This window comes from Lissotriton vulgaris, chromosome 6 (assembly GCF_964263255.1).
Source record: "Lissotriton vulgaris chromosome 6, aLisVul1.2, whole genome shotgun sequence".
NCBI classification, from domain to species: domain Eukaryota; kingdom Metazoa; phylum Chordata; class Amphibia; order Caudata; family Salamandridae; genus Lissotriton; species Lissotriton vulgaris.
Genome location: NC_141694.1, coordinates 1787865011 through 1788153368, shown reverse-complemented (window position 1 = coordinate 1788153368; position 288358 = coordinate 1787865011). Strand labels below are relative to the sequence as shown.

The window sequence follows — 288358 nt, the reverse complement described above, 5'->3', positions numbered from 1 at the left end:
CCAACTCCAATTTACATTTATTTACAGTAGGTGCTGGACACTGACCTATTTAATTTACTATTCCAACTCCAATTTACATTTAATTAGGGTAGGTGCTGGACACTGAGCCTATTTATTTTAATATTCCAACTCCAATTTACATTTAATTAGGGTTGGTGCTGGACACTGAACCTATTTAAATTACTATTTCAACTCCAATTTACATTTAATTAGGGTAGATGCTGAACACTGAACCTATTTAATTTACTATTCCAACTCAAATGTACATTTAATTAGGGTAGGTATTGGACACTGAACCTATTTAATTCACTATTTCAACTCCAATTTACATTTAATTAGGGTAGATGCTGGACACTGAGCCTATTTAATTTACTATTCCATCTCCAATTTACATTTAATTAGGGTAGGTGCTGGACACTGAAACTATTTAATTTACTATTCCAACTCCAATTTACATTTAAGTAGGGTAGGTGCTGGACACTGAGCCTATTTAATGTACTATTCCAACTCTAATTTACTTTTAATTTGGGTAGTTGCTGAACACTGAACCTATTCAATTTATTATTCCAACTCAAATCTACATTTATTTAGGGTAGGTGCTGGACACTGAACCTATTTAATGTACTATTCCAACTCCAATTTACTTTTAATTAGGGTAGGTGCTGGACACTGAGCCTATTTAATTTACTATTCCAACTCCAATTTACATTTCATTAGGGTAGGTGCTGGACACTGAATCTATTTATATTACAATTCCAACTCAAATTAACATTTAATTAGGGTAGATGCTGGACACTGAACCTATTTAATTTACTATTCCAACTCCAATTTACATTAAATTAGGGTAGGTGCTGGACACTGAACCTATTTAATTTACTATTCCAACTCCAATGTACATTTAATTATGGTAGTGGCTGGACACTGAACTTATTTAATTTACTATTCCAACTCCAATCTACATTTAATCAGGGTAGGTGCTGGACACTGAGCCTATTTAATTTACTATTCCAACTCCAATTTACATTTAATTAGGGTAGGTGCTGGACACTGAACCTATTTAAATTACTATTCCAACTCCAATTTACATTTAATTAGGGTAGGTGATGGACACTGAACCTATTTAATTTACTATTTCAACTCCAATTTACATTTAATTAGGGTAGGTGCTGGACACTGAGCTGATTTTATTTACTATCCCAACTCCAATTTACTTTTAATTAGGGTAGGTGCTGGACACTGAACCTATTTAATGTATTATTCCAACTCAAATCTACATTTATGTAGGGTAGGTGCTGGACACTGAACCTATTTAATTTACTATTCCAACTCCAATTTACATTTAATTAGGTAGGTGCTGGACACTGAATTTATTTAATTTACTATTCCAACTCCAATCTACATTTAATTAGGGTAGGTGCTGGACACTGACCCTATTTAATTTACTATTCCAACTCCAATTTAATTTTAATTAGGGTAGGTGCTGGACACTGAGCCTATTTAATTTACTATTTTAACTCCAATTTACATTTAATTAGGGTAGGTGCTGGACACTGAGCCTATTTAAATTACTATTCTAACTCCAATTTACATTTAATTAGGGTAGATGCTGGACACTGAACCTATTTAATTTACTATTCCAACTCCAATTTACATTTAATTAGGGTAGGTGCTGGACACTGAACCTATTTAATGTACTATTCCAACTCCAGTTTACATTAAATTAGGGTAGGTGCTGGACACTGAACTTATTTTATTTACTATTCCAACTCCAATCTACATTTAATTAGGGTAGGCGCTGGACACTGACCCTATTTAATTTACTATTCCGACTCCAATTTACATTTAATTAGGGTAGGTGCTGGACACTTAGCCTATTTAATTTACAATTCCAACTCCAATCTACATTTCATTAGGGTAGGTGCTAGACACTGAACCTATTTAAATTACAATTCCAACTCAAATTTACATTTAATTAGGGTAGATGCTGGACACTGAACCTATTTAATTTACTATTCCAACTCCAATTTACATTAAATTAGGGTAGGTGCTGGACACTGAACCTATTTAATTTACTATTCCAACTCCAATGTACATTTAATTATGGTAGGGGCTGGACACTGAACTTATTTAATTTACTATTCCAACTCCAATCTACATTTAATCAGGGTAGGTGCTGGACACTGAGCCTATTTAATTTACTATTCCAACTCCAATTTACATTTAATTAGGGTAGGTGCTGGACACTGAACCTATTTAAATTACTATTCCAACTCCAATTTACATTTAATTAGGGTAGGTGATGGACACTGAACCTATTTAATTTACTATTTCAACTCCAATTTACATTTAATTAGGGTAGGTGCTGGACACTGAGCTTATTTCATTTACTATCCCAACTCCAATTTACTTTTAATTAGGGCAGGTGCTGGACACTGAACCTATTTAATGTATTATTCCAACTCAAATCTACATTTATTTAGGGTAGGTGCTGGACACTGAACCTATTTAATTTACTATTCCAACTCCAATTTACATTTAATTAGGTAGGTGCTGAACACTGAGTTTATTGAATTTACTATTCCAACTCCAATCTACATTTAATTAGGGTAGGTGCTGGACACTGACCCTATTTAATTTACTATTCCAACTCCAATTTAATTTTAATTAGGGTAGGTGCTGGACACTGAGCCTATTTAATTTACTATTTTAACTCCAATTTACATTTAATTAGGGTAGGTGCTGGACACTGAGCCTATTTAAATTACTATTCTAACTCCAATTTACATTTAATTATGGTAGATGCTGGACACTGAACCTATTTAATTTACTATTACAACTCCAATTTACATTTAATTAGGGTAGGTGCTGGACACTGAACCTATTTAATTTACTATTCCAACTCCAGTTTACATTAAATTAGGGTAGGTGCTGGACACTGAACTTATTTTATTTACTATTCCAACTCCAATCTACATTTAATTAGGGTAGGCGCTGGACACTGACCCTATTTAATTTACTATTCCGACTCCAATTTACATTTAATTAGGGTAGGTGCTGGACACTGAGCCTATTTAATTTACTATTCCAACTCCAATTTACATTTCATTAGGGTAGGTGCTGGACACTGAACCTATTTAAATTACAATTCCAACTCAAATTTACATTTAATTAGGGTAGAAGCTGGACACTGAACCTATTTAATTTACTATTCCAACTCCAATTTACATTAAATTAGGGTAGGTGCTGGACACTGAAAATATTTAATTTACTATTCCAACTCCAATGAACATTTAATTATGGTAGGGGCTGGACACTGAACTTATTAAATGTACTATTCCAACTCCAATCTACATTTAATCAGGGTAGGTGCTGGACACTGAGCCTATTTAATTTACTATTCCAACTCCAATTTACATTTAATTAGGGTAGGTGCTGGACACTGAACCTATTTAAATTACTATTCCAACTCCAATATACATTTAATTAGGGTAGGTGATGGACACTGAACCTATTTAATTTACTATTTCAACTCCAATTTACATTTAATTAGGGTAGGTGCTGGACACTGAGCTTATTTCATTTACTATCCCAACTCCAATTTACTTTTAATTAGGGTAGGTGCTGGACACTGAACCTATTTAATGTATTATTCCAACTCAAATCAACATTTATTTAGGGTAGGTGCTGGACACTGAACCTATTTAATTTACTATTCCAACTCCAGTTTACATTAAAGTAGGGTAGGTGCTGGACACTGAACTTATTTTATTTACTATTCCAACTCCAATCTACATTTAATTAGGGTAGGCGCTGGACACTGACCCTATTTAATTTACTATTCCAACTCCAATTTACATTAAATTAGGGTAGGTGCTGGACACTGAACCTATTTAATTTACTATTCCAACTCCAATGTACATTTAATTATGGTAGGGGCTGGACACTGAACTTATTTAATTTACTATTCCAACTCCAATCTACATTTAATCAGGGTAGGTGCTGGACACTGAGCCTATTTAATTTACTATTCCAACTCCAATTTACATTTAATTAGGGTAGGTGCTGGACACTGAACCTATTTAAATTACTATTCCAACTCCAATTTACATTTAATTATGGTAGGTGATGGACACTGAACCTATTTAATTTACTATTTCAACTCCAATCTACTTTTAATTAGGGTAGGTGCTGGACACTGAACCTATTAAATGTATTATTCTAACTCAAATCTACAATTATTTAGGGTAGGTGCTGGACACTGAACCTATTTAATTTACTATTCCAACTCCAATTTACATTTAATTAGGTAGGTGCTGGACACTGAACTTATTTAATTTACTATTCCAACTCCAATCTACATTTAATTAGGGTAGGTGCTGGACACTGATCCTATTTAATTTACTATTCCAACTCCAATTTAATTTTAATTAGGGTACGTGCTGGACACTGAGCCTATTTAATTTACTATTTTAACTCCAATTTACATTTAATTAGGGTAGGTGCTGGACACTGAGCCTATTTAAATTACTATTCTAACTCTAATTTACATTTAATTAGGGTAGATGCTGGACACTGAACCTATTTATTTACTATTCCAACTCCAATTTACATTTAATTAGGGTAGGTGCTGGACACTGAACCTATTTAATTTACTATTCCAACTACAATTTACCTTTAATTAGGGTAGGTGCTGGACACAGAACCTATTTATTTTACTATTCCAACTCCAATTTACATTTAATTAGGGTAGGTGCTGGACACTGAGCCTATTTAATTTACTGTTCCAACTCTAATTAACATTTAATTAGAGTAGGTGCTGGACACTGAACCTATTTAATTTACTATTCCAACTCCAATTTACATTTATTTACAGTAGGTGCTGGACACTGACCTATTTAATTTACTATTCCAACTCCAATTTACATTTAATTAGGGTAGGTGCTGGACACTGAGCCTATTTAATTTAATATTCCAACTCCAATTTACATTTAATTAGGGTTGGTGCTGGACACTGAACCTATTTAAATTACTATTTCAACTCCAATTTACATTTAATTAGGGTAGATGCTGGACACTGAACCTATTTAATTTACTATTCCAACTCAAATGTACATTTAATTAGGGTAGGTATTGGACACTGAACCTATTTAATTTACTATTTCAACTCCAATTTACATTTAATTAGGGTAGATGCTGGACACTGAGCCTATTTAATTTACTATTCCAACTCCAATTCACATTTAATTAGGATAGGTGCTGGACACTGAAACTATTTAATTTACTATTCCAACTCCAATTTACATTTAAGTAGGGTAGGTGCTCGACACTGAGCCTATTTAATGTACTATTCCAACTCCAATTTACTTTTAATTAGGGTAGGTGCTGAACACTGAACCTATTTAATTTATTATTCCAACTCAAATCTACATTTATTTAGGGTAGGTTCTGGACACTGAACCTATTTAATTTACTATTCCAACTCCAATTTACATTTAATTAGGGTAGGTGCTGGACATTGAACCTATTTAATGTATTATTCCAACTCAAATCTACATTTATTTAGAGTAGGTGCTGGACACTGAACCTATTTAATTTACTATTCCAACTCCAGTTTACATTAAAGTAGGGTAGGTGCTGGACACTGAACTTATTTTATTTACTATTCCAACTCCAATCTACATTTAATTAGGGTAGGCGCTGGACACTGACCCTATATAATTTACTATTCCAACTCCAATTTACATTAAATTAGGGTAGGTGCTGGACACTGAACCTATTTAATTTACTATTCCAACTCCAATGTACATTTAATTATGGTAGGGGCTGGACACTGAACTTATTTAATTTACTATTCCAACTCCAATCTACATTTAATCAGGGTAGGTGCTGGACACTGAGCCTATTTAATTTACTATTCCAACTCCAATTTACATTTAATTAGGGTAGGTGCTGGACACTGAACCTATTTAAATTACTATTCCAACTCCAATTTACATTTAATTAGGGTAGGTGATGGACACTGAACCTATTTAAATTACTATTCCAACTTCACTTTACATTTAATTAGGGTAGGTGATGGACACTGAACCTATTTAATTTACTATTTCAACTCCAATTTACATTTAATTAGGGTAGGTGCTGGACACTGAGCTTATTTCATTTACTATCCCAACTCCAATTTACTTTTAATTAGGGTAGGTGCTGGACACTGAACCTATTTAATGTATTATTCAACTCAAATCTACATTCATGTAGGGTAGGTGCTGGACACTGAACCTATTTAATTTACTATTCTAACTCTAATTTACATTTAATTAGGGTAGATGCTGGACACTGAACCTATTTTTTTACTATTCCAACTCCAATTTACATTTAATTAGGGTAGGTGCTGGACACTGAGCCTATTTAAATTACTATTCTAACTCTAATTTACATTTAATTAGGGTAGATGCTGGACACTGAACCTATTTATTTAATATTCCAACTCCAATTTACATTTAATTAGGGTAGGTGCTGGACACTGAACCTATTTAATTTACTATTCCAACTACAATTTACATTTAATTAGGGTAGGTGCTGGACACAGAACCTATTTATTTTACTATTCCAACTCCAATTTACATTTAATTAGGGTAGGTGCTGGACACTGAGCCTATTTAATTTACTGTTCCAACTCTAATTAACATTTAATTAGAGTAGGTGCTGGACACTTAACCTATTTAATTTACTATTCGAACTCCAATTTACATTTATTTACAGTAGGTGCTGGACACTGACCTATTTAATTTACTATTCCAACTCCAATTTACATTTAATTAGGGTAGGTGCTGGACACTGAGCCGATTTAATTTAATATTCCAACTCCAATTTACATTTAATTAGGGTTGGTGCTGGACACTGAACCTATTTAAATTACTATTTCAACTCCAATTTACATTTAATTAGGGTAGATGCTGGACACTGAACCTATTTAATTTACTATTCCAACTCAAATGTACATTTAATTAGGGTAGGTATTGGACACTGAACCTATTTAATTTACTATTTCAACTCCAATTTACATTTAATTAGGGTAGATGCTGGACACTGAGCCTATTTAATTTACTATTCCAACTCCAATTTACATTTAATTAGGGTAGGTGCTGGACACTGAAACTATTTAATTTACTATTCCAACTCCAATCTACATTTAATTAGGGTAGGTGCTGGACACTGACCCTATTTAATTTACTATTCCAACTCCAATTTAATTTTAATTAGGGTAGGTGCTGGACACTGAGCCTATTTAATTTACTATTTTAACTCCAATTTACATTTAATTAGGGTAGGTGCTGGACACTGAGCCTATTTAAATTACTATTCTAACTCCAATTTACATTTAATTATGATAGATGCTGGACACTGAACCTATTTAATTTACTATTACAACTCCAATTTACATTTAATTAGGGTAGGTGCTGGACACTGAACCTATTTAATTTACTATTCCAACTCCAGTTTACATTAAATTAGGGTAGGTGCTGGACACTGAACTTATTTTATTTACTATTCCAACTCCAATCTACATTTAATTAGGGTAGGCGCTGGACACTGACCCTATTTAATTTACTATTCCGACTCCAATTTACATTTAATTAGGGTAGGTGCTGGACACTGAGCCTATTTAATTTACTATTCCAACTCCAATTTACATTTCATTAGGGTAGGTGCTGGACACTGAACCTATTTAAATTACAATTCCAACTCAAATTTACATTTAATTAGGGTAGATGCTGGACACTGAACCTATTTAATTTACTATTCCAACTCCAATTTACATTAAATTAGGGTAGGTGCTGGACACTGAAAATATTTAATTTACTATTCCAACTCCAATGAACATTTAATTATGGTAGGGGCTGGACACTGAACTTATTAAATTTACTATTCCAACTCCAATCTACATTTAATCAGGGTAGGTGCTGGACACTGAGCCTATTTAATTTACTATTCCAACTCCAATTTACATTTAATTAGGGTAGGTGCTGGACACTGAACCTATTTAAATTACTATTCCAACTCCAATATACATTTAATTAGGGTAGGTGATGGACACTGAACCTATTTAATTTACTATTTCAACTCCAATTTACATTTAATTAGGGTAGGTGCTGGACACTGAGCTTATTTCATTTACTATCCCAACTCCAATTTACTTTTAATTAGGGTAGGTGCTGGACACTGAACCTATTTAATGTATTATTCCAACTCAAATCAACATTTATTTAGGGTAGGTGCTGGACACTGAACCTATTTAATTTACTATTCCAACTCCAGTTTACATTAAAGTAGGGTAGGTGCTGGACACTGAACTTATTTTATTTACTATTCCAACTCCAATCTACATTTAATTAGGGTAGGCGCTGGACACTGACCCTATTTAATTTACTATTCCAACTCCAATTTACATTAAATTAGGGTAGGTGCTGGACACTGAACCTATTTAATTTACTATTCCAACTCCAATGTACATTTAATTATGGTAGGGGCTGGACACTGAACTTATTTAATTTACTATTCCAACTCCAATCTACATTTAATCAGGGTAGGTGCTGGACACTGAGCCTATTTAATTTACTATTCCAACTCCAATTTACATTTAATTAGGGTAGGTGCTGGACACTGAACCTATTTAAATTACTATTCCAACTCCAATTTACATTTAATTATGGTAGGTGATGGACACTGAACCTATTTAATTTACTATTTCAACTCCAATTTACTTTTAATTAGGGTAGGTGCTGGACACTGAACCTATTAAATGTATTATTCTAACTCAAATCTACATTTATTTAGGGTAGGTGCTGGACACTGAACCTATTTAATTTACTATTCCAACTCCAATTTACATTTAATTAGGTAGGTGCTGGACACTGAACTTATTTAATTTACTATTCCAACTCCAATCTACATTTAATTAGGGTAGGTGCTGGACACTGATCCTATTTAATTTACTATTCCAACTCCAATTTAATTTTAATTAGGGTACGTGCTGGACACTGAGCCTATTTAATTTACTATTTTAACTCCAATTTACATTTAATTAGGGTAGGTGCTGGACACTGAGCCTATTTAAATTACTATTTTAACTCTAATTTACATTTAATTAGGGTAGATGCTGGACACTGAACCTATTTATTTACTATTCCAACTCCAATTTACATTTAATTAGGGTAGGTGCTGGACACTGAACCTATTTAATTTACTATTCCAACTACAATTTACCTTTAATTAGGGTAGGTGCTGGACACAGAACCTATTTATTTTACTATTCCAACTCCAATTTACATTTAATTAGGGTAGGTGCTGGACACTGAGCCTATTTAATTTACTGTTCCAACTCTAATTAACATTTAATTAGAGTAGGTGCTGGACACTGAACCTATTTAATTTACTATTCCAACTCCAATTTACATTTATTTACAGTAGGTGCTGGACACTGACCTATTTAATTTACTATTCCAACTCCAATTTACATTTAATTAGGGTAGGTGCTGGACACTGAGCCTATTTAATTTAATATTCCAACTCCAATTTACATTTAATTAGGGTTGGTGCTGGACACTGAACCTATTTAAATTACTATTTCAACTCCAATTTACATTTAATTAGGGTAGATGCTGGACACTGAACCTATTTAATTTACTATTCCAACTCAAATGTACATTTAATTAGGGTAGGTATTGGACACTGAACCTATTTAATTTACTATTTCAACTCCAATTTACATTTAATTAGGGTAGATGCTGGACACTGAGCCTATTTAATTTACTATTCCAACTCCAATTCACATTTAATTAGGATAGGTGCTGGACACTGAAACTATTTAATTTACTATTCCAACTCCAATTTACATTTAAGTAGGGTAGGTGCTCGACACTGAGCCTATTTAATGTACTATTCCAACTCCAATTTACTTTTAATTAGGGTAGGTGCTGAACACTGAAACTATTTAATTTATTATTCCAACTCAAATCTACATTTATTTAGGGTAGGTTCTGGACACTGAACCTATTTAATTTACTATTCCAACTCCAATTTACATTTAATTAGGGTAGGTGCTGGACATTGAACCTATTTAATGTATTATTCCAACTCAAATCTACATTTATTTAGAGTAGGTGCTGGACACTGAACCTATTTAATTCACTATTCCAACTCCAGTTTACATTAAAGTAGGGTAGGTGCTGGACACTGAACTTATTTTATTTACTATTCCAACTCCAATCTACATTTAATTAGGGTAGGCGCTGGACACTGACCCTATATAATTTTTTATTCCAACTCCAATTTACATTAAATTAGGGTAGGTGCTGGACACTGAACCTATTTAATTTACTATTCCAACTCCAATGTACATTTAATTATGGTAGGGGCTGGACACTGAACTTATTTAATTTACTATTCCAACTCCAATCTACATTTAATCAGGGTAGGTGCTGGACACTGAGCCTATTTAATTACTATTCCAACTCCAATTTACATTTAATTAGGGTAGGTGCTGGACACTGAACCTATTTAAATTACTATTCCAACTCCAATTTACATTTAATTAGGGTAGGTGATGGACACTGAACCTATTTAAATTACTATTCCAACTTCACTTTACATTTAATTAGGGTAGGTGATGGACACTGAACCTATTTAATTTACTATTTCAACTCCAATTTACATTTAATTAGGGTAGGTGCTGGACACTGAGCTTATTTCATTTACTATCCCAACTCCAATTTACTTTTAATTAGGGTAGGTGCTGGACACTGAACCTATTTAATGTATTATTCAACTCAAATCTACATTCATGTAGGGTAGGTGCTGGACACTGAACCTATTTAATTTACTATTCTAACTCTAATTTACATTTAATTAGGGTAGATGCTGGACACTGAACCTATTTTTTTACTATTCCAACTCCAATTTACATTTAATTAGGGTAGGTGCTGGACACTGAGCCTATTTAAATGACTATTCTAACTCTAATTTACATTTAATTAGGGTAGATGCTGGACACTGAACCTATTTATTTACTATTCCAACTCCAATTTACATTTAATTAGGGTAGGTGCTCGACACTGAGCCTATTTAATGTACTATTCCAACTCCAATTTACTTTTAATTAGGGTAGGTGCTGAACACTGAACCTATTTAATTTATTATTCCAACTCAAATCTACATTTATTTAGGGTAGGTTCTGGACACTGAACCTATTTAATTTACTATTCCAACTCCAATTTACATTTAATTAGGGTAGGTGCTGGACATTGAACCTATTTAATGTATTATTCCAACTCAAATCTACATTTATTTAGAGTAGGTGCTGGACACTGAACCTATTTAATTTACTATTCCAACTCCAGTTTACATTAAAGTAGGGTAGGTGCTGGACACTGAACTTATTTTATTTACTATTCCAACTCCAATCTACATTTAATTAGGGTAGGCGCTGGACACTGACCCTATATAATTTACTATTCCAACTCCAATTTACATTAAATTAGGGTAGGTGCTGGACACTGAACCTATTTAATTTACTATTCCAACTCCAATGTACATTTAATTATGGTAGGGGCTGGACACTGAACTTATTTAATTTACTATTCCAACTCCAATCTACATTTAATCAGGGTAGGTGCTGGACACTGAGCCTATTTAATTTACTATTCCAACTCCAATTTACATTTAATTAGGGTAGGTGCTGGACACTGAACCTATTTAAATTACTATTCCAACTCCAATTTACATTTAATTAGGGTAGGTGATGGACACTGAAACTATTTAATTTACTATTTGAACTCCAATTTACATTTAATTAGGGTAGGTGCTGGACACTGAGCTTATTTCATTTACTATCCCAACTCCAATTTACTTTTAATTAGGGTAGGTGCTGGACACTGAACCTATTTAATGTATTATTCCAACTCAAATCTACATTTATGTAGGGTAGGTGCTGGACACTGAACCTATTTAATTTACTATTCCAACTCCAATTTACATTTAATTAGGTAGGTGCTGGACACTGAACTTATTTAATTTACTATTCCAACTCCAAACTACATTTAATTAGGGTAGGTGCTGGACACTGACCCTATTTAATTTACTATTCCAACTCCAATTTAATTTTAATTAGGGTAGGTGCTGGACACTGAGCCTATTTAATTTACTATTTTAACTCCAATTTACATTTAATTAGGGTAGGTGCTGGACACTGAGCCTATTTAAATTACTATTCTAACTCCAATTTACATTTAATTAGGGTAGATGCTGGACACTGAACCTATTTAATTTACTATTCCAACTCCAATTTACATTTAATTAGGGTAGGTGCTGGACACTGAACCTATTTAAATTACAATTCCAACTCAAATTTACATTTAATTAGGGTAGATGCTGGACACTGAACCTATTTAATTTACTATTCCAACTCCAATTTACATTAAATTAGGGTAGGGGCTGGACACTGAACTTATTTAATTTACTATTCCAACTCCAATCTACATTTAATCAGGGTAGGTGCTGGACACTGAGCCTATTTAATTTACTATTCCAACTCCAATTTACATTTCATTAGGGTAGGTGCTGGACACTGAACCTATTTAAATCACTATTCCAACTCCAATTTACATTTAATTAGGGTAGGTGCTGGACACTGAGCTTATTTCATTTACTATCCCAACTCCAATTTACTTTTAATTAGGGTAGGTGCTGGACACTGAACCTATTTAATGTATTATTCCAACTCAAATCTACATTTATTTAGGGTAGGTGCTGGACACTGAACCTATTTAATTTACTATTCCAACTGCAATTTACATTTAATTAGGTAGGTGCTGGACACTGAACTTATTTAATTTACTATTCCAACTCCAATCTACATTTAATTAGGGTAGGTGCTGGACACTGACCCTATTTAATTTACTATTCCAACTCCAATTTAATTTTAATTAGGGTAGGTGCTGGACACTGAGCCTATTTAATTTACTATTTTAACTCCAATTTACATTTAATTAGGGTAGGTGCTGGACACTGAGCCTATTTAAATTACTATTCTAACTCCAATTTATATTTAATTAGGGTAGATGCTGGACACTGAACCTATTTAATTTACTATTCCAACTCCAATTTACATTTAATTAGGGTAGGTGCTGGACACTGAACCTATTTAATTTACTATTCCAACTCCAGTTTACATTAAATTAGGGTAGGTGCTGGACACTGAACTTATTTTATTTACTATTCCGACTCCAATTTACATTTAATTAGGGTAGGTTCTGGACACTGAGCCTATTTAATTTACTATTCCAACTCCAATTTACATTTCATTAGGGTAGGTGCTGGACACTGAACCTATTTAAATTACAATTCCAACTCAAATTTACATTTAATTAGGGTAGATGCTGGACACTGAACCTATTTAATTTACTATTCCAACTCCAATTTACATTAAATTAGGGTAGGTGCTGGACACTGAAAATATTTAATTCATTATTCCAACTCCAATGTACATTTAATTATGGTAGGGGCTGGACACTGAACTTATTTAATTTACTATCCCAACTCCAATCTACATTTAATCAGGGTAGGTGCTGGACACTGAGCCTATTTAATTTACTATTCCAACTCCAATTTACATTTAATTAGGGTAGGTGCTGGACACTGAACCTATTTCGATTACTATTCCAACTCCAATTTACATTTAATTAGGGTAGGTGATGGACACTGAACCTATTTAATTTACTATTTCAACTCCAATTTACATTTAATTAGGGTAGGTGCTGGACACTGAGCTTATTTCATTTACTATCCCAACTCCAATTTACTTTTAATTAGGGTAGGTGCTGGACACTGAACCTATTAAATGTATTATTCCAACTCAAATCTACATTTATTTAGGGTAGGTGCTGGACACTGAACCTATTTAATTTACTATTCCAACTCCAATTTACATTTAATTAGGTAGGTGCTGGACACTGAACTTATTTAATTTACTATTCCAACTCCAATCTACATTTAATTAGGGTAGGTGCTGGACACTGACCCTATTTAATTTACTATTCCAACTCCAATTTATTTTAATTAGGGTAGGTGCTGGACACTGAGCCTATTTAATTTACTATTTTAACTCCAATTTACATTTAATTAGGGTAGGTGCTGGACACTGAGCCTATTTAAATTACTATTCTAACTCCAATTTACATTTCATTATGGTAGATGCTGGACACTGAACCTATTTAATTTACTATTACAACTCCAATTTACATTTAATTAGGGTAGGTGCTGGACACTGAACCTATTTAATTTACTATTCCAACTCCAGTTTACATTAAATTAGGGTAGGTGCTGGACACTGAACTTATTTTATTTACTATTCCAACTCCAATCTACATTTAATTAGGGTAGGCGCTGGACACTGACCCTATTTAATTTACTATTCCGACTCCAATTTACATTTAATTAGGGTAGGTGCTGGACACTGAGCCTATTTAATTTACTATTCCAACTCCAATTTACATTTCATTAGGGTAGGTGCTGGACACTGAACCTATTTAAATTACAATTCCAACTCAAATTTACATTTAATTAGGGTAGATGCTGGACACTGAACCTATTTAATTTACTATTCCAACTCCAATTTACTTTTAATTAGGGTAGGTGCTGAACACTGAACCTATTTAATTTATTATTCCAACTCAAATCTACATTTATTTAGTGTAGGGTCTGGACACTGAACCTATTTAATTTACTATTCCAACTCCAATTTACATTTAATTAGGGTAGGTGCTGGACATTGAACCTATTTAATGTATTATTCCAACTCAAATCTACATTTATTTAGAGTAGGTGCTGGACACTGAACCTATTTAATTTACTATTCCAACTCCAGTTTACATTAAAGTAGGGTAGGTGCTGGACACTGAACTTATTTTATTTACTATTCCAACTCCAATCTACATTTAATTAGGGTAGGCGCTGGACACTGACCCTATATAATTTACTATTCCAACTCCAATTTACATTAAATTAGGGTAGGTGCTGGACACTGAACCTATTTAATTTACTATTCCAACTCCAATGTACATTTAATTATGGTAGGGGCTGGACACTGAACTTATTTAATTTACTATTCCAGTTCCAATCTACATTTAATCAGGGTAGGTGCTGGACACTGAGCCTATTTAATTTACTATTCCAACTCCAATTTACATTTAATTAGGGTAGGAGCTGGACACTGAACCTATTTAAATTACTATTCCAACTCCAATTTACATTTAATTAGGGTAGGTGATGGACACTGAACCTATTTAAATTACTATTCCAACTTCACTTTACATTTAATTAGGGTAGGTGATGGACACTGAACCTATTTAATTTACTATTTCAACTCCAATTTACATTTAATTAGGGTAGGTGCTGGACACTGAGCTTATTTCATTTACTATCCCAACTCCAATTTACTTTTAATTAGGGTAGGTGCTGGACACTGAACCTATTTAATGTATTATTCAACTCAAATCTACATTCATGTAGGGTAGGTGCTGGACACTGAACCTATTTAATTTACTATTCTAACTCTAATTTACATTTAATTAGGGTAGATGCTGGACACGAACCTATTTTTTTACTATTCCAACTCCAATTTACATTTAATTAGGGTAGGTGCTGGACACTGAGCCTATTTAAATTACTATTCTAACTCTAATTTACATTTAATTAGGGTAGATGCTGGACACTGAACCTATTTATTTACTATTCCAACTCCAATTTACATTTAATTAGGGTAGGTGCTGGACACTGAACCTATTTAATTTACTATTCCAACTACAATTTACATTTAATTAGGGTAGGTGCTGGACACAGAACCTATTTATTTTACTATTCCAACTCCAATTTACATTTAATTAGGGTAGGTGCTGGACACTGAGCCTATTTAATTTACTGTTCCAACTCTAATTAACATTTAATTAGAGTAGGTGCTGGACACTTAACCTATTTAATTTACTATTCGAACTCCAATTTACATTTATTTACAGTAGGTGCTGGACACTGACCTATTTAATTTACTATTCCAACTCCAATTTACATTTAATTAGGGTAGGTGCTGGACACTGAGCCTATTTAATTTAATATTCCAACTGCAATTTACATTTAATTAGGGTTGGTGCTGGACACTGAACCTATTTAAATTACTATTTCAACTCCAATTTACATTTAATTAGGGTAGATGCTGGACACTGAACCTATTTAATTTACTATTCCAACTCAAATGTACATTTAATTAGGGTAGGTATTGGACACTGAACCTATTTAATTTACTATTTCAACTCCAATTTACATTTAATTAGGGTAGATGCTGGACACTGAGCCTATTTAATTTACTATTCCAACTCCAATTTACATTTAATTAGGGTAGGTGCTGGACACTGAAACTATTTAATTTACTATTCCAACTCCAATCTACATTTAATTAGGGTAGGTGCTGGACACTGACCCTATTTAATTTACTATTCCAACTCCAATTTAATTTTAATTAGGGTAGGTGCTGGACACTGAGCCTATTTAATTTACTATTTTAACTCCAATTTACATTTAATTAGGGTAGGTGCTGGACACTGAGCCTATTTAAATTACTATTCTAACTCCAATTTACATTTAATTATGGTAGATGCTGGACACTGAACCTATTTAATTTACTATTACAACTCCAATTTACATTTAATTAGGGTAGGTGCTGGACACTGAACCTATTTAATTTACTATTCCAACTCCAGTTTACATTAAATTAGGGTAGCTGCTGGACACTGAACTTATTTTATTTACTATTCCAACTCCAATCTACATTTAATTAGGGTAGGCGCTGGACACTGACCCTATTTAATTTACTATTCCGACTCCAATTTACATTTAATTAGGGTAGGTGCTGGACACTGAGCCTATTTAATTTACTATTCCAACTCCAATTTACATTTCATTAGGGTAGGTGCTGGACACTGAACCTATTTAAATTACAATTCCAACTCAAATTTACATTTAATTAGGGTAGATGCTGGACACTGAACCTATTTAATTTACTATTCCAACTCCAATTTACATTAAATTAGGGTAGGTGCTGGACACTGAAAATATTTAATTTACTATTCCAACTCCAATGAACATTTAATTATGGTAGGGGCTGGACACTGAACTTATTAAATTTACTATTCCAACTCCAATCTACATTTAATCAGGGTAGGTGCTGGACACTGAGCCTATTTAATTTACTATTCCAACTCCAATTTACATTTAATTAGGGTAGGTGCTGGACACTGAACCTATTTAAATTACTATTCCAACTCCAATATACATTTAATTAGGGTAGGTGATGGACACTGAACCTATTTAATTTACTATTTCAACTCCAATTTACATTTAATTAGGGTAGGTGCTGGACACTGAGCTTATTTCATTTACTATCCCAACTCCAATTTACTTTTAATTAGGGTAGGTGCTGGACACTGAACCTATTTAATGTATTATTCCAACTCAAATCAACATTTATTTAGGGTAGGTGCTGGACACTGAACCTATTTAATTTACTATTCCAACTCCAGTTTACATTAAAGTAGGGTAGGTGCTGGACACTGAACTTATTTTATTTACTATTCCAACTCCAATCTACATTTAATTAGGGTAGGCGCTGGACACTGACCCTATTTAATTTACTATTCCAACTCCAATTTACATTAAATTAGGGTAGGTGCTGGACACTGAACCTATTTAATTTACTATTCCAACTCCAATGTACATTTAATTATGGTAGGGGCTGGACACTGAACTTATTTAATTTACTATTCCAACTCCAATCTACATTTAATCAGGGTAGGTGCTGGACACTGAGCCTATTTAATTTACTATTCCAACTCCAATTTACATTTAATTAGGGTAGGTGCTGGACACTGAACCTATTTAAATTACTATTCCAACTCCAATTTACATTTAATTATGGTAGGTGATGGACACTGAACCTATTTAATTTACTATTTCAACTCCAATTTACTTTTAATTAGGGTAGGTGCTGGACACTGAACCTATTAAATGTATTATTCTAACTCAAATCTACATTTATTTAGGGTAGGTGCTGGACACTGAACCTATTTAATTTACTATTCCAACTCCAATTTACATTTAATTAGGTAGGTGCTGGACACTGAACTTATTTAATTTACTATTCCAACTCCAATCTACATTTAATTAGGGTAGGTGCTGGACACTGATCCTATTTAATTTACTATTCCAACTCCAATTTAATTTTAATTAGGGTACGTGCTGGACACTGAGCCTATTTAATTTACTATTTTAACTCCAATTTACATTTAATTAGGGTAGGTGCTGGACACTGAGCCTATTTAAATTACTATTCTAACTCTAATTTACATTTAATTAGGGTAGATGCTGGACACTGAACCTATTTATTTACTATTCCAACTCCAATTTACATTTAATTAGGGTAGGTGCTGGACACTGAACCTATTTAATTTACTATTCCAACTACAATTTACCTTTAATTAGGGTAGGTGCTGGACACAGAACCTATTTATTTTACTATTCCAACTCCAATTTACATTTAATTAGGGTAGGTGCTGGACACTGAGCCTATTTAATTTACTGTTCCAACTCTAATTAACATTTAATTAGAGTAGGTGCTGGACACTGAACCTATTTAATTTACTATTCCAACTCCAATTTACATTTATTTACAGTAGGTGCTGGACACTGACCTATTTAATTTACTATTCCAACTCCAATTTACATGTAATTAGGGTAGGTGCTGGACACTGAGCCTATTTAATTTAATATTCCAACTCCAATTTACATTTAATTAGGGTTGGTGCTGGACACTGAACCTATTTAAATTACTATTTCAACTCCAATTTACATTTAATTAGGGTAGATGCTGGACACTGAACCTATTTAATTTACTATTCCAACTCAAATGTACATTTAATTAGGGTAGGTATTGGACACTGAACCTATTTAATTTACTATTTCAACTCCAATTTACATTTAATTAGGGTAGATGCTGGACACTGAGCCTATTTAATTTACTATTCCAACTCCAATTCACATTTAATTAGGATAGGTGCTGGACACTGAAACTATTTAATTTACTATTCCAACTCCAATTTACATTTAAGTAGGGTAGGTGCTCGACACTGAGCCTATTTAATGTACTATTCCAACTCCAATTTACTTTTAATTAGGGTAGGTGCTGAACACTGAACCTATTTAATTTATTATTCCAACTCAAATCTACATTTATTTAGGGTAGGTTCTGGACACTGAACCTATTTAATTTACTATTCCAACTCCAATTTACATTTGATTAGGGTAGGTGCTGGACATTGAACCTATTTAATGTATTATTCCAACTCAAATCTACATTTATTTAGAGTAGGTGCTGGACACTGAACCTATTTAATTCACTATTCCAACTCCAGTTTACATTAAAGTAGGGTAGGTGCTGGACACTGAACTTATTTTATTTACTATTCCAACTCCAATCTACATTTAATTAGGGTAGGCGCTGGACACTGACCCTATATAATTTACTATTCCAACTCCAATTTACATTAAATTAGGGTAGGTGCTGGACACTGAACCTATTTAATTTACTATTCCAACTCCAATGTACATTTAATTATGGTAGGGGCTGGACACTGAACTTATTTATTTTACTATTCCAACTCCAATCTACATTTAATCAGGGTAGGTGCTGGACACTGAGCCTATTTAATTTACTATTCCAACTCCAATTTACATTTAATTAGGGTAGGTGCTGGACACTGAACCTATTTAAATTACTATTCCAACTCCAATTTACATTTAATTAGGGTAGGTGATGGACACTGAACCTATTTAAATTACTATTCCAACTTCACTTTACATTTAATTAGGGTAGGTGATGGACACTGAACCTATTTAATTTACTATTTCAACTCCAATTTACATTTAATTAGGGTAGGTGCTGGACACTGAGCTTATTTCATTTACTATCCCAACTCCAATTTACTTTTAATTAGGGTAGGTGCTGGACACTGAACCTATTTAATGTATTATTCAACTCAAATCTACATTCATGTAGGGTAGGTGCTGGACACTGATCCTATTTAATTTACTATTCTAACTCTAATTTACATTTAATTAGGGTAGATGCTGGACACTGAACCTATTTTTTTTACTATTCCAACTCCAATTTACATTTAATTAGGGTAGGTGCTGGACACTGAGCCTATTTAAATTACTATTCTAACTCTAATTTACATTTAATTAGGGTAGATGCTGGACACTGAACCTATTTATTTACTATTCCAACTCCAATTTACATTTAATTAGGGTAGGTGCTCGACACTGAGCCTATTTAATGTACTATTCCAACTCCAATTTACTTTTAATTAGGGTAGGTGCTGAACACTGAACCTATTTAATTTATTATTCCAACTCAAATCTACATTTATTTAGGGTAGGTTCTGGACACTGAACCTATTTAATTTACTATTCCAACTCCAATTTACATTTAATTAGGGTAGGTGCTGGACATTGAACCTATTTAATGTATTATTCCAACTCAAATCTACATTTATTTAGAGTAGGTGCTGGACACTGAACCTATTTAATTTACTATTCCAACTCCAGTTTACATTAAAGTAGGGTAGGTGCTGGACACTGAACTTATTTTATTTACTATTCCAACTCCAATCTACATTTAATTAGGGTAGGCGCTGGACACTGACCCTATATAATTTACTATTCCAACTCCAATTTACATTAAATTAGGGTAGGTGCTGGACACTGAACCTATTTAATTTACTATTCCAACTCCAATGTACATTTAATTATGGTAGGGGCTGGACACTGAACTTATTTAATTTACTATTCCAACTCCAATCTACATTTAATCAGGGTAGGTGCTGGACACTGAGCCTATTTAATTTACTATTCCAACTCCAATTTACATTTAATTAGGGTAGGTGCTGGACACTGAACCTATTTAAATTACTATTCCAACTCCAATTTACATTTAATTAGGGTAGGTGATGGACACTGAAACTATTTAATTTACTATTTGAACTCCAATTTACATTTAATTAGGGTAGGTGCTGGACACTGAGCTTATTTCATTTACTATCCCAACTCCAATTTACTTTTAATTAGGGTAGGTGCTGGACACTGAACCTATTTAATGTATTATTCCAACTCAAATCTACATTTATGTAGGGTAGGTGCTGGACACTGAACCTATTTAATTTACTATTCCAACTCCAATTTACATTTAATTAGGTAGGTGCTGGACACTGAACTTATTTAATTTACTATTCCAACTCCAAACTACATTTAATTAGGGTAGGTGCTGGACACTGACCCTATTTAATTTACTATTCCAACTCCAATTTAATTTTAATTAGGGTAGGTGCTGGACACTGAGCCTATTTAATTTACTATTTTAACTCCAATTTACATTTAATTAGGGTAGGTGCTGGACACTGAGCCTATTTAAATTACTATTCTAACTCCAATTTACATTTAATTAGGGTAGATGCTGGACACTGAACCTATTTAATTTACTATTCCAACTCCAATTTACATTTAATTAGGGTAGGTGCTGGACACTGAACCTATTTAAATTACAATTCCAACTCAAATTTACATTTAATTAGGGTAGATGCTGGACACTGAACCTATTTAATTTACTATTCCAACTCCAATTTACATTAAATTAGGGTAGGGGCTGGACACTGAACTTATTTAATTTACTATTCCAACTCCAATCTACATTTAATCAGGGTAGGTGCTGGACACTGAGCCTATTTAATTTACTATTCCAACTCCAATTTACATTTAATTAGGGTAGGTGCTGGACACTGAACCTATTTAAATCACTATTCCAACTCCAATTTAATTTTAATTAGGGTAGGTGCTGGACACTGAGCCTATTTAATTTACTATTTTAACTCCAATTTACATTTAATTAGGGTAGGTGCTGGACACTGAGCCTATTTAAATTACTATTCTAACTCCAATTTATATTTAATTAGGGTAGATGCTGGACACTGAACCTATTTAATTTACTATTCCAACTCCAATTTACATTTAATTAGGGTAGGTGATGGACACTGAACCTATTTAATTTACTATTTCAACTCCAATTTACATTTAATTAGGGTAGGTGCTGGACACTGAGCTTATTTCATTTACTATCCCAACTCCAATTTACTTTTAATTAGGGTAGGTGCTGGACACTGAACCTATTAAATGTATTATTCCAACTCAAATCTACATTTATTTAGGGTAGGTGCTGGACACTGAACCTATTTAATTTACTATTCCAACTCCAATTTACATTTAATTAGGTAGGTGCTGGACACTGAACTTATTTAATTTACTATTCCAACTCCAATCTACATTTAATTAGGGTAGGTGCTGGACACTGACCCTATTTAATTTACTATTCCAACTCCAATTTATTTTAATTAGGGTAGGTGCTGGACACTGAGCCTATTTAATTTACTATTTTAACTCCAATTTACATTCAATTAGGGTAGGTGCTGGACACTGAGCCTATTTAAATTACTATTCTAACTCCAATTTACATTTAATTAGGGTAGATGCTGGACACTGAACCTATTTAATTTACTATTCCAACTCCAATTTACATTTAATTAGGGTATGTGCTGGACACTGAACCTATTTATTTACTATTCCAACTACAATTTACATGTAATTAGGGTAGGTGCTGGACACAGAACCTATTTATTTTACTATTCCAACTCCAATTTATATTTAATTAGGGTAGGTGCTGGACACTGAGCCTATTTAATTTACTGTTCCAACTCTAATTAACATTTAATTAGAGTAGGTGCTGGACACTGAACCTATTTAATTTACTATTCCAACTCCAATTTACATTTATTTACAGTAGGTGCTGGACACTGACCTATTTAATTTACTATTCCAACTCCAATTTACATTTAATTAGGGTAGGTGCTGGACACTGAGCCTATTTATTTTAATATTCCAACTCCAATTTACATTTAATTAGGGTTGGTGCTGGACACTGAACCTATTTAAATTACTATTTCAACTCCAATTTACATTTAATTAGGGTAGATGCTGAACACTGAACCTATTTAATTTACTATTCCAACTCAAATGTACATTTAATTAGGGTAGGTATTGGACACTGAACCTATTTAATTCACTATTTCAACTCCAATTTACATTTAATTAGGGTAGATGCTGGACACTGAGCCTATTTAATTTACTATTCCATCTCCAATTTACATTTAATTAGGGTAGGTGCTGGACACTGAGCCTATTTAATTTAATATTCCAACTCCAATTTACATTTAATTAGGGTTGGTGCTGGACACTGAACCTATTTAAATTACTATTTCAACTCCAATTTACATTTAATTAGGGTAGATGCTGGACACTGAACCTATTTAATTTACTATTCCAACTCAAATGTACATTTAATTAGGGTAGGTATTGGACACTGAACCTATTTAATTTACTATTTCAACTCCAATTTACATTTAATTAGGGTAGATGCTGGACACTGAGCCTATTTAATTTACTATTCCAACTCCAATTCACATTTAATTAGGATAGGTGCTGGACACTGAAACTATTTAATTTACTATTCCAACTCCAATTTACATTTAAGTAGGGTAGGTGCTCGACACTGAGCCTATTTAATGTACTATTCTAACTCCAATTTACTTTTAATTAGGGTAGGTGCTGAACACTGAACCTATTTAATTTATTATTCCAACTCAAATCTACATTTATTTAGGGTAGGTTCTGGACACTGAACCTATTTAATTTACTATTCCAACTCCAATTTACATTTAATTAGGGTAGGTGCTGGACATTGAACCTATTTAATGTATTATTCCAACTCAAATCTACATTTATTTAGAGTAGGTGCTGGACACTGAACCTATTTAATTCACTATTCCAACTCCAGTTTACATTAAAGTAGGGTAGGTGCTGGACACTGAACTTATTTTATTTACTATTCCAACTCCAATCTACATTTAATTAGGGTAGGCGCTGGACACTGACCCTATATAATTTACTATTCCAACTCCAATTTACATTAAATTAGGGTAGGTGCTGGACACTGAACCTATTTCATTTACTATTCCAACTCCAATGTACATTTAATTATGGTAGGGGCTGGACACTGAACTTATTTAATTTACTATTCCAACTCCAATCTACATTTAATCAGGGTAGGTGCTGGACACTGAGCCTATTTAATTTACTATTCCAACTCCAATTTACATTTAATTAGGGTAGGTGCTGGACACTGAACCTATTTAAATTACTATTCCAACTCCAATTTACATTTAATTAGGGTAGGTGATGGACACTGAACCTATTTAAATTACTATTCCAACTTCATTTTACATTTAATTAGGGTAGGTGATGGACACTGAACCTATTTAATTTACTATTTCAACTCCAATTTACATTTAATTAGGGTAGGTGCTGGACACTGAGCTTATTTCATTTACTATCCCAACTCCAATTTACTTTTAATTAGGGTAGGTGCTGGACACTGAACCTATTTAATGTATTATTCAACTCAAATCTACATTCATGTAGGGTAGGTGCTGGACACTGAACCTATTTAATTTACTATTCTAACTCTAATTTACATTTAATTAGGGTAGATGCTGGACACTGAACCTATTTTTTTACTATTCCAACTCCAATTTACATTTAATTAGGGTAGGTGCTGGACACTGAGCCTATTTAAATTACTATTCTAACTCTAATTTACATTTAATTAGGGTAGATGCTGGACACTGAACCTATTTATTTACTATTCCAACTCCAATTTACATTTAATTAGGGTAGGTGCTCGACACTGAGCCTATTTAATGTACTATTCCAACTCCAATTTACTTTTAATTAGGGTAGGTGCTGAACACTGAACCTATTTAATTTATTATTCCAACTCAAATCTACATTTATTTAGGGTAGGTTCTGGACACTGAACCTATTTAATTTACTATTCCAACTCCAATTTACATTTAATTAGGGTAGGTGCTGGACATTGAACCTATTTAATGTATTATTCCAACTCAAATCTACATTTATTTAGAGTAGGTGCTGGACACTGAACCTATTTAATTTACTATTCCAACTCCAGTTTACATTAAAGTAGGGTAGGTGCTGGACACTGAACTTATTTTATTTACTATTCCAACTCCAATCTACATTTAATTAGGGTAGGCGCTGGACACTGACCCTATATAATTTACTATTCCAACTCCAATTTACATTAAATTAGGGTAGGTGCTGGACACTGAACCTATTTAATTTACTATTCCAACTCCAATGTACATTTAATTATGGTAGGGGCTGGACACTGAACTTATTTAATTTACTATTCCAACTCCAATCTACATTTAATCAGGGTAGGTGCTGGACACTGAGCCTATTTAATTTACTATTCCAACTCCAATTTACATTTAATTAGGGTAGGTGCTGGACACTGAACCTATTTAAATTACTATTCCAACTCCAATTTACATTTAATTAGGGTAGGTGATGGACACTGAAACTATTTAATTTACTATTTGAACTCCAATTTACATTTAATTAGGGTAGGTGCTGGACACTGAGCTTATTTCATTTACTATCCCAACTCCAATTTACTTTTAATTAGGGTAGGTGCTGGACACTGAACCTATTTAATGTATTATTCCAACTCAAATCTACATTTATGTAGGGTAGGTGCTGGACACTGAACCTATTTAATTTACTATTCCAACTCCAATTTACATTTAATTAGGTAGGTGCTGGACACTGAACTTATTTAATTTACTATTCCAACTCCAAACTACATTTAATTAGGGTAGGTGCTGGACACTGACCCTATTTAATTTACTATTCCAACTCCAATTTAATTTTAATTAGGGTAGGTGCTGGACACTGAGCCTATTTAATTTACTATTTTAACTCCAATTTACATTTAATTAGGGTAGGTGCTGGACACTGAGCCTATTTAAATTACTATTCTAACTCCAATTTACATTTAATTAGGGTAGATGCTGGACACTGAACCTATTTAATTTCCTATTCCAACTCCAATTTACATTTAATTAGGGTAGGTGCTGGACACTGAACCTATTTAAATTACAATTCCAACTCAAATTTACATTTAATTAGGGTAGATGCTGGACACTGAACCTATTTAATTTACTATTCCAACTCCAATTTACATTAAATTAGGGTAGGGGCTGGACACTGAACTTATTTAATTTACTATTCCAACTCCAATCTACATTTAATCAGGGTAGGTGCTGGACACTGAGCCTATTTAATTTACTATTCCAACTCCAATTTACATTTAATTAGGGTAGGTGCTGGACACTGAACCTATTTAAATCACTATTCCAACTCCAATTTAATTTTAATTAGGGTAGGTGCTGGACACTGAGCCTATTTAATTTACTATTTTAACTCCAATTTACATTTAATTAGGGTAGGTGCTGGACACTGAGCCTATTTAAATTACTATTCTAACTCCAATTTATATTTAATTAGGGTAGATGCTGGACACTGAACCTATTTAATTTACTATTCCAACTCCAATTTACATTTAATTAGGGTAGGTGATGGACACTGAACCTATTTAATTTACTATTTCAACTCCAATTTACATTTAATTAGGGTAGGTGCTGGACACTGAGCTTATTTCATTTACTATCCCAACTCCAATTTACTTTTAATTAGGGTAGGTGCTGGACACTGAACCTATTAAATGTATTATTCCAACTCAAATCTACATTTATTTAGGGTAGGTGCTGGACACTGAACCTATTTAATTTACTATTCCAACTCCAATTTACATTTAATTAGGTAGGTGCTGGACACTGAACATATTTAATTTACTATTCCAACTCCAATCTACATTTAATTAGGGTAGGTGCTGGACACTGACCCTATTTAATTTACTATTCCAACTCCAATTTATTTTAATTAGGGTAGGTGCTGGACACTGAGCCTATTTAATTTACTATTTTAACTCCAATTTACATTCAATTAGGGTAGGTGCTGGACACTGAGCCTATTTAAATTACTATTCTAACTCCAATTTACATTTAATTAGGGTAGATGCTGGACACTGAACCTATTTAATTTACTATTCCAACTCCAATTTACATTTAATTAGGGTATGTGCTGGACACTGAACCTATTTATTTACTATTCCAACTACAATTTACATGTAATTAGGGTAGGTGCTGGACACAGAACCTATTTATTTTACTATTCCAACTCCAATTTATATTTAATTAGGGTAGGTGCTGGACACTGAGCCTATTTAATTTACTGTTCCAACTCTAATTAACATTTAATTAGAGTAGGTATTGGACACTGAACCTATTTAATTTACTATTCCAACTCCAATTTACATTTATTTACAGTAGGTGCTGGACACTGACCTATTTAATTTACTATTCCAACTCCAATTTACATTTAATTAGGGTAGGTGCTGGACACTGAGCCTATTTATTTTAATATTCCAACTCCAATTTACATTTAATTAGGGTTGGTGCTGGACACTGAACCTATTTAAATTACTATTTCAACTCCAATTTACATTTAATTAGGGTAGATGCTGAACACTGAACCTATTTAATTTACTATTCCAACTCAAATGTACATTTAATTAGGGTAGGTATTGGACACTGAACCTATTTAATTCACTATTTCAACTCCAATTTACATTTAATTAGGGTAGATGCTGGACACTGAGCCTATTTAATTTACTATTCCATCTCCAATTTACATTTAATTAGGGTAGGTGCTGGACACTGAAACTACTTAATTTACTATTCCAACTCCAATTTACATTTAAGTAGGGTAGGTGCTGGACACTGAGCCTATTTAATGTACTATTCCAACTCTAATTTACTTTTAATTAGGGTAGGTGCTGAACACTGAACCTATTCAATTTATTATTCCAACTCAAATCTACATTTATTTAGGGTAGGTGCTGGACACTGAACCTATTTAATGTACTATTCCAACTCCAATTTACTTTTAATTAGGGTAGGTGCTGGACACTGAGCCTATTTAATTTACTATTCCAACTCCAATTTACATTTCATTAGGGTAGGTGCTGGACACTGAATCTATTTATATTACAATTCCAACTCAAATTAACATTTAATTAGGGTAGATGCTGGACACTGAACCTATTTAATTTACTATTCCAACTCCAATTTACATTAAATTAGGGTAGGTGCTGGACACTGAACCTATTTAATTTACTATTCCAACTCCAATGTACATTTAATTATGGTAGTGGCTGGACACTGAACTTATTTAATTTACTATTCCAACTCCAATCTACATTTAATCAGGGTAGGTGCTGGACACTGAGCCTATTTAATTTACTATTCCAACTCCAATTTACATTTAATTAGGGTAGGTGCTGGACACTGAACCTATTTAAATTACTATTCCAACTCCAATTTACATTTAATTAGGGTAGGTGATGGACACTGAACCTATTTAATTTACTATTTCAACTCCAATTTACATTTAATTAGGGTAGGTGCTGGACACTGAGCTGATTTTATTTACTATCCCAACTCCAATTTACTTTTAATTAGGGTAGGTGCTGGACACTGAACCTATTTAATGTATTATTCCAACTCAAATCTACATTTATGTAGGGTAGGTGCTGGACACTGAACCTATTTAATTTACTATTCCAACTCCAATTTACATTTAATTAGGTAGGTGCTGGACACTGAATTTATTTAATTTACTATTCCAACTCCAATCTACATTTAATTAGGGTAGGTGCTGGACACTGACCCTATTTAATTTACTATTCCAACTCCAATTTAATTTTAATTAGGGTAGGTGCTGGACACTGAGCCTATTTAATTTACTATTTTAACTCCAATTTACATTTAATTAGGGTAGGTGCTGGACACTGAGCCTATTTAAATTACTATTCTAACTCCAATTTACATTTACTTAGGGTAGATGCTGGACACTGAACCTATTTAATTTACTATTCCAACTCCAATTTACATTTAATTAGGGTAGGTGCTGGACACTGAACCTATTTAATTTACTATTCCAACTCCAGTTTACATTAAATTAGGGTAGGTGCTGGACACTGAACTTATTTTATTTACTATTCCAACTCCAATCTACATTTAATTAGGGTAGGCGCTGGACACTGACCCTATTTAATTTACTATTCCGACTCCAATTTACATTTAATTAGGGTAGGTGCTGGACACTTAGCCTATTTAATTTACAATTCCAACTCCAATCTACATTTCATTAGGGTAGGTGCTAGACACTGAACCTATTTAAATTACAATTCCAACTCAAATTTACATTTAATTAGGGTAGATGCTGGACACTGAACCTATTTAATTTACTATTCCAACTCCAATTTACATTAAATTAGGGTAGGTGCTGGACACTGAACCTATTTAATTTACTATTCCAACTCCAATGTACATTTAATTATGGTAGGGGCTGGACACTGAACTTATTTAATTTACTATTCCAACTCCAATCTACATTTAATCAGGGTAGGTGCTGGACACTGAGCCTATTTAATTTACTATTCCAACTCCAATTTACATTTAATTAGGGTAGGTGCTGGACACTGAACCTATTTAAATTACTATTCCAACTCCAATTTACATTTAATTAGGGTAGGTGATGGACACTGAACCTATTTAATTTACTATTTCAACTCCAATTTACATTTAATTAGGGTAGGTGCTGGACACTGAGCTTATTTCATTTACTATCCCAACTCCAATTTACTTTTAATTAGGGTAGGTGCTGGACACTGAACCTATTTAATGTATTATTCCAACTCAAATCTACATTTATTTAGGGTAGGTGCTGGACACTGAACCTATTTAATTTACTATTCCAACTCCAATGTACATTTAATTATGGTAGGGGCTGGACACTGAACTTATTTAATTTACTATTCCAACTCCAATCTACATTTAATCAGGGTAGGTGCTGGACACTGAGCCTATTTAATTTACTATTCCAACTCCAATTTACATTTAATTAGGGTAGGTGCTGGACACTGAACCTATTTAAATTACTATTCCAACTCCAATTTACATTTAATTAGGGTAGGTGATGGACACTGAACCTATTTAATTTACTATTTCAACTCCAATTTACATTTAATTAGGGTAGGTGCTGGACACTGAGCTTATTTCATTTACTATCCCAACTCCAATTTACTTTTAATTAGGGTAGGTGCTGGACACTGAACCTATTTAATGTATTATTCCAACTCAAATCTACATTTATTTAGGGTAGGTGCTGGACACTGAACCTATTTAATTTACTATTCCAACTCCAATTTACATTTAATTAGGTAGGTGCTGGACACTGAACTTATTGAATTTACTATTCCAACTCCAATCTACATTTAATTAGGGTAGGTGCTGGACACTGACCCTATTTAATTTACTATTCCAACTCCAATTTAATTTTAATTAGGGTAGGTGCTGGACACTGAGCCTATTTAATTTACTATTTTAACTCCAATTTACATTTAATTAGGGTAGGTGCTGGACACTGAGCCTATTTAAATTACTATTCTAACTCCAATTTACATTTAATTATGGTAGATGCTGGACACTGAACCTATTTAATTTACTATTACAACTCCAATTTACATTTAATTAGGGTAGGTGCTGGACACTGAACCTATTTAATTTACTATTCCAACTCCAGTTTACATTAAATTAGGGTAGGTGCTGGACACTGAACTTATTTTATTTACTATTCCAACTCCAATCTACATTTAATTAGGGTAGGCGCTGGACACTGACCCTATTTAATTTACTATTCCGACTCCAATTTACATTTAATTAGGGTAGGTGCTGGACACTGAGCCTATTTAATTTACTATTCCAACTCCAATTTACATTTCATTAGGGTAGGTGCTGGACACTGAACCTATTTAAATTACAATTCCAACTCAAATTTACATTTAATTAGGGTAGATGCTGGACACGGAACCTATTTAATTTACTATTCCAACTCCAATTTACATTAAATTAGGGTAGGTGCTGGACACTGAAAATATTTAATTTACTATTCCAACTCCAATGAACATTTAATTATGGTAGGGGCTGGACACTGAACTTATTAAATTTACTATTCCAACTCCAATCTACATTTAATCAGGGTAGGTGCTGGACACTGAGCCTATTTAATTTACTATTCCAACTCCAATTTACATTTAATTAGGGTAGGTGCTGGACACTGAACCTATTTAAATTACTATTCCAACTCCAATATACATTTAATTAGGGTAGGTGATGGACACTGAACCTATTTAATTTACTATTTCAACTCCAATTTACATTTAATTAGGGTAGGTGCTGGACACTGAGCTTATTTCATTTACTATCCCAACTCCAATTTACTTTTAATTAGGGTAGGTGCTGGACACTGAACCTATTTAATGTATTATTCCAACTCAAATCAACATTTATTCAGGGTAGGTGCTGGACACTGAACCTATTTAATTTACTATTCCAACTCCAGTTTACATTAAAGTAGGGTAGGTGCTGGACACTGAACTTATTTTATTTACTATTCCAACTCCAATCTACATTTAATTAGGGTAGGCGCTGGACACTGACCCTATTTAATTTACTATTCCAACTCCAATTTACATTAAATTAGGGTAGGTGCTGGACACTGAACCTATTTAATTTACTATTCCAACTCCAATGTACATTTAATTATGGTAGGGGCTGGACACTGAACTTATTTAATTTACTATTCCAACTCCAATCTACATTTAATCAGGGTAGGTGCTGGACACTGAGCCTATTTAATTTACTATTCCAACTCCAATTTACATTTAATTAGGGTAGGTGCTGGACACTGAACCTATTTAAATTACTATTCCAACTCCAATTTACATTTAATTATGGTAGGTGATGGACACTGAACCTATTTAATTTACTATTTCAACTCCAATTTACTTTTAATTAGGGTAGGTGCTGGACACTGAACCTATTAAATGTATTATTCTAACTCAAATCTACAATTATTTAGGGTAGGTGCTGGACACTGAACCTATTTAATTTACTATTCCAACTCCAATTTACATTTAATTAGGTAGGTGCTGGACACTGAACTTATTTAATTTACTATTCCAACTCCAATCTACATTTAATTAGGGTAGGTGCTGGACACTGATCCTATTTAATTTACTATTCCAACTCCAATTTAATTTTAATTAGGGTACGTGCTGGACACTGAGCCTATTTAATTTACTATTTTAACTCCAATTTACATTTAATTAGGGTAGGTGCTGGACACTGAGCCTATTTAAATTACGATTCTAACTCTAATTTACATTTAATTAGGGTAGATGCTGGACACTGAACCTATTTATTTACTATTCCAACTCCAATTTACATTTAATTAGGGTAGGTGCTGGACACTGAACCTATTTAATTTACTATTCCAACTACAATTTACCTTTAATTAGGGTAGGTGCTGGACACAGAACCTATTTATTTTACTATTCCAACTCCAATTTACATTTAATTAGGGTAGGTGCTGGACACTGAGCCTATTTAATTTACTGTTCCAACTCTAATTAACATTTAATTAGAGTAGGTGCTGGACACTGAACCTATTTAATTTACTATTCCAACTCCAATTTACATTTATTTACAGTAGGTGCTGGACACTGACCTATTTAATTTACTATTCCAACTCCAATTTACATTTAATTAGGGTAGGTGCTGGACACTGAGCCTATTTAATTTAATATTCCAACTCCAATTTACATTTAATTAGGGTTGGTGCTGGACACTGAACCTATTTAAATTACTATTTCAACTCCAATTTACATTTAATTAGGGTAGATGCTGGACACTGAACCTATTTAATTTACTATTCCAACTCAAATGTACATTTAATTAGGGTAGGTATTGGACACTGAACCTATTTATTTACTATTTCAACTCCAATTTACATTTAATTAGGGTAGATGCTGGACACTGAGCCTATTTAATTTACTATTCCAACTCCAATTCACATTTAATTAGGATAGGTGCTGGACACTGAAACTATTTAATTTACTATTCCAACTCCAATTTACATTTAAGTAGGGTAGGTGCTCGACACTGAGCCTATTTAATGTACTATTCCAACTCCAATTTACTTTTAATTAGGGTAGGTGCTGAACACTGAACCTATTTAATTTATTATTCCAACTCAAATCTACATTTATTTAGGGTAGGTTCTGGACACTGAACCTATTTAATTTACTATTCCAACTCCAATTTACATTTAATTAGGGTAGGTGCTGGACATTGAACCTATTTAATGTATTATTCCAACTCAAATCTACATTTATTTAGAGTAGGTGCTGGACACTGAACCTATTTAATTTACTATTCCCACTCCAGTTTACATTAAAGTAGGGTAGGTGCTGGACACTGAACTTATTTTATTTACTATTCCAACTCCAATCTACATTTAATTAGGGTAGGCGCTGGACACTGACCCTATATAATTTACTATTCCAACTCCAATTTACATTAAATTAGGGTAGGTGCTGGACACTGAACCTATTTAATTTACTATTCCAACTCCAATGTACATTTAATTATGGTAGGGGCTGGACACTGAACTTATTTAATTTACTATTCCAACTCCAATCTACATTTAATCAGGGTAGGTGCTGGACACTGAGCCTATTTAATTTACTATTCCAACTCCAATTTACATTTAATTAGGGTAGGTGCTGGACACTGAACCTATTTAAATTACTATTCCAACTCCAATTTACATTTAATTAGGGTAGGTGATGGACACTGAACCTATTTAAATTACTATTCCAACTTCACTTTACATTTAATTAGGGTAGGTGATGGACACTGAACCTATTTAATTTACTATTTCAACTCCAATTTACATTTAATTAGGGTAGGTGCTGGACACTGAGCTTATTTCATTTACTATCCCAACTCCAATTTACTTTTAATTAGGGTAGGTGCTGGACACTGAACCTATTTAATGTATTATTCAACTCAAATCTACATTCATGTAGGGGAGGTGCTGGACACTGAACCTATTTAATTTACTATTCTAACTCTAATTTACATTTAATTAGGGTAGATGCTGGACACTGAACCTATTTTTTTACTATTCCAACTCCAATTTACATTTAATTAGGGTAGGTGCTGGACACTGAGCCTATTTAAATTACTATTCTAACTCTAATTTACATTTAATTAGGGTAGATGCTGGACACTGAACCTATTTATTTACTATTCCAACTCCAATTTACATTTAATTAGGGTAGGTGCTGGACACTGAACCTATTTAATTTACTATTCCAACTACAATTTACATTTAATTAGGGTAGGTGCTGGACACAGAACCTATTTATTTTACTATTCCAACTCCAATTTACATTTAATTAGGGTAGGTGCTGGACACTGAGCCTATTTAATTTACTGTTCCAACTCTAATTAACATTTAATTAGAGTAGGTGCTGGACACTTAACCTATTTAATTTACTATTCGAACTCCAATTTACATTTATTTACAGTAGGTGCTGGACACTGACCTATTTAATTTACTATTCCAACTCCAATTTACATTTAATTAGGGTAGGTGCTGGACACTGAGCCTATTTAATTTAATATTCCAACTCCAATTTACATTTAATTAGGGTTGGTGCTGGACACTGAACCTATTTAAATTACTATTTCAACTCCAATTTACATTTAATTAGGGTAGATGCTGGACACTGAACCTATTTAATTTACTATTCCAACTCAAATGTACATTTAATTAGGGTAGGTATTGGACACTGAACCTATTTAATTTACTATTTCAACTCCAATTTACATTTAATTAGGGTAGATGCTGGACACTGAGCCTATTTAATTTACTATTCCAACTCCAATTTACATTTAATTAGGGTAGGTGCTGGACACTGAAACTATTTAATTTACTATTCCAACTCCAATCTACATTTAATTAGGGTAGGTGCTGGACACTGACCCTATTTAATTTACTATTCCAACTCCAATTTAATTTTAATTAGGGTAGGTGCTGGACACTGAGCCTATTTAATTTACTATTTTAACTCCAATTTACATTTAATTAGGGTAGGTGCTGGACACTGAGCCTATTTAAATTACTATTCTAACTCCAATTTACATTTAATTATGGTAGATGCTGGACACTGAACCTATTTAATTTACTATTACAACTCCAATTTACATTTAATTAGGGTAGGTGCTGGACACTGAACCTATTTAATTTACTATTCCAACTCCAGTTTACATTAAATTAGGGTAGGTGCTGGACACTGAACTTATTTTATTTACTATTCCAACTCCAATCTACATTTAATTAGGGTAGGCGCTGGACACTGACCCTATTTAATTTACTATTCCGACTCCAATTTACATTTAATTAGGGTAGGTGCTGGACACTGAGCCTATTTAATTTACTATTCCAACTCCAATTTACATTTCATTAGGGTAGGTGCTGGACACTGAACCTATTTAAATTACAATTCCAACTCAAATTTACATTTAATTAGGGTAGATGCTGGACACTGAACCTATTTAATTTACTATTCCAACTCCAATTTACATTAAATTAGGGTAGGTGCTGGACACTGAAAATATTTAATTTACTATTCCAACTCCAATGAACATTTAATTATGGTAGGGGCTGGACACTGAACTTATATGGCTGAGATACCCGCCACCCCCTCTCAACACAATCCCCGAAAGGAGGGAAACCGGAAACAGTTCTTAAAGTTTTTGGATGTGGGAGGGAGTGACCCTCCCGGCCGTATTTATTAAAACAAAAAATTAAAACATTAAACGTTTCATGTTATGTACAATTTCATTATCACATTGCGATGTTTGGCTAACCTTAACATATTCTCTAATACAGAGGTTCTCCTAGCCGAACTAGCATCCTACAAAAACATTCTCTAGAAACACTGAAATTGTACATCCTAACGTTTAAGGGCCAACGGCAAGGTCATAACCGGTGTCAAGATCCCTAACCAGACTTACCCCTCCCACTTGGGAGGGGCGACAGCACAGAGGCTTACCTCAAGTGCAACTACTGACAATTTCCCTTGGCTTGACGGGGGCACTTAAGACTCGACGCCATTTAAAGGTCGTTCGAAGACTTGTGTGTGGTATCTAGAAGGTATCGTGGACCTCCCCCCACCCCACACAACTTACCGCATCTGCCGTCGCAGATGACACTGGCCCCGGGAAATTCCCCAGGAGGGGGCTGTAACCCCTCCTACAAAGGAAGGGGCCTTGACCGCCTTTCCTTTACTTCCGGCGACCCGCCCTTAGACGGGACCGCCTCCCCATTGAGGGGCCAATGGCCACCTCTCCCGAGCGCTCCCATCCGTGTTGGGTGACGCCCACTCATAGGGATCTACCAATTAGTGCTCACCGATCATGACCTTACCGCCTACCAACTAAATACGACAATTCTTACTCAAACCTATGAAAACATTGGTCGCTACGACCGAAAGAACATGCTTAAAAGGCAACAACACATATAATCATTTTAATCGTAACAGTTTACACGATATTCACCATGCTTTATTATGATCAACAACAAACTGATACTTTCACAGCCTGTAAACGAAACGGAAAAACATACTTATAAAATTCACTTTATTGCACAACAACTTGCTGTCTTCAGGGGCTGGTGGGTGGGTCAAAATTGGCTCTTCGTTCCGTCCCGAGCTCACGAGTAGCGAGGAGGTGCAGCTTCGGAGCACAAGAACAAGAGGACGTCTTCTGGTCTTGCGTCTCTTTTTATCCGTCTTCAGGGCGGGCGAGAACCCGCCCCTGCCTGCCCCTGGGGCGGGGCTGGCTACGTCGGTGTCTAGGCCAGCCCACTCTAGGGCGGGAAAAAGCGCGCCCCGGCTACGCCGCTTCGGGCATACCAGCCGAGACGCGCCTCCCGCCCAAAAATGGCTTCCCGGGGGGATCGAGGCACTCCGCCATACGTTCGGGGGGACCGAGTGGTCGCCCCTTTCCATATGGCTGAGATACCCGCCACCCCCTCTCAACACAATCCCCGAAAGGAGGGAAACCGGAAACAGTTCTTAAAGTTTTTGGATGTGGGAGGGAGTGACCCTCCCGGCCGTATTTATTAAAACAAAAAATTAAAACATTAAACGTTTCATGTTATGTACAATTTCATTATCACATTGCGATGTTTGGCTAACCTTAACATATTCTCTAATACAGAGGTTCTCCTAGCCGAACTAGCATCCTACAAAAACATTCTCTAGAAACACTGAAATTGTACATCCTAACGTTTAAGGGCCAACGGCAAGGTCATAACCGGTGTCAAGATCCCTAACCAGACTTACCCCTCCCACTTGGGAGGGGCGACAGCACAGAGGCTTACCTCAAGTGCAACTACTGACAATTTCCCTTGGCTTGACGGGGGCACTTAAGACTCGACGCCATTTAAAGGTCGTTCGAAGACTTGTGTGTGGTATCTAGAAGGTATCGTGGACCTCCCCCCACCCCACACAACTTACCGCATCTGCCGTCGCAGATGACACTGGCCCCGGGAAATTCCCCAGGAGGGGGCTGTAACCCCTCCTACAAAGAAAGGGGCCTTGACCGCCTTTCCTTTACTTCCGGCGACCCGCCCTTAGACGGGACCGCCTCCCCATTGAGGGGCCAATGGCCACCTCTCCCGAGCGCTCCCATCCGTGTTGGGTGACGCCCACTCATAGGGATCCACCAATTAGTGCTCACCGATCATGACCTTACCGCCACAGGTCCGGATAGTTGACCGGCTATCCGGACCCCCCACAAAACTCCTACCTAAAGGTCATGTTTTAACGATTTTAACCAAGCTAAGAAGTCTCCTATGAGTAACTCATTCCCCACCCTCGACAAATGCACACCATCCCCCAGATACATACTGTCATCATTAATACAACTATGCGAGATCGAATGCAATGTCTTGGAACGGAACAACCTACTCACTTTGTTATTCAATTTTCTAACAGAATGATTCAAAGCAGGGATCGAGATAGCCCCCCGCCACACTTTTCGTGGGATCATATGAGACCACGCAATTAGGCACCCCGGAACTCTCCTCGCTAACCAACTTACCGTGGAAAGCATAGCCTCCAGGAGAAGTCGTCTACCGGTGGTGACCAAATCATTGCCCCCCAAATGCACTATGACTATGGACGGCGGTGACCTCATCCGCTCTAACAAACCCTCAAAAAATTCCTGAAACTGGTCAATACAGAGACCGCCCCTTCCGTAGAAGGACACTCTGTACCCGTATTCCCCAGGTACGTGAATCATGTCACCTGCTTTGAATACGTCTGCGGCCCGTCTCACGTATGAGTGGCCCACGACCCACACCTCCTTCCTCACAGCCGGTGACGTGCGACCGCTGGCCTGGTGTTGGGTCGACTGCACAGTCTGCCCTGCCGCGTAGGCTTGCGCAACTGAAAACAAACAAAAGACAAGAGGCGTGAGTACATGATTACAGCTTCACAACATGTGCAATCGCACGTACCTCTTATAACAATTGGAGGACCAGCGCCCCACACGTTTCACTTGTTCTACATTAAGACCCCTGGCTGTAGCTTCAGTGGCAGCCCCTATTCGAAAGGAATGGGTCCCAAATTCGCCCGGGTCCAAGCCCGCTGCGGCAATGGCCATTGCAAGCACCCGTTGAAACTGAAACCTCGTCAGCGGGGTGGCGTCTGCATGCCTCAACAATGTCCCCCCCCATGATGCCATTCTTTGTGCTAGGTAATCTTCTAAGCACTGTACCGGACACATGGATGACTCGGGGTTCCTGCGAATGATCGTGCAGTCCCCTCTCCCATCTTGGTCAGTCTTAGACCTGAGAAAGGAGACAATCATCGCATCACCCCTGATCTGAACATGTTCCCTGCACAAGCCCCCCGTCACATCCTGTTTGTTCCTTGCAACCAGCTCACTAACTCTCATAGCCCCGTGAAACGCCAGCGTAAATGCAGTCCGGAACAAACAGGTCTCAAAAGGGGACGAGCATGTGTTAGGGAGTGTGGCCAGTAACTGGGACAACCTGTCTAGACCTATCGGTCGTCTTACGTCTACTCTGCGACCCTCTAGGCGTTGCCACCCACGCAGCGCTTTCTGTACTGTGAAAGACGCTGTTGGGTCCAGGATGCCATGGGCCCTGGCAACAAAGGAAATGGCGGCACGATGCCTTTGGGCCGTAGCCACCGATTTCCCAGCCCTACGTAAGGACATCAGAAAAAGTACTACCCACTCTTCCTGACCCCAAAGACCCCCTCTCTCTGCCCCCAAAAAGGCTAAATAGGCCTGGAACGCCCCTTCATATGCCTTCCTTGTCCTGGGTGCTAGACTCTCTCCCACGAGGTGACGAAGTTCGGGGCACCGAGAGACCAGAGAGCTTCGGGGAAGGGTGCCGGCTCCGGGTCCGCTGAAGGAAGGAAACCCGAGAAAGCCTGCATGTGAAAACGAGACAGTGCATCAGCAGCCTGATTCATCACCCCTGGGACATGTTTTGCTCTGAATACCACGTTCAGTTGCATACACAGTAGGACAATTTCTTTGAGCAGCCTCAAAATCAATTTACAATGGGCTGCCTGACTATTGATGCATTCTACCACGGTCATATTGTCGGACCAAAACACGACAGAATGATCTCTGAAACCTTCTGGCCAGGTTCTCAGGGCCACCAGAATGGGAAATAGTTCAAGGAAAGCAATATTACTCGTTAGCCCCTTCTCGTGCCACCATAGGGGCCACCTTTGAGCAGACCATTTTGTGCCGAAGATGGCGCCAAAACCTATGCTTCCTGCTGAATCTGTCCATAGCCCAAGCTCTTCTGAGGACACGGCTGGCTTGTTCCAGACGACTCGGCCATTGAAGTCCGCCAAGAATGCTAACCAAATCCGCATGTCCTGGCGGACCTCAGCCGATAACCTCGTGCGATGATGACCCTCCTTTAGGCCAACCATCGCTTGGGCAATTGAGCGGGAAAAAGGGCGAGCCATTGGGATCACTCTCAAGGCAAAGTTCAACTTTCCCACTAATTGTTGCAACTGATGCAGTGTAACCTTAGGTGTATTCAAACATACTTGGAGGGCTGCCCTGAATTTCAACACTTTGCTAGCTGGTAAACGGAAACACCCCTCCCTTGAGTCCAACTCGATCCCCAAAAACTCGAGGCAAGTCGTGGGACCCATAGTTTTACCCGGTGCCAATGGCACGCCAAAATGACCCATCAACACACAGAATTCAGCTAAGGCCTGAGAACATTCGGGATTACCGGCGGGACCAAGGAACAAAAAGTCGTCAAGGTAGTGCATTACATTTCGGAAACCCGTTTTCTTAGTGAACACCCATTGTAGGAAAGTACTGAATTGCTCAAAATAAGCACATGATATAGAGCATCCCATTGGCATACACCTATCCATGTAAAATGACCCCTGGAACCCGAATCCCAAAAGACGCTGATCGTCTGGGTGTACCGGGAGCAACCGGAACGCTGACTCGATATCTGATTTCGCCATCAACGTCCCGGGCCCCAGGCGATTCAAGATGGCTACTGCCTCATCAAACGATGCGTATCGCACCGAACAAACTTCTGGATCAATTGCGTCGTTCACCGAAAGGCCGTGAGGAGCAGACAGATTGTGGATCAAACGAAACTCACCTGGGTCCTTCTTGGGGACCACTCCTAACGGAGAACAAACAAAATCCGGTACCGGGGGTACACTAAAAGGGCCGGCGACCCGTCCCCGGCTAACCTCTTTCTGAATTTTCTCTTGCACCACAGATGTATGTTGTAAAACAGAAAGTTGATTTTTGCAAATCCCTACACCCTGAAAGACCCCCACCGGGATGCGGAAACCATGTGTAAAACCGTTCCGCAGCACCCCGGCAGAAGTACGATCCGGGTATTCACTGAGCCAGGGAATCATTGCCAAGGTATCAATCGGGGTTGGTAACGGCGCCCCTCGGACTAGTTTAGACCTGTTTGGCGCCTCCCTTACCCCCATTCTCACCCGTTCTGGCTCTGCACGATGACTCAGGATGGGACGACCCACACGTACTACACTCATGTTTGAATTTGCACGATCCCGGAGGTCTGGTACATTTCCCTTTGTTGAAATTAAAGCAGAAACCCTTCCTCCCTGTATTGCCTGCGGGCCTCGACTGATCGTCGGTGCTCGTACTTGGTCGAAAGGGCGTCCCCACATTTTGGCGGGAGTAATCTACAACATTGCTCCCAACCAATGGCATTTTTAACATTCCTGATTCTTTCATTTTATCCCATGTTACAGAATCGTAACAATCCCAAGTCAAACCCTTGTTATGTTCCTTTTCTTTCCTGAACAGATTGTCATAACAAAACCAATGGTTACCTTGATACGCTGTCGAGTAACCCATAATCCGTGATTGATAAATGGGAAATTCAGAAAGCAACTCGGGCCTACGTTCCCCCAAAATCGATGTAAAAATACCCCACGCATTGCCCCAGTTGCCAATATTCTCATTTACCTTAAAGGCGGCCATTTTTGCGCGCCAAACACTCGGATGCATTAGGTCCTTCTGACTTTTAACATGCTCCACCTCATAATGATCAACAAGCAAGGAGAAAATATTCACGTACTCCCCAGCCCAGATCTTTTCCTTTATAGCTAAAGGCACATGTTGTCCCAATCTCTCTCTACGAGAGGGTGCTGACTCGTCCCTTGCAATCGGCAATGGCCGCTTACCTGCACCGGACGCAGCTTCGGCCGCTTGCGGCTTGTCTATTCCCGCCAACGGCGCAGTCACTTTAGCTGCATCTCTCTTCTCACGAAGCCCTTTTATCAGCGCCTGTGCCTCGGCAGCCGTGGCGCCATCACTACTATCCCCCAACCAAGCTGCTAGCTGTGCTGCCAGCTCGGGGGGCATGTCTTCTTTGGGTGTCGGGGTGACGACAACGGGGATTGGATTCCCCTCCATTGGTACTGGGGTCGGCGCCTCGAGCGGTGCAGAGGGGACCGGGACATCTCCACCGGCTGGAACTCTTCTCGGCCTCTTAGGTCTCCCTCCAGCCGGCGCAGGGCCCGCACCCTCCTCCCCGTCTCGCTCCGCCAACCGTTTCTTTATGTCGGACACCTCTTTGCAAAGGGCCCGCACCATCTGGTCGGTCGTCATTCTCTTTGCAACTTTCTTTGGCATCTCTCCGACGAAGTATCTGGAAGACAAAGAAAAAGATCAAAACGCTCAAAATTGGCTCTTCGTTCCGTCCCGAGCTCACGGGTAGCGAGGAGGTGCAGCTTCGGAGCACAAGAACAAGAGGACGTCTTCTGGTCTTGCGTCTCTTTTTATCCGTCTTCAGGGCGGGCGAGAACCCGCCCCTGCCTGCCCCTGGGGCGGGGCTGGCTACGTCGGTGTCTAGGCCAGCCCACTCTAGGGCGGGAAAAAGCGCGCCCCGGCTACGCCGCTTCGGGCATACCAGCCGAGACGCGCCTCCCGCCCAAAAATGGCTTCCCGGGGGGATCGAGGCACTCCGCCATACGTTCGGGGGGACCGAGTGGTCGCCCCTTTCCATTAAATTTACTATTCCAACTCCAATCTACATTTAATCAGGGTAGGTGCTGGACACTGAGCCTATTTAATTTACTATTCCAACTCCAATTTACATTTAATTAGGGTAGGTGCTGGACACTGAACCTATTTAAATTACTATTCCAACTCCAATATACATTTAATTAGGGTAGGTGATGGACACTGAACCTATTTAATTTACTATTTCAACTCCAATTTACATTTAATTAGGGTAGGTGCTGGACACTGAGCTTATTTCATTTACTATCCCAACTCCAATTTACTTTTAATTAGGGTAGGTGCTGGACACTGAACCTATTTAATGTATTATTCCAACTCAAATCAACATTTATTTAGGGTAGGTGCTGGACACTGAACCTATTTAATTTACTATTCCAACTCCAGTTTACATTAAAGTAGGGTAGGTGCTGGACACTGAACTTATTTTATTTACTATTCCAACTCCAATCTACATTTAATTAGGGTAGGCGCTGGACACTGACCCTATTTAATTTACTATTCCAACTCCAATTTACATTAAATTAGGGTAGGTGCTGGACACTGAACCTATTTAATTTACTATTCCAACTCCAATGTACATTTAATTATGGTAGGGGCTGGACACTGAACTTATTTAATTTACTATTCCAACTCCAATCTACATTTAATCAGGGTAGGTGCTGGACACTGAGCCTATTTAATTTACTATTCCAACTCCAATTTACATTTAATTAGGGTAGGTGCTGGACACTGAACCTATTTAAATTACTATTCCAACTCCAATTTACATTTAATTATAGTAGGTGATGGACACTGAACCTATTTAATTTACTATTTCAACTCCAATTTACTTTTAATTAGGGTAGGTGCTGGACACTGAACCTATTAAATGTATTATTCTAACTCAAATCTACATTTATTTAGGGTAGGTGCTGGACACTGAACCTATTTAATTTACTATTCCAACTCCAATTTACATTTAATTAGGTAGGTGCTGGACACTGAACTTATTTAATTTACTATTCCAACTCCAATCTACATTTAATTAGGGTAGGTGCTGGACACTGATCCTATTTAATTTACTATTCCAACTACAATTTAATTTTAATTAGGGTACGTGCTGGACACTGAGCCTATTTAATTTACTATTTTAACTCCAATTTACATTTAATTAGGGTAGGTGCTGGACACTGAGCCTATTTAAATTACTATTTTAACTCTAATTTACATTTAATTAGGGTAGATGCTGGACACTGAACCTATTTATTTACTATTCCAACTCCAATTTACATTTAATTAGGGTAGGTGCTGGACACTGAACCTATTTAATTTACTATTCCAACTACAATTTACCTTTAATTAGGGTAGGTGCTGGACACAGAACCTATTTATTTTACTATTCCAACTCCAATTTACATTTAATTAGGGTAGGTGCTGGACACTGAGCCTATTTAATTTACTGTTCCAACTCTAATTAACATTTAATTAGAGTAGGTGCTGGACACTGAACCTATTTAATTTACTATTCCAACTCCAATTTACATTTATTTACAGTAGGTGCTGGACACTGACCTATTTAATTTACTATTCCAACTCCAATTTACATTTAATTAGGGTAGGTGCTGGACACTGAGCCTATTTAATTTAATATTCCAACTCCAATTTACATTTAATTAGGGTTGGTGCTGGACACTGAACCTATTTAAATTACTATTTCAACTCCAATTTACATTTAATTAGGGTAGATGCTGGACACTGAACCTATTTAATTTACTATTCCAACTCAAATGTACATTTAATTAGGGTAGGTATTGGACACTGAACCTATTTAATTTACTATTTCAACTCCAATTTACATTTAATTAGGGTAGATGCTGGACACTGAGCCTATTTAATTTACTATTCCAACTCCAATTCACATTTAATTAGGATAGGTGCTGGACACTGAAACTATTTAATTTACTATTCCAACTCCAATTTACATTTAAGTAGGGTAGGTGCTCGACACTGAGCCTATTTAATGTACTATTCCAACTCCAATTTACTTTTAATTAGGGTAGGTGCTGAACACTGAAACTATTTAATTTATTATTCCAACTCAAATCTACATTTATTTAGGGTAGGTTCTGGACACTGAACCTATTTAATTTACTATTCCAACTCCAATTTACATTTAATTAGGGTAGGTGCTGGACATTGAACCTATTTAATGTATTATTCCAACTCAAATCTACATTTATTTAGAGTAGGTGCTGGACACTGAACCTATTTAATTCACTATTCCAACTCCAGTTTACATTAAAGTAGGGTAGGTGCTGGACACTGAACTTATTTTATTTACTATTCCAACTCCAATCTACATTTAATTAGGGTAGGCGCTGGACACTGACCCTATATAATTTACTATTCCAACTCCAATTTACATTAAATTAGGGTAGGTGCTGGACACTGAACCTATTTAATTTACTATTCCAACTCCAATGTACATTTAATTATGGTAGGGGCTGGACACTGAACTTATTTAATTTACTATTCCAACTCCAATCTACATTTAATCAGGGTAGGTGCTGGACACTGAGCCTATTTAATTTACTATTCCAACTCCAATTTACATTTAATTAGGGTAGGTGCTGGACACTGAACCTATTTAAATTACTATTCCAACTCCAATTTACATTTAATTAGGGTAGGTGATGGACACTGAACCTATTTAAATTACTATTCCAACTTCACTTTACATTTAATTAGGGTAGGTGATGGACACTGAACCTATTTAATTTACTATTTCAACTCCAATTTACATTTAATTAGGGTAGGTGCTGGACACTGAGCTTATTTCATTTACTATCCCAACTCCAATTTACTTTTAATTAGGGTAGGTGCTGGACACTGAACCTATTTAATGTATTATTCAACTCAAATCTACATTCATGTAGGGTAGGTGCTGGACACTGAACCTATTTAATTTACTATTCTAACTCTAATTTACATTTAATTAGGGTAGATGCTGGACACTGAACCTATTTTTTTACTATTCCAACTCCAATTTACATTTAATTAGGGTAGGTGCTGGACACTGAGCCTATTTAAATGACTATTATAACTCTAATTTACATTTAATTAGGGTAGATGCTGGACACTGAACCTATTTATTTACTATTCCAACTCCAATTTACATTTAATTAGGGTAGGTGCTCGACACTGAGCCTATTTAATGTACTATTCCAACTCCAATTTACTTTTAATTAGGGTAGGTGCTGAACACTGAACCTATTTAATTTATTATTCCAACTCAAATCTACATTTATTTAGGGTAGGTTCTGCACACTGAACCTATTTAATTTACTATTCCAACTCCAATTTACATTTAATTAGGGTAGGTGCTGGACATTGAACCTATTTAATGTATTATTCCAACTCAAATCTACATTTATTTAGAGTAGGTGCTGGACACTGAACCTATTTAATTTACTATTCCAACTCCAGTTTACATTAAAGTAGGGTAGGTGCTGGACACTGAACTTATTTTATTTACTATTCCAACTCCAATCTACATTTAATTAGGGTAGGCGCTGGACACTGACCCTATATAATTTACTATTCCAACTCCAATTTACATTAAATTAGGGTAGGTGCTGGACACTGAACCTATTTAATTTACTATTCCAACTCCAATGTACATTTAATTATGGTAGGGGCTGGACACTGAACTTATTTAATTTACTATTCCAACTCCAATCTACATTTAATCAGGGTAGGTGCTGGACACTGAGCCTATTTAATTTACTATTCCAACTCCAATTTACATTTAATTAGGGTAGGTGCTGGACACTGAACCTATTTAAATTACTATTCCAACTCCAATTTACATTTAATTAGGGTAGGTGCTGGACACTGAACCTATTTAATGTATTATTCCAACTCAAATCTACATTTATGTAGGGTAGGTGCTGGACACTGAACCTATTTAATTTACTATTCCAACTCCAATTTACATTTAATTAGGTAGGTGCTGGACACTGAACTTATTTAATTTACTATTCCAACTCCAAACTACATTTAATTAGGGTAGGTGCTGGACACTGACCCTATTTAATTTACTATTCCAACTCCAATTTAATTTTAATTAGGGTAGGTGCTGGACACTGAGCCTATTTAATTTACTATTTTAACTCCAATTTACATTTAATTAGGGTAGGTGCTGGACACTGAGCCTATTTAAATTACTATTCTAACTCCAATTTACATTTAATTAGGGTAGATGCTGGACACTGAACCTATTTAATTTACTATTCCAACTCCAATTTACATTTAATTAGGGTAGGTGCTGGACACTGAACCTATTTAAATTACAATTCCAACTCAAATTTACATTTAATTAGGGTAGATGCTGGACACTGAACCTATTTAATTTACTATTCCAACTCCAATTTACATTAAATTAGGGTAGGGGCTGGACACTGAACTTATTTAATTTACTATTCCAACTCCAATCTACATTTAATCAGGGTAGGTGCTGGACACTGAGCCTATTTAATTTACTATTCCAACTCCAATTTACATTTAATTAGGGTAGGTGCTGGACACTGAACCTATTTAAATCACTATTCCAACTCCAATTTACATTTAATTAGGGTAGATGCTGGACACTGAACCTATTTATTTACTATTCCAACTCCAATTTACATTTAATTAGGGTAGGTGCTCGACACTGAGCCTATTTAATGTACTATTCCAACTCCAATTTACTTTTAATTAGGGTAGGTGCTGAACACTGAACCTATTTAATTTATTATTCCAACTCAAATCTACATTTATTTAGGGTAGGTTCTGGACACTGAACCTATTTAATTTACTATTCCAACTCCAATTTACATTTAATTAGGGTAGGTGCTGGACATTGAACCTATTTAATGTATTATTCCAACTCAAATCTACATTTATTTAGAGTAGGTGCTGGACACTGAACCTATTTAATTTACTATTCCAACTCCAGTTTACATTAAAGTAGGGTAGGTGCTGGACACTGAACTTATTTTATTTACTATTCCAACTCCAATCTACATTTAATTAGGGTAGGCGCTGGACACTGACCCTATATAATTTACTATTCCAACTCCAATTTACATTAAATTAGGGTAGGTGCTGGACACTGAACCTATTTAATTTACTATTCCAACTCCAATGTACATTTAATTATGGTAGGGGCTGGACACTGAACTTATTTAATTTACTATTCCAACTCCAATCTACATTTAATCAGGGTAGGTGCTGGACACTGAGCCTATTTAATTTACTATTCCAACTCCAATTTACATTTAATTAGGGTAGGTGCTGGACACTGAACCTATTTAAATTACTATTCCAACTCCAATTTACATTTAATTAGGGTAGGTGCTGGACACTGAACCTATTTAATGTATTATTCCAACTCAAATCTACATTTATGTAGGGTAGGTGCTGGACACTGAACCTATTTAATTTACTATTCCAACTCCAATTTACATTTAATTAGGTAGGTGCTGGACACTGAACTTATTTAATTTACTATTCCAACTCCAAACTGCATTTAATTAGGGTAGGTGCTGGACACTGACCCTATTTAATTTACTATTCCAACTCCAATTTAATTTTAATTAGGGTAGGTGCTGGACACTGAGCCTATTTAATTTACTATTTTAACTCCAATTTACATTTAATTAGGGTAGGTGCTGGACACTGAGCCTATTTAAATTACTATTCTAACTCCAATTTACATTTAATTAGGGTAGATGCTGGACACTGAACCTATTTAATTTACTATTCCAACTCCAATTTACATTTAATTAGGGTAGGTGCTGGACACTGAACCTATTTAAATTACAATTCCAACTCAAATTTACATTTAATTAGGGTAGATGCTGGACACTGAACCTATTTAATTTACTATTCCAACTCCAATTTACATTAAATTAGGGTAGGGGCTGGACACTGAACTTATTTAATTTACTATTCCAACTCCAATCTACATTTAATCAGGGTAGGTGCTGGACACTGAGCCTATTTAATTTACTATTCCAACTCCAATTTACATTTAATTAGGGTAGGTGCTGGACACTGAACCTATTTAAATCACTATTCCAACTCCAATTTACATTTAATTAGGGTAGGTGCTGGACACTGAGCTTATTTCATTTACTATCCCAACTCCAATTTACTTTTAATTAGGGTAGGTGCTGGACACTGAACCTATTTAATGTATTATTCCAACTCAAATCTACATTTATTTAGGGTAGGTGCTGGACACTGAACCTATTTAATTTACTATTCCAACTGCAATTTACATTTAATTAGCAAGGTGCTGGACACTGAACTTATTTAATTTACTATTCCAACTCCAATCTACATTTAATTAGGGTAGGTGCTGGACACTGACCCTATTTAATTTACTATTCCAACTCCAATTTAATTTTAATTAGGGTAGGTGCTGGACACTGAGCCTATTTAATTTACTATTTTAACTCCAATTTACATTTAATTAGGGTAGGTGCTGGACACTGAGCCTATTTAAATTACTATTCTAACTCCAATTTATATTTAATTAGGGTAGATGCTGGACACTGAACCTATTTAATTTACTATTCCAACTCCAATTTACATTTAATTAGGGTAGGTGCTGGACACTGAACCTATTTAATTTACTATTCCAACTCCAGTTTACATTAAATTAGGGTAGGTGCTGGACACTGAACTTATTTTATTTACTATTCCGACTCCAATTTACATTTAATTAGGGTAGGTTCTGGACACTGAGCCTATTTAATTTACTATTCCAACTCCAATTTACATTTCATTAGGGTAGGTGCTGGACACTGAACCTATTTAAATTACAATTCCAACTCAAATTTACATTTAATTAGGGTAGATGCTGGACACTGAACCTATTTAATTTACTATTCCAACTCCAATTTACATTAAATTAGGGTAGGTGCTGGACACTGAAAATATTTAATTCACTATTCCAACTCCAATGTACATTTAATTATGGTAGGGGCTGGACACTGAACTTATTTAATTTACTATCCCAACTCCAATCTACATTTAATCAGGGTAGGTGCTGGACACTGAGCCTATTTAATTTACTATTCCAACTCCAATTTACATTTAATTAGGGTAGGTGCTGGACACTGAACCTATTTCAATTACTATTCCAACTCCAATTTACATTTAATTAGGGTAGGTGATGGACACTGAACCTATTTAATTTACTATTTCAACTCCAATTTACATTTAATTAGGGTAGGTGCTGGACACTGAGCTTATTTCATTTACTATCCCAACTCCAATTTACTTTTAATTAGGGTAGGTGCTGGACACTGAACCAATTAAATGTATTATTCCAACTCAAATCTACATTTATTTAGGGTAGGTGCTGGACACTGAACCTATTTAATTTACTATTCCAACTCCAATTTACATTTAATTAGGTAGGTGCTGGACACTGAACTTATTTAATTTACTATTCCAACTCCAATCTACATTTAATTAGGGTAGGTGCTGGACACTGACCCTATTTAATTTACTATTCCAACTCCAATTTATTTTAATTAGGGTAGGTGCTGGACACTGAGCCTATTTAATTTACTATTTTAACTCCAATTTACATTTAATTAGGGTAGGTGCTGGACACTGAGCCTATTTAAATTACTATTCTAACTCCAATTTACATTTAATTATGGTAGATGCTGGACACTGAACCTATTTAATTTACTATTACAACTCCAATTTACATTTAATTAGGGTAGGTGCTGGACACTGAACCTATTTAATTTACTATTCCAACTCCAGTTTACATTAAATTAGGGTAGGTGCTGGACACTGAACTTATTTTATTTACTATTCCAACTCCAATCTACATTTAATTAGGGTAGGCGCTGGACACTGACCCTATTTAATTTACTATTCCGACTCCAATTTACATTTAATTAGGGTAGGTGCTGGACACTGAGCCTATTTAATTTACTATTCCAACTCCAATTTACATTTCATTAGGGTAGGTGCTGGACACTGAACCTATTTAAATTACAATTCCAACTCAAATTTACATTTAATTAGGGTAGATGCTGGACACTGAACCTATTTAATTTACTATTCCAACTCCAATTTACTTTTAATTAGGGTAGGTGCTGAACACTGAACCTATTTAATTTATTATTCCAACTCAAATCTACATTTATTTAGGGTAGGGTCTGGACACTGAACCTATTTAATTTACTATTCCAACTCCAATTTACATTTAATTAGGGTAGGTGCTGGACATTGAACCTATTTAATGTATTATTCCAACTCAAATCTACATTTATTTAGAGTAGGTGCTGGACACTGAACCTATTTAATTTACTATTCCAACTCCAGTTTACATTAAAGTAGGGTAGGTGCTGGACACTGAACTTATTTTATTTACTATTCCAACTCCAATCTACATTTAATTAGGGTAGGCGCTGGACACTGACCCTATATAATTTACTATTCCAACTCCAATTTACATTAAATTAGGGTAGGTGCTGGACACTGAACCTATTTAATTTACTATTCCAACTCCAATGTACATTTAATTATGGTAGGGGCTGGACACTGAACTTATTTAATTTACTATTCCAACTCCAATCTACATTTAATCAGGGTAGGTGCTGGACACTGAGCCTATTTAATTTACTATTCCAACTCCAATTTACATTTAATTAGGGTAGGTGCTGGACACTGAACCTATTTAAATTACTATTCCAACTCCAATTTACATTTAATTAGGGTAGGTGATGGACACTGAACCTATTTAAATTACTATTCCAACTTCACTTTACATTTAATTAGGGTAGGTGATGGACACTGAACCTATTTAATTTACTATTTCAACTCCAATTTACATTTAATTAGGGTAGGTGCTGGACACTGAGCTTATTTCATTTACTATCCCAACTCCAATTTACTTTTAATTAGGGTAGGTGCTGGACACTGAACCTATTTAATGTATTATTCAACTCAAATCTACATTCATGTAGGGTAGGTGCTGGACACTGAACCTATTTAATTTACTATTCTAACTCTAATTTACATTTAATTAGGGTAGATGCTGGACACTGAACCTATTTTTTTACTATTCCAACTCCAATTTACATTTAATTAGGGTAGGTGCTGGACACTGAGCCTATTTAAATTACTATTCTAACTCTAATTTACATTTAATTAGGGTAGATGCTGGACACTGAACCTATTTATTTACTATTCCAACTCCAATTTACATTTAATTAGGGTAGGTGCTGGACACTGAACCTATTTAATTTACTATTCCAACTACAATTTACATTTAATTAGGGTAGGTGCTGGACACAGAACCTATTTATTTTACTATTCCAACTCCAATTTACATTTAATTAGGGTAGGTGCTGGACACTGAGCCTATTTAATTTACTGTTCCAACTCTAATTAACATTTAATTAGAGTAGGTGCTGGACACTTAACCTATTTAATTTACTATTCGAACTCCAATTTACATTTATTTACAGTAGGTGCTGGACACTGACCTATTTAATTTACTATTCCAACTCCAATTTACATTTAATTAGGGTAGGTGCTGGACACTGCGCCTATTTAATTTAATATTCCAACTCCAATTTACATTTAATTAGGGTTGGTGCTGGACACTGAACCTATTTAAATTACTATTTCAACTCCAATTTACATTTAATTAGGGTAGATGCTGGACACTGAACCTATTTAATTTACTATTCCAACTCAAATGTACATTTAATTAGGGTAGGTATTGGACACTGAACCTATTTAATTTACTATTTCAACTCCAATTTACATTTAATTAGGGTAGATGCTGGACACTGAGCCTATTTAATTTACTATTCCAACTCCAATTTACATTTAATTAGGGTAGGTGCTGGACACTGAAACTATTTAATTTACTATTCCAACTCCAATCTACATTTAATTAGGGTAGGTGCTGGACACTGACCCTATTTAATTTACTATTCCAACTCCAATTTAATTTTAATTAGGGTAGGTGCTGGACACTGAGCCTATTTAATTTACTATTTTAACTCCAATTTACATTTAATTAGGGTAGGTGCTGGACACTGAGCCTATTTAAATTACTATTCTAACTCCAATTTACATTTAATTATGGTAGATGCTGGACACTGAACCTATTTAATTTACTATTACAACTCCAATTTACATTTAATTAGGGTAGGTGCTGGACACTGAACCTATTTAATTTACTATTCCAACTCCAGTTTACATTAAATTAGGGTAGGTGCTGGACACTGAACTTATTTTATTTACTATTCCAACTCCAATCTACATTTAATTAGGGTAGGCGCTGGACACTGACCCTATTTAATTTACTATTCCGACTCCAATTTACATTTAATTAGGGTAGGTGCTGGACACTGAGCCTATTTAATTTACTATTCCAACTCCAATTTACATTTCATTAGGGTAGGTGCTGGACACTGAACCTATTTAAATTACAATTCCAACTCAAATTTACATTTAATTAGGGTAGATGCTGGACACTGAACCTATTTAATTTACTATTCCAACTCCAATTTACATTAAATTAGGGTAGGTGCTGGACACTGAAAATATTTAATTTACTATTCCAACTCCAATGAACATTTAATTATGGTAGGGGCTGGACACTGAACTTATTAAATTTACTATTCCAACTCCAATCTACATTTAATCAGGGTAGGTGCTGGACACTGAGCCTATTTAATTTACTATTCCAACTCCAATTTACATTTAATTAGGGTAGGTGCTGGACACTGAACCTATTTAAATTACTATTCCAACTCCAATATACATTTAATTAGGGTAGGTGATGGACACTGAACCTATTTAATTTACTATTTCAACTCCAATTTACATTTAATTAGGGTAGGTGCTGGACACTGAGCTTATTTCATTTACTATCCCAACTCCAATTTACTTTTAATTAGGGTAGGTGCTGGACACTGAACCTATTTAATGTATTATTCCAACTCAAATCAACATTTATTTAGGGTAGGTGCTGGACACTGAACCTATTTAATTTACTATTCCAACTCCAGTTTACATTAAAGTAGGGTAGGTGCTGGACACTGAACTTATTTTATTTACTATTCCAACTCCAATCTACATTTAATTAGGGTAGGCGCTGGACACTGACCCTATTTAATTTACTATTCCAACTCCAATTTACATTAAATTAGGGTAGGTGCTGGACACTGAACCTATTTAATTTACTATTCCAACTCCAATGTACATTTAATTATGGTAGGGGCTGGACACTGAACTTATTTAATTTACTATTCCAACTCCAATCTACATTTAATCAGGGTAGGTGCTGGACACTGAGCCTATTTAATTTACTATTCCAACTCCAATTTACATTTAATTAGGGTAGGTGCTGGACACTGAACCTATTTAAATTACTATTCCAACTCCAATTTACATTTAATTATGGTAGGTGATGGACACTGAACCTATTTAATTTACTATTTCAACTCCAATTTACTTTTAATTAGGGTAGGTGCTGGACACTGAACCTATTAAATGTATTATTCTAACTCAAATCTACATTTATTTAGGGTAGGTGCTGGACACTGAACCTATTTAATTTACTATTCCAACTCCAATTTACATTTAATTAGGTAGGTGCTGGACACTGAACTTATTTAATTTACTATTCCAACTCCAATCTACATTTAATTAGGGTAGGTGCTGGACACTGATCCTATTTAATTTACTATTCCAACTCCAATTTAATTTTAATTAGGGTACGTGCTGGACACTGAGCCTATTTAATTTACTATTTTAACTCCAATTTACATTTAATTAGGGTAGGTGCTGGACACTGAGCCTATTTAAATTACTATTCTAACTCTAATTTACATTTAATTAGGGTAGATGCTGGACACTGAACCTATTTATTTACTATTCCAACTCCAATTTACATTTAATTAGGGTAGGTGCTGGACACTGAACCTATTTAATTTACTATTCCAACTACAATTTACCTTTAATTAGGGTAGGTGCTGGACACAGAAGCTATTTATTTTACTATTCCAACTCCAATTTACATTTAATTAGGGTAGGTGCTGGACACTGAGCCTATTTAATTTACTGTTCCAACTCTAATTAACATTTAATTAGAGTAGGTGCTGGACACTGAACCTATTTAATTTACTATTCCAACTCCAATTTACATTTATTTACAGTAGGTGCTGGACACTGACCTATTTAATTTACTATTCCAACTCCAATTTACATTTAATTAGGGTAGGTGCTGGACACTGAGCCTATTTAATTTAATATTCCAACTCCAATTTACATTTAATTAGGGTTGGTGCTGGACACTGAACCTATTTAAATTACTATTTCAACTCCAATTTACATTTAATTAGGGTAGATGCTGGACACTGAACCTATTTAATTTACTATTCCAACTCAAATGTACATTTAATTAGGGTAGGTATTGGACACTGAACCTATTTAATTTACTATTTCAACTCCAATTTACATTTAATTAGGGTAGATGCTGGACACTGAGCCTATTTAATTTACTATTCCAACTCCAATTCACATTTAATTAGGATAGGTGCTGGACACTGAAACTATTTAATTTACTATTCCAACTCCAATTTACATTTAAGTAGGGTAGGTGCTCGACACTGAGCCTATTTAATGTACTATTCCAACTCCAATTTACTTTTAATTAGGGTAGGTGCTGAACACTGAACCTATTTAATTTATTATTCCAACTCAAATCTACATTTATTTAGGGTAGGTTCTGGACACTGAACCTATTTAATTTACTATTCCAACTCCAATTTACATTTAATTAGGGTAGGTGCTGGACATTGAACCTATTTAATGTATTATTCCAACTCAAATCTACATTTATTTAGAGTAGGTGTTGGACACTGAACCTATTTAATTCACTATTCCAACTCCAGTTTACATTAAAGTAGGGTAGGTGCTGGACACTGAACTTATTTTATTTAATATTCCAACTCCAATCTACATTTAATTAGGGTAGGCGCTGGACACTGACCCTATATAATTTACTATTCCAACTCCAATTTACATTAAATTAGGGTAGGTGCTGGACACTGAACCTATTTAATTTACTATTCCAACTCCAATGTACATTTAATTATGGTAGGGGCTGGACACTGAACTTATTTAATTTACTATTCCAACTCCAATCTACATTTAATCAGGGTAGGTGCTGGACACTGAGCCTATTTAATTTACTATTCCAACTCCAATTTACATTTAATTAGGGTAGGTGCTGGACACTGAACCTATTTAAATTACTATTCCAACTCCAATTTACATTTAATTAGGGTAGGTGATGGACACTGAACCTATTTAAATTACTATTCCAACTTCACTTTACATTTAATTAGGGTAGGTGATGGACACTGAACCTATTTAATTTACTATTTCAACTCCAATTTACATTTAATTAGGGTAGGTGCTGGACACTGAGCTTATTTCATTTACTATCCCAACTCCAATTTACTTTTAATTAGGGTAGGTGCTGGACACTGAACCTATTTAATGTATTATTCAACTCAAATCTACATTCATGTAGGGTAGGTGCTGGACACTGAACCTATTTAATTTACTATTCTAACTCTAATTTACATTTAATTAGGGTAGATGCTGGACACTGAACCTATTTTTTTACTATTCCAACTCCAATTTACATTTAATTAGGGTAGGTGCTGGACACTGAGCCTATTTAAATTACTATTCTAACTCTAATTTACATTTAATTAGGGTAGATGCTGGACACTGAACCTATTTATTTACTATTCCAACTCCAATTTACATTTAATTAGGGTAGGTGCTCGACACTGAGCCTATTTAATGTACTATTCCAACTCCAATTTACTTTTAATTAGGGTAGGTGCTGAACACTGAACCTATTTAATTTATTATTCCAACTCAAATCTACATTTATTTAGGATAGGTTCTGGACACTGAACCTATTTAATTTACTATTCCAACTCCAATTTACATTTAATTAGGGTAGGTGCTGGACATTGAACCTATTTAATGTATTATTCCAACTCAAATCTACATTTATTTAGAGTAGGTGCTGGACACTGAACCTATTTAATTTACTATTCCAACTCCAGTTTACATTAAAGTAGGGTAGGTGCTGGACACTGAACTTATTTTATTTACTATTCCAACTCCAATCTACATTTAATTAGGGTAGGCGCTGGACACTGACCCTATATAATTTACTATTCCAACTCCAATTTACATTAAATTAGGGTAGGTGCTGGACACTGAACCTATTTAATTTACTATTCCAACTCCAATGTACATTTAATTATGGTAGGGGCTGGACACTGAACTTATTTAATTTACTATTCCAACTCCAATCTACATTTAATCAGGGTAGGTGCTGGACACTGAGCCTATTTAATTTACTATTCCAACTCCAATTTACATTTAATTAGGGTAGGTGCTGGACACTGAACCTATTTAAATTACTATTCCAACTCCAATTTACATTTAATTAGGGTAGGTGATGGACACTGAAACTATTTAATTTACTATTTGAACTCCAATTTACATTTAATTAGGGTAGGTGCTGGACACTGAGCTTATTTCATTTACTATCCCAACTCCAATTTACTTTTAATTAGGGTAGGTGCTGGACACTGAACCTATTTAATGTATTATTCCAACTCAAATCTACATTTATGTAGGGTAGGTGCTGGACACTGAACCTATTTAATTTACTATTCCAACTCCAATTTACATTTAATTAGGTAGGTGCTGGACACTGAACTTATTTAATTTACTATTCCAACTCCAAACTACATTTAATTAGGGTAGGTGCTGGACACTGACCCTATTTAATTTACTATTCCAACTCCAATTTAATTTTAATTAGGGTAGGTGCTGGACACTGAGCCTATTTAATTTACTATTTTAACTCCAATTTACATTTAATTAGGGTAGGTGCTGGACACTGAGCCTATTTAAATTACTATTCTAACTCCAATTTACATTTAATTAGGGTAGATGCTGGACACTGAACCTATTTAATTTACTATTCCAACTCCAATTTACATTTAATTAGGGTAGGTGCTGGACACTGAACCTATTTAAATTACAATTCCAACTCAAATTTACATTTAATTAGGGTAGATGCTGGACACTGAACCTATTTAATTTACTATTCCAACTCCAATTTACATTAAATTAGGGTAGGGGCTGGACACTGAACTTATTTAATTTACTATTCCAACTCCAATCTACATTTAATCAGGGTAGGTGCTGGACACTGAGCCTATTTAATTTACTATTCCAACTCCAATTTACATTTAATTAGGGTAGGTGCTGGACACTGAACCTATTTAAATCACTATTCCAACTCCAATTTACATTTAATTAGGGTAGGTGCTGGACACTGAGCTTATTTCATTTACTATCCCAACTCCAATTTACTTTTAATTAGGGTAGGTGCTGGACACTGAACCTATTTAATGTATTATTCCAACTCAAATCTACATTTATTTAGGGTAGGTGCTGGACACTGAACCTATTTAATTTACTATTCCAACTGCAATTTACATTTAATTAGGTAGGTGCTGGACACTGAACTTATTTAATTTACTATTCCAACTCCAATCTACATTTAATTAGGGTAGGTGCTGGACACTGACCCTATTTAATTTACTATTCCAACTCCAATTTAATTTTAATTAGGGTAGGTGCTGGACACTGAGCCTATTTAATTTACTATTTTAACTCCAATTTACATTTAATTAGGGTAGGTGCTGGACACTGAGCCTATTTAAATTACTATTCTAACTCCAATTTATATTTAATTAGGGTAGATGCTGGACACTGAACCTATTTAATTTACTATTCCAACTCCAGTTTACATTAAAGTAGGGTAGGTGCTGGACACTGAACTTATTTTATTTACTATTCCAACTCCAATCTACATTTAATTAGGGTAGGCGCTGGACACTGACCCTATTTAATTTACTATTCCAACTCCAATTTACATTAAATTAGGGTAGGTGCTGGACACTGAACCTATTTAATTTACTATTCCAACTCCAATGTACATTTAATTATGGTAGGGGCTGGACACTGAACTTATTTAATTTACTATTCCAACTCCAATCTACATTTAATCAGGGTAGGTGCTGGACACTGAGCCTATTTAATTTACTATTCCAACTCCAATTTACATTTAATTAGGGTAGGTGCTGGACACTGAACCTATTTAAATTACTATTCCAACTCCAATTTACATTTAATTATGGTAGGTGATGGACACTGAACCTATTTAATTTACTATTTCAACTCCAATTTACTTTTAATTAGGGTAGGTGCTGGACACTGAACCTATTAAATGTATTATTCTAACTCAAATCTACATTTATTTAGGGTAGGTGCTGGACACTGAACCTATTTAATTTACTATTCCAACTCCAATTTACATTTAATTAGGTAGGTGCTGGACACTGAACTTATTTAATTTACTATTCCAACTCCAATCTACATTTAATTAGGGTAGGTGCTGGACACTGATCCTATTTAATTTACTATTCCAACTCCAATTTAATTTTAATTAGGGTACGTGCTGGACACTGAGCCTATTTAATTTACTATTTTAACTCCAATTTACATTTAATTAGGGTAGGTGCTGGACACTGAGCCTATTTAAATTACTATTCTAACTCTAATTTACATTTAATTAGGGTAGATGCTGGACACTGAACCTATTTATTTACTATTCCAACTCCAATTTACATTTAATTAGGGTAGGTGCTGGACACTGAACCTATTTAATTTACTATTCCAACTACAATTTACCTTTAATTAGGGTAGGTGCTGGACACAGAAGCTATTTATTTTACTATTCCAACTCCAATTTACATTTAATTAGGGTAGGTGCTGGACACTGAGCCTATTTAATTTACTGTTCCAACTCTAATTAACATTTAATTAGAGTAGGTGCTGGACACTGAACCTATTTAATTTACTATTCCAACTCCAATTTACATTTATTTACAGTAGGTGCTGGACACTGACCTATTTAATTTACTATTCCAACTCCAATTTACATTTAATTAGGGTAGGTGCTGGACACTGAGCCTATTTAATTTAATATTCCAACTCAAATGTACATTTAATTAGGGTAGGTATTGGACACTGAACCTATTTAATTTACTATTTCAACTCCAATTTACATTTAATTAGGGTAGATGCTGGACACTGAGCCTATTTAATTTACTATTCCAACTCCAATTCACATTTAATTAGGATAGGTGCTGGACACTGAAACTATTTAATTTACTATTCCAACTCCAATTTACATTTAAGTAGGGTAGGTGCTCGACACTGAGCCTATTTAATGTACTATTCCAACTCCAATTTACTTTTAATTAGGGTAGGTGCTGAACACTGAACCTATTTAATTTATTATTCCAACTCAAATCTACATTTATTTAGGGTAGGTTCTGGACACTGAACCTATTTAATTTACTATTCCAACTCCAATTTACATTTAATTAGGGTAGGTGCTGGACATTGAACCTATTTAATGTATTATTCCAACTCAAATCTACATTTATTTAGAGTAGGTGCTGGACACTGAACCTATTTAATTCACTATTCCAACTCCAGTTTACATTAAAGTAGGGTAGGTGCTGGACACTGAACTTATTTTATTTAATATTCCAACTCCAATCTACATTTAATTAGGGTAGGCGCTGGACACTGACCCTATATAATTTACTATTCCAACTCCAATTTACATTAAATTAGGGTAGGTGCTGGACACTGAACCTATTTAATTTACTATTCCAACTCCAATGTACATTTAATTATGGTAGGGGCTGGACACTGAACTTATTTAATTTACTATTCCAACTCCAATCTACATTTAATCAGGGTAGGTGCTGGACACTGAGCCTATTTAATTTACTATTCCAACTCCAATTTACATTTAATTAGGGTAGGTGCTGGACACTGAACCTATTTAAATTACTATTCCAACTCCAATTTACATTTAATTAGGGTAGGTGATGGACACTGAACCTATTTAAATTACTATTCCAACTTCACTTTACATTTAATTAGGGTAGGTGATGGACACTGAACCTATTTAATTTACTATTTCAACTCCAATTTACATTTAATTAGGGTAGGTGCTGGACACTGAGCTTATTTCATTTACTATCCCAACTCCAATTTACTTTTAATTAGGGTAGGTGCTGGACACTGAACCTATTTAATGTATTATTCAACTCAAATCTACATTCATGTAGGGTAGGTGCTGGACACTGAACCTATTTAATTTACTATTCTAACTCTAATTTACATTTAATTAGGGTAGATGCTGGACACTGAACCTATTTTTTTACTATTCCAACTCCAATTTACATTTAATTAGGGTAGGTGCTGGACACTGAGCCTATTTAAATTACTATTCTAACTCTAATTTACATTTAATTAGGGTAGATGCTGGACACTGAACCTATTTATTTACTATTCCAACTCCAATTTACATTTAATTAGGGTAGGTGCTCGACACTGAGCCTATTTAATGTACTATTCCAACTCCAATTTACTTTTAATTAGGGTAGGTGCTGAACACTGAACCTATTTAATTTATTATTCCAACTCAAATCTACATTTATTTAGGATAGGTTCTGGACACTGAACCTATTTAATTTACTATTCCAACTCCAATTTACATTTAATTAGGGTAGGTGCTGGACATTGAACCTATTTAATGTATTATTCCAACTCAAATCTACATTTATTTAGAGTAGGTGCTGGACACTGAACCTATTTAATTTACTATTCCAACTCCAGTTTACATTAAAGTAGGGTAGGTGCTGGACACTGAACTTATTTTATTTACTATTCCAACTCCAATCTACATTTAATTAGGGTAGGCGCTGGACACTGACCCTATATAATTTACTATTCCAACTCCAATTTACATTAAATTAGGGTAGGTGCTGGACACTGAACCTATTTAATTTACTATTCCAACTCCAATGTACATTTAATTATGGTAGGGGCTGGACACTGAACTTATTTAATTTACTATTCCAACTCCAATCTACATTTAATCAGGGTAGGTGCTGGACACTGAGCCTATTTAATTTACTATTCCAACTCCAATTTACATTTAATTAGGGTAGGTGCTGGACACTGAACCTATTTAAATTACTATTCCAACTCCAATTTACATTTAATTAGGGTAGGTGATGGACACTGAAACTATTTAATTTACTATTTGAACTCCAATTTACATTTAATTAGGGTAGGTGCTGGACACTGAGCTTATTTCATTTACTATCCCAACTCCAATTTACTTTTAATTAGGGTAGGTGCTGGACACTGAACCTATTTAATGTATTATTCCAACTCAAATCTACATTTATGTAGGGTAGGTGCTGGACACTGAACCTATTTAATTTACTATTCCAACTCCAATTTACATTTAATTAGGTAGGTGCTGGACACTGAACTTATTTAATTTACTATTCCAACTCCAAACTACATTTAATTAGGGTAGGTGCTGGACACTGACCCTATTTAATTTACTATTCCAACTCCAATTTAATTTTAATTAGGGTAGGTGCTGGACACTGAGCCTATTTAATTTACTATTTTAACTCCAATTTACATTTAATTAGGGTAGGTGCTGGACACTGAGCCTATTTAAATTACTATTCTAACTCCAATTTACATTTAATTAGGGTAGATGCTGGACACTGAACCTATTTAATTTACTATTCCAACTCCAATTTACATTTAATTAGGGTAGGTGCTGGACACTGAACCTATTTAAATTACAATTCCAACTCAAATTTACATTTAATTAGGGTAGATGCTGGACACTGAACCTATTTAATTTACTATTCCAACTCCAATTTACATTAAATTAGGGTAGGGGCTGGACACTGAACTTATTTAATTTACTATTCCAACTCCAATCTACATTTAATCAGGGTAGGTGCTGGACACTGAGCCTATTTAATTTACTATTCCAACTCCAATTTACATTTAATTAGGGTAGGTGCTGGACACTGAACCTATTTAAATCACTATTCCAACTCCAATTTACATTTAATTAGGGTAGGTGCTGGACACTGAGCTTATTTCATTTACTATCCCAACTCCAATTTACTTTTAATTAGGGTAGGTGCTGGACACTGAACCTATTTAATGTATTATTCCAACTCAAATCTACATTTATTTAGGGTAGGTGCTGGACACTGAACCTATTTAATTTACTATTCCAACTGCAATTTACATTTAATTAGGTAGGTGCTGGACACTGAACTTATTTAATTTACTATTCCAACTCCAATCTACATTTAATTAGGGTAGGTGCTGGACACTGACCCTATTTAATTTACTATTCCAACTCCAATTTAATTTTAATTAGGGTAGGTGCTGGACACTGAGCCTATTTAATTTACTATTTTAACTCCAATTTACATTTAATTAGGGTAGGTGCTGGACACTGAGCCTATTTAAATTACTATTCTAACTCCAATTTATATTTAATTAGGGTAGATGCTGGACACTGAACCTATTTAATTTACTATTCCAACTCCAATTTACATTTAATTAGGGTAGGTGCTGGACACTGAACCTATTTAATTTACTATTCCAACTCCAGTTTACATTAAATTAGGGTAGGTGCTGGACACTGAACTTATTTTATTTACTATTCCGACTCCAATTTACATTTAATTAGGGTAGGTTCTGGACACTGAGCCTATTTAATTTACTATTCCAACTCCAATTTACATTTCATTAGGGTAGGTGCTGGACACTGAACCTATTTAAATTACAATTCCAACTCAAATTTACATTTAATTAGGGTAGATGCTGGACACTGAACCTATTTAATTTACTATTCCAACTCCAATTTACATTAAATTAGGGTAGGTGCTGGACACTGAAAATATTTAATTCACTATTCCAACTCCAATGTACATTTAATTATGGTAGGGGCTGGACACTGAACTTATTTAATTTACTATCCCAACTCCAATCTACATTTAATCAGGGTAGGTGCTGGACACTGAGCCTATTTAATTTACTATTCCAACTCCAATTTACATTTAATTAGGGTAGGTGCTGGACACTGAACCTATTTCAATTACTATTCCAACTCCAATTTACATTTAATTAGGGTAGGTGATGGACACTGAACCTATTTAATTTACTATTTCAACTCCAATTTACATTTAATTAGGGTAGGTGCTGGACACTGAGCTTATTTCATTTACTATCCCAACTCCAATTTACTTTTAATTAGGGTAGGTGCTGGACACTGAACCTATTAAATGTATTATTCCAACTCAAATCTACATTTATTTAGGGTAGGTGCTGGACACTGAACCTATTTAATTTACTATTCCAACTCCAATTTACATTTAATTAGGTAGGTGCTGGACACTGAACTTATTTAATTTACTATTCCAACTCCAATCTACATTTAATTAGGGTAGGTGCTGCACACTGACCCTATTTAATTTACTATTCCAACTCCAATTTATTTTAATTAGGGTAGGTGCTGGACACTGAGCCTTTTTAATTTACTATGTTAACTCCAATTTACATTTAATTAGGGTAGGTGCTGGACACTGAGCCTATTTAAATTACTATTCTAACTCCAATTTACATTTAATTATGGTAGATGCTGGACACTGAACCTATTTAATTTACTATTACAACTCCAATTTACATTTAATTAGGGTAGGTGCTGGACACTGAACCTATTTAATTTACTATTCCAACTCCAGTTTACATTAAATTAGGGTAGGTGCTGGACACTGAACTTATTTTATTTACTATTCCAACTCCAATCTACATTTAATTAGGGTAGGCGCTGGACACTGACCCTATTTAATTTACTATTCCGACTCCAATTTACATTTAATTAGGGTAGGTGCTGGACACTGAGCCTATTTAATTTACTATTCCAACTCCAATTTACATTTCATTAGGGTAGGTGCTGGACACTGAACCTATTTAAATTACAATTCCAACTCAAATTTACATTTAATTAGGGTAGATGCTGGACACTGAACCTATTTAATTTACTATTCCAACTCCAATTTACATTAAATTAGGGTAGGTGCTGGACACTGAAAATATTTAATTTACTATTCCAACTCCAATGAACATTTAATTATGGTAGGGGCTGGACACTGAACTTATTAAATTTACTATTCCAACTCCAATCTACATTTAATCAGGGTAGGTGCTGGACACTGAGCCTATTTAATTTACTATTCCAACTCCAATTTACATTTAATTAGGGTAGGTGCTGGACACTGAACCTATTTAAATTACTATTCCAACTCCAATATACATTTAATTAGGGTAGGTGATGGACACTGAACCTATTTAATTTACTATTTCAACTCCAATTTACATTTAATTAGGGTAGGTGCTGGACACTGAGCTTATTTCATTTACTATCCCAACTCCAATTTACTTTTAATTAGGGTAGGTGCTGGACACTGAACCTATTTAATGTATTATTCCAACTCAAATCAACATTTATTTAGGGTAGGTGCTGGACACTGAACCTATTTAATTTACTATTCCAACTCCAGTTTACATTAAAGTAGGGTAGGTGCTGGACACTGAACTTATTTTATTTACTATTCCAACTCCAATCTACATTTAATTAGGGTAGGCGCTGGACACTGACCCTATTTAATTTACTATTCCAACTCCAATTTACATTAAATTAGGGTAGGTGCTGGACACTGAACCTATTTAATTTACTATTCCAACTCCAATGTACATTTAATTATGGTAGGGGCTGGACACTGAACTTATTTAATTTACTATTCCAACTCCAATCTACATTTAATCAGGGTAGGTGCTGGACACTGAGCCTATTTAATTTACTATTCCAACTCCAATGTACATTTAATTAGGGTAGGTGCTGGACACTGAACCTATTTAAATTACTATTCCAACTCCAATTTACATTTAATTATGGTAGGTGATGGACACTGAACCTATTTAATTTACTATTTCAACTCCAATTTACTTTTAATTAGGGTAGGTGCTGGACACTGAACCTATTAAATGTATTATTCTAACTCAAATCTACATTTATTTAGGGTAGGTGCTGGACACTGAACCTATTTAATTTACTATTCCAACTCCAATTTACATTTAATTAGGTAGGTGCTGGACACTGAACTTATTTAATTTACTATTCCAACTCCAATCTACATTTAATTAGGGTAGGTGCTGGACACTGATCCTATTTAATTTACTATTCCAACTCCAATTTAATTTTAATTAGGGTACGTGCTGGACACTGAGCCTATTTAATTTACTATTTTAACTCCAATTTACATTTAATTAGGGTAGGTGCTGGACACTGAGCCTATTTAAATTACTATTCTAACTCTAATTTACATTTAATTAGGGTAGATGCTGGACACTGAACCTATTTATTTACTATTCCAACTCCAATTTACATTTAATTAGGGTAGGTGCTGGACACTGAACCTATTTAACTTACTATTCCAACTACAATTTACCTTTAATTAGGGTAGGTGCTGGACACAGAACCTATTTATTTTACTATTCCAACTCCAATTTACATTTAATTAGGGTAGGTGCTGGACACTGAGCCTATTTAATTTACTGTTCCAACTCTAATTAACATTTAATTAGAGTAGGTGCTGGACACTGAACCTATTTAATTTACTATTCCAACTCCAATTTACATTTATTTACAGTAGGTGCTGGACACTGACCTATTTAATTTACTATTCCAACTCCAATTTACATTTAATTAGGGTAGGTGCTGGACACTGAGCCTATTTAATTTAATATTCCAACTCCAATTTACATTTAATTAGGGTTGGTGCTGGACACTGAACCTATTTAAATTACTATTTCAACTCCAATTTACATTTAATTAGGGTAGATGCTGGACACTGAACCTATTTAATTTACTATTCCAACTCAAATGTACATTTAATTAGGGTAGGTATTGGACACTGAACCTATTTAATTTACTATTTCAACTCCAATTTACATTTAATTAGGGTAGATGCTGGACACTGAGCCTATTTAATTTACTATTCCAACTCCAATTCACATTTAATTAGGATAGGTGCTGGACACTGAAACTATTTAATTTACTATTCCAACTCCAATTTACATTTAAGTAGGGTAGGTGCTCGACACTGAGCCTATTTAATGTACTATTCCAACTCCAATTTACTTTTAATTAGGGTAGGTGCTGAACACTGAACCTATTTAATTTATTATTCCAACTCAAATCTACATTTATTTAGGGTAGGTTCTGGACACTGAACCTATTTAATTTACTATTCCAACTCCAATTTACATTTAATTAGGGTAGGTGCTGGACATTGAACCTATTTAATGTATTATTCCAACTCAAATCTACATTTATTTAGAGTAGGTGCTGGACACTGAGCCTATTTAATTTACTATTCCAACTCCAATTTACATTTAATTAGGGTAGGTGCTGGACACTGAACCTATTTCAATTACTATTCCAACTCCAATTTACATTTAATTAGGGTAGGTGATGGACACTGAACCTATTTAATTTACTATTTCAACTCCAATTTACATTTAATTAGGGTAGGTGCTGGACACTGAGCTTATTTCATTTACTATCCCAACTCCAATTTACTTTTAATTAGGGTAGGTGCTGGACACTGAACCAATTAAATGTATTATTCCAACTCAAATCTACATTTATTTAGGGTAGGTGCTGGACACTGAACCTATTTAATTTACTATTCCAACTCCAATTTACATTTAATTAGGTAGGTGCTGGACACTGAACTTATTTAATTTACTATTCCAACTCCAATCTACATTTAATTAGGGTAGGTGCTGGACACTGACCCTATTTAATTTACTATTCCAACTCCAATTTATTTTAATTAGGGTAGGTGCTGGACACTGAGCCTATTTAATTTACTATTTTAACTCCAATTTACATTTAATTAGGGTAGGTGCTGGACACTGAGCCTATTTAAATTACTATTCTAACTCCAATTTACATTTAATTATGGTAGATGCTGGACACTGAACCTATTTAATTTACTATTACAACTCCAATTTACATTTAATTAGGGTAGGTGCTGGACACTGAACCTATTTAATTTACTATTCCAACTCCAGTTTACATTAAATTAGGGTAGGTGCTGGACACTGAACTTATTTTATTTACTATTCCAACTCCAATCTACATTTAATTAGGGTAGGCGCTGGACACTGACCCTATTTAATTTACTATTCCGACTCCAATTTACATTTAATTAGGGTAGGTGCTGGACACTGAGCCTATTTAATTTACTATTCCAACTCCAATTTACATTTCATTAGGGTAGGTGCTGGACACTGAACCTATTTAAATTACAATTCCAACTCAAATTTACATTTAATTAGGGTAGATGCTGGACACTGAACCTATTTAATTTACTATTCCAACTCCAATTTACTTTTAATTAGGGTAGGTGCTGAACACTGAACCTATTTAATTTATTATTCCAACTCAAATCTACATTTATTTAGGGTAGGGTCTGGACACTGAACCTATTTAATTTACTATTCCAACTCCAATTTACATTTAATTAGGGTAGGTGCTGGACATTGAACCTATTTAATGTATTATTCCAACTCAAATCTACATTTATTTAGAGTAGGTGCTGGACACTGAACCTATTTAATTTACTATTCCAACTCCAGTTTACATTAAAGTAGGGTAGGTGCTGGACACTGAACTTATTTTATTTACTATTCCAACTCCAATCTACATTTAATTAGGGTAGGCGCTGGACACTGACCCTATATAATTTACTATTCCAACTCCAATTTACATTAAATTAGGGTAGGTGCTGGACACTGAACCTATTTAATTTACTATTCCAACTCCAATGTACATTTAATTATGGTAGGGGCTGGACACTGAACTTATTTAATTTACTATTCCAACTCCAATCTACATTTAATCAGGGTAGGTGCTGGACACTGAGCCTATTTAATTTACTATTCCAACTCCAATTTACATTTAATTAGGGTAGGTGCTGGACACTGAACCTATTTAAATTACTATTCCAACTCCAATTTACATTTAATTAGGGTAGGTGATGGACACTGAACCTATTTAAATTACTATTCCAACTTCACTTTACATTTAATTAGGGTAGGTGATGGACACTGAACCTATTTAATTTACTATTTCAACTCCAATTTACATTTAATTAGGGTAGGTGCTGGACACTGAGCTTATTTCATTTACTATCCCAACTCCAATTTACTTTTAATTAGGGTAGGTGCTGGACACTGAACCTATTTAATGTATTATTCAACTCAAATCTACATTCATGTAGGGTAGGTGCTGGACACTGAACCTATTTAATTTACTATTCTAACTCTAATTTACATTTAATTAGGGTAGATGCTGGACACTGAACCTATTTTTTTACTATTCCAACTCCAATTTACATTTAATTAGGGTAGGTGCTGGACACTGAGCCTATTTAAATTACTATTCTAACTCTAATTTACATTTAATTAGGGTAGATGCTGGACACTGAACCTATTTATTTACTATTCCAACTCCAATTTACATTTAATTAGGGTAGGTGCTGGACACTGAACCTATTTAATTTACTATTCCAACTACAATTTACATTTAATTAGGGTAGGTGCTGGACACAGAACCTATTTATTTTACTATTCCAACTCCAATTTACATTTAATTAGGGTAGGTGCTGGACACTGAGCCTATTTAATTTACTGTTCCAACTCTAATTAACATTTAATTAGAGTAGGTGCTGGACACTTAACCTATTTAATTTACTATTCGAACTCCAATTTACATTTATTTACAGTAGGTGCTGGACACTGACCTATTTAATTTACTATTCCAACTCCAATTTACATTTAATTAGGGTAGGTGCTGGACACTGCGCCTATTTAATTTAATATTCCAACTCCAATTTACATTTAATTAGGGTTGGTGCTGGACACTGAACCTATTTAAATTACTATTTCAACTCCAATTTACATTTAATTAGGGTAGATGCTGGACACTGAACCTATTTAATTTACTATTCCAACTCAAATGTACATTTAATTAGGGTAGGTATTGGACACTGAACCTATTTAATTTACTATTTCAACTCCAATTTACATTTAATTAGGGTAGATGCTGGACACTGAGCCTATTTAATTTACTATTCCAACTCCAATTTACATTTAATTAGGGTAGGTGCTGGACACTGAAACTATTTAATTTACTATTCCAACTCCAATCTACATTTAATTAGGGTAGGTGCTGGACACTGACCCTATTTAATTTACTATTCCAACTCCAATTTAATTTTAATTAGGGTAGGTGCTGGACACTGAGCCTATTTAATTTACTATTTTAACTCCAATTTACATTTAATTAGGGTAGGTGCTGGACACTGAGCCTATTTAAATTACTATTCTAACTCCAATTTACATTTAATTATGGTAGATGCTGGACACTGAACCTATTTAATTTACTATTACAACTCCAATTTACATTTAATTAGGGTAGGTGCTGGACACTGAACCTATTTAATTTACTATTCCAACTCCAGTTTACATTAAATTAGGGTAGGTGCTGGACACTGAACTTATTTTATTTACTATTCCAACTCCAATCTACATTTAATTAGGGTAGGCGCTGGACACTGACCCTATTTAATTTACTATTCCGACTCCAATTTACATTTAATTAGGGTAGGTGCTGGACACTGAGCCTATTTAATTTACTATTCCAACTCCAATTTACATTTCATTAGGGTAGGTGCTGGACACTGAACCTATTTAAATTACAATTCCAACTCAAATTTACATTTAATTAGGGTAGATGCTGGACACTGAACCTATTTAATTTACTATTCCAACTCCAATTTACATTAAATTAGGGTAGGTGCTGGACACTGAAAATATTTAATTTACTATTCCAACTCCAATGAACATTTAATTATGGTAGGGGCTGGACACTGAACTTATTAAATTTACTATTCCAACTCCAATCTACATTTAATCAGGGTAGGTGCTGGACACTGAGCCTATTTAATTTACTATTCCAACTCCAATTTACATTTAATTAGGGTAGGTGCTGGACACTGAACCTATTTAAATTACTATTCCAACTCCAATATACATTTAATTAGGGTAGGTGATGGACACTGAACCTATTTAATTTACTATTTCAACTCCAATTTACATTTAATTAGGGTAGGTGCTGGACACTGAGCTTATTTCATTTACTATCCCAACTCCAATTTACTTTTAATTAGGGTAGGTGCTGGACACTGAACCTATTTAATGTATTATTCCAACTCAAATCAACATTTATTTAGGGTAGGTGCTGGACACTGAACCTATTTAATTTACTATTCCAACTCCAGTTTACATTAAAGTAGGGTAGGTGCTGGACACTGAACTTATTTTATTTACTATTCCAACTCCAATCTACATTTAATTAGGGTAGGCGCTGGACACTGACCCTATTTAATTTACTATTCCAACTCCAATTTACATTAAATTAGGGTAGGTGCTGGACACTGAACCTATTTAATTTACTATTCCAACTCCAATGTACATTTAATTATGGTAGGGGCTGGACACTGAACTTATTTAATTTACTATTCCAACTCCAATCTACATTTAATCAGGGTAGGTGCTGGACACTGAGCCTATTTAATTTACTATTCCAACTCCAATTTACATTTAATTAGGGTAGGTGCTGGACACTGAACCTATTTAAATTACTATTCCAACTCCAATTTACATTTAATTATGGTAGGTGATGGACACTGAACCTATTTAATTTACTATTTCAACTCCAATTTACTTTTAATTAGGGTAGGTGCTGGACACTGAACCTATTAAATGTATTATTCTAACTCAAATCTACATTTATTTAGGGTAGGTGCTGGACACTGAACCTATTTAATTTACTATTCCAACTCCAATTTACATTTAATTAGGTAGGTGCTGGACACTGAACTTATTTAATTTACTATTCCAACTCCAATCTACATTTAATTAGGGTAGGTGCTGGACACTGATCCTATTTAATTTACTATTCCAACTCCAATTTAATTTTAATTAGGGTACGTGCTGGACACTGAGCCTATTTAATTTACTATTTTAACTCCAATTTACATTTAATTAGGGTAGGTGCTGGACACTGAGCCTATTTAAATTACTATTCTAACTCTAATTTACATTTAATTAGGGTAGATGCTGGACACTGAACCTATTTATTTACTATTCCAACTCCAATTTACATTTAATTAGGGTAGGTGCTGGACACTGAACCTATTTAATTTACTATTCCAACTACAATTTACCTTTAATTAGGGTAGGTGCTGGACACAGAAGCTATTTATTTTACTATTCCAACTCCAATTTACATTTAATTAGGGTAGGTGCTGGACACTGAGCCTATTTAATTTACTGTTCCAACTCTAATTAACATTTAATTAGAGTAGGTGCTGGACACTGAACCTATTTAATTTACTATTCCAACTCCAATTTACATTTATTTACAGTAGGTGCTGGACACTGACCTATTTAATTTACTATTCCAACTCCAATTTACATTTAATTAGGGTAGGTGCTGGACACTGAGCCTATTTAATTTAATATTCCAACTCCAATTTACATTTAATTAGGGTTGGTGCTGGACACTGAACCTATTTAAATTACTATTTCAACTCCAATTTACATTTAATTAGGGTAGATGCTGGACACTGAACCTATTTAATTTACTATTCCAACTCAAATGTACATTTAATTAGGGTAGGTATTGGACACTGAACCTATTTAATTTACTATTTCAACTCCAATTTACATTTAATTAGGGTAGATGCTGGACACTGAGCCTATTTAATTTACTATTCCAACTCCAATTCACATTTAATTAGGATAGGTGCTGGACACTGAAACTATTTAATTTACTATTCCAACTCCAATTTACATTTAAGTAGGGTAGGTGCTCGACACTGAGCCTATTTAATGTGCTATTCCAACTCCAATTTACTTTTAATTAGGGTAGGTGCTGAACACTGAACCTATTTAATTTATTATTCCAACTCAAATCTACATTTATTTAGGGTAGGTTCTGGACACTGAACCTATTTAATTTACTATTCCAACTCCAATTTACATTTAATTAGGGTAGGTGCTGGACATTGAACCTATTTAATGTATTATTCCAACTCAAATCTACATTTATTTAGAGTAGGTGTTGGACACTGAACCTATTTAATTCACTATTCCAACTCCAGTTTACATTAAAGTAGGGTAGGTGCTGGACACTGAACTTATTTTATTTAATATTCCAACTCCAATCTACATTTAATTAGGGTAGGCGCTGGACACTGACCCTATATAATTTACTATTCCAACTCCAATTTACATTAAATTAGGGTAGGTGCTGGACACTGAACCTATTTAATTTACTATTCCAACTCCAATGTACATTTAATTATGGTAGGGGCTGGACACTGAACTTATTTAATTTACTATTCCAACTCCAATCTACATTTAATCAGGGTAGGTGCTGGACACTGAGCCTATTTAATTTACTATTCCAACTCCAATTTACATTTAATTAGGGTAGGTGCTGGACACTGAACCTATTTAAATTACTATTCCAACTCCAATTTACATTTAATTAGGGTAGGTGATGGACACTGAACCTATTTAAATTACTATTCCAACTTCACTTTACATTTAATTAGGGTAGGTGATGGACACTGAACCTATTTAATTTACTATTTCAACTCCAATTTACATTTAATTAGGGTAGGTGCTGGACACTGAGCTTATTTCATTTACTATCCCAACTCCAATTTACTTTTAATTAGGGTAGGTGCTGGACACTGAACCTATTTAATGTATTATTCAACTCAAATCTACATTCATGTAGGGTAGGTGCTGGACACTGAACCTATTTAATTTACTATTCTAACTCTAATTTACATTTAATTAGGGTAGATGCTGGACACTGAACCTATTTTTTTACTATTCCAACTCCAATTTACATTTAATTAGGGTAGGTGCTGGACACTGAGCCTATTTAAATTACTATTCTAACTCTAATTTACATTTAATTAGGGTAGATGCTGGACACTGAACCTATTTATTTACTATTCCAACTCCAATTTACATTTAATTAGGGTAGGTGCTCGACACTGAGCCTATTTAATGTACTATTCCAACTCCAATTTACTTTTAATTAGGGTAGGTGCTGAACACTGAACCTATTTAATTTATTATTCCAACTCAAATCTACATTTATTTAGGATAGGTTCTGGACACTGAACCTATTTAATTTACTATTCCAACTCCAATTTACATTTAATTAGGGTAGGTGCTGGACATTGAACCTATTTAATGTATTATTCCAACTCAAATCTACATTTATTTAGAGTAGGTGCTGGACACTGAACCTATTTAATTTACTATTCCAACTCCAGTTTACATTAAAGTAGGGTAGGTGCTGGACACTGAACTTATTTTATTTACTATTCCAACTCCAATCTACATTTAATTAGGGTAGGCGCTGGACACTGACCCTATATAATTTACTATTCCAACTCCAATTTACATTAAATTAGGGTAGGTGCTGGACACTGAACCTATTTAATTTACTATTCCAACTCCAATGTACATTTAATTATGGTAGGGGCTGGACACTGAACTTATTTAATTTACTATTCCAACTCCAATCTACATTTAATCAGGGTAGGTGCTGGACACTGAGCCTATTTAATTTACTATTCCAACTCCAATTTACATTTAATTAGGGTAGGTGCTGGACACTGAACCTATTTAAATTACTATTCCAACTCCAATTTACATTTAATTAGGGTAGGTGATGGACACTGAAACTATTTAATTTACTATTTGAACTCCAATTTACATTTAATTAGGGTAGGTGCTGGACACTGAGCTTATTTCATTTACTATCCCAACTCCAATTTACTTTTAATTAGGGTAGGTGCTGGACACTGAACCTATTTAATGTATTATTCCAACTCAAATCTACATTTATGTAGGGTAGGTGCTGGACACTGAACCTATTTAATTTACTATTCCAACTCCAATTTACATTTAATTAGGTAGGTGCTGGACACTGAACTTATTTAATTTACTATTCCAACTCCAAACTACATTTAATTAGGGTAGGTGCTGGACACTGACCCTATTTAATTTACTATTCCAACTCCAATTTAATTTTAATTAGGGTAGGTGCTGGACACTGAGCCTATTTAATTTACTATTTTAACTCCAATTTACATTTAATTAGGGTAGGTGCTGGACACTGAGCCTATTTAAATTACTATTCTAACTCCAATTTACATTTAATTAGGGTAGATGCTGGACACTGAACCTATTTAATTTACTATTCCAACTCCAATTTACATTTAATTAGGGTAGGTGCTGGACACTGAACCTATTTAAATTACAATTCCAACTCAAATTTACATTTAATTAGGGTAGATGCTGGACACTGAACCTATTTAATTTACTATTCCAACTCCAATTTACATTAAATTAGGGTAGGGGCTGGACACTGAACTTATTTAATTTACTATTCCAACTCCAATCTACATTTAATCAGGGTAGGTGCTGGACACTGAGCCTATTTAATTTACTATTCCAACTCCAATTTACATTTAATTAGGGTAGGTGCTGGACACTGAACCTATTTAAATCACTATTCCAACTCCAATTTACATTTAATTAGGGTAGGTGCTGGACACTGAGCTTATTTCATTTACTATCCCAACTCCAATTTACTTTTAATTAGGGTAGGTGCTGGACACTGAACCTATTTAATGTATTATTCCAACTCAAATCTACATTTATTTAGGGTAGGTGCTGGACACTGAACCTATTTAATTTACTATTCCAACTGCAATTTACATTTAATTAGGTAGGTGCTGGACACTGAACTTATTTAATTTACTATTCCAACTCCAATCTACATTTAATTAGGGTAGGTGCTGGACACTGACCCTATTTAATTTACTATTCCAACTCCAATTTAATTTTAATTAGGGTAGGTGCTGGACACTGAGCCTATTTAATTTACTATTTTAACTCCAATTTACATTTAATTAGGGTAGGTGCTGGACACTGAGCCTATTTAAATTACTATTCTAACTCCAATTTATATTTAATTAGGGTAGATGCTGGACACTGAACCTATTTAATTTACTATTCCAACTCCAGTTTACATTAAAGTAGGGTAGGTGCTGGACACTGAACTTATTTTATTTACTATTCCAACTCCAATCTACATTTAATTAGGGTAGGCGCTGGACACTGACCCTATTTAATTTACTATTCCAACTCCAATTTACATTAAATTAGGGTAGGTGCTGGACACTGAACCTATTTAATTTACTATTCCAACTCCAATGTACATTTAATTATGGTAGGGGCTGGACACTGAACTTATTTAATTTACTATTCCAACTCCAATCTACATTTAATCAGGGTAGGTGCTGGACACTGAGCCTATTTAATTTACTATTCCAACTCCAATTTACATTTAATTAGGGTAGGTGCTGGACACTGAACCTATTTAAATTACTATTCCAACTCCAATTTACATTTAATTATGGTAGGTGATGGACACTGAACCTATTTAATTTACTATTTCAACTCCAATTTACTTTTAATTAGGGTAGGTGCTGGACACTGAACCTATTAAATGTATTATTCTAACTCAAATCTACATTTATTTAGGGTAGGTGCTGGACACTGAACCTATTTAATTTACTATTCCAACTCCAATTTACATTTAATTAGGTAGGTGCTGGACACTGAACTTATTTAATTTACTATTCCAACTCCAATCTACATTTAATTAGGGTAGGTGCTGGACACTGATCCTATTTAATTTACTATTCCAACTCCAATTTAATTTTAATTAGGGTACGTGCTGGACACTGAGCCTATTTAATTTACTATTTTAACTCCAATTTACATTTAATTAGGGTAGGTGCTGGACACTGAGCCTATTTAAATTACTATTCTAACTCTAATTTACATTTAATTAGGGTAGATGCTGGACACTGAACCTATTTATTTACTATTCCAACTCCAATTTACATTTAATTAGGGTAGGTGCTGGACACTGAACCTATTTAATTTACTATTCCAACTACAATTTACCTTTAATTAGGGTAGGTGCTGGACACAGAAGCTATTTATTTTACTATTCCAACTCCAATTTACATTTAATTAGGGTAGGTGCTGGACACTGAGCCTATTTAATTTACTGTTCCAACTCTAATTAACATTTAATTAGAGTAGGTGCTGGACACTGAACCTATTTAATTTACTATTCCAACTCCAATTTACATTTATTTACAGTAGGTGCTGGACACTGACCTATTTAATTTACTATTCCAACTCCAATTTACATTTAATTAGGGTAGGTGCTGGACACTGAGCCTATTTAATTTAATATTCCAACTCAAATGTACATTTAATTAGGGTAGGTATTGGACACTGAACCTATTTAATTTACTATTTCAACTCCAATTTACATTTAATTAGGGTAGATGCTGGACACTGAGCCTATTTAATTTACTATTCCAACTCCAATTCACATTTAATTAGGATAGGTGCTGGACACTGAAACTATTTAATTTACTATTCCAACTCCAATTTACATTTAAGTAGGGTAGGTGCTCGACACTGAGCCTATTTAATGTACTATTCCAACTCCAATTTACTTTTAATTAGGGTAGGTGCTGAACACTGAACCTATTTAATTTATTATTCCAACTCAAATCTACATTTATTTAGGGTAGGTTCTGGACACTGAACCTATTTAATTTACTATTCCAACTCCAATTTACATTTAATTAGGGTAGGTGCTGGACATTGAACCTATTTAATGTATTATTCCAACTCAAATCTACATTTATTTAGAGTAGGTGCTGGACACTGAACCTATTTAATTCACTATTCCAACTCCAGTTTACATTAAAGTAGGGTAGGTGCTGGACACTGAACTTATTTTATTTAATATTCCAACTCCAATCTACATTTAATTAGGGTAGGCGCTGGACACTGACCCTATATAATTTACTATTCCAACTCCAATTTACATTAAATTAGGGTAGGTGCTGGACACTGAACCTATTTAATTTACTATTCCAACTCCAATGTACATTTAATTATGGTAGGGGCTGGACACTGAACTTATTTAATTTACTATTCCAACTCCAATCTACATTTAATCAGGGTAGGTGCTGGACACTGAGCCTATTTAATTTACTATTCCAACTCCAATTTACATTTAATTAGGGTAGGTGCTGGACACTGAACCTATTTAAATTACTATTCCAACTCCAATTTACATTTAATTAGGGTAGGTGATGGACACTGAACCTATTTAAATTACTATTCCAACTTCACTTTACATTTAATTAGGGTAGGTGATGGACACTGAACCTATTTAATTTACTATTTCAACTCCAATTTACATTTAATTAGGGTAGGTGCTGGACACTGAGCTTATTTCATTTACTATCCCAACTCCAATTTACTTTTAATTAGGGTAGGTGCTGGACACTGAACCTATTTAATGTATTATTCAACTCAAATCTACATTCATGTAGGGTAGGTGCTGGACACTGAACCTATTTAATTTACTATTCTAACTCTAATTTACATTTAATTAGGGTAGATGCTGGACACTGAACCTATTTTTTTACTATTCCAACTCCAATTTACATTTAATTAGGGTAGGTGCTGGACACTGAGCCTATTTAAATTACTATTCTAACTCTAATTTACATTTAATTAGGGTAGATGCTGGACACTGAACCTATTTATTTACTATTCCAACTCCAATTTACATTTAATTAGGGTAGGTGCTCGACACTGAGCCTATTTAATGTACTATTCCAACTCCAATTTACTTTTAATTAGGGTAGGTGCTGAACACTGAACCTATTTAATTTATTATTCCAACTCAAATCTACATTTATTTAGGATAGGTTCTGGACACTGAACCTATTTAATTTACTATTCCAACTCCAATTTACATTTAATTAGGGTAGGTGCTGGACATTGAACCTATTTAATGTATTATTCCAACTCAAATCTACATTTATTTAGAGTAGGTGCTGGACACTGAACCTATTTAATTTACTATTCCAACTCCAGTTTACATTAAAGTAGGGTAGGTGCTGGACACTGAACTTATTTTATTTACTATTCCAACTCCAATCTACATTTAATTAGGGTAGGCGCTGGACACTGACCCTATATAATTTACTATTCCAACTCCAATTTACATTAAATTAGGGTAGGTGCTGGACACTGAACCTATTTAATTTACTATTCCAACTCCAATGTACATTTAATTATGGTAGGGGCTGGACACTGAACTTATTTAATTTACTATTCCAACTCCAATCTACATTTAATCAGGGTAGGTGCTGGACACTGAGCCTATTTAATTTACTATTCCAACTCCAATTTACATTTAATTAGGGTAGGTGCTGGACACTGAACCTATTTAAATTACTATTCCAACTCCAATTTACATTTAATTAGGGTAGGTGATGGACACTGAAACTATTTAATTTACTATTTGAACTCCAATTTACATTTAATTAGGGTAGGTGCTGGACACTGAGCTTATTTCATTTACTATCCCAACTCCAATTTACTTTTAATTAGGGTAGGTGCTGGACACTGAACCTATTTAATGTATTATTCCAACTCAAATCTACATTTATGTAGGGTAGGTGCTGGACACTGAACCTATTTAATTTACTATTCCAACTCCAATTTACATTTAATTAGGTAGGTGCTGGACACTGAACTTATTTAATTTACTATTCCAACTCCAAACTACATTTAATTAGGGTAGGTGCTGGACACTGACCCTATTTAATTTACTATTCCAACTCCAATTTAATTTTAATTAGGGTAGGTGCTGGACACTGAGCCTATTTAATTTACTATTTTAACTCCAATTTACATTTAATTAGGGTAGGTGCTGGACACTGAGCCTATTTAAATTACTATTCTAACTCCAATTTACATTTAATTAGGGTAGATGCTGGACACTGAACCTATTTAATTTACTATTCCAACTCCAATTTACATTTAATTAGGGTAGGTGCTGGACACTGAACCTATTTAAATTACAATTCCAACTCAAATTTACATTTAATTAGGGTAGATGCTGGACACTGAACCTATTTAATTTACTATTCCAACTCCAATTTACATTAAATTAGGGTAGGGGCTGGACACTGAACTTATTTAATTTACTATTCCAACTCCAATCTACATTTAATCAGGGTAGGTGCTGGACACTGAGCCTATTTAATTTACTATTCCAACTCCAATTTACATTTAATTAGGGTAGGTGCTGGACACTGACCCTATTTAATTTACTATTCCAACTCCAATTTAATTTTAATTAGGGTAGGTGCTGGACACTGAGCCTATTTAATTTACTATTTTAACTCCAATTTACATTTAATTAGGGTAGGTGCTGGACACTGAGCCTATTTAAATTACTATTCTAACTCCAATTTATATTTAATTAGGGTAGATGCTGGACACTGAACCTATTTAATTTACTATTCCAACTCCAATTTACATTTAATTAGGGTAGGTGCTGGACACTGAACCTATTTAATTTACTATTCCAACTCCAGTTTACATTAAATTAGGGTAGGTGCTGGACACTGAACTTATTTTATTTACTATTCCGACTCCAATTTACATTTAATTAGGGTAGGTTCTGGACACTGAGCCTATTTAATTTACTATTCCAACTCCAATTTACATTTCATTAGGGTAGGTGCTGGACACTGAACCTATTTAAATTACAATTCCAACTCAAATTTACATTTAATTAGGGTAGATGCTGGACACTGAACCTATTTAATTTACTATTCCAACTCCAATTTACATTAAATTAGGGTAGGTGCTGGACACTGAAAATATTTAATTCACTATTCCAACTCCAATGTACATTTAATTATGGTAGGGGCTGGACACTGAACTTATTTAATTTACTATCCCAACTCCAATCTACATTTAATCAGGGTAGGTGCTGGACACTGAGCCTATTTAATTTACTATTCCAACTCCAATTTACATTTAATTAGGGTAGGTGCTGGACACTGAACCTATTTCAATTACTATTCCAACTCCAATTTACATTTAATTAGGGTAGGTGATGGACACTGAACCTATTTAATTTACTATTTCAACTCCAATTTACATTTAATTAGGGTAGGTGCTGGACACTGAGCTTATTTCATTTACTATCCCAACTCCAATTTACTTTTAATTAGGGTAGGTGCTGGACACTGAACCTATTAAATGTATTATTCCAACTCAAATCTACATTTATTTAGGGTAGGTGCTGGACACTGAACCTATTTAATTTACTATTCCAACTCCAATTTACATTTAATTAGGTAGGTGCTGGACACTGAACTTATTTAATTTACTATTCCAACTCCAATCTACATTTAATTAGGGTAGGTGCTGCACACTGACCCTATTTAATTTACTATTCCAACTCCAATTTATTTTAATTAGGGTAGGTGCTGGACACTGAGCCTATTTAATTTACTATGTTAACTCCAATTTACATTTAATTAGGGTAGGTGCTGGACACTGAGCCTATTTAAATTACTATTCTAACTCCAATTTACATTTAATTATGGTAGATGCTGGACACTGAACCTATTTAATTTACTATTACAACTCCAATTTACATTTAATTAGGGTAGGTGCTGGACACTGAACCTATTTAATTTACTATTCCAACTCCAGTTTACATTAAATTAGGGTAGGTGCTGGACACTGAACTTATTTTATTTACTATTCCAACTCCAATCTACATTTAATTAGGGTAGGCGCTGGACACTGACCCTATTTAATTTACTATTCCGACTCCAATTTACATTTAATTAGGGTAGGTGCTGGACACTGAGCCTATTTAATTTACTATTCCAACTCCAATTTACATTTCATTAGGGTAGGTGCTGGACACTGAACCTATTTAAATTACAATTCCAACTCAAATTTACATTTAATTAGGGTAGATGCTGGACACTGAACCTATTTAATTTACTATTCCAACTCCAATTTACATTAAATTAGGGTAGGTGCTGGACACTGAAAATATTTAATTTACTATTCCAACTCCAATGAACATTTAATTATGGTAGGGGCTGGACACTGAACTTATTAAATTTACTATTCCAACTCCAATCTACATTTAATCAGGGTAGGTGCTGGACACTGAGCCTATTTAATTTACTATTCCAACTCCAATTTACATTTAATTAGGGTAGGTGCTGGACACTGAACCTATTTAAATTACTATTCCAACTCCAATATACATTTAATTAGGGTAGGTGATGGACACTGAACCTATTTAATTTACTATTTCAACTCCAATTTACATTTAATTAGGGTAGGTGCTGGACACTGAGCTTATTTCATTTACTATCCCAACTCCAATTTACTTTTAATTAGGGTAGGTGCTGGACACTGAACCTATTTAATGTATTATTCCAACTCAAATCAACATTTATTTAGGGTAGGTGCTGGACACTGAACCTATTTAATTTACTATTCCAACTCCAGTTTACATTAAAGTAGGGTAGGTGCTGGACACTGAACTTATTTTATTTACTATTCCAACTCCAATCTACATTTAATTAGGGTAGGCGCTGGACACTGACCCTATTTAATTTACTATTCCAACTCCAATTTACATTAAATTAGGGTAGGTGCTGGACACTGAACCTATTTAATTTACTATTCCAACTCCAATGTACATTTAATTATGGTAGGGGCTGGACACTGAACTTATTTAATTTACTATTCCAACTCCAATCTACATTTAATCAGGGTAGGTGCTGGACACTGAGCCTATTTAATTTACTATTCCAACTCCAATGTACATTTAATTAGGGTAGGTGCTGGACACTGAACCTATTTAAATTACTATTCCAACTCCAATTTACATTTAATTATGGTAGGTGATGGACACTGAACCTATTTAATTTACTATTTCAACTCCAATTTACTTTTAATTAGGGTAGGTGCTGGACACTGAACCTATTAAATGTATTATTCTAACTCAAATCTACATTTATTTAGGGTAGGTGCTGGACACTGAACCTATTTAATTTACTATTCCAACTCCAATTTACATTTAATTAGGTAGGTGCTGGACACTGAACTTATTTAATTTACTATTCCAACTCCAATCTACATTTAATTAGGGTAGGTGCTGGACACTGATCCTATTTAATTTACTATTCCAACTCCAATTTAATTTTAATTAGGGTACGTGCTGGACACTGAGCCTATTTAATTTACTATTTTAACTCCAATTTACATTTAATTAGGGTAGGTGCTGGACACTGAGCCTATTTAAATTACTATTCTAACTCTAATTTACATTTAATTAGGGTAGATGCTGGACACTGAACCTATTTATTTACTATTCCAACTCCAATTTACATTTAATTAGGGTAGGTGCTGGACACTGAACCTATTTAACTTACTATTCCAACTACAATTTACCTTTAATTAGGGTAGGTGCTGGACACAGAACCTATTTATTTTACTATTCCAACTCCAATTTACATTTAATTAGGGTAGGTGCTGGACACTGAGCCTATTTAATTTACTGTTCCAACTCTAATTAACATTTAATTAGAGTAGGTGCTGGACACTGAACCTATTTAATTTACTATTCCAACTCCAATTTACATTTATTTACAGTAGGTGCTGGACACTGACCTATTTAATTTACTATTCCAACTCCAATTTACATTTAATTAGGGTAGGTGCTGGACACTGAGCCTATTTAATTTAATATTCCAACTCCAATTTACATTTAATTAGGGTTGGTGCTGGACACTGAACCTATTTAAATTACTATTTCAACTCCAATTTACATTTAATTAGGGTAGATGCTGGACACTGAACCTATTTAATTTACTATTCCAACTCAAATGTACATTTAATTAGGGTAGGTATTGGACACTGAACCTATTTAATTTACTATTTCAACTCCAATTTACATTTAATTAGGGTAGATGCTGGACACTGAGCCTATTTAATTTACTATTCCAACTCCAATTCACATTTAATTAGGATAGGTGCTGGACACTGAAACTATTTAATTTACTATTCCAACTCCAATTTACATTTAAGTAGGGTAGGTGCTCGACACTGAGCCTATTTAATGTACTATTCCAACTCCAATTTACTTTTAATTAGGGTAGGTGCTGAACACTGAACCTATTTAATTTATTATTCCAACTCAAATCTACATTTATTTAGGGTAGGTTCTGGACACTGAACCTATTTAATTTACTATTCCAACTCCAATTTACATTTAATTAGGGTAGGTGCTGGACATTGAACCTATTTAATGTATTATTCCAACTCAAATCTACATTTATTTAGAGTAGGTGCTGGACACTGAACCTATTTAATTTACTATTCCAACTCCAGTTTACATTAAAGTAGGGTAGGTGCTGGACACTGAACTTATTTTATTTACTATTCCAACTCCAATCTACATTTAATTAGGGTAGGCGCTGGACACTGACCCTATATAATTTACTATTCCAACTCCAATTTACATTAAATTAGGGTAGGTGCTGGACACTGAACCTATTTAATTTACTATTCCAACTCCAATGTACATTTAATTATGGTAGGGGCTGGACACTGAACTTATTTAATTTACTATTCCAACTCCAATCTACATTTAATCAGGGTAGGTGCTGGACACTGAGCCTATTTAATTTACTATTCCAACTCCAATTTACATTTAATTAGGGTAGGTGCTGGACACTGAACCTATTTAAATTACTATTCCAACTCCAATTTACATTTAATTAGGGTAGGTGATGGACACTGAACCTATTTAAATTACTATTCCAACTTCACTTTACATTTAATTAGGGTAGGTGATGGACACTGAACCTATTTAATTTACTATTTCAACTCCAATTTACATTTAATTAGGGTAGGTGCTGGACACTGAGCTTATTTCATTTACTATCCCAACTCCAATTTACTTTTAATTAGGGTAGGTGCTGGACACTGAACCTATTTAATGTATTATTCAACTCAAATCTACATTCATGTAGGGTAGGTGCTGGACACTGAACCTATTTAATTTACTATTCTAACTCTAATTTACATTTAATTAGGGTAGATGCTGGACACTGAACCTATTTTTTTACTATTCCAACTCCAATTTACATTTAATTAGGGTAGGTGCTGGACACTGAGCCTATTTAAATTACTATTCTAACTCTAATTTACATTTAATTAGGGTAGATGCTGGACACTGAACCTATTTATTTACTATTCCAACTCCAATTTACATTTAATTAGGGTAGGTGCTGGACACTGAACCTATTTAATTTACTATTCCAACTACAATTTACATTTAATTAGGGTAGGTGCTGGACACAGAACCTATTTATTTTACTATTCCAACTCCAATTTACATTTAATTAGGGTAGGTGCTGGACACTGAGCCTATTTAATTTACTGTTCCAACTCTAATTAACATTTAATTAGAGTAGGTGCTGGACACTTAACCTATTTAATTTACTATTCGAACTCCAATTTACATTTATTTACAGTAGGTGCTGGACACTGACCTATTTAATTTACTATTCCAACTCCAATTTACATTTAATTAGGGTAGGTGCTGGACACTGAGCCTATTTAATTTAATATTCCAACTCCAATTTACATTTAATTAGGGTTGGTGCTGGACACTGAACCTATTTAAATTACTATTTCAACTCCAATTTACATTTAATTAGGGTAGATGCTGGACACTGAACCTATTTAATTTACTATTCCAACTCAAATGTACATTTAATTAGGGTAGGTATTGGACACTGAACCTATTTAATTTACTATTTCAACTCCAATTTACATTTAATTAGGGTAGATGCTGGACACTGAGCCTATTTAATTTACTATTCCAACTCCAATTTACATTTAATTAGGGTAGGTGCTGGACACTGAAACTATTTAATTTACTATTCCAACTCCAATCTACATTTAATTAGGGTAGGTGCTGGACACTGACCCTATTTAATTTACTATTCCAACTCCAATTTAATTTTAATTAGGGTAGGTGCTGGACACTGAGCCTATTTAATTTACTATTTTAACTCCAATTTACATTTAATTAGGGTAGGTGCTGGACACTGAGCCTATTTAAATTACTATTCTAACTCCAATTTACATTTAATTATGGTAGATGCTGGACACTGAACCTATTTAATTTACTATTCCAACTCCAGTTTACATTAAATTAGGGTAGGTGCTGGACACTGAACTTATTTTATTTACTATTCCAACTCCAATCTACATTTAATTAGGGTAGGCGCTGGACACTGACCCTATTTAATTTACTATTCCGACTCCAATTTACATTTAATTAGGGTAGGTGCTGGACACTGAGCCTATTTAATTTACTATTCCAACTCCAATTTACATTTCATTAGGGTAGGTGCTGGACACTGAACCTATTTAAATTACAATTCCAACTCAAATTTACATTTAATTAGGGTAGATGCTGGACACTGAACCTATTTAATTTACTATTCCAACTCCAATTTACATTAAATTAGGGTAGGTGCTGGACACTGAAAATATTTAATTTACTATTCCAACTCCAATGAACATTTAATTATGGTAGGGGCTGGACACTGAACTTATTAAATTTACTATTCCAACTCCAATCTACATTTAATCAGGGTAGGTGCTGGACACTGAGCCTATTTAATTTACTATTCCAACTCCAATTTACATTTAATTAGGGTAGGTGCTGGACACTGAACCTATTTAAATTACTATTCCAACTCCAATATACATTTAATTAGGGTAGGTGATGGACACTGAACCTATTTAATTTACTATTTCAACTCCAATTTACATTTAATTAGGGTAGGTGCTGGACACTGAGCTTATTTCATTTACTATCCCAACTCCAATTTACTTTTAATTAGGGTAGGTGCTGGACACTGAACCTATTTAATGTATTATTCCAACTCAAATCAACATTTATTTAGGGTAGGTGCTGGACACTGAACCTATTTAATTTACTATTCCAACTCCAGTTTACATTAAAGTAGGGTAGGTGCTGGACACTGAACTTATTTTATTTACTATTCCAACTCCAATCTACATTTAATTAGGGTAGGCGCTGGACACTGACCCTATTTAATTTACTATTCCAACTCCAATTTACATTAAATTAGGGTAGGTGCTGGACACTGAACCTATTTAATTTACTATTCCAACTCCAATGTACATTTAATTATGGTAGGGGCTGGACACTGAACTTATTTAATTTACTATTCCAACTCCAATCTACATTTAATCAGGGTAGGTGCTGGACACTGAGCCTATTTAATTTACTATTCCAACTCCAATTTACATTTAATTAGGGTAGGTGCTGGACACTGAACCTATTTAAATTACTATTCCAACTCCAATTTACATTTAATTATGGTAGGTGATGGACACTGAACCTATTTAATTTACTATTTCAACTCCAATTTACTTTTAATTAGGGTAGGTGCTGGACACTGAACCTATTAAATGTATTATTCTAACTCAAATCTACATTTATTTAGGGTAGGTGCTGGACACTGAACCTATTTAATTTACTATTCCAACTCCAATTTACATTTAATTAGGTAGGTGCTGGACACTGAACTTATTTAATTTACTATTCCAACTCCAATCTACATTTAATTAGGGTAGGTGCTGGACACTGATCCTATTTAATTTACTATTCCAACTCCAATTTAATTTTAATTAGGGTACGTGCTGGACACTGAGCCTATTTAATTTACTATTTTAACTCCAATTTACATTTAATTAGGGTAGGTGCTGGACACTGAGCCTATTTAAATTACTATTCTAACTCTAATTTACATTTAATTAGGGTAGATGCTGGACACTGAACCTATTTATTTACTATTCCAACTCCAATTTACATTTAATTAGGGTAGGTGCTGGACACTGAACCTATTTAATTTACTATTCCAACTACAATTTACCTTTAATTAGGGTAGGTGCTGGACACAGAACCTATTTATTTTACTATTCCAACTCCAATTTACATTTAATTAGGGTAGGTGCTGGACACTGAGCCTATTTATATGGCTGAGATACCCGCCACCCCCTCTCAACACAATCCCCAAAAGGAGGGAAACCGGAAACAGTTCTTAAAGTTTTTGGATGTGGGATGGAGTGACCATCCCGGCCGTATTTATTAAAACAAAAAATTAAAACATTAAACGTTTTCATGTTATGTACAATTTCATTATCACATTACGATGTTTGGCTAACCTTAACATAATCTCTAATACAGAGGTTCTCCTAGCCGAACTAGCATCCTACAAAAAACATTCTCTAAGAACACTGAAATTGTACATCCTAACGTTTAAGGGCCAACGGCAAGGTCATAACCGGTGTCAAGATCCCTAACCAGACTTACCCCTCCCACTTGGGAGGGGCGACAGCACAGAGGCTTACCTCAAGTGCAACTACTAACAATTTCCCTTGACTTGACGGGGGCACTTAAGACTCGACGCCATTTAAAGGTCGTTCGAACACTTGTGTGTGGTATCTAGAAGGTATCGTTGACCTCTCCCCACCCCACACAACTTACCGCATCTGCCGTCGCAGATGACACTGGCCCCGGGAAATTCCCCAGGAGGGGGCTGTAACCCCTCCTACAAAGGAAGGGGCCTTGACCGCCTTTCCTTTACTTCCGGCGACCCGCCCTTAGACGGGACCGCCTCCCCATTGAGGGGCCAATGGCCACCTCTCCCGAGCGCTCCCATCCGTGTTGGGTGACGCCCACTCATAGGGATCTACCAATTAGTGCTCACCGATCATGACCTTACCGCCTACCAAAAATAAATACGACAATTCTTACTCAAACCTATGAAAACATTGGTCGCTACGACCGAAAGAACATGCTAAAATTGCAACACTACATCAAATCATTTTAATCGTAACAACCTAGACGATATTCACCATACTTTATTAAGATTAACAACAAACTGATACTGTCACAGCCTGTAGACGAAATGGAAAAAACAAACTTATAAATTCACTTTATTGCACAACAACTTGCTGTCCTCAGGGGCTGGTGGGTGGGTCAAAATTGGCTCTTCGTTCCGTCCCGAGCTCACGTGTAGCGAGGAGGTGCAGCTTCGGAGCACAAGAACAAGAGGACGTCTTCTGGTCTTGCGTCTCTTTTTATCCGTCTTCAGGGCGGGCGAAAACCCGCCCCTGCCCGCCCCGAGGGCGTGGCTGGCTGCGTCGGTGTCTAGGCCAGCCCACTCTAGGGCGGGAAAAAGCGCGCCCCGGCTACGCCGCTTCGGGCATACCAGCCGAGACGCGCCTCCCGCCCAAAAATGGCTTCCCGGGGGGATCGAGGCACTCCGCCATACGTTCGGGGGGACCGAGTGGTCGCCCCTTTCCATATGGCTGAGATACCCGCCACCCCCTCTCAACACAATCCCCAAAAGGAGGGAAACCGGAAACAGTTCTTAAAGTTTTTGGATGTGGGATGGAGTGACCATCCCGGCCGTATTTATTAAAACAAAAAATTAAAACATTAAACGTTTTCATGTTATGTACAATTTCATTATCACATTACGATGTTTGGCTAACCTTAACATAATCTCTAATACAGAGGTTCTCCTAGCCGAACTAGCATCCTACAAAAAACATTCTCTAAGAACACTGAAATTGTACATCCTAACGTTTAAGGGCCAACGGCAAGGTCATAACCGGTGTCAAGATCCCTAACCAGACTTACCCCTCCCACTTGGGAGGGGCGACAGCACAGAGGCTTACCTCAAGTGCAACTACTAACAATTTCCCTTGACTTGACGGGGGCACTTAAGACTCGACGCCATTTAAAGGTCGTTCGAACACTTGTGTGTGGTATCTAGAAGGTATCGTTGACCTCTCCCCACCCCACACAACTTACCGCATCTGCCGTCGCAGATGACACTGGCCCCGGGAAATTCCCCAGGAGGGGGCTGTAACCCCTCCTACAAAGGAAGGGGCCTTGACCGCCTTTCCTTTACTTCCGGCGACCCGCCCTTAGACGGGACCGCCTCCCCATTGAGGGGCCAATGGCCACCTCTCCCGAGCGCTCCCATCCGTGTTGGGTGACGCCCACTCATAGGGATCTACCAATTAGTGCTCACCGATCATGACCTTACCGCCACAGGTCCGGATAGTTGACCGGCTATCCGGACCCCCCACAAAAAACTCCTACCTAGAGGTCATGATTTAACGATTTTAACCAAGCTAAGAAGTCTCCTATGAGTAACTCATTCCCAACCCTCGACAAATGCACACCATCCCCCAAATACATACTGTCGTCGTTAATACAACTATGCGAGATCGAATGCAATGTCTTGGAACGGAACAACCTACTCACTTTGTTATTCAATTTTTTAACGGAATGATTCAACGCAGGGATCGAGATAGCCCCCCGCCACACTTTTCGTGGGATCATATGAGACCACACAATTGTACACCCCGGAACTCTCCTTGCTAACCAACTTACCGTGGAAAGCATAGCCTCCAGGAGAAGTCGTCTACCGGTGGTGGCCAAATCATTGCCCCCTAGATGCACTATGACTATGGACGGCGGTGACCTCATCCGCTCTAACAAACCCTCAAAGAATGCTTGAAACTGGTCAATACAGAGACCGCCTCTTCCGTAAAAGGACACTCTGTACCCGTATTCCCCAGGTACGTGAATCATGTCACCTGCTTTGAATACGTCTGCGGCCCGTCTCACGTATGAGTGGCCTACGACCCACACCTCCTTTCTCTCAGCCGGTGATGTGCGACCGCTGGCCTGGTGTTGGGTCGACTGCACAGTCCGCCCTGCCGCGTAGGCTTGCGCAACTGAAAACAAACAAAAGACAAGAAGCGTGAGTACATGATTACAGCTTCACAACATGTGCAATCGCACATACCTCTTATAACAATTGGAGGACCAGCGCCCCACACGTTTTACTTGTTCTATATTAAGACCCCTGGCTGTAGCTTCAGTGGCAGCCCCTATTCGAAAGGAATGGGTCCCAAATTCGCCCGGGTCCAAGCCCGCTGCGGCAATGGCCATTGCAAGCACCCGCTGAAACTGAAACCTCGTCAGCGGGGTGGCGTCTGCATGCCTCAACAATGTCCCCCCCCATGATGCCACCCTTCGTGCTAGGTAATCTTCTAAGCACTGTACCGGACACATGGATGACCCGGGGATCCTGCGAATGATCGTGCAGTCCCCCTTCCCATCTTGGTCGGTCTTGGACCTGAGAAAGGAGACAACCATCGCATCGCCCCTGATCTGAACATGTTCCCTGCACAAGCCCCCCGCCACATCCTGTTTGTTCCTTGCAACCAGCTCACTAACTCTCATAGCCCCGTGAAATGCTAGCGTAAATGCAGTCCGGAACAAACAGGTCTCGAAAGGGGACGAGCATGTGCTAGGGAGTGTGGCCAGTAACTGGGACAACCTATCCAGACCTATCGGTCGTCTTACGTCTACTCTGCGACCCTCTAGGCGTTGCCAACCACGCAGCGCCTTTTGTACTGTAAAAGACGCTGTCGGGTCCTGGATGCCATGGGCCCTGGCAACAAAGGAAATGGCGGCACGATGCCTTTGGGCCGTAGCCACCGATTTCCCAGCCCTACGTAAGGACATCAGGAAAAGTACTACCCACTCTTCCTGACCCCAAAGACCCCCTCTCTCTGCCCCCAAAAAGGCTAAATAGGCCTGAAACGCCCCTTCATATGCCTTCCTTGTCCTGGGTGCTAGACTCTCTCCCACGAGGTGACGAAGTTCGGGGCACCGAGAGACCAGAGAGCTTCGGGGAAGGGTGCCGGCTCTGGGTCCGCTGAAGGAAGGAAACCCGAGAAAGCCTGCATGTGAAAACGAGACAGTGCATCAGCAGCCTGATTCATCACCCCTGGGACATGTTTTGCTCTGAATATCACGTTCAGTTGCATACACAGTAAGACAATTTCCTTAAGCAGCCTCAAAATCAATTTACAACGGGCTGCCTGACTATTGATGCATTCTACCACGGTCATATTGTCGGACCAGAACACGACAGAATGATCTCTGAACCCTTCAGGCCAGGTTCTCAGGGCCACCAGAATGGGAAATAGTTCAAGGAAAGCAATATTACTCGTCAGCCCTTTCTCGTGCCACCATAGGGGCCATTTTTGTGCAGACCATTTTGTGCCGAAGATGGCGCCAAAGCCTATGCTTCCTGCTGAATCTGTCCATAGCCCAAGCTCTTCAGAGGACACTGCTGGCTTGTTCCAGACGACTCGGCCATTGAAGTCCGCCAAAAATGCTAACCAAATCCGCATGTCCTGGCGGACCTCGGCCGATAACCTCGTGCGATGATGACCATCTTTTAGGCCAACCATCGCCTGGGCAATTGAGCGGGAAAAGGGGCGAGCCATTGGGATCACCCTCAAGGCAAAATTCAACTTTCCAACTAATTGTTGCAACTGATGCAGTGTAACCTTAGATGCATTTAAACATACTTGGAGGGCTGCCCTAAATTTCAACACTTTGCTAGCTGGTAAACGGAAACACCCCTCCCTTGAGTCCAACTCGATCCCCAAAAACTCGAGGCAAGTCGTGGGACCCATAGTTTTACCTGGTGCCAATGGCACACCAAAATGACCCATCAACACACAGAATTCAGCTAAGGCCTGGGCACATTCGGGATTTCCGGCGGGGCCAAGGAACAAAAAATCGTCAAGGTAATGCATTACATTTCGGAAACCCGTTTTCTTAGTGAACACCCATTGCAGGAAAGTACTGAATTGCTCAAAATAAGCACATGATATAGAGCATCCCATTGGCATACACCTATCCATGTAAAATGACCCCTGGAACCCGAATCCCAGAAGACGTTGATCGTCTGGGTGTACCGGGAGCAACCGGAACGCTGACTCGATATCTGACTTCGCCATCAACGTCCCGGGCCCCAGGCGATTCAAGATGGCTACTGCCTCATCAAACGATGCGTATCGCACCGAACAAACTTCTGGATCGATTGCTTCGTTCACCGAAAGACCATGCGGAGCAGACAGATTATGGATCAAGCGAAACTCACCTGGGTCCTTCTTGGGGACCACCCCTAACGGAGAACAAACAAAATCCGGCACCGGGGGTACACTAAACGGGCCCGCGACCCGTCCCCGGCTAACCTCTTTCTGAATTTTCTCTTGCACTACAGTTGTATGTTGTAAAACGGAAAGCTGATTTTTGCACATCCCTACACCCTGAAAGTCCCCCACCGGGATGCGGAAACCATGTGTAAAACCGTTCCGCAGCACCCCGGCAGAAGTACGATCCGGGTATTCGCTGAGCCAGGGAGTCATTGCCAAGGTATCAATCGGGGTTGGTAAAGGCGCCCCTCGGACTAGATTAGACCTGTTTGGCGCCTCCCTTACCCCCATTCTCACCCGTTCTGGCTCTGCACGATGACTCAGGATGGGACGACCCACACGTACTACACTCATGTTTGAATTTACACAATCCCGGAGGCCTGGTACATTTCCCTTTGTTGAAGTTAAAACAGAAACCCTTTCTTCCTGTATTGCCTGCGGGCCTCGACTGATCGTCGGTGCTCGTACTTGGTCGAAAGGGCGTCCCCCCATTTTGGCGGGAGTAATCAACAACAGTGCTCCCAACCAATGGCATTCTTAACATCCCCGATTCTTTCATTTTATCCCATGTTACAGAATCGTAACAATCCCAAGTCAAACTCTTGTTATGCTCCTTTTCTTTCCTGAACAGATTGTCATAACAAAACCAATGGTTACCTTGATATGCTGTCGAGTAACCCATTATTCGTGATTGATAAATGGGAAACTCTGGAAGCAACTCGGGCCTACGTTCCCCCAAAATCGATGTAAAAATACCCCACGCATTGCCCCAGTTGCCAATATTCTCATTTACCTTAAAGGCGGCCATTTTTGCGCGCCAAACACTCGGATGCATTAGGTCCTTCTGACTTTTAACATGCTCCACCTCATAATGATCAACAAGCAAGGAGAAAATATTCACGTACTCCCCCGCCCAGATCTTTTCCTTTATAGCTAAAGGCACATGTTGTCCCAATCTCTCTCTACGAGAGGGTGCTGACTCGTCCCTTGCAATCGGCAATGGCCGCTTACCTGAACCGGACGCAGCATCTGCCGCTTGCGGCTTGTCTATTCCCGCCAACGGCGTAGTCACTTTAGCTGCATCTCTCTTCTCACGAAGCCCTTTTATCAGCGCCTGTGCCTCGGCAGCCGTGGCGCCATCACTACTATCCCCCAACCATGCTGCTAGCTGTGCTGCCAGCTCGGGAGGCATGTCTTCCTTGGAAGTCGGGGTGACGACAACGGGGATTGGATTCCCCTCCATCGGTACTGGGGTCGGTGCCTCGAGCGGGGCAGAGGGAACCGGGACGTCTCCACCGGCTGGAACCCTTCTCGGCCTCTTAGGTCTCCCTCCAGCCGGCGCAGGGCTCGAACCCTCCTCCCCGTCTCGCTCCGCCAACCGTTTCTTTATGTCGGACACCTCTTTGCAAAGGGCCCGCACCATCTGGTCGGTCGTCATTCTCTTTGCGCCTTTCTTGGGCATATCTCCGAGGAAGTATCTAAAAGACAAAGAAAAAAGATCAAAACGTTCAAAATTGGCTCTTCGTTCCGTCCCGAGCTCACGTGTAGCGAGGAGGTGCAGCTTCGGAGCACAAGAACAAGAGGACGTCTTCTGGTCTTGCGTCTCTTTTTATCCGTCTTCAGGGCGGGCGAAAACCCGCCCCTGCCCGCCCCGAGGGCGTGGCTGGCTGCGTCGGTGTCTAGGCCAGCCCACTCTAGGGCGGGAAAAAGCGCGCCCCGGCTACGCCGCTTCGGGCATACCAGCCGAGACGCGCCTCCCGCCCAAAAATGGCTTCCCGGGGGGATCGAGGCACTCCGCCATACGTTCGGGGGGACCGAGTGGTCGCCCCTTTCCAATTTACTGTTCCAACTCTAATTAACATTTAATTAGAGTAGGTGCTGGACACTGAACCTATTTAATTTACTATTCCAACTCCAATTTACATTTATTTACAGTAGGTGCTGGACACTGACCTATTTAATTTACTATTCCAACTCCAATTTACATTTAATTAGGGTAGGTGCTGGACACTGAGCCTATTTAATTTAATATTCCAACTCCAATTTACATTTAATTAGGGTTGGTGCTGGACACTGAACCTATTTAAATTACTATTTCAACTCCAATTTACATTTAATTAGGGTAGATGCTGGACACTGAACCTATTTAATTTACTATTCCAACTCAAATGTACATTTAATTAGGGTAGGTATTGGACACTGAACCTATTTAATTTACTATTTCAACTCCAATTTACATTTAATTAGGGTAGATGCTGGACACTGAGCCTATTTAATTTACTATTCCAACTCCAATACACATTTAATTAGGATAGGTGCTGGACACTCAAACTATTTAATTTACTATTCCAACTCCAATTTACATTTAAGTAGGGTAGGTGCTCGACACTGAGCCTATTTAATGTACTATTCCAACTCCAATTTACTTTTAATTAGGGTAGGTGCTGAACACTGAACCTATTTAATTTATTATTCCAACTCAAATCTACATTTATTTAGGGTAGGTTCTGGACACTGAACCTATTTAATTTACTATTCCAACTCCAATTTACATTTAATTAGGGTAGGTGCTGGACATTGAACCTATTTAATGTATTATTCCAACTCAAATCTACATTTATTTAGAGTAGGTGCTGGACACTGAACCTATTTAATTTACTATTCCAACTCCAGTTTACATTAAAGTAGGGTAGGTGCTGGACACTGAACTTATTTTATTTACTATTCCAACTCCAATCTACATTTAATTAGGGTAGGCGCTGGACACTGACCCTATATAATTTACTATTCCAACTCCAATTTACATTAAATTAGGGTAGGTGCTGGACACTGAACCTATTTAATTTACTATTCCAACTCCAATGTACATTTAATTATGGTAGGGGCTGGACACTGAACTTATTTAATTTACTATTCCAACTCCAATCTACATTTAATTAGGGTAGGTGCTGGACATTGAACCTATTTAATGTATTATTCCAACTCAAATCTACATTTATTTAGAGTAGGTGCTGGACACTGAACCTATTTAAATTACTATTCCAACTTCACTTTACATTTAATTAGGGTAGGTGATGGACACTGAACCTATTTAATTTACTATTTCAACTCCAATTTACATTTAATTAGGGTAGGTGCTGGACACTGAGCTTATTTCATTTACTATCCCAACTCCAATTTACTTTTAATTAGGGTAGGTGCTGGACACTGAACCTATTTAATGTATTATTCAACTCAAATCTACATTCATGTAGGGTAGGTGCTGGACACTGAACCTATTTAATTTACTATTCTAACTCTAATTTACATTTAATTAGGGTAGATGCTGGACACTGAACCTATTTTTTTACTATTCCAACTCCAATTTACATTTAATTAGGGTAGGTGCTGGACACTGAGCCTATTTAAATTACTATTCTAACTCTAATTTACATTTAATTAGGGTAGATGCTGGACACTGAACCTATTTATTTACTATTCCAACTCCAATTTACATTTAATTAGGGTAGGTGCTGGACACTGAACCTATTTAATTTACTATTCCAACTACAATTTACATTTAATTAGGGTAGGTGCTGGACACAGAACCTATTTATTTTACTATTCCAACTCCAATTTACATTTAATTAGGGTAGGTGCTGGACACTGAGCCTATTTAATTTACTGTTCCAACTCTAATTAACATTTAATTAGAGTAGGTGCTGGACACTTAACCTATTTAATTTACTATTCGAACTCCAATTTACATTTATTTACAGTAGGTGCTGGACACTGACCTATTTAATTTACTATTCCAACTCCAATTTACATTTAATTAGGGTAGGTGCTGGACACTGAGCCTATTTAATTTAATATTCCAACTCCAATTTACATTTAATTAGGGTTGGTGCTGGACACTGAACCTATTTAAATTACTATTTCAACTCCAAATTACATTTAATTAGGGTAGATGCTGGACACTGAACCTATTTAATTTACTATTCCAACTCAAATGTACATTTAATTAGGGTAGGTATTGGACACTGAACCTATTTAATTTACTATTTCAACTCCAATTTACATTTAATTAGGGTAGATGCTGGACACTGAGCCTATTTAATTTACTATTCCAACTCCAATTTACATTTAATTAGGGTAGGTGCTGGACACTGAAACTATTTAATTTACTATTCCAACTCCAATTTACATTTAAGTAGGGTAGGTGCTCGACACTGAGCCTATTTAATGTACTATTCCAACTCCAATTTACTTTTAATTAGGGTAGGTGCTGAACACTGAACCTATTTAATTTATTATTCCAACTCAAATCTACATTTATTTTGGGTAGGTGCTGGACACTGAACCTATTTAATTTACTATTCCAACTCCAATTTACATTTAATTAGGGTAGGTGCTGGACATTGAACCTATTTAATGTATTATTCCAACTCAAATCTACATTTATTTAGAGTAGGTGCTGGACACTGAACCTATTTAATTTACTATTCCAACTCCAGTTTACATTAAAGTAGGGTAGGTGCTGGACACTGAACTTATTTTATTTACTATTCCAACTCCAATCTACATTTAATTAGGGTAGGCGCTGGACACTGACCCTATATAATTTACTATTCCAACTCCAATTTACATTAAATTAGGGTAGGTGCTGGACACTGAACCTATTTAATTTACTATTCCAACTCCAATGTACATTTAATTATGGTAGGGGCTGGACACTGAACTTATTTAATTTACTATTCCAACTCCAATCTACATTTAATCAGGGTAGGTGCTGGACACTGAGCCTATTTAATTTACTATTCCAACTCCAATTTACATTTAATTAGGGTAGGTGCTGGACACTGAACCTATTTAAATTACTATTCCAACTCCAATTTACATTTAATTAGGGTAGGTGATGGACACTGAAACTATTTAATTTACTATTTGAACTCCAATTTACATTTAATTAGGGTAGGTGCTGGACACTGAGCTTATTTCATTTACTATCCCAACTCCAATTTACTTTTAATTAGGGTAGGTGCTGGACACTGAACCTATTTAATGTATTATTCCAACTCAAATCTACATTTATGTAGGGTAGGTGCTGGACACTGAACCTATTTAATTTACTATTCCAACTCCAATTTACATTTAATTAGGTAGGTGCTGGACACTGAACTTATTTAATTTACTATTCCAACTCCAAACTACATTTAATTAGGGTAGGTGCTGGACACTGACCCTATTTAATTTACTATTCCAACTCCAATTTAATTTTAATTAGGGTAGGTGCTGGACACTGAGCCTATTTAATTTACTATTTTAACTCCAATTTACATTTAATTAGGGTAGGTGCTGGACACTGAGCCTATTTAAATTACTATTCTAACTCCAATTTACATTTAATTAGGGTAGATGCTGGACACTGAACCTATTTAATTTACTATTCCAACTCCAATTTACATTTAATTAGGGTAGGTGCTGGACACTGAACCTATTTAAATTACAATTCCAACTCAAATTTACATTTAATTAGGGTAGATGCTGGACACTGAACCTATTTAATTTACTATTCCAACTCCAATTTACATTAAATTAGGGTAGGGGCTGGACACTGAACTTATTTAATTTACTATTCCAACTCCAATCTACATTTAATCAGGGTAGGTGCTGGACACTGAGCCTATTTAATTTACTATTCCAACTCCAATTTACATTTAATTAGGGTAGGTGCTGGACACTGAACCTATTTAAATCACTATTCCAACTCCAATTTACATTTAATTAGGGTAGGTGCTGGACACTGAGCTTATTTCATTTACTATCCCAACTCCAATTTACTTTTAATTAGGGTAGGTGCTGGACACTGAACCTATTTAATGTATTATTCCAACTCAAATCTACATTTATTTAGGGTAGGTGCTGGACACTGAACCTATTTAATTTACTATTCCAACTGCAATTTACATTTAATTAGGTAGGTGCTGGACACTGAACTTATTTAATTTACTATTCCAACTCCAATCTACATTTAATTAGGGTAGGTGCTGGACACTGACCCTATTTAATTTACTATTCCAACTCCAATTTAATTTTAATTAGGGTAGGTGCTGGACACTGAGCCTATTTAATTTACTATTTTAACTCCAATTTACATTTAATTAGGGTAGGTGCTGGACACTGAGCCTATTTAAATTACTATTCTAACTCCAATTTATATTTAATTAGGGTAGATGCTGGACACTGAACCTATTTAATTTACTATTCCAACTCCAATTTACATTTAATTAGGGTAGGTGCTGGACACTGAACCTATTTAATTTACTATTCCAACTCCAGTTTAAATTAAATTAGGGTAGGTGCTGGACACTGAACTTATTTTATTTACTATTCCGACTCCAATTTACATTTAATTAGGGTAGGTTCTGGACACTGAGCCTATTTAATTTACTATTCCAACTCCAATTTACATTTCATTAGGGTAGGTGCTGGACACTGAACCTATTTAAATTACAATTCCAACTCAAATTTACATTTAATTTGGGTAGATGCTGGACACTGAACCTATTTAATTTACTATTCCAACTCCAATTTACATTAAATTAGGGTAGGTGCTGGACACTGAAAATATTTAATTCACTATTCCAACTCCAATGTACATTTAATTATGGTAGGGGCTGGACACTGAACTTATTTAATTTACTATCCCAACTCCAATCTACATTTAATCAGGGTAGGTGCTGGACACTGAGCCTATTTAATTTACTATTCCAACTCCAATTTACATTTAATTAGGGTAGGTGCTGGACACTGAACCTATTTCAATTACTATTCCAACTCCAATTTACATTTAATTAGGGTAGGTGATGGACACTGAACCTATTTAATTTACTATTTCAACTCCAATTTACATTTAATTAGGGTAGGTGCTGGACACTGAGCTTATTTCATTTACTATCCCAACTCCAATTTACTTTTAATTAGGGTAGGTGCTGGACACTGAACCTATTAAATGTATTATTCCAACTCAAATCTACATTTATTTAGGGTAGGTGCTGGACACTGAACCTATTTAATTTACTATTCCAACTCCAATTTACATTTAATTAGGTAGGTGCTGGACACTGAACTTATTTAATTTACTATTCCAACTCCAATCTACATTTAATTAGGGTAGGTGCTGGACACTGACCCTATTTAATTTACTATTCCAACTCCAATTTATTTTAATTAGGGTAGGTGCTGGACACTGAGCCTATTTAATTTACTATTTTAACTCCAATTTACATTCAATTAGGGTAGGTGCTGGACACTGAGCCTATTTAAATTACTATTCTAACTCCAATTTACATTTAATTAGGGTAGATGCTGGACACTGAACCTATTTAATTTACTATTCCAACTCCAATTTACATTTAATTAGGGTAGGTGCTGGACACTGAACCTATTTAATTTACTATTCCAACTACAATTTACATGTAATTAGGGTAGGTGCTGGACACAGAACCTATTTATTTTACTATTCCAACTCCAATTTACATTTAATTAGGGTAGGTGCTGGACACTGAGCCTATTTAATTTACTGTTCCAACTCTAATTAACATTTAATTAGAGTAGGTGCTGGACACTGAACCTATTTAATTTACTATTCCAACTCCAATTTACATTTATTTACAGTAGGTGCTGGACACTGAACTTATTTAATTTACTATTCCAACTCTAAACTACATTTAATTAGGGTAGGTGCTGGACACTGACCCTATTTAATTTACTATTCCAACTCCAATTTAATTTTAATTAGGGTAGGTGCTGGACACTGAGCCTATTTAATTTACTATTTTAACTCCAATTTACATTTAATTAGGGTAGGTGCTGGACACTGAGCCTATTTAAATTACTATTCTAACTCCAATTTACATTTAATTAGGGTAGATGCTGGACACTGAGCCTATTTAATTTACTATTCCAACTCCAATTCACATTTAATTAGGATAGGTGCTGGACACTCAAACTATTTAATTTACTATTCCAACTCCAATTTACATTTAAGTAGGGTAGGTGCTCGACACTGAGCCTATTTAATGTACTATTCCAACTCCAATTTACTTTTAATTAGGGTAGGTGCTGAACACTGAACCTATTTAATTTATTATTCCAACTCAAATCTACATTTATTTAGGGTAGGTTCTGGACACTGAACCTATTTAATTTACTATTCCAACTCCAATTTACATTTAATTAGGGTAGGTGCTGGACATTGAACCTATTTAATGTATTATTCCAACTCAAATCTACATTTATTTAGAGTAGGTGCTGGACACTGAACCTATTTAATTTACTATTCCAACTCCAGTTTACATTAAAGTAGGGTAGGTGCTGGACACTGAACTTATTTTATTTACTATTCCAACTCCAATCTACATTTAATTAGGGTAGGCGCTGGACACTGACCCTATATAATTTACTATTCCAACTCCAATTTACATTAAATTAGGGTAGGTGCTGGACACTGAACCTATTTAATTTACTATTCCAACTCCAATGTACATTTAATTATGGTAGGGGCTGGACACTGAACTTATTTAATTTACTATTCCAACTCCAATCTACATTTAATTAGGGTAGGTGCTGGACATTGAACCTATTTAATGTATTATTCCAACTCAAATCTACATTTATTTAGAGTAGGTGCTGGACACTGAACCTATTTAAATTACTATTCCAACTTCACTTTACATTTAATTAGGGTAGGTGATGGACACTGAACCTATTTAATTTACTATTTCAACTCCAATTTACATTTAATTAGGGTAGGTGCTGGACACTGAGCTTATTTCATTTACTATCCCAACTCCAATTTACTTTTAATTAGGGTAGGTGCTGGACACTGAACCTATTTAATGTATTATTCAACTCAAATCTACATTCATGTAGGGTAGGTGCTGGACACTGAACCTATTTAATTTACTATTCTAACTCTAATTTACATTTAATTAGGGTAGATGCTGGACACTGAACCTATTTTTTTACTATTCCAACTCCAATTTACATTTAATTAGGGTAGGTGCTGGACACTGAGCCTATTTAAATTACTATTCTAACTCTAATTTACATTTAATTAGGGTAGATGCTGGACACTGAACCTATTTATTTACTATTCCAACTCCAATTTACATTTAATTAGGGTAGGTGCTGGACACTGAACCTATTTAATTTACTATTCCAACTACAATTTACATTTAATTAGGGTAGGTGCTGGACACAGAACCTATTTATTTTACTATTCCAACTCCAATTTACATTTAATTAGGGTAGGTGCTGAACACTGAGCCTATTTAATTTACTGTTCCAACTCTAATTAACATTTAATTAGAGTAGGTGCTGGACACTTAACCTATTTAATTTACTATTCGAACTCCAATTTACATTTATTTACAGTAGGTGCTGGACACTGACCTATTTAATTTACTATTCCAACTCCAATTTACATTTAATTAGGGTAGGTGCTGGACACTGAGCCTATTTAATTTAATATTCCAACTCCAATTTACATTTAATTAGGGTTGGTGCTGGACACTGAACCTATTTAAATTACTATTTCAACTCCAAATTACATTTAATTAGGGTAGATGCTGGACACTGAACCTATTTAATTTACTATTCCAACTCAAATGTACATTTAATTAGGGTAGGTATTGGACACTGAACCTATTTAATTTACTATTTCAACTCCAATTTACATTTAATTAGGGTAGATGCTGGACACTGAGCCTATTTAATTTACTATTCCAACTCCAATTTACATTTAATTAGGGTAGGTGCTGGACACTGAAACTATTTAATTTACTATTCCAACTCCAATTTACATTTAAGTAGGGTAGGTGCTCGACACTGAGCCTATTTAATGTACTATTCCAACTCCAATTTACTTTTAATTAGGGTAGGTGCTGAACACTGAACCTATTTAATTTATTATTCCAACTCAAATCTACATTTATTTTGGGTAGGTGCTGGACACTGAACCTATTTAATTTACTATTCCAACTCCAATTTACATTTAATTAGGGTAGGTGCTGGACATTGAACCTATTTAATGTATTATTCCAACTCAAATCTACATTTATTTAGAGTAGGTGCTGGACACTGAACCTATTTAATTTACTATTCCAACTCCAGTTTACATTAAAGTAGGGTAGGTGCTGGACACTGAACTTATTTTATTTACTATTCCAACTCCAATCTACATTTAATTAGGGTAGGCGCTGGACACTGACCCTATATAATTTACTATTCCAACTCCAATTTACATTAAATTAGGGTAGGTGCTGGACACTGAACCTATTTAATTTACTATTCCAACTCCAATGTACATTTAATTATGGTAGGGGCTGGACACTGAACTTATTTAATTTACTATTCCAACTCCAATCTACATTTAATCAGGGTAGGTGCTGGACACTGAGCCTATTTAATTTACTATTCCAACTCCAATTTACATTTAATTAGGGTAGGTGCTGGACACTGAACCTATTTAAATTACTATTCCAACTCCAATTTACATTTAATTAGGGTAGGTGATGGACACTGAAACTATTTAATTTACTATTTGAACTCCAATTTACATTTAATTAGGGTAGGTGCTGGACACTGAGCTTATTTCATTTACTATCCCAACTCCAATTTACTTTTAATTAGGGTAGGTGCTGGACACTGAACCTATTTAATGTATTATTCCAACTCAAATCTACATTTATGTAGGGTAGGTGCTGGACACTGAACCTATTTAATTTACTATTCCAACTCCAATTTACATTTAATTAGGTAGGTGCTGGACACTGAACTTATTTAATTTACTATTCCAACTCCAAACTACATTTAATTAGGGTAGGTGCTGGACACTGACCCTATTTAATTTACTATTCCAACTCCAATTTAATTTTAATTAGGGTAGGTGCTGGACACTGAGCCTATTTAATTTACTATTTTAACTCCAATTTACATTTAATTAGGGTAGGTGCTGGACACTGAGCCTATTTAAATTACTATTCTAACTCCAATTTACATTTAATTAGGGTAGATGCTGGACACTGAACCTATTTAATTTACTATTCCAACTCCAATTTACATTTAATTAGGGTAGGTGCTGGACACTGAACCTATTTAAATTACAATTCCAACTCAAATTTACATTTAATTAGGGTAGATGCTGGACACTGAACCTATTTAATTTACTATTCCAACTCCAATTTACATTAAATTAGGGTAGGGGCTGGACACTGAACTTATTTAATTTACTATTCCAACTCCAATCTACATTTAATCAGGGTAGGTGCTGGACACTGAGCCTATTTAATTTACTATTCCAACTCCAATTTACATTTAATTAGGGTAGGTGCTGGACACTGAACCTATTTAAATCACTATTCCAACTCCAATTTACATTTAATTAGGGTAGGTGCTGGACACTGAGCTTATTTCATTTACTATCCCAACTCCAATTTACTTTTAATTAGGGTAGGTGCTGGACACTGAACCTATTTAATGTATTATTCCAACTCAAATCTACATTTATTTAGGGTAGGTGCTGGACACTGAACCTATTTAATTTACTATTCCAACTGCAATTTACATTTAATTAGGTAGGTGCTGGACACTGAACTTATTTAATTTACTATTCCAACTCCAATCTACATTTAATTAGGGTAGGTGCTGGACACTGACCCTATTTAATTTACTATTCCAACTCCAATTTAATTTTAATTAGGGTAGGTGCTGGACACTGAGCCTATTTAATTTACTATTTTAACTCCAATTTACATTTAATTAGGGTAGGTGCTGGACACTGAGCCTATTTAAATTACTATTCTAACTCCAATTTATATTTAATTAGGGTAGATGCTGGACACTGAACCTATTTAATTTACTATTCCAACTCCAATTTACATTTAATTAGGGTAGGTGCTGGACACTGAACCTATTTAATTTACTATTCCAACTCCAGTTTAAATTAAATTAGGGTAGGTGCTGGACACTGAACTTATTTTATTTACTATTCCGACTCCAATTTACATTTAATTAGGGTAGGTTCTGGACACTGAGCCTATTTAATTTACTATTCCAACTCCAATTTACATTTCATTAGGGTAGGTGCTGGACACTGAACCTATTTAAATTACAATTCCAACTCAAATTTACATTTAATTAGGGTAGATGCTGGACACTGAACCTATTTAATTTACTATTCCAACTCCAATTTACATTAAATTAGGGTAGGTGCTGGACACTGAAAATATTTAATTCACTATTCCAACTCCAATGTACATTTAATTATGGTAGGGGCTGGACACTGAACTTATTTAATTTACTATCCCAACTCCAATCTACATTTAATCAGGGTAGGTGCTGGACACTGAGCCTATTTAATTTACTATTCCAACTCCAATTTACATTTAATTAGGGTAGGTGCTGGACACTGAACCTATTTCAATTACTATTCCAACTCCAATTTACATTTAATTAGGGTAGGTGATGGACACTGAACCTATTTAATTTACTATTTCAACTCCAATTTACATTTAATTAGGGTAGGTGCTGGACACTGAGCTTATTTCATTTACTATCCCAACTCCAATTTACTTTTAATTAGGGTAGGTGCTGGACACTGAACCTATTAAATGTATTATTCCAACTCAAATCTACATTTATTTAGGGTAGGTGCTGGACACTGAACCTATTTAATTTACTATTCCAACTCCAATTTACATTTAATTAGGTAGGTGCTGGACACTGAACTTATTTAATTTACTATTCCAACTCCAATCTACATTTAATTAGGGTAGGTGCTGGACACTGACCCTATTTAATTTACTATTCCAACTCCAATTTATTTTAATTAGGGTAGGTGCTGGACACTGAGCCTATTTAATTTACTATTTTAACTCCAATTTACATTCAATTAGGGTAGGTGCTGGACACTGAGCCTATTTAAATTACTATTCTAACTCCAATTTACATTTAATTAGGGTAGATGCTGGACACTGAACCTATTTAATTTACTATTCCAACTCCAATTTACATTTAATTAGGGTAGGTGCTGGACACTGAACCTATTTAATTTACTATTCCAACTACAATTTACATGTAATTAGGGTAGGTGCTGGACACAGAACCTATTTATTTTACTATTCCAACTCCAATTTACATTTAATTAGGGTAGGTGCTGGACACTGAGCCTATTTAATTTACTGTTCCAACTCTAATTAACATTTAATTAGAGTAGGTGCTGGACACTGAACCTATTTAATTTACTATTCCAACTCCAATTTACATTTATTTACAGTAGGTGCTGGACACTGAACTTATTTAATTTACTATTCCAACTCTAAACTACATTTAATTAGGGTAGGTGCTGGACACTGACCCTATTTAATTTACTATTCCAACTCCAATTTAATTTTAATTAGGGTAGGTGCTGGACACTGAGCCTATTTAATTTACTATTTTAACTCCAATTTACATTTAATTAGGGTAGGTGCTGGACACTGAGCCTATTTAAATTACTATTCTAACTCCAATTTACATTTAATTAGGGTAGATGCTGGACACTGAACCTATTTAATTTACTATTCCAACTCCAATTTACATTTAATTAGGGTAGGTGCTGGACACTGAACCTATTTAAATTACAATTCCAACTCAAATTCACATTTAATTAGGGTAGATGCTGGACACTGAACCTATTTAATTTACTATTCCAACTCCAATTTACATTAAATTAGGGTAGGGGCTGGACACTGAACTTATTTAATTTACTATTCCAACTCCAATCTACATTTAATCAGGGTAGGTGCTGGACACTGAGCCTGTTTAATTTACTATTCCAACTCCAATTTACATTTAATTAGGGTAGGTGCTGGACACTGAACCTATTTAAATCACTATTCCAACTCCAATTTACATTTAATTAGGGTAGGTGCTGGACACTGAGCTTATTTCATTTACTATCCCAACTCCAATTTACTTTTAATTAGGGTAGGTGCTGGACACTGAACCTATTTAATGTATTATTCCAACTCAAATCTACATTTATTTAGGGTAGGTGCTGGACACTGAACCTATTTAATTTACTATTCCAACTGCAATTTACATTTAATTAGGTAGGTGCTGGACACTGAACTTATTTAATTTACTATTCCAACTCCAATCTACATTTAATTAGGGTAGGTGCTGGACACTGACCCTATTTAATTTACTATTCCAACTCCAATTTAATTTTAATTAGGGTAGGTGCTGGACACTGAGCCTATTTAATTTACTATTTTAACTCCAATTTACATTTAATTAGGGTAGGTGCTGGACACTGAGCCTATTTAAATTACTATTCTAACTCCAATTTATATTTAATTAGGGTAGATGCTGGACACTGAACCTATTTAATTTACTATTCCAACTCCAATTTACATTTAATTAGGGTAGGTGCTGGACACTGAACCTATTTAATTTACTATTCCAACTCCAGTTTACATTAAATTAGGGTAGGTGCTGGACACTGAACTTATTTTATTTACTATTCCGACTCCAATTTACATTTAATTAGGGTAGGTTCTGGACACTGAGCCTATTTAATTTACTATTCCAACTCCAATTTACATTTCATTAGGGTAGGTGCTGGACACTGAACCTATTTAAATTACAATTCCAACTCAAATTTACATTTAATTAGGGTAGATGCTGGACACTGAACCTATTTAATTTACTATTCCAACTCCAATTTACATTAAATTAGGGTAGGTGCTGGACACTGAAAATATTTAATTCACTATTCCAACTCCAATGTACATTTAATTATGGTAGGGGCTGGACACTGAACTTATTTAATTTACTATCCCAACTCCAATCTACATTTAATCAGGGTAGGTGCTGGACACTGAGCCTATTTAATTTACTATTCCAACTCCAATTTACATTTAATTAGGGTAGGTGCTGGACACTGAACCTATTTCAATTACTATTCCAACTCCAATTTACATTTAATTAGGGTAGGTGATGGACACTGAACCTATTTAATTTACTATTTCAACTCCAATTTACATTTAATTAGGGTAGGTGCTGGACACTGAGCTTATTTCATTTACTATCCCAACTCCAATTTACTTTTAATTAGGGTAGGTGCTGGACACTGAACCTATTAAATGTATTATTCCAACTCAAATCTACATTTATTTAGGGTAGGTGCTGGACACTGAACCTATTTAATTTACTATTCCAACTCCAATTTACATTTAATTAGGTAGGTGCTGGACACTGAACTTATTTAATTTACTATTCCAACTCCAATCTACATTTAATTAGGGTAGGTGCTGGACACTGACCCTATTTAATTTACTATTCCAACTCCAATTTATTTTAATTAGGGTAGGTGCTGGACACTGAGCCTATTTAATTTACTATTTTAACTCCAATTTACATTCAATTAGGGTAGGTGCTGGCCACTGAGCCTATTTAAATTACTATTCTAACTCCAATTTACATTTAATTAGGGTAGATGCTGGACACTGAACCTATTTAATTTACTATTCCAACTCCAATTTACATTTAATTAGGGTAGGTGCTGGACACTGAACCTATTTAGTTTACTATTCCAACTACAATTTACATGTAATTAGGGTAGGTGCTGGACACAGAACCTATTTATTTTACTATTCCAACTCCAATTTACATTTAATTAGGGTAGGTGCTGGACACTGAGCCTATTTAATTTACTGTTCCAACTCTAATTAACATTTAATTAGAGTAGGTGCTGGACACTGAACCTATTTAATTTACTATTCCAACTCCAATTTACATTTATTTACAGTAGGTGCTGGACACTGAACTTATTTAATTTACTATTCCAACTCTAAACTACATTTAATTAGGGTAGGTGCTGGACACTGACCCTATTTAATTTACTATTCCAACTCCAATTTAATTTTAATTAGGGTAGGTGCTGGACACTGAGCCTATTTAATTTACTATTTTAACTCCAATTTACATTTAATTAGGGTAGGTGCTGGACACTGAGCCTATTTAAATTACTATTCTAACTCCAATTTACATTTAATTAGGGTAGATGCTGGACACTGAACCTATTTAATTTACTATTCCAACTCCAATTTACATTTAATTAGGGTAGGTGCTGGACACTGAACCTATTTAAATTACAATTCCAACTCAAATTCACATTTAATTAGGGTAGATGCTGGACACTGAACCTATTTAATTTACTATTCCAACTCCAATTTACATTAAATTAGGGTAGGGGCTGGACACTGAACTTATTTAATTTACTATTCCAACTCCAATCTACATTTAATCAGGGTAGGTGCTGGACACTGAGCCTATTTAATTTACTATTCCAACTCCAATTTACATTTAATTAGGGTAGGTGCTGGACACTGAACCTATTTAAATCACTATTCCAACTCCAATTTACATTTAATTAGGGTAGGTGCTGGACACTGAGCTTATTTCATTTACTATCCCAACTCCAATTTACATTTAATTAGGGTAGGTGATGGACACTGAACCTATTTAATTTACTATTTCAACTCCAATTTACATTTAATTAGGGTAGGTGCTGGACACTGAGCTTATTTCATTTACTATCCCAACTCCAATTTACTTTTAATTAGGGTAGGTGCTGGACACTGAACCTATTAAATGTATTATTCCAACTCAAATCTACATTTATTTAGGGTAGGTGCTGGACACTGAACCTATTTAATTTACTATTCCAACTCCAATTTACATTTAATTAGGTAGGTGCTGGACACTGAACTTATTTAATTTACTATTCCAACTCCAATCTACATTTAATTAGGGTAGGTGCTGGACACTGACCCTATTTAATTTACTATTCCAACTCCAATTTATTTTAATTAGGGTAGGTGCTGGACACTGAGCCTATTTAATTTACTATTTTAACTCCAATTTACATTCAATTAGGGTAGGTGCTGGCCACTGAGCCTATTTAAATTACTATTCTAACTCCAATTTACATTTAATTAGGGTAGATGCTGGACACTGAACCTATTTAATTTACTATTCCAACTCCAATTTACATTTAATTAGGGTAGGTGCTGGACACTGAACCTATTTAATTTACTATTCCAACTACAATTTACATGTAATTAGGGTAGGTGCTGGACACAGAACCTATTTATTTTACTATTCCAACTCCAATTTACATTTAATTAGGGTAGGTGCTGGACACTGAGCCTATTTAATTTACTGTTCCAACTCTAATTAACATTTAATTAGAGTAGGTGCTGGACACTGAACCTATTTAATTTACTATTCCAACTCCAATTTACATTTATTTACAGTAGGTGCTGGACACTGAACTTATTTAATTTACTATTCCAACTCTAAACTACATTTAATTAGGGTAGGTGCTGGACACTGACCCTATTTAATTTACTATTCCAACTCCAATTTAATTTTAATTAGGGTAGGTGCTGGACACTGAGCCTATTTAATTTGCTATTTTAACTCCAATTTACATTTAATTAGGGTAGGTGCTGGACACTGAGCCTATTTAAATTACTATTCTAACTCCAATTTACATTTAATTAGGGTAGATGCTGGACACTGAACCTATTTAATTTACTATTCCAACTCCAATTTACTTTTAATTAGGGTAGGTGCTGGACACTGAACCTATTTAAATTACAATTCCAACTCAAATTCACATTTAATTAGGGTAGATGCTGGACACTGAACCTATTTAATTTACTATTCCAACTCCAATTTACATTAAATTAGGGTAGGGGCTGGACACTGAACTTATTTAATTTACTATTCCAACTCCAATCTACATTTAATCAGGGTAGGTGCTGGACACTGAGCCTATTTAATTTACTATTCCAACTCCAATTTACATTTAATTAGGGTAGGTGCTGGACACTGAACCTATTTAAATCACTATTCCAACTCCAATTTACATTTAATTAGGGTAGGTGCTGGACACTGAGCTTATTTCATTTACTATCCCAACTCCAATTTACTTTTAATTAGGGTAGGTGCTGGACACTGAACCTATTTAATGTATTATTCCAACTCAAATCTACATTTATTTAGGGTAGGTGCTGGACACTGAACCTATTTAATTTACTATTCCAACTGCAATTTACATTTAATTAGGTAGGCGCTGGACACTGAACTTATTTAATTTACTATTCCAACTCCAATCTACATTTAATTAGGGTAGGTGCTGGACACTGACCCTATTTAATTTACTATTCCAACTCCAATTTAATTTTAATTAGGGTAGGTGCTGGACACTGAGCCTATTTAATTTACTATTTTAACTCCAATTTACATTTAATTAGGGTAGGTGCTGGACACTGAGCCTATTTAAATTACTATTCTAACTCCAATTTATATTTAATTAGGGTAGATGCTGGACACTGAACCTATTTAATTTACTATTCCAACTCCAATTTACATTTAATTAGGGTAGGTGCTGGACACTGAACCTATTTAATTTACTATTCCAACTCCAGTTTACATTAAATTAGGGTAGGTGCTGGACACTGAACTTATTTTATTTACTATTCCGACTCCAATTTACATTTAATTAGGGTAGGTTCTGGACACTGAGCCTATTTAATTTACTATTCCAACTCCAATTTACATTTCATTAGGGTAGGTGCTGGACACTGAACCTATTTAAATTACAATTCCAACTCAAATTTACATTTAATTAGGGTAGATGCTGGACACTGAACCTATTTAATTTACTATTCCAACTCCAATTTACATTAAATTAGGGTAGGTGCTGGACACTGAAAATATTTAATTCACTATTCCAACTCCAATGTACATTTAATTATGGTAGGGGCTGGACACTGAACTTATTTAATTTACTATCCCAACTCCAATCTACATTTAATCAGGGTAGGTGCTGGACACTGACCCTATTTAATTTACTATTCCAACTCCAATTTATTTTAATTAGGGTAGGTGCTGGACACTGAGCCTATTTAATTTACTATTTTAACTCCAATTTACATTCAATTAGGGTAGGTGCTGGCCACTGAGCCTATTTAAATTACTATTTTAACTCCAATTTACATTTAATTAGGGTAGATGCTGGACACTGAACCTATTTAATTTACTATTCCAACTCCAATTTACATTTAATTAGGGTAGGTGCTGGACACTGAACCTATTTAATTTACTATTCCAACTACAATTTACATGTAATTAGGGTAGGTGCTGGACACAGAACCTATTTATTTTACTATTCCAACTCCAATTTACATTTAATTAGGGTAGGTGCTGGACACTGAGCCTATTTAATTTACTGTTCCAACTCTAATTAACATTTAATTAGAGTAGGTGCTGGACACTGAACCTATTTAATTTACTATTCCAACTCCAATTTACATTTATTTACAGTAGGTGCTGGACACTGAACTTATTTAATTTACTATTCCAACTCTAAACTACATTTACTTAGGGTAGGTGCTGGACACTGACCCTATTTAATTTACTATTCCAACTCCAATTTAATTTTAATTAGGGTAGGTGCTGGACACTGAGCCTATTTAATTTACTATTTTAACTCCAATTTACATTTAATTAGGGTAGGTGCTGGACACTGAGCCTATTTAAATTACTATTCTAACTCCAATTTACATTTAATTAGGGTAGATGCTGGACACTGAACCTATTTAATTTACTATTCCAACTCCAATTTACATTTAATTAGGGTAGGTGCTGGACACTGAACCTATTTAAATTACAATTCCAACTCAAATTCACATTTAATTAGGGTAGATGCTGGACACTGAACCTATTTAATTTACTATTCCAACTCCAATTTACATTAAATTAGGGTAGGGGCTGGACACTGAACTTATTTAATTTACTATTCCAACTCCAATCTACATTTAATCAGGGTAGGTGCTGGACACTGAGCCTATTTAATTTACTATTCCAACTCCAATTTACATTTAATTAGGGTAGGTGCTGGACACTGAACCTATTTAAATCACTATTCCAACTCCAATTTACATTTAATTAGGGTAGGTGCTGGACACTGAGCTTATTTCATTTACTATCCCAACTCCAATTTACATTTAATTAGGGTAGGTGATGGACACTGAACCTATTTAATTTACTATTTCAACTCCAATTTACATTTAATTAGGGTAGGTGCTGGACACTGAGCTTATTTCATTTACTATCCCAACTCCAATTTACTTTTAATTAGGGTAGGTGCTGGACACTGAACCTATTAAATGTATTATTCCAACTCAAATCTACATTTATTTAGGGTAGGTGCTGGACACTGAACCTATTTAATTTACTATTCCAACTCCAATTTACATTTAATTAGGTAGGTGCTGGACACTGAACTTATTTAATTTACTATTCCAACTCCAATCTACATTTAATTAGGGTAGGTGCTGGACACTGACCCTATTTAATTTACTATTCCAACTCCAATTTATTTTAATTAGGGTAGGTGCTGGACACTGAGCCTATTTAATTTACTATTTTAACTCCAATTTACATTCAATTAGGGTAGGTGCTGGCCACTGAGCCTATTTAAATTACTATTCTAACTCCAATTTACATTTAATTAGGGTAGATGCTGGACACTGAACCTATTTAATTTACTATTCCAACTCCAATTTACATTTAATTAGGGTAGGTGCTGGACACTGAACCTATTTAATTTACTATTCCAACTACAATTTACATGTAATTAGGGTAGGTGCTGGACACAGAACCTATTTATTTTACTATTCCAACTCCAATTTACATTTAATTAGGGTAGGTGCTGGACACTGAGCCTATTTAATTTACTGTTCCAACTCTAATTAACATTTAATTAGAGTAGGTGCTGGACACTGAACCTATTTAATTTACTATTCCAACTCCAATTTACATTTATTTACAGTAGGTGCTGGACACTGAACTTATTTAATTTACTATTCCAACTCTAAACTACATTTAATTAGGGTAGGTGCTGGACACTGACCCTATTTAATTTACTATTCCAACTCCAATTTAATTTTAATTAGGGTAGGTGCTGGACACTGAGCCTATTTAATTTACTATTTTAACTCCAATTTACATTTAATTAGGGTAGGTGCTGGACACTGAGCCTATTTAAATTACTATTCTAACTCCAATTTACATTTAATTAGGGTAGATGCTGGACACTGAACCTATTTAATTTACTATTCCAACTCCAATTTACATTTAATTAGGGTAGGTGCTGGACACTGAACCTATTTAAATTACAATTCCAACTCAAATTCACATTTAATTAGGGTAGATGCTGGACACTGAACCTATTTAATTTACTATTCCAACTCCAATTTACATTAAATTAGGGTAGGGGCTGGACACTGAACTTATTTAATTTACTATTCCAACTCCAATCTACATTTAATCAGGGTAGGTGCTGGACACTGAGCCTATTTAATTTACTATTCCAACTCCAATTTACATTTAATTAGGGTAGGTGCTGGACACTGAACCTATTTAAATCACTATTCCAACTCCAATTTACATTTAATTAGGGTAGGTGCTGGACACTGAGCTTATTTCATTTACTATCCCAACTCCAATTTACTTTTAATTAGGGTAGGTGCTGGACACTGAACCTATTTAATGTATGATTCCAACTCAAATCTACATTTATTTAGGGTAGGTGCTGGACACTGAACCTATTTAATTTACTATTCCAACTGCAATTTACATTTAATTAGGTAGGCGCTGGACACTGAACTTATTTAATTTACTATTCCAACTCCAATCTACATTTAATTAGGGTAGGTGCTGGACACTGACCCTATTTAATTTACTATTCCAACTCCAATTTAATTTTAATTAGGGTAGGTGCTGGACACTGAGCCTATTTAATTTACTATTTTAACTCCAATTTACATTTAATTAGGGTAGGTGCTGGACACTGAGCCTATTTAAATTACTATTCTAACTCCAATTTATATTTAATTAGGGTAGATGCTGGACACTGAACCTATTTAATTTACTATTCCAACTCCAATTTACATTTAATTAGGGTAGGTGCTGGACACTGAACCTATTTAATTTACTATTCCAACTCCAGTTTACATTAAATTAGGGTAGGTGCTGGACACTGAACTTATTTTATTTACTATTCCGACTCCAATTTACATTTAATTAGGGTAGGTTCTGGACACTGAGCCTATTTAATTTACTATTCCAACTCCAATTTACATTTCATTAGGGTAGGTGCTGGACACTGAACCTATTTAAATTACAATTCCAACTCAAATTTACATTTAATTAGGGTAGATGCTGGACACTGAACCTATTTAATTTACTATTCCAACTCCAATTTACATTAAATTAGGGTAGGTGCTGGACACTGAAAATATTTAATTCACTATTCCAACTCCAATGTACATTTAATTATGGTAGGGGCTGGACACTGAACTTATTTAATTTACTATCCCAACTCCAATCTACATTTAATCAGGGTAGGTGCTGGACACTGAGCCTATTTAATTTACTATTCCAACTCCAATTTACATTTAATTAGGGTAGGTGCTGGACACTGAACCTATTTCAATTACTATTCCAACTCCAATTTACATTTAATTAGGGTAGGTGATGGACACTGAACCTATTTAATTTACTATTTCAACTCCAATTTACATTTAATTAGGGTAGGTGCTGGACACTGAGCTTATTTCATTTACTATCCCAACTCCAATTTACTTTTAATTAGGGTAGGTGCTGGACACTGAACCTATTAAATGTATTATTCCAACTCAAATCTACATTTATTTAGGGTAGGTGCTGGACACTGAACCTATTTAATTTACTATTCCAACTCCAATTTACATTTAATTAGGTAGGTGCTGGACACTGAACTTATTTAATTTGCTATTCCAACTCCAATCTACATTTAATTAGGGTAGGTGCTGGACACTGACCCTATTTAATTTACTATTCCAACTCCAATTTATTTTAATTAGGGTAGGTGCTGGACACTGAGCCTATTTAATTTACTATTTTAACTCCAATTTACATTCAATTAGGGTAGGTGCTGGACACTGAGCCTATTTAAATTACTATTCTAACTCCAATTTACATTTAATTAGGGTAGATGCTGGACACTGAAACTATTTAATTTACTATTCCAACTCCAATTTACATTTAATTAGGGTAGGTGCTGGACACTGAACCTATTTAATTTACTATTCCAACTACAATTTACATGTAATTAGGGTAGGTGCTGGACACAGAACCTATTTATTTTACTATTCCAACTCCAATTTACATTTAATTAGGGTAGGTGCTGGACACTGAGCCTATTTAATTTACTGTTCCAACTCTAATTAACATTTAATTAGAGTAGGTGCTGGACACTGAACCTATTTAATTTACTATTCCAACTCCAATTTACATTTATTTACAGTAGGTGCTGGACACTGACCTATTTAATTTACTATTCCAACTCCAATTTACATTTAATTAGGGTAGGTGCTGGACACTGAGCCTATTTAATTTAATATTCCAACTCCAATTTACATTTAATTAGGGTTGGTGCTGGACACTGAACCTATTTAAATTACTATTTCAACTCCAATTTACATTTAATTAGGGTAGATGCTGAACACTGAACCTATTTAATTTACTATTCCAACTCAAATCCCTCTGTTTGGAAGGAGGCTATCATCAAGCCACTTCTAAAAAAGCCAACCCTGGACCCTCTGCTCCCCTCTAGTTACAGACCCATCGCATGTCTCCCCTTCCCAGCCAAGCTCTTCGAAAAAACCATGAACACTCAACTTTCGAAATTCATCAATGCCAACAATCTACTTGATGACACTCAGTTTGGCTTCAGACAGGGACACGGGACGGAGACAGCACTGCTAAAGGCCACCGACGAAATTCGAACGACAATGGACATGGGAGGAGCGGCAGTCCTAATACTCCTAGATCTTTCTGCGGCTTTCGACACGGTCGATCATGTCACTCTGATCGACCGTGTCTCAGCTCTAGGAATTAGAGGCAAAGCTAAAGACCTGATTGCCTCTTTCCTAGCTAATCGCCCCCAGACTGTCAAGATGGGTAATTTCACCTCCCAGACCTTCTCCCTCCCATGTGGCATTCCACAGGGCTCCTCGCTAAGTCCAACGCTTTTTAATATCTATGTATCGGACTTAGCGAGGGTGATAAAATCTTATGGAATTGCCCTGACAACCTACGCCGACGATACCCAATTAGTACTATCAGTGCACAACAACGGAGCATCTATCGCCGCCAACTTTCAGGAGGGAATGAAGGCCATAAGCTCCTGGATGTCATCAAACTGCCTCAAACTTAACTCCGATAAAACGGAGGTGATGACATTCGGGAGCTTGCGCCCAGCATGGTCCCCTCAATGGTGGCCACCTCAGATGGGGTCCCCCCCCAACCGGTGGTCAAGGTCCGAAACCTCGGAGTCATTTTTGACAATAAACTTACTTTCATACACCACGCCAACGCTGTTGTATCATCTGCCTTCTACACTCTAAAAAAAATAAAAAAATTACTTCCTTACCTACCACAGTCCGCGGGCAAAACACTCATCAGCACCTTAGTGTTCTCGAGAACCGATTACTGTAACTCTCTTCTCCTGAATGCCCAAGAACAGGTCCTCAACAAGCTCCAGACAGTACAAAATGCGGCGGCCAGAACCCTACTATCCATTCCTAAGTTCACTTCAACCTCAGCTCATATCAAGAAACTACATTGGCTTCCGGTTAGGAGCCGAATTAAATTTAAGGCTCTATGCATAGCCTATAAAACTCTGAACAATGCAGGACCACAGTTTCTAAAAAGAGCTCTCCGCCCACTGGAACAACGCAGGACCCTTCGATCTTCCTCTGCCTACCTGCTGAACGTCCCTAGGACAAGAAAGGCCAGCTGGGGAGACAGATGTTTCACAACCGCCACGGCCAAATTGTGGAACACCCTACCACTTCATATTAAAACTGCCCCCACGCTCCTCAAATTCAGAAAGAGCCTTAAAACATGGCTGTTTTCATTGTCCTAAACTCCCCAGTCACACCATCAGCGAGCTCTGTAAACACTAGCGCCGAGACACCCGTAGGGGTATTTGCGCGCTTTAAAAATTGCAATAAATAAATAAATAAATGTACATTTAATTAGGGTAGGTATTGGACACTGAACCTATTTAATTCACTATTTCAACTCCAATTTACATTTAATTAGGGTAGATGCTGGACACTGAGCCTATTTAATTTACTATTCCATCTCCAATTTACATTTAATTAGGGTAGGTGCTGGACACTGAAACTATTTAATTTACTATTCCAACTCCAATTTACATTTAAGTAGGGTAGGTGCTGGACACTGAGCCTATTTAATGTACTATTCCAACTCTAATTTACTTTTAATTAGGGTAGGTGCTGAACACTGAACCTATTCAATTTATTATTCCAACTCAAATCTACATTTATTTAGGGTAGGTGCTGGACACTGAACCTATTTAATGTACTATTCCAACTCCAATTTACTTTTAATTAGGGTAGGTGCTGGACACTGAGCCTATTTATTTTACTATTCCAACTCCAATTTACATTTCATTAGGGTAGGTGCTGGACACTGAATCTATTTATATTACAATTCCAACTCAAATTTACATTTAATTAGGGTAGATGCTGGACACTGAACCTATTTAATTTACTATTCCAACTCCAATTTACATTAAATTAGGGTAGGTGCTGGACACTGAACCTATTTAATTTACTATTCCAACTCCAATGTACATTTAATTATGGTAGTGGCTGGACACTGAACTTATTTAATTTACTATTCCAACTCCAATCTACATTTAATCAGGGTAGGTGCTGGACACTGAGCCTATTTAATTTACTATTCCAACTCCAATTTACATTTAATTAGGGTAGGTGCTGGACACTGAACCTATTTAAATTACTATTCCAACTCCAATTTACATTTAATTAGGGTAGGTGATGGACACTGAACCTATTTAATTTACTATTTCAACTCCAATTTACATTTAATTAGGGTAGGTGCTGGACACTGAGCTGATTTCATTTACTATCCCAACTCCAATTTACTTTTAATTAGGGTAGGTGCTGGACACTGAATCTATTTAATGTATTATTCCAACTCAAATCTACATTTATGTAGGGTAGGTGCTGGACACTGAACCTATTTAATTTACTATTCCAACTCCAATTTACATTTAATTAGGTAGGTGCTGGACACTGAATTTATTTAATTTACTATTCCAACTCCAATCTACATTTAATTAGGGTAGGTGCTGGACACTGACCCTATTTAATTTACTATTCCAACTCCAATTTAATTTTAATTAGGGTAGGTGCTGGACACTGAGCCTATTTAATTTACTATTTTAACTCCAATTTACATTTAATTAGGGTAGGTGCTGGACACTGAGCCTATTTAAATTACTATTCTAACTCCAATTTACATTTAATTAGGGTAGATGCTGGACACTGAACCTATTTAATTTACTATTCCAACTCCAATTTACATTTAATTAGGGTAGGTGCTGGACACTGAACCTATTTAAATTACTATTCTAACTCCAATTTACATTTAATTAGGGTAGATGCTGGACACTGAACCTATTTAATTTACTATTCCAACTCCAATTTACATTTAATTAGGGTAGGTGCTGGACACTGAACCTATTTAAATTACAATTCCAACTCAAATTCACATTTAATTAGGGTAGATGCTGGACACTGAACCTATTTAATTTACTATTCCAACTCCAATTTACATTAAATTAGGGTAGGGGCTGGACACTGAACTTATTTAATTTACTATTCCAACTCCAATCTACATTTAATCAGGGTAGGTGCTGGACACTGAGCCTATTTAATTTACTATTCCAACTCCAATTTACATTTAATTAGGGTAGGTGCTGGACACTGAACCTATTTAAATCACTATTCCAACTCCAATTTACATTTAATTAGGGTAGGTGCTGGACACTGAGCTTATTTCATTTACTATCCCAACTCCAATTTACTTTTAATTAGGGTAGGTGCTGGACACTGAACCTATTTAATGTATTATTCCAACTCAAATCTACATTTATTTAGGGTAGGTGCTGGACACTGAACCTATTTAATTTACTATTCCAACTGCAATTTACATTTAATTAGGTAGGTGCTGGACACTGAACTTATTTAATTTACTATTCCAACTCCAATCTACATTTAATTAGGGTAGGTGCTGGACACTGACCCTATTTAATTTACTATTCCAACTCCAATTTAATTTTAATTAGGGTAGGTGCTGGACACTGAGCCTATTTAATTTACTATTTTAACTCCAATTTACATTTAATTAGGGTAGGTGCTGGACACTGAGCCTATTTAAATTACTATTCTAACTCCAATTTATATTTAATTAGGGTAGATGCTGGACACTGAACCTATTTAATTTACTATTCCAACTCCAATTTACATTTAATTAGGGTAGGTGCTGGACACTGAACCTATTTAATTTACTATTCCAACTCCAGTTTACATTAAATTAGGGTAGGTGCTGGACACTGAACTTATTTTATTTACTATTCCGACTCCAATTTACATTTAATTAGGGTAGGTTCTGGACACTGAGCCTATTTAATTTACTATTCCAACTCCAATTTACATTTCATTAGGGTAGGTGCTGGACACTGAACCTATTTAAATTACAATTCCAACTCAAATTTACATTTAATTAGGGTAGATGCTGGACACTGAACCTATTTAATTTACTATTCCAACTCCAATTTACATTAAATTAGGGTAGGTGCTGGACACTGAAAATATTTAATTCACTATTCCAACTCCAATGTACATTTAATTATGGTAGGGGCTGGACACTGAACTTATTTAATTTACTATCCCAACTCCAATCTACATTTAATCAGGGTAGGTGCTGGACACTGAGCCTATTTAATTTACTATTCCAACTCCAATTTACATTTAATTAGGGTAGGTGCTGGACACTGAACCTATTTCAATTACTATTCCAACTCCAATTTACATTTAATTAGGGTAGGTGATGGACACTGAACCTATTTAATTTACTATTTCAACTCCAATTTACATTTAATTAGGGTAGGTGCTGGACACTGAGCTTATTTCATTTACTATCCCAACTCCAATTTACTTTTAATTAGGGTAGGTGCTGGACACTGAACCTATTAAATGTATTATTCCAACTCAAATCTACATTTATTTAGGGTAGGTGCTGGACACTGAACCTATTTAATTTACTATTCCAACTCCAATTTACATTTAATTAGGTAGGTGCTGGACACTGAACTTATTTAATTTGCTATTCCAACTCCAATCTACATTTAATTAGGGTAGGTGCTGGACACTGACCCTATTTAATTTACTATTCCAACTCCAATTTATTTTAATTAGGGTAGGTGCTGGACACTGAGCCTATTTAATTTGCTATTTTAACTCCAATTTACATTCAATTAGGGTAGGTGCTGGACACTGAGCCTATTTAAATTACTATTCTAACTCCAATTTACATTTAATTAGGGTAGATGCTGGACACTGAAACTATTTAATTTACTATTCCAACTCCAATTTACATTTAATTAGGGTAGGTGCTGGACACTGAACCTATTTAATTTACTATTCCAACTACAATTTACATGTAATTAGGGTAGGTGCTGGACACAGAACCTATTTATTTTAATATTCCAACTCCAATTTACATTTAATTAGGGTAGGTGCTGGACACTGAGCCTATTTAATTTACTGTTCCAACTCTAATTAACATTTAATTAGAGTAGGTGCTGGACACTGAACCTATTTAATTTACTATTCCAACTCCAATTTACATTTATTTACAGTAGGTGCTGGACACTGACCTATTTAATTTACTATTCCAACTCCAATTTACATTTAATTAGGGTAGGTGCTGGACACTGAGCCTATTTAATTTAATATTCCAACTCCAATTTACATTTAATTAGGGTTGGTGCTGGACACTGAACCTATTTAAATTACTATTTCAACTCCAATTTACATTTAATTAGGGTAGATGCTGAACACTGAACCTATTTAATTTACTATTCCAACTCAAATCCCTCTGTTTGGAAGGAGGCTATCATCAAGCCACTTCTAAAAAAGCCAACCCTGGACCCTCTGCTCCCCTCTAGTTACAGACCCATCGCATGTCTCCCCTTCCCAGCCAAGCTCTTCGAAAAAACCATGAACACTCAACTTTCGAAATTCATCAATGCCAACAATCTACTTGATGACACTCAGTTTGGCTTCAGACAGGGACACGGGACGGAGACAGCACTGCTAAAGGCCACCGACGAAATTCGAACGACAATGGACATGGGAGGAGCGGCAGTCCTAATACTCCTAGATCTTTCTGCGGCTTTCGACACGGTCGATCATGTCACTCTGATCGACCGTGTCTCAGCTCTAGGAATTAGAGGCAAAGCTAAAGACCTGATTGCCTCTTTCCTAGCTAATCGCCCCCAGACTGTCAAGATGGGTAATTTCACCTCCCAGACCTTCTCCCTCCCATGTGGCGTTCCACAGGGCTCCTCGCTAAGTCCAACGCTTTTTAATATCTATGTATCGGACTTAGCGAGGGTGATAAAATCTTATGGAATTGCCCTGACAACCTACGCCGACGATACCCAATTAGTACTATCAGTGCACAACAACGGAGCATCTATCGCCGCCAACTTTCAGGAGGGAATGAAGGCCATAAGCTCCTGGATGTCATCAAACTGCCTCAAACTTAACTCCGATAAAACGGAGGTGATGACATTCGGGAGCTTGCGCCCAGCATGGTCCCCTCAATGGTGGCCACCTCAGATGGGGTCCCCCCCCCAACCGGTGGTCAAGGTCCGAAACCTCGGAGTCATTTTTGACAATAAACTTACTTTCATACACCACGCCAACGCTGTTGTATCATCTGCCTTCTACACTCTAAAAAAAATAAAAAAATTACTTTCTTACCTACCACAGTCCGCGGGCAAAACACTCATCAGCACCTTAGTGTTCTCGAGAACCGATTACTGTAACTCTCTTCTCCTGAATGCCCAAGAACAGGTCCTCAACAAGCTCCAGACAGTACAAAACGCGGCGGCCAGAACCCTACTATCCATTCCTAAGTTCACTTCAACCTCAGCTCATATCAAGAAACTACATTGGCTTCCGGTTAGGAGCCGAATTAAATTTAAGGCTCTATGCATAGCCTATAAAACTCTGAACAATGCAGGACCACAGTTTCTAAAAAGAGCTCTCCGCCCACTGGAACAACGCAGGACCCTTCGATCTTCCTCTGCCTACCTGCTGAACGTCCCTAGGACAAGAAAGGCCAGCTGGGGAGACAGATGTTTCACAACCGCCACGGCCAAATTGTGGAACACCCTACCACTTCATATTAAAACTGCCCCCACGCTCCTCAAATTCAGAAAGAGCCTTAAAACATGGCTGTTTTCATTGTCCTAAACTCCCCCGTCACACCATCAGCGAGCTCTGTAAACACTAGCGCCGAGACACCCGTAGGGGTATTTGCGCGCTTTAAAAATTGCAATAAATAAATAAATAAATGTACATTTAATTAGGGTAGGTATTGGACACTGAACCTATTTAATTCACTATTTTAACTCCAATTTACATTTAATTAGGGTAGATGCTGGACACTGAGCCTATTTAATTTACTATTCCATCTCCAATTTACATTTAATTAGGGTAGGTGCTGGACACTGAAACTATTTAATTTACTATTCCAACTCCAATTTACATTTAAGTAGGGTAGGTGCTGGACACTGAGCCTATTTAATGTACTATTCCAACTCTAATTTACTTTTAATTAGGGTAGGTGCTGAACACTGAACCTATTCAATTTATTATTCCAACTCAAATCTACATTTATTTAGGGTAGGTGCTGGACACTGAACCTATATAATGTACTATTCCAACTCCAATTTACTTTTAATTAGGGTAGGTGCTGGACACTGAGCCTATTTATTTTACTATTCCAACTCCAATTTACATTTCATTAGGGTAGGTGCTGGACACTGAATCTATTTATATTACAATTCCAACTCAAATTTACATTTAATTAGGGTAGATGCTGGACACTGAACCTATTTAATTTACTATTCCAACTCCAATTTACATTAAATTAGGGTAGGTGCTGGACACTGAACCTATTTAATTTACTATTCCAACTCCAATGTACATTTAATTATGGTAGTGGCTGGACACTGAACTTATTTAATTTACTATTCCAACTCCAATCTACATTTAATCAGGGTAGGTGCTGGACACTGAGCCTATTTAATTTACTATTCCAACTCCAATTTACATTTAATTAGGGTAGGTGCTGGACACTGAACCTATTTAAATTACTATTCCAACTCCAATTTACATTTAATTAGGGTAGGTGATGGACACTGAACCTATTTAATTTACTATTTCAACTCCAATTTACATTTAATTAGGGTAGGTGCTGGACACTGAGCTGATTTCATTTACTATCCCAACTCCAATTTACTTTTAATTAGGGTAGGTGCTGGACACTGAATCTATTTAATGTATTATTCCAACTCAAATCTACATTTATGTAGGGTAGGTGCTGGACACTGAACCTATTTAATTTACTATTCCAACTCCAATTTACATTTAATTAGGTAGGTGCTGGACACTGAATTTATTTAATTTACTATTCCAACTCCAATCTACATTTAATTAGGGTAGGTGCTGGACACTGACCCTATTTAATTTACTATTCCAACTCCAATTTAATTTTAATTAGGGTAGGTGCTGGACACTGAGCCTATTTAATTTACTATTTTAACTCCAATTTACATTTAATTAGGGTAGGTGCTGGACACTGAGCCTATTTAAATTACTATTCTAACTCCAATTTACATTTAATTAGGGTAGATGCTGGACACTGAACCTATTTAATTTACTATTCCAACTCCAATTTACATTTAATTAGGGTAGGTGCTGGACACTGAACCTATTTAATTTACTATTCCAACTCCAATTTACATTAAATTAGGGTAGGTGCTGGACACTGAAAATATTTAATTCACTATTCCAACTCCAATGTACATTTAATTATGGTAGGGGCTGGACACTGAACTTATTTAATTTACTATCCCAACTCCAATCTACATTTAATCAGGGTAGGTGCTGGACACTGAGCCTATTTAATTTACTATTCCAACTCCAATTTACATTTAATTAGGGTAGGTGCTGGACACTGAGCCTATTTAATTTACTATTTTAACTCCAATTTACATTCAATTAGGGTAGGTGCTGGACACTGAGCCTATTTAAATTACTATTCTAACTCCAATTTACATTTAATTAGGGTAGGTGCTGGACACTGAACCTATTTAATTTACTATTCCAACTACAATTTACATGTAATTAGGGTAGGTGCTGGACACAGAACCTATTTATTTTACTATTCCAACTCCAATTTACATTTAATTAGGGTAGGTGCTGGACACTGAGCCTATTTAATTTACTGTTCCAACTCTAATTAACATTTAATTAGAGTAGGTGCTGGACACTGAACCTATTTAATTTACTATTCCAACTCCAATTTACATTTATTTACAGTAGGTGCTGGACACTGACCTATTTAATTTACTATTCCAACTCCAATTTACATTTAATTAGGGTAGGTGCTGGACACTGAGCCTATTTAATTTAATATTCCAACTCCAATTTACATTTAATTAGGGTTGGTGCTGGACACTGAACCTATTTAAATTACTATTTCAACTCCAATTTACATTTAATTAGGGTAGATGCTGAACACTGAACCTATTTAATTTACTATTCCAACTCAAATGTACATTTAATTAGGGTAGGTATTGGACACTGAACCTATTTAATTCACTATTTCAACTCCAATTTACATTTAATTAGGGTAGATGCTGGACACTGAGCCTATTTAATTTACTATTCCATCTCCAATTTACATTTAATTAGGGTAGGTGCTGGACACTGAAACTATTTAATTTACTATTCCAACTCCAATTTACATTTAGGTAGGGTAGGTGCTGGACACTGAGCCTATTTAATGTACTATTCCAACTCTAATTTACTTTTAATTAGGGTAGGTGCTGAACACTGAACCTATTCAATTTATTATTCCAACTCAAATCTACATTTATTTAGGGTAGGTGCTGGACACTGAACCTATTTAATGTACTATTCCAACTCCAATTTACTTTTAATTAGGGTAGGTGCTGGACACTGAGCCTATTTATTTTACTATTCCAACTCCAATTTACATTTCATTAGGGTAGGTGCTGGACACTGAATCTATTTATATTACAATTCCAACTCAAATTTACATTTAATTAGGGTAGATGCTGGACACTGGACCTATTTAATTTACTATTCCAACTCCAATTTACATTAAATTAGGGTAGGTGCTGGACACTGAACCTATTTAATTTACTATTCCAACTCCAATGTACATTTAATTATGGTAGTGGCTGGACACTGAACTTATTTAATTTACTATTCCAACTCCAATCTACATTTAATCAGGGTAGGTGCTGGACACTGAGCCTATTTAATTTACTATTCCAACTCCAATTTACATTTAATTAGGGTAGGTGCTGGACACTGAACCTATTTAAATTACTATTCCAACTCCAATTTACATTTAATTAGGGTAGGTGATGGACACTGAACCTATTTAATTTACTATTTCAACTCCAATTTACATTTAATTAGGGTAGGTGCTGGACACTGAGCTGATTTCATTTACTATCCCAACTCCAATTTACTTTTAATTAGGGTAGGTGCTGGACACTGAATCTATTTAATGTATTATTCCAACTCAAATCTACATTTATGTAGGGTAGGTGCTGGACACTGAACCTATTTAATTTACTATTCCAACTCCAATTTACATTTAATTAGGTAGGTGCTGGACACTGAATTTATTTAATTTACTATTCCAACTCCAATCTACATTTAATTAGGGTAGGTGCTGGACACTGACCCTATTTAATTTACTATTCCAACTCCAATTTAATTTTAATTAGGGTAGGTGCTGGACACTGAGCCTATTTAATTTACTATTTTAACTCCAATTTACATTTAATTAGGGTAGGTGCTGGACACTGAGCCTATTTAAATTACTATTCTAACTCCAATTTACATTTAATTAGGGTAGATGCTGGACACTGAACCTATTTAATTTACTATTCCAACTCCAATTTACATTTAATTAGGGTAGGTGCTGGACACTGAACCTATTTAATTTACTATTCCAACTCCAGTTTACATTAAATTAGGGTAGGTGCTGGACACTGAACTTATTTTATTTACTATTCCAACTCCAATCTACATTTAATTAGGGTAGGCGCTGGACACTGACCCTATTTAATTTACTATTCCGACTCCAATTTACATTTAATTAGGGTAGGTGCTGGACACTTAGCCTATTTAATTTACAATTCCAACTCCAATCTACATTTCATTAGGGTAGGTGCTAGACACTGAACCTATTTAAATTACAATTCCAACTCAAATTTACATTTAATTAGGGTAGATGCTGGACACTGAACCTATTTAATTTACTATTCCAACTCCAATTTACATTAAATTAGGGTAGGTGCTGGACACTGAACCTATTTAATTTACTATTCCAACTCCAATGTACATTTAATTATGGTAGGGGCTGGACACTGAACTTATTTAATTTACTATTCCAACTCCAATCTACATTTAATCAGGGTAGGTGCTGGACACTGAGCCTATTTAATGTACTATTCCAACTCCAATTTACATTTAATTCGGGTAGGTGCTGGACACTGAACCTATTTAAATTACTATTCCAACTCCAATTTACATTTAATTAGGGTAGGTGATGGACACTGAACCTATTTAATTTACTATTTCAACTCCAATTTACATTTAATTAGGGTAGGTGCTGGACACTGAGCTTATTTCATTTACTATCCCAACTCCAATTTACTTTTAATTAGGGTAGGTGCTGGACACTGAACCTATTTAATGTATTATTCCAACTCAAATCTACATTTATTTAGGGTAGGTGCTGGACACTGAACCTATTTAATTTACTATTCCAACTCCAATTTACATTTAATTAGGTAGGTGCTGGACACTGAACTTATTTAATTTACTATTCCAACTCCAATCTACATTTAATTAGGGTAGGTGCTGGACACCGACCCTATTTAATTTACTATTCCAACTCCAATTTAATTTTAATTAGGGTAGGTGCTGGACACTGAGCCTATTTAATTTACTATTTTAACTCCAATTTACATTTAATTAGGGTAGGTGCTGGACACTGAGCCTATTTAAATTACTATTCTAACTCCAATTTACATTTAATTATTGTCGATGCTGGACACTGAACCTATTTAATTTACTATTCCAACTCCAATTTACATTTAATTAGGGTAGGTGCTGGACACTGAACCTATTTAATTTACTATTCCAACTCCAGTTTACATTAAATTAGGGTAGGTGCTGGACACTGAACTTATTTTATTTACTATTCCAACTCCAATCTACATTTAATTAGGGTAGGCGCTGGACACTGACCCTATTTAATTTACTATTCCGACTCCAATTTACATTTAATTAGGGTAGGTGCTGGACACTGAGCCTATTTAATTTACTATTCCAACTCCAATTTACATTTCATTAGGGTAGGTGCTGGACACTGAACCTATTTAAATTACAATTCCAACTCAAATTTACATTTAATTAGGGTAGATGCTGGACACTGAACCTATTTAATTTACTATTCCAACTCCAATTTACATTAAATTAGGGTAGGTGCTGGACACTGAAAATATTTAATTTACTATTCCAACTCCAATGAACATTTAATTATGGTAGGGGCTGGACACTGAACTTATTAAATTTACTATTCCAACTCCAATCTACATTTAATCAGGGTAGGTGCTGGACACTGAGCCTATTTAATTTACTATTCCAACTCCAATTTACATTTAATTAGGGTAGGTGCTGGACACTGAACCTATTTAAATTACTATTCCAACTCCAATATACATTTAATTAGGGTAGGTGGTGGACACTGAACCTATTTAATTTACTATTTCAACTCCAATTTACATTTAATTAGGGTAGGTGCTGGACACTGAGCTTATTTCATTTACTATCCCAACTCCAATTTACTTTTAATTAGGGTAGGTGCTGGACACTGAACCTATTTAATGTATTATTCCAACTCAAATCAACATTTATTTAGGGTAGGTGCTGGACACTGAACCTATTTCATTTACTATTCCAACTCCAATTTACATTTAATTAGGTAGGTGCTGGACACTGAACTTATTTAATTTACTATTCCAACTCCAATCTACATTTAATTAGGGTAGGTGCTGGACACTGACCCTATTTAATTTACTATTCCAACTCCAATTTAATTTTAATTAGGGTAGGTGCTGGACACTGAGCCTATTTAATTTACTATTTTAACTCAAATTTACATTTAATTAGGGTAGGTGCTGGACACTGAGCCTATTTAAATCACTATTCTAACTCCAATTTACATTTAATTAGGGTAGATGCTGGACACTGAACCTATTTAATTTACTATTCCAACTCCAATTTACATTTAATTAGGGTAGGTGCTGGACACTGAACCTATTTAATTTACTATTCCAACTCCAATTTACATTTAATTAGGGTAGGTGCTGGACACTGAACTTATTTAATTTACTATTCCAACTCCAATCTACATTTAATTAGGGTAGGTGCTGGACACAGACCCTATTTAATTTACTATTCCAACTCCAATTTACATTTAATTAGGGTAGGTGCTGGACACTGACCCTATTTAATTTACTATTCCAACTCCAATTTACATTTAATTAGGGTAGGTGCTGGACACTGAACCTATTTAAATTACTAATACAACTCCAATTTACATTTAATTAGGGTAGATGCTGGACACTGAACCTATTTAATTTACTATTCCAACTCCAATTTACATGTAATTAGGGTAGGTGCTGGACACTGAACCTATATAATTTACTATTCCAACTCCAATTTACATTTAATTAGGGTAGGTGCTGGAGACTGAACCTATATAATTTACTATTCCAACTATAATCTACATTTAATTTCGTAGATGCTGGAGAATAAACCTATTTAAATTAAATATACACATTAAAAATATATAGATTTATTTCATTGTTTGTATTTTTTTATTTTAAAAATCATTTTTATAATTTTAAATATTTTGTTCTGATTTGTGTTAGATTGTTAAAAATATAACACATATTCATGACATTAAAATCTAATAAAAATCACAAATAATAACAATAGATTATTATTTTTCTATATTTATATTATATAATACATTTAATATTTATATAAACAATCACCACCCTTATCCCCTATCAAACCAACATCACTATCATAATTATCCTAGACAAATATTACAGATTTTAAATTAAACATAGTTTTATTTTATTTTTTATAAACATTATTTCAATTTTTAAATATTTATAAGCATCCCCCCACCTTTATCCCCTATAAACACTACATACCTGTCCTAAATTTTTTTAATTTTTTAATCTAAATATAAAATTTCAATTTCCAATAAATACATTTTTAAAAGTATTAAAGATTAAGTAAATATTTTTAAAACACTCCCCACCCATTTTCCCTTATAAACCCAACGTCCCACTCCTAAACATTTAAATTATTATAAAATTTCAAATTTCAATTTCCTATTCATATTTCATTATTTTACAAAATATTAAATCCTCAATATATATTTTTTAAAACACTCCCCACCCTTATCCCCTATGAACCCAACATCCTGCTCCTAGAATTTTTTTTTTTCAAATTTCAAATTATTTTCAAATTTCTAATTTCTAATTATTTAAAAATTTCATATTTCAAATTCCTATTTCTATTGAATTATTTTACAAAATATCAAATTCTTTATATGTATTTTTAAAACCTTCCCCACCCTTATCCCCTATAAACCCAACATCCTGCTCCTAAAATGTTTTATTATTTTCAAATTTCAAATTATTTTCAAATTTCAAATTTCTAAATATTTAAAAATTTCCAATTTCTATTTAATTTAATTTCATTAATTTATTTTAATTAAATTTAATTTCTATTTAATTATTTTACAAAATAATAAATTCTTTATATATATTTTTAAAACACTCCCCATCCTTATCCCCTATAAGCCCTACATCCCATTCCTAAAATTTGTAATTATTTTCAAATTTCAAATTTCAATTTCCTATTTCTATTTAATTATTATCCAAAATATTACATTCTCAATATATGTTTTTAAAACACTCCCCACCCTTATCCCCTATAAACCCAACATCCTGATCCTAAAAATGTAAAATATTTTCAAATTTCAAATTATTTTCACATTTCAAATTTTTAATTATTTACAAATTTCACATTTCAAAAACCAATTTCTATTTAATTATTTTATAAAATATTAAATTCTCAATATATATTTTTAAAACACTCCCCACCCATATCCCCTATAAACCCAACATCCCGCTCCTAAATATATATAACACATTATAAAACTCTTTAATATTATTAATAACTATTATGGTTACAATATTTAACATATCTAATTTAACAAAAATTAAACAAAGATATTTTAACATGTCGATATTTTGACATTTCGATATTTTATATAGCGATATTTCCTATCTCAACACTACTTAACTCGATAATATGTACAGTAGATAAAAATCGATATTTTTTACTACGATATTTACAACATCGATATTTTTTACCTTTGATTTTTGAAACTCGATATTAGTGCAAGTCGACATAAGAAACTCGATATTTTGACTAAGTACCAGTAAAGTGTGGTGTTGCAACTGTGGTGAGTGGGCACAAGCTTACACATGATCAGAAGAGTATCCTGCTTGTCAGTTTCATTCTATTCCTCACCTTAATCTAGAATGGGGAGGGGAATGCAAGTTGGTTGCTGAGAAGAGGGTTGAGTATTAAACACTGTACTTCTCTGAGCCCAGCTGCGAAGAATAGGTTAAAAAAGTAAGGAAAAACTTTTAAAGAAGTTTTGGAGTATCTTTATTTATAACAGAAGGTTGTGACAAGCACTCAGGCACACAAAACAGGCATAATAGGATTTGTGCCATCAGAAGAATGAAGAAAAAGAAGAAGCAATCAGAGTGAAGCAGAGGCCATTGACCAGAACAAAGAGCTTACAAGCATGATTTTCAAAAGATCAAAGGCCAGCATGAGTTGTAGAAGACTTTACCAGATTCCCTCATCTTAAGGTATATCTGATGTTTAAGAGAACTGCAGGTATTAATCCCTGCAGGAACTTCATTCAAATCATAATGCAAGCGAGGTGATGACTTTGATCTTTAGATCTTTGTGTTACGTTATGCTGCATGAACTTGTGCAACCCTACGGGCTGCCATTTTGATTCAGTGCTATTACCAGAAGAAGCGGTCACGTCATCACCCAACATTCTGCCCTGGGACTTTGCAAGAACCTGCGTACTGCCACTTTGGATCAGCTATATTACCATAGAAATCCAAGAAAAGAGAGAGACCGATATTTCTGCACAGGAGCTCATGCTACCTAATTTAATGATCATCAACTATTAATGTATTACGCAATTCCTATCCATATGTGTACCCTATTGAAAAAAGCATCTGCTGACCACTTGTATTCTGAGTTGTTTAGAAAAACAAACATGGGCTATTTATCGGTAAACAGTCAAAATATCGAGTTTTTAATTTCGACCTACACTTATATCGAGTTGCTAATATCGATGGGACAGAATATCGATGTCCAGAATATCGATGGCCAGAATATCGACCCTAAGGTAAGTAATATCGAAATTACTAATATCGATAGCATATATATCGATGTAAGTAATTTCGATTTACTAATATGTGTTAGAAATATTAGTTAAGTATTTAAATTAATTGTTATAATATGTGTTTAATATGTTTTTATAATTTAAAAATATATAAAAGTAAATAATATGTTTTACTACCACAGCGGGTTGTGGGTTTATAGGGGAATAGGGTGGGAAGTAATTTATTTGTAATTAAATAATTATTTTTCAATGATTAATTTATTTTGCAATTAAATATTAATTGGCAATGATTTATTTTAATTGATTAATTGATTAATTAATTGATAATTTATGTATATTTTTAACTAAATTATATGTTTTACTACCACAGCGGGTTGTGGGTTTATAGGGGAATAGGGTGGGAAGTAATTTATTTGTAATTAAATAATTATTTTTCAATGATTAAATTATTTTGCAATTAAATATTAATTGGCAATGATTTATTTTAATTGATTAATTGATTAATTAATTGATAATTTATGTATATTTTTAACTAAATTATATGTTTTACTACTGGAGCGGGTTGTGGGTTTATAGGGGAATAGGGTGGGAAGTAATTTATTTGTAATATTAATTAATTTTGGGTAAAGGGGTATTTTTAGGGTTCAGGGTCAGTTTTCAGTTTTTGGGTAAAGGGGTATTTTTAGGGTTCAGGGTCAGTTTTCAGTTTTTGGGTAAAGGGGTATTTTTAGGGTTCAGGGTCAGTTTTCAGTTCTTTGGTAAAGGGGTATTTTTAGGGTTCAGGGTCAGTTTTCAGTTTTTGGGTAAAGGGGTATTTTTAGGGTTCAGGGTCAGTTTTCAGTTTTTGGGTAAAGGGGTATTTTTAGGGTTCAGGGTCAGTTTTCAGTTTTTGGGTAAAGGGGTATTTTTTGGGTTCAGGGTCAGTTTTCAGTTCTTTGGTAAAGGGGTATTTTTAGGGTTCAGGGTCAGTTTTCAGTTCTTTGGTAAAGGGGTATTTTTAGGGTTCAGGGTCAGTTTTCAGTTTATGGGTAAAGGGGTATTTTTAGGGTTCAGGGTCAGTTTTAGGTTTTTGGGTAAAGGGGTATTTTTAGTGTTCAGGGTCAGTTTTCCCTACTGTTGCACCCACTGGAGTGGGAATAGTAATTATTGTTAAGTAATTATATATTATATATGATTTATCATTTCATTTTTTTATTAAATATGTATTATTATTTTTTTTAACAATTATTACATATATTTAAATATGTTTAAGTAATTAATAAGTATTATTTACAGTTTTTTTAATGTTATTTTAAATTTAAAAAAAATCGATATATTTAACAACGATATTTTTAACATCGATATTAATTTTTCGATATTTTGGTACTTACCATGTTGTACATAGGGCGTCGATATTTTTGCTATCGATATAATTACGCCGATATTTGTGTAGGTCGAAATTCTGTCTGTCGAAATTCTGTCATAGATCCCTATTTATCAACACAATACCTCTTTAGGACTCAAACTATTTTGAACAGAATCTCTGCATTTGCTGATAATATTATTGAATGATTTAGGGCCCGATTCTGATCTCGTTCGGAAAGCATACAGACTGACTCGGGTCCGGAATGCTTTCCGGATGACTCGGATAGGGAGAGTCTGACCGAATGAGTATGATGCATTTGAATGCATCTGGATACGAATCGTCCAGACTCCCACTGAGTTCAACCGGAGTCTGTGTACCGAATGCGTACACAGACTCGCATTGACAAGAGGGGTGGTTGGGGATAATCATGCACTCTGTTGTGGGCACCCCTTGGTGCCTGCCACACTGTGCATGGTTGGGAAGTGGGGACCCATGGGCACCCCCACGGGCCTGATTCGGAGGGCCCTGGGTGAAGGAGGGCCTACTACTGGACCCCAAAGACCAATTCTGGAAGCCTTTTTGATCCAGGCAAACTGAATAGGATAGGCTGTCCAAATTGTTCAACGTACTTGCTCGCTTGGAAAACCTACTCCATAAAGCTGTGCGATTCAGCTGCGGAGGGCTCTATCTCTCCAAATGCCTTCTGGAACCGATTAGGTAAGTGCTAAGGCTTTCTAGGCATCGTACTTTGTTGTTCCCAACTGGGAACAAATTAGTAAGGAACAAGGGTTCCAGATCTGTTTAGGCAATTCCAAATCCGATTCACAGCCCTTCCGAACAAGATCGGATTCAGGCCCTATGTGTTAAATGAGCTACCTGAATTTACCTTCTCCACAACCTTTCATGGTTTCTGAGGTTGAGCCTACGATGAAGTGAGAGGATTGCAGGGAGTATTTTACCCACTCTATCAACATTTGAAGATGAAGAATTTTTACTGAAAAAGAAAAAGATATTTGTTTGCAGTGCTTGGGCTCTGTGGGGCTAAAATTTTATAATATGATCAAAATGTTATGCACCTGTAGCTCTGAACAGGAGAACAGCAAATTATTCAGTGGAGTCGCACTGGAATTCCTGTGTTGAAGCAGAAAAGAGGGCTTAAGTGGCAGGGCAGTCCTTAGAGGGCACAGGGCAGGCTTCAGGCAGCAGGGCAGTGTTCTGGGAGCAGCAGGATAGTACTCTGAAGTACACAGCAGGCCTCAGATAGCAGGGCAAGTCTTTGAGAGTCCACTGCAGGTGCAGAAGTGAACAGAAGAGATGGGTCTGAGAGTCCTATTTTTATAACTGATGAGGGAGCAGCCCATGCAGGTCAGAGCGGTGGGGTGAGACTCAACAGATGAAAATCAGAGACCCGCCCCACCGCTCATACCTGCACGGGCCACTTGTCCTGAACTGGTGCTAGATTTGAATTGGAAGAAACTTCTGGTGTTTGCCCCACAAAGATGGTTCTGGGGTCAGAAAAGACTACTGTGAAATCCTTTGTGAAAGGGCTGAGACAGTTCCTTTGAAGTGTAAGTGGGGCTGTGTGCAGCTCTGCCCCTCCCATCCTGGAAGGATTGCCATCCTATCACTACCCAGTCCCCCTTTGTTTTGCTGTCTTGGAGGAATACACAAAGGCCAACTGCAACTACACTTAGCCATGTGACCCGGGATGCAGGCTGCAGACACTAAATGGTGTGGAAAAGAAAATGCAACTATTTAAAATAGGCAGTTTTCAGACTTGTGACCTAAAATCCGAGCTTGCTATTAAAAAGGGTTTTAAATTATAATTCTTTAGTGACCAAACATGACATTTCTACCTGCTCCCAAACAAATGTTATCGCATGATAAATGTAATAAGGTAAGCCAATAATACCCTATGCAAGAGGTAGGCCTGGTGGTAGTGGAAAAACAATGTAAGAGTTTTTTACTACCAGGACATATAAAACTTAGCTGCCTCACGCAAAATGATGGTTTTGTTGATGTGTGCCAGCAGGGGTCATAGGGTGAAAGCAAGAAATGGGACGATGGGGTGTTAAAAACATAGCCCACCACATGATAATGAAGAATGAAAATCACTTACTGTTAAATCTGACAGACATGGACATGGGCAAGAGTGGAGCAAGACAACAGAGTGCCGCTTTCAGCAGTACCTTAATGCAGACAGCTCTGTGTGCTCCTCAGAATATTGGTCCCTTGGGCCTTCATCCAGCTCGTCCATGCTAAAGACCGGCCCTGGAGATCCCTGTTTGCTTTGTGGGATCCATGAATGCAGCAGGCAGTCCTCTGCAGGGGAGAGGATGCAACAGCCTTCGCTGACCTGTCACTCTAGAGGTAACATGTAAGGGTCCCCATGGGATATAACCTTAACGCTACGCTGCCAAAGGTATTGTTTCCGCCAGCCGGAACTCAGGCATTTTCCACATTTTCGAGATTTGCTGACCTACCATGTGACTATTTCAATTTTTCAATATTATCTTTAGGCTGTCTTTTTGATCTCAAGGTTCTCTCTCCACCCATGTTTAGTATAAGGACAAGCTATTCATTAATGGCTATATGTATCAAAAAAGAGTTTTGCGATTCTCAAATTGCGATTTTTAGCGAATCGCAATTGGAGAATCACAGAATGCAATGTATGTAGAATTTGCTAAACATTTTGCGAATCCTACATATTCCTTATTTGTGGGGTGCCGCTCGCAGTCGTGCTTGTGTCCTGCTCTGGGATTTGTATTGCCATTTCGTTTGCCCTGAAGACAGAAGTTGTGGAACTCTGAGCCCGTGTGCTCCACCATCATCTGGATTATCTTGCCCTGAAAACGGAACTCTGTTTGAGCCCGTGTGCTCCATCCCAGGGTTTGTCAGCAGCGGAGGGAGTCGAGGCAGCCAGCGGGAGCGGGACTGCGAGGCCCAGAGGTGCTTGCGCCAGGTAATCGCGCGCACCTGGTGCCTCTTCCCGCCCCTCCTCCCTGAAGGCTTTTAACGACTCGCGGCCCCCACTTCGCGGGAGCCGCTCACAGTCGTGCTTGTGTCCTGCGCTGGGATTTGTATTGCGATTTCGTTTGCCCTGAAGACGGAAGTTGTGGAATTCTGAGCCCGTGTGCTCCACCATCATCTGGATTATCTTGCCCTGAAAACGGAACTCTGTTTGAGCCCGTGTGCTCCATCCCAGGGTTTGTCAGCAGCTGAGGGAGTCGAGGCAGCCAGCGGGAGCGGGACTGCGAGGCCCAGAGGTGCTTGCGCCAGGTAATCGCGCGCACCTGGTGCCTCTTCCCGCCCCCTGCTCCCTGAAGGCTTTTAACGACTCGCGGCCCCCGCTTCGCGGGGGCCGCTCGCAGTCGTGCTTGTGTCCTGCGCTGGGATTTGTATTGCCATTTCATTTGCCCTGAAGACGGAAGTTGTGGAACTCTGAGCCCGTGTGCTCCACCATCATCTGGATTATCTTGCCCGGAAAATGGAACTCTGTTTGAGCCCGTGTGCTCCATCCCAGGGTTTGTCAGCAGCTGGGGGAGTCGAGGCAGCCAGCGGGAGCGGGACTGCGAGGCCCAGAGATGCTTGCGCCAGGTAATCGCGCGCACCTGGTGCCTCTTCCCGCCCCCTCCTCCCTGAAGGCTTTTAACGACTCGCGGCCCCCGCTTCGCGGGAGCCGCTTACAGTCGTGCTTGTGTCCTGCGCTGGGATTTGTATTGCCATTTCGTTTGCCCTGAAGACGGAAGTTGTGGAACTCTGAGCCCGTGTGCTCCACCATCATCTGGATTATCTTGCCCTGAAAAGGGAACTCTGTTTGAGCCCGTGTGCTCCATCCCAGGGTTTGTCAGCAGCTGAGGGAGTCGAGGCAGCCAGCGGGAGCGGGACTGCGAGGCCCAGAGGTGCTTGCGCCAGGTAATCGCGCGCACCTGGTGCCTCTTCCCGCCCCTCCTCCCTGAAGGCTTTTAACAACTCGCGGCCCCCGCTTCGCGGGAACCGCTCACAGTCGTGCTTGTGTCCTGCGCTGGGATTTGTATTGCCATTTCGTTTGACCTGAAGACGGAAGTTGTGGAACTCTGAGCCCGTGTGCTCCACCATCATCTGGATTATCTTGCCCTGAAAACGGAACTCTGTTTGAGCCCGTGTGCTCCATCCCAGGGTTTGTCAGCAGTTGAGGGAGTCGAGGCAGCCAGCGGGAGCGGGACTGCGAGGCCCAGAGGTGCTTGCGCCAGGTAATCGCGCGCACCTGGTGCCTCTTCCCGCCCCCTCCTCCCTGAAGGCTTTTAACGACTCGCGGCCCCCGCTTCGGGGGAGCCGCTCGCAGTCGTGCTTGTGTCCTGCGCTGGGATTTGTATTGCCATTTCGTTTGCCCTGAAGACGGAAGTTGTGGAACTCTGAGCCCGTGTGCTCCACCATCATCTGGATTATCTTGCCCTGAAAACGGAACTCTGTTTGAGCCCGTGTGCTCCATCCCAGGGTTTGTCAGCAGCTGAGGGAGTCGAGGCAGCCCGCGGGAGCGGGACTGCGAGGCCCAGAGGTGCTTGCGCCAGGTAATCGCGCGCACCTGGTGCCTCTTCCCGCCCCCTCCTCCCTGAAGGCTTTTAACGACTCGCGGCCCCCGCTTCGCGGGAGCCGCTCACAGTCGTGCTTGTGTTCTGCGCTGGGATTTGTATTGCCATTTCGTTTGCACTGAAGACGGAAGTTGTGGAACTCTGAGCCTGTGTGCTCCACCATCATCTGGATTATCTTGCCCTGAAAACGGAACTCTGTTTGAGCCCGTGTGCTCCATCCCAGGGTTTGTCAGCAGCTGAGGGAGTCGAGGCAGCCAGCGGGAGCGGGACTGCGAGGCCCAGAGGTGCTTGCGCCAGGTAATCGCGTGCACCTGGTGCCTCTTCCCGCCCCCTCCTCCCTGAAGGCTTTTAACGACTCGCGGCCCCCGCTTCGCGGGAGCCGCTCACAGTCATGCTTGTGTCCTGCACTGGGATTTGTATTGCCATTTCGTTTGCCCTGAAGATGGAAGTTGTGGAACTCTGAGCCCGTGTGCTCCACCATCATCTGGATTATCTTGCCCTGAAAACGGAACTCTGTTTGAGCCCGTGTGCTCCATCCCAGGGTTTGTCAGCAGCTGCGGGAGTTGAGGCAGCCAGCGGGAGCGGGACTGCGAGGCCCAGAGGTGCTTGCGCCAGGTAATCGCCCGCACCTGGTGCCTCTTCCCGCACCCCTCCTCCTCCTATTTAGCCCAGCCTCCTGACGCGTACGCGGGACGCGCGCGGACGGAATCGCGGGCGAAGACCGGGCAAAGAGCGGGCCGTTTGAGGCCGTTCGAGAATGTTAGAGACTGGACTGGGCCTCTACATATACATCAGGTTCATTTTTAATACCTACCCTTGAATACTTTAATTCATTGCCCCCTCCTCAGGCGTCCTTGAGCCATACTGCTCATTATGAGCAAAATGGAGACAAGGAGCAAAGCTAGCCTGGCAGCTAATGGCCCCATTACAACCGCCCCAAATCAAGGTAAAATAGATAACTATTTCCTGAAGGCTGGTTCCCTGTTGATAGATGATATCACCCTCCTAGAAAGACGAATCTCGCAGGAAATAGAATGGGTCAGGAGGTCATCAATGGGGGTAACAGCGATGGAGAAAACTCCTGAAGATAGGGGGACCATAGATAGCTCACAGCTTGGTGCCTGTGGTGGGGCACAGCGAACCACTAGTATAGATCTCTCTGAAGGAACATTAAGTGATCTAGATGATATGAGCCTTCTCTCACTCTCTCTAACACAAATCACTCAACCACCAAATACAACAGAAGTAGGGGAGGGAACTGCTCCTACCATCCAAAGCCCTATTTCTCTGAGGGAAGAACTTGACACAACAGCTGATACCCCAAATCTAGTAGGGCCACCTAGTGTAGATCGGGGGCTAAGGGAGGGTGCCATACAGAAAAGAAAACGGGGAAACAGAGCATAAAGGAAAGAAAGGGAAAAAAATCGGAGCAAAAGGTAGGGTCAATACATAACAAAGCTAGTACAGAACACACTACCCAGGACAGAACCACACCTGTGATATCAATTGACCCCTCCCAGGAACCGCCCAGTGATACCCTTACTGACCTCCCACCACCCTCCACTGAACACAATTCCGAGTCAGCGGATGAGGACATAACATTAGCTGACATAGGCCACCTCCTCAAGTCAATTATAAGTCCACTGGAAGCTCGTTTGATCAAAATGGAGGCGAGATTAATTAAAATTGAGAAAACTGCCTTACAGTTTATGGATGGTTGGAAATCGGGGGCCTCTCGCCCCACATCCTCCAACATCGATCCAAAACATAACACCAATTTGGATCTCCCCAAACTTGCAAAAGCCAATGAGGCAGCAATAACAACTGCAGCGGGTGTTAAAAATACCAATTCACATAGCAACCAACCATTAAAACCAAAAGCTAAATCATCAATGCCAGCTACTTCTGGAGGCGTCTCCAACAAACAACCCCCTTCCACGCAACAACAACCATCTCTAGCTAACGATAACATGCAGCCCAATCTACTACCTAAAATTCCCCCCAACCCCCTTTGAATACTAATCAAAATGTACCTGATTTGAATAATCCTAAACCTCCAAGAACAGTCACTGTCAATCTCCCACCTGAGGTAGCCCCATACACCGTCATTCTCGTTGGTGTACCCGAACTAAAATTAGACTCAAATGAGACTGGGGAGTCATTAAAAAATAAAGTTATTAATTGGCTCTCAACACATAGACCGCTTTCCAAATGTATGACCAGCGATATCCGAATGGTGAGAAGAGTCTCGTGGGTAGGCAGGAGACCCAAAACAATCAGTGGTGACTGTATATTAGTGAGTTTTAAAGAACCAGGAACAGTCTCATTCATCTGTAGTTCTTTTCTGGAGGACGAAGGGAGTATCATTCACCCAGTCCCCCTTTCGTTTTTCTATCCAGTGAACAACTATGTAAACAATGTCCAGAGGAGAGGACACCATCAGAATTTACTGAGAAATTGGGAGGGTAACCAGGGAAGGAGGAGAAACCCCTTTAACCAACTACAAATACCCCCTATGCATCCATCAATATATAGTGATTCCCAGGGATGGGAAACTGTACAGAGAAGAGGAATGGGAAGGGGTGGATTTGATAGAGAGGAGCCATGGCCCCCTAGATTTTATCAGCCACCATTGCTACCACTGTCTGAATCGTTATGACTGTCTTGAAATGGTGGACTGACAATTGGCTTCTGTAGAAGGGGCAAAAGAGAGTCCATCAGGGTCTGACCAAGGAAACTATGTTTCCGTTAATCACAGGGAGGAGAAATCCACTATTGGGACCCCAGATCTACCCTATGAGTTAAACACAAGGGAAATTATCCTAGAAGACCCATCAATGGATGAAGGGCAAACAGATAGTGCTCTACGCCCAGACCATACAAGCCAAAGGGCTAGCCAATTTGGGTCGCTGACCACCCCACAAACTTTAAAACTGCTTTCCTGGAATGTGGCAGGCCTGACCAATAAAATAGACTCGGATTCATGGGCTGAGCTAATACATCCAAAAAGTGTTTGTCTCTTCCAAGAGACTTGGACAAGGGATGAGACTTCGTTTAGGGGATTTCAGATTTTCTCAATCCCCGCTCTCTGGGGTGGGAGAGGCCGACCATCTGGAGGTCTAGCAACCTGGGTGGCCTCAGACCTAGGATGTTTAGCCTCAAGATATCCAGTAGATTCGGAAGACATACTGGCCGTTTTACTCGAATGGCCAGGTCCTTTTAAATTATTAGTTATAAACATCTACTCCAAGCCAGTTCAAATAGCGGCCATTTACAAAACCATAGAGACTCTGTCTTCCCTTTTAGAAACCATCCCGGGGGATATGTCATACCTAATAGGGGGGGACTTCAACTCACATTTTGAGCCATTACCTGGCCTACTTGATGGACCCTCCCTAGAGGAGGATTCAAGTTGGCAGGTCCCTCGGACTGAAGCACCCCCTCCTAGAGCATGGACACCTCTTGCAGTCCAAATAAACACACTAAATCTCACCTATGGCTTGAGAGCCTGTAATGGCCGCACTAGGTCTGACATCCAGTCCAAGTGTACATTTAATAAAGTAGGGAGGCAATCTAGACTAGATTACTTCCTGGTACAAATGCAGAAATGGAGAAGAGTGGTGGATTTCAAAATAATAGCCAGGCATGACAGTGACCACAATGCATTGGAATTGGAGTACGCTATCCCTTCTCCATGGGAGTCTGTGACATGTGTTCAGGAATTGAAAGGAGGACACCTTTTGGAGAATAATAGGAGGCGGATAAGATGGGAAACGCTCGCCTCCAGTGGAGAGAAGTTAGCCTCCCTCTATGCTGGGGTTATTCCTATCCTAGAGGAGGCTTTTGACCTATGGAATTTAGACTCCCTAAAAGATACCAGTGAGGATTTAGCTCAAGTACATGAACACCTAACTAAGAAGCTTGAAGCTGATCTTTTCAGCACAGGGCGACCAAGAGCTCAGGGTTCAACCCAAAATACTTGGTATAATACCACTTGTAGATCGGCAAAGCGAGACCTCCTAACCAGTATAAAAGAAGGAGGCTCCAGGGAGGAGATCCGCTCTAAAAGGAGTGCTTACAAATCACTTATAGCTAACGCTAAAATAGAGTGGGACGTACAGCATTGGGAGAATCTATCGGAGTCCCTAGCCGAGAGGGACTCCCGTAGATTCTGGAGAATAATTAACCACGGGAGCGGGGATCTCCCATCGGCAATTGAACCAAATATCGCCGCAAGTGTCTGGCAAGATCACTTCCAGCAGCTATATTCCCCTGAAAACGAAGAGTTAGTAATAACAACACCTATTATTCAGAACACACATACTACTGCCCCTTTTACCATAAAAGACATTAGGGCGGCAATAGCGGGGCTCTCCTCCGGAAAGGCACCGGGCCTGGATGGGGTCCCGGGCGACCTTTTCAAACAGGAACCTGGGATTTGGGCACCCTACTTGATGGTTCTATTCAATGCAGTGCTGGGGGGGATGAAATTACCGGATACTTGGCTGGGAGCAGAGGTGGTCCCGATATTTAAAAAGGGGTCGCCCCTGCTCCCCGCCAACTATCGCCCAATCAGCCTCATTGATGTAACCCAGAAGTTGTTCGGCAGACTAATCCTGGATAGGCTTCAAAGCTGGATGGAGGAGACTGATATCTTAAGCCCTCTTCAGGCGGGATTTAGGAAGGGAGTCTCTACAGTGGACCAAATACTTAGATTAAACATCCTGTATTGGAAGACAGCTCTTCTTGAAGGCGGGTCACTGTATGCGGTCTTTGTAGACCTCCGTGCCGCCTTTGATTTGGTCCCTCGGGCCAAGTTATGGGCGGTACTGGCGGATATGGGTGTCCCTGGAGATATTCTCCAGATTCTAATCAGGCTACACACAGACAACTACGTCCGTGTAAGATATGGAAAGGGCGGTAGGCTGACAGATAGGTTCCCTGTACAACGAGGGGTAAGGCAGGGATGTGTGCTGGCGCCGACCCTGTTCTGCCTATTTACGAACGGGGTGATAGAGTACTTGAACAGGATCCCCAATGTCGATGCACCACAATTAATTAACAGCAGGGTGCCAGCGATTATGTTCGCGGAAGACACCCTGCTGTTGTCCAAGACACCAATGGGGCTACAGAGGGTCTTGAATGGGTTCCTGGAGTTTTGTAACGAAAGGGGATTAGAAATAAACCCCTCCAAGACCAAATTCATGATTCTCAGCCACAAACCCAAAAGTTGTCCAAATCCCCGCCTGGGATCTACATCCCTAGAAAGAGTCCTTGTAATTGAGTACCTTGGCATAACCCTAAATCAGAATTTAACCTGAGAATGCAATTTCAAGGTTGCACGGGGCCAAAAGGACACCCTGTTGCACCCCTGAAATATGCACTTGTGCACATTTTGCACACATACATGCCCTAAGAGCATGTATGTGTGAAATGTGGCACTTTTTAACCACATGCGTGCAGGGGTTATTTTTGCGCTGTGCGGCTTTTTTCCAAAAGCCGCGTTACATGACTAGCTCAGCTCGTCATCCGCACACGACCACCGTGGCTGATGACGAGCTGAGCTCGTCATCAGCAGCGAAGGGGTTAAAAAATCAAAAAAGTACTTTTATAAAGAAAATCGCAAATTACCAACAACTTGAAGTTGGTGGTAATTTGTAATTCCTTAAGGCCAATAGCACATTTCTGGTGCTTCCAGAATTGCATTTAAGGAGTCGCAATTTGGAATCCCTTAATTGCATTTGCAAAATATAGAATCGTAAATTTTGCGATTCTCTATTTTGCAATGGCCTTTTGGGATGATACATCCCAAAAAGGCTTTTCCCCATTTGCAAACGAGAAAAAGGCTTGATACATATGGACCTACATGCCTATCAAACAGTTAATTTTCTTTATTTCGTCTTAATTGACAAATATTTTTTAATTTAAAAATGTCTGGGCAGCCTATATTTTATTCCTTGGCTGTGTGAATTGTTTTGTTTATTTATCAAAGCCAACATTTCTAGAGAGAAGGCTTGTCGGCATGCTACTATAAAGCCAGCCATTGTTAGTATCAAACACTATGGGTCTTTATCTGTGCAACAACTAAGGTCGCCAAGTGTTACTTCTATATTGCAGAGGTGTAGAAAAAAGAAACACTTGGCGACCCCCTCTGTGCAGCAGGGAAATATCTGAAAGAGAGATGGTTACCTTAGGGCGCCACCTAGCGGCGGCCGAAACTACAGCTAAAGAGACAACCATTTGGCTTCTAATACATGTCTGGGTAGTGCTCCTGCTGGGAAGTATATGAACACTATTGCTTGCACTAAGACCAAAATGCCTGTTGTCCCCCTCCCCCCTCCCCCCGGATCCTGGACCCTCCTGAATGGACAGAACTATCGTTTTGTGAGTCCTCCCTCTGTCAGCATAAAGAACAGCCCTTCTAAAACTGGATTTGATGACATCGTTGCATTGTGTTCTGTTTTTTATCCCTGTGGCCAAATTTAATGACCTCCTTACATAACCGGGAAATAACCAAACAGGAACTATCCTGGCTATATAACTTCAGCAAACCCACTGCAGCAAACCATAGGAACAGAATCCTTCTGAGTACCAGACATCTCGCCACCAACCTGCCCATCAGACGGTGAGTAGTCATGTTTGCAAAGTTTTGAGTCATTTTCATTCAATTTTCGGTGGTCTTGTAAAGCGCTTGGCTACCCAAACACGGGCTTCCCAGCGCTAACAGGCGCCCTAAGTCCAGAGCATCTGCTCTGGGTGGTGAAGTTAGACTTCAATTGCATTCTGTGTAAGCAGCGCTCAGCCCATGTGAGAAATCCTTTTTTTTTAGATTTAAGAAAAATAGACCAGTGGGGGTTTTAGTCAGATTTAATCCAATCATTGTAAAAAAATATTATAATCAATTTTAAGGTGAGACAGTTATTTTCCTCAATTCAGGGCCGAATCTGCCTTTAACCAAAATGACAATAGTTCCATTTACCTCTTTATTTTATTTTCCATCGTTGTGCTCTGCTACGTAATATAAGCAATTAGATTTACAAAGTTGCTTACCAACCTTAAATGTTCACTCCGTTGAAAGAAGCTTGGAATCTCCAATTAGTGACAGTTCAAATAGTGTGTAATCTCATATTCGTATGATACGCCTATGACACATGCTATTATCGAAGTGCACGAGGCATGCATAGAGTAAGCGTCGTGCGTCATTTAGAATCTTTTCGTTCGGTTGAAAAAAAAAGAAAAAAAGTTACCTGAAGGCGTCCGATGACCTTTGATTTGCATCAAAGACTCATATACCCTGCTTGAAGGGAGACTCTAAATCTGCTTTTTGGCGCTGCTGATCGGCTGGGTAGATGCTGCCCCCTGCTGTCTCATTATGTGAATGATAGCTGAACAATTGCTTGCGTTTAAAATAAATGTGTTGTATTCAGAAGATTTTGTCAAGCGAGCGTCAGGCTCCAGAGCTCTGCCTCTAGGCACTGACAACAGGACAGAAAAAAGAACCAAACGGGGACTATAGTGATTATAGAGTCAATGTAGTCAGGGCTATGGTAAGTAGGCTGGAATAGGGGACCACATTATGCGGTATTACCTACAGTGTGATGCCAGAAAATGCAAATTAGGATGTAAAATGCAGCATGCCGTGGCAGTATTATCTTGTATTTTTGTTTATTTAACACAAAATGATTCTACAGGGATACCAACAGTAAGCACAGATACAAACGTTTCTTGTGTAAGAATAGTGAACATTCACCAGATCTTGTTAAAAGACTGTTTGCTAACAAATAATGCTTTTGTCTTGCATTAAGCACAGGGGCCCTCACTTAATAACAGTGCATATTTTAGTTCCCACCATTAGTTGAGATCATTAGATGATGACGTATGGTTACTACTAGTTGACTTGTTGATCTCTCAACTAAATTTACTGCGACGGAAGATTGAAGGTTTTCTTCTTTTAGTAGTGTGAGCAGTTAGCAACATTATACTTTAGTATTATTTTTAATTTTATAGGAACACTTATTAAACATCGGATTTCTGTGTTTTGAACGAATCCGCTGAGATGAAGCATTGCTCTGATCATTCCCACAGCCCTATGACTGCGGCAATGCTGATGCTGCTCAGGGTGTTCAAATATCTTTGTTTTATTTATTCAAAAGACTATTAACTGAAAGTTTTTGCAATTTTCTTTGAAAACTCCCTGCCACCAAGGGCCATATGTATCAAGGCAAAATGGGTTCGCAAACGCCGAAATTCGCAGAATTCCGGCGTTTGCGAACCCATTTTTGCTAAATGGTATGTATGAAACATTTTTGTTGCAAAATAAGGAATAGCTATATTTTCCATTCCTTATTTTGCGATTGCATTTGAGGAATTGCAAATTTTGCGATTCGTTAAATGCAATGCATCAAGGAAAAAAACATTTCAAAATGCCATTAAGGAATCGCAAATTACCACCAACTTCTAGTTGGTGGTAAGTTGCGAATACGTTCAAAAAAGCATTATTTTAAAAATCAAAAGGTGCCATGTGACGCTCATACATGCCCTTAGGGCATGTATGTGCGCCATATGCGCACACATGTCACTTTCACGGGTGCAGTAGGGTGTTCTTGAGACACCCCTGCACCCTTGAAAATATTCAGAATTTGCGATTAGCAAATTGCGAATCGCAATTTCCCCTTCATTCCTATGGGGCTCCTGGCCCATAGAAATGAATGGGAAAATTATTCCTTAATTGTGATTAGCAATTTGCTAATCGCAATTATGGAATTTTAAGGAATCGCTAAAAAGAAGCGATTTTCTACATACATATCATTTTGCGATTTCTAAATAGCGATTCCTTAAAAATCGCTATTTAGGAATCGCAAAACGGAATGTTGATACATATGGCCCCAAGTGCGTTACTGCTTGGAAAATGAGGCCCTCATGTACAAGAGGCCTGCGCCGTCGGAGCTTCCCTTTTTATGCCGATCCGGTGGCGCAGGCCTCAGAATCATGTCTATGAGGCGACGCAAAGCAAACCTGTGTGGCTGTGCTTGACCTGACAGATATGGAGTCAGGCAAGGCAGCGCAAATCAATGCGTTGTATTACTCTGCGTCAAGGTGGCGTTCCATGGGCGTTGCTGTGGGTGCTCCCACTCAACACCCATGGATTTTGACACTACCCCAGATTTACAACGTCACTTAAACCTGGGGCAGCGCCAAAAATGTACGCCTCCCCAGAGCAGGTGTAACAAGTTGGAATGGGTACATTTCTCTTTGTTTTTCCCTCTATCCACGCGTGCTGCATTCTGCAGCACACACAGCACGAGGAAAGGGCCTCTCGTAATTGTTTTTGTGCAGGAAGGGGCACCAAAAACAATCATCCCAACAATACAGACAGCTGTACACCATGGTGCAAGGGAGCCTGCATTGGCACTCAGCTGCAAATTGTGCGCCAGCGCTGGTTGAAAGGAAAGAAATGCACTGTATCTTGTAAATATGGTGCTTTCCTGCCCTTTCAAATTGGCTTAGGGCAGGACAGTATAATGACTTGTGGTGCTGCCCTCTACCAATTCTTTGTAATTAAGGCCCTGAGTTTTTTTAAACTATACGTGCAGCTCTTCTGCAAATTAACTAAACCCACTTCTTCGTTTCTTTAGGTTACAAGACGGGATAATTCCAAGTTTCAAAGAATTCTATTCTCCAGGGCTCCTTCTTAATGGAATCAGATGCTCTACTTATGACTTTACAGACTCCAACACTCATGAGCCCTAAATACTCCAACTAACGTTTACACCTACCCATCCGTAAACCATTAAATTCCCTTACCAACCCTTACACCTACCCGCCTATGAAAACTAAAAATCCCTTACTACCCCTTAGTCTCCTACCCATCGCTGAATCTTGAGAATCCCTTACTACTCCTTACCAATCTAGAACATGGAAAAACCCTTATACCACTTACCCTACCCACTTATAAAACCTAAAAGAAATCTTATTACCCTTTACCCCTACCCATTCCTAAAAGTATTAAAGTCCCTTACTACCCTTTACCCTTACTGATCACTGAATACTAACATTTGCTTACCACCCCTTATCACTACTAAACCCCAAACCTCCTTTTTTAAATGACACAAGTACATTTTTAAACTATTAAAGTGGTAGGTAGATAGACAGATATATATTATTTAATTAAGAAAACATTAATACTTTAAATGTGTGGTAAAATTCTGCATTGTAAGGTAACTAAAAATGACCTGTGTGGCACTTACCTGCATGGTAAAGACTGTGTCATAAAGGCGTTACATGGTAATGGATTCGCGGGTAAAGGTTACATTCCAATTGGAAGAGTAGTCAGGTCTTGACGGGTAGCTGAGATGGGAACTCGATCAGTGGACAACGCAGCAGCAGCGAATCACTGAGCTGTGCTTTATTATGTCTCCGTTAAGACCAAAGAGAATATATGAACAAAATTGCAAAGCTTAATGTATAATGTATAGGGAGCAAAGGGTAGATTAAGCAAAGGAAGGTACACTACAGGGGACACTTCTGAAATATAATAGGAATGCATTATGCAAGGATAACAGTGAAGGACCAAAAGTGATGCAGATATGATGCCCGAAAATCATCCATCCATCCATCCATCCATCCATCCATCCATCCATCCATTCATTCATCCATCCATCCATCCATCCATCCATCCATCCATCCATCCATCCATCCATCCATCCATCTCTGACAAGCACACATAAGAATTCTAGCAGAAAGGTCGTACGAAAGAACATTTATGGGTAATAGAAGGAATTACACAAACCAAAGCTGGTAATTGGTGTATTTTGCCAGGAGGCTATTTTGTGATGTGAAGACAAGGAGAAAATATCAGGCAGGTTACAGGGTAGTTTACCAAAGGACCTGTTCACAGATCGTGCAATGTGTGTCCTTGATTGTTCTTCAATTCCGAACTCATGAGATAGCTCCTTAGGCAGTAAGTAACTTGATGAGTGAGGGGTAGGCTTGAATCTCAGGAAGTGATGAGTTCCAGTGATGTTTCCTCTAGAAGATGGAAAGATCAGAACCTAGACATGGCATGCAGTGGTTTAGGTGGGACTGGAAAGTCCTTCTTGGAAGGTGGTAATTTGCATTACCTCCTGCTGTTCGGAGTGGGGTGCTGCCATCAGTGTTATATCACTAAAGTCATGGAGATTGTGAAAAATCCAAGTGTCACACAAAGAAAAATGTAGCAATTGAGCCACACCCATTCAACAGGAGAGTGGTAAGGGTGTAATTTACTTCATGGTGCATTATGGAACACACTCTCGCAAATATATTACTGAAGCATGGTGTGGTAGCACACTGCCGATTACAGATGGCCACTAAATTGTGACAGAAAATAGTTCTGCTAATAAAAAACCAGATAGCGCACAATGTGTAGAAAACGGGTTTCTGCACATATTTGCCATTTGTGCATCACCAAGTGTTTTGAGCAATTTGAAATCTTTGTTTCAATAATGATTCAGAGCTAAAAATGTGCTTTCTATGTGCTTTCCTTCATGCCTTGAAATATTGTGTGCTGTTCTCTACAGGTATTTATTATTTTGTTGTATGCTGATGCAAAATGACAACCTACAGCCTTTCTTTTCACCCTCGCTGTACCCCAATAAGATTGTCACATAGTTCACTTTACAAAAAGTCAGCAGCTTCATCTATGATTAAAGAAAAAACAACAATTTGTCAGAAGACATAGCCCGACATTTGACCTTCTGCTTTGAACACACAGCAAATGTGACAAGATAAAAACTAAGTTTATAGGCATCTTATTTATTATACATTTACATTCTGAACTTCATCATGGTAGTTTTGGGGGTAATGCAGCACCCTTACTCCCAGTGCCTCTGAGTTGTAGTGTTTTTAATCTTTAAATGCACTGGCAATATTGCAGTCATTGAAGAGATGGGGACCTTACTAGTTTGTGTGCAGTCAAGGTCTAAGCCATGTCTTGTGTGGTGAGCCCAGGACACCATAGAAACAGGATGCACAGAGATGTCTGCTTTGCTCCAACAATGCGTGACGTAGGGGACCATGAACTCAATGGCGCACAGAGGAGCTCTGGGAAGCACACTGTGTGTTTACAAATGGGCACCTCACTGACCGGTGTCATTGAACCTACTGCACTACTGACAGCTATCTGGTGGAAGCATACCACACTAGGACAGTGTGCATAGCTGCTTAGTGACTACATGCCATGCACTGCAGTCCAGAAATGTTAACCAACAGTTATTTGCATGCTTGGAATTCTGAGTTAATGTTTACAATGGTAAAAGCAAAACTACAAGTCCCAAAATGCAACGTTCTGTTGGCAAAATAGCCAGGAGTGGTAAAATGATTCACAAATGACATGGGGACATTTGCTACCTATGCTGCCGCGAGGCACATTCTGCATAATGTAGCCATTTCTTTCTTGTTTGTCACAGTGCTTCTATCGGCATCTGCCAAACAGTCCATCTGCTGGGGATGAAGCAGGTGGTAGTGGATGGGGAAGGGGATGGGTGGGGAGAGGCTGTACAATAATTCACATATTCTATGGGATCTCGATTCAGTGAACACACATTACACATTATTCCAGTTTTTAACAATTTATGGTTTAAATCTTTTATTGAGTTTTCAAGAGAAAAAAACAAGAAGGCATTGAGATGTCAGACCGTTTTTAACAATTTAAAGTCTTTCCTATTAATGGACCACTGAACAGACACGGGCTACTTCAACTTGTAAATGTTAAACTAAACAAAAGAAACTGTTTCCTTTTCAGAAATGGACATGCAGCTGCAAGTCACTGTGATCTTTGCAGTTGGACTGCATTACTCTTCTGTCCGGGTAAGACAATTACACTTTATTGATGGTATAATCAGAGAATAGAAACACTGCAAAGCACATCCATGCTTTCATCTACTTACAAAGGTATAGAACATGGGGACCAAGATAAAAATCCTTTTTCTGGTCGCGAACCCTGTGATGTGCAAAATCATGGAATTTGCGACCCTAAAAGAGCTTTTATCAATGTAAAAAAGCCCTTTTACGAGGCAAAATGTTCTTTCCAAATCATAAACGAGTTTCTGCGATCCCTTCCAAATTTCAAATAGGAGAAGGCATGTAAACAGCACCAACCCCTTCCTTCATATGCATTAGTGGTTTCTGACTGCAACTGCAGTCGCAAACCATTCATGAATTACTCAGTGGCGGCTCCTCCGCTAAGGTGGAGGGTCGTCGCCCCACTGCTCATAGAGCAGTGAAAGAGGGAAAAATAAAATGATAATAACTGAGCGTTATTTTAATTTTATTTTTGGTTGCTGCTGGGCTGGGTTAGGGCTGTTCTGGGGCTCAGGGAGGAGGAGCGGGCTATGCACACTAAGTGAGCATGACTGCTTCGCCGGGCAAGCTGTCATGCGCACTTTCAATATTTCCCACCAGGTTGTAATGAACAGCTTGGGAGGGAATAGGCACATGCTCCCTGTCCCGATCTGAGCACCAATCCACAGCACATGGACCAATCACAACGTTGCACTGTGATTGGCTCTGGGGAGCCTGTGTGCCCAGGTGCTTCCTGCAGTTCCTTACAGACTGGAGTCATGAAGAGCAGAGAAGCAGAGGAGAGATGCAGCCAGCAGTAAAGGTAAGTCCATTTAAACAAAATATTTTCAAAGCACGCCCCGTCGTACCACCACCCCCATTCCCTAGCGACCACTGGAGTTACCGACCTCGTGGTTAGGGTGGTGACTGATGTGAAGAGGCAAAGGGGTCCCTGCAGGACTCTTTCCACCTTGTGAATCATGTCTGGGTCCTTGGTGTCTTCCTAAATGGGAAACATCTTTTAAGGTGGTACTTATAACTTTAATGGACACAGACTGCTTTAAAAAAATGTTTCTCTTTCCAGACAGCAAATACAGAGATGAATATCTGCTGTCTCTTGCTTGCTTCCATCCCAGCATCGGCATCCAGCCACGTGGGGTCGCAAAGGGAGACCTTCCAAATTATTATTCATTAGAAAGGTCATTTTGTGATCCCCCAAGAATGTACAATTTGCAATGCAACTTATCAGTACATAGGTTGCATCTCAAATTTCATTCCCATTTACAAACCAGTCGATATGAAAATTGCACATCCCTGGTGTGCAAATGGGAATAATACATTAGGCCCTAGAAACACAGATTTAGAAATACACCGGAGTAAATACCAGTTTCTTCCTTTAATAGGTAATACTTGCGATGTCTGCTGTACCATGGGAAACCTTCAATGCAAAGATAGTATTTAATGAATTTAGGAATTCATCATAAAATGTCTCTTGGCTCTAGATGAAAGAATTGCAGCCGCCACATGAAGTCATTCTACACTTAAAACAATGGGCCCCATTCATAAAGGTAAACTGAGGCAAAAGTCTAACTTTGCGACTTTCGGTATTCACAAAGAGCATTTACGAGTAGAAAAGGTAGACTTTTGTCTCAGTTGAACTCAGTGGTTAATTTGTGAAAAAATAAGTGCCAGGGTTCTCGTCAGGAGGCAACATCTGACTCCTATAACAGAACTAACAAAAACTCTACGAGTGGGGCGAGAATGTGGCATAAGGGCCAGAGCTTCTGACTTTGGAGCTGATGAACCTGGTTTGAGTCTCGGTGTGGGCTCAACATCACTTAATCTCCCTTGGCCTACAAAAAATGAATATGTCCTTAACTGGTGCTCATGAAAAGTGCACCTTTGGGTCGAGTTTGTGCTATAAGAGCCGGGGTTGATGATTAAGTGCCGGTGCTGAGCACCAGAAACCACAGGCTCAAATTTAACACTGTTTAAACTTAAGTTTTGCCCTTAAAGTTCAACTTACACCAAAAGTCCTTTTATTAAACATTAAACATTAAATGTGTCAAGCCTAGTTCCATTTGAGTGCTGCATACAGAGAGCCAGAGTTGGGCTTGTGTCACTATATACACATGTTGTACACAGTTACATTTTTGACGAATGGTCATAATCACCAACCACATGAAGAAGGTGCCGGCATATCCTGGAAACTTGCAGGAAACAAAGGGCCTCATTTGCAATGCCCCTGCGCCACTAGAATGTAACTTTTAATGAAGCTCCGGTGGCACACATTGCAGTGCTATATCTACAAGGCCGCATACCCCACCGTGTGGGGTTTTTCATGGCCTTGTGGATATGGTGTGAGGCAACTCAGTGCAAGTCACTGCATTGCCTCACACTGCGATAGGGAGCTGTGCAGTGGTCGTTACAGTGGCATCTGACACATTTCCAGATTTACAACGTTCTGTAACGATGGGAATGCGTCAAAAGCCTACGCTTCCCTAGGGGAGGCGTAGGGGATGATCAATGAGGAGAAATAACTTTATTTCTCCTCGTTTCTTCCTCTTTTTATGTGTTCTGCATTCAGCAGCATGTAGAAGGAGGAAACCCCCTCCATTGTTTGTTTTTGTGCAGGAAGGCATCCCTTCCTGTAGTAAAACAACCATCCCTATAACGCAGACTGCGTTGCACCATGGTGCAAGGGTGCCTGCGTTGGCGATTAGCAGCCAATTTAGCGCCAGCACAGAGAAAGAGCCCAGGAATGCGCCCTATCTGATAGCATTCCTGCCCGTTTCTTTTGCCGTAGGGCAGTGCAGCAGGAAGGCTTATAGTGCAGCCCTACGACAAAATATTGCAAATGAGGCCTAAAGTTGCACCCGGTCATCCTTATGATTTGTGGATAAGCACATATGCTGTGTGTATTTACCTATTGAATATAGTATGATTAGTTTGGACGTTATTATACATATTAGAACACTGCAATATTTCAAGCTCCACTGAAGACAAATAAGTTACTCTGTGTTAATAATTGGTGGTATTGACCTTCTGCTCCAATATTCCAATGCTTGGCTTTCTCTTCCCTCCTGTTCATCTTAACACATTGGAATGGAATGGAATGGAATGAAAATTTGTAAAGCGCGATGGCTACCCAAAGGCGTCCCAGCGCTGTAGACAAACTGGAGGGTTGAACTGTAGGGCGGGGGTGGGGGGAGCAGAGGGTGGGTTAAGTGTGAGATTTATTAAAAAGCCAAGTTTTTAGGAGTTTTCGAAATGTGAGCAGGTTGAATTCTGACCTGATTGTGAGTGGTAGAGTGTTCCAGATCCTGGCCAAGTTGTAGGAAAGCGAGCGGCCTCCGCATCTGGCTCTTTTTATACGTGGTACGGAGGTTAGGTAGGAGGTCGCGGATCTGAGGGCTCGAGGAGGATGGTATGCTTCAACCAAATGTTGATTTATGGCGGGGCCTGTTCCCCAGTAGGAGCGGTGCGCGACGCACATGCTCTTGAATTCTATTCTAGCTTTCATGGGTAGCCAGTGAAGGTCCTTCAATCTGGCTTTTACTGAGGATCGGCGAGGGAGGTTCAAGAGGATTCTTGCTGCGCAGTTTTGGACAACTTCCAACCTCAGTGGGGAATGTTCTTATAGCCGCATAGACCTTCGCCTTTTGACTATACCAATTGCTAGCCGCCCCCCCCCCCCCGCTGATGATGATCTTTCTCTGCAAAGACAATTCTTTTTCCTGATTATATTTGCAGGGCCTGGACTCTAACCTGGATACTGGTTATGGCAATGTTCAAAACGTGATCTGCAACACGCACAATAACTGCCGCCGAAACGCCGACCCATCTGCCAGCGACATGCAAAAACTGGTAAGTGCCAGTGTTCATTTTCTTTTTGATTAAATCTTTTCATTGGCATTTTCTTCACAGCATCTTTGAACAGGACGAGCACACATTTTCATGCAAACTTGTTCACGTATTCTGAATATTAATTTTCGTTTATTTCTACATTTCAAAACATGGAGGGAATGCTAATTTCATGGAACAAAAAAAAGTCATTTTAATATTTGTAAACTTAATCGAGTTCAGAAAGCTTTCAGGCCAAAATTTCTATTAATCATCTTCTGCCTATATTTGAGTGCCAGATATCTCATGTTCTAGGTTTTCCAAAAGTTGTTCTAATTGTACCACAACCAGGGTTAGACTTGGGAGGTGATGTAAAGTTTAATGGTAATGTAAAATCATTTTAAAAGGAGGAGATACCAGATCCTGTCTGAGGCTACTCCTCTGGTGAAAACTGACTCTACCATATTTTCTCTATAGGAAAGAGACCCCTTCAGCAGATGATTTAACCCCTCCTTAACAACTGGAGAATTTCCTGTTAACAATCAAGTCTAATGTAGCCTCCATTTGGTTCTCTGTATTCACTGCAGGCTCAGGTTAAATCAAGCCTTTGTGTTCACTACACGTGTGCTGTGTTAGGGAATCTGATTATCATTTCCCTATCGTTTCTTCCTTACAGGCCCAGATGTGGGTCTATTCCTCACCTCACTGATGATGCACTCAGAGTAAATAACCGAGTGTCAGATTACTTCAAGCACTTCCACTCGTTATTTTCTCCTTTATCATGTATTGCTGTGAGGCAAAAAAGAGCATGGGTGGCAGGCTTTATGCAGGACAGAAAAAAAAATGTCTTCAGGGATTTGATTGGTTATTTTAGAAGAGATTCCGGAGTCTTAAAAAACAATGTATGTCACACCTAGAAGAACTTAGATATGCTAATGAGGCTCATAAACCAACAGTTAGATTAAATCAGATGTTCCTTTCTTCTACTCCAATGCAACCATATCTGACTGACTATGGAACTGGGTGTGATAGATTTGTACTTACATGCTTTAGACTAGATTTTATTTATCGACTAGTATCGTTTCCCACGACAAATGACTGGTCTACAAATTTAGCACTTTGCCCCTGTGACGGATCCTCTTCCCAATTGACAATCCATGTTGTTTTATTCTGTAAATATTATCGGGATCAAAGAAAAAGGTGGATCCTTCCTATTTAAAATATTTAGGGCCTGAGGCAATGTCGCCCTGCCTATCTCGCATTGCAGCTATTGGATGGTTAATGTTACACAAGAAACATTGCACTATTTTTAAAAGTGGTAATTACATCTAGGAAACAACTCTGAATTTTATTACACTTGTCTTATTTGTATAACCCGTTTTTAGGAATTGAGTCTCATATTGAGAAATGTTTTTATTTGCTAAATGAAATCAATGAATTAATAATATAAAGTCGTGTTTGTCACTTTTTCCTAATAATGAATTCAAATAGAGTGTTTTACGCTATGCTTTTATGGTTTTGTAATTCAAAAATGAAAATAGAATAAAGCGAATGTTGAATTGAATTGAGTCTTATAGTAAACCCTAATAAAGCTATACACCTGTTTTTATCAAAGCATGTTCTCTGCAAGGTATATATTTAACTCCGAAATTCTTTGAGTTAATGTATGAGATGCAGACAGCACCACTCAGCAGGGTCATCACAAGGAGGCCCAAAGGGGACATTATGGTCCAGGCCACAGTCCTCTGCATATCCCCCATGGTGCTGCTTCAAAAATCTATTAATTTATTTAAAAAACAAGCCTTGCTGTTGCATCATTAATCGCGAGACTTCTATCACAGCATTCTGCAGGGTAGCTTCACATGATGTATAAAATATAACACTAGGTTGGCTTTTTTATACTTTGGTTTAGGTTCTTATGCCACTTGGCATTTCCACAAGAAGTGGCCCTCACATGTAGTTTTATACTCAGGCCCCACAAAAACATCTGAGAAACCTGGAATTGGAAATCAGTAGCTGCAACGACGACCTCTGTTTCCAGGCTGTGAAGTCACCCCAACAGACATCAATTTCGACAATTCTCGCTTGTCCACTACTGCACAGTGGTCATGACAGGGTTCCACTGTGATCATACCAGTGCAATTTTCACCACCTGCACTTTGTGGAGAAAGAGTAGCAGCTGGAAACCTGCTTCAAAGAGCTGAGCGGAAAGAAGCCGTTATTCACCATTACTGTCTCTCTCGGTGCAATAGGAGCTGTTTAATCCATTGTTTTGTGGTTGGATAATTGTGTGGCAAAGAATAAACCTTGGGGTAGCTTGAAGATGTCTGCATGTACATTAGATTTTCTTTCGTTGGCTTTCTGCAGTTTATGATAAAAGCATCCTTCAGTTTTTGTTGCCTAAAACTAGCTTTCAAAATCTGCATGTACCATTGCCACATTAGCTTAAAAAGTACTGAGCAATCGATAACCTTTAGGTTTTTTATAGCATTTAGGGGTATATTTACAAAAGAATGTCAGAGCACGGTGTTACACCAAATTTGGCAACGCCGCGCTCCAACATTTTTTAAATGCACGGATGCGCCATATTCACAAGAATACAATACACCCCTGTATTTCCCCTGGCGCTACGCCGCCAGATCATCGGAAAAAGTGACACTCTGGTGGCGAATGGGGCTTGTAAATATGCCCCCTAGTTTCTCTATTCCAAGACAAGAATTCCATAATGTGATACAGAAGGAAATATTTTGTTTTACAATCATCATCAAAGTGTTTTTATTATGATTCATTCCAGGTGTGGAACAAGGAGGCTGCTGCTAACGCTAAAAGGGTTGCCGACAAATGCATTTTTGAACACAGTTCTGAAGCAGAAAGGAAAATTAGCAGTAAGTTTATAGTCAAAGATATTGTACATGGGGGTATTCAATAAATGTCTCATATTATAACATTGTGATGCTGAGATCTCCATTCGAGAGACTGAAGAGGCAGTGACAATTTACACTTGTGTAAGTTCACTGCCATCCGCATCCTGGCACCTTAATCTACAGCCTCACCCCCTCTCTCTATGTCTCTCTCTCTCTCTCTCTCTCTCTGTCTCTCTCTCTCTCTCTCTCTCTGTCTCCCTCTCCCTCTCTCTCTCTGTCTCCCTCTCCCTCTCTCTCTCTCTGTCTCTCTCTCTCTGTCTCTCTCTCTTGCGATGGAGTGGGAGAAGCTGAAGTTATGGTTGCGGCAATCAAAAGGAGGCTTTCAACTCCGTCTTCCCTCTGTTCCTGCTGACACTGTGAGGCAGTGACAGCCTAGGAGAAGGGAGTTAGGCCTCAGGCAGCGTGATGCCTCTTTGAACATTTGTGCTGTGGCATTTTTTGGTTTCCAGTCTAACCTGCTCCTTACATCACTACTTGTAAATACTGCCTTGGATGTGTGTGGCCCATGCACATATCAACAGCAACTATTGTTATTTAACATTAGGAACAGGTAGAGGCTTCTGGGATGGGAAACAGTTGCTGATGCTAGATCTTAACATACTAACACAACATTCATTATCACACACCAACACGTGTCAACTGAGACTACTTTAGGCCCCCAAAGCTATAAGAGTGGCTTGGGCAGCAGATATCAGTAATTTTAAGGAATATTGAATTAATAAACAACTGTTGTAATAATCTCTAAATTAGGCAAACAGCACCACCATTTGGCAGATGGACATAGGTGCTGACAATTAAATTGCTGGTGCCAAAGACCGGAAACCACAACCTCAAATTAAGCCCCGATGGTGTGCCCAAGACACACTTGAATGCTTCTGAGCATAACTTTCGGAAAGTGGATTATTTTATTAGTAGTGGTAAATTTGAATCTAACACTGGTAATAAGGCCACTAACACAGTCTAGGGCTCAGAATGGGTCTCAATAAATTATTCCCATGCTCAACCCTGGGCAGGGGCAACACAAACAATTTACAAAAGTATTGTAGAAGGCTGCAGGGTACACATCAGTCCCCCTGGAAAGTTAAAAAATCTGTATGTCTCCTGGGTCACTGATTGCACAACGAGGACAATTTAAAAAACAAAGCCAATGAGGGCTTTATGTGGGTCTACCGGGATGGAGCAGTGAACATTCCATGATATTATCCGCTCCACCGCTTCAATAGTGAAGCAGTGAGGTAGCAACTCCTTTTTTTTTATAGTTATGAGTTTTTATTTATTTTTGAAGGGTGCCCCGGTCCCACCCAGGGCACTGACAACTCCAGATGTTGGGGCCCAGATGGGGAGGCTAAGGCTCTCGCAGCTCACCGCTATCCCTGCAACCACCCTTCCTGGGTGCTGGTGAGGGCCAGCTACATTTTTTTGCCCCGGCGCAGCTAGGACCACCTTTTCTTTCTGCTCCCGCCGGTGGTGGTAGTAATCTAGTGATTTTGGCTGACACTCTCACAGGTAGAGAGCAACAGTGCACCTGGGAATGGGATCCCCAGGACATTGTTTTACATCAGTCCCTGGAGGATAAAGGTCTCTGGGAGCATAATACAGCTCTGGGAGAGGGAATCCACACCCCCTGCCCAAAGGTTTTTGCTTTAGGCCCCAGGGGATGGGGTCCTTGTGGACATGGGTGGGATAAACAAAATGGAGAGCAAGGGTTTTTTATTAGGGGCGAGTCCCTACCTCTGAGGTATAATCAAATAAACAATGAGGACTGGCCCACTGTGTTAGAGTGATGGAATCTAGTTAGTATTCCATGTCACCTGTAAATGCAGCTGTGTCAGCTGGGCACAAGCAGTCTTTGTTTAAAAACCCCTCACACACCAACCTGGTTGGTGTCATGCTTCATCATCGGGGTCCAACCAGGCAGCCGAGTGCCGCCTGGTTGTGCTTCAACGCCTGACTACAGCGGAGCAGGTGTCGTGCAATAGTGTGAAGTGAATGAAAAGTGAATGTTAAAATGCACCTCTGGGAATCCTTGCCAGGTAATTTATTTGTGGCGGCCCAGGGTGTCAATTAAAAACTATGTGTTGCAATTAGTAGTAAAATACATGTTTCAGTCCCTGTAGAGTCTGGGCGGGACTTTCTTCAGGACCAGGGTGAGTGAGTGGCAAAAAGAAAGGCCACATGTTTAAATCTCCTACACACGCGCTAAGGTGTGTGGAAAAAAGGTGGTGGAAGATGCGCCTGTGGGTTACTGGCACCTTCAGGGAAGCGAAAAAATCATCGCTACTTAGGAAGATCCAGAGAACGGGGCACAGTGGGGGAGCCACTCCTGTCACTATTTGTGAATGTAGAGTGCTCCACGGTAAACCTATTCTTTAGTCCTCCGTGGCCGGCTGGTGGACATAACATTGCTCGTTTGGGAAGGCACGCTCCCTCCTCAAATAAATATGTGGCACAGGAGTGGAGCCACATGCCCCTCTACCATGAAAAGATGCACTGACCCACTGGGCCCTGGCCCTTCCTGGGAGGCTTCTAATTTGAATTTTAAAAAGTTTACTAAAATATCAATTATTTGCCCAGAGGGGCACCCCACCAGGCCTAAGCGACCAGGGTATAACTAACCTCCAGCCATACAACCTATTTTTTTTTAGGCCATTGGGGCATGAGTCCACAAGTTCTAAAATGGCTACTGCTACATCTTTGTAGAGGTTGATGGCAGTCAATCAGATCATTATGTTTTTTGATCTTCCGGCCAAGGTACTCCAGCGTCTCTAGATATACATTCATTTTGATCCTTCATTTCCACAAAGCTACTATATGGATTCACACCAAATCACAAAATGGATGCTTTCTGGGTAAATATCTGGCTTTCTGCAAAATGTGGTGTGGTTCCATTCAGCCGTTTTAGCTGCAGTGCTACTCAATTTTTCTATGGGTAATTGCATGGAGAAAACACCTTTTAGTACTTTGCCTTTTTCCTTAGTCCTCACTTGACAGATCACGCTGAAACTTTCCAGGAAGGGCCGGAGTTAACTTTTTTTGAGAAATTGTTTTGGGAAGATTGATCAAACGGCACCAATGTTTCTAGCGAACCAAAACATCTATTTCCTTTCGAAACTCAGTCCTAACTATAACTATATGGCTACATCACTCATGAAATGTTCTACGACATTATTGATAACATCACAGCAACATCTGCAGCAACATCATTGATAGTTATCTGATTTTGTTAGTTTAAAATGATATGTTTTAACTGACATTTTCACCTAACTACAACATCTCTGTGGTATATGATGCCTGTGCATGTTTAAACCTGTAGTGTGGATGTAACCATGGCATTGGAATGAGGCTATGCCATCTAGAATGCCTAGAGACTCTGTAATTGGCATATCTGGTGAGCAGCTGATGGGAGAGACGGATGGGAAACTTCATGGAGAATAAACCTGCTTATGTTACTATCACCTGGCTCCTGTACTTCATATATAGAAGTCTACCTTGTTTCACTGGCGATGAGGATGGGATGTGTTACCCAACTTCATTAGAAAACAGGTAAAAAGTCCTAACATCACATGTGCCCCCCAAGATCAAGCCTTTAATATCTCCATGACCAGCGCTGCACTGTTCCTCTGTTACAGGAGTTCATTGGACACTGCTGGTTCATGTTTGGAGCTACTCTACTCTACCAGACTTTGGGTGCATTTGTTATCTACCTAGTGTTTCATTATCTTGGATGGTTTTTATTACAGATGTTAGGGCCAGAGCTGTGTGAGGCATTTGATTTTATTGCTGACCAGGAGGCTTGTTAAAAGACTGGTTAGCAGAGGGAGGCGGAGGTATTTTCACGTTAAAAGGCTGCATCTTTAACAACAACGCATATGTTTTTCATGGGCGCGCGTATGAAGCCGTTGTCTGCAACTTTCTTTTTTTTTACAACTTTATTTTTTCACCAAGCAGCATACAGACAGTGAAACACATTGCAAAATGAATGAAAATATTCGCATTTCCCAAGTTCCTTCACCCTCCACAATCGTCAAGCAGTAATTTGTAATCAATGCTGTATACACAAAAAACAATTTCAGGCATATTATAAAGTACACATATCAAATATCTCAACACCCAAGTACACAGTCAGTACTTTGAACCCCACATTGGCCTTTCTTGCCAAATAAACAATAGTAAAAGGAATCTACTGCCCCTCTATGGGCAGCCCTTTTCTTCTTATGTCTAGACAATCTGCTATCCCTCACAATCACAAGACACCTTCCCTTTGCTGTAAATAATCTACTACTGGCTGCCAGAAATCCTTAGGTCTAGAGGCCTGAGGGATGTCTTCCTCATACATTCCCAGTGTTTCTTTACAATACAATAAGTCATTGATCCAATCCTTAAATCTGGGCGGTCGTTTGCTTCACCTCTTCATGGCTACTCGTCGTTTCGCGAGCAACAATGCTACAGCTAACAGTTTACGTCGCCTGGCCAGTTTCAATTTATAGATGCCTAGTAGACACACCAGTGGTGCGTTCGGGATCCCCTACACTAGCATTTGTGTGAGCGCCGTCGTCACCTCCCGCCAATATGTATTCAGATCGGGACATGACCAGGCCATATGTAGAAAGTCAACCATTATCAAAAATGGGGTGACCCAAATAGTCAAAAGACCTGGGTTTTCAACAATATTCAAATACAATGGTCTTCAACCAATATTTTCACAAGAATCGATTAAATCAAAACATACTAAAGAAGTCCTTAAGTTATGGGATATGTCTCACAGATCAACCCTGTACAATCAATGTATTAATTCATATGGAATAAAGGAAAGCAACAGCAATCATTACAAATTCAGGAGCAATTTTAATTCATTGCATACATCACTATCTCTATATAAGAGAATATGTAGGTTGCCCAAAGTGAGCGTGCATCAGATAAAGAATGTAAAGTGCTTAGTAAAAGAGATAGAAAATAGAGAAACATACAAATATATTTACAAATTTATATGCAAAATACGTTAGTTGACACAATATGATATTGTTTGTGTAACCTGGTCTGTGCCATAAGTTCTATTCACAATTTTCATTAAGTGGAGACATTGCTTCCAAAAGTTATATTGCACCAGAAAATTGTGTGACACAATCCAGGTAATCAAAAAAGAGCGTTGACGTTTCGACTCGTCTTAGAGCCTAGAGGTAAGTTGGACCATGGCCATGCGAGTCTTCATCAGGACTAAAACATTGGGCAACCAAGGGAGTAGTGTGAGCCCTGAAATGAAGTAAATATATACATCAGGCTGTTGCAATAGACTTGCGACCAATAGTGATGTTGCAATTTGCTAGGGCAAGGACGAATTTGGCTTCCCCAGTAGAGATGGAGAACCAAGTGGAATTCTTCACTCGGAGTCCCAAGGTAACGGAGTGATACCTAAAAACATAATAGGGTGGTCAATTGACTCCCTCTCTATTGAATCATAAATGATGCTTTGCTTTAATGAAATCTGGACTTGTCATTACCTTTGTCCAGGGGACGAAGATGTAGAACTATGTTATCTTCATGTGGCAGGCTTACAGTCTCTGCATAGATAATTTCAATATTTGACAGCTTGTCCTATAATCAAATAGAGGACGCTTTAGTGATGGCATTAGTCTTCCAATTGCACAAAGAACTGTCATTGCACAACACATGGGCTAGGAAGTGACCCCTATTTCCATTAAAAACTGGGAACTTTGTCCCAGCATCTAAAATTATATATACACATATGGGCATTTTCCTTACCTAATTAATTCGTGGTGAGGTAGTCGTAATTGGCTCTGCCCAAAAAGTTTGTAAAGCGGTGATCGATCCGCTGTTGAGATTAAAAGAAATTCGAGTCAATCCATGTGTTTAGCGGACTGTAATTCCCTGCACCTCTAACCTCTCAACAGCGGATCTATCACCGCTTTACATACTTTTTGGGCTATCTAGATAAGCCAGTACTTTGCGTATCTTTTGTGGATCCTGCAACCCGTAACACATTCCATGTCATGAATGTTATCGGCCTAACCTGCATTGCGTCATTTGCCATGTGTTACAACAGAAAAATAATGCAAGATTCTAATGATGCATAAGATGAGGAAGTGAAGACCTAGAACACAAATCATATTTGCCTCTTTTTAAACTGTCCCCTTAACCCCTCCCTCTCCCACTTTGTCATTCCTGTAACAACAAAGACATTCCCCTTAGAAAAAACCATATCCCTGACCCCCCTTCCCTGTACATGAATTAAACAACCCCCCCCAACTACTGAAACAAATGTGGTGCTCACAGGCGGGTGAAAGCTGCCTAGCCCCATTCCCTCGCAATTTCATGCAAAGGGGAAGGCGACTGACAGATATAATACACACTACAACAGTGGGCCGCACCCCAAGATTAGACATCAGCTGAGAGTATCCACTGCTGGCTACCAGGCACTAGGCACCTAGTAGCCTATAGTGATCGCCACATTACCTTATTAGAACTACAGGCCATTCACAAGTTACTTATCTGTGTGCCAGGTCTACTTTCTGGACATCATGCTTCACCAGCTCTGTAGTGTAGGATCTTCAGGAGGCACATCTCCATGCAAAGTCGTTAACAATTACAAAAACATGCGCTTCATAGCATTGTGCCAGATCAAGTTTAAGCGCTGCAGTATAGATATACTCTTTATGTTCTTTTGTCTCTGTATCAGCGCTAGCAATATTACATCATTCCACGTCCGACATGGCCTCACTCTCTGTTGGGCGGTCCCTCGGTGATCTCCTGCGCTCTCCCTTTGGCTTCCTCGTCTGCAGGTATTTCAGAGCCTCCTTAGGTTCATTGAAGATTGTCGTAGCTCCCTCATCTGTGATCTTAAGCCTTGCAGGGTATAGCATGCCATACGGAATTTGCAGGTCTCTGACTTTCTGCTTCATCTGTCCATATTTTTTACACGCCTCCTGCACTGCCTGCGTGAAATCCGGATACAATGATGTGTCCATACCCTCATGCCATAGAGTCCCCAATTCACGTGCTTTGCGTAGGGTTGCATCTCTATCCCTGTAGTTTAATACTTTGGCAATGATAGGTCGCGGTCTGGTGCGAAGTGGAGGTTTAGGCGCAAGGGATCTGTGGGCTCTTTCAATGAGGAACACATCCGAGAAAGTGTCTCTTCCCAGCAGCGTAATTAGCAGTTGTTCAACATATTTCTCCATTGGGCCTGTATTGGTGGTTTCTGCAATACCCATCAAGCGGATATTGCTCCTTCGGGATCTGACCTCCAAATCTTCGGCTTTGGCAGATAGCACTGCTATTTGTTTCTCCATCCCAGTTTGTTTAGTTGTGACCTGGTTGCTAGTGTCCTCCATATCCGATATCCTGCGTTCGGCCATATCAATTTGCTCCGTGTGCCTATCCAACCGTTCTGACATATGATCTACTCGGCGTGAGAGAGTCTATTTTGCCATCTATGTTCGTTAGCGCCGTTTGGATTGTTAGAAACATCGCTGGTATATTATCCGTCGTCACACCGCTAGTAGAGTTCGTCGCAGGTGGGGGGCCTCTCTGGTCCTCTCCAGATTGGTCGGCACCCTTCCTAGTTTGGTCAAAGGTGAGCTTCGGTTGGTTCTTGTCTGGCTTACCCATCTTGGTGGCAGTTAGAGGCTCTTTCTCAACGTTTTGGGTCCAGTTGTATGCCCTGTTGTCAGTGATATATCTTATGCAACAGTCCCGGTAGTCGTAAAAAGTCGTTCCACTGTAAGTCGGCAGATGAACTCCAAGCACCAGGCTACTCGTCGCTATGTAGGTCCCACAGCTCTCCTGTGTCGGCCCCTCCCTTAATTTGGGTGTGCAATGTATTCCTAGTTGGGCTTAGTAGTTATCACCATCTGCCGGCCTATCCCCTCGATCCCGGATCCGCAACCACAGAGAGCCCTGGCCTGCACCCTTAGTGCCCAGCTCCTCCACCGTCTAGCTCTCCATCAGTGGTCTCCGGCCATCAGTCGACATGGTAAAATGGGGCTTCCCCAGATCTTCCCGGCATCACTTTTCACGCTGCAGGGCAGGATTTAGCCCATGAGGGCCCTTTACTATAATCCAGTGTTCAGCAGACCACAAGCTGCACCACCACGATGTCACCAGCAGCCGCCCAGCAGCCTTGCCTGGGTCTCCAGCGCTAATATCAATGGCCGCCACTGCGCCCTCTGCAACTTTCTTTCATGCGTTGGAGCACTTGCACATGTTTGAAAATCAACTCATGTGATCTACAGGGCAGAGAAGAAGAGCTATTGTTTGCCGTCATCATCTGTGTTCCTTTGTGGCCCATGAATGCTCTTGTGGGGAAGTCCTCATCCTTCTCCTCTGGCTCCATTGTCTGGCGCCTGACGTCCTCTCTCAATGTTCTCTCCCTTTTCATGATGCTGAGCAGCACGGAAGTGCCTCAGAAAATGTCACACCGTGCGTCATCACGCAACGCAACATGGCAGCTATCTTGCTATAGTGCGTTGTGGGAGAATCGTGTGTCTCGCGCACTCTTTCAACTGTGCTCCTTTCTCGTCAGTGAAACGCACACTACTACCTGACCGCCCATCTGGAGATTTGTCATTTACTTTGCGTTGACTGCCTGGTGTTGCCTGCAGGTTCTGTAGACTGCAACACAATGGTGACAGTTTTATTCACATTGGAATAATGATTTTACATTGTCATATTATATTGTCATTATTCTTGCATTGTTTTTTTTCCCTGCCATACTACATTTTAAGGTTTATTATTGCTTATTTGTGATTTGGGGGGTCTTATATTGTAACAATGCGTTACCTCTTGTTTGCAGGCTTTGAGAGACATATATAGGATGCAGAATTTATCTGTGGGAGCTTTCATCTCTACTTGTAGATTCAACTTATTTTCTGCATGTATTTTCAAGGCATGAACAACGCAACAGAGCCACATTTTTTTTACATCCCCTGACGATACACCTACTAAGTGGTAGAAAATGCGTAACGTGCGTTTAGGCTCAGAAGGGCAAGAAGTTTTCGATCACTTGTAGGATGTTGTGGGTGGAGTTTTGAGTGAGTATGACAGGTGTATTGTTTGGATAGGCACTACCTGCCTAAAGTCAGCACCATCCTCGAACATTAACATTTTCGTTATAGGAACCACGTAGAAGGGAAACAATGGAAAATTATATAACATGTTTAAGCAAATTGACCTTGACATGTACATTTGGTTCCTTAGTGGATGAGCGCATAAGGGACCAATTTCTGTTCGGATACACCATTGAAAGGGTGAGAGAGGAGCTGTGGCAGAAGGATGAACCTTTTCTGGATGATGTCCTCCTCATTGCTAAAAAGATAGAACATTCTATGAAGTGTATTGAGGTCATAAAAAAGGAAGAGGAGAAAAGAAATTCAGTGCATGTAGTTAAGCACATGGAAAAGAAGCAAAAGGAAAGATGTTGACAATAGGGTCAAAAATAAAAGTATGTTCCAAGGCAAATGCTTTTGTTGTGGAAAGACAGAACACTTAGCCAATGATAGACTATGTCCAGCAGGTAAGGCTATCAGCAGCAGTTACAAAAAGTAAGGGCACTCTGCCACTGTTTGCAAAGGAAAGCCATTCAAGGGGAAGGTGAGCAAAATCAAGGATAGATGTTATTCTTCAAGTGATGAGGACACAGATGTGGAGTGTGGACAGATTATTCTGCAAGTAAGTGAAAATTAAAGTAGCAGTCAGTTGGATGAGGTTAAACAACTTGTGTCTTGTTCGATTCTGGGGCCAGGCCAAGACTAGGCCTAGACATGAAATACTGTTCTATTCTGCTCGCTGAGTTTTTCCCACTTCATGCTCCGCGTAGTGTGCAGAGTTCTGAAAAACTCCGCTCACCGTAGCTGAGCAACATTTGTTCCTCGCTTGTGCTCCTTAACGTTGAGTTGGTGAGTGCGAGCAATAAAAATCTCACACCAGACTACCACCTTGTGAGATTTCTCACCATAGGAGGTTGCGAAAGCCCGCTACTGCTTGCATTGAGAAATTGCGATTTTCCTATTACCATGACTAGAGAATCTGGATTTCATTAAAAATACGAAGGCTGACATTATGCATTATTCTTTCAATGTAGTCCATGCAGCCGCCTACATCACAATATTAAAAGGTTCCAGAATAGAACATTAGCAACACATAAAAAGGCATGAGCCATCAACAATCTGCCTCTTTTAAATATGGAGGAAAATAAGTTCATGAAACTTGAAACTTCTAATCTTCAAAACGATCTTCTGTTAAACTTCTGAACTTCAAAACGATCTTCTGAGGAGGGAGAACGAAGGTAAAACCAAAGGCCTCATGACTGGCAGTTAGGAAGGGTTACATGAAAAGAGAGAAAAGTAAATACCTCCTGAATGTAGCAAAAAGTGTAAAATGTATCAAGCTAATAAGAAGAAGTCAGAAAAGATCCAAGTACAGTTAATAAAAAGTATATTAGTTTCCTGTAATTAAAAGAACATGAATTCATTGTAAGACCACCAAAGGGTGGGATGGGAGGGATAATGTCAGCTTCCGTGTCTTTAATGAATTCCAGATTCTCTAGTCATGGTAATAGGAGAATCGCAATTTCATTACAAGAACAAAGGCTACATTATGCAGGTTGGTAGCTTTGTAAAACTATGTTAGACATATGTTCGATAGGTTTGCAATAGTGATGTGCAAAGGTGCTAGCATTTGACCAGTCAGCCGCTTTGAGAATGTCATCCAACTTACCTCCAGACCAGAGAGATTTACTGGCCATAGCACCTCTAAGGGAGTGAGCTTGACATTTCTTTAAGTCAATACCTGCTAAATTCATAACAGTCTTAACCCATCTAGCAATAGAGGTCGAGGTTATACCTTTGTGGGGTTTAACAAAGGATATAAGTAATTGGTTTACAACCTGGGGGCGAAGAGCAAACATTCTGCGATCATACTCTCTCATGCAGTCCACAACTCAAAGTTTTGGGCATAAATCAAAACGTGGGTAAAAGGTTGAATCAGACATAGTCTTTGTTCTTCTATAAATCTCAATTTTTACACCAAACATGTTATAAGATCTATTCGTGATCTCCAGGATTTTGACATCAGAGAACCTTCTGCATGAAATTAGGCATAGTAGAGTAGCCATCTTAATGGAAAGGTTTTTTCTATTTAGGAGAGTATTAACAGGCCAGTTATTGAAAAGATCAAGGATTAGCTTGAGATCCCAGAGACTTTCATATTTAGGTTTAGGAGGTCTTCTTAAACTAATGCTTTTCATCACTCTGCAATCAATGACATTTTTACCTACCATTTTACCATTGACAAGGACACGGCCCGCAGAAATAGCCAATCTATAGCAATTGATAGTTTTATAGCTGAGACCTCTTTCAAATTGTTCAACGAGGAAGTTAACTATGTCAACAATAGGTGCCTCAAAGGAATCCTGGTTCCTATCCAGGCACCAACGTACCCAGATTCTCCATATGTTGTTTTATCTGTAGTGAGTGCCTGGGGCCCAAGACTCTCCGAGGAGAGTTGCAGCTGTTATCGAAAGTCCTGAGATTTTATTGGAATTCCTGACACTCTCCAGGCAAGAAGGGTTAAACTCCCACTCTGAAATAGGGGATGACCTCCTCCGTCTACGTCTGTAAGTATATTCTCTAGGGTAGTAATTAAGAAGGGGGGTTGCAAGCTAGTTTTAGAGTGGTCAGGAACCATGCCTGAGATGGCCAAAAAGGAATTAGTAGGACAAGGAAGCACTAGTCCTGTCTCACTTTCTGAAGAACTCTCTGAATCATGGCAAAAGGAGGGAACGCGTAAGCTTTGGCTTCTTTCCAGGACTGTAGGAAGGCATTGACTGCCAGAGCACCCGGGTAGGGCATCCAGCGGAAGTAGTTCTCCAATTGAAAAGTTAGTCTGCTCACAAATAAGTCTATCTCTAGGGGAAGTCTCCTGAGGTCTGCCAGCTACCTCTTCTCTCCACACGCCGGGATGGTGTCACCATGCGCTCTATAAACTACTTTATTATTATTATTATCTTGTTCAAGGTTCTGAACACAGAAACATTGAGTTTCCAATTGGTGTGATCTAACAGGAATCTTGAGTTTCAATCTGCAGAGATGTTCGATTTCCCCGAGAGGTGCGATCTTGTGTTCCAGACAGAAAATTCATAGTGTCTTTGCTAGATTCGAGAGGTCTGCAGATTTGGTGCCTCCCAGACGATCTATATATGCTACCACGGAAATGTTGTCCATCTTTAGAAAGACTGACCTCCCTTAGAGAGAGTGTTTGAACCTCATCAAGGCGTAAAGGCCAGCTGTTAGTTCCCAATAATTTATGTGGTCAGAGGATTCTTCTTGCGACCAGATACCACCAGTGTTCTGATTGAGAAGGCAAGCTCCCCAGCCATCAAGGCTCTCATCTAGTTCTAAAACAAACTCTGGTTTTGACCCAAAGATTGCTTTTCTGTTCCATGCGTCTAGGTTCTCGAGCCACCAGGCTAGTTTCGATTGGGCTTCTGGATCCAGACAGATACGATCTCCGTACCAGATCTTAGGGCTCTCGGTTTTAATCTTTGGAGGTACTGATAGTTTAGGGGACCCGGAAAAATGGCTTGGATGGAGAAGGAGAGGAGGAGAGGAGACCCAGTAATCTGGCTTGCTCCCTCAGAGATAAATCCTGTTGTTTCAGGACATGTCTTATTTCCTTCCTGATTTTGTCAATTTCTTTGGAAGGGAGTAAAAGGATACATCTAGATGTATCTACTGTGAAGCCCAGGAACTCCAGAGATCTGGAAAGGAATGAGTATTCATTTTTATTTTTTTATGATGAACCTAAGCTTCCTAGGAGATCCATCACACTTTTGGGATCTAGGACTAATTGTGAAAGGTCTTGCAACATTATAAGAATGTCGTCTAGATAAATGATCATGCGAATACCTCTTTCTCTTAGGTACGAGGCGATTGCTCTCATGAAGTCAAGACCTTACCTTGAGTGCCAGAGTCTCCACAGGAGCAGATGACAGATCCCAAATCCCCTACGCAACTGCCCGGCAGAATGTTCTGGCGAGGTACCCACGAGGGGGAAAGGGGAATTGGATTAGATAGAGAGACTGTCTGTGTTCTCCAGTTGCTGCCAACTTTCTCCTCAGGACTGTTTTCTTCACTACTAGCTTGCGTTCTTCTTCTCTGATTGGGAAAAATCTAGCTGGACCTGCAGATGGGTGAAGGAAAAGAACTCAGGTTTCAAGCTCCCTAATTCTACCTTCTTGGAAACCTCTTTCTCTGACTAGAATAACTACCTGGACATTCTACAGGTTTAGCCGCTCTCTCTGGAAGTGTTGTGATGGTAGCGTCTATTTAACATCAATGTGGTTATTCTAGGTAGAACTATGCAGGGAAAAACTGTACAATTTAATGTCTCTAATTTCTTTCTTGATACACTACCACTCTCTCTCTAGAACTGTACCCTTACCTCAGGCAGCATCAGCACAAGTTGTGCTAGGGGAGAAACTGGCATCTGGGATGTCATCAGTGATATCACTGACCATGTCATGAATGATGTAATATGTGACATCATCAGCAGTGGATTGCGGGTGCGCGAAATATAGTTAGTACAACTAACTATATAGGAGCAATTTCAAAGGTTTTTTAAATGCTAATTCCTAGCTATACAAGGCCTGAAACCTATGGTTTTTTAAGTGAATTTGCAAGGTTTTTAAAATGCTAATTCCTAACTATATAAGGACTGAAACCTATGGTTTTTAAAGTGAATTTGCAAGGTTTTTTAAATGCTAATTCCTAACTATATAAGGCTTGAAACCTATGGTTTTTTCAGTTAATTTGCAAGGTTTTTTAAATGCTAATTCCTAACTATATCAGGCGTGAAACCTATATTTTTTTTCAATAATTTTCAAAGGTTTTCTAAATGCTAATTCTATTAGCGGATAACGTTTATATATGTTATTATCCTTCTGGGACCACCTGAGCAGCCATCTTGTTTCTCAGGAGAAGGGAGGCACAAGAGAGCACAAAACAAGAGTGGAAAACGCGAAAAGGGGGCAGGGTTGAAACCCCCTGACCCCCTAGCCCTTCTCAGGGGGTCCCAGAAGGACCACCAAGTGCAAATTTCTTTTTTTTAAATTGCGGGATCAGCACACGGTACGCGCACCGTACGCGTACGGTGCGCGTACCCCGCGATTCTTTTGAATAATTTTTTTTTTTGCCCTTGGGGATCCTTTTCGGACGCCCTGAGAAGGGCTAGAGGGTTGGGGGTCTCTACCCTGCCCCCTTTTCGTGTTTTCCACTCTTGTTTTGGGCTCTCTTGTGCGTCAGTTCTCTTGAAAAACAAGATGGTGGCCAACACTTCCTGGTTTGGACAGTTTGGAATGTTGACAGTCGACTGCCAGCCAATCAGAAACTCGCTCGCGCACGTAAGGGTACGCGCACGTATGCGTACGGTACGCGTACCGTACGCGTACGGTGCACGTACGGTAAGCACATACAGATATATAATTTGCTCAAATTCAATTTTCTCAACAACTACTGGAGGGATTTTCACCAAATATAGAAAAGGCACTACTGCATACCTGTCTCTACCATATGCCAAGTTTGGTGTAATTCCATTCAACCGTTCGGGCTGTAGCCGTGTCTAAAGGTCCCAATGGAAATTAACATGGGAAAAACAGGTTTTGGGACCCCCCTTTCGGCCCCGCTTGACGACTCCCCTTGAAACTTTCAGGGAAGGAGCAGAGCGGAGCTGGCCAAAATTCTGGAAAATTACACACAGATTCCTCAATCGGCGCCAAAGTTATTCCCAATAGAATGTTGAGCGCATATAGATATATAATTTGCTCAAATTCCATTTTCTCAACAACTACTGTAGGGATTTTCACCAACTATAGAAAAGGCACTACTGCATACCTGTCCCTACCATTTTGCCAAGTTTGGTGTAATTCCGTTCAGCCGTTCGGGCTATAGCCGTGTCTAAAGCTCCCATAGAAAATGCCATTTGAAAAATTTCAAATTCAATTTTCTCAAGAACTACTGGATGGATTTTCACCAAACATAGCAAAGGCACAACTGCATACCAGGCCCTTCGATTTTGCCAAGTTTGGTGTAATTCCATTCAGCCGTTCGGGCTGTAGCCGTGTCTAAAGGTCCCTATGGAAATTAACATGGGGAAAACACGTTTTGGGACCCCCCTTTTTTCTCGGCCCCCGCTTGACGAATCCCCCCGAAACTTTCAGGGAAGGAGCGAAGCAATTGTAAGGAAAATTACACGCAGATTCCTCAATCCGCGCCAAAGTTATTTCCAATAGAATGTTGGGGATTTCGTATGGTAACTAGGTCCTAGCTATATATATACATATATGTATATATTTCCATTTATTCTAAATACTTTTTAAATCAAAACAATAAAATATGTAGCAAAATCTTGAATGGTATTCATAGATTTTTATATCAGCAATAACAGAAGCTTAACTTTTTAATTTTAATTAGAGAAAGTAAGAAACTTATCTGCAATGCAACAACTCCCGATGTGAGGCCTAACATTTAATAACTCCCGATTTATGGCCTACGGTGTAACAGTAGCATGTCATTAGACTGGGTTGTAAATGTCACTCTTGTTCTCCCTGGTGATGGAGCCACTGGTGGCCTCTCTAAATAGGAAAATGCAAGATTGAGAAATTAAACTGGGAGAAACCATGCATGTAATGTCCCTTGCAGCCGATGAGACTTTTGTTTATCTGAGAGAGTCTATACAGACAATACCATGTCTCTAATGCCAGTTGTGGATATTTTCTGGCTTTTCTGGCCTGGTTTACACATTGACAATAGTCTCGACTATAACCTGTTTGAGCGCTAGGTAATAGAGATTCAGCTATTCCCCAGGATTCGAAGATGCTCTGTCAGTCAGATGCTCTCAAATATCTAGGTATGCGGATTACACAGCACCTATGTGATACTGGAATCTTACCATAACTAAGCTTGTACAAACCTTTCACCACCTGAGTAATCACCACTTCGGTAAACATCGTTTACCACAAAGTTTTCACAACGCAGTACCTTTTGCACGCATCCCTTACAACGCAAGTCGTTACCACGACTTGCGCGGGAGGGTGCTAAAGTATTAAAAATAGTAAATTAACTATCCCAACACCTTCCCTAGGGTCCACGGGGACTGGTGTTAGAATAGTAAATTATACTATTCGAAATCCGCACCCCCAACGCAAGTCGTGGTAACGACTTGCGTTGTAAGGGATGCGTGGTAAAGGGATGCGTTGTGATGGTACACGTTGTACCGTCATACATCCCACTACTTCATCACCCCAGCGGAACCCATTAAAAAAGGGACGTGCAAAGCCACAAACCCTGTGCTGGATGCACGAACCGCCTATCAGCTTGTTTACAGGCTCCCATACTATACATCGCAGGCACAACTCGTCCGGAGCTGAGCCTGACAGAACAAACATGGGCCACAAAAACTCTGTTCTGAAGCTGTGCAGCAGATTTAAATGGGCTGAAGAAAGCTCACTAGTCGCATGTGTCTGGATAGACATAAATAAGCAGAATACAAATTCAACATTTAGATATTTCTTAGAAGACACTTTGCAGTTGTTACAAGCCACCGACCAATCTATGGCATGCAAGAAGATACACCAGCTCCAGCAAAGCTGGCTCACCACCAGCAAGCTATTAATACCAACAGGTCCCTAAAGCCTCAGCCCTACTTTGACCTCGGGTTTCCATTGCATATAAAGCCAGCAGCAGCCCGTGCAGGAAAGAGGGGTGGATTCGACAGGCGACCATGGGGGACAATTAAATAAATAATTCATTCATTAGCCTTGGGCTTCATAATAAAGCTCAAGTTCAGGCGATTCCAGTTAGCAATTCAACCTAGACTAGATCAGTTTCCTGATAAGGAGATAAGCTAGGGAATAGAGCTGTGCCTTATGATCAATAATATTCCGGTAAGTAATTCCAAAAATTCAGACTTCATTTCAGAGCCTGTTGCGCCGTTTTACTTATTAATCTAGAAGAGTAATTCAAAAAGAAAAACAACCGACAGGTGTTTCGTCCGATGGCTCACAGGCCGAGGGCTTTTTCAAAGCTGACAAATTTAGTGCAAAATTCAGTGCAAAAAACAAGTGGGATGGAACAAAAAGAAAAAAAAGCATTGATTCAAACAAAAGTGAATAGAACAACAGGGGAGAAAAAGGAAAATTGTTTTAAAGAGCCACAATGGTAGGTGTCAGGGGTTTGTGCAAGACTACAATAGGAAGGGACAACAATAAAGGGGAGGAAGAAAAATGAGGAAGAAAACATAACAGAATAAAATTAACATTGGTTAAGACAAAAATAAGAATACAAATACAAATACAGATAAAATTAAAATGAAATTTGGATGATTTTACAAATAGCAACAGGGACCGAAAGATGGCATTAGATCTGTGAGTTAATCAACCTCTTGTACAAATGAGGTCAAAATGGCCTCTTGGTCTAGTAAAATTAGATCCCATCATGAGATGATAGCATATAGAGGGAGAGAGACAACATCATAAATACATATAAATATAATCCTTAATAAGGTCTCAGGCTGTTCCGTATTACCGGCTGAGTAGGCGTGCAAGTATATCGGAGTTAAACACACTTACCAGGAAATCTTGTGTATTCCATGGATATATTAAGAGGAGTGAGATTAAAGTATATTGTGCAAGGTCGGCTCCTAAAAAATATTGTAGCCTAAGCGGTCTGGGAGTGCTGATAGGGCAGCAATAAAACCGCAAATGATCGTGGGCAGGTCTGTTGGTAATATCTAGCATGGCCAGGTCTGGGACCCGCAAGGGAGCGTGGAGCAAAAGTTATAATGAGTTAATTAATCACGTTCTAATAATACCTTGCAAGACTTGATCTGGGGCCCACACAGGAGCATTGAACAAGGAATATAGACTAATGCAATATGACATAACGAGTCTAGTAATCGCCTACTTAATAAAGCCTTGCAAGGCAGGATCTAGAGCCCACACAGGAGCATGGAACAAGGAATATAGACTAATGCAATATGTCATAACGAGTCTGTAATCGCCTTCTTAATAATGCCTTGCATGGCTGGATCTGGGGCCCACACAGTGGCATGCCACAAGGAATAGAGACTAATAATGCAAGGCCCCATAGACCAATATGTAATTTGAGAAAGATTAGCCAGGTTTACAGTGAACAGAGCTGAAGGGGCGAAGGGAAATCATCAAATAGCTACACGAGTGTGGTGAGCTGCTGTTTCCTGCCTGGTTAAAATCTACTGAGACTGCAGGATGCCGACTCTGCGGTATGGGACAGGAGACCAGGGCACATGTATTTTGCATTTGCCCAGGCATGCTATCCGATCGAAGAAAGGTGTTGCATTGGGTTTTCAGTGTTGTGGGAAGAAGGTGATGAGGGGCCCTTGAGTTTCCCCTATATCATATATATTTATTAACCTTGGGCTGAATGGGCCCCCTTGAAGAGTTGGTGGCCCTGTGGAAGGTTGAGCCACCGCTGCACCACAGGAGCTGCAGGGGACTTAGTGATGCCCCTGTGGGGTTTTAATCAAGCCACAATTTGAACTTGTAAGCAGGTCCTTATTCCTGCACTACACCCAGAACACCCTCGTCTAAACACATGGGTAGTAAGGGTCCTGACACTATTTGTAGCTAGAGTAAAGGCCTATCTGGTCCAATGATGAGGTGCTTTGCCAGTGTTGCTGATGTGGCCTCACCCATTCCACGCTTGCAGTTCGAAACAGAACACTGTGGCACTACGACTCAACAACCAACAGCTGGACACAGTCAAGGATGACACGGCTAGCACTGCTGCTTTAGCAAACTTCGCACAACCACGGCTATGGCCTCATCAATCTGACACTGGCAGCTGGAAACCGTTCATACTAGTGAAAAAATATGAAAAGATAATCTATTTTAGGATTTTCACAAGTTTTACTTTTGCATTGTAGGTTTTTATCTCTTGGTATTTTATTGTGTGAAAATTATAATGGTTTTAAATAACCTTGCACATTGGTATTAGATTTTATTTTGATTTGATTTGACCCAGTTGCTCCATAATTCCAAGTAACCCTCTTCGAATCCCTGCACAGACATGGGCCTTATGGTGCCAATTCAAGTCAGGAGTGAGACACATGAGAGGTCAAAAATCAAAAATTCTAATAGAGCTTAAGTGGGTCAGAATCCATTTCATCACGCTTGTGCAACACGCGAGCTCTGCCCTCGTGGAATGTTCATGTGCGATTCCGGTGAACCAAAGGCCTGATGCACAAGGACCTATTTGAAAAACAGTATATGCTAATTCTACTTTTATATTCCCTGAGTTAGGCCCATTTAACAAAGTCGCTTTTTTCTTACATTGTCCTCACAAATAACATTTTCAGCTTTGACCTTTTGCACCTATTTGAGTGCACAACAATGTTAGTTTCCCTGAAACTAAACTTGTTTGCACAACATTATCACTATGTCCTGAACATCATGTACAAGGTCTTGTTTCACACTATGTACATATGTCATCACTTTCTTCATCCAGGAGGTGACAAGGTCATCTACATATCCATTACATCACATATATATGAACACAGCACGGTTATTATAAAAGAAGAGCCTCCCAGTAGATTAACAGAGGAGGCACTGCCTCTGACACCGAAGTCCTTGCATGCTGAGAAATCACCATGCAGCGGTCTGACATCTCGTTAGGGGTGTCCGGTTCGTGACCAGGATGGGGTCCTTCACTCTGTCCCATCAGGTAATGGGGTTGGTTCGTCCCTTTGGGGGATTCTTGGCTTTACCTCTACATACACTCTAGGTAAATTCAGAGTAGGGTTCACATAGTAGGAGTATGCTAGATTACTGCCTTGTTTTATATGCCTACATACTTTGCCTCAGTACCATGGGAGAACTATATCTACTATTTACGCTTTTAGTGCTTGTAATCACGTTTATCTGCTTCCGTCTACTAATCATTGCAGCACACGTGTTTTATGAAAGAGTAACGTTGGTTCAATAAATATTATTGAAAACATTCCACTGTGTAGTTTCTGTATATTTCTTTGAGACTAAGTTGGCAAGAGTGACTGAGGGAAAAGTTCTGTACTGTATCCACGATCCCTGAGTGGTCAGGGCTGTCATGTTCAGTGGTTGCAAGAAGACCATTCACTCCGTGAAAGGTTAGGGGGGCTTACGGTGGCACTGTGCGCTAGCTGGTCTCTAAACCAACATATCTTGCGGGAGGGTCCGGAATCATTCTAGACACCAAGCCCTTAGTTGATGTTGTCTAAACAATGCACAGATCCTACGGTTTGGTAGGAACTACACAACATTACACGGACTAGTTTGGAAATAGCACTTCATTTTGATATGCAATTGATATACTAATCATTTGCATCACAAAATGAACAAACATTTGCATATTCTTTATGTGAATGTTTGCATAACGCTTATGAAATGTTGTGAACTTCCACAAAAAATATCCAGTTTTGTGCACCCTCAGTCATGATAGGACTTCGGGATTCAGAGACATTTTGAACAACACTTTCTTTGATTGGGCACATTGCTTTGGTTAAAGCCTTTATGTATTTTCTAGTACATTTTTCAGGGCACTTCACATTGGAATGTCTTCCTTTATTTGGATTGATTGCACCCAAAGTAAATCTTATGAAGTTAAAGTGTCCCTATAAAAGAGTGGGCTTGCCCCCCCCCCTCCCCGTACTGATGGTTTATTATCTATACACATCGTGGCAATATCTGACTAGCTGTATGATAAACAGTTTGAATACTAAGGATAGATCAGTGCCAGGGAAGCTTGGCAATTGTGGATTAAAGTACCTATTCCCTTCGGGTGGGAGGCTGATACTGGCAATGCCCTGCGTAGTTGCCTTGCTGAAACAGGTGCTGGAACAATACAGATCTAGGAAAGTTGGAGCGGTCCATTATCAACTAGAGGCGCCACTGCATTTCCATAAGTTAATATCTAAAGTGGGTGTGGCAAGGTGTATTGAAGGGGAGTGCAAGCACATGGCTCCCTGTTCAAAGGGCACACGTTTCCCAGATTTGAAGAAGTAAAGGAGGGATTTGGATTGGACAAGGCCTAGTTTTAAATCTTAATGTATCAACGGGAGAGGTAGGGCTCGAGTTTTAAATCTATCTCAGGTCAATGCCTCACTAATTTGGGGCTTCAGTCCCAATGCACATAAACCTAAGTAATGGCTGAAATACTGGGCCAGGCATTGTGCTGATTTGAAGTATTTGCTCTGTCTGTGTATGACACTTCAGAAAGATTGTCCTATGTACCGAATTCCAATGACAATGAAATGGGGTTGGAGAATGTGACGCCAACTTCACGCAGGAGGGTTGTGTAGAGCATGGACAACAGTGCTTAGACATGCTAGATTTACATTTTCAACATTTTTGTTCCGACGGATGATACATCTTACTCTGCCTAAATTGCATAAAATATTTCCATCACTGCATGTTACCTCTTCGAGATGCCAAGAGGAAAACACAGCATATATACCTATGTGTTATTATGCCGGTTGAGTAATAGATATTGGGAGGAAATCTTACGAAGGACGCTCAGAGCACTCAGAAATAGTACACAATTATTTAATATGCCTAGGGCCACTGGAATGATGCAGCAGGAGAGAGACAAATTATGCAAAATTATGCGGCAAACAAATGCAAATCATGCGACAGAAATGTGACCTATCCAACTTTGCCAAGGGGCTTCCACTATGCTGCAACACGTGCAGTTGCATTTTCAGTAACTTGAACCGTTTGAGCTAGAAACAACTTTTTTGTTAAAATCTGCAGATGGTCCTGTGATGACCTGAGTGTGTGGAGAGAATTAATAGGTGCTTTATTGTACTCTCCTGTAAATTTGCCACAGAAGATGCCACAATATCTAAACTATATTCAGAAGTATATTGCTTTTCGACCTGGGCCCTGATTACAAATACAGGCGCTATATATCGCTGATAAATAACAATTCCACCGGGTACTTATCGGGTGCCATAAATAGCACCTATCACAAGTTTCTAAGGAATAACAGCTCATTTTGCTGTTACACGCTCCAAAATATGCATGATACAGTACATACCATACAGTTTCCCCCTGTTAAATTTTGACAGGTTTGACCTGCCGAAATTGAACAAATGTATTAACACATCCGATATTGGCGATATTCACCTGTTTTCCATTACTCTCTTGAGCTGTGGATGTGTGTATTTTTCTGTATGAAAAGAATGCAATGTTTTAAACCATGTATTGCAATAAAAGCACTCGGGCAGGTGGACCAACCCTAATAGCCAATAGCATGACAGGGAGTCACTTCCTCTGGCCTGATCCAAAATGTGAATTGTATGTTATGAATGCATGAAGATGGACAGACTAAGCCAATTGCGGAAGGATGTGACTCAGTGCCCATTTCTGTGTATAATGATGCAGGGCTGGCTCTGGGGTCACCGGGTGCTGACTTTGGTGGGGGCACCATGTACAAGTACAATATGGCTTTAAAAGCACCTGCTGCCCATTCCTTGCCTACAGCAATTTTCAGGCAACTATAAAAATGTCAAGATAACTCTGGTGATTGATGAACCTTCTGCAGAGAGATCGGAGTTTTGTCTAGTGGGAGTTTTGACACATCGAAAGTAGCACAGGAGGTTAAAACGCATGCTGCAAAGCACGTGTAACATGCAGGTCACAAAGTGCATACAATGTAAATAGGTCAGTGCGTTACTGCTACTGCCAGAGAGCCCCTTTTCTTACTTGCACGTTTATAAGTTTAAATACTAATAAAGAACAGTGAGCTATTAATTATCATCAAAGAGCTGCATGCAAACTGCAAGGTATATATTAGAGTGTTATGATTTCCCCCCTAATCTTTCATTATTCTAGTGTTGCAAAAAGGGTTCATTTGGGAGGAAATCAATTTGTATTACCAACCCCCAACGATGATGGCACGTTTTAAATTCTGGGTGTGTGCTTCTCGAGAACAAGCACTCTGAAAATATCCTGTCAGTAGGGAGGACTTGTGACTTCTACACCTTGTAGTCCTGTCGGATGTAACATTTCCTATACCCTGATTTACACACTTATGATTCATTGTCTCTTTGTATTGTGTATGTGCTGTAAAGTGCTCTGACACCTTACACTGGTATGAGTGATGCTATAAAACAAAAGAAATGCATGAGAGCGAGAGTGGTTTGGAGACCTGAGGGGCACTGTTAAAGGGTGGCAGTGAAGGAATCCATGTAGAAGGGGGTCATAGGGGGCACCAACAAACACTGTTGCACTGGGCGCCACCAGCGCTAAAGCTGGCCCAGTAAGGATGCTATGAAATGTGGCACACTGCTAAAGCTGCCTGGTGCCACAAATAAAAACAAAAAAACGTGCAGTGAAAAAAACAAAATTTCTGAGGAACCATGGAGTTTTACAACTATGGTACAACCCAAAGACTGAAATAAATGGCACTGGTTGTAGAAGTGTGACGTTGGGACAGTACAGAGTGCCCTTTCTCCTGTTTCCCATGAATGCTATATATGGCCATCCCAGTGCTTAACAGTTGTAAGCCTTCTCTTCGTAGTAAGGACCCTTATACCCTTTTGCAAGGTACACTCAGGCCCAAGTGTGTTGCAAAAGACGGCAGACAAAAGAATATCTGTTCACTTTTCATAATTAAACGTGATTGTTTGCGTTGAACTTTGCCTCGCACTTCTGTTCTGTGTACCCAAATAATGTGTTTTTGTTTTATTCAATGACTATAAATTTGTGAGTAAAAAAATGTACACAGAGAGTACGGAATCAAGATTTTATTTTTTAATTAATATTTTCATGTTTTCAGCATGTGTCTGTGGGGAAAACCTTGCTTCGACAACTCTCCCCATGCTCTGGGACAAAGTTATCCCGCTGTGGGACAACGAGAAATACGACTTCAAATATGCCATAGGCCCCACACCAAACAAGCAATATTTACATTACACGCAGGTATGCAAAGACTTTGAGCTGTTTATTTCTTTTATGGACTATCTTTGGCTCGTTATTTGCTTAAAAAATAACATTTACCGCAATTTGTGTAAAATAAATACTTCATTTCCAAAGAATGCACATACAGTATTGCGATTTATTTTTTAGCAGTTCCTATTGCAGCATGTATTTTGTATATTTTGTTATCTATCTATCTATCTATCTATCTATCTATCTATCTATCTATCTATCTATCTATCTATCTATCTATCTATCCATCTATCTATCTATCTATCTATCTATCTATCTATCTATCTATCTATCTATCTATCTATCTATCTATCTATCTATCTATCTATCTATCTATCTATCTATCTATCTATCTGTCTGTCTGTCTGTCTGTCTGTCTGTCTGTCTCTCTGTCTGTCTGTCTGTCTGTCAGTCTGTCTATCTGTCTCTCTCTCCCTGACCCCTCAACCTTGAGTTTGTCCCCAGCCTCTAAGGCCAAATTGAAGAAAAAACATATTTTTGAGTTACTGGGATACCATGGGACTCTCATGGTAGCCAGCATTACCTCACTTAACCCACTAGATTCCTGCAGGAGCATAAGGCACCACACTGGGTCCCGCAAGAGTCCCACACTGGGTCCCGAAAGAGTCCCACACTGGGTCCCGCAAGAGTCCCACACTGGGTCCCGCAAGCGTCTCACACTGGGTCCCGCAAGAGTCCCACACTGGGTCCCTCAAGAGTCCCAAACTGGGTCCTGCAAGAGTCCCACACTGAGTCCCGCAAGAGTCCCACACTGGGTCCCGCAAGAGACCCACACTGGGTCCCGCAAGCGTCCCACACTGGGTCCCGCAAGAGTCCCACACTGGGTCCCTCAAGAGTCCCAAACTGGGTCCCGCAAGAGTACCACATTGAGTCCCGCAAGAGTCCCACACTGGGTCCCTTAAGAGTCCCACACTCAGTCCCGCAAGAGTCCCAAACTGGGTCCCGAAAGAGTCCCACACTGAGTCCCGCAAGAGTCCCACACTGGGTCCCGCAAGAGTCCCAAACTGGGTCCCGCAAGAGTCCCACACTGGGTCCCAAAAGAGTCCCACACTGAGTCCCGCAAGAGTCCCACACTGGGTCCCGCAAGCGTCCCACACTGGGTCCCGCAAGAGTCCCACACTGGGTCCTGCAAGAGTCCCACACTGAGTCCCGCAAGAGTCCCACACTGGGTCCCGAAAGAGTCCCACACTGGGTCCGGCAAGAGTCCCACACTGGGTCCCGCAAGCGTCCCACACTGGGTCCCGAAAGAGTCCCACACTGAGTCCCGCAAGAGTCCCACACTGGGTCCCGCAAGAGTCCCACACTGGGTCCCGCAAGAGTCCCACACTGGGTCCCGCAAGAGTCCCACACTGGGTCCCTTAAGAGTCCCACACTCAGTCCCGCAAGAGTCCCAAACTGGGTCCCGAAAGAGTCCCACACTGGGTCCCGCAAGAGTCCCACACTGGGTCCCGCAAGAGTCCCACACTGAGTCCCGCAAGAGTCCCACACTGGGTCCCGCAAGAGTCCCACACTGAGTCCCGCAAGAGTCCCACACTGGGTCCCGCAAGAGTCCCACACTGGGTCCCTCAAGAGTCCCAAACTGGGTCCCGCAAGAGTCCCACACTGGGTCCCGCAAGAGTCCCACACTGGGTCCCGCAAGAGTCCCACACTGAGTCTCGCAAGAGTCCCACACTGGGTCCCGCAAGAGTCCCACACTGGGTCCCGCAAGAGTCCCACACTGGGTCCCGCAAGAGTCCCACACTGGGTCTCGCAAGAGTCCCACACTGAGTCTCGCAAGAGTCCCACACTGAGTCTCGCAAGAGTCCCACACTGGGTCCCGCAAGAGTCCCACACTGGGTCCCGCAAGAGTCCCACACTGAGGCCCGCAAGAGTCCCACACTGGGTCCCTCAAGAGTCCCAAACTGGGTCCCGCAAGAGTCCCACACTGGGTCCCGCAAGAGTCCCACACTGGGTCCCGCAAGAGTCCCACACTGAGTCCCGCAAGAGTCCCACACTGGGTCCCTTAAGAGTCCCACACTCAGTCCCGCAAGAGTCCCACACTGGGTCCCGAAAGAGTCCCACACTGGGTCCCGCAAGAGTCCCACACTGGGTCCCGCAAGCGTCCCACACTGGGTCCCGCAAGAGTCCCACACTGGGTCCCGCAAGAGTCCCACACTGGGTCCCGCAAGTGTCCCACACTGAGTCCCGCAATCCCACACTGGGTCCCGCAAGAGTCCCACATTGGGTCTCGCAAGAACCCCACACTGGGTCCCGCAAGAGTCCCACACTGGGTCCCGCAAGAGTCCCACACTGGGTCCCGCAAGAGTCCCACACTGGGTCCCGCAAGAGTCCCACACTGGATCCCGCAAGAGTCCCACACTGGGTCCCGCACGAGTCCCACACTGGGTCCCGCAAGAGTCCAACACTGGGTCTCACACGAGCCCCACTCTGGGTCCCGCATGAGTCCCACACTGGGTCCCGCAAGAGTCCCACATTGGGTCCCTCAAGAGTCCCAAACTGGGTCCCGCAAGAGTCCCACACTGGGTCCCGCAAGAGTCCCACACTGGGTCCCGCAAGAGTCCCACACTGAGTCTCGCAAGAGTCCCACACTGGGTCCCGCAAGAGTCCCACACTGGGTCCCGCAAGAGTCCCACACTGGGTCCCGCAAGAGTCCCACACTGGGTCTCGCAAGAGTCCCACACTGAGTCTCGCAAGAGTCCCACACTGGGTCCCGCAAGAGTCCCACACTGGGTCCCGCAAGAGTCCCACACTGAGTCCCGCAAGAGTCCCACGCTGGGTCCCTCAAGAGTCCCAAACTGGGTCCCGCAAGAGTCCCACACTGGGTCCCGCAAGAGTCCCACACTGGGTCCCGCAAGAGTCCCACACTGGGTCCCGCAAGAATCCCACACTGAGTCCCGCAAGAGTCCCACACTGGGTCCCTTAAGAGTCCCACACTCAGTCCCGCAAGAGTCCCACACTAGGTCCCGAAAGAGTCCCACACTGAGTCCCGCAAGAGTCCCACACTGGGTCCCGCAAGCGTCCCACACTGGGTCCCGCAAGAGTCCCACACTGGGTCCCTCAAGAGTCCCAAACTGGGTCCCTTAAGAGTCCCACACTCAGTCCCGCAAGAGTCCCACACTGGGTCCTGCAAGAGTCCCACACTGAGTCCCGCAAGAGTCCCACACTCAGTCCCGCAAGAGTCCCACACTGGGTCCCGCAAGAGTCCCACACTGGGTCCCGCAAGAGTCCCACACTGGGTCCCGCAAGAGTCCCACACTGGGTCCCGCAAGAGTCCCACACTGGGTCCCGCAAGTGTCCCACACTGAGTCCCGCAATCCCACACTGGGTCCCGCAAGAGTCCCACATTGGGTCCCGCAAGAGCCCCACACTGGGTCCCGCAAGAGTCCCACACTGGGTCCCGCAAGAGTCCCACACTGGGTCCCGCAAGAGTCCCACACTGGGTCCCGCAAGAGTCCCACACTGGGTCCCGCAAGAGTCCCACACTGGGTCCCGCAAGTGTCCCACACTGAGTCCCGCAATCCCACACTGGGTCCCGCAAGAGTCCCACACTGGGTCCCGCAAGAGTCCCACACTGAGTCTCGCAAGAGTCCCACACTGGGTCCCGCAAGAGTCCCACACTGGGTCCCGCAAGAGTCCCACACTGGGTCCCGCAAGAGTCCCACACTGGGTCTCGCAAGAGTCCCACACTGAGTCTCGCAAGAGTCCCACACTGGGTCCCGCAAGAGTCCCACACTGGGTCCCGCAAGAGTCCCACACTGAGTCCCGCAAGAGTCCCACACTGGGTCCCTCAAGAGTCCCAAACTGGGTCCCGCAAGAGTCCCACACTGGGTCCCGCAAGAGTCCCACACTGGGTCCCGCAAGAGTCCCACACTGGGTCCCGCAAGAATCCCACACTGAGTCCCGCAAGAGTCCCACACTGGGTCCCTTAAGAGTCCCACACTGGGTCCCGCAAGAGTCCCACACTGGGTCCCGAAAGAGTCCCACACTGAGTCCCGCAAGAGTCCCACACTGGGTCCCGCAAGCGTCCCACACTGGGTCCCGCAAGAGTCCCCCACTGGGTCCCTCAAGAGTCCCAAACTGGGTCCCTTAAGAGTCCCACACTCAGTCCCGCAAGAGTCCCACACTGGGTCCTGCAAGAGTCCCACACTGAGTCCCGCAAGAGTCCCACACTCAGTCCCGCAAGAGTCCCACACTGGGTCCCGCAAGAGTCCCACACTGGGTCCCGCAAGAGTCCCACACTGGGTCCCGCAAGAGTCCCACACTGGGTCCCGCAAGTGTCCCACACTGAGTCCCGCAATCCCACACTGGGTCCCGCAAGAGTCCCACATTGGGTCCCGCAAGAGCCCCACACTGGGTCCCGCAAGAGTCCCACACTGGGTCCCGCAAGAGTCCCACACTGGGTCCCGCAAGAGTCCCACACTGGGTCCCGCAAGAGTCCCACACTGGGTCCCGCAAGAGTCCCACACTGGGTCCCGCAAGTGTCCCACACTGAGTCCCGCAATCCCACACTGGGTCCCGCAAGAGTCCCACACTGGGTCCCGCAAGAGTCCCACACTGGGTCCCGCACGAGTCCCACACTGGGTCCCGCAAGAGTCCAACACTGGGTCTCACACGAGTCCCACTCTGGGTCCCGCATGAGTCCCACACTGGGTCCCGCAAGTGTCCCACACTGAGTCCCGCAATCCCACACTCAGTCCCGCAAGAGTCCCACACTGGGTCCCGCAAGAGTCCCACACTGGATCCCGCAAGAGTACACACTGGGTCCCGCACGAGTCCCACACTGGGTCCCGCAAGAGTCCAACACTGGGTCTCACACGAGTCCCACTCTGGGTCCTGCATGAGTCCCACACTGGGTCCCGCAAGAGTCCCACATTGGGTCCCGCAAGAGCCCCACACTGGGTCCCGCAAGAGTCCCACACTGGGTCCCGCAAGAGTCCCACACTGGGTCTCACACGAGTCCAACACTGGGTCCCGCAAGAGCCCCACACTGGGTCCCGCAAGAGTCCCACACTGGGTCCCGCAAGAGTCCCACACTGAGTCTCGCAAGAGCCCTGCGTTGTGTCCTGCAAGAATCCTGCCAGAGCAGAAAAGCATTTAAAACAAAGGCAGTGCACGATGGGGTGGGGCTGGCTGCCTTAAGAGTCCCACACTCAGTCCCGCAAGAGTCCCACACTGGGTCCTGCAAGAGTCCCACACTGAGTCCCGCAAGAGTCCCACACTCAGTCCCGCAAGAGTCCCACACTGGGTCCCGCAAGAGTCCCACACTGGGTCCCGCAAGAGTCCCACACTGGGTCCCGCAAGAGTCCCACACTGGGTCCCGCAAGAGTCCCACACTGGGTCCCGCAAGAGTCCCACACTGGGTCCCGCAAGTGTCCCACACTGAGTCCCGCAATCCCACACTGGGTCCCGCAAGAGTCCCACACTGGGTCCCGCAAGAGTCCCACACTGGGTCCCGCACGAGTCCCACACTGGGTCCCGCAAGAGTCCAACACTGGGTCTCACACGAGTCCCACTCTGGGTCCCGCATGAGTCCCACACTGGGTCCCGCAAGTGTCCCACACTGAGTCCCGCAATCCCACACTCAGTCCCGCAAGAGTCCCACACTGGGTCCCGCAAGAGTCCCACACTGGATCCCGCAAGAGTCCCACACTGGGTCCCGCACGAGTCCCACACTGGGTCCCGCAAGAGTCCAACACTGGGTCTCACACGAGTCCCACTCTGGGTCCCACATGAGTCCCACACTGGGTCCCGCAAGAGTCCCACATTGGGTCCCGCAAGAGCCCCACACTGGGTCCCGCAAGAGTCCCACACTGGGTCCCGCAAGAGTCCCACACTGGGTCTCACACGAGTCCCACACTGGGTCCCGCAAGAGCCCCACACTGGGTCCCGCAAGAGTCCCACACTGGGTCCCGCAAGAGTCCCACACTGAGTCCCGCAAGAGTCCCACACTGAGTCCCGCAAGAGTCCCACACTCAGTCCCGCAAGAGTCCCACACTGGGTCCTGCAAGAGTCCCACACTGGGTCCCGCAAGAGTCCCACACTGGGTCCCGCAAGAGTCCCACACTGGGTCCCGCAAGAGTCCCACACTGGGTCCTGCAAGAGTCCCACACTGGGTCCCGCAAGTGTCCCACACTGAGTCCCGCAATCCCACACTGGGTCCCGCAAGAGTCCCACACTGGGTCCCGCAAGAGTCCCACACTGGGTCCCGCACGAGTCCCACACTGGGTCCCGCAAGAGTCCAACACTGGGTCTCACACGAGTCCCACTCTGGGTCCCGCATGAGTCCCACACTGGGTCCCGCAAGTGTCCCACACTGAGTCCCGCAATCCCACACTCAGTTCCGCAAGAGTCCCACACTGGGTCCCGCAAGAGTCCCACACTGGATCCCGCAAGAGTCCCACACTGGGTCCTGCACGAGTCCCACACTGGGTCCTGCACGAGTCCCACACTGGGTCCCACAAGAGTCCAACACTGGGTCTCACACGAGTCCCACTCTGGGTCCCGCATGAGTCCCACACTGGGTCCCGCAAGAGTCCCACATTGGGTTCCGCAAGAGCCCCACACTGGGTCCCGCAAGAGTCCCACACTGGGTCCCGCAAGAGTCCCACACTGGGTCTCACACGAGTCCCACACTGGGTCCCGCAAGAGCCCCACACTGGGTCCCGCAAGAGTCCCACACTGGGTCCCGCAAGAGTCCCACACTGGGTCCCGCAAGAGTCCCACACTGGGTCTCACACGAGTCCCACACTGGGTCCCGCAAGAGCCCCACACTGGGTCCCGCAAGAGCCCCACACTGGGTCCCGCAAGAGTCCCACACTGGGTCCCGCAAGAGTCCCACACTGAGTCTCGCAAGAGCCCTGCGTTGTGTCCTGCAAGAGTCCCACACTGGGTCTCACACGAGTCCCACACTGGGTCCCGCAAGAGCCCCACACTGGGTCCCGCAAGAGTCCCACACTGGGTCCCGCAAGAGTCCCACACTGAGTCTCGCAAGAGCCCTGCGTTGTGTCCTGCAAGAATCCTGCCAGAGCAGAAAAGCATTTAAAACAAAGGCAGTGCACGATGGGGTGGGGCTGGCTGCCAGTGGTGGTTAAGCACAGGCCTGGTGGCAAACGTTATACCACATACACAGCAGGGCTGGCTTAGTTACGTATGGAAATAAATATTACATTACATTAAAAAAAACTGTACATTTTCTGAAAAAAACAAAGGCCAAAGTAACATTATAGTTAGGTGTGGTTATACCTTTTTACTTTACATTAAAATAAACCTTTGAAATTCTTCGAAAAAACCAAAAGCTAAAGTGACGTTATATGAAGGGTGAGACTATAAGTTCAGTCATTAACATTTATATTAGAAAAACACTGAAATTCAACACTTATAGATAGCTGAAGTAACTATAGCTCGCCATGCACTGCTTATGATCCCACATATTACTTCAATCATGATGTCTTATGACCTCATTGATAAGGTCACTGATGACATGTGATATAATTACGTAATTTATGACAATGTTGTGTTTGGTGAGGGCTTGAGGTATAGTTACTACAGTTAACTATAACTGATTAATTTCAGTGCTTTATTTGCTTTTTCAGTAATATAGATGAATAAGTATATATATGTAAATCGTTTATGTCCATGTGGCTGCACTCAAAAGAGGACTGACACTGACCAGTAGCCTTCAGCTGTAAGTTTCAAGCTAAACTAGACTCCACAGTCCTCCTAGTACAGATATATATATAGTTCCGGGCTGCATTTCGCAGTGGTCCTAGTCGGGCTCTGGAAGCCCAATATATCACCTACTACGTCTCCAACCTTGATTGGTTGAGGCAGGACATTTGAAATAATCTATTCAAGCATCCTGGTAATGTCCTGGTGTTTCCTTATCAGTGGAGATATAGTAGATGATATGTATTTACATATATATTTCAGTTTTATATAACACAAATCTGGGTTGTGGTCATTGGAGCACTTTACTTATTTAACTCTTCTAAGCCCTAGTTGCACGTGTTTTCATTTTCATAAGGTCTGAGATGAGTCACAGGAAGGACTAAGTGCCAAACATGTTTGCAGCATAACATTCAAAGACTAGTGTCTTCTAAACTATCCAACAAACAGCATTTTACTGCAAGGGCCATCTACCTCTGGTTCTATCTATTCACCCAGGAAAAGTTTTAATGCAAAAAACAACCTTCACTTGGCTGCACACGAAACAAGACTGACACTCACCAACAGCCCCCAGCTGTGAGTTGCAAGTAAAACCAGACTCAGTAGCCCTCCTAGGGCATTCTCTAATCAATGTGGTCCATCATTGCAAAATTTCAGTTCTTCTAACTGTTCATTTCTCTCAAATATTTCACTCTTCTCTGCCACAGACATGTGTCTTGTTCTTCAAGAGCTCTTCGGGGGAGCACAGCTGGGATGCCTTTCTATCTGGTTGTCGGCATAACATTCAAAGACCAATGTTGTCTTAACTGTAACTGTTACCCCGAAACCGGTCCTAGGATGCTTGTTTCCGGTCCATGGAAGACAATGGTTGGAAGTTTGGGCTGGACTGTTCCCATGAGGAACAGGGTCAAGACTGATTTGCATATAGCCGGGTCTAAACTGGGGTGGCAAAGTGAGCTAAAGAGCGATGATGGATTCAACCCAGATCTGTGACTGGGACGAGTGTCTGAAGCGCTCGTCCATCATCTCCTTGTGTTTGCCGAATGCCAATCAAACCATGTTTGGGCATTGTGAGCACAAGGGCTTTAGCACTGCGTAGCAGTGGGACAGAGCACAGAGTCCCTAGGCCAACAAAAGCAAGAATCCTGCACAAAATTAAAACAAGTAGGCAAATAGTTTGGGGGAAGACTACTGACAGGTCTAACACACATGTATTTCCAGTTTCCAGGAAGATCATTGGTCACTGATCGTAATAGAGTGTGTGAGGACTGAATCAAGCTAAGTGCCCACCTGGAGCCCAGGTAGTCTTTTTATTACCTCATAGTGTACACTTTTGACCACTGACAAATTCAGCAAGTGTTCTTTGCAAACGAGTAATGCTGTATTAAAGGCCATTGTACAGCTTACTAGGTGTGTAGTCATGTTAGATGTTCTTCTAATGCACGCTATTATAGTGTCTATTATTTTAACTCCCTTCCACCTTCCCCTCCCTGAATTACTCATTTGGCCAGCCTGTCCTCATTCACTTGACGCCTATTAACTTCCTTATCTACTGCAATGGTGTTAATAAGTGAATTTGTACTGCCAAAAACCCCTTCCAGATCTCCCAATACACCTTTTTGAGCTTGATAGTGGCTCGTAGTGTTCACTTCCTCTAGAGCCTTCTCCACTTTTTTGTACCCAGGCTATTAAATAAGCATGATAGGCACAATCCTAAATATGTATTTGCCTATCAATGTAGACCACCATGTACATGGGTGTTTTTGTTGCAGAGAAAAACATTGTGCAGGGCTTGGGGTGGTTAAGATGTCAAAGGATGGAGGTTCCCTGACAGTGGTGCAGGTTTGGGTATTTCCTTGCTGCTCCAAGATATGAGGGTTAATAATCTGATTTCGAGTGACCTGGGAACCTTCTGTTCTCCACCACTTGGGACCCAAGCATGAAATGTTGTGGAGTTGAATGCACTGTACCAATACTGCAGCATTTACCACACCATTTCGATCTTGACTTATATACATCTTCACTACTTATGGAGAAACTGATATCATCATGTAAGACATTGACATTAGCCCTGGGTGGTAAATTCCGTTCCGCTCACGGAATTTGTGGAATTTGGGTAATTGTGCATTCCGCATAGAACGCGGAATTGCCAAAAATTCCGCAATCTGCGGCTTCGCAGAATTTTTGGCTTGTTCGTGCTTTCAAAATGCGTGTTCACAAGATATTTCCCCCAAGCATGCAAGCATGCAAACAGCGTTCGTGAACAGGAAAAAAGCACTGCGAATGGGCAGAAAAAGCAATTCCGCGTGTTCGCGTAATTTTTGCGTGCTTGCAGAGATTTTTTACCGTTTCATGGAGCTTTGCATAGCCCGACCATGCAAATGCCACCCTCCCCTAATTGTCATAACAGTTAAAAGAAGTATCATTACTTGAACATATATACAGTGACAGACTTTTCTCTATTTACAATTCAACCTTCTTCTAATATTTCAGAAACCATCCATAGTACAGGCTAATTTGGATTCTGGATAAGGTCAAAGACACGTAATATAAAATCTCCACTATCTCAAGACTGAAGATTATAACTGGCTATTATTTCACTCTTATTTTCAGTTGTCCATAAAACTTGCAAATGCAGTTCTCTCTGGCTGCGGGCCAGACTGTGTAGGAGCCGTTCAGGTTAGCACCATAGTATGAGCAGGGACATTCCTGTAGTAGCAAAGAACATCGATGCTACCCTACCTCAGGCAATTGCTTTCCTCAGTCACTGGTGGTATGGGTGGAGCTGATCCTTACTTTTATTGCTGCACTTTTATTTTGTAGTGGCATATCCCCTCTGGCAATGACAGTGCAAAATCCTCTTCTTTTTCAGGGGAGGGGTTTCCAGCACTTGCACCCTGAGATTTGCTTCCACTTTCAACTGGAGCACAAGTCTTTTAACAGTTGTACATGTGCATCCATGATGGAAGACGGCTGTATTGGTGGGAGTAATTTCAAGAAGGGTCCTTTTCATCAATGCTGCCCGGTTGCGTTGAGTACACTTTCACATGCACCCATTCTCCCGGCTGAAGTTGATGATAAGATTGACGCTGTTCCTTTGGCAAAGCCCTTGACACCTGTAAATGGAAGGTATTTACACAACCTATTAAAGCTTTGTAATAATCCAAGAAAATGTCATCCTTATTTTCACAACAGCTATCCTTTCCCCCTTGCTGAGGTGCCATTCCATGATGCACGTGAGTAAAGTTGGGAGTAGGGTCCTTAGAGAAACCAAGTGGCCATCTTGGAAATGCCATAAGTGCTCCGAATGTAAACTAACTCCTCCCCTTCCAATGCCTTATCTTGAATCTTAGTTACCTCTTAGAAGCTTGCCATTGGGGATTCATAATGGGGGTAAAGAGTTTAATCTGCCAGGGCATTTTCACGAACAGCGTCATCATGGGCAGACTGGTGAGCTGCATATCTTTTGACAGCAATTTCATAGGGAGGTTGTAGGGCATCTAACAGGTCTATTACATACAGGCAATTTTGGCTTTAGAGTTGAGACAGTAATGTTGCTTCCATAGCAGTCCATAGCCCGCCTTGAAAAATCATAAACATTTAGCCGAAGTGCAGGCCTACTGACTTGAAAAAACATATATTGTCCTCAAAATGCAGTATACTAGGCAAATGTTTTATTTCATTGAACCGCCTTTACCTTCATTATCACATATACCAGTGCCTTCAAATACATGAGTTCACTGTGTGTGCTGTACAAAAACATCTTTTGTCTAATTTATTAACCTAAACTTTTGCTCCATGTCCTATAAGAATTTGGCCAACATATAGGGTACACCTGACACCTGATGTTTCTTGCAGTTCACTAAAAGCATTGTTATCAGGGCGGGGCAGAAATGTTTCTCATCCATTTTTCAGAATTCTCACGTTTAATGAAGACTCTCAATGTAATGATGTTATCTGGTTTATGTTTATGTTTACGGATTTCTAGAGCGCATGGCTGCCCGTGAGCGTCCCAGCACTGATGATGAGAACAGGCGTGGACAACAAGAGGAGAATTAAGGGAACAGCCAGGTTTTTAGGAGTTTACGGAAGGAGGCTAGACTGGGTTGGGCACTTATTTCCAAGGGTAGCAAATTCCAAAGTTTGGAAGCATTATAGGAAAAAAGGCGGCCTTCCGCTCGAGCTCTCTTAATCCGAGGTGTAAGGACCAGATGGAGATTCGTAGACCGAAGGGTTCTGTTAGTTGTGTAAGGAGCAATAAGATCTTTAGGAATAGGTGGGGCCTTGCCATGTAAGATTTTATGGGTTATACAGAGGGCCTTGAAATGTACTCTCTCTTGAATTGACAGCCAATAGAGAGCTCTAAGGGCCGGTTTGGCAGAGCTGCGATTATTGGTGCCTGTGAGGATCCGGGCAGCGGTGTTTTGCACGACCTGAAATTTAGCTGTAACTTTCTTTGGGGCCCCAAGATAAAGGGCATTTCCATAATCTAGTCTGGACAGTATCAGTCCCTGAATCAAGAGTTCCCTGGACTGAAAGGGGAGCAAAGGTAGGATCTTACGGGTAGTACGAAGGAGATCATAGCAGGCTCCAATCGTCTTCCTTGCTTCAGTGTTAAGTGTCAGATCTTGATCGAACCAAATCCCAAGGCTTTTGATGTCAGATTTTGGAATGGGAGGGGTACCCATACAGGGGGGCCACAGAGTCTCTGGATGATAGTGGGACTGATTGCCCAAGACCAGAATCTCTGTTTTGTCGCTATTCAATTTTAGCTGAGACTTGTCCATCCAGCTGGCTATATCCCTAAGGCAGGAATACAAGTCAGTGGCAGTGTTGTTCTTTTGGTTGAGGGATACAACGAGCTGAGTGTCATCAGCGTAGGTCAAAAGTTTGATTCCATGGGCGGCGACAATGTTTTCCAGGGGAGACATGTAAATATTGAAGAGCGTCGGGCTCAATGAAGAGCCCTGTGGGACTCCACAATATATCGGGGTCACTTTGGAGATGTAATTGCCCTCTGCCACCTGGAAAGAGCGGTTGGGTAAGAAATAGCTCAACCAAGACAGTGCAGATCCTGAGATGCCCAGTTCCCTGAGCCGTTGGATCAGCGTGTGATGGTTGACAGTGTCGAAGGCTGCACTCAGATCGAGGAGGATCACTGCCACTGATCCTCCTGCATCGATGATCTTCCTGGTCTCCTCGACAACCGCAACCATCGCTGTCTCTGTGCCCTGACCAGGGTGAAAACCTGTTTGTGAGGGCATGAGTAGTTTGCTTGATTCCAGATAGTTAGACAGCTGGCCGTTAATGAATTTTTCAGCTACCTTGCTGGTACTTGGCAGAAGGGAAATTGGCCTAAAGTTGTTCAGATCCAGCGGGTTTACATTCAGCTTTTTTAATAATGCCTTAACCACAGCCTTCTTCCAGTTCGGGGGGACAACGCCATGCGAGAGGTAGGAGTTTATCACGTGCTAAGATGAAATGCTTCTGCAAACCACACTTCTCCAGGACATGCCTGTCCTGTTATTTCAGTACTGTGAAATGATCTCAGTTCTGCAGCTGGCCTGGGCTTGATGTTATATCTATACGTCCTTAGTACCCCAGGATAATTACCTGTCTCTTTCATAGATAAGGTAATGTAATGTAAGTTGGTTTTTTGTATCGCGCAACTATCACTCCAAGGAGCATCTTGGTGCCTACACAGACCAGAGTGGATCTAGAATCTAGTCCGGCTGCAATCAGCAGTGTGACCAGAGTCCTCATACTAGTGCACGTGTGCAGGTTCCTGGGAGACAAAAAATCCAGGTTTTTAATGCCTTTCTGAATTCCGATTCCTGTTTCATAGCACGGAGATGTGGGGGGAGTTTGTTCCGTGCCTTGGACCCCAGGACTGGCAAAGATTTGCCACCCCTTGAGCTGAGTTTAAAGGTCGGGATGACCAGCAGGTTGGCCTTGGATGACCTCAGGGTGCGCAATGGGTGGTATCGGGAAAACCTCTTTTGCATATACTTAGGTACTTGCGAGTGAAAGGCCCAAAAGGTGATTACCAGAACATTGAACAGCACTCGTTTGACCACTGGTAACCAGTGCAGAGTGTTTAGTGCGGCCGATGCTGAAGATCTCTTTGGTCATGATGTGGCATATGTTTAAGGCAATACACTTATAGTTATTAAAAGACCTTCCGCACCCTGCACTCCTCCCTCAACCCCCAAACCTGTCACCAGCTTGGCGCTCCTTACTTGTATTTGTGCCCCACAGCAGAGTTGGGGCTTCCTGGGTGTTCAAAGATACAGAGCCCCAGGGCCAGTTTATCCTCTTCCAGGGGACCGCATCACCTGGTGGGTTGTGACAGCGAGGCTGTCATGCTGCTCACCTTCCTGAGAGGTAGGTAAGAGAGATGTTCAGTATCAAACATCTATTGAAAAATGTGACCTGCAGATAGCAATAGGATCTCATATTGGGTGAGTTGGGCACCAGATACATATTAGGGTTTGAGGTCAGTAAAATTGACAATACTAAACAGGTAAAGATGGTCACTAGTTCCTCTCTAAACCTTTGAGGTTTTTCCCTAATCTTAGCAATTTCTTTAACTACATTTCTGAGATCTCCTTGGGTTGAAGGGGCATGGACTGTCACTAAGGCACCATTGGCTCCATATGATTACCATAGTGGAGCCTGTAGAATATCCCCCTCTTGTGTCACACGACTGCGAGCAGCAACTGAAGACAAGACAGGGATCATTTGTGATTTTAAACCATCTCTTCATTAGGAGAAGCTGGAGTCATTGGAGTGGCATCCTACGTGCTTGAACTAGTCCTGGGGTCCTTAGGTTTGTAGAAGGAAGGGGTTGTATGTGCGCTGAGGTTACCTGAGTGTGTGTAGCGGTGAAGAGGACAGATGGATGAGGAGGAGGTAACCCTGCAAGGAAATTTACACCTTGAGGCATCCCATCAGCATTGGTGAGTGTTTGTTTAAGCTGCAGATAGATCCGAGGACTAGGTCTAACCATCTTTTTCATTTTTCTCTGCCACCTTGTCATCAGTTGTTGCATTTTTCTTTTAATTCCTTCGCGTGTTCCTTTACTTTTTCGTGGTAGACTTTAAGACTCCACACCCTAGACAGAGTAAATTCTCTTCATACCAATCTAGATATGAATTCCATGTATCTTCTGGGGCCCCACTTTTACTTGCTCCAAGAACGTCCATGAAGCATTATTTTATTCAAATCAAATGCTCCCTCCGCCGAAAATCATTTGGAGGGTTCTATTTTCATGTACCAGTGCAATTTAGCCAAATACTTGCATGTTCTCCGCCCATAATGCACATAGATATACTGTGCTGGGGTCTATTTGGTGGGGTAACTTGCCTAGATCCTGCACCCCATAGCTCAATCATACCAGACACTAGCACAATAAAGACATGAACAGGGATGGGGTGGTCCTCAATTCAACAACACTACAGGGTACTCCAAGAGAAACTATTCATAGAGCGAACATGGAACTCACGTGTAAGCACCCCATGCTAAACATACACAAGATTTGATGTGATCACCGCTGCTTTAGGGATCCATGTGTTCCGTTTCCGCGTAGGTTTCTACACAGAGGCATTGATTAGGTATTTGTGTGGTTCAAGTATAGGACCTAGAAACTGAAATAACTGATCGAATGGTCAATACTAAGAATGTGTGCATGATTGCTGTGTTTTTATTTTCAACTCGACTTTAGTCAGTGTTCGTTGTAACTCTCTACCCACTAGTTTACATGTTGCAATCACAGCTGCCAAGCAAAGTGATCCTGTGCTGGTACAGCTTGGAAGGAAGCAGAGGCAATTACATTGCCTGCCTTCCATACAGTTTTGCAAAAGAGGTATTGTTAGTGTACTGAAGTAGCAACTTGAGAAGGCCCCTCTTCAAAATGAATCATTGGGGCTAACATTTCAAGATATACCAGGGTCTGTGATGGGGGGGACACACATGGACCCATTGCAGAGGGCTACATGCTGAAAGATAGTTGCCGAGTGCAGGCTCAGCAGGGGTATAGAGTATGCAGGGATACTGACATGACTTGGCATAACAAAGTTTAGTTAGATAACTATATAATCTGTGGAATGCTTGTGAAAACTAAGTAGCTTTTAGACTAATAGAGCACAGATGTATGATGAAATATGTGTGAGGCATTTTAAGAATTGCCCTAACTTTCATTCATGACTGCTGAGACTTTTATAATAGTTATCATTATTCTGGTACACATGTTGATAAACCAATTATGTATAAAAATTGAACAGTCATTGTAAAATTCCAGCTGTCAGGTGGGTTACCTCTTCGTGGCAACTAGAGGTAGGCTTCACCCTGCAATAACCCCTTCAGATGAGAAATCCTCAGACAGGGTTTGTCTGAGTCATACCATTCCCTATCTAATAGAGCTTAACTGATTACACAAGGGAGAGACACCTGTCATTTTTCCTTTAATCCAGGCTAGGGAAGTCGACTGGGTGTGCCCCTCTATAAAGTGGGGAATACAAAAGTTTCATTAGCCACAAAAAGGAGTTATTATATTCTTTTTTTTTTTAAAGTTTGAGTTTATTGAAACCAGAGGAAATAGAACAACAATATAATAAACCATTTAGGTAACAGTTAACAATAAAGTTCATATTAAGGGATAGGAAATGCATTGGTTACAATAAACACTTTATACGGGAAGTTAAAAAAGAGGGAAGAAGGAAAAAAGGAAAAGGGGAAAATAATATATAAGTATCATCATAAGAAGATTTAAGGAAACATGGATGTTAAAATTAAACATTGCATGCAAATAATTACTCAATAAAGATGTGAATATGTAATTACATATGTGCGAAACATAATACCAACGCAAAATTGTTAAGTAAAAGACAATTAGATATGTTCATGGCATTTTAAGGACATTATCTGATGTATTCACAACAGTAGCATTAGAAGTATACAAAGAAGCAGATCTAGATAAGTATGTAGCGAGTGGAATCCATAATAAATCTCTTTTAATTGCTGGAGAAATAGGAGCGACATATTGGTATCGAGTCTATGATGAAAGCATATGGCGTTCCACCAGGCTTTATAAGTGAATTTGTATGCATGTTTCCAATTTGAAGTTAATAAATGAAAGGCTATAGCTAATAATAAATCTAATAACTTAAAATGTGATGGTGATTGAGGCCAATAAGGGGATAGGGAACCTAGGAAAATATTTGCTACGGAAAAGGGAATGTTGGTTTTAATAATGTTGTTGATTTGAGACCAAATTGTTTGCCAGAATTTATAAATACTAGGACAGTCAAATAGCATGTGTTTTAAATCAGCATTTGAGCAGGGACAAGACCAGCAAATAGATGGGATATTAGGGAAAAGGAGGCTAGTGTCACTGGGGAATATAATAATTGTTGATAAACAAGAAAAAGAGTCTGGGATAAGAAGATGGTAGGAGAGGAGTTAAAAGTTTACGGGTATGAGAAATAACAGAGGAACGTAAAGAGGAAGTATTAGTAGTGAAGGCAAGAGTCTCTCGAAAGTCAAAAGCGGAGGTGAAGAATTTTTCAATTGACAATCATACCAAGGGATGTGTAATGGAATCAGAAGAAAGCCATGGGAAGCATGTTTTAGGGAGAAAGCATAATGATAAGATTGAAAGTCAGGAAACTTAAGTCCTTCATTAAGTTTATCCTTCTTGAGAGAGTATAAGGATATTCAAGAGGGTTTGTTTTTCCAAAGAAACTTTAATAGTAGTGACTCTATTTTCTTGAAATAATATCCTGGTAGATGTACAGGAATCATAGATAATGAATATAGGATAAGGGGGGCAAGCATCATCTTAATCGAGTCTAGTCTACCCCACCAAGAAAGAAAAAGAGGATGCCATCTAGTGATTATATCATTTAGTGTTTTGGTAATGTATTCAAAATGAGGTTTTAAAGTTTCTGAGATAGTTGAGGAAAACCATAGTCCTAAATATTGCAGTTTAGAAGGCTGCCAGGAGAATCCCGTTTGAAGGAAATAGTGCTTAAGACATAAAATATTGAGGGGCAGAACTTCACATTTGTCCCGATTAAGGCGGTATCCTGATAACTGCGAAAAAGTATCAACATGATGGAGGAAAGGGGGAAGAGAAGTTTCTGGGTTAGAACAATATAGAAGAATATCCTCTGCCTAAACAGACATTTTAACTAGATGGGTACCTAGTTGGAAACCCGTGATCAGAGTATCCTGTCTGATTTTAGTTAAGAAAGGTTCTAGGGCTACTACAAACAATAAAGGTGATAGAGGACAACCCTGACGTACTCCTCTAGAAAGAGAAAAATAGTTAGAGACTTTACCATTGGCAAAAATATAAGCTTTAGGACCAGAATATTATAAAGAAATCAAGAAAATTAATTTGGGAGGAAATCCTATCCATTTTAGAGCATGAAACATAAATTCCCATCTAATCCTATCAGATGCTTTTTCAGCATCTAGAGCTATGGCAGCGAGCGGATAATCTAGGGAGGAGGCCTTACTAAGAACATTGAAAAAGACTCTAGAGTTATCAGAGGATAATTGACCTTTTACAAAGCCAGATTGTTCTGGTCCAATAAGTTCAGGTAAGATGGGGCCAATGCGTAAGGCAAGGATTTTTGCAAAAATCTTATAGTCTGTAATAACTAAAGAAATGGGGCGATAATTTTTACATAAAGAAGGGTCCTTATTGTCCTTGGGAATTAAACAAATCACAGCTTCTTGAAAGGTGCCTTGGGACGATCCATTCATAATAAAGGAATTGAACAAAAAGAAGATTTGGAAGAAGAAGCTTCGAGAAATGCTCATAAAACTCAATAGTAAACCCGTCAGGTCCAGGGGTTTTACCTCATCATAGTACCAAAACAGCATGAGAGATTTCTTCCAAAGTAATATCTGATCCCAGCGAGTCAGAATCAATACGCTGAGAAGGGGGAGAAAGAATTGATTGAAAATAAGAGGATAGACCAGATTGAAGTGGTTGGGTCTCAGGAGTATAAAGATTCTTGTAGAAGGAGACAAATTCGTTTAGTATGTATTTGTCTTTAAAAAGTGTATTTCCATTAGAGTTTTTCAGGGAGTCTATTCTAGTTCTATATCGTCGTGTTTTTAAGTAATTAGCTAATAGTTTTCCCATTTTATTTTGACCTCCATAGTAACAAGCACTACTCTTTAGGAGATAAGAAGAAGAAGCCTCTGTGGACAATTTATTAAAAGTAATCTTTGCAACAATGAGAACATTTAAAGAGGAGTCAGTGGTACAGTGATAATAGGCATATTCTAGTTTTTTAATTTCAGCGAGTAATTAAGTCGACTTTTTTTCAAAACCTTTTTGCTTCTGAGAGGCGAAATTGATTATGAAGCCTCTCGTATCTGCTTTGAAAGAGTCCCAAAGCATAGTGGGTGAGGATTCGGGAGTTGTATTAATAGCAAAAAAGTCAGAAGTGAAAGAGATGAATTGGCTAGAAGAATTAGGATCCATAAGTAATGAGTTATTAAAGCGCCATCTACCAGCAGATGGGCTAAAAGGTATTAAGTCAAAATCAACAAAACCCGGGGCATGATCTGAAATTAAAATATGACCTATCTCAGAGTGGAGAACATGTCGAGTTAAAGATTTACTTAAATAGAGATTGTCAATACAGGATTGTGATTTATGTTGGGGAGAAAAATAGCTGTATTCACGAAGGTCTGGATGACAAAGTCTCCAGATATCAATTAAGGATTTGCGACGTATAGTAGAGGTAAATTGTGAATGCATTTTAGTATTGACAAATTTGACTGGGGAAAGCCTGTCTAAGACTGGGTCACGGATTTGATTGCAATCACCGCCAAATATAAGATAATCATCATCAAATGAAAGTAATTTATCGGGAATTTGCAACCAAAAAGTATTGTCAACAGAAACCAGACCATACACATTGAGGAAAACTAACAGAATTGTATCTATAAGTAATTTAACAAAAACACATTGACCATCTGAGTCAGTTTCTTGATGAACAATTGAAACATTACATTTTTTATGACAAAGAATTAAACTACGTTGCCTACCCAACATTTCTTTAGAAGCTTCAGCATCAGACAAATGAATTTCTTGGAGTAAAGCAATGTCAGATTTTAACCTAGCTAAGTGTGACAGAACTCGTTGTCTTTTAATAGGGTTACTTAATCCCTTAATATTCGATGTTGTAACTCTGAATTTAACTGGAAAGAAATAAGATAGCTAAACATTAAGCATACAATGTAATGTTCAGACTTAATTTTGAGAAAGCTTATTAAATATGAACCAATGAATTTAACAACAAGGAGACATTGGAAAATATTTGTAAAGATACTAGTAACAGTAAGAGCAATAGGTAAATATAGGAGTGAGAAAGGAGAAGAAAGTTGCAGATAAAAAGATAAAGAAAAGAAACAAGAAGGAGAAGGGAAAAAGAGAAAATAAGGAAGAAGGGAAAGGGAAAAAGAAGAGAGAACAGCAAGAAGAAGAGACAGTACATATCCAAAAGGACAAATGATAAAACATACCTGAAGGGACAAAGAACGAAAGAGAAACTGACCAAAACTCCTGAGGCGGAAGCCGGGAGAGCGAACAGCGCTTTTTAAAAATTTACTATTGTCACTTGTTCTTTTGGGGATATCTTTTAATCAAAACTCACCACGCCGCAGGGCACTTGAGCAGCACATTCGGCACGGGTAGCGGATCTTAACGCTGCCGGTAGCCTTAACCTGATTAATCCTCCCGACGCCAGCAGCGCGAGGACTCAGGCCACGCCCCTTTTTAAGCCACGCCCCCTTGCGGCGAGTATAAGACGCTGAATACAAGCGCCATATACTAGAACTGACCAAAACTCCTGAGGCGGAAGCCGGGAGAGCGAACAGCGCTTTTAAAAAATTTACTATTGTCACTTGTTCTTTTGGGGATATCTTTTAATCAAAACTCACCACGCCACAGGGCACTTGAGCAGCATATTCGGCACGGGTAGCGGATCTTAACGCTGCCGGTAGCCTTAGCCTGATTAATCCTCCCGACGCCAGCAGCGCGAGGACTCAGGCCACGCCCCTTTTTAAGCCACGCCCCCTTGCGACGAGTATAAGACGCTGAATACAAGCGCCATATACTAGAACTGACCAAAACTCCTGAGGCGGAAGCCGGGAGAGCGAACAGCGCTTTTTAAAAATTTACTATTGTCACTTGTTCTTTTAGGAATATCTTTTAATCAAAACTCACCATGCGGCAGGGCACTTGAGCAGCATATTCGGCACGGGTAGCGGATCTTAATGCTGCTGGTAGCCTTAACCTGATTAATCCTCCCGACGCCAGCAGCGCGAGGACTCAGGCCACGCCCCTTTTTAAGCCACGCCCCCTTGCGACGAGTATAAGACGCTGAATACAAACGCCATATACTAGAACTGACCAAAATTCCTGAGGCGGAAGCCGGGAGAGCGACCAGCGCTTTTTAAAAATTTACTATTGTCACTTGTTCTTTTGGGGATATCTTTTAATCAAAACTCACCACACCACAGGGCACTTGAGCAGCATATTCGGCACGGGTAGCGGATCTTAACACTGCCGGTAGCCTTAGCCTGATTAATCCTCCCGACGCCAGCAGCGCGAGGACTCAGGCCACGCCCCTTTTAAAGCCACGCCCCCTTGCGACGAGTATAAGACGCTGAATACAAGCGCCATATACTAGAACTGACCAAAACTCCTGAGGCGGAAGCCGGGAGAGCGAACAGCGCTTTTTAAAAATTTACTATTGTCACTTGTTCTTTTGGGGATATCTTTTAATCAAAACTCACCACGCCGCAGGGCACTTGAGCAGCATATTCGGCACGGGTAGCGGATCTTAACGCTGCCGGTAGCCTTAACCTGATTAATCCTCCCGACGCCAGCAGCGCGAGGACTCAGGCCACGCCCCTTTTTAAGCCACGCCCCCTTGCGACGAGTATAAGACGCTGAATACAAGCGCCATATACTAGAACTGACCAAAACTCCTGAGGCGGAAGCCGGGAGAGCGAACAGCGCTTTTTAAAAATTTACTATTGTCACTTGTTCTTTTGGGGATATCTTTTAATCAAAACTCACCATGCGGCAGGGCACTTGAGCAGCATATTTGGCACGGGTAGCGGATCTTAACGCTGCCGGTAGCCTTAACCTGATTAATCCTCCCGACGCCAGCAGCGCGAGGACTCAGGCCAATGCTCCTTTTTAAGCCACGCCCCCTTGCGACAAGTATAAGACGCTGAATACAAGCGCCATATACTAGAACTGACCAAAACTCCTGAGGCGGAAGCTGGGAGAGCGAACAGCGCTTTTTAAAAATGTACTATTGTCACTTGTTCTTTTGGGAATATCTTTTAATCAAAACTCACCATGCGGCAGGGCACTTGAGCAGCATATTTGGCACGGGTAGCGGATCTTAACGCTGCCGGTAGCCTTAACCTGATTAATCCTCCCGACGCCAGCAGCGCGAGGACTCAGGCCATGCCCCTTTTTAAGCCACGCCCCCTTGTGATGAGTATAAGATGCTGAATACAAGCGCCATATACTAGAACTGACCAAAACTCCTGAGGCGGAAGCCGGGAGAGCGAACAGCGCTTTTTAAAAATGTACTATTGTCACTTGTTTTTTTGGGGATATCTTTTAATCAAAACTCACCATGCCGCAGGGCACTTGAGCAGCATATTCGGCACGGGTAGCGGATCTTAATGCTGCCGGTAGCCTTAACCTGATTAATCCTCCCGATGCCAGCAGCGCGAGGACTCAGGCCACGCGGATGGGAGCTCCGTTTGCGCGCCGAAGGCACGCCTAAGGCAATCCCGTCTGTGCCCGTCCGCGCCAGACCGAGCCCAGAGCGCATAACCCCTGTTTCACCCACTCCATTACACCCAGGAAACACTGCATAGGTTAAGGGACCTCCCATCCGCCTCCTGTCGTTTTACTATTGCCTTAGAGGAAGGACATTCCCGCTGTCCAAACTGTACCTAAAGGCTCACACCTCACTTCCCCTCTAAAGCACCCTGTCTCGGGATGGCTCTGCTTAATTGCAGATCCCTCCCGAAGCACCAGACAGAAATCAACTTACTCCTGCAGGACTCAGAAATTGAGGCACTCTTTCTCACAGAAACTTGGCTCACCTCAGACTCAGAGCCAGATATCATCCAATCGCTCCCACCTGGTTACCTTATAAAGCACCAGAATAGACCGTCCGGTATCGGAGGTGGGATAGCGATTATACATCGAGACTACCTGTCCTGCCAGTTCAAAGAAAGCGCCATCTTGGACTGTGAAAACATACTTTTCTGTATTCATCGGCCCCCTTCTACCACCATCTCAGGGATACTAGTGTATCGCCCACCAGGACTGCAACAACGTTTCTGTGATTCCCTAATGGATACCATCTCTTCCCTCGCATGCTTAACCCCGAACTTTACGGTCTTGGGAGACTTGAATCTCCACTTCGATGACCTCTCTAACAAAACAGCTGCTGACCTCAAAGCAGACCTAGCCTCTATAAGTCTCCAGCTACTAAGCAACCAACCTACCCACAACAAGGGCCATCTGCTGGACCCCATATTTACCAATCTTACGAGATTGGTAGTAAATTCCCCCATCCCTGTCCCATGGTCAGACCACTTCTTAGTCCCCTTTAAGCTAAAACACTCGGCTGAGGCACCTGAGAGACCCCCCTCCCCAAGCACCCTCCCGCCCATGGAAAACTCTGGACATAAACTCCTGGGCACAAGTACTCTCTTCCACCATACCAGTACTGGAGCCAGATCCTTCCAGAGCAGATGTCCAAATACACAAGTGGATCAACCAATCCCCCGACGTTACCCTGCCGGTCAAATCCCTCCCCAGTACAAAGAAAACAGCCAAATCCCTGTGGTTCACCCAAGAACTACGAAATCTCAGGAAGACATGTAAAAAACTCGAGTGCCTTTGGAGAAAAAACTGGACGACGGAAAGCAAAAACGAGTACAGGGCTGCCATCAAGCACTATAAAAACTGTATAAAAAAACACAGGCAACCTTCTTCGAGGAAAAGATATCAGCGGCAGCCAATTCTGCGAAAGAAACTTATCGCATTGTACGCTTACTTACCCAAATTCCAGACCCCTTACCCACATCTGACCCATCGGGCAACAGATGCAACCAGCTTGCTGAGTTCTTTTCATCGAAAATCGACAAAATTCTCATTTCTCTTCCTGGCCCCAATTCCTTTCAAATCCCAGTTATCCCCCCCTGCCCCGAGGCGCCACGCCTCCGAACCATTCCCGAGACCACCACAGAGATATTCCTGTCCACCTTACAAACTGTAAAAAGCGGTGCTCCTTCAGACCCAGCTCCTATGAGCAAATTAAAATTAGTCGCCTCCACGGTTGCCCCTCCTCTCACCCACCTCATTAACGCCTCCTTTAGACTGGGCTCTGTTCCTGCCAACTGGAAGAAAGCCACTGTCAGGGCTCTCCTGAAGAAACCCCACCTTGATCCCATGGACCCAACCAACTTCAGACCCATCTCTCTTCTTCCTGCTATCAGCAAAGTGGCCGAACGAATCATCAACCACCAACTTTCTAATTTCCTTGAAGCCAATAAACTCCTGCGCCAATCCCAGACAGGGTTTAGACCGGGACAGGGAACTGACACCGCTCTGCTAGCCGTGGTCGAAGAGGCAAGAACCATCATGGACGCCAGAGGATCAGTGGCAGTGATCCTCAAAAGGAAACCAAGTTACAACAAGCACCCTCTATGAAGTCAAATGTCAAGAAAGTTCTCATAGCACATTGGTTATTTCACGATTTTTTCACCAATTTCAACCAAAGGTTCATAAGAAGTAACAGCACTAAAGTATGCATCCAAAACGTACTGTTTTGGATCCATACTTTAGTGCTCTGTTACTTCTTATGAACCTTTGGTTGAAATTGGTGAAAAAATCGTGAAATAACCAATGTGCTATGAGAACTTTCTTGACATTTGACTTCATAGAGGGTGCTTGTTGTAACTTGGTTTCCTTTTGAGTATTGACACTAGCATTCAGTTGCTTTGTTTCACACCCTTGGTGGTGGGTGTTCTACCAGGCTCTCAGTGCACCTCTTTCTTTGATACTTTACACACAACTTATTCAGTGAAAATATTCGCCATCTGTCAGAAAGCGTACCTGAATTCCCTTTGACTCCGTGGAGACAGATGACCAGAAGGTTCTTGCTATTGATGATAAATTCCCAACTCCCCTACACCCCTGCACCCAGAGAACTCTGAGCCCAGCAATGAAAGGGAAAGGGGAAGTGGATAACGAACAGAGAGACTGCCACACATATATCTCCTACTCTTCGTTCAGGAAGATCGTCTCCTGCAAAAGTAAGCAAAACATTACTACAGTTCCCACTAATGCTGGCACCTTCTTCTACTCTCACTTTAGTTCTCTACTTTCAAGTACCTGAATGAGTGTGGACATGAGCCTCTCTCTATGTAGATTGGAATACAGGACTAGACTTAGGAGTACAAGTAGGATATGAATCCAGTCCAGTATTGAGTTCGAAGGAACTTGGAGATGTACCGCTGCTGTAATTCTCAGTTGGTATAATACTGTATATCTATATGCATATCAGGCTATACACTACTATACTTGCTGTCATCATAGGTGCGGGAAGGATGATAGTCTAACCGCTGGTATTCTCCACAAGAATCTCTAGCACAAGGAAATAGTCTTTATCTCAAGAATAACAAGTCTTTCTCTGCTGTAATTCAAAGTCTTTCACTGGGAATTGCCAATGACGCTCAAGAGTTCATAGGTGCTAACAGAGTAGAACACCCTGCTGAGGCGAAATGTAATGAACACTCGCAATGACAGTTCAGAGGAGCAAATTGGCTTCAAAACGAGGAGAGCGCTGTCCTCTTACCTCACTCTAGTAGACTTGACTGAAACGAGGAGAAGTCCTACCAGAAGCGGAGGCGATACTGCGCAAACTGCTGAGGTATGAATTCAGAACTGGAACGAAAACGCGCTACCAAGACTGGATAGTCTAGCGCCAAACAATGCTGAGGGTCGAGGAAGTTTAGTTTCCAAATGCTGACAGGAAAATAACTATGAAAAGACGCACTTGTATAGAAGCGTCTTACTCTCAGGAATTAGACCGTTGAAGTGCGCAGAGCGAAGGGCTCGAGCGCACAAAATGGCCGCCACGAAAGACTAGAGCGCTAACGCAACTAGTCAGTGGCACAATCAGGAAATGAATCAGTACTTCTGGATTGCGCTACAAGTTGTCTCCAAAGGCCGGCAGAAAGGGTGTAGTTGGAACCAATTCTAATCTTAAGGCGAACCCTTGGTGCCGAACTCTCCACCGCCCGCTGGGACCTGACAGTACCCCCCACCAAAGCCCCCTCTCTAGGCTTTTGAGGATATGTCTTATGAAACTCAGCTACCAGTCGTGGGGCGTGAACATTCTTGCTTGGTTCCCATGATCGATCTTCAGGACCGAAACCCTTCCAATCTACCAGATAGAACAAGGTGTTTCTTCTCAATTTGGAGTCCAAAATTCTCTTAACCTCAAACTCTTCTGCAGATTGGACTTGCACTGGAGCAGGGGGATGCGAACGTTGAAATCTTGGAGGATTACGTTTGATCAAGGAAACATGGAAAGTGGGATGAATTTTCATAGATTTGGGAAAAGCCAACCTAACACTAACAGGATTGACCATGTCCACCACTGGATAGGGACCCACAAATCTAGGCTGAAATTTCCTGTTCCCTTTCAATCGCATATAGCGAGTAGAAACCCACACCAAATCCCCTGCCTCAAATTCTGGACTCTCCCTTCGCTTCTTATCTGCTTGCTTCTTATAGCTCTGTTTTGCCTTAACGAGATTTTCTGATGCTGACTGAAAGGCCTTATGCAAATCTTGGATCACCTCTTCTGCTGCTGGGACGTCTACTTCCACTCTACCCATTAACATATTTGGATGTCTGCCTGAATTAAGGAAAAATGGAGAGTAACCCGTGGCAGAGTGGACTGAATTATTGTAAGCAAACTCCGCAATACTCAATAAAGAGGGCCATTCTCCCTCTTGATCCATCAAATACAAGCGAAGGTACTGCTCCAAATCTTGGTTCACCCTCTCCGTCTGTCCATCTGTCTCCGGATGGAAGCTGGTGGACAGACGAGAATCCACCCCCAGACCTCTCAAGAAAGATCTCCAAAATCGAGAGACAAACTGGGAACCTCGATCTGAGATTACAATCTTAGGGATTCCGTGCAGCCGCACAATATGCCGAACTAACAGGTCTGCTAACTGAGAAGCTGTCGGAAGACTCTTTAAGGGAACAAAATGACTCATTTTAGTGAACTGGTCAACCACCACCCAAATTACTGAATAGCCCTGACTAGAGGGTAGATCTACAATAAAATCCATGGAAATGGTATGCCAAGGAGAGGGTGCAACGGGCAAAGGCCTAAGTAACCCTTGGGGGGGCTGTCTAGAACTCTTCCCTTTTATACACGGTTCACAAGTGGCGATGTGCTGCCTAACCTGTGCTTCCATGCCTGGCCAAAAATACATCCTCTTCACCAGTTCCAAAGTCTTGACTGCTCCCTTATGACCTGCCAATGGATGATCATGAAACTGCTGAATGATTAATGACTGTAACTCTTCAACTGGAACAAACAGTTTCCCTTGACAGTAGGGTTTCCCGTCTCTGAGTTCTCTTTCAGGACCTTCCGCAACCCAATTAGAGAATTCTTTTCCTTGGAAGGCTTCTCGAACCTGCTTTTCCAACTCATCCTCAACTATAGCTGCTACGATTTTATTCTGTGGAATGATGTAGCCTTCTTCCTTCTTGTCCGTCACATCTCCCAGACTCAGCCGAGAAAGGGCGTCAGCTTTTCCATTAGCCGATCCAGGTTTGTAAGTCAATACAAAGTCATAGTCTGCGAAGAAGAGGGACCATCTCAACTGACGAGGGGAGAGTGTTCTGACTGACTTTAAGAACTGCAGATTGCGATGATCTGTGAACACTGTGATGACATGTCGAGCCCCGAGCAGATAATGCCTCCAAACCTTAAAGGCTTCTTTGACAGCCAAAAGTTCTTTGTCAGAAATGGGATAATTTATTTCAGCAGCTGTGAGTTTCCTAGAATGATAGGCTACAGGATGTAATTGTCCCGTCTCTTTCTGTCGTTGAGATAGAATGCCTCCAATTGCAAAATTGGAAGCGTCAGCTTCCACAAAAAAAGGTTCTTTCAAATCGGGGTGTTGCAAAATTGGTGCAGATACAAAGGCTTCCTTTAACTGCTGAAAAGCTTCTTCAGGTTCTTTTCCCCAGACAAAACGCTCCTCTTTCTTTAGGAGCCGAGTAATTGGTCTGACTTTTTCAGAGAAGTTCTGAATAAATCGCCGATAAAAATTGGCGAATCCCAAAAAACTCTGTATTTCTTTGATGGAGCGGGGAGCAGGCCAGGACCTGATGGCTTCCAGTTTTGACTGATCCATGTTGACACCTTCGGGAGAAAGTATGAAACCTAAAAATTCCACCTTGGTCGAATGAAACACACATTTCTCCAATTTCACATACAGCTGATTCTTCAGCAGACGCTCTAAAATGACACGAACGTGTTGCACATGATCTTCCATGTTGTTAGAAAAAATGAGGATGTCATCAATATAGACAACGGCAAAACGATCCAAAAATTCTCTTAAGAGGTCATTGACAAAATGCTGGAAGGCTGCAGGTGCGTTGCATAACCCAAAAGGCATGACCTGATACTCGAACAGACCTAATCGTGTGCGAAAGGCCGTCTTCCATTCCTCCCCCTCTGCCATTCGCACCAAATGATACGCTCCTCTCAAATCCAGTTTTGTGTAGATTCTCGCACTCTTAACTTGATCTAGGAGTTCCGAAATGAGAGGCAGAGGATATCGATTCTTTTTAGTGACCAAGTTTAACGCTCGATAGTCGATGCAGGTTCTCAAGGTTCCATCCTTCTTAGGAATAAAAAAGAGGGGGGATGAAACTGGCGACTGAGAAGGTCGGATGAAACCACTCTCCAAATTTTGTTCAATATATTCTTTAAGATGCTGGTTTTCAGGTTCCGAAAGGGCATAAATGCGACTACAAGGTAACGTGGCTCCAGGTTCCAATTCGATCCGACAATCGTATTCCCGATGGGGCGGTAATTTCTTGGCCTCCTTTTCGTTGAAGACCTCCTTCAGGTCAAGATAGACTTCAGGAATTTCAGGAACTTCCACCACACAAACCATGGGCATTTGGTTTGCCAGATGAGCAGACATAGTCGTCGGTGAGACCTCTGTCGATGCATGAAAACAATGTTCTGTACAATATTCAGAGGTCATTTCAACTGTACGTTTTGCCCAATCTATCTTTGGGTTATGTTCCGAGAGCCAGGGGAGCCCCAAAATCATTTGAAACTGTGGGGCATCAATGAGGTTAAAACTAATTACACTCCGATGTTCCTCTGGACCAATGACGGTAATAACCTCAGTGTCAAACACAATAGGGCCTGACGACAACTCAGTCCCATCCACTGCACGCACAGGTTCTGGCTTTAGTTTCTTCTCAAACTGGATTCCCACCATTTTGGCAAATTGAAGATCACAAAAATTCCCCGTGGCTCCAGAATCCAACATTATAGAAACCCTTTCCTTCCGACCCTTACCGAACCATATAGTACAAGACAAAAGCAAATGTGGAGCCACAGCCTGTCCTTCATTTGCTAGCAACTGAGTCTGGGGAGTTGTCTCAGGGGCTGCTCCCACCAGTGCAACTCCGTCTACTGGTGGAGCTTGTCTTTTACCCATGAATTGGTCTTTGGCTTCTTTGGGCAGTCTTTGACAAAGTGACCTGGCTGACCACAATACATGCATAATTTTCCTAAGCGTCGCTTTTCTCTCTCCTCCTGAGACAAAGGGCCACGAACCGCTCCAATCTGCATGGGTTCCTCACTGGAATGAGCTTCACTATTCTTAACAGGCTCAGAACGAACTCGATCAAAACGTGGTGGAAAGGGCTTGACTTCTCTTCGTTTCTCACACCGACGTTCCGCTTGCCTTTGATCAATCTGGAGGACCAAGTCGATTAACTCTGAGACATCTGTAGGTCTTCTAGGAATTTGGGACAACCCATCCTTTAGCTCATCTCGAAGGCCTCTATAGAAAATTGCCGCTCTTTTTGCTGCTGGCCAATTCGTCTCCACAATTAACTTGTTGTATTGTGCCAAGTAAGCAACTAATTCTCGGTTTCCTTGTTTTAGATCCAAAAGCTCGTTATCAGTGGTCTGAGAAATTGTGCGACGATCAAAGATTCGAAGAAACTCAGCCTTGAAGTCTTCAAATTTATACAATACTGGATCATTAGAGGAGACCAGAGGCAATGACCACGCTGCAGCATCTCCACTAAGATAGGACAGCACAAACGCCACTTTGGACTGATCTTCTTTAAATAAAATGGGCTTGCAGAGGAAATGCAGGGAACACTGGGTCAAAAAAATTTGAGCCTTATGCGGATCCCCTTGAAATCTTTCGGGTGGGGCCAAAGGAATGGTAGGGGACATAGCATGGACAACTTGCGTTGTTAACGCAGACGATGTCGAAGAGGTAGGAGTAAAGGTAGGAGCCTTAAGACCTCCGAAATTTGGACTGGGACTCACAGAAAGTTCTTCCACCCGCTGCCTGAGGTAACTCGCCTCCTGATTGGACTTTCTAACCTCTTCCCTGGTTTCACTAAGCTGCTTTTGCAAATCTTCTAGGATAGTTGCCAACGCTTTCACATCTAAACCTTCTGCCATGCTGCCCAGACGGAGAGAAATGTTTAAGGCACTTCAATCTGTCAGAAAGCGTACCTGAATTCCCTTTGACTCCGTGGAGACAGATGACCAGAAGGTTCTTGCTATTGATGATAAATTCCCAACTCCCCTACACCCCTGCACCCAGAGAACTCTGAGCCCAGGAATGAAAGGGAAAGGGGAAGTGGATAACGAACAGAGAGACTGCCACACATATATCTCCTACTCTTCGTTCAGGAAGATCGTCTCCTGCAAAAGTAAGCAAAACATTACTACAGTTCCCACTAATGCTGGCACCTTCTTCTACTCTCACTTTAGTTCTCTACTTTCAAGTACCTGAATGAGTGTGGACATGAGCCTCTCTCTATGTAGATTGGAATACAGGACTAGACTTAGGAGTACAAGTAGGATATGAATCCAGTCCAGTATTGAGTTCGAAGGAACTTGGAGATGTACCGCTGCTGTAATTCTCAGTTGGTATAATACTGTATATCTATATGCATATCAGGCTATACACTACTATACTTGCTGTCATCATAGGTGCGGGAAGGATGATAGTCTAACCGCTGGTATTCTCCACAAGAATCTCTAGCACAAGGAAATAGTCTTTATCTCAAGAATAACAAGTCTTTCTCTGCTGTAATTCAAAGTCTTTCACTGGGAATTGCCAATGACGCTCAAGAGTTCATAGGTGCTAACAGAGTAGAACACCCTGCTGAGGCGAAATGTAATGAACACTCGCAATGACAGTTCAGAGGAGCAAATTGGCTTCAAAACGAGGAGAGCGCTGTCCTCTTACCTCACTCTAGTAGACTTGACTGAAACGAGGAGAAGTCCTACCAGAAGCGGAGGCGATACTGCGCAAACTGCTGAGGTATGAATTCAGAACTGGAACGAAAACGCGCTACCAAGACTGGATAGTCTAGCGCCAAACAATGCTGAGGGTCGAGGAAGTTTAGTTTCCAAATGCTGACAGGAAAATAACTATGAAAAGACGCACTTGTATAGAAGCGTCTTACTCTCAGGAATTAGACCGTTGAAGTGCGCAGAGCGAAGGGCTCGAGCGCACAAAATGGCCGCCACGAAAGACTAGAGCGCTAACGCAACTAGTCAGTGGCACAATCAGGAAATGAATCAGTACTTCTGGATTGCGCTACAAGTTGTCTCCAAAGGCCGGCAGAAAGGGTGTAGTTGGAACCAATTCTAATCTTAAGGCGAACCCTTGGTGCCGAACTCTCCAAAGCCCGCTGGGACCTGACACCAACAGAAGGTGCGGACGTTTTCTCTCAGTGAGAAACGCTACCACCAACAATAGTGGCAGTGATCCTCCTCGACCTGAGTGCCGCCTTCGACACGGATCATGCCATCCTCATCCACCGGCTAAGTCTGATAGGAGTCGCTGACTCCGCCCTGTCCTGGATCAAATCCTTTCTGGAAGAAAGAACCTTCCAAGTGTCGGATGGCACCGCCGTGTCCAAAGCCCTGCCACTTCAGTGTGGGGTCCCCCAGGGCTCCTCCCTGAGCCCCACACTTTTTAACGTTTACATGTCCCCTCTAGAGGACGTTATCACCCCATTTGGCATAAAAACAGTCATGTATGCCGATGACACACAGCTGGCGGTCTCTATTAACCAGCTGAGCAATAGCCTAGACAATCTGGCAAACTGTCTCGACAGCGTTTTCCACTGGATGTGCGAATCTCAACTAAAACTGAACGGAGAAAAATCTGAGATACTTCTCCTGGGAAACCCTCACAAACTCCCTCCATCCCTCTCCTGGCCACCATGCATGGGAACGCCTCCTACCCCCAAACCCAAAGTCAAAAGTCTTGGCATTTGATTGGATCAAGACCTCAACTTCAAAACTCAGTCCAGAAAAACCTCGGGCACCTGCCTTGGCCTCAATCGAATGGCGTGAAAAATCCTCCACCTGATCCCCTTCCAATCAAGGAAACTGCTGATGCAGGGGTTTGTGAACTCCAGACTGGACTATGGCAACGTCCTGTACCTGGGGGCACCGGCATCAGTCATTTATAGACTACAATGCGCCCAGAACGCTGCTGCCAGACTCCTAACCGGAACCAAATCGAGATGCTCGGCTAAACCAGCACTTAAAAGCCTACACTGGCTCCCGGTCAAAGAAAGGATTACCTTTAAGACCTTATGCATCTCGCACAAAATAATGCAAGGCAGAGGCCCCCCGATTCTGAGACCATTCGTTAAACCCCACCATTCTAACAAACAACTCAGATCAGACTCCCTCTCCCTCGCCAGCGTTCCCAGAATAAAAAAGGCCCGATCCGGGGGCGCCTTTTCTCCTACAATGCCCCAAAACTGTGGAACGCCCTCCCACTTGCCATGCGGAGAGAACATAACCTCCTGGCCTTTCGGAGGCAATTAAAAACTTGGCTCTTCCCATAAACCTGTAATTCTTCTGCTCTCCCCTCTGGAACTTAGGTCAAGCCAGCGCTGGGACGCCCTAGGGTAGCTACGCGCTTTATAAATCCCAACTCAAACTCAAACTCAAACTGGGGCATGAATGGCACATGAGAAGATGAGACAGCTGAACATGACGGGGTCCGAACCACATTGGGACGGGGAAGAGAAGGTAAACAAAACCAGGATATGGAAGGCGGATGAATGAACCTATGTAGGGAATAAAGGGAAATAAAATAAAAATAAACAATAAACATCATATACACATGAGACAAGGAAATTGCATAATTGATAGAACTAAGATAAACAGAGAGGGCAAAACCTAAGAAACAGGTAAAAGCCAACCACAAATGAAATGAAATGAAATGAAATGAAATTTAATTTGTAAAGCGCATGGCTGCCCTAGAGCGTCCCAGCGCTAACCCAAAAGAGAAGAGAGAGAAACTCTGAGAGGAACCGTTACTTAGAGGATCGTGGGAAAAAGAAAAGTTTTAAGAGATTTTCGGAATTTAAGGTAGCAGGGTTCGGTCCGAATGTGCCTAGGGAGAGTGTTCCAATTTTTTGCCGCATTTACAGTGAAACGGTGTCCCCCTGTGCGAGTCTTTCTCACTCTTGGGACTATGGCAAGATTTTCCAAATCCGACCGGAGGGCCCGGGAGAATTTATACGGGCGGATCAGGCTCCTAAGAACCCGGTGGCCTTTGCCCTGGAGCGTCTTGTGGGCGATATATAATGATTTGAAGACAATTCTTTCGTGAACTGGCAGCCAGTGGAGAGATCTCAACGCTGGTTTTGCCGACGATCTTCTTGGGACCCCAAAAAGCATCCTGGCTGTTGCGTTCTGCACCCGTTGCAGAATACTAATGGTGGCTTCCGGGGCCGCTAAGAATAGGGCGTTGCTATAGTCCAGTCTGGATAAAATTAAACCCTGGATCAATAGTTTCCTGGACTGGAAAGGCAGGAGGGGAAGAACTTTCTGCACTGCCCGAAGCAGGCCAAAGCAGACGCCAGCAACTTTCTGAGCATGCGTCCTGAAGGTTAGGTCGGGCTCAAACCACACCCCCAAGCCTATGATTTTTTCTTTTGGCAAGGGCGGCTCACCCATACAGGGAGGCCAAGAAGCTTTAGGGAGAGATGTAAATTGGTGGCCCAGAAGCATGATCTCAGTGTTTGCTCCATTAAGTTTGAGCTTCGAACCAGTCATCCAGGAGAATATTCTGGTAAGGCAGGCTGAAAGATTATCCAGACATCCATCTTGTTGAGTTAGCGAAACGACTAATTGGGTGTCGTCTGCGTAGGTGACTGATTTAATCCAGAAGGGGGCCACCACCTCCTCAAGGTAGGGCTCAAAGAGGAGCCCTGAGGAACTCCACACTGGAGTTCCTCAGGGCTCAAAGAGAGCAACGGGGAGACGACAAACAGATCTTGGAGAGAATCAGCACAATCTATTATAAAAATAGGAAGTACATTAAAAAAATTACATGACTAAACTAACAGAGTAAATCGTATTATGAAACAATTCAAAAGCATTGAAGAAACATCATTACAGTTAAAAGAATAAAAACTAATCAGCCACTAGATGGGCAAGCACTATCCATGTTGCTTGCAGTATGAAACTGAAGACAATTTTTGAGTTCTGCAGGTCCTTCAAAGGACCAAGTTCGATTTTGAAAAGTCACCTTAAATATGCAGGAATGAAAGAGGCCGTATCTGGCTCCAAGAGAACGAAGAGGTGGATGGAGATTGAGGAATTCCTTCCTCCTAGCTGCTGTGATGGAGACATCTTGAGAAATATTTTCTGACCAAGCCAAGAAAATTGCCTCTTGGCTCTAGCAGCAGAGAGAACTGAGAGTAGATCCGTAATTTTTAAGAAACAGATGATGACTCCTCTTGGTTTGACCGGAGATGAACAGAGTGGAGGACGAGGACCAAGCCTGTGTGCCCTCTGAATGCTGAGCGATGTGGTAGAAGGCCTGTATAAAAGTTTCAGCAAGAAAGTTGTAAAAAAGGAGACAGGATCTTCACTTTCCAAAGCTTCTGGCAGGCCATAAATGCGTAAATGATTACTCCTATTTCGATTTTCCAAATCTTCGGTGTAGTTTTTCAAACTTTGGACTTCTTTTTCTAAAGAAGAAAGTCTCTGGGAGTCACCTTGGACCCCTGAAAGTTGCTGTTCCATTGAAGGCACTCTAGTTTCCATTGTAGACCATTTCTCCTCCAGGAATTGCATCTTGTTGTTTGTTTCCTCTACAAATGGACGTAGGGCGCAAATTTCTTCCAGTAACAGGTCCATGGAGATGGGAGGGGACGTCTTGTCAGGAGAAGGAGGACCCTGCTTTAGACGTTTAGAGGCTGAGGATGTTGGAGATGATTTGGATGAAGACTGTGAGGAGGAAGTGCAATTGGAAGACACCCCAGCTATCATTCCTACGGTAAAAGATGAGTCTAGAACAGAAGTAGGAGTAAAAGATGCTAATTGGGTACCTCTTTTAGGTACAAAGATAAATTGCGGCTTACGCAGAATATTCATATACAGAAGTCTTCAAAGTAATGTAGAGGTTGAAGGAAAGACAAACAATAGTCGTGGTGTTTAAGCCCTTAGAAAATAAGTGATGTTAGAAGGTCACTGGAAATATCTGGAATACTGACCACACTTGCTGTATATAGTACGTGCTATGACTGGTGAGTATCTGACTGAAGAGCACCAAAAAAGAATGTATTCATAGTGATACCATGTTGTAAAAGATTGGAGACAGATAAAGAATTACAGAGTCCTTGAAAAAAGGAGAAGTATCTTGTAGGACACAGCGCTGTACATCTTTCAATAAAGCATTTGACAGAAGCAAAAAGTTCTGATGCAAATAGAACAGCAGCATATAAAACATCCAGCGTGGTTAGTCATAAGAATTTGGAACAATATTCCCATGAAAGATTAACTGCAGGCATAAAGTTTATGGGTTTGGAGCAGTGCGCTGAAGAGGGAAAGACGACAAGCTGAGGAGATTCATGTTCAGAAAAAGCCAGTGAACGTTCAAAATGGCGAAGGTGATGTGAAGAAAACGTCCGCGGTTATAAATAATGAAAGCGCAGTGCGCCAAGAACGGGAATCAGCTCACCGGAATGCTGGCATCATCTGACACCAGAAGCGGATGTTTCCGAAGGGGAAAAGTGCAAAAATATGCACCGGTGAAGCCTCAGAAGTCCCGGTAGTGCGGAGCGTCCCCCTCAGGCGGCCATCTTCGATTGGTGCCAAAACCATGCCCCCGAGTCATCATATTCTAACCCTGAGAGGGTCACAACCTTTGTGCATACATCCCAATATACAGGCATGATACTAAAGATTCATGCCTTTGGTCATTGGGAAGGGTGAGTGCCTGTCATTGACTGAGACAAATCAGTTAGAGGCATTAAGGTTTATGAATTAATTCTGTTCCTTTCATAGACCGTAATGTCACAAATTACTCACAAAATCCTGTCATCTATCGCAGAGATATCTGAGAGCTTCTTCTGTTTGCATACAGACTGCACAACTTCTAGATCCTTCCAAAGGAAAAGGAAACAGCCTAATTTCACTTGGAGGGACATGGAAAGGCCATGGGCTACCTGTTTTTTCCAAAATATACTATTTAAACAAGCATTTACAATGCAATGGTCTCGGCATTATTAAAGGTAGATCTATTGGCATTGCTCATGACATTTTTTTTCATTTAAAAAAAATATATATAAATAAATGGTTTTTTCATTTACAATGGCAATAGGTGAGCATTAGAGAGTAGAGAGTAGTATTCGCGGACACAGAGGCACACACACACACACAGACAGAGCCGAGCATACACACACAGACAGAGCCGCGCACACCCAGACAGAGCCGCGCACACACAGAAAGAGCCGCGCACACACACACACAGACAGAGCCACGGACATACACACACACACAGACAGAGCCACGCACACACACAGACAGAGCCACGCACACACACAGACAGAGCCAGAAAAGTCAGAAAAGGTGGAAAACCTAGGGATCATGTTAGACACTAACCTTTCTTTTGACGCTCAAGCAAGCAAACTAGCTTCATCACTCTGGTACATCTTAAAAATGATTACAAAGATTTTACCATACATACCGTATGACTCACGCAAGACAGTGGTGACAGCATTGGCCTTGTCCAGACTGGACTACGGAAACGGCCTATATGCCGGAGCAAGGAAGAAAATCCTTCTTAAGTTACAACGCCTGCAGAACGCAGCAGCTAGACTGATACTGGAAATACCAAAGTATGAAAAAGTAAGCCATAAACTAAAAAGTTTGCATTGGCTCCCAATCGCAAGCAGGATACAATTTAAATCACTATGCTTGGCATACAAAGCAATAAACGGAACTGGATCAAAATTCCTAAGAACACATCTGCAACTATATGAGCCAAACAGACTTCTCAGATCCAGTCAAATGAAACTCATAAAGGTACCCAGATTCAGAAGAACCAATTGGGGCGGTAGAAGTTTTCTGGTACAGACGGCAAGAACATGGAATCAACTACCGCTAGACATAAAAACCAGTCCATCCCTGAAATCCTTCAGAAAGGAAGTTAAAACATGGCTTTTCGCTAAACATCTCTAACCACACACCTTTAATGAGCTATTGGGATTTCTCAGCGCCAAGACGCCCTCGGGCAATCGCGCGCTATACAAATAGAAAAATCAAATCAAATCAAACACACAGACAGAGCCACGCACACACACACAAACAGAGCCGCGCACACACACAGACAGAGCCACGCACACACACAGACAGAGCCACGCACACACACAGACAGAGCCATGCACACACACAGACAGAGCCATGCACACAGAGGCACAGAAAAACCGGGATGACAAGCAGGGAACAGAGGCACAGAAAAACTGGGGGAACAGAGGCACAGAAAAACCGGAGGAACAGAGGCAGAGAAAAACCGGGATGACAAGCAGGGAACAGGAGTATGAAGCAGACTAGAGAGCTTCATGGAAGGAGTAATACAAAGGCAGTGGGCACACCAGGAGTAAGATGCAGACTAGAGAGCTTTGTTGAGGAAGTAAGACTTGGAATTAAAACCTGGGATGACGAGGCAAAGTATGGGCTCATAACAGTAGTATCTGAGTGGAACAGTGGTGTCACAGCAGGAGCATGCACACTGGCAGGCAGGATCTATCCATGTTGAGGCAGAAGAAAACAAAAGCACACATTCGAAAGGACAATCTGAAATCCTGGAGGAAAGGTTATTATTTGATGAGGAATAAGGTGTTTGTCAGAAAACACTTCTCAGGATAGCAACGGGTAGGTGTGAGGGAGAGCAAAGAGCAGTTAAAGGACATAAGCGGTCTAAACCATGGACACTCCAAGACACGAAGAAACATACAAAGGGTTCAAACCACGGAGAGATTGTGAGGAAGCGAGAAGCAAAAGAGACCCAAGGCACAGTGAAAGACTATGTTACAGGGAGATACATGCACAAGATCAAACCACATAAAGGCTCCAGGATAGAGAGAGAGAGACGCCACAAATGGACACCACACAGGTATTTATGTAAAAATATATATCTTTATCGAGTTTAGGCAAGATCAAAAATCAATAGGGCAATGCCAACATACATAAGCACTTCTGTGGTAGATGATCAGAAAAAGGGGTCTCTTGTAGCCAGACAATAAAAATGTCTGGTAGGATCTCTATCACTTATAATTCACTTGTCTTTGTAAAAAGAACACATCTCAAAACAAAGGGGAGTGGCCTTAACTTCAAAGCATGAGGCTGTCTCTGTGTTCCCCTATCGCAGCGAGTATGAGGTGCTGCGTGATTTCAGAGGGGAGATTCCAACGTCACGTGAGCCCCCACGGCCTGCAATGCCGGTCTATCTCTGCCCGCTCACACCCAACACCCATCGCTCCACTTAGTCGCCCGCAGTGCACACAACACGCACGGCAGCAGACGAGGGATCCCACAAAGGAATCGGAGCCCGTTACCTGAAAGGCGGGCGCGGGGCAGTCTGGGCGGCTCACTGGGGTCTGGCTCCTTCTTTTCAGCACTCTCCCGGCCTCTGTTGCAGATCCTCTCGCTCGGGTCGAGACGGGGGGTGCGATGAATGCGAGAGTCGTTTCCTCCATCTCCTGTCCACAGCGCAGCTCTCTCCTTCTCTGCGATGGACGCGGGGGAAGCCCTTAGACCTGGACCAAAGGCAGCACAGCGGGTTGATGATGCTGCAGGTTTCACAGGCGCTGGGATCAATCACAGCGCGGCCCTTCGATGACGCGAAGGGAACTCCGGGCAGCTGGGGCCAATCCCAGCGCGGACCAGTGGTGACGTCGGCAGCTTTAACAAAAATAAACATTACATATTTTAAATATGCCTATTAAATACTCTTTTGTCTAAAAGAAACAATTTTTGCCTCGATCATTGCCGGAGATCCCAGACTACGGCAGGCTCCGATGAAGGGAGGAGGAGGGAGGAAGGAAGGGGGAGGCACCAGAGGGAAAGAGAAGAGGTGGGAAGAGACAGGGCAGGAGGTGGACACCAGGGGAGGGATCGTGAAAGAGCCCCGTCCTTTTTAGACTGGGGGTCGTGTTTTTTCATGATGATGTCACAGCGAGAAAGAAACGAAAAAACACGCCCCCGAATCTGGAAAAGACGGGGCCTCAAAGGGAGTAACGCCCCTCTCCTCCAATTGCTGGCCAGCATTTACGAGGCCAGCCAATGGAGAAGAGGGGCGGGTTAAAGCCCCCTACTAAGAAACATTAAATCTCGGAGTTCCGCCCACACTGCTGCGCAGTGCAACGCATTCCTCGACCTAAACACATGCTTCATAAGCATTTAGAGTTTGAGTCACGAACAAGCAGATACACATCTCTGCATGAAAAAATCAACCACAGAAATATCGACCAGCACATATATTTACTCCCAAAAATCTACTAGCACTATATCGTAAAGGGAAGCATACACTGGGAAGTCTAAAATGTACTCATGTAACTCCACACCTTACCCTGAGGATATTTGGAAAGTCTAAATCTTAGAGTCGATGTTGTTGCAGGCTTTATAAAAACAGTATTTTGGCCCCTCATCCCACAAGTCAACCCATATGCAGAGGGGAGAGCAGTGACTGCTCAAAACCTGCCTTTTAAAGCCAGGGAGTCCAAGAATAATGAGGCCGTGTGCACAATCCCACTTCCTTTTATTTATAGAAAAAGTAAATATATGGTCTAAGTTCTATTGCATAAACTTATCAAACTTTTTATCCCAATTAATAAGAATGGAAGAACATTTAATGACTATGTATGTAATGAATTAATTATTGTATAGCGTTATGGATAAAGACGGTATGGTAAGCCAAATAAAGAACATAATAAAAAACATTGTGAAAAATATCTGAACATGTCTTTGGGGAATTATATTCACACCAATAACAATATTTTATCTTTAACATTTAAAGCTTGTTTGGGGCAATACTTACGGCATTGGATGTGCATGTAAGGAATGTTCAGGTTTTCATCTTTATGTTTGCCACTACGCCTGTATGTAAGTATAGAGTTTTTTTTTCACCTACATCTATATCAATGCACATAAAATTGTCAGTTGAGGACTTTAAAAATGCAATGTTGACATTATATAGAATTTTGCTATTTCGCAAGCAACAGGTAAAACATATGCTTAGTTTTTATATATATATAACTAAGACCTGCATGTGCATTTATATTAAATGTCTTATTCAATTGAACTGAGCCTGTAAACCACTCTGCTTTGTATAGTATATATGATCAATTGTAGTAATGGTTTTTAACTTTGAGCACAGGGGACTTTACATTGAGTAAGTGGATCGACGTAATGAGGGGGAGACGTGGACAACAAGCACATTGCACCTTGGGACACATGCCCTTTAATGGGAGGGATACTTTAACTAAGCATACAGCACTTTAATATTAGCAAGAATGAGCATATATCTAGCGTCCAACAAGGCAGCTCCGCACACAGCACTTTACTATTAAGGAGTTTGTATTGTTGCACTTTGCACTTTACCCTTTTATGCAACCCCAGTTTAGGGGAAGGAGGTATATTAAAGATCCAGAATGCAATAAATCACACAATTCATTTTGCAGAGCAAGTCCCTTTTCAGATAGTTCACAGGACTTGAATAATAAAAAAATAATTGTTGCTTGTTCTCCATCTGACCAATTTTAATTGGAATCTCTGCTGTAGCCCTATTAACAATTTCTATATATTACTGATTCCAGAGAATGCTAGGGTTGGGACTTCGCAGAATAAACTGTGGAACAGCTAGCCCCTGTAGGAATCAAAAATTAAACTGGTTGACCATTGACTTCACAGTCAATGTAAGGGTCATTTTGGTCTACCTTTGGGACTTCTCTATGTAAGCAATTCTCCTCCCTCCTCTTGCACCGCCAGTGTGAACTGCTCCTTGCCAACCCATCATTTAGAATCAATGGATTTTGCTTTTACCCTACACTTTGGGTCATTTTGCTACTCATAACTTACTGTATCGCTGGGTCTGAAGGCATTAGCAGTCGAAATTATTTCTGACTCTTAATACCCTATTCAGAATCCTGCATTTTCGAGACATCACGTTATTTCTTTGCATCTTGTGGAAGTTATTTCACATTTCCCTTAATCATGTTGGGAATCTGACAATACTCCCTCCCAGTTCCTGATATTTCCACAGAAGCAACAAGCTAATCTCTTTTATAACATTTTAACATTCACATTCATACCATCACCTCTAACACCACCATGCATCTGCAGTTTATTCACTCCATTCACACCAGCCTGAGCGTCATATTTGAACCCATTTGATTTCAAGACCCTTTTCCCAATTGCATTGTCTGGGCAATCACCAAATTCTCCTTAATTCTTTTCTGCTTTGCATCAGAATAATAACTACTGTATTTTGCCTGCTTCAAAATCTCATCAAAACTCTTTTACTGCTAACACAAATCATTCTGCTGAATGTAATACCCAATCTAGCCTCAAACCTATCACAAAAGGAGACAAGAAAACAGACAGACGACATCTTTCGCGGGGGCGTAGGCTCCGCTATGTTTCTTGAAAATCTGCATAAGCGTCTCATAAAAGGCATGCATTGACTCTTTTGTTCCATTGCATGTTCTCATAATTTTATATGATGTGATATGATTCAGTACCTAAATTGGTCGCAGGTACTCCAGGGAGTGTCGGGGCGCAGTAACAACTGGCAGGACAGGAAGAAAGCACAGTCAGTTTATCGAGAAAACCAGGTTTCAGCTTCTTTTTAAACAACCTTCACTTGCTTGAGGCGCATGATTCTAGGGGGAGCTGATTGCATTAAGCCCCCCAAATTAAGTGATCTACCTCTAGCTCTCTGTCTACAAATCCTGGGGATGGGTATCAGGAATTTATTGGAAGTTGAAGTAGTCTTGATGGGTTGTAGAAGCTGTGGGCCCGATGTAGGTAGCCCTTTACCGATCCGAATCGGCCGAAAATACCGATTTTCGGCCGTTTCCGATCGGTAACGGGCTACCGAGATGTAGGGGCACATTTTCGGTAATTTTACCGAATCGGCATCATTACCGAATCGGTATATTTACCGATTCGGTAATATGTACCGAATCGGTAAAATAATTACCGATTCGGTAATATTTACCGATTCGTTAAAATTACCGAAAAAGCAATGTAGGTAGAAATTTTACCTTTGGCACATGGCTTACAGAATCGGTATTTTACCATGGAATACAAATCCATGGTAAAATACCGATTCCTGTGTACATGCACATATGTGCATGTACACATGTGCCATGTGACAGACAGACGTGCCCTTAGGGAATGTCTGTGTGCCACATTGCACACATGCCCGTTTTGGGGGTGCTAGAGGGTGTCAAAGTGACACCCCCTGCACCCTTGTGAATTCTTTAATTACCGATTCGGTAAATACCGAATCGGTAATGCCTAATCATTCCTATGTTTACAACAAGGGGTGGTGAGGGACAGAGTCTCTGAATTAAGCAGAAAGCTCTCACCCAGTCAAGAGATCAGGGCTAGATCCAACACCGTTTTTTAGCTCACTGCACCATCCCAGTTTCAGAACCTGGCTGTATGCAAATTAGTCTGTTCCTGTCCCAGTGCATGATGGGAACAGGGCAAACCAAACTACAAAAGCCAATTCTTACACTGGGAAGGAAACAAGCTCCCGGGGACCGGTTTCTGGCATTACAGCCGTCTTCGGCCCGGTTTGCTTGAATCCTGATGGTGCAATGAGCAAGGGTCTCACATCTGAGAATACCCTTCCACGCTTAGGGTGGACAAAAATATTTACAACAAGGGGTGGTGAGGGACAGAGTCTCTGAATTAAGCAGAAAGCTCTCACCCAGTCAAGAGATCAGGGCTAGATCCAACACCGTTTTTTAGCTCACTGCACCATCCCAGTTTCAGAACCTGGCTGTATGCAAATTAGTCTGTTCCTGTCCCAGTGCATGGTGGGAGCAGGGCAAACCAAACTACAAAAGCCAATTCTTACACTGGGAAGGAAACAAGCTCCCGGGTATACTCAGACATGAGTCCCTTTCTCACTGCTCCATCAGGATTCAAGCAAGCCGGGCCGAAGAGGCTGAAATGCCAGAAACCGGTCCCCGGTAGCTTGTCTCCTTTCTGGTAAAGAATTGGCTTGGTAGTTTAGTCTGCCCTGTTCCCATGATGCACTGGGCCAGGGACAGACTGATTTGCATATAGCCAGGTTCTGAGCTGGGATGGGGCAGTGAGATAAATAACGGTGATGGATCAAGCCCTGATCTTTGGACTGGGTAAGAGTGGTCTGCTCAATTCAGACACTCTGTTCATCACCACCCCCTTTTGTAAATTAATCATTCCTATGGGCTTCAAAGCCCATAGGAATGAATGGGCATTACCGATTCGGTATTTACCGAATCGGTAATTAAAGAATTGTTAAGGATTCGGTAACGAATCCAGATGTTGGGACCTACATCCCATTTACCGATTTGGGATGTGATTAGTGCTTGAATGCCTGTTTTCTTAGCATAGCAGCGGTAGAAATTTCTCATGATCCCGAAGCAATTTCCCACCAGCCTTTGATTTGGGGCCCAAATGACAGCCTGTCATCAAACCAAATCCCCAAATATTTTACCGGCTCTATCTGGGGATCTGGTGGGGGGAGCATAGTCTGGCCAAAAGGTTAGCCGGAACTGTGGAGGAAATCCCCAGAAGAACAGAATTTCAGTTTTAATGTCATTGCATTTCAGTTGTGCTTTTGCTAGCCAGTGAAAGACTGCGGTAAGACAGGTTTTTGAAAGAGAACTTCCAAGCTATTTTCCCTTATTACAGTAAAAGAGCAACTGTGGGCCGTCCTCATAGGAGATCACTTTTGCGCCTAATTTATCTGCCAACTGGATTAGAGGGATAAGATAAGTGTTAAAAAGAGTAGGGCTCAACATGTGTCGAACGCTGCCGGCAGATACAATAATACCAGTGCCGCTATACCTCCTGGGTCCAGAGTATCCCAAATAAATTCTACTACTGTTTCAGTGATGTGCAGGGCCCTAAAGCCTGTTTCCAAACTCTAGGAACAGTTGCTGTTTCTAGGGATAAATGAAGAATCTTATTGACCAGTGGGTTGTAACCTCCGCCCGGCAGCTAACAGTTTAGGGGGAAAAGGCCCATCGGGAACCTGCTTTCTGTGTTTTGAGAACAGTAAAGGAAGCCTCTAAAGAGATGAGTTCCAAGGAGCTCAGTTTATGATTTCTTGCAGGTGGATTCATATTTGGAATTTCAACTTCAGTAGCCAGCTTTTACCAGCTCTTAGGCTTGCCTGAATACATTTGACCTTGGAGGGAAAGAAACTAGCCAATTCTTCACACCATTCGTTAGAGGCCTCTTTGGAGTGAGTACTGGCCGATGGGGTCATAAACCTCTTGACTATCGTAAAGATCTCTTTTGAATTCTTTCCAGACTTCACATTGGACTTCTCGTAATGCAAACATTTCGCTTTTAGTATGGCAGCATAATAGTTATTTTGTGCTATTTTGAAGGCATCTTTATCCACTGAATTATATTCCCTCCTTCACTTGCGATCTAATGTCCTACAGAGTTGTTTTTTCAATTTAAGAGTGACCGAGAACCTGGGTTTAGAGGCGGTGCCTCTCGAGCCTCTGTACCAGAGGGTGGGGGCCAGCTCTGCAGTAAAATTTTCTATCCAGTTATAGCATTTTAGTGCATCATCCTCGATTATGTCAGAAAGCTCAGGATTGCTCTGAGTTAGTTCCTCCGTTAACTCAAGGGCATTGATCTCATTAAATCAATATATAGCCATTTCACAAACACAGTTTTTCAAATATTCAATCATATTCTTGTATTTGGAAGCTAAGGAGCACCACTTGATGTAATCCTAGTCAGTACTAATGCAAGCCATCCAGCAACACCCTTACACTTAGTTCACAAATAACTAGGACCCACAATTTCAAACAGCAAATTTGAATCAGTCCAGAGCATCTGAGAAAATACGTCCCAACCTGTGTACCTCTGGATACTAGTTTTGTGGATCCACTCTCAACTTCGGGAAGTTATTAGTAAATGCTTCTAGATCAGCTCGGGTCCGTGGCATGTCCACAAGATTCCCTACATTAACTTCTCTCAAGGGAAGCTCTAACACTGATTTTGACTTTGACGCCACTTATGAAACACTATGTACATTTCTTGTTCCACCTGCAGTCCCATTTATTTTTTTTATGTGCTGTCGTTTTCATCCGTCTTTCTCGATATTTCTTTAAATCGCTCCATTCTATGGTTTTCTCAATAAAACCATTTGTGGGCTTTCAATTGTTTCCTTCAATTTCTTTAATTTCATCATGAATCAATCGATTTTGTGATTTTGTTTGAGATTGTTCATCTTGCTCATGGCAAGCCTTAATTCATCAGCTAACTCTTCTTGACAGAGTGCATAATTTGTGCGTCTAGTCTAGTCTAGTCTCCAGGATTTATAAAGCGCATTGCTGCCCGTCAGGGCTTCACAGCGCTAAGCAGAGAGCAAGAGAGAAAAATGCATGTTCTTCAAACAAGAAAGATTAGATTCCGTCTTTCTTATCTGTTAAGGGAGGGCATTCCGCAACTTAGGAACAATAACAGCAAAGGAATATCCGCCTGCTCTGGCTCTATTAAATCTAGGAACAACAAGGATTTGCTCGATAGAAGATCGCAAATATCTTGAAGGCTGATAAAGTATTAGGAAGGATTTAGGATCAGTGTGGATCCTTTGTTGTGTATTGCTTTGTGTGCCAGACAAATCACTTTGAAGTGAATCCTCTTTTGCTCTGGGAGCCAGTGCAGGGCTGTTCAAGCAGCTGGTGCTGGCTGAAACATAGCTATGTTCCACACTGTACATGCTGCTGCATTTTGTATCATGTGCAGCCTTTTAATCACTGATTTCGGGCTGCCCAAGTATAAGGAATTTCTGTAGTAAAGGTGGGACATAATCAGGCCTTGCACTGTGATTCTACTTCTAAAATTGGGCAGCCACCTTAGTAATCGCCCAAGAGTGTGAAGAAGGCCAAAACAAGTGGCAGCAAATTTCTTCACTGGGGTTGACATAGTGAGTCCCTCTTCAATCCAGATGCCAAGACTTCTCACGTCTTCCTTAGGGGTAGGTGTGCTGACCATGCATATCGGCCAGTTCAGGTCTAACCACTGCTCTGGATTTTTTCCTGCTACCAGCACCTCTGTTTTACCTCCATTTAATTCAAGGCTGCTGACTGCCATTCAGTTCACTACACAATTCATACATTCGCCCAAGCGAGCTACGTTAGTGTCCATCTGATGCAAAAGACTTATAATGATTTGGTTGTCGTCCACATAAGAAACAGCAGTAAAGCCATATTTTTTTATAATCTCAGCTAAAAGACGTACGTAAATGTTAAAAAGTGTCGGGCTGAGAGAAGAAGCTAGTGGTACCCCACAATCATAGGAGAAAATATTGGATTGTTTATCCATGTCAATACCTTGAAAGGTACTTTTTTGAAGAAGGGCGGCTAACCACTTTAGTGCTTTTCCAGAGATTCCTGCTTGTGCCATTCTCTTGATACGTGTAAGATGAGAAACTGTTTCAAAAGCGGCACTCGGATCCAGTGAATGAGTGCAGCGGATCCTCCATTATCTATGATGGCTCTTAGGTCTTCAGAGGCAGCTAGGTGTGCTGTCTCAGTACGGTTTCCTGCTCTGAATCCAGTTTGGGAGGGGTGTGAAATATTATTTGCCTCTGAATAGCTGGCCAGAGCTTTATCTGGCTGCTTCTTTGATCAAATATCTCATTTCATCTGCATTTTAAGTCAACAGTCTGTTCAAATAAACATTTCTCTGCAACATTTCACCATTTTTTTTTTAAATTCTCAAATTAATGCTTTATGAGCTTTTTCAACTACCACTGTCCTTACAGGTGCAGAAACCCGAACCTATATAGCCAAAGGTGTATTTCCACTTATGCTAGGCACAGCTGTCATCACACTCTCTGTTGGTGCACTCAGTACCACTACAGTAGTAGCAGAACTACGCACAACAGAACCACCATCTCCCCTAGCACCGGTATAAGGTCCTGAACTTGTGTCACTTACTTACATACCTATGCCTACCACCCCTCCTGGGGCATAGGCCATCAACCAGGACTCTCTAGCCCTCTCTGTCCTGGGCTTTTCTTTCAATCTGACTCCAGGTGTAACCAATCTCCAGTCAGCCTTGAGGCCTCAACATGAGGTGTTGTTTGGCGTTCCTCTTTTCCATTTCCTTTGAGGGTTCCAGGTGAGGGCTTGTCTAGAGGTGTTACCTATTCAGCTGCAGTGTCTTTCATGATATCTTCATAAGCAGGGCATTAGGAAGTCTGCTGCCATAGGTCATTGTAGCTGATGGTGTTTCGCTAACTGATTTAGAGGATTTTCCTCAGACAGGTGTTGATGAAGGTTTGTACTTTGTTGGTGGCAATCACTGTTGCTTCCACGTTTCTGATCCATACAGAAGGACTGATTTTACGTTGGTGTTAAAAAGCCTGATCTCGGTTTGCATTGTTAGGTCCTTGGAGCTCTGGATCTTCTTTGGGTGAAGGTCTTGGTTGAAAGCAGGTGTATCAGCTTTGTGGCTTCTAGGGATCGCTGGCTTTCACCACAAGGCATCATTGCTTTAGTAAAGGAGATTCCTCTCTCCCCAAGGCTGGGATGTTTTTTGGCTGACATTTCAGTAACTGTTTTTTTCATGGTGGGGTAGCTAGCCCCACCCATAACCCTCGTCCTTTAACAGCAGGGCATGGGATCGGCCATGGAGGAGTTCTAGCGTCACTTGTCCCAGCTGATCTTGCTATGTATGGAGGAGGCCCACAATTCAAAAGCTCATTTAAAAAAGTATCCTACTCATTAGAATAATTATTTTGCTTTTCTTTTTTTATTTGCCTTGTCTGTATCATTTGTTTCCTTAACTATAGCAGAAAACGTCCTTACACACTCAATGACATCCTTCCTCCAGAATTTCTCCTGTTTGTCCCACTTGTTCTTCAGTCACTATCTAAATGAACCCTTTACCTGTTAAGGATTTTTTTTTCTCTCTCTTACGCCGTTCTATCCCACCTATTTAGAGGTTCAAATTGTCTTGGTCTGGTCACCGGCTTCATATCATATAAAGTTTATGTAAGGAAATCTAAGTTTCTAGTATTAAAATTACCCTTTAGCAGAAACTGTAAGTCGTTTCCAGAAGCTGTATATTCATGCCATTCATAGATCTAGATACATATTTGAAACCTAATATCTGTCATTATTTCAAATGCAGGCATCCCTTCTGCAAGCATTTTCTGACCCTCAATATCAGGTACAAAAGAAACCTTGGTCTTTTTTAACACTATTTATTTTCACTTAAAACAAACTCAAACTCACCTCAAAATCACAACAACTAATCTAATGAACAACTATGAATCACATCATGACTCTGCCAAAGATCAATCTATCACAGCATGGCTTTTTCAGTAACCAAAAAATCATAGCACCGATTTGTGGTCACAGCATGACATCTCCATGAACAGGAAACCATTTCAAAACCTCTTTTAATCTAATAAACTAAATAAACACTTGCTTTCTTACTCTAGATAGAAAAGAAAGGTCAATAAATCAAGTAAGTCAATTCAACTTCAAACCAAAAAAAACACTTCAGAAACAAGTATAAAACTCAAAACCAAAACAGAAAGATACTTTTAAGCCACAATTCACATTAGGTAGAGTTCTGTCCAGTGGCCGTTCACCCTAGTCCATGTGCTTGCTCCCGTGCAGTCAAGAGAAGGTTACACCAACCCGAATTAAGCACACAACCTGAGGTAAGACTCTTTAGTTCAGAATCCCTGTCCATGTATATGCTGCATTTCATACTACTCACCACCTTATAGAGACAAGAAAAACTGATATATGGCAAGATCTTTTAGTTTGATGAATGCGATAACCAAAAAAAACCAATAGAAAGCAAATTCAGTTTTCAAATATGAATAATACATCAACACAATAGTGATCAATACAGCAACTGAACCCAAAGTTACCATCAAACACCAGAACAATTCACAACAGAAGCAGAAATCCATTCCTCAAACACAGGCACATACAGTCTTCGTGAATGCGTGCAATAGTCAAAAATCAGTTCTCCCTATTCATATTTATACCTCAAAATGTTCAAGAATGCACTCCAAATCCCTTCTTTAGAGTCTTCAGCACCAGTTGAGTTTCAAAAAAGCAGTGAACAACGGACTGGCAATTATGGACTTAGACATCTTGGGAAATCTTTACTAAAGAGGAAGAGTTCTTATGCAGCCATCCTCTGATATCAATTTGTGGGAGTAGAACCCACAACCCAAAGTTTAATGCACCCCAAACTTTAGATCACTTAAATTTACCTTAGGAGTTTTGCTCCATCATCCTTGATTGTGTGATAAAGAACATCTTCATTAACATCAGCCCTGACATTAATTTAGCAGAGGTGCAAATAAATAAATGGGACGACTAAATAACTTAGGGGGCGATTACGATGGCAGACTGGCTGGAGTCTGCCCGCCATCGTGGTGGTGACTGGGACCGCCCTCAATACATGCGGGGGTCCCGCACACCCAATAAGGATGCGACTACCATGGGGGTCGCATTTTGCACTTTAACATTGCGGCGGGTGCAGCACTCAGCGCAGTGTTCAAAATGCATGTTGTGCATTTCACTGCACTACGTGGCAGGCACCCACACCTTCCCCCAACACAAGGGGGGCCCGCAACGGGCCTCCGAAACCAATCCCCAACAGCCTTTCCATTGTGGTTTCGCCGCCATGGAAAGGCTGGCTGAAGACAACATCCTAATTTGGTGGACGGTGCCTGCTAGGCACGGCCACCATTTTATGGATGCTGACCACTCCGCCAGGCAATAGTAACAATTACCTGTGGCGGTTCTATGACAGACGGTTCTTGCGTCCACCAGGGTCGCAGGTTGGATCCCCCACCATTGTAATGTGGCGGGGGGGGGGGGTAATCGCGGTCAGATGGCGGAAGGCCCGCCACCGCACGGCTTACGGTGGCGGTCATTCTGCCATCATAATCAGCCCCTTAGTTTTAGATCAGGTGAAATGTTAGAGGGTTTCATAGCAAAATCGCTATTCAAGCGGGACAGAGAAATGCAAAATATATGCCATGAAGGCTCAATTCAAAATACATAGTCACATATATTGTAAGCTCAAAAACAGCATCATAAGAGGAACAGACAGTTTCCTTACCTATTTAGGTAGGTTAATTAATTCCAGCTCACCCTAAAATCAAAAGGTTCTTATTTAAACATTCAACATCTCAAATTAGAAAAAACACAGTTTCAGCATGGTGTGATCCCATATATTGTTTATTTAGACAATTCAGAGAAACTCATGTAATAACATTACATGCTAGTACTACCCCATTTTCTAAGAAAGTATCGAACAGCTTCAGAAAAACATCGTCATAGGAAGTTCAACTAAATGCAACATTTTTCAGACAATACCCCACACAGAAGCCAAAGAGTGATACGCAGAAGTACAGAGAAGACCATGACTTGTCAATAAACATTATAAAGTTTATTCACAATACATGCACATTGGAAAAATAAACTTTGAAATCAGCTTATCTCTTGGGGAATTGGATGGGAGGAGGGAGAGCAGGAGTGGATTGAGCAGCATCAAACAGCATCCATATTATCAAATATGGTGAATTTTTAAAAATGTAGGACAACTAAACTATATTATTAAACACACTTATACATGGCGAATTTAATTTGTTTCAGCTACAGTCATATAATTTTAGTACCTCCAGTAAACCTAATCATACAAAATAATTATTTATTCACTACAATTATTCATGTCTAAAAACGCTACCACAGGTATCAAAAGAAAGAATGTAAATGAGTTACATGTAGGTTTTTGAATTTCTTTCCTACAAGAGAGACATATATTCAGATAAGTAGTTAATAATTCTTCTGCGAATGCCATGCAGTTTAATAAAGCAACAAATTGTATATGGATAAACGTCAAACCTAAATGTCGTACAATATCATTTAAAATGCAAAACTAAATATATAGGAGAAAATTCACGAAGATAGGGTCACACCAGTATGCCACCTAGGTGTAAAAACACCCACATTTACAAGGGCTTTTGTAAATTGTAATACTCATAAGGAAATTCTGCTAGCATGTGGAATTTTGGCTTGAGAAAATCTGCTCATAGGGACATGTTTGTGCATGTTCCTGGTGAGTTTCCCTTAAATGAAAGTTGGTGAACACCCCATGGGTATTCAAAATATTTTGTAAATAGTCTCCCACCTGAAAATGGTCACTGATTTTCTCCTGTCAGAGGCAGCAAAGTGCTCATAACCATAGGCATGTGCCTATGGCATTGCTTTCCCCAGGGCATATTTGTGAAACGGGCTGTAGTCTATACATTCCTCAAACAGCAGTGAAGAGATTTTTATCAACAAGAGATCTAAAGGTCTGAGAGGTAAATGCCATTTTGTTTCAATTGAAATACATAGCAGCTCACTAGTGAACAAAACGTACTTGTATTCATTGATCATGTACAGATGTAGCCTACCATCGTTGCATTTCATTGATCATGTGCAGATGTAGCATACCATCTTTCCATTTCATTGATCATGTACAGATGTAGCCTACCATCTTTCCGTTTTATTGATCATGTGCAGATGTAGCATACCATCTTTCCATTTCATTGACCATGTACAGATGTAGCCTACCATCTTTCCATTTCATTGATCATGTGCAGATGTAGCCTACCCTTTTTCCATTTCATTGAACATGTGCAGATGTAGCCTACCATCTTTCCGTTTCATTGATCATGTGCAGATGTAGCCTACCATCTTTCCATTTCATTGATCATGTGCAGATGTAGCATACCATCTTTCCATTTCATTGATCATGTACAGATGTAGCATACCATCTTTCCATTTCATTGATCATGTGCAGATGTAGCCTACCATCTTTCCATTTCATTGATCATGTGCAGATGTAGCCTACCATCTTTCCATTTCATTGATCATGTGCAGATGTAGCCTACCATCTTTCCATTTCATTGATCATGTGCAGATATAGCCTACCATCTTTCTGTTTCATTGATCATATGCAGATGCAGCCTACCATCTTTCCATTTCATTGATCATGTGCAGATGTAGCCTACCATCTTTCCGTTTCATTGATCATGTACAGATGCAGCCTACCATCTTTCCATTTCATTGATCATGTACAGATGTAGCCTACCATCTTTCCGTTTTATTGATCATGTGCAGATGTAGCCTACCATCTTTCCATTTCATCGATCATGTGCAGATGTAGCCTACCATCTTTCCATTACATTGATCATATGCAGATGTAGCCTACCATCTTTCCGTTTCATTGATCATGTACAGATGTAGCATACCATCTTTCCGTTTCATTGCTCATGTGCAGATGTAGCCTACCATCTTTCCATTTCATTGATCATGTGCAGATGTAGCCTACCATCTTTCCATTTCATTGATCATGTGCAGATGTAGCCTACCATCTTTCCATTTCATTGATCATGTACAGATGTAGCATACCATCTTTCCATTTCATTGACCGTGTACAGATGTAGCATACCATCTTTCCATTTCATTGATCATGTACAGATGTTGCCTACCATCTTTCCGTTTCATTGACCATGTACAGATGTAGCATACCATCTTTCCGTTTCATTGCTCATGTACAGATGTAGCCTACCATCTTTCCATTTCATTGATCATGTGCAGATGTAGCATACCATCTTTCCATTTCATTGATCATGTGCAGATGTAGCATACCATCTTTCCATTTCATTGACCATGTACAGATGTAGCATACCATCTTTCCATTTCATTGATCATGTACAGATGTTGCCTACCATCTTTCCATTTCATTGATCATGTGCAGATGTAGCCTACCATCTTTTCATTTCATTGATCATGTGCAGATGTAGCGTACCATCTTTCCGTTTCATTGATCATGTACAGATGTAGCATACCATCTTTCCATTTCATTGATCATGTGCAGATGTAGCCTACCATCTTTCCATTTCATTTATCATGTGCAGATGTAGCATACCATCTTTCCATTTCATTGATCATGTGCAGATGTAGCCTACCATCTTTCCGTTTCATTGATCATGTACAGATGTAGCATACCATCTTTCCGTTTCATTGCTCATGTACAGATGTAGCATACCATCTTTCCATTTGGAGTTTATATAACTATGGTTGCGTGAATTGCAAACCAAATAATTTCATATATAAAAGAGGCATTTCAAGTATTAAGGTAAAGTATTTTGTGAATTATTATTAGGAAGTGAATCACTAAATGGTGCAATTTCCCTAATATCATCCCATATTTCTACTCCTCTTTCGAGTTTCTACCTCTAGTGCCACAGTATCCGCATGTTGCACCAGCACCAAGATCTGTGCTTGTGGCAGTAGGTAGTGTTTACCAGACACTGCTCCAGCTCACAGGGAGAGGAAGCTTCCATGCGCTTTCTATTAATGCTTTATGAGACTCCGGGCTCACTGCTCGCGTCCTGGCCACCGGCACTTCTGCACTCCTGGTAACCTGAATGGGTTTACCACGAGTCACGTGGTGCGTGAAGGGCAGCAGCAGGACCTCAGAAACCAGTGCAGTACGAAGGATGTCTAACTTGTATTATATTTACACAAGTAGTCACACAGTAAACAATTAGATTCAATGACTTCTGTTTGATTGAAGCACTAACCCCAGGCCCAGCTCCCCCCATTCTGCTGCATAGCTCTTGCTCCCTGTCTTCCCTGTCTCCCATTTTTTGAGTGCCTTTTCCTTGCGTTCCCCTTGTTTTCACTGCTATCTCCTTGCTTTCCCCCCTGTTTTTTTACTGCCTTCTCCATACTTTTCCCTTGTTTTTCACGGCTTTCTCCTGTTTTTGGAGAGCCGTATCCTTGCTGTTTCCTTGTAGTCACTGCTTTCTCCTTACTTTTTTCCTCTTTTGTAAGTGCCTTCTCATTCTTTCCCTTCATTTTCACTGCTTTTGGCTCGAAATTTCCTGTTTTTGAGTGCCTTCTCCTTGCTTTCCCCTCCTTTTTCACTGCTTTCTCATATTTTTTGAGAGGCTTCTCCTTGCTTTTGCCTTGTATTCACTGCTTTGTTCTTGCTTTCCCTCTGTTTTTTGAAGTGCCTTCTCCTCCTTTTCATTGTTTTCTCCTCGCTTTGCCCCTCGTTTTTTGAGTGCCTTTCCCTTGCTTTTCCTTTGTTTTTCACTTTTTTACCATGCTTTTCCCCTTTGTTTTGAGTGCCTTCTCCTTGCTTTTCTCTACTTTTTTATTGTCTTTCCTTTGGTTTCCCCCGCATTTTTGGGAGCCTTATCATTGCTTTTGCTTTGTATTCACTGCTTCTTGCTTTTCGTTTGTTTTTTTCATTGCTTTCCCCTGCTTCTTACCACGTTTTTTGAGAGGCTTTCATTTGCTTCTCCTTTGTTTTTTACTGCTTTTCACTGCTTTTTCCCCTTTTCTTGAGGGACTTCTCCTTGCTTATCCCTCATTTATTACTGTCTTTCCCTTGCTTTCCCCCCATTTTTTAGAGTCTTCTCCTTGCTTTTCTCTCGAATTCACTGCTTTCTCCTTGCCTTTTCCCCTGTCTTTATAGTGCCTTCTCCTCCTTTTCCCTCTTTTCACTGCTCTCAACTCACTATTTCCCCTATTTTGTGACTGCCTTATCCTTGCTTTTCCCTCATGTTTCACTGCTTTCTCCTGCTTTTCTCCCTGTTTTTTGAGTCTTCTCTCTGTTTTCCCCTCATTTTTCCAACCTTTTTCCTTGCCATTCCCTGTTTTTTTTGAGTGCCTTCTCCTTTGTTTTCCCTCATTTTCACAGCTTTCTCCTTGTTTTGCTCTCATTGTGACTGAATGAACAGATCAACTCCTGTGACTTGATACCCTCACTGGTGATTTGCAGCACTTTATAAATTCTGATCAGTTATTTGACTATAAACAATAGTACTCATCCTCAGAGAGAGATGTTTACCTTCTAAAACAAAACAGTACACAGAGCTCCATAATTCAAAAATGTATTTTGTTATTTGATTTACATTTAGATTTCATACACAATTGAAAACACATTCTTTTCATATAGCAAATTCAACAGGGACAGAAGCTAACATGCATACAAACAAAAATAGGCTTTAGTATGCATGCTGCCCAGACTGACCAATCAAGTGTAGGATCCCATGATACATTTAGCCCCCTCTTATTCAAATTATTTCCTGGCTTTCTATCTGGGGATAGAATTATCGGTAGAAATGGAGGAGATCGTCAAATACAATTATGGGAAACTATATCGTCACACAGCTAAAGTCTTTAAAAAGTGGAATCACCTGCATCTGGGTCTAATTGGCAGGTGTCATCTTATCAAAATTATCATCCAGCCCAGATATATGTACCTCTTCTGTCGTTTTGCTCTTTTCTTTCTATGGCCTTTCTTAATAAGATAAAGTCTTGTTGGCAGATGTTTCTATGGAGTTATAGGAAGCCTTGCTGCAAGAAACATTTCCTTCAGCTGCTTAAGGAACATGGCAGGGGTTCTCTCCCTCTCTTATGGCTTTATGATCTCACATCATTCTTTTCCCGACTCTGTCTGGTTCAGGGCTAGGGAACGTGGGTGGAGGGTTGTATCTTTGGTGACTATCTGCCATTAGGAGAATCGATAGTTCCTATTGTTGGCATAGTCGGCACAGTTTCTTTCAAAATAACCCAGTCTAAGACCTTAGAAGAAGTTTGCCATCTCATATGGAGTTCTCTCAAAAAACAAATTCCGGATACTACCTCGATTAATCCATATTTCGCATATATACCAAATGTACCTCTCATGGTTCATGAAAGCTTTCGGTAGAGTTGGGAGAAGGCTAAACTTCTTATTTGGACTTAAAAGTTTGTGGGGGATATTTTTCTTTCCTTTGAAAATTTGTAGCAGCACTTTTCCCTTCCCCATTGGGCTTTCATAGGTGTTTGGAAGTACAACATTTTATTTCCAGTCTCAAAAACGATTAGCTACTCCCAAAATACCCTTTCAGATCTGGTAATGAAAGCTCCTGCGAAGAGAAATATCAGCCTGGTTTATTAGTTAATGTACTTAGTTGCACAGGACCAAGAGGTTGATCCTTTTCAAATGGTGTAAGCTCCTGAATACTGAGCTAGCGGTTAAGGATATCAGGCTTAGTATTTTTCTAGCGCAGAATGTTCCAAATGTCTTGCGAATTAAAAGTAAGGTTCATCACATTAAACGTATCAGTGACTTTTATTATCTTTACCACCATTGTGTCCTAAAACTCCGAGCAGACGACTGCTGCTTTGACTGTGGGGCCGATGTCGTTTATGTCTTCGCTTCTTGTCCTGCCCTATGTTTCGATTGTACCATTGAAATAATGGGGTCACCCCCAGTGGTAAGTCAGAGGACCTGGGTATCAAGTGCTATATAGGAAAATGGTCCTAGACCAAACTCAGTTAAAGTCAATTAATGAAACAATATTACAAATTCCCTTCGATTCGTTTCTCTCTTCACGTGAGCACTCATTTCTGCACTTTCTTACTGCACTTGACAGTATTCCCCAGCTCTTATTGTTTCTATTTGATTGAATGTAAATAAATACATTTTGCTAAGTAATTTATCTAAGAAAAACTGTGTGTCTTTTTAGAGAAACGTATTTTGGGTACTACAAATGAATGTATAAGCATTTGGCTCTGTATGTATATATATATATATCCTTTTTTCTCCATTTTTCCCGTAGGATTGACTCCTGGAATTTGTAATATTGTTTCATTAATTGACTTTGACTGAGTTAGGTCTAGGACCATTTTCCTATATAGCTATGCCTAGATTGGGCTTTTGGTTCCAGGAAAATGAATAGCATCTCAGATTTTTTGGTAGGGCGAAGTTGATCATGTTGAGGCACTCACCTTGGCTAATTTATAGATATTCTTAATCTCTTTGGCTAAATTGGTGTTGGCACGTTCCTGGCTCTCGTGTATGATGCCGGATCCCGGGAGTTGATGGCTGAAATATCTGAATATCTGTTTTCTGGATATTTCTTTGTGAGAGAATGATGCACAGAGATGGAAGTTGAACAAGATATGGGACCCAGTCAGGCTCTTGATGGGCGAGACACTCGCTGGCCGGCGAGACTCTCGCTGACCAGGACGTAGGAGTTTAGAGTTAAAGTATTACCACAATGCTTCCTTTTACTTGAAATGAGGATTGTGACTATTGTTGGCTCTCTTTCGTATCTTTTCTGCCAATTCTCTGTTTATTTTCAATGCTGGGCAAATAATATACTTTCTTCCCTTGTATGGACTTTTCTTTCTAATTTAAAAAAAGTAAAAACAAACATTCTCAGCAGTAATCACATCATTGTCCACCAACCTCAGGACCTACACACTGTTCCCCTCTGGAGCCTCTGATTACCTTCCCTCCTGGGGGTTCCATCTGTAGCAGCCTCTCACCTCCTCTCATCTACCTAAATATTGGGTAAACTATATGCCTCTCCTAAGGTACCCATCAGCTGTGTGGAAATCATTGAAATCAGCAAAAACATGGCTTCAGTGGTCCATGCCCCTTCTTTTAGCTCTCCATGAGCTCACATTGCCTTTGGGTTTATAACTATACTGCTTTGAGGTGTTCAAGATCAATGTAATTAGTTTTGCTATATTGCAATTCCTTTTCATGCTTATTTCACCTTGGTATCTTTTTGGAGTAATCTCAGGCAATGTGAACTTGTCATCTGGGTTCACCATGGTCTTTCTCCCAGCTCACCTTTAGGGCATCCTTGTCCACCATCATCTGAGTGTTGATCTGTCTGTGTTTCTAACTTGAGCAGACTACGTTCCACCTCTGAGGAGCAATAAGGGTGTCTTGCCGCCACATGTGAACTGGATGCCCTCAGGGTATAACCATTTGTCTGGGTGGCTGCTGTTAGGTCTTAAAAGAGGGTTGTCACTTTGCCACTGGATTCAAGCAAGCCTGGCTGAAGACGGCTGAAATGCCAGAAACCGGTCCTAGGATGCTTGTTTCCGGTCCAGGGAAGGCATGGCTTGGCAGTTCGGGCTGGACTGTTCCCATGAGGCACAGGGTCAGACTGATTTGCATATGGCCATGTCTGAACTGGGGTGGCAGAGTGGGCTAAAGAACGGTGCTGGATCAATCGCAGATCTGTTGACTGGGTGTGAGTGTTTGATTGGTTCAGATGCTCCACCCATCACCACCCCCTTTTGTACTGCTGTTAGGTCTTGACACAGCACTTTTTCTGAGTCTCTGAAGGGTCCTCACAACCTCCATTAGTGTTTCTTTTACTGGAGAGCTTGTAAGTCTGACCACCACATCTTTAGGTTGGTTCCCCCTCCTCCCCACTCTGTGTGCTCACTCTATGGAACCATTTCACTACCTCCTAGTTGGAGTAGGTTTGAAAATAGTTCTTGCACACATGCCTGATTTTCCAGCATCCACCCCTCCTTTTACATTCCTAATAAGCACATTGTATTTATTTATAAAGTTTTATATAGCGCAAACTTGATCCCGAGGGCTATCAGAGCGCTTTACAATTTGAGGGAAAGGAAGGTAGGTTGTACCTACACGATCTGTGCTTCTAGTCCTTGTAGGTGGTGGTCAGCCATTTAAGCCATTGTTTCATATGAGAGATGGTAGTCGTAGTGAGGTGGTGTAAATATGTAAGCATTCTAAGCTGTGTGTCTGTGGCTTCCAGGTGTTGGCTAAACACTTTAAAAGCCTACCCTAGTTCCGCTAGCTTCTTCCACAGTGCAATGTGCAGCACCTGAATGTTATCCATCAGAGATTTGTCTAAGTCAGCCATGTTTTAAAAGTTCTTTCTTAGTCAGGGATGACAAGGTTTTTACTGCCATTATTACTTTTGGAAAGATGGCAGTTATTCATGGTGCGCGAGCCGCCAGGAAATCAGTAAGATTGCGCTGTGTCCATTTGTCCCAATGTAGTTTACATATATATGTCCCTCTCACTCAGAGTCGATCAGCCTTCCCAGGAGAGACAGTGTGAGCTTGCCCAATTCAGAGCAATTGAGGTGGAGAATTAACCCATTCCTCAATGTTTCCTCATTAACCACTGACGGAGGGGGGCTAGAGCCAGTGTCTCGGACCTCTAAAGTATTTCTGAAGCACTCTTCCTCACAGGCCCAGCAGCAACTTTCACATCTTCAGTAAGCCCACCCCCCTCCTGCCCCCCACCTTCCACGCTCTGGGTGCCTTAATAAGTCTACCAGGGTCAGGGCTTCAAGTACATACAGTCCGTTTCAACCCCTTCGATGCTCATGACGGAACGGTTCCGTCATGACCACACCCGCAATTGGAATGTTCAGCGCCGGGGGAGAATCGGCGCCGCAGGCAAGGTGTTAAGGCACTGGGCCACCCTCTTACCAGGCCATCCAAGTAACAATCAGAAATCTTCATTTTCCCTTTCAATTGCCATCTGTGCTTTAGGGCCTTGCCTCCAACATTGGTTCGAATATTTCTCCACATCTCATCGCGGCATCAAGCCCATTGTCCTTTTTCTGCTCAAGGCTACCAGTGTCTGAAGCTACTAGGCTCATCACCACAGGGCATTCAAGAAAGAAGCGGACAGCGCTGCGACAGTGACCTCAGGTTGCCTCTATACTGGGTCCTCCAGGTTCCCCACATCCGCAAAGAGGCAAACCCACTTTTATACAGATGCCTAGCAGCAACTGGACTCTTTTGGGATAAAGGCGCTCCAGAGCTTAAAGGGCTTAGACCTCTCTGTCACCAATCCGGGGCACAGTGCATAATTTGCCATATTAAATGGTATAATAAATATCAGCCTTAAATATATTTTTGAGGGAAAACATCAGATTATCCGTTCTGAAAACTTTACCTTTAGAAACATTCTTTTCAATTATGGTATCCTATCTAATTCAACCAAATAAAGTTTTTTTATTTACTACACGTAGGGGAGCTCCTCACAGGTAGTTGGAGAGCTACCAGCAGCTCCAAAGCTACTCATTGAAGAACCCTGTTCTAAGTGATGTAAGCTAGCATTCAGCATTTTTTAATGCCTCTGGGCTACATGGTTTGTTTTATCATTTCTAGGGCAGCAACTAAACATGGATTTGCAGTAGCTATACCCCTCGGCTCCCTAGGAACTATCTAGACAAGATGTCCTAACCCATTGTAAGCCACATGAAACCAGTCCTGAAAGCAAGTCCTTGCTTGCTGTGACAGCGACAAGTTGAAGTTCCTCTAAATTTTCCACTAAGTTTACTGAGAGAAAGGACAAAGCCATTTGCAACCTTTAACCTCTGCTACTCAAAAACCTGGAATTTTTGTTCCATAGCTGCACACCTCAACATCGGACAATCCTTCAAATGAAGAAAACATAAAACCACATTGTTCAGAGCACATGCTTCTAGACAATGGAGTGTCGCTAACTGAAATCTAAGTACCAAAACAAAATACATGCACTTCACACAACATTTGACGACATAGCATTTATTATTTGTTACACTTAAGCAAAGGGGTCCCAACTGAAGAACATCAAACAATGAGCAGAGTCTAACGAACCATATAGACATCACAGGTGCCACTGCCTGCACGAAGCGCTAAGCCGGCTTGTTTTTTAAAAATTGTCACTGATTGAATCTGAATGACACAATTGAAGTAAGAATTGATGCGCTTCAAAGAGGCATCCGTCATCCCTCTTCTGAAAAAAACTGGAGCTGATCCTGGAACTCTCACCAATTCCCGACCCATCTCACTGCTTCCAAATCTGGACAAACTACTCGAAGCCCACGTAGCTAAAAGCTTATCTGCATTTCTGGAGCACTCAGACTACCTGGACCCCCATCAAGCAGGGTTCCACCCAGCTCACTCCACAGAATCAGTGGTACTGTCAGTCCTGGACTACCTGCGTGAGAAAGCGGATGGAGGATCGCCCCAAGCACTAGTGCTACTGTAACTTTCTGCCGTCTTTGACACATTCGACCATAACACCCTGTCATTGACGCAGGAATCCAGGGACCGGCCCTCAAATGGATAAGCTCCATTTTAAGAAACCGTTACGCCTGGGAAACTTCACAACCCCCAAGATTCTAAACACTTGCAGTGTTCCCCAGGGCTCCTCACTTTCCCCCCACTTATTCAATTAATATCTTCTCCCACTGATCCATGCACTAAAAGAAAGAAAAGTCCAAACTTTCAACTACGCAGATGATTTTCAACTAATATTTCTGATCAATAACTTCCCTACCACTGTTCAAGAATTCCAGACAACAATGCTGTTCATCTGGGACTGGATGAACTGCAACCACCTCAAACTGAATCCGGACAAAACGGAAGTCATCCTCACAGGTGGCTCATTGAACCCCTGGAGCTCCCACTTCTGGCACAAAGAACTGCGAAAACCCCGGTCCCCTTTACATCTGCCAAAACCTTGGGGGTCATAATCAACAGGGACCTGACTATGAAAAAATCAAACTGGATCTGTGATCTCAACTTGCTGTTTCCAGTTAAGAAAAATAAGGAAAATTAGCAGGTTCGTTAATCAGGAAGCAAAAGTACAGGCAGTCCTCGCTATGGTAATATCCCACATCGACTACGCCAACTTTGGCATTCCGGCCTACCTCACCAACCGCCTCCAAATGGTTCAAAACCAGGCAGCAAGGCTGATCTTGCAAGGTAATAGGCGTTAACATATCACCCCTCTGATAAAAAAGCTATACTGGCTCCCAATAACTCAGAGATCCGCCTTCAAGGTGGGATGCATCATCTTCAAATCCCCGAATAACAAAAACCCAAAATTCATCAACAGGCCTAATCAATAGGTACACCCCCGCTCGCAACCTGCGATCTGCCAAAATGCATCTCCTGATCACACCTCCTTTCGAGCTAAAACGTGCCGCGGGGACAAGGTTCGCCACCCTAGGCCCCAAATACTGGAACTCTCTGCCTTTGCAGATCAGATCCTGCACAGACCTCATGAGCTTCCGCAAACTTCTGAAAACATGGCTATTCAGACAGGCATACTAGTAACACCTCAGTATATTTCCTTTAGAGCAGCGCCAAGAAAGCAACCTGTGCGCTTTACAAATAAAGTGTAACATAACATAACAAGTTTCAATGCTCTAAAGTAACTACAGAGAGAGACAAAGCTCTCTATAAAACTCTCAAATAAATTGAAAAATAAAGACACTTTATTCATCTAACTCCGATATTTGGTTATTCTTTATGTGGCACCAGGATATTTTGCCAATGGGGGCTCTGCTGCTTTTATTTTCATCAGATGTTTTGCTTTTGGGGATGAATTTGCTTTTGGTCTTGAGTTCCAAAACTGTGACTGAAATAACCAGTATCACATATGTACTGTCCCTAATTGGGAATTGAAGTGTCTCATTCCCCCTTGTCTTTGGTTTGAAAAGCTGTTCAATATTTGGGTTAGGTTCAGTCAAAGATCCATTTTTATTCTGTTTGTTCACTATTGGTGTTATCCTCTACCGGTAGGGAATGAGTGGATATATCTGGTCAAAATCTGTTGAATGTTTTGTGTCTGCATAAGTTCTCTTATTTAAGAGGCTCATATGCACTAAGGAATTGGTGTATGCCATTGTAAAACATCCCAGAGAGACATACTTATTGAGTCTGGCCAAGTCCTTATTTTTTGGCTATATGTGCTGAGCATCTTTCCACTTCTTAATGTATATATGATTCAAAGATGAAGGAAAATTACACTCTTTGTTATTGCTTTGGGCTAATCCTTCAGCAAAGGAATATAGCACAGTCATTCTCCTGGCAAAGCAGAGACGGTAATAAGCACAAAGCACATGAGGCAAGATTACCTATAACCGCCATAGAGTCGCAATATTGGCCACCAAGATTAGCATTAATGGCTTTCAGGCAGGATTAGTACAAGTGGCCCGAAGATATTGGCCCTGTGACAGGGTCATGCAAGGACCTTATCTTCCCCATTTCCAGTGTACTTCCCCAACCTCACGCATGCAGTTTCCCACCTTCATAGCCCCAGACCCATGCCACCTTCACTCCATCACCGCTCTTACCCATTACTTTTATCTCCCTTTATATCCTCAATCTAAGTTATTGCTTCCACCACACATAAGCCCCTTAAATGCCCCCACCAGGTCCACCCCCTATTGTTAATACAATCATCCATCCTGTACATCATTCATTGGTGGATCATAAAATCTCCATTATCACACCTCAAAAGCAAAGCTCATATGTTTTCATAGCATCACCAGCCATACACACAAACCACTTGTAGAACGAAATTCTCCAGCCACTACGCCATCAGCCAGAGGACCACAAAGAGAGACAAAAGCACACCGACACAGGCGGATTCAGTGGGTTTTACATACATCCAAAGAATCAGAAGAAGGTAATAAAAAAGTCTTGAGTAAGTCAGACCTGCTAACAGAAACACAATAAAATATTAGAAATGGAATGAGCAATGCTGATGTGAAACCTGGAAATCCCTCTCAACTTTTACATTTTGTCCAATGTTTTAGGGGAAATACTGTTGGTAAAATCAATACACCATATACAAAAGGCACACCATGCGGTAAATGTCCTAACAACTGTGAAAATGGACTCTGCAGTAAGTATATGAACAGTATGTTTGTTTTCATTGAAGATTTTAGTTTCAAATGAATGTTTAATATGTCAATAATAAACAAAAAAAGCTCAATGATGTAAGCAGTTGAATGTTGTCTTATGAAGTCAAGCTAACGTTATATTTTTGCCAATTGCATTATCTTGTAATCTAAAAGAATTTAAAGTACATATTTTCTGTCCATAAGTCTTAGACTTCGATAGAAATGTTCTTTTCCCTCATATATATGGAATTTGTGGATGTTGTTTTTATGCTAACGTATTTAAAGAGAAATAAACTTTAGGTATGAGTATGTTTTTTTTAGTTTTTTAATTTATTTATTGAATTTTCAGACAGATAACAAGAAACATCAAAAGAATAATATAAGCATAAGAAGAAGAAGTGGAAAAACAATCATGGAAAAGATACAGGGTGAAATAATAATATCATCACCATAGTATTAACCCGTATAGCATTGGTGACCAGTACATTATGCATTCGATGGAGAACATATTCATATCATAAAGAGTAGGGATCAAGAGATGCTCGCCACCTTTAGAGCAGCAGTCAAAAGAGATAGAAGGGAGAGCTCAAAGTGCCCACCAATGCATGTGTGTAGTACATAATGTCTCTGTAGCCTTAGAACGAAAGGGGCATCTATAGCCCTTTTGAGCAGTTGTATGGGAGTATAAGCATAATGCCTGGTAAATGGGTAGTGGGTGTATCTGCATAATCCATCAGGGTTCTATTTGGGTACAATACAATCAGTCAGCTCCCTCTGGGTGCATCAATAAATAGGTTTGCAGCAGTTGCCATATATTTTTTGGTCTAGCAGTGAGCGGTTGCAAAGTGGCATAAGTTTCGCTAGTAGTGTCACAGTATATTAGATTGTGTAAACAAGCCTTGACTGTTGGACAGTGGATCCCCCCATGTACAAGATCTGCCTCTTAGCGAGAAGCAAAGCGATAGCAGCAAACCTTCTCACCCCAGCGGGCGAAGGCTTGACATAACCTAACAGGGCAAGTAGTGGGGTCAGGTTCAATCATTTGGGATGGATAGCGAAATATTTCCCCCCAGTATGCCAGTATAGGTGCACAACTCCACGCCAGGTGAGAGAAGGCAGCATGGACCATTGCACAACTATGTGATTTGGCGGGGTCCATCTTCGCTAATAGGTGTGGTGTCATGTAAGCTCTATGTAGGAATGTAAAATGGGCCAATCTAAGCTGATGATTGCTAGAGATGTAATGTGTTTGTTCGCCACAGTAGAGCCAAGTCTGATCTTGTAAGGGGTAGCCCAAATTTCTTTCCCATGCTGCCCGTGCCCCCTCTCGGACCGCCGGCCGAAGCGAAAGCGGTAGGTATCGAGTCAGATGACCAGGTGCACCGTGCTTGTTGATGCAATAACCAATATAAGTGGGGTGAATTCCGTGGGTACCTCTGGGGAAGCTGGGAGTGCTGTGCGCACAGAGTTAATCAGTCTATGCAGAACAAACCTGTCCATGTAGGACTTGTCCTGTCCTGCTGTCAATTCCGCAACAGTGCGCTATTGGTTATCGGGGAAGACGTCACCCAATGTATGCAATTTACACCTTGTTAGGGTGCGCTTAGTGAGTGTTTCAGTGGTGGGAGGCAGCCAAGGATAGTTATGCAATGGTATATGTGGGGAGTAGAGGAGACCAGCATTTAAGAAACTTTGCAACCTGCCCCAGGACCAGTAGGTATTTTGCAATGTATGTATCTCGGGTGGTGTCCTGGGGAGGCGCTTAAGTATAATAGAGGAAAGTGGGCATAAACAGGCCTGTGACCCTTCCGGTTTCAAGTATTGTAATCTTACATCAGGGTGGTACCAATAGTATGCATAATGCCCTTGTGCAACTAAGTAATACAAATAAAAATCAGGGACTCCAAATCCTCAACGTTGATATTGCATGGTCAACGTCCAGCTGTCTGTCAGCCCAGATCAGTCTACTAAGCATAGCTCGAAGCGCGGCAAAAAAAATTGCCATATGGGCTATAGGGACATTGAGGAACAAATGTAGAAATCGGGGGCAGTACCACTATTTAAATGATGGCTATTCTGCCAGCAATCGAGAGAGGAAGCTTGATCCAACGGCCAATTTGTATTTCCAATCTGTCAATTGTTGGCCCATAGTTGAGGTGGACAACTTCCGGAGCACTATGCTGCAAATAAACATCCAGATACCAAGGGGGGATATCAAGGGGTTAGTGCACCAAAGCAGGGGGAAATCTTGGATGAATGGGACAGTGGCCTCCGTCAATTCGGAAATCTGTGATTTATTCCAATTGATGTTGAGCCCAGAGTAGACTCCGATGGGTACAATTTCTTGAACCAATGGAAGGAGGTTAGTGTCAGGTCTCGGATAAATAGCAAGTCAAGCTAGCAATGGGTCATGATGGAATCTCAACCCACGCTGCAGATGTCGCTCCAGCAGATGTCGCAAAAGTTGATCCATGACAATAATAAACAAAATGTTGATAGGGGGCATCCCTGTCTGGTGCCACGTGATAATGTAAATTGGTCAGTTAAGCTTATTCTTAGGTGTCGATTATGATGTTGTTTGGAAGGGCTTCGATTATGATGATTGTAAAGCGGTCGGACCGTCCAATTTGGTTTCAAATCCGACCCAGATGGCATTCGCAGTAACCGAGTCAGTCGGAGCCGACTCGTACAGGTCTCGGGCTGTGTTTCCGACCGAGCAATTACAATGTCAGATCTAGACAGCCTTTCTGAATCGGTTCTACCGAATCGGATCGGCTGTCGGAATCTGAATTTGGGGGTCCGTAGAAGGCACCTGTTCACCCGGTCCTATGGGGAGTACCCAAGAGACCCCCCTTTCCAAACATGCATGATGTGACAGGTGCCATGGGGTGCCCACCAAAGTATTTCCGAAATTCCTCAGCCACCCCATTCTGCAATGGAAGCCTATGTGTTCGGTCGGGACCTAGGCTCCCATTGAAGACAATGGGAGTCCGGCCAACTCGTATCCGGAAGCATGCATTGTAATCGGTTGGTCGGACTACCCTGATCAGAGTTGGTCGGAAACCATTTTGAGACTGATTCGGTCGGAATGCTGCTGGAATATGTGGGAGCACCTTTCTGGAAGTTTTATATATATATAGGAGCAGGTGCTAACAATGCAGCTTACCTGAGATTCGAAGGTCAGGCCCGCGTAAAAAATAACCCCCAGGTTTTTGACTGTGCTAGCCGGAACTGAGAGTGGACCGCAAGCTGCTGGTCACTAGGCGTTCGACCAGATTGGGGTCTGTGGACCAAAAAATAGGACCTCCATTTTCTCTGCATTGATCTTAAGGGAGTTATTCTGCATCCATCTGATAGTGCTGGCCATGTACTGGTTAAGTTTTCCCACTACCGACTGCAGATCATTGGAAATACAAACAATGATCTGCATGTCATCTGCATAGGAAATCACCAGGAACCCAAAGGATCTCACCAGCTTGGCCAGCGGCGTCAAATACACTTGAAAGACAGTAGAAGTGAAGCATTAGAAGAAACAACTCTAGCCCCCCCAATCCCAAACTCCCCACCAACATCAGATAATAAACAAACAGTATCCAGTGAATCCCTTCATTACCCCATATAAGAACTACTAATTAAAACTGTAAAGAACTCCTGGGGCGTAGTCAACACTCAGTGGAGACCACCAGAAACAAAGGGGCCATGTGTCCTGTTAATATCCTAGTGCATCCAATGGGAGTATGGTGCTAGGGGGACGCCCCCAGGGGCCCAGCAAACACAGCTGGGGACCCAACACTAAGTCAGCCAGCGACAACAGGGGGACTGGGTGAACAGCGCAAGGGACAGCAGTGCGAGAAGAGTCTCGGGGTGCCCCAGTTCTAAATGCAGGGATGCTGCTGCTCTGTTCTATGTACCAGGAGCATGTCCCGCTCGATGCTGTTTCCAAAAACTGGTGGCCTCTGCTGATGTATCAAAAACATGGGATTTACCATTTCTCGGGAAACTGAATTGCACCTGTTACAACATGGCATAGCATATATTTGCTTTTTGAAGTTTACCCTTGATGTCTGTGAATTTACGGCGTACCTCCTGGACCATAGGGGTGAAGTCTGGGAAGAAGGTGATCATCATCCCGTGATGCTAGATGGTTCATTTGTCATGGGCCAGTCTGAGGCTGTGTACCGGTCATGATAATTGAGAAGCCAACCAATTATTAACCGCGGAGGAGTGCTAAGTGCCGGTCTTGGGGCAAGCGATCTGTGGGCTCTCTCTTCTGTAAAGGTTGAGGAAAATGCCTCTCTGCCAAACAGCTGCACAAGAAGCCGCTCCACGTAGGCATTTATGGGGCCAGTGTTCGTGAATTCTGCCACACCTGCTTTTCAGAAATTGTTTGAGTGCGACTGCACCTCCAAATCTTCTGCCTTGGAGGCAACCGATTTAAGGAGGTGCTCTGTTCATTCAAGTCTCTTATTGATGTTGGGTTGTGCGTCCTCTCGGTTTGATATTCTCTGTTCCATGAATGTCCTCTAGTTGGGCTGTCAATGTGACACGCATCAAGGAATTTAATTCCAGGCTACAGCTCTGCCATCATTACCGCAGTCCAATCCATTGGGGGGCCCCCGCCCAGATGGTTCTTCATTCTCCTCACGATGAGGGGTCTTAGGAGAGTTGACTTTGTTTGGAGTCACCTTGACCCAACCCATCATGTGGCTAAAATGAAGCTATGATATAAAGAGTGATACACAGGCAAGATGGTACCTTTGGTATTTATAAAGCCCTGAGTCATGAGACTCTCTGGAAGGAAGAGTCACTGGCCACTTCAATTCACCAGAAGAGCCAGCCTGGGAAGCACAGCGAGATAGAGATAGTAGAAGCCCCGTGTCCGAAGGGAACGACCCGTCAGGCAGTCACCAACATTCACCTGTCCACCCAATCACAGGCACACAACACCAGCCGTTTCCTTATATTATCTTTAGCAGGGGAGAGGGGCCCGGCACAACTAACAGTGTGTAGGGCCCTCCTCACTCGCACCCGGAATGCGGCTGCACCACGCGGTGTCCCCCAGTGTAGACAGGCTCAAAATCGTGGCAAGCAGAAAGGGTGGAGCAATGTCATGGTTAGGATACGGGCACTCACCATGTCTCTCCACTGTCGGCTAAAGTTGCGTTGCCGATGGTGAGCACAGTAGTCAGAGTCGGGAGTCCTCCACCTCACACGGGCTCAGCATCGATCTGGCATCCCCGGTCTTGATTAGATGGCTGTTCCGAGCCACCCGGCATGCACTTGGCCTTGTCCTCTGTTAGGGTTTGTGCACAGCAAAGAGCATGTCCCCTCTCATTGCACTAGTGGTCTCTGTAATAGCTCTCTTTAAACATACTATTGAAAGCCTTTCTTGTTATCTCAGCCCCTCCCTAAGACTTCTGTGTATGTTGCTCAATGTATTCACAAGTTTGGACATTGCTGTCTTGTTTGCACACTGGACCGTGCTTTTACCAAGGCTTATTTAGAGCACTCCTCCCTAGGACATGTGTTACTTCAACTCATTAGCATAATAACTGAAGCTCTGCACACCTGCTTGTGAGAACCACACCCAGTTCTTCGAACCACACCCAGCTCTTCGAACCACACCCAGCCCTGTCTATAAAAGGCAGCTCCTGAGCCTCACCCTGTGCTTGTGCTTGTCTACCTCCCACTTACCTGAGAACAGATCCTTCGGCGCTGGCACTCCTGCTCTCTCCAGACCTTCATTGCCTTCAACGGGCGCGGCTGCTGGCTCTTCCTTCTTCCGGTTTCCGGCTTCTTCTTGCCTCAGCCCCTCTTCTGTCGACTGTAATCGACCTGCAATAGAGAAAGAGGTCAAGGTTAGACTGATCAGTATCCCTCCCTTTTCAGCAACAAGTAAGTGCTAGACCTTTTATTACCTGAAAGAACTTTGTCGGCGATTTCTGGATTCATGTAACGACATTTTGGAACAAGATATCTACCAAGAACTTTGTGGTTCAAACCCTTTGTTACAAGAATACTTTGTGGAAGTTTGTGAAATAAACATTGTTTTACATGGAACTTTTTAAGAATCGAACAGAGGAAACCATCGACAGCAAGGCAAACAGTAAATCAAGGACTTGCACAAATTACCTGCTGAATTTTGATGTAAAAGTACAGTATTTGTTTTATAAAAAGTCTGGAAATGTGTGAATTGTGAGTTTGCTATTAAGAATTTAGGCTTTAGTTATATTAAGGCAGCGGTCTTCAATCTGTGGGGTGCGACCCCCAGGGGGGTCGTGGAGTCCTAGGAAGGGGCTCGCAGATTCTGCAGAGTGCAGTTCCTGGCATTGGGCTGATCGAGGGTGCTCACAGCGGAGGCCTAATTCACACCGAGGTGTGAAAAACATCAACGCCTCATTAACAAGTAAAAGGTCTTTTAAAGACCTGTCAAGTACTTGGGTGTGACTGTGTGTGTGTCCCTGAAGCTGTTTCAGCCGGGCTCACATACACGAGCTGGGGGGAGCTGGGGGGTGGGGGGGGGCAGAGTGGCTGTATTTTAGCCCTGTGAATTCAATGGATGTTGCGCACCTGGAGCTGTGGGTCCCATGACATGTCCCCCGCCCCCAGCAGGGAGGCACAGAGATGCCCTCCCATGAGCGGGAAAGAAGAAGGACGACGACGCAGAGAGATACTGATCCCCCCCGCCCCCATGAGAGAGGCACAGAAAAGGTGGGTGGATGAATGATGGGTGGATGGATGGATGAAAGGCTGAAGGATGGATGGATGTGTGAAAAGGTGGGTGGATGAATGATGAGTGGATGGATGAATGAAAGGGTGGATGGATGAATGATGGATGTATGGATGGAAGGATGAAAGGGTGGATGGATGAAGGATAGATTGGTGAAGGATAGATGTATGGATGGAAGGATGAAAGGGTGGACGGATGAAGGATGGATGGATGAAAGGGTGGATGGATGAATGATGGATGGATGGATGTGTAAAACGATGGGTGGATGAATGAAGGGTGAATGGATGGATGAAAGGGTGGATGGATGAATGATGGATGTATGGATGGAAGGATGAAAGGGTGGATGGATGAAGGATAGATTAGTGAAGGATAGATATATGGATGGAAGAATGAAAGGGTGGACGGATGAAGGATGGATGAATGAAAGGGTGGATGGATGAATGATGGATGGATGTGTAAAAAGATGGGTGGATGAATGATGGGTGAATGGATGGATGAAAGGGTGGATGGATGAATGAAGGATGTATGGATGGAAGGATGAAAGGGTGGATGGATGAAGGATGGATGTATGGATGGGAGGATCAAAGGGTGGATGGATGAAGGATGGATGTATGCATGGATGGGAGGATGAAAGGGTGGATGGATGTATGTATGGATGGGAGGATGAAAGTGTGGATGGATGTATGGATGGATAAAAGGTTGCATGGATGAATGATGCATGGATGGATGTATGAAAAGGTGGGGGATGAATGATGGGTGGATGGATGAAAGGGTGGGTGGATGGATGTATGGATGAAAGGGTGGATGGATGAAGGATGGATGTATGGATGGCAGGATGAAAGGGTGGATGGATGAAGGATAGATATATGGATGGAAGAATGAAAGGGTGGACGGATGAAGGATGGATGGATGAAAGGGTGGATGGATGAATGATGGATGGATGGATGTGTAAAAAGATGGGTGGATGAATGATGGGTGAATGGATGGATGAAAGGGTGGATGGATGAATGATGGATGTATGGATGGAAGGGTGGATGGATGAATGATGGATGTATGGATGGAAGGATGAAAGGGTGGATGGATGAAGGATAGATTGGTGAAGGATAGATGTATGGAAGGATGAAAGGGTGGACGGATGAAGGATCTATGGATGGATGTGTGAAAAGGTGGGGGATGAATGATGGGTAGATGGATGGATGAAAGGGTGGGTGGATGGATGTATGGATGAAAGGGTGGATGGATGATGGATGGGAGTATGAAAGAGTGGATGGATGGGAAGATGAAAGGGTGGATGAATGTATGAATGGATAAAAGGTTGCAAGGATGAATGATAGATGGATGTGTGAAAAGGTGGGTGGATGAATGATGGGTGGATGGAAGGAAGGGTGGATGGGTAAAGGATGGATGTATGGATGGAAGGATGAAAGGGTGGATGGATGAAGGATGGATGGATGAAAGGGTGGATGGATGGATGTGTGAAAGGGTGGGTGGATGAATGATGGAGGGATGTGATGAGGTCTAACTGGTGCATTTATGGTTGTCAAAAGTTGATAAAGAGGAGTACCAGTTTCTAGAAACTTTTGTTGGAAGGGGTCCTTACGCCTAAAAAGGTTTTACAAGGGGGTCTCGGCATCAAAAAGTTTGAAGACCTCTGTATTAAGGTGAATGTTAGACGTTGGTAATTCTGATAATGATATTCGTTTGATTTTACAGAAGTTTTACAGTAATAGAAAGCACATCCCAGAACAGTAACACATTCCAAACCTGGAAGCTTGAGACTAGGATCCAAGAGGTACTTTTAGAAGATAATTTCTAATAGATTTAGGTTTAGTCAGGAACACATTTAGGGATAGATTGCACTTATCTGTTCTTTGTTTATGTTTCATTAGGCACCAGTTTCTACAGACGTCAGAGAGGGCCGCAGATTTTAGCAGCTCTTCTACAGTGGAAACGCAGGAACGGTGTTGTCTCTTTTTTTATTTTATCCACTTCCCCCTTCCCTTGAGCTTCTGGTTCTTAGTGCACTGTTTAAAACTAGTGTGCTGGAACAAGCAGTTTCAGGGTGGAGTCGGACTGTCTTCAACTTCCATCAGAACTGAACAGAAACTCAGGTGAGCTGGGCTTTGACACCTCAGGCTCGCCCGCTGCCCCTATCATTGCAGGACCTCCGAGAACCACATAAGGTCCCGATCAGCGCGGGCTTGCAATGCCCCGCTTGCAGGCTTCAGCTGACTACCAAGTATCCTGGGCAGCGCAGCAGCCTGAGGGGTCACCGCTACTCCCAGTCACCGCGGCAATGAAGACAGTTGAGCGACGCAAGGCTGCAAGCAGTTGTTAGCAGCGGCTATCGTGGTGCTTGGCCTTGCCATGCCCCTCATATGAGTATTTTTGTAATGAGTGATTTAAATGTATGCTTTACCCAAAATACAGCATAAGAATTTTTTTTACACAAAGTATCCACAAAAAATAAGGTATTGATCCTTATGATTTTTGTTTGTGGAGACAATGCAATATTTAGTTGTTCACTTGAGACTATCCTTAATTTCTTCACCATGTTCACTGAAAACTGTCAGGCACTCTGGGATGTTGGGTGACCCCAGTAGTACTAGATGGCTTAGAAGTTTTATGAAACCTTCATTTGAAGTGGCAAAGAAAAGAAAAAGCTTATTTAACGGTGGACAGCTCTGTATTGTAGTCAATATGATTGCTAAATTGAAGTCTATGTTATATAAATATATCCTTCAATAAAACTAATTTGGAATGCTAATATTTTAGAGAGAAAGAGAGAGAGAGGTGCCACTAGGACCAAATAATCTGGCCCATAGTTAGATACTATGAATTATGTTGGCTCCGTCTTGGTAGCTTGACCTAAACAGCAAGATATCCTCAGAGCAAGTGTTTTTAGTTTGTCTACAATAGATATACACACAAGAATACTGTTAAGGTATAAATGCTTTAAGAATCGAAACCAAATTATTTAAGACGTAATTAATTTATTAAAATAAGATACATTTGATACCAGGCAAAGAGAAGAAAAATGATTTAAAAATGAGGTTAAAATATAAAATAAAATAGGAGGGGGGAATTACCAAAAGTAACTAAAAGGTCAAATAGTACTGCTCTAATCCACTAAGTAGGTCAAGCCATGCTGGTCACCCTTGCTTGGAGTAAACTTGTCCAAGATGTTTTGGGACATCCACTATATTGTGCACTTTAAATGTTGTGGTACCGGCTTCTTCTTGGTCCCACACTATGCATCCTATGTATCTTAGTTTGTTTAAAAAAGAGAGCTAGAGGAATTTCATCAGTTAACATTCTACTACACTAAGACAAACAATGGAAGCCTGAGCCTTTGATCATTTGGTAACAAGAGCCATTACTCAGGGGAACCATCAAAACTGAAGGAATTTTTAGAATACCTTACAGGTAATTTTAGATTTTGACTCACACTTTTTCACATTGTCAAGCAAAGGAGGAATTCTTGATTGGTTCCCTTTTGGGAGCCAGGACGCTGGTGTCCTCCCCAGACTTTAGTGAGCATGATTATTCAGCATTTTTTAAATGATTTAAAAAGATGTACAAATGACCTGATCATTCAACAAATTATTTTAGGATGCATTAACCTATATTACTCCTTTTGGTTAATTAGCATATAAGACCATCCAAATTGAAAGGACCAAGATTACTTTATTTCTCAGATGATGTAATGACAAAATCAAGGATGAAATGATGAGCTCTGTGTGAACATCTTTCATGAGTGAATCAATTGATATGTATTTGACAATCATTTAAAGGAGAGACACTCGTAAAGAGGTAAGTACTGCAGTTCCTCTTTTCTATTGCACTCCCTATGCACCATGACATGTCCTGCCTTTCAAATACATTGCACCTGTAGGAGAGTAGTATCTGCTTCTTATAGTTACCCCCACTTTTTGCTGATGTTTCACTGTTTTTCAACTTTAGTCTGGCTGGGGCCCTGCTATCAGGACCCCAGCCTAGCTGCTTCCTCTCTAAAATGATTCCATGTACTTTAGGTACACTCCAGTTTGGTTACTGGGATACCCTTATAAGTCCCTACTATATGGTACACCATGTGCCGGGGCATAGGTACCCCAGAGGCCTACTAGGGGCTGCAGCATGTATTATGCCACCCCTGGGTAGCCTTCCAAAATGACACCATAGGTCTGCTGCAGGTGGTGTATGCACCCCTTACTTAGATATAGGTTCCCTATATCTACCTTATATCACTACACATATAAATCTATCAGTCACCCCTATGGCAAGCCTTATCAATCCTGAAGTCAGGGTGCTGGGTTTTGTGTGAGTGGGTGCCCCCTGCACGAGCAGGGCCCCTCTGCAGCCTTTGGAATCTATTCTCTGGGGCTGTTCTATGATGCATCCAGTCCAGACTCACTGTAAATGCTAACTTTGGAATGGCTGCAAGGACACATGTTGTGTTTGGTGTCAAACAGTTTGGAATCATACCCCCGCCAGTCCTGGCGGCGGGGTATGATTCCACCCATCTAGAGGGAGAAACATGTACACACCGGTACACCCAGTACCAGTTTAAAAGAACCCTAGCATCACAAAATGGATGCCACAGACACGAGTCTGGCCTCCTGCTGCTGGACGAAACTCCGACAGGGGAGGACTGGACAGGTGGTTTCCTGTCACAGGGAGGTGTCACCACCTCCCAGACAGGCTTTAGTGTATTGGGGCTGGGTGGATGCACTCCAAGAGTGCTTTGAAGTCAGCACTGGAGGTACATTTGGTGGCCCTGTGCATATCCCAGATCAAACCGGTTGCAGGTACTACCAGCCCCTGCTCTGGCGCAAAACTGGACAAAGGATATGGGTGTAGCCACCTCTCTTTCCAAACCCTCCCATAGGTGGGTCTCCAGAGTTTGTCCCACCCCTTCCTTGGGTATAAGATAGGAACCCCTGGCAACATGACTTTAGATTACACCTGGACGAAACTCTGATAATGAATCCTGGAACATCGGCGATCTGCACGACGCTGGATGACTGAAGAATCTCCCTTGGAGTAAAGGAGTTACTTTCCTGTGTGTCAGGCACCAAAGATGCATCTGACCAGTTTGAATCTCCAAAGCTTCGCCGGACTTCGAAGTATTTGCAACACAGGAGGTGGATTTCCAGACTTCCCCGAGGCTGACCTGAGTCCCCAGCAAAGCTGAGGCACAAAGATCTTCTGGGTACCGTGGAACCAGAGCCCCTGGACACTGTGCACATTTGCAAGTGCATTAGCTTCTCGACGTTTCTTTTTTTTTTTTTTTTTGGAAAACCTTTATTTATAGAAAAAAGTACACCGCTATTCAGCCATACATCCCGGAGGCCAGGCAGCATCGTTGCAATTCTCAAAATCGTGCACAAAACCGTACACAGGAACATTCAGGTTTAATTTTCAAATAAAATAGCTTAGAACAATAAATAAACCAAGTTCCAGAAGGAAAGAACAAGAAGAAAAGAAAGAAGGAGAGAAGACAAAAGAAATGGAGAAAGAACCTAGGCTGAGGACAGGTAAAGTACCCTGGGCTGACATCACGGGGAGAGATCTGGGGTCGCACACCCTATTTCACTAGCAATTCAATAAGTGACAGCGCTACAAATGGGGAGTTGTAGTACAGGATAATAAGCATGGAACCATGGGAATGGGGCACTATGGAGACAGACGTGCGTCCGGCGCCACTGCCTCGGGGGGTACACAAATGTCACCTTGGTACGAATTCCACGCTCCCCACACAGATCTCCACATTCTAGGTTTGCCTCTGGCCACATAAACAGTTTTCTCGCGAAGCACGCACCAGTCCATGTTGGTTTCCCACAGGCCAATCGTGGGGGGTGCAGGCGCGCCCCACCTCTGAGCTATGTCTCTCTTAGCTATCATGTTGCCCAGAGTGACCCAACGGGTCTGGGCGACATTGTAGTCATTCGGGCCCCAAATGTTGAGAAGGCAGCGCCGGGCTTCCGCAGGCAAGGCAACACCAGTCACATCCCTCATCACCTCATGCACCCGGTTCCAGAATCGAGCCACCTCAGGACATTCCCAGATGATGTGCATGAAGGTCGCAAGCACTCCACATCCTCTCCGGCACATACCATCCTGCGAGAACCCCATGTGTATAAGTCTGGAGCCCGTGACATAGACCCTGTGTAGAATCTTCAGCTGAACGAGTCGAAGCCGTGCCGAGATGGCCACCTCCCTAGGGGAGGAGACCGCTGACTGCCACTCCTCGTCATCCACCTCAATTCCATTGTTCACCCAAAGCTCTCTCAGTTTCACCAGCAAGTCAGACCGCACATTGATAAGCTTCTTATAAGTCAGGGAGATGGCACTATCCGGCATGTGACTGTCCAACACTCTATCTTCCAGTGGAGACGATTCAGGCACCACCTCCCCCACCGTTATACAGGACGAGAGAGCGTGGCGAAGCTGCGCGTATCGGAAATATTCCGTCGCGCCCAATTGAAACTCGGCCTGTAATACATCAAAAGATTTGACCGCCCCACCGGCCATCACATCTCCCACTTTAGATATACCAATGACATCCCATCTGTCAAACCCTTTAGTATGCCACAGTTTTCCTAAAAGGTCGGAATCATACAGTGGAGTGGCCATGGAGATCTTGCCCTGCCATCCCAGAGTCTTGGTAACCGCCCTCCACAACCGTACCGCCGTCTTGGTGGGACCCGTCAGCTTCCGATCCAGAGACCTTGAATACAACGCCCTATAGTAGTTCCCATCATTCATAAGCCATCGGTCCATTGCATAGCCGGGGCTGACTGCTGGGCCATAGAGGCCGTGATTAACGGCTGCCAGTTGGGACGCCCAGTAGTATCGACGCATATCTGGTAGGGCAATGCCACCATCGTAGCATGGTATGGTCAATTTCGCCAGGGATATCCGTGGCCTACCGTCCCACAGTAAATCGCGCTGTAAGTTCTCAATCTCCCCAAAGTACTTAGCGGGCACCGGATCCTGAGTGTTCTGCAACGCGTAAAGGAACCGCGGCAAAGACATCATTTTAAACAATGCCACCCTGCCCATTAAGGAAATCGGTAACTTTTTCCAACCCTCCACATCTCGACGCAGCCTCGCCAAAGGAGGAAGCAAGTTGTGTGTGTACCGTGCTCGGGGATCCTTTGATACGTAGATGCCCAGATATTTAAAGCCCTGTTGGGCAATCTGTATTGCACAGCCGCGGGGAAGGCGCGGAGTGTCACCACACAGCGTGTAGAGAGAGGACTTGGACCAATTAATGACCAGGCCCGAGTATCCACCAAAGGTGCCAAGCAATTCAAACACTACTATAAGGGAGTGGCAAGGGGAGGTGAGGTACAAGAGGATATCGTCGGCGTATAGCGACACCCGGTCCTCAAAGCCCGGAGACCACGTTATCCCTGCGACATCGGGATGAACCCGGATCCACGCCGCCAATGGTTCGAGCGCCAATGCAAACAGGAAAGGCGATAGCGGGCATCCCCGTCTGGTGCCTCTGCGTAACGCGAAAGAGGCAGACACTCGGCCGTTAACGGTCACATTAGCCAACGGGGCAGAGTACAGGAGCTGGACCCAGCCAATGTATGCGGGTCCAAGCCCTAGCTTGGCAAGCACGGCCCACAGGTAATTCCACTCCAGCGAGTCGAACGCCATGGTGGCGTCGAGCGAAGCAAGAACCGTTGGTTCAGTAAGCAAGTGAGCCCGCGCCATGACCGCGTGGAGCCTGCGAAGATTGAGGGCCGTGTTGCGATGCGGTATAAATCCAGATTGGTCCGGATGAACCAGGTCCGAAATTACCCCCACCAAACGGTTAGCTAGCAGCTTGGCCAGAATTTTGGGCTCGGCATTCAACAGGGAGATGGGCCTATAGGAGCGACACAGGTCACGTGGCTTCCCCTCCTTGTGTATAACCACTATGGTGGCAAGTCTTTGGTCGCGCGGGAGCTCACCAGCCTCGCGGGCCTCAAGGAACATATCCAATAGGGGCGCAGCCACTGTGTCGGCCTTGAGCTTGTACAGTTCAACGGGAATGCCGTTGGGCCCCGGCGCTTTGGTTAGCGTAACAACTGGATCGCCAGAGCCACCTCGTCGACCGCTAAATCACGGTCCATGTCCTCCCGCTCGACATCAGAGAGACATGGAAGCTCGATGTCCCCCAAAAAGGAGGTCGAAGCAGATTCCGGCAGTGAAGCCGCGGACGTATAGACCGCCTCAAAGTATTCCGCAAACGACCCAACAATGGCGGCCGGGTCCGTCAAGACCAGACCATCCTCACCCAGTATTTCCGGGACAACACGAGATGCAAGGTCTCTCCTATCCAGCCACGCCAAAAGCTTGCCGGCCTTGTCCCCAGAATCATAAATCCTGCCCTGCTGTTCCCTGCTCAACGCCTTCGCCGCGTCGGTGGCAGTGGTCCTAAGTTCCGTTTGCTTCAGGGATAGGGCACGGAGCAGGTCAGGAGTCGGCCCCAAAGCCAACTGGGAATTCAATTCAGAGATCTCAGACTCCAACCGTACCATGTCCTCATCCCGCCGCCTACGCGCTTCCGCAATCAAGGAGAATGCCTCGCCGCGCAGCACGGTTTTAAAGGCCTCCCAGAGGGAAATAGCCGAGTCAACAGAACCAGAGTTCTCGGCGAAGTACCTCTCTATAGATTTAGCCAGGAGGTCACGAGTCTGTGGATTACGAAAATACCAGGGATTAATGGGGGCCATTAAATAACAAAAGAGAGAGTTAGGGAATTTACACTAATCAATGTGAGTTGGGAACTCCTGGTCCCCGGGATTAAATTACAAAAACAATGGAGGAGTTACCCCTCAAAAATTTAGAGAAAAAAGAATCTCTCACAGTGGGTTAAAGTGCTCAATTCAGCACAGTCTATCCCAACCTGTCAGTGGATAATGCATATCCTTGTAGAAGACCCCTCACTCACCAACCTGGTTGGTGACATGCTTCATCATCGGGGTCCCACCCCATAGGCCGAGTGCCTATAGGGTGTGCTGCGACTCCTGATTACAGAGGAGCGGGTTGTTTTCTTTTATGTGTTCAAGGCGATCAAAATAAATGAATTTAAAAAGGGCCAACACTACTCACTGCAAGTTTTATTCTTGAGTGCTTGAACCCTAATAAAAATGTGTAACACCTATGCCTAATTAGGTAGACTTCGGTGTAAAATAAGAAGTGTCTTTAAAAATAGCTAAGTGTGCTATGTGAAGTGTGATTGATGCTATTGGTTAAAAGGGTCTACATGTTTCAACCATTGTATTTAGTCATAGGTTTTCGTCAGGACCGTGAAAATGAACTGGGTGGTCCGCACACGCTAAGGTGCGTCCTGCCCTAGTCCAAGATGGAGTACACAAATTGTGAACTCGTGTAAAAAAGGTGCAATTTCTTTTATTCAAAGAAAAAACCTGTAAGAAAACAGGGAAAACAAAAAGACAGGAAGGGGTCACATACAGGGGTTGACTACACACGTGTAATACATTTAACATATATAGCCAGTATTTTTCATGAGTCAATACATGGGATAATGTCCATGTTTCAGTCAGACAGTAGGATCCATCTGTTATGCGACAGTACTACAGTGCTTTTACCGGACTGTGACTAATGAGCCATGAATCAGTGCCAAAGGAGTGGTGTCGATCTGGATTTGCCATCTGCAAATGACTAGTGACAAAAAGGGGAGTAACGTACTATGGGCCAGTGATCATACTGGTGCTACGGGGTGATCGGATGCACAGAGTTGTGAGCACTCGTGAAGGCGCTTAAACTTGAGACTGGTATATGGCTGATTGCTTACACTTCCTTGCGGAATTACCGCATCATGGGCACCAATGCTTCCAAGACGGCAAGAGTCCGTCTCCTGAAAGTGGGTAAAAAACAAATACAAATGCCCGGTTTTAGTTTTGCTGGCTATTGTTGCAAAGTATTTTGTTTTGCCAGCGGATCGAGCGGTGAGCGCCCGAAGAGAAACGGGTGTTCTCATTCAGGGTTTTGACTACATTTCACTTACTTGCAGCTTCTGTTCTTCAGACCGTAAACCTACTTGGTTAGACCGGCGGCGCCCCGAGGAGTGACCGGCTTGTTCTGAATGCCGGTAAAGTAACCCGGATCAGTTCCTGGTTGGGCGTGGCTACATCACGTGATGTGGTCACGTGGGTCGTGATCAGCCAATCCGATTCAGGTAGGGGGTGGGGCCTTCTGATGTTTGCTTTTCTACCGGGAAACAAAGTCAGATTATGTTTCCATGGTAATGAGAAAGGCCTATTGCTTTAAAGGAGAAGCATTACAAAGGCGTGTAGTTACACGAGCTACAGAACTTATTGAGAAGTTTTTGATGGTACAGAGGACAGACTCAGGATTCTCAACCAACGGGGTTTATATGCTGATAATTAGGTACCTTTAGCATATAGAGCTGAGGCTATCAGGTCATTACACTGTTCCACGGAATATTGTCGTTTAAGCCCGACTTGTGGGTGGATAGTCTGTAAACCCACCTCTGTTCTTTTTCAAAAAGGCGTTGTGTCAGATTAGCCCCTGGCTGTATTTGTTCGATAATCGTCCAGTGAAGGTCATCTGGTGTATGGCCTGCAGACAAAAAATGTTCTGTCAGTCTGGTATTGGTTTTTTTACACCTAATGGTGCTTCTATGTTCACCAATCCGCAATTTGATCTTGCAGCTTGTCATCCCTATATAATGCAAATTGCACGGGCATGTGAGCATATAGATAACATTTTCACTGTTGCAATTTGTCTGTCCTTTAATTGTCCAGATTTTGTTGGGTTCCAGCTGCAGTGTTTTTGTATTTGCAGTAAATGGGCAGACGCTGCAATTACCACATTTATAGTGGCCAGTTACTTTAGGTAAACCCCATAGGTTTGTTTGTGTTTCTTTCTCTGGGGTTGTCTTTATCGGTCTTGTATTGACTACTTTGTCTCTTATGCTTTGTGCTTTTTTGAAAGAGAACAATGGTTTTTCCCACCTCAAATTGCCTGTGTTCAAGATGCTCCAGTGCTTTTTTATTATTCTGGAGACGTCATTAGATATGGTGTTATAGGTAGTAACACATGTTAAGGGGATTCCTTCTGTTGTTTTGTCAGTCTGTTCCAATAAAGCTGAGCGGGGTTGGTTCCGTGCACGCTTTTGACTTTTTTGGAGGATTTTGTTTGGATATCCCCGATTCTGCAGTTTCTCGGTGAGATCTTGGGCTTGATTTTTATAATCTCCCAGTTCACTGCAGTTTCTCCGAATCCTCAGGTATTGGCCATAAGGTAAATTCTCGCGTAGAGGTCTGGGGTGGAAACTCTCAAAACGCAGTAAATTATTTTTGGAGGTCGGTTTGTAGTGGGTGACAGTTTTCAATCTTCCTTCTTTTTTGTGATTGTTACATCCAGGAATACAAGTGTTTCTTGGTTCTTCTCATAGGTAAACCGTAGATGTTCATCACAAGTATTAATCCAATTGAAAAAGGCAGTTAGAGACTCCTCCGTACCTTTCCATATTGCCAGCACATCGTCGATGTATCTGCCACCACCACATCTGATTCCGGTGGAAATCTCTACCTTTGAGCAAGCTGTGTTCAATGAGATTGAGAATACGACCCCTAAAAAACCTTTTATGAACCTGACCAAACAGGAGAGGATTGCCCTGGATAACCTGCGAAATTGTGAAACCATTGTGATTAAGCCTGCAGATAAAGGCGGAGGCATTGTTGTACAAGATCGCACAGCATACCAAACTGAATGTCTACGACTACTAGCAGATCATAACAGCTATCGCAGATTGCCAGAGGACCCAACAGAAGATCTGAAAAGTGAGATAAAGTCACTAGTGGAACATGGCGAATCTGAAGGCTTTATATCAAAACAAGAAGCTGAGTTCCTGAGTAGAAGTGAAGGGAAGATTCCCTACTTCTATACTCTGCCTAAAATGCATAAGAATAAATTACCACCACCCGGCAGACCAATTGTCTCCGGAATAGGATCAGTACTAGAACCACTCTCGCAATTTTGCGATGTATTTTTCAAAAAAATGGTACAAAAGACCAGCACGTATCTTCAAGATACCAAAAGTTTACTGCAGATCCTGGACCAACTCACAGTGGAGAATGACACCATACTGGTGAGTTTTGACATTGAGAGCCTGTACACCAGTATCCCTCAAGATGCTACACTAGATGTATTGGGACGAGCACTAGACAAAGAAGAGTGGACTTCGAGAACCCCGAGGCAATTCATTCTGGAATGTGCCAGACTGGCACTAAAAAGGAATTACTTTGAATTTGAAGACAAGAACTTTTTACAAACAGGGGGGACATCCATGGGAAGTTCCTTTGCGCCGAGCATAGCGGGACTGTATGTCTATGACTTTGAAGAAAAATACATTCTCAGTCAAACAAACCCCTATAGCTCAAATATCCTAATATGGCGCAGATACATCGACGATGTGCTGGCAATATGGAAAGGTACGGAGGAGTCTCTAACTGCCTTTTTCAATTGGATTAATACTTGTGATGAACATCTACGGTTTACCTATGAGAAGAACCAAGAAACACTTGTATTCCTGGATGTAACAATCACAAAAAAAGAAGGAAGATTGAAAACTGTCACCCACTACAAACCGACCTCCAAAAATAATTTACTGCGTTTTGAGAGTTTCCACCCCAGACCTCTACGCGAGAATTTACCTTATGGCCAATACCTGAGGATTCGGAGAAACTGCAGTGAACTGGGAGATTATAAAAATCAAGCCCAAGATCTCACCGAGAAACTGCAGAATCAGGGATATCCAAACAAAATCCTCCAAAAAAGTCAAAAGCGTGCACGGAACCAACCCCGCTCAGCTTTATTGGAACAGACTGACAAAACAACAGAAGGAATCCCCTTAACATGTGTTACTACCTATAACACCATATCTAATGACGTCTCCAGAATAATAAAAAAGCACTGGAGCATCTTGAACACAGGCAATTTGAGGTGGGAAAAACCATTGTTCTCTTTCAAAAAAGCACAAAGCATAAGAGACAAAGTAGTCAATACAAGACCGATAAAGACAACCCCAGAGAAAGAAACACAAACAAACCTATGGGGTTTACCTAAAGTAACTGGCCACTATAAATGTGGTAATTGCAGCGTCTGCCCATTTACTGCAAATACAAAAACACTGCAGCTGGAACCCAACAAAATCTGGACAATTAAAGGACAGACAAATTGCAACAGTGAAAATGTTATCTATATGCTCACATGCCCGTGCAATTTGCATTATATAGGGATGACAAGCCGCAAGATCAAATTGCGGATTGGTGAACATAGAAGCACCATTAGGTGTAAAAAAACCAATACCAGACTGACAGAACATTTTTTGTCTGCAGGCCATACACCAGATGACCTTCACTGGACGATTATCGAACAAATACAGCCAGGGGCTAATCTGACACAACGCCTTTTTGAAAAAGAACAGAGGTGGGTTTACAGACTATCCACCCACAAGTCGGGCTTAAACGACAATATTCCGTGGAACAGTGTAATGACCTGATAGCCTCAGCTCTATATGCTAAAGGTACCTAATTATCAGCATATAAACCCCGTTGGTTGAGAATCCTGAGTCTGTCCTCTGTACCATCAAAAACTTCTCAATAAGTTCTGTAGCTCGTGTAACTACACGCCTTTGTAATGCTTCTCCTTTAAAGCAATAGACCTTTCTCATTACCATGGAAACATAATCTGACTTTGTTTCCCGGTAGAAAAGCAAACATCAGAAGGCCCCACCCCCTACCTGAATCGGATTGGCTGATCACGACCCACGTGACCACATCACGTGATGTAGCCACGCCCAACCAGGAACTGATCCGGGTTACTTTACCGGCATTCAGAACAAGCCGGTCACTCCTCGGGGCGCCGCCGGTCTAACCAAGTAGGTTTACGGTCTGAAGAACAGAAGCTGCAAGTAAGTGAAATGTAGTCAAAACCCTGAATGAGAACACCCGTTTCTCTTCGGGCGCTCACCGCTCGATCCGCTGGCAAAACAAAATACTTTGCAACAATAGCCAGCAAAACTAAAACCGGGCATTTGTATTTGTTTTTTACCCACTTTCAGGAGACGGACTCTTGCTGTCTTGGAAGCATTGGTGCCCATGATGCGGTAATTCCGCAAGGAAGTGTAAGCAATCAGCCATATACCAGTCTCAAGTTTAAGCGCCTTCACGAGTGCTCACAACTCTGTGCATCCGATCACCCCGTAGCACCAGTATGATCACTGGCCCATAGTACGTTACTCCCCTTTTTGTCACTAGTCATTTGCAGATGCCAAATCCAGATCGACACCACTCCTTTGGCACTGATTCATGGCTCATTAGTCACAGTCCGGTAAAAGCACTGTAGTACTGTCGCATAACAGATGGATCCTACTGTCTGACTGAAACATGGACATTATCCCATGTATTGACTCATGAAAAATACTGGCTATATATGTTAAATGTATTACACGTGTGTAGTCAACCCCTGTATGTGACCCCTTCCTGTCTTTTTGTTTTCCCTGTTTTCTTACAGGTTTTTTCTTTGAATAAAAGAAATTGCACCTTTTTTACACGAGTTCACAATTTGTGTACTCCATCTTGGACTAGGGCAGGACGCACCTTAGCGTGTGCGGACCACCCAGTTCATTTTCACGGTCCTGACGAAAACCTATGACTAAATACAATGGTTGAAACATGTAGACCCTTTTAACCAATAACATCAATCACACTTCACATAGCACACTTATCTATTTTTAAAGACACTTCTTATTTTACACCGAAGTCTACCTAATTAGGCATAGGTGTTACACATTTTTATTAGGGTTCAAGCACTCAAGAATAAAACTTGCAGTGAGTAGTGTTGGCCCTTTTTAAATTCATTTATTTTGATCGCCTTGAACACATAAAAGAAAACAACCCGCTCCTCTGTAATCAGGAGTCGCAGCACACCCTATAGGCACTCGGCCTATGGGGTGGGACCCCGATGATGAAGCATGTCACCAACCAGGTTGGTGAGTGAGGGGTCTTCTACAAGGATATGCATTAATGGGGGCCACCCTCGATGTCGCAATGACGTGAAAATCAAAGGACACCCAAACCGGGGAGTGATCCGAAATGCCCCTGGCTATCAGGCGGGCGGTGGAAACCGACTGCGCCTGGGCCGCAGGGGTCAGGACATAATCAATACGAGACAAACTACCATGTGCACCCAAAAGGAACGTATACTGTCGCAAGGCGGAATGTAATAGGCGCCAGCAGTCCACCAGCCCCATGGAGCCAAGGAAGTCCGGGAGCCAGGACTGTGATGTGCGTAGGTCTCTGGATGGGAAGCGATCCAAGTCGCCCGATACCACCGAATTAAAGTCCCCCCCCAGGATCAACAGGCCCTCAGGAAGATTCAGAATGGCGCTACCCAGATCTTGAAAAGTAGTCGCCTGCAGCCCCGGGGGGACGTAGACCGAAACCAAAACTAGGGTGCGTCCCTCCCATTTACCCACCACCGCCACATATCGGCCCCTTTCGTCAACAAGTGTGGACTCCACCTCCAGTGGAAGGGACATGCGCACCATGATACCCACGCCCCTGGAGCCCGTAGAGAACCCCGAGTCGGCCACCATCTTGAACCCTTTCCTGTTCAATGCCTTACACGTATTTCCCACAAGATGGGTTTCCTGCAGGAGAACAACATCTGGCGAACAACGTTTAAGCAGTTGCAGTACCACACTCCGTTTTATTCGATCCCCCAACCCGTTCACGTTCCAACTCAGCAAGTTCAGAGATTTACCCCCCATCGTCTAGGACGCTGCACCCCATCAACCCCACCCGCAATAGCGCCCGCAGAACAAATACAGCAGTCCAATGAGACCCCAGCCTGAACAAAGGAAGAAACAAAAAAGAAAATAGAAAAAACACACCCCAACAACCCCCCACCCTGCACCCCTGCATTTGACTAATAGCCACCCCAACTAGCAGTGTGCCTGTCGCCCCTTAACTAAGCTACAAAAAGCCCCTCGGAGGAGAAAGGAGACATCCTATCCCCCCCGTCACCCTCCATATAAATATCAGAGATATCCAAAACGTAAGCAACAATGTCTACAGTCGGTGCCACTCGCAGCCACCCCCCCCAGAAAGTCAGAAGTCTCGTAGTTCATTCCTGGGAACCTGCTCCTTCGGTGGTCTCCTCCGTCTGGTCCGCCGGGTCAGTCCGTTGTTGGGATAGAGTATCCAGCCAGTCCCCTGCTGCATCCGGGAAGTCGAAAAACAAAGTTCGATGATTGTGTTCAATGCGAAGCGTGGCAGGATAGAGCATGGAGTAGCGCAGCCCTAACTCCCTAAGTCTCCTCTTCACCCCAGCAAAGCTCTGGTGACGTTTCTGTACTGCTTGGGTAAAGTCGGGGAAGAAGTTAACTTCTGAGTTCTGGAAGCGCAGCGGGCCGGCAGTCCTCGATGCCTGTAGAATGGCGTCACGGTCCCTATAATTAAACAGTCTCGCAATGATGGGGCGAGGGGAAGCGCCCAACTTCGGCGGACCGCCCGGTATTCTGTGGGCCCTCACCACCGAGAAAAACTTGCTCAGACCCCCGGGTGCCAGATTTTTGACCACAAGTTCCTCAACAAAGAGTTCAGCTGAGTACACCTCGGCTTTTTTCCGGCACTCCAGTGATGCGAACGTTCTGGCGTCGCGCCCGGCCTTCGAACTCGTCCAGCCGGCGAGCCAGCAGTCCGTTAGCCATCTTCAAGTCGCGGACCTCAGTCTGCATATCGGACATATAGTTGACTAGGCTCGATGTTTTAAGGTCCAGCGATTTCACCCGATCGTTAGTTTTACCAAGATCAGTCCTGATGAGATTCAATTCGATCTTGAGGGTGTCCACCTTGCCGGACAGCGCTTCATGAAGAGTGTGCATCTCCGTCTTCACCCCAGCAATCGCGCCCATCACGTCCCGAAGTGTGATTTCAGAATCATCAGGGGACTCGTCCCTTATTGGATCTTTAGTTCGACCCGTCAGTCCCGGTGATCCCTTAGAGTGGGAGAATCGTTCCGGGATGGTAGATTGGGACTGGTTCGGTTTCCTACTGACTCTCGGAGGCTTGCCTTTGTCCGAGTCCCCTCTGCCCGCCATGTTGGCACACCAGGGCAAGATAGTCCCGAGGGGTGGAGAAGATGTGAAGCTCGCCCACAGTCGGCCCGACAGGGTCCCGATGTCCACCAAGGTACTCAGTTCAGAGCTTAGAATCCCGTCGCACCAGCCGGGTCAAGGAGGCTGAGACAAAACGTTCCGTGAAGAGTCGCCGCTGGCACCCCTTGACGTCCGCCAGTGACGCAGGCGGGGCCACCAAAGTATCGACGAGCCAACTAAGTCCAGGAAAGTCGGATTTTCGTTCTGAAAACGGGCGCCGCTTCAGCACCGGCTCAGCAATAGTTACCACTATCGTGGGACAGGATAGGTGGCAGGATATTTGCGGAGGGTCGGGAGGTCTTCGGAGCTCCGAGCTCATGCGGCCATCTTGGTTGCCCGCGAAGCTCCTCCCCCTTCTCGACGTTTCTTGATTTCCACAGAAGACTGCTAGCCTACACTCTACGAGTGTTCCGTGAGCCGGCCCTTTGTGTTCTCGCTTGAGGTACCTTCACAATCCCTGGTCTGACAACTGGTGGGTCCCTGGGAAGGCAACTTTGACTTTCCCTGGGCTTCCCTAGTTGCTCCAGATGTGCCCTGACTCTCCACCACTTGTTGAGTCCCCTGGACCTTGCTGGTCCATGCCGAAGCATCTTTTCTCTTCCTGCGTGGGTTGCTGTTGCCAAGGCTTGTTGGGTCTAATCCGGGCACCAACACCGCAGCACTCGACATCCTTCGTGGGACAGCTCGAATCCAGCTCCTGGACATCGTCAATGCCTCCTGGTCCTCGTTGCTGCAGAGTCAAGCTTTACCTCTTCGCACCTGAATCACCCAACATCAATGGGCATTTGTCTATCGTGCCCCTGGTCACTGGCCAGTGACCCAGACTCTCTCCCCTCTGCTTTCAGGTTCCTCACATTTTCAATCCAGGCTTGGATCACAACAGACACTTTTTTTCTTCATGGCAGCAGCAGTTGGCAGCAGATTGCCATTGAAATCAACAACGATTCCCGACACCATTTGACACATATGCACCCGGCTTCCCTGGGTGAGGTAACTCGAGTACTCTGGTGCTCCCATGGGTGTTGGCCCTATAACGCCTTAAGTCTAAAGGGGTTTGCTCAAAGTCCTCTCCTAAGTGCCCTTATCTTTAAATTTCAAAGTGTGACTTTCCCTATAGAGGTTAACGGTGATTCGCAGCTGTGCTCTCACACTGCACGTGTCCCCATGGGTCCCCTGTGTCACTACCTTGGGTGGTTCCTTGTGGTACTAGTGATCCTACAGGCTCTAGGCCTTGTATCTGGTCAAGCCGTGGTTCTTATACCACTTTCTTAATATATCCTTTGGTTCCCCCTGGGGCCTAGTGTATACTGTGCTAATTACTGAAGTTGTATTGCATTTAAAGTGTGTACTTTGCTCTGTAATCTCATAAAAGGATTACTAGAGAGTGTTTAGAAATAAATTCAAGAAGTTATAATCTGGTAAACCAAGCTGCTTTACACTCCTTCAAGCCTGAAGGCCGTTCTCCATAGCTACCACTAGGATAGCTTTCAGTAAAGGTTGTCTTAAACCTATCATCCATAGGGGTTGTTTGGGCTGGTGCAAGGTGCCCACTATAACTAATGGACAGCATATGCCAGGCCGACTTCTGTGACTTATACAGGGCCTAACTTAGAGGTGACTTATATGTATAAAAAGGTAAGTTTTGGGCCTGGTGACACTGGCCCTTCGGTGGCAGGCCTGAGCCATGGTTAAAGCGCTACTTAAGTGGGTGGCACAATCAGTGCTGCACAACCACTAGTAGCATTTATTTTATAGTCCCTAGTAGCAAGGGGTACCATTTGACTAGGGACTTATACGTAAATTAAATATGCCAGTTGGGAATGAACCAATATTACCCTGTTTAGGGGAAGGAACACAAGCCCTTTAGAATTTGTTAGCAATGATAAAGTGCATAGAGTCCTAATACCAGCAAAAACAAGATCAGAAAAATGGATGGAGGAAGGGAAAAAGTTGGGGGAAAGACCACTCTAAGGCTGTCAGGTCTAACACTGTAATATCCTATGGGAGAGGGTAGAAAATGTTATCCCATGGAAGAGGCAGGCATTACAGTAATGAAAAACGAATTTACGAATTTAGGAGTTTTTTACGAATTTAGGAGTTTTTCACTATAGGACATTTAAAACTTAAAAACACATGTTCTACTTTTTAAATATAATGCACCCTACCATGTGGGCTGTTTAGGGCATACTCTAGGGGTAACCTTCATGTATTTAAAAGGAAGGTTTCAACCTGGCAAAAGCTCAACATAGCCACCAAATTCTCCATCTCCTGTACTTGACACCCAACCACTTTCCTGAGTTCTGCTGAGCAGAAGCTCCATCTGATTGCAGGTTCTTCTCAGCCCCCTCAACACTTGAGCATCCTTGGACAACTTCCTCCAACAGGCGGCAGGATACTCTCAAGAGGATCATTGATGTCATTTGAGATGTCATCAGTGATGTCACTGACCATGTCATGAATGATGTAATATGTGACATCATCAGCAGTGGATTGCGGGTGCACGAAATATAGTTAGTACAACTAACTATATAGGAGCAATTTCAATGATTTTGTATGAGTGAAATGTCCAGCTAACTATAACACCCCTAAAACTAGTTTTTGAGTGAATTTCAAAGGTTTTTTAAAAGCTAATTCCTAACTATATAAGGCCTGAGACCTATGGTTTTTTCAGTGAATTTGCAAGGTTTTTTAAGTGCTAATTCCTAACTATATAAGGCCTGAAACCTATGGTTTTTTCAGTGAAATTGCAAGGTTTTTTAAATGTTAATTCCTAACTATATAAGGCCTGAAACCAATGTTTTTTTCAGTGAATTTGCAAGGTTTTTTAAATGACAATTTTTAAATGTATTAATTTGTTTTTTTATACTGATTTACTACATTTTTGCAGGCAGGTGTTCAGAGGGCACGCCCCCTTTTTACGACACTGCAGTGCAACCCCTGGTGCGTTTGCAGAGGAGGAACTAATTCCCCTTGCATACTGGGGGTCCCTAGGGGGCAACTAGCCAGGAGCCTCCACTATAAGCCAGGGGGCTGCATTGCAGAGAGGTGTAATGAGGCCACACCCTTTTTTACACCTCTCTGCAATGCCCCCCTTGCATACTGGGGGTCCCTGGGGGCCAACTAGCCCACCTGGAACCTGCAGTATGCACCAGGGGGCTGCATTGCAGAGAGATGTAATGAGGCCACACTCTTTTTTACACCTCTCTGCAGCGCAACCCCTGGCGTGTTTGCAGAGTAGGAACTAATTCCCCTTGCATACTGGGGTCCCTGGGGGCCAACTAACCCACCAGGAGCCTCCAGTATGCGCCAAGGGGCTGCGTTGCTTTAGTGTGGGGGGGATTGTGGACCCCCCACACTTTTTTATCACTACGCTCCGCGATTTGGTCCCCCTGTGGGGTAATTTTTTTAAAAACAGACCAGGTTTTTAAAAAACAAAAATGCGGTCCTTTTATGTCCTTGTGGGACCACCTGGGCAGGCCTAGGGTGTCAGGGTGTATCCACCCTGCCCCCTTTGTGTGTTCTTCACATTTGTTTTTTTGCTTTCTTTTGCCTTTCTCTATCAAGCACAAGATGGATGCCAACACTTCCTGGTTAGAAGTGTTGACAGCCAATGAGCATGCAGCTTTCTCGGGAAGGCATGCTGATTGGCTGCCACTGTCTGTCAACACTCCAAACCAGGAACTGTTGGCAGCCATCTTGTGCCTCTGTAGAACGAAGGCAAAAGAAAGCAGTGAAACAAAGGTGCAAAACACGCAAAGGGAGCAGGGTAGAAGCACCCTGACCCCCTAGGCCTGCTCAGGGGTCCCACAAGGACCCCCCAGTCCCCCCAAAAATGATTAAAAAAATAAAATCACAGGGTATGTGTACCATACAGAGTACAGTAAGCTTACAGTAAGCTTACTGTAAGCTTACTGTACTCTGTACGGTTCGCGTACCCCGCGATTTAAAAAAAAATAATAATTTGTGGGGCTTGTGATTCGCAATTAAGGAATACCTCCCCATTCATTCCTTTGGGCCTAGAGGCCCATAGGAATGAATGGGAAGATATTCTCAATTTGCGATTCCCAATTAGAGAATCGCAAATTGAGAATGCAATTTCAAGTGTGCCAGGGTGTCAAAAGGACACCCTGTTGCACCTCTGAAATGAGCATTGGTGCACATGTGGTGCACACACATGCCCTAATGGTCTGTGTGTGCGCCACATGCCACTTCAAAAAATGCAAAAATTTTAATATTTGAAAGAAATCGCAAACTACTACCAACCTGTAGTTGGTGGTAATTTGCGATTCCTTATGCCATATTCGCACAACTTGGGTGCCTCATACATTCCATTTAAGGAATCACAATTTGCGATTTCTTAAATGTATTTGCAAAATAAGGAATCGCAAATTTTGCGATTCCTTATTTTGCGAGGCATTTTTTCTTTAATACATACGATTAAGCCTAATTACGATCACAAACTGCGAATTTTGGTGTTTGCGATCGCAATTTTGAATGATACATATGGTCCCATATTATTAGAAAGGTCATTGAATATTATTCCTGGATCCCTTTGTTCTCTATCAGTTAGGTTGTTCTATGTTTCTAAATTGCTGTTGAATTAAGTTGCTTATTTGTACTGATATTCAGTATATTTAATACTTAATTTGCATTAATTACATTTTCCTTTTTGGGAGTCTCATTATTTGAATACTGAACATATAGGTGTATTTATTGTATTATACTGCACTTTTTCTCATAATGTATTGTTAATTGCCTTGGTACAACTTCAGTAAAAATGCCAAACAGAAGAATATACATTCCAAGAGTTACATAAAAAAATATTTATTTTACAAGTATATTTGGCCTTACATTTACTATGGCATTACTGTTTGTTCATTTTAAAGGACTTGGGCCATTTCATTAAACAGTTGGTGGCAGCAGTATTTGAATTTTCCCTATGGTGGTCTTTTAATTTTTTGGGGAAAAATGTTTATTCAAATACCAATGGCAGGGAAAAAACTTAGATATATGGTGCAGGATTGCGCTAACATCAACCATTGTGCACTTTACTGATGGCCAGTGGTGCATCTAACAATGGTACAGCAGGTGCAGTGAATGGCCCTCTGCACCTCAGTTATGACTGTATCTTACTAACAAACGGGTGGGGGGATGTTGGAGGTCCATTTCCATTGCCTTCATTTTGGCCCATGATACACCTCTAAGCCGCTGCTATTGCTGGCAATTTCAAATACCGCCGAACTTTACTTAGGTGATACAGCCTCGGGTGCACAATAATCACACTTTGCAAATACATGGACATACGTTTTACTGAATAGAAATAATTATGTTGTTCCATCGCACATTCCTCTTGTTGACAAATGTGTTATTTGTTCTTTTTTCTAGCCAATCCCTGCCTATACAAGGACAAGGCTAGTAACTGCAAAGAATTGTCATATGCTTGCAATTACGGTATGCTTGGCGACAACTGTGACGAAACATGCAAGTGTGGCTAATAGTTTGCAGGGCATGAAGGCAACTAACAGATCGATGGAGCAAAACCACCTGCTACAGCACTTATTTTCATTTACCCCACACGGAATTTCATAAATTCTTCAAACTTGTACTCATTTGAGAAGTTCTGTGAAATGTAACAGGACTTTTTTCATGCCTCAAAATATCACATTGCACCTACATTAGTAGATTTGATTTTCATGCTAATTGTTTTAAATGGAAGGTCTTTCAATCTGAATGTCCTCAGAAGTCATGGGAAATTTGAATTTTACACTGTAAAGCACATGTTGTGATGTTGTATGTCAAAATCTTTTGTTCTGAATTGAGAACTACACTTATCATTTAAAATGTTACTTGCGAATGTAGCAAAAGCGTATACATTTGTGCCAAATACAAAATGAATATTTAAGAAAAACAATCATAGGTAACCAAGTAAAATTTTTGCCAAATACCAAATTCATTTGGACACAAAATCCCTTCACAGTATGTGTTGAGATAACGGATGTGTAGGCTTTTATCCTGTTTAATAATGTTTGAGCATAATTTCCAGACCTCAGTCCTGTGTGCGGCTTAGGAAGTACACATTGTTGGCAATCTCATATTGTTCATGGCAGAAAAATAGTTTATTAAATGTTTGGATTATGCATTAGACAGATACCAAACAGGTATTAAACTGTGACAGCTGGGACATTTCAGCAGCCCACATTGTAAAATGCAAAAGAAACAATTGATGGATGGAATGCTGGACAATGCAGACATTCACCCCAGACCCAAGGATCTGGTTTAATCCATTATTTTGCTCACCACACCACCCCAGATTGGACCCAGCCATATGCAAATCAGTTTTGACCCGGTTCCTTGTGGGAACAGTCCAGCCCGCACTGCCATGCCAGGTCCTCCCTAGACAGGAAAAAAGCATCCTGGGACCGGTTTCAGGGCATCACCCTTCATCAGCCAGACTAGCTTGAATCCAGTGGTGTATTGACCACAGGACCCCCGTCTGGGCATACCCTTCCTACTTAGGGTGATATATGCAAAAGAAACAATTGATAGATGGAATGCTGGACAATGCAGAAATTCACCCCCAGTCCTAAGGATCTGGGTTTAATTCATCAGTATTTTGCTCACCACACCACCCCAGATTGGACCCAGCCATATGTAAATTAGTCTTGACCCTGTTCCTTGTGGGAACAGTCCAGCCCGAACTGCCAAGCCAGGTCCTCCCTGGACCGGAAACAAGCAACCTGGGGGGCACAGGGTCAAGACTGATTTGCATATGGCTGCGTCCAAACTGGAATGGCATGGTGAGCAAAAAAAATGATGGATTTAGGCCCAGATCTCTGTACTGGGGTGAATGTACGCCATTGTTCTGCATTCTGTCCATCAATTGTTCTTTTTGCACTTTGTAAATGGACATCTCCTACATCATTTTGCTTGCAAACAAAATACATACATCTTTTGCTTGAAATTAAATTTCAGTGAACTCTTCCGGGCAATCACTGATTTATTGATATATCATGATATGAAAATAATATACTCATTATGTTCAGACCCCCTGTGGTATCAAAATAAGTTATTATAATACTAACATTTAATTCATTGCTCAGTATTCTGGTTTTGCCAATTTATAATGCTGCAAATGATATGCATTAATATTACACAATTTAACAGTACTCAGCGTTAATTTTGGAAGGATTGTAGTCTATTAAACCTTGATGGCATTTTAATCTGTGACCTTTTTCCCCTTTCTCCTTAATACATTTTATAAACTGCACAGATATTTTGTGTTATTAATCTGAATATAAATCCATGCTTGCAATATAAGGAAATGTAATGATATAGAATGGCTCACGCTATTGTGATCTAATGTCCGAACACAGAGATCTTCTTGTTTTTGTGTAATAAAACATACATTTGATGTAAGCTGAATGTGCTGGTACACTGCATAATAACTTTAAAAGAATTAAATTTTGCTCTATCTGACAGAGTGAGAGAGGAAGTCTAAATTATTTGGAATTTCGTCTTATTATTATTCACCATCATATATGTGTGCCCCCTTTAGTTTTTCATCTGTGAATTGATACACTGAAAGTTAACATTTACATTATTCTATTTATTAAATATGGGTTTCTCCCATGATTTAGGCAATAAATTGCGCAACGCATTCATGTGATATGTATTTATCAAAAAATATTTGCAAACAGAGCCTGCCTTGTGATGCGTTTAATAGAGTAAATAAGTTAAATATAGAAAGACAAAGATTTTGTTACATGCTGCTGTCTAAACATGGTCTCCATATGTTTAAAATGAAAAATAAAAACATTTAAACATGCTACTTTGTAGGTCACACAGAGATCTCTGCAATGAATGCTTAAACACTGAAGTTTAGTAAACCATGGGTGCAAGGTTTCAGTTCTATGTTTTAACAGGTATTGGTGAAGCCAACAGGTCAGCATTTATTTGCAGTGATATGCCAGATCCATTGTCTTTGACTGTATTTGATATACTATCATATTATGCAAACAAAGGCTCCCAAGCAAACCTTTCAACATTTTAAACATATAATGAGTGTACACTCCTAATAAAATAATGGCCACAAAATGTTGTCCTCTCAAAGGAAATGTAGAGGGTCACACCACCAATTAGTCAGAATCTTTCAAAAGCAAGCATTGGCAAAGTCAATAGTTCTTTGTATAGAGATACTTATTGGCTTTGCCAATGCTTTTTTTGTTAGTTAGCCTCTGTAGATGCATGCACATCTGCATCGTCTTCGCTAAATACATTTATAATATTTGAACAAATTCATTCAAAGATGGCTGGAATGGATGAAACTGATCCAGCACACTTTTCCATACCTGTAAGTTTTGGTATAATAATCAAACAGATTGCACCACCTTTGATTATTGACTGAAAGTGTCGGAGCTAACATCAGCACAAGCTATCAATTTGCCATGAAATCTATTTGGCTTCACAAGTATGACAGAGCAAATGGTTTCCAATTATAAAGGTTTATAAACAATTTAGTCAGAGTTACAGGTTTATTTGTTCAGTACATCCGTTACTCAAATAAGCATGTATAACAAAGTGATTATTCAATTTGAGGTTATGTATTATATAGCTGACCATGCAAATCATGAGCAACTATAAATTGCAAACTAAAGGCAGAAATGGTTCCATAAATGATTTCCCCTAATCTAAAAAAAAGCACTAGGGAATAGGAAGGGCAGATTCTAAGCTGGAGATGTCAGTCTCAAATGAAGCAAATTACGGTTCATAGGGAACAGGCAGTGAATTTCAAGAGACAAGCTCAAGGACTAGGCATAGTTGAAATCAGCAGATTTAAGGAGAGGTCTTCCGTCATAGAAGTCAGATCAGAATCTGCTACACCTATTCTAAGTCACACAATTAAAAGATTGATGGAAATTTCCAAAACTTGCTCCCACCAATAGCCTCTTAAGATCGAGCCAATCAAGTCACATCATATAAATGGAGCAGGTACACCCCCTTCCCTCCCACTATCACACAAAAAAAGCAGACAGCTGCACTGCCTTTAAAAGTATCAATAGTCTGGTCCGGCAGATACAGAGTAGTCTCTCCCATTCCAACATACAGTGTAAATTATAACAAGTTACCAATTAAAATGATAACAAAAATTTCTAGAAAGGAAAACAATGAGCTATTCTCCTACCAATTTATATTGTCAGACACCTGCACTGAAAGGTGAAAACCTAAATGCACAATAGAGCATTATGCTTACAATAAATTTGGACAACTGAGGCCTACTCACAGCTGAGGCCCATTTACAAAAACATTCGATTAATGTAAATGCCTCATAAGCTAATGATTAGACTAAGAATACATAAATGTGACTTATTTATATGTATGAATAGTGGCACCTATTAACATATGGATTATTAATTTGTATCAAATTCTGTTTATTGGATTTTACTTTGAGAGTGGAACAGAAATGCAATACACATGCAACAACTGTCAAATGCAAGCCAAGAGATTTAGATCTCACATGTAGGTTACAGCTTGTTCACAAGGTCTATAGCATAGAACATTTTAGAACAGATACAATCATATCTTTTTGCATTTAGTGCAATTGTCCGTCAATCCACCCTCCAAAGAGAGTAACATGAAAAGGAAACAAGATACCTAACAAACCAACAAAACTGTGATGTCATGGTGCAAATAATAATGTGGTGGTCATGAGGGTTGAGCTGCTGAGCCCCTACTAAGGCCACAGACCAGCTGCCCGCTGTCAACTGTGCTGCTGTGGAATTAGATATGGAACAGGTTGAGTGCCCTAAGCTGTGGGGCGCAAGCCATCAGTGGAAGCCCTTCTGACAAGTAGCTCTCCAGCAGGGACCATATGTATGCAAAGCCTTTTCTGGTGTCGTCTACTATGTCGGCCATGCGTTCTAATGCCAACGTCCTCCAAAGCCTTGCAAGCCATTAGGTTAAAGATGGTGCCTCTTATTTTTTCCACGCAGCAGCTACTGCCATTTTAGCAGCCCCTAGGCAAAACCACTTAACAGACATATCTCTTTGTGTCTGGTGTTTCAGGGTTGGGTCTCTCACCCCCAGCAAGGCGTGTTCCAGGGATATTGGAATTGGGTAGCTTAAAATGAGTTTAAGTTGGGACAACGTCTCTTTCCAAAAAGGCTGTATTGGATTATTCATTTGACACACAGATTCATATGCAAATTCCAAATAATAATGGAGCATAAAATATCTCGGCTCCAATTCCCTCCCTCTGATAGATAGTATAGCCATCACACATGACAATTAAACATTCTGCCAAAACCTAAAATCTTGTCACTAGTTGCTGCCTAAGCTTGGAGTACTCCAGTTCCCATGACTCGTCATAAACCATATACTGCTACTCCATTTTTATTTTCTTAACCTTGCTCTCTCTTTTTCTTATGTAACCAAATCCCTTCACCATAGCAAAAAAGAAAATCACACATACGTCAGCTATCAAGATAGGTTTCAAATTTGCACCCAAACGTTCACCTCCAATATTGCTAAGCAAACCACCCATACCGGAAACTCCCTTACCAATTGCTTTCCAGGTGCCTGTCTCTGCCAATTCCTTCAATTTTGTGACTACTCCAGTGCTATTTTTATGAATACAGCACTGCTGAACTTTCAGGATCTTACAGACTCTATCCTCTTTTGCAAGTAACATTTCTAAAACATGCAGGTTCTGTAGAACCATAGCCCTAATAGCTATATGTTCAGTATCCATGGCTAGCAAAGCTCCAGCAGTACTGGTGGCCGGTTTGCCTATTTTCATACAAAGCTTTCCAATTTTCGGCCATTCAACTTTTTACCTACTGAAGAAATCATAGAGGCAAACTTTCCACTATCTGTACAGCACTACTACACTTAGGGACCCATTAGCATGGCGATCCACCAGTCCAAAACACCCCGCCGGATGGCCTTTTGCCCCCGCCACATTAGCATGGCGGGGGGTATGGCGGAGAATGGAAAGACCGTCCGCCGCTATTCCGCCGGTAGGCAATCGTCACGATTGCCTACCGGGCAGAAAAGGCCTGCAATATGGTGGTGCCTTGCAGGCACCGCCATCCATATTATGATGTTGGCGGTTTAATGCCTTTCCATGGCAGATGCTCTGCCATGGAAAGGCATGCAGTGTTTTCTTTGGGGTACAAAAGGGGGTGGTGATGGACGGAGCATCTGAATCAATCAAACACTCACACGCAGTCAAAAGATCTGGGTTTAATCCATCACCGTTCTTTAGCCCACTCGGCCACCCCAGTTCAGACATGTCTACATGCAAATCAGTCTGACCCTGTGCCTCATGGGAACAGTCCAGCCCGAACTGCCAAGCCATGTCTTCCCTGGACTGGAAACAAGCTTCCAAGGACCGGTTTCTGGCATTCCAGCCATCTTCAGCCCGGCTTGCTAGAATCCAGTGGCAAAGTGAGCAAGGGACTCACGTCTGAGCATACCCTGCCACACTTATGGTGGACAAAAGCGGTACAAAAGGGGGTGATGATGGACGGAGCATATGAATAAATCAAGCACTCACACCCAGTTAAAAGATCTGGGTTTAATCCATCACCGTTCTTTAGCCCACTCTGCCACCCCAGTTCAGACATGGCTATATGCAAATCAGTCTGACCCTGTGCCTCATGGGAACAGTCCAGCCTGAGCTGCCAAGCCATGTCTTCCCTGGACCGGAAACAAGCTTCCGAGGACCAGTTTCTTGCATTCCAGCCGCCTTCAGCCCGGCTTGCTTGAATCCAGTGGCAAAGTGAGCAAGGGACTCACGTCTGAGCATACCCTGCCGCACTTATGGCGGCCAAAAGCAGTACAAAAGGGGGTGGTGATGGACGGAGCATCTGAATCAATCAAACACTCACACCCAGTCAAAAGATCTGGGTTTAATCCATCACCGTTCTTTAGCCCACTCTGCCACCCCAGTTCAGACATGGCTATATGCAAATCAGTCTGACCCTGTGCCTCATGGGAACAGTCCAGCCCGAACTGCCAAGCCATGTGTTCCCTGGACCGGAAACAAGCTTCCGAGGACCGGTTTCTGGCATTCCAGCCATCTTCAGCCTGGCTTGCTTGAATCCAGTGGCAAAGTGAGCAAGGGACTCACGTCTGAGCATACCCTGCCACACTTATGGCGGCCAAAAGCGGTACAAAAGGGGGTGGTGATGGACGGAGCATCTCAATCAATCAAACACTCACACCCAGTCAAAAGATCTGGGTTTAATCCATCACCGTTCTTTAGCCCACTCTGCCACCCCAGTTCAGACATGGCTATATGCAAATCAGTCTGACCCTGTGCCTCATGGGAACAGTCCAGCCCGAACTGCCAAGCCATGTCTTCCCTGGACCGGAAACAAGCTTCCGAGGACCAGTTTCTGGCATTCCAGCCGTCTTCAGCCCGGCTTGCTTGAATCCAGTGGCAAAGTGTGCAAGGTACTCACGTCTGAGCATACCCTGCCACACTTATGGCAGCCAAAAGCGGTACAAAAGGGGGTGGTGATGGACGGAGCATCTGAATCAATCAAACACTCACACCCAGTCAAAAGATCTGGGTTTAATCCATCACCGTTCTTTAGCCCACTCTGCCACCCCAGTTCAGACATGGCTATATGCAAATCAGTCTGACCCGGTGCCTCATGGGAACAGTCCAGCCCGAACTGCCAAGCCATGTCTTCCCTGGACCAGAAACAAGCTTCCGAGGACCGGTTTCTGGCATTCCAGCCGTCTTCAGCCCGGCTTGCTTGAATCCAGTGGCAAAGTGAGCAAGGGACTCACGTCTGAGCACACCCTGCCACACTTATGACGGCCAAAAGCGGTACAAAAGGTGGTGGTGATGGACTGTTCCCATGAGGTACAGTGGTGCAAGACCACCGCACCACTGGCGGCCGGTCCCGGCACCGCTAGGGTGGTGAGCAGACTGTAGGCCGCCCGCTATCCTAATGGACCCCTTAGTCTTGACAGGGAATCCTAAATCCTCTCCAATCAAACTGTCTACATGGTATATTTTAGGAAATATAAGATGAAAATAGCATGTTCCTGCCCAATTTGCAAGAGGTTTCAAATAAGCATTCTTTCCGCACACATAGGAAACTCCAGGAATAATGGGATCCTTCCCTGGCAATATCTGATGCCGTGTATCTCAAAACTTCAAACTTGTGAGCACATTAAATCAATCCCATGCTCTGCTAATTGAGAATATTTGCTTCTCTCCTAAAGAAACACAACTTTCTGTGGTGTTGCCAATCTAAATTAAATTTGGGCTGTATTTCCAATTCCTTGTCTTTCTTCTCTTCCTTTCCCCACACATCTTTCCCAATATCCTTTTCAGTTCTAGTCCTCTTTTTAATTTATGCTCTCCTATCTTTGAGGTCATCGATGATTTAATGAACTTGTTCAAATTTGTCTCTGAGCATGGGCAATATCAAGTTTAGCTGGAGACATAAAAAAATGCCACTTAGTCTTCATCTCCTTTGCATTAGCATGTGGAATCAAATGTTTATACATATTCACGTCTGACAGGAGTAAGTCATAATTAGAAAAATAATATTCAAAGCAACCTTGCTGGTACATGAAATGCCATGGAAAAGGGGAATGCAGTGATAGATTATACCATCAGCCACAGAAGCAGGCAAAAGAGTACACACATACCAGTCCTTGGCCTGCATAATGTTAGTGTACTCATAAAACAAATTGTAGAAAACATTTGAGGAGAAATCTCCTTCTGAGACATCGTTGCTACCCAAGACCAGTTTCTGATTCTCACTGTGTTTCTTCACCTGTTAAATCTGTGCTGAGCAGAAGACTAAAATTTTCTGTATTTCTATGTAATCGAAACTTCAGACACCTTTGGCTTTTTGTAGTACTATTCCAATAACGACAATAAAATATAATTAACCAAAAACTATTAATCGAACCATTGATACCAGATTAAACATTTTTCAGGAAACATTATTCTAGCATAAACATTTGTTAGGTTGGTTAATAACATTTTCAAGTCAGTTTATGCCATCACTCATTCAGCATCTCAGTTTTAAATCTATTGTTTATTTGCTATTTCTCAATACTATCACCCACTTGGTGTTTTATCTATTTTTCCATTTTTTTCTGTTGCTTCTTAGACCAACATCAGGGATTCCAATATACAACACTGATCTGGTCACACCCTCAATTTTAAAATATTGTGGCCAGTGTTTTTCAGCAGTTCTTGGCAATATCTCCCGTCACTTGAAATAGACCAACTCTCAGGAAAGCCTTTTCCACTCGAATAGAGCCTTTGAAGAGAGTGAGTAGTGACACTTTGGAGTTAATTTGGTCAGGCAGATGTATACTCTTTTAAATGTTATTTTAAGGCCTCCCTAAAAGAAACATATTTATCTACCTAACCAGAACATATGGAAGAGGTCTCCCTCTTCCATCTGGCATACAGTTATGGTGTTTGGTTCATTCACCAAAGCCTATTTGGAGACAGAAAAATTCAAAATAGGTATTTGAATTGTATCAACCAGCATGTCATTGAGATCTCTGCCTCCTTGGGCCCATCAAGGCAAATGTCCATTAAGGGACCAATGTCTTTTTTCCCAGGCTTCCCTTAGATAAGTGAATGTATTAGGGGTATTAATGACAAGGAGGGTATGTAAGTAGTACATTTTGCCTTTTTACATTAAGTGGGACATGGTGATTTCGGTCTTGAGTGGGCTGAATTCATGGATTTTAGTGGTGAAGTTTACGTATGGGGTAATGTCATATCTAAGCTGCACATGACACAAGAACTGGGACTGCTGGGGTCCAAGTTGTGTGCACAGTTCTTTGAAGGATTTGATCTGATTTGAATTAGCAATGCAAATCAATGTTATAGTGCTAGTTGGTCTTAATCTTTAAATCCCCCCAGGGCCATGCTCTGGCCCTGGCTTCAATAATGATGTTGTTGGTCCAGCCTATCAGTGTCAAGAATCCCCTCCAGTTTACTAATACCACTTTACCTGCAGTGGGGAACCCAGAGTGCATTTGCTGCCATACAAGCAGTATAGGGGAGAAGACATCACCTATGACCACAGTTCTAAGTTATATACAGGGTTTGCTCAGGGTATATATAGCCAATCATGTTTTACTGGTGGCTCTATAGTAGGATGAAGGATCGATCATAGCCAGACCCAAATGAAAAGTGGACCTGTAACGCTTTATCACAGTTACCGTCGGGTGACTACCCTTACATATGAAGGATCTCAGAAGTGATGTAATGTGTCCCGGGAATTCATTAAGGAGACAACTATTACAGAGGGTGTAATGTATTATGGGAAGAGTAATCATTTTACCAATACATCTCACTAAAGATAACACAAGAGTGGAATCAAATTCAATTTAGGTCTGCATTTTCCTTACTTGCTTGCATTCCGTTCTAATGGAAAAGCTTTGTAGATTAACAATGTGGACTGAAACTGTGTGTCATAGAGAGAGTTCCCATGTGCATGCTAGGACTACTTGCACCATTTTTGTTACAATGGGAACATCTGCCGTGAGAAACTGTCTTCTTGAGGTCACTCATGTGCTTCTGCAAGAGGACCATTGTAGAAAATAATATACACTGGATGGTTCAATGACTTACGTGAGGATCTCCACCTTTATTCTATAATATGAATCTTCTTTATGCTGCATGACAATCAACCTATACTAACTGACCAATGGGCTGAGTGGGCTGACAGATGAGGTGTCACCCTGGAACTTGTGGATTGATATACACTGTGTGATGGAGGGGAGTTGAATCTTTGGAGAGAGACCCTTTCCTACTCTTTTGGAGATCTTGCTCTTTTGTGGACTTACAGACTCTATTGGCTGACGCATACGCTGCGTGCACTATTTCCTGACTTCTTTCCCTCATGGGAGGGATCTTTTGAGCTGAGCTAGTTTTTTTTATTTTTTTAAATCTGTTTATTACCAGTATAGAAAGTACATTTGTATGCAACACTTTACATTCAAGAATTCCGTACAGTGATATGCTTGTATATTTACAGTGTCATAATAAAGTATTTAGACATTTTCAATTTTATTTTCATGTAAACAACACCCTAGAAAAACATCCCACCTCCCATCCCTCCCGCCCTCGGCACTCATAAGCTATTGCGTTCAAAGTTCTCTGTACCTGGCTTCACCCATTGCAGTCTATACCTTTGTCAGACTCCATCACAGTCGTACAGGGGCCATATAAAATGTAGACGTACTTGTAAAACAATAATTGTATAAGGTTTCCAGTTGCTGCACCTAGAATCGTAGTTTGCCATATTGGTATGGGGTAGCGCCAGTTATACAATCCTCACCTCAACCGACAGTTGATGAGTGGTCGGGCCCGCTGGTCCCTCCCGCTTCGAACGAATACCAATCTAAGGAAATCGGGGTTTTCCTGAGTCACTTGCGCTCTTCGCGTTGCAGTGCCTCACCTTCTGCCTTACCCCAGCGCATCACCTCCGCCCTCCATAGCTCCGGGTCAGGCGGTTTGGCCGATTTCCACCGCATTGTTATTGTGCGTTTTGCAAGTAATAAGGCCATATCAGTGAAACGAGCAGCCACACTTCTCTTGCGCTCCACTGGCCCTAGTCCTAGTATGGCATATTCTATGGTATCTGTCGGCTTGGAGGTAGCCGCACCAGTTAGCGCCTCGTGTATTGTGTTCCAGTAGTAGCCTAATTTTGGGCAGTCCCATAGCATATGCAACAGCCTTGCGTCATCTGCTCTGCATCGGGGGCAAGTGTCAGCCGTGTCAGGAAACATAGCGTGTATGCGGTGAGGTGTAAGATACGCCCTATGGAGAACCATCAGTTGTATGAACTTGAACTTCGTGTTCCTAGCCACTTTCTTTGGAAATTTAAGGATGCGTTCCCACTCCTTATCCCTAAGCGGTCTAACAATGTCACCTTCCCATTTCGCTCTTAGAGGTTGTAGCGATGTTGCTTTTCCTGTTCTAATACCAGTTGTAATCCATTTAGTTAGATGGCTGCCCGTTCCCATAACGTACTGCATTGTTAATAGTGGGTGTGTAGGTGGTTCGTCCCCATTCTGCGCCCATGTCCTCATTATGTACTGTCGCACACCGGCATGCAGGAGAAACAATCCTCCCGGAGTATGATGCGTGGTTCGGAAGTCCTCAAAGGACATCATGTGACCATCTTCAAACAGGTCCCCGGCTTGTGTTACGTGCCACGCAGTGAGTGTTTGGCTTGACAACAGTCCCGTTCCCAGTGGGATACCTAGCAGTGGGATTGCAGGGGCGTATGAGGTCGTCGGTGTTGTGTATTTCACCGCTTTCCTCCAATAGTGTATTGCTAGTCGGAGTAGCAAGGATGTCGCTATTGGAATCTCCGAACGAGGTAATAGCAGTGTATGGACTTTGCCCCTTGACCAGTCCTCTTCTGACATGCCAATTTCATGCAGATTCCGACCCGCCAGCCAGTAGGCAAGCCATTGTAGTTGGCAGGCAAAGTTGTATGCCCGGAAGTCCGGTACTCCCATACCACCAGCCTCCGAGGTGAGCTGTAGCTTGGCAAGACTTATACGCCTCCGTCCCGAGCCCCAGATGAGTTCTGTTAGGGTCGTGTCCAGTGACTGAAACAATGCAGCTGGGATCAAAAAAGGCAGGCTAATGAAGTAGTAAAGTAGACGGGGAAGTACAATCATCTTGGAGATAGC

At 40.4% G+C, this 288358-nt stretch overlaps 1 protein-coding gene across 1 annotated transcript; it reads left to right on the top strand.

The window, feature by feature from the left end:
• Nucleotides 1–151772: 151772 nt before the first annotated feature.
• LOC147709488 (cysteine-rich secretory protein 2-like) lies at nt 151773–276339 on the top strand. The gene is made up of 7 exons (XM_086928044.1): nt 151773–151835; nt 155562–155675; nt 158446–158536; nt 182437–182579; nt 222984–223069; nt 246630–246718; nt 276044–276339. Exons 1-7 carry the CDS (start codon nt 151773–151775, stop codon nt 276151–276153), a joined length of 696 nt encoding a protein of 231 aa, XP_086784170.1. The 3' UTR covers nt 276154–276339.
• Nucleotides 276340–288358: the final 12019 nt, after the last annotated feature.

Coding starts and splice junctions, on each gene's coding strand:
- LOC147709488 (XM_086928044.1), top strand. CDS start 151,773: ATGGACATGCAGCTGCAAGTCACTGTGATCTTTGCAGTTGGACTGCAT. Junction 155,676..158,445: donor CCAGCGACATGCAAAAACTG/GTAAGTGCCAGT, acceptor GATTCATTCCAG/GTGTGGAACAAGGAGGCTGC. Junction 182,580..222,983: donor AATATTTACATTACACGCAG/GTATGCAAAGAC, acceptor TAACATTTAAAG/CTTGTTTGGGGCAATACTTA.